Source organism: Ursus arctos, unplaced genomic scaffold, assembly GCF_023065955.2.
Source record: "Ursus arctos isolate Adak ecotype North America unplaced genomic scaffold, UrsArc2.0 scaffold_19, whole genome shotgun sequence".
Lineage (NCBI taxonomy): Eukaryota > Metazoa > Chordata > Mammalia > Carnivora > Ursidae > Ursus > Ursus arctos.
The window spans coordinates 53,314,458-53,597,040 of NW_026622863.1; the positions used below are offsets into that span (position 1 = coordinate 53,314,458).

Below are 282,583 nucleotides of genomic sequence, written 5' to 3' on the forward strand. Positions count from 1 at the left end.
GGAAAAGGTCTTACCTGGTCGGAGAGTCTTACCTGCGAGCCATTTTGACGCCATCGGAGGGACATTTGGCAACCACCAGAGATTTCGTTTTGTTGACTTTCAGAACTGGGGGAGGTTGCCCTTGACATCAAGGATGCCACTAAACACTACGATGCCCAGGAAAGCCCCCAAGAATGGTCCATCCCAGGGTCACTGGTAGATCTGAGACCCTAATGGAGCCGAAAGCCTACCATCCCACTCCCCTTCTTTCCTCAGCATCATCCCGGGACTCTAGTTACCATGGCAACGTGTTCGGCGCGCCTCTCTGTAAATTGTAGCTGCCCTAGTCCAGTAGGACCGCCCTTGAGAGGGTCTCTGGCGAGGTCAAGAACTGTAATGTAATGGACTGGACTGGTTTCAGGCTCCTTTCTCCTGGAGCCTCTGGAATGTCCCTTACACAACTGTCCCCACGAGAGGTCGGGCAGGGGGAATGACGGTAAAGCGCGCAGACTCCTGAAACCCCAGATGCTAGTCACCTCCCCTCTCCTCCCTGTCGTGGCAGCCAGAGATGTCCCTAGACGTTGCCAAGGGTCTCCTGAGGGGCACACCGTCTCCCACACGAAAGCCACCGACCCTGTGTCCTTCCCAGTCCAGGGGCACCGTGCAGCCCCCGCACCGGCTCCCCTTCCCCGTTCCCATCAGGGAGCCCTGCTCACCCATTTCCTGGGGGTCTGGTTGCCTCTCAGCAGGTCCCGCAAATCTTTGCAGCTCCGCACACCGCTTTCCTTGACTAGGACCTGGAGCTCCCGAGGCATGGAGATCATGAACTGCTCCATCACCAGCGTGTCCAGGATCTGCTCCTTGGTGTGGAGGTCCGGCCTCAGCCACAGGTAGCACAGCTCAGACAGCCTCCTCAGGTCCTCGAGGGGGTCCGACTTCTCCGAGCTGGTGAACGCCCTGAAGCTCACGTGCCATGTCTCACGGCTGCCGTCCTGCCCCCCAGCGAGGGCTCCCCGCGATGGCACAGACCGCGGCAGCTGTGACCTGGGGCCGCCTCGGGGTTTCTCCTGACCCCCTGGACATGTCTGGTCTGCAGCCATATTTACCGGAGAATTTTCCAGCATGACGCTGCAAATGCTCTGGAAGCTGGTGCCTAATTATGACCTCCCTAAAGGGATTTACTCTGGTTTTCCTCAGCAACTGGCCCGCTGTTTGTTCAGAAGTCTGGGGGGGAAAGGAATGAACCAGATTAGTTTAACTTCTTACCTCCCTCTCCCCTCCAAACCCTTTGCCCCAACACTAGACACCATCCCCAACTCGTCCTGTATTTAATACTGTGGAAAGTAACCCCCACTATTATTTTTCCAATGTCCACCTTTATAGTAAATGGTGGTTTAAATGTCTGAATGGCCCCCTGGATTCTGAGCTCTAAATGTATAGAGGTGGGCTCAATTTTCTCATCTGTAAGTGGGGACAATATCATCCTTTACTATAAATTAAATATAACTATGTGTAAAGCTCCTGAAATCCATTTTAACAATGTCAGTCTTCATAGCTTTCCATCAGGACAACATACCAGGCAAAACTGTATTAGCTAAAATTCTGCAGAATACAGAAAAATATTTACAACCTGAGAATTTCACGTGGTGTAGTAACATTGGAAATATTAATCTGAGACCGTCCCCCAACGCATTTCCTTGTTGATCCCAGGGTATTGCTTTGTTCCAGGAAGGGGAGGACTCCAGAGAATCCTAACAGGGTTAACAGATACTTTTACGGTGGTAAGATACACATAACACAACATTCACCATTTTAACTCTTAAAACGCACAACTTTGGGTCACTACTCACATTTGCAATGCTATGCAACCATTCAGCACTGTCTAGTTCCAGAATCTATTCACCCCCCTCAAAGGAAAACCTGTCCCCATGGAGCAGGCACTGCCCCTTCCCCCGCCCACCCCCAGCCCCTGGCAATCCATTAATCTGCTCTCGGTCTCTATGGGTTAAATACTTAATCTCATCCCAGAAAACGGATTTAAAATCCAGTGCTCTTAGAAATTTTCAAAGAAGCAAGATTTTAAGAGAAGAGCTTTCAGGAGGTTTTCAACCCAGCTTCCAAAGGCAAGAGCCACCCTGATACTCTGCAGATAACCATTTTGTTCCAAGAACAACAGCTATGTGGGGCGTCTGGGTGGCTCATTTGTTGGGCGATCGGGCTCCCTGCTCAGCCGGGGAGGCTGCTTCTCCCCCTCCCTCTGCCTGCTGCTCCCCCTGCTTCTGCTCTGTCAAATAAATGAATAAAATCTTTTTAAAAAATGCAACCCACACTTTCCTTCTAGTGAGAGATCAGGGGTCAACCTGAGGAAGGGATAGAAGACTGGGGGTACTTGGCAGGCCACTGAGAGCCACGTGGCACCCGGGTAGAGAAAAGGGCTTTAATCCTGGCTGGGCTAATAGGTTGATAAAAAGGTCCTTATTTAAAGGTCTGATTTTTACCCTGCGGATAGCAAAAACCCAGCGATGTGTTTTTAAGCAACAGTATGGCAAGTTTAGAAATCTCAGGGGAAGCACGTGCCACACAGAGTTCAAAGCGAACACGTTTGCCTAAAATCTGTCGACTTTTGTCCTATTCCAGTTATTGGGGAAGCCTGCTTCCGCTCAGTGTTGTTTTAGCTTTAATTCGCTGTTAGGCAAGTCAATCAGCTCTTGGGCGGCCATAACCCTTCTCCATGACATGGGGACGATAAATCTGCCTCTTACATTGTCTGAGGATAAAATAAGAGGGTGCCGAGGGCATGTCCGGCACATCTTCACCCAGTGGAGTGACCAGCATTTAGAGCTGAGATTCTCAACTAAGGGTCACTTGCCCTACTCCCCTGGCACCTCGGGACCCTGTGCAGCGTCTGAAGACATTTTTGGTTGTCATAACCCCGGCATGGGAGAGGCGGGTGGGGGGGATACCGCTAAACATCCTGCAAGGCACAGGACAGCCCCCCAACTCCCCTCCCCCAAACAAAACAACAAAAAAATTATCTGGCCAAAAATACCATCTGAGATTGAAAAACCCTGGTTCCAAGTACAAACCACACATACCACACCACGATGATTCACAGTTAATAATAGGGTATGGGAAGATCCTTGCTTTCGCAAGACCTGGGAGATAATGCGTAGTGAATATAGACCCAAATCCTCCTGGTACCAACCTCCATCCGACCCAGGTTCCAAGCACCCTTCGCCGTCCCCACCCGTAACTTACCTCGTTCTCGTCTTCACGCCTCCAGCCTCCTCGCCTCTGAGACGGGCTCTCCAACAGCCTTGAGCCAAAACACACAGCTCTGTTTATATACAGTTAGAGAAACCCCAGACTTCCTGTTACCTCATCAGTCCAAGGATTAGTTTAAGGCCATGGAATGAACCATTTAAGATGGTGGCGTGGATTGCATTTCCCACTGAAACTCCATCACGAGAAAAAAAACCAATTATTAAAATAAGGCTACTTGGGAACAATATTGGTTTTCCTGGTCTACTGAATTATTTGTCATGTGCCTGAAGTGTTCAAAGGAGTCAGGGAACGTAGGGCTGCAAGTTTTAAGCACTTTGGGTCAAGATTTTATTTAAAATGAGCTGACAAGGCAAAGCGTGAGAAGAACATATTTAGAAAACCTGAGGTTGCCTCCAAGTAGAGAAAAGTCCGACATCTATCAAGTTCGCAGGCCGAGCTTTTCCTAAATGCCGAAGGCAAGTCTGACTCCTGAAGTCCAGAACGTGTGAAGAGTGGTATCAACCAGTGATGTAATCTAGTGCAGGGTCCCAGGGTGGCTCATTCGGCGGCGTATGCGACTGCTGATCTTGACGTTGTGAGTTCGAGCCCCATACTCGGTATAGAGATAACTTAAAAATAAAAAATAGAATCTTTGGAAAAAAATAATCGAGCTCAAGCAAAGCCCTAACATATTATCCAATCCAAGGTACTGAGAAATGAAAAGTTAATTATTGATACATAAGGAACACTGGTGACTTTTTAAAACTTATTTTTACTATTTTTCAATATTTGGGGATTAATACCTTAAAACTTTGCTCAAACTAGATGAAATCACTGATTTGATATTCATCAATTTACCCTTTTATAAAAGCAACGGAAAGCAAACAAAAGCTCGCAGACACGCTCTGCAAATTCCTTTTCTCCCTGGTGGGGACGGTGGTTTTGAGATACACGAGATTTCTCCGTGGACCTTCTTGTCCCCCTGAATTAGATCTCATAAATTCTGAAAAGCTATCATGGTGGGTCTGCATGTTACTGTGTGAATTTTAATCAAGGGTTGGGCGTGACTGGTTACAATTCTGGAAGCTCTCGGTGTCCATCAAATCATAATAAATCCACTCAGATAGTGAGCTTTCTTGTGTAACATTTCAGATGAACTGGAAGGCTCCCGGCTTTGGGTGATTCTGGCTTCAGTCCATGGGGGGCTGAAGGGAGTCTCTAAACCCTGCAAACGTCAGACTCCTTGAGAGCGGGATGGTGGTTTTCTGGCCACATAAACTCTTTCCTTTCATCCTGAGTCCAGTGCATGGGTGACTGGCCACCACATGGGATTCCGAATCTGACCACTCGTCCCTCACTGCTGCCTCTTCTAATCTCTCTGGAACCCAGACCTTTGCAGCCGCTTCCAGAATGGTGCCCCTCTGCCCTCCTGCCCTCGAGGGCTGTGCTCCCCACTGCCCCAGGCTGCGCAATGAGACCCCAGGCGCACATTTCACTCCTCCCTTCGGAACCGAAGCACGGTTTGCAGAGCACGTGGAGGAGAAGTCTTGCCCTTTCCCAGCACCCAGTGGCCTTCAGCATCTCGCCTGCAGACGCTCTCCCTTCCTCAGCCCCCTCCCCAGCTGCCTCGCAGCTGCCCGAGCAAGCCTGGCGCGCTTCTGCTCTGGGACCCACACGGTCTTGCTCCGCGGTCTGGAAGGCTCTGTCTGCCCTGTGCAGGCACGGCTGACCCTCGTGCTTGGTTCCAACGTTCTTCAGAGGCCTGTCCGGAACCAGCCAGCACCACACCCCCGGGCTCTGAGGCCTGAGCCGCGCCGTCTCAGCCTGGCTTTGGGCCCCACGATCGTCCCTTGTGAGGTTTGTGCCGTGCCTCCCATGATGCCGAACGGCAGCCCTGCTCCGCCCACCCGACGCCAGGAGCCCCCCCCCCCCCCGCCCCCCGCCTGGACAACCCGAATGTCCACACCCCGTGCCCAATTGTCCCCTGGGGGGCGCACTTGCCGTAGTTGAGAACCTTCATGAATCTGGTTTGTTTTGTTTTTTTATTTTATTTTATTTTATTTTTATTTTATTTTATTATTTTATTTTTTTATTTTATTATTTTATTTTATTTTATTTTATTTTATTTTATTTTATTTATTTTATATTTTCAAGTAGGCTCCACACCCAGCACGGAACCGAACTCACGACCCTGAGATCAAGACCCGAGCTGAGATCGAGAATCGGCCGCCTAACCGACTGAGCCACCCAGGTGTCCCAACCAGCTTTTTTATGCTTTGTTGATTTTTTGCATTAGCTGTGTCCTTATTGGGCCCCATGAGTTAGTATCCTTTAGGGTAGGATAATTTCTCAGTTCAGGGTAATTTTGTACCGCTTGAACAGTCAACAATGTCTAGGGCATGCTTGGCTGTCACAGCTGGGGAGAGGGTGCTCCTGCCGTCTTGTCCGTAGAGACCAGGACGCTGTTCCACACCCTGTCACGCGCAGGACGGCCCCACAGAAAGAAAGATCCCAACCAGAACGTCCGGAGCGCCGAGGCTGCGAAACCCCGGAACAGGGGTATTGGCTCCAGCTGATAAACCTGGCCAAGTCCAGGAAGCCAGAGGCTGACCTGTTCCAGCCCCAACGCCCTCGGGGACGGACTAATCCACGGTTAACGCTCCCTTCATTATAATCCTACCAAGGAAAACCTCAGATCGGGGCCTCCAAGTTAAACCCCCTTGGAAACCAGAGTGGAAGGAAGCACTCGCCACACCTGCGGTTCTCAGCCAGCGTTGACCAGAAACACCGAGAACAAACAAGACCGCCGCGGCTGGCCCCACCCTCGGATCATGGGGTCTGATTTACTTAGTTTAGGGTGGGGCTTCGACAGATTTTTTTTCTTAAGCACCCAGGAGATATGGAAGAGCATTTAGCCTTAAAAGGAAGAAAGTCCGACCACACCCACGACAGGGATGCTAAGTGAGATGATGCAGACCCGAGAGGACCGATGCTGTGACTCAAGACCGAAGCAGGACCGCGGTGCGGGGGCTGGGCCGGGGTCCTGGGAGTGGTCCTCTAATGCGGGCGGCGCTTCCGTTTTGCAAGATGGAAAGCGCTCTACAGATAGTGGTGATGGTTGCACAGTGTGAATGTCCTTCATGCCGCTTAACTGGACACTTACACACATTTTAGATGGTAAATTTCAGGGCCGCCTGGGTGGCTCAGTTGGTTAAGCATCTGACACTTGGTTTCGGCTCAGGTCCTGATCTCCGGGTCCATCCCAAGTCGGGCTCTGCACTCAGCTCGGGTCTGCTTCTCCCTCTCCCTCTGACCCTCCCTCTGCTGGCGTTCTCTCTCTCTCTCTCTAAAATAGATAAATAAATCTTAAAAAAAAAAAAAAGATGGTAAATTGCATGTTACGTGTATTTGCCACAATTTAAAGGTTTTTTTAATTAAGTTTTTTTTTAAGATTTTATTTTTAAGTATTCTTTACGTCCAATGGGAGGCTCAAACTCACAACCCCGAGATCAAGAATCACATGCTTCACTGACTGAGCCAGCCAAGTGCCACCTAATTAAGTATTTTTAAGACACCAGTTTGGGAAACTTCATGAAGGAGGGACCATGGCCTTCCCCTTACTCACATGTGTCCCTCACCTGATCTCTGGGCCCAGGCAACTGTCTCTGCTCACTAGGACTCAGTCATTCATCATAAGGACACGTGGAAGGCTATAGGGACTTGCTCCCCTCCCCCACTCCCTGCAGGGGAGGTGTGGGGGCAGCTCCAGGGCTCTGGTCCAGCTTCCCCCTCACTCTGCATATAGACTCCGATGCCAAGACCAGTCCAGGGAGTGGCCTTTGGTGGCCTAGCCGTCCAGCCCGGGAGGGAGACTGCTGAGCTGTGCTGAGAGGTTGGGCAGAGCTGAGTCTTCTCTCTGGCATCAGCCCTTTCCTTCCCAAGCCCGAGGGCAGGAGTGAGGACTGATGTCTAGGGATGGGACTCTGACCCCACAACTGGTCTGGGGCAGTGAACAGCATCCTGGACAGTCAGGTACCGATGGCACTCTGGGAAGGAAGCTGTCCTGGGTTTCGATCATCAGCAAGTGAAAATTCCAGGTGCCCAGGTGAATGTGAATTTCGGAGAAGCCACAAACAATTTTTGGCAGAAGTATGTCCCATGCCACATTTGGGATATCCAAGTACATTCGGATTGAAGACGAACAATGGGGATTCTTCTAGTATGAGTATATTGCATGCGATATGAGCCCCATGTAGTCGACATTAGGACCAGCCCTCTGTGGGGCTCCAAGCCCCCACCAGGATGGGTAAAATTCCAGCACCCGGACAAGACCCCGACCCTTCCTCCTTCACCTCTGCGCTCTCAGACTGATCATCTGCCTTGGGGCCACAAGGACGCATCTCAAAATATCCTATTCCTATGTTTTTGTCTGTTTCCAAAAGAAAGCTAGTTGTCCCCCTCCCCACCCCCAGCCACGCCTCAGCCCCCAGGCCCCAGACATAGCCCAACACTGGATATCCCCTACTGCAATACCCCCGTTGCCTCCCAACTCCTGAAATGTCTCCTCCAAGGAGAGTTTGCCTCACCCCCAGCCTCCTCTGAGTGTCCTTCAGGCATTCACCCTCCCTCCCTGCAGGGCTGAGCTCCCACCTCTGACATTATTGTGATTGTAATTCTTGGCTGACGCCATGCTGGTGCTCCTGGCCCCATGACTCGCTCTCAACCCTCTGCCCCACACTCCATGAACCCATACCCGTGAGTCTGTCACCCCCAATAACGGCAGTGCCCTGCCCTCTTTAACCTCACTCCACTTCCTGTTCTCTCCCTGGTCTCTGAACATCATGGGGACCGGCAATCTATCGAATTCCCAGAGCTCTGTGCTTAGACCCCTTCTCTCCTCTATTCACCATCTGAGTACTGACAATGCTCCAAATCATATACCCATTCTGCACCCCTCCTCTGAGCTCCAGCTTCGCACGTCCAACTCCCATCCCCCACCCCAGCTGCATAACCAGTAAGCATCTCAGGCTTACCGTGTCCCACGTCGAGCTCCTGCTCTTCCTCCAAAACCTGCCGTGCACCCTTCCCATCACCCTCAAGGGCAGCTCCATCCCTCCATTTGCTTAGACCAGAAAGCAGGGATTCATCCTTGACTGCTTTCTCAAATCCCACCGCAAGTCCGCTGGGGAGTCCAAGCAGCTCTGCCTTGACACACACCCAGAACGTGACTGCTTCTGACCACCTTCCAGGATTACAGCATCCCAAGTGGTCTCTGCCCTCCCAAAGCTGCTCAGAGGCTCCTTGTCCTGGTCCCTGTGCCCCTGCTCTCAAAGCTTGTCCCCACCCTGCATCTGTCAACTCATTTGTCTGGTTTCTCCCTTTGTGAGACCCTCAAAGGCAGGGCCTGGGTCTTCTTTTGTCCCTGAGGCTTGATGCCGCCTCTGTCCTCCCACTCTGCTATTTAAAGTTGCTAAGGGCTTTAAATGAGATTTCTGATATTAGATCGCATACGGCCGGAGATCCGGGAACGTCAGAGTCCTGCGTGAGCTGTCCCCACCACGTGGTGTTGCTGAGAAAGAGGCAAATCCGAAGGACGACGGCAACTCCGTGTGACTGACTACCCACCGCCATCCATCTCCAGCAGTATTTAGTGTCTTAAGTGGGACGGTAGCCCCAGCTCCGGACGATGGTCCCCAGCCTCCCTGTGATGCGCATAGTCATGCATAGGTGTGTGAAGAAACACCACCTGTGCCTTTCAGACTTTTCTTTGGAAGAATCGGGTGTGGCCCCTCTGGCCTCCTTTCTCACAGAGGCGGGGAAGCATCCCTCTCGAACGGACTCAGAGATGAAGCTTCACGGCCAAAGGCAGCAGAGCCATCCTGCCAGCCCCACACTGCCTCCTTCTGGACCGTTCCGTGAGCGCATGAATAAATGTGTATCTTTGCACTACGGCATATTGGGGGCTCTTTGTTACAGCAGCTTGGCCTCAATGAATGTCCCAGATATTAAGGCCGGAGCCTTAATGCCTGACTACCATACAGGCACTGGGGCAGCTGCCCCAGCTGAACCCAGCCTCCTACCCACAGTCATCGAGGCACCAGACATGCGACCCCCAGATCAGTCCAAAAGCAAAAGGCATTAAAGGGGATAGAGGGAGGCATCTCGTAATGATAAAAAGATTCCTCCAGAAATTTATAAAACCTATAAACTTATATGATGACAAAACATAGCTTCAAAATATGTAAAAGTTTTAAAACGAAGGAACTAATGGACGGAGAGTAGGTCCGGTATCCGGGTACGAACAGCTGGCGGAAACCGGAAATGTGATTAGGCCTTCTCATGAGATAATCCGAGATCCACTGCCCCCAACAGGATATAGTCTCCCAACCGCACACCTGACACTCTGAGCCTCGACTTGGCCCCCGCCACGAATTCCCATGCTAACACGAGAAACCATGGATTATTTGAAAAGAAATGTTTTATTCTCTCCACTCTGCTCCAAGTACCTCTCCCCTTTTCCGGCTGGAGGGCGCTCGGCTGGGGTGGGGGAAGGAGGGAAGGCAAGCCTACTACTTGGCAGAATCTTTCTGAGTCAAGACTTCACAGACTCTCAGAGGCAAATGGGATGTTCACACCATATTAGTCAACAGCTCGTGTTACGATTGGGATGATTCCCAAAGAACACAGTTACTTCACACAGGCCACGGAAACACTCCCTCATTACCCCTCATCTCCTAAACGGCTCCAGAATTAATTCTTGAGTGTGTTAACAACGCTTTACACTTATTCCAAGGACAAATTGGGGAAACCTGAGGCCGTCTGGCGACTTCAAGAAAATTCTCCCAACACTCTGAACTTTCTGCATGAGATGTGGGGACTTAATTTCATGATCTCGGTCTCAGCGGAGGGAGCTAGACAGGGGCTCAGGAGGAGACAGAGCAGAGGTTTGGAGACGTCTAGGACCGCAGGGCATCTCCCTCCTTGGGGGCTTCCTCGCTGCGCTTGCCCAGATCTGTGGGAGAGAAGGAGGCGAATTTTGAAGGGCTAAGCTCACCGCCACCACCCAGACGGGTCCAGGCTGGGAATGAAACGGGGGAGGAAGACGGCTTGGTTCGTCACAATCCAGTGGCCCTCCCTGTCCTCTCTCCCTCTTTCCTTCTCACTCTAATCTTCCTTTCCTTGCATCTACCCACATATTGCCCTTTTCCACCCCACGCAACACGCGGTGGTGGTGGGTGTTTTCAAGAGCCAGAGGGCAGCCAAGGTTGGCGCGGGGCTCAGTGAACTAGGGAGGTGTGTCAGCTCCGACACCGGTGGATGTCCGACCAGTGCCTTCCAGATGGGCTGGCAGAGCTGGAGTGAAAGCATGGCGTTCGTTCCCAAAAACAGGCTTCAGGTTGAAGGAGATGGAACTGGGGTAAAGATCCAGCTGGAGGAGGGAAGGCAGGCGAAGACTCAGGTCATGGCTGAGTGGGAAGCCTGCCCTTGGAGAGTTTAATTCATGCCTTTCACAAGTATTTTCCAGCACGTACGATGCATCATCGCTTGTGCGTAAGCAGTGAGCGAGGCAGAGAGGGTCCCTGCACACGTGGAGCTTCGATTTTATTCGGAGAAGACAGAGAACAAGCAGCTAATACAGGGTGCAAAGAGGCACATACGGGCAAACATCACTAGGGAAATCAGACGGGATGACAAGAGGAACAGAGAAGTAGGTTTATGTCAGACAAATAGTCGGGGGGAGACGCTAAGGTGGAGGGGCTGGCTAAAATGATTTCTGGAGGACGTGAAGGATCTCGCCATGCAAAGGTCTAAAAACAGCACATTCTAGAATAAGGTTTCAGCTGGTGCAAAGGGACCCGGCGTTCTAAGAAAACCCTAGCTCAGAACGGGAGTAGAACATGGCTGAGCATGAACAGATGCTCCACGCCCCGTCCCTGTCTCCTGTTCCCTCCACGTTTCCCGTGCTCACCTGCAGTCTCTGGTCTGGCGAAGGTCTCCCTCAGGCTCCTCTTGGAGGGCCGCTGAGGGCGGGAATAGGGGAGCCCTGGGAACAAGGCCAGAAGTCATTACGACTCCGCGCCATTCGGTCTGGCGCTTTGTACCACGCAACGTGGCTGTGGTTCCTTTATTTCCTTGGCATTCGTGGTACTTAGTGGTTCTCATCCTGGGTCATTTTGCCCTCCCCCCGCCCCCTGGAGATATTTGGTAACGTGCAGGGACATCTGTCATTGTCACAACTGGGAGGTGCTACGGCCACCAAGGGGGTGGAGGTCAGGGATGGCGCTAAACGTCCCGCACATGGACGGCCCACAGCAGAGTGATGGGCACCGGTGCCCAGGGTGAGGAACCGGCCCCAGATACGCGTGATTGCCTGGCAGGCGACAACAGTGGGGGGTTCGGTGCAGGTCACATGCTGCATTCACGGCGTGCCTGCCCCCGGGTGGGTGTCTGAACCTCCACACACCTGTGATTCTTTCCCTTGAGATGTGATGGGAAGGAGGAGGAATCTCAGACATGTCACGTGGCCGTGGCCGGGAACTGCCCTTCCCCCAGCGCCCCGGACCAGCAAGTGGCAGAGGGAGGAATGGAGCCCACGTCCACCAGTTTCCAAGGCCAGCAGTGGGCCCGCGGGGGAGGGTGTGGAGAGGAACCCCACACTCACTCACCAATGGCCTTCCACAGGTCTAGGACCTCCAGAGCTGTCCTCTCCTTCCCGCCGTGGTTTGCGCTCTGAGGAAGGTGGGGCACTGGGGGGAGGGAGAGACAGGGCCCGTGGTCTATGAAATGGCAACAGTAACACAGGGAATCCAGCAGTCCTGTAACACTGTTCCCTGCACGGCGCACTGCCACCAAATCCGTAGGACAGCGAGCTTCGAGCATCCGCACGGCCAAGCGAGGAGGCTGTGGCTCGGAGAAGTCGAGTCAGTCGCCCACCGTGACCCCACTGCTAAGCGGCAGCACTAGGAGCTCAGCCAAACCCACCTACGTCTGGACCCAAACCTCAAGTCCTTGCTGCTCTGCCCCGCGGTGCCGGGAGCCTGGGTTTCCTTGGACCACTGAGTGGTCCCCGCCTGGAGCATCACAGGGACATACGGCTTCCATTGTCCCTGACGCACGCAGCCACGTAGGCAACACATGCTCGGCGAAGGTGCTCGCGGGGAACCGGGGAGCCCGGGGTGAAGGAGCATGAGAGCGGGGCGGGGCGGGGGGAGCGGAGAGTAACCGCTGAGTGTCAGGGGCACCCCTGCGCACCAGGAGTTGTTCTAAGCCCCTGTGGGCAGCAGGGGGCACCATCGTACCCATCGTCACGGATGAGGGAACTAAGGCAGGCACACCAAGCAAGCGGCGAGCTGGGACCCACGCGCCCGTCACTCCCCTTGACTAACTCTCAACACGGGTCTGGAAATAAAACCCGTGGACTTCAGGGACCGTGAGCTGAGGGTCTTCACAGGCTCGCACACCCACTGCCCGTAGGCACTAGGCAGGGAGAGCGCTCAGCGCGGGCTCACTCACCGGGACCCAGGAGATAGCCCACGCTGTTGAGGGTCCAGCCTCCTCGCCCCTGGACAGAGACGGAGAGATCAAGGCTCAGACAGGCAGAAAGGGTGGCAGGCATCCCACAGGCCTGGGCTCACGGGGGCCAGCGGTCACTTTGCCATGAGCATGGCAGGTGGGTTTGCTTAATCCACATTTCACCAGTGAGGAAAGTGAAGCCTCCCTAAAACGCAGCAGCTCGGAATGAAGAGAGAGCTGTAAAACCACGTCTACAAGCCTTCTACATATCGTTACGAATCTCTCTCTCTCACACACACACACGCGCGCGCACACACACACACACACACGGGTTCAAACACAGGCTACATTGCTAGATGGCTAAGCAGGACTGGCTACATAATTGAAGGGGGCCCAGAGCAAAATGAAGATATGCCCCTTGCTCAAACACTATGAAAGGTTTCAAGACAGCAACACAGACCACAAAACCCGGCGCCGGTGCCTTCCGGGCGAGCGACCCTGGCACCAGCTCCGCGCCCACAGCCCAGCTCCCGCTCCGGGTCCCGGCCCTGGGGGACAGCCCAGCTCCGGCTCTGGTCCCGGCAAGCTCCGAGAAACTTGGACCCTGGCAGCAACGCCGGTAGCGGAACCCAAACCCAGGGTGGCGAAGTGCCACGCCGGGGTCTCTGGATCAGGTCATGTGCCAGCGAGTACACCCAGCATGGAGAAGCTCAGTGAACCGCGAGGCGGTGCTGCGATTTTACAAAGAACTTGGAGGGACAGAGAGATTAATTAGACAACTTGCCAGGAGTCATGCAGCTAAAAAGTCACAGAACCAGGATTCCAAATTCAGCAGGGTCTCCACAGCCCATGCTCCCAATCAGGGGCTCCCCGACCGTGGGCCTGGGTCCAGCAGCATCAGCCAGGGCTTGGCACAAACCCTAGGGGCAGAGCCCAGTCTTGGGGACCGAACAACTTAGAATGACCGGGAGCTCACTGAAGGCATCTTTTTGTACCTCTGGGCCATGGCAATCCTTAGGACATTTTTGCTTCCTGACCCTTGTGTCATGTGTCCTACCCAACGCCCGCCCCGACCCCCACCCGGGGTCAAGACGCCCCAGAGCCCGTGGCTCCTGGCTCAGCCAAGAGAGTGAGAAAGCTCTTCTAGGAGGTCAGTGACTGGGGACGCCGCAGGTGGGGAGGGCGCAGGGAGGTCTCACCTGGCGGACAGGTACAGAGGCGGAAGTCTCCGCCAGGCTGAGCAAGATGGCAAGAAGCAGGGCCAGACGGACAGACGGAGCCATCTGAGGGCCAGAGGGGTGGGCGCCTGGAGCTGCGGGATGCTGCCAAGAGAGGGCGACAAGTGCACGTGTCCATTCTTAGCATCGCTGACCTACGGCTGCTACGGGAGGGAACCGCACGCACTGAGCGCACGACTCCCACGAACCCGGACAGCGGCACACACGCGAGACAGCTCCGCCATCGTCAGGGCAGCCGGCCTGTCCGCCGCCGTCAAATACGGCCTCGCGACTGGTTGTTTGTTTTAGGTTTTCGTTTGTTTTGTTACCATGAGCTCTGTCCTGACGTGTTTTCTTGAGCTGCCGCAGACATCCGACACCACTCGAGGCGAGCAGCGTGATGACCCGTGCCCTCGTCTCGCTACGGAAACTGTTTTCTCTTCGTGTGGAAGAGTTTTAGGATCTACTCTCTCTGGGCAGCTTGCAAAGATACCGCACGGCGGTGTCGACTACGGTCACCGTGCTGTCCCTGGCGTCCCCAGCGCGTCTGGTCTTGCACCTGCAGGCCCGGGCCAACCCGCCTCGGCTGCACCCCCCTTCCGATCTCTTCCCCCGAGCGGCTGTTGTTCCCAGATTCCACCCAGAGGTGAGATCATGCAGTGTTCGTCTTCCTGGGTCCGACTTCTCACGAACCATGAGAGCACGGCACCGTACCGTGTCTTCCTGCCTTGAACATGTGGCAGAAAAGTGAAAGGGACAGCCCCGAGTTTATGGCCGATCTCGTGGTGCTCCACCTCGGAACACGTTTATTTAAGGAAAACGAGAGCATTGGTTGAGGGACAGCCCCGAAGGAAGTAGGTACGCGACAGGACACCGGACCGGTGAAACATGGCCCCCCAAGACCCCAGGCACCCCAGTGAGCAAGGTCCAAGACTCGCAGAGGCACTGACCCCTGGCCGTCCTTCTGGCCCGGTGCCTGCCCTGCTTTCCCCATCAGCATGTCCCGTTTCTCGGGGTGCCCCCACCCTCGCCTGCCCCCCCACCCCTCCTCTCACCTCACCGGAGTTGGCAGCTCTCCCCAGCTCTCTGGGGGCCCAGCTCCTCGACACCAGCTTTTATGGCTCCCGAGGAGAAAGGAGGCGGGAAGAGCAGGGGAGAGGGAGGGCGTCAGCAATTAGGGGGAAGATGGGAGACAGTGCCAAGGAAGGAGGGGGGAGTGAGGCTTGCATGAGCTGGCCTGTGAGGTCAGAACGAGGACGCTCCCTGCTGGGAAGCGTTTCTCTGCTTCACCTCAGTTTCCCCCTGCAGACCCTCTGCTCTGAGATGCACACGATGCCCTCCCTCCCGTCTCTGTGCCTCCTCTTTGTCACTTGTCTCAGGCTCTGCGTTTGTTCGAGCGTCCCCCAGCCTGGGTCTGCGTGTTCGGGGCCCGTGTACCCCATTTCGATCCACAGCCCTTTCCTCTCTGCCCCTGCGGCCTGGGTTCTCTTTAGTGTCTGCGCGTCTTCAGGGCCCCCGCCGCGTCCTTGCTTCTGTCCTGCACGACGCACCTGTCCAGGTGTCCTTGCTTGTCGAGCGTCTCCCTCTCCCTGGGAAGCAGGCTCGGCGACAGGCGTCAGTGCGTCTTGCGGCTCACGAGGCCTGGAGCCCAGAGGCGCTCCACCAGCATGGTTTTGTTCCTTGGGGACATTTGCCCATGCCCGGAGACACTTTGGGGCATCGTGACTTGGGGGTGCTTCAGGCCTCCAGGAGAGGGGGCGGCCCGCCGCAGAGAACGATCCAGCCCCAGGAGTCCGTGGCTGGCTCATCCGTACCTTCCTTCCACCCCCGCGGAAGGGAGCTGTCTCATCTCAGTTATAAAACGAAGGCCCTGCAACAGGGGTCGAGGGAGAGCAAGAAACAGGACCATGAAGACCCCGGTTTGCTCCCATCTTTGTTTCCGGGCATCCGTTATTTCTCCCCTAGAGGAGAAGGGGGGGAAAGTGACAGGAAGGTGTAAATGGCTTTGCTGGGAAAGAGCGTGGAGGTGGAGGGGTGGTGCTCGCCGGGGACGGAGGGAAGGACAGACACGGCTGGAAGCCCAGAGGTGGTTACCTGGAGACCGATGGAGAGTCAGAGGACAGAATCACCAGCCCTCGCTTCCTCACTTAACCCGTTCTGGAAAAATAAATGAAGGCAGCCTAATCTCGTGCAAAAAAACCTCCAAAACGCTAAGCTGTGCGAGAAGTGCCGCTTTCTTCGCGTTTCCGTGACGGAGCCCGCTGTCTGTCTTGAGCCTGTATCCCTCTTCGTAGTTCAGAAACGCGGACACGAAGGCCCCTTCCCTTGGTGGACGCTGCAGTTTCCCATCCGACGTTTATTTGGGTCTATTGTTGAGGAGTCAGTCAGGTTTTGGCTAAACAGCCACAGTTCTTGTACGTGTCCCAATGCTGTGGGGGACGCTCACCCATCCCCATCCCGGAGGGGACGGCAAGAGACTGACGTCGCAGCTTATCCTTCCTCCTTCCCTCCTCCTACCTTCCGAAGATAGGTACTGGGAGCCCGAATGTACCGCGTCCCTGTCCACAATCCAATGACCCAATTGTTCTAGCCGGTCAGAGCAGAAAAGGTATTTGCTGGAGCTTCTGGGGAGAAAAAAAGTTCTTCCTTTTTTAACTTTTTACGTCGCAATAACATTAGACTTCCAGGAAAACTGTCCAAATAATTCCCCAATACTCAGATCCTCCAAATGTTTACATTGTCTGCATTTGACGTCCTGATCCTACCTCCACCTCTCTCCTCTCCACAGACACACATATACTTATTCTGAACTGTTTGAGAATAAGTCACAAACTTTATGCCCCCTCACCGCTAAATTCCTCCATGCGTCTTCCTAAAAACGAGGGCAATCTCGAATGTGACCGCAGTGAGATTATCAAGTTAGTAAAATGAGTGTTGACACTGTCCCAATATCTAAGCTACAGACCTTCTTAAAATTTCACCAATTGTCCCAACAATGGCTTTTATGGCACAACAAAATAAACAAACTGAAAAAAAAAAAACAAAAACAAAAGAAACGCCGCCACTCGATGCCTCTTCAGTGCCCTTTACCACTAGAAGATTGTCTCTACTTTATCTTTCATGACCTTGACATTTTCCTTGACATTTCTGTGAGAGGACCAGCATGCTTCTTCTCAGTTTGGGTTTGTCTCTGACACTTTCTCGGGAGTAGATGTGGGTAGAAAGCCACAGAAGAGATCAGGGTGGTGTCGTATCAGTTACGTCCTTCTGGGTGCATCCTGCCTTGGGAGCTCGGCCCCTCAGCTCCTCCTGCTGCTGGTGGGGTGAACTTTCACCGCCTGATTAAGGCGGTGTTGGCCAGACGTCTCCGCTGCAAAGGGAATTCTTGTCCGTCTGTAATTGGCAAATGTCTTGTGGGGAGATACTCTGAGACCACATAAGCGTGTTTCTTCAGTCCTTTGAGAGAGTTTCTGGAAGCATATCTTTGGACTGATATGTGCTCCTCTGTAGGTCTTCCTTAAAAAGCAGCCCAAAGCCCCAGGAGCTGTTCTGCTGCCACCGTGAGGGGGAGCGAGACGCAGGACTGACACTGAAGTGCAGGGAGCAGGATGGGAAGACAGAGAAACTGCGTCAGGACAACCCTGGGCCACCGAGTCACCCCGTTCCTGCACTTCCAACTATCTGCTCCTACGCTGTCATTAAGCCAACCTCAGCTGGATTTTTAAAAGAACAGCTTTGTGGAGGTTGACGGACGTACAAAGGACTGCGCGTACCGATGAGTTTGGACTCAGGCAAGCACCCATAGCGCCATCACCACATTCCAGGCAACAGACGTACCAGCACCTCCCAGCGTCTCCTGTGTCCCTTTGCATTGGCGTGCGTGTGCGCGTGTGCGTGCGTGTGTATATGTGTGCGCAAGAACACGTAACGTGAACTCTGTCCCCTGAACAAATCCCGACGTGGGCAAGGCTGCGGTACAGTGATCTGCAGAACACAGCGTCTAGCACAACCGGGTGTCTTCCCCGACCACGAGGGTGTGGAACTAGATAAACTGGAGAGGTCACAGACACGTGGAAATTAAACAACAGCCAACGGGGAGGAGAAGGAATCGAAAGGGAAATCAGAAAATGTCTTGAGTTAGGTCAGGTGAGTTGATTTCTAGAACTTGCACTGAACACGTCCTGAGAGACTACTCCTCCCACCTCTGCCCTCCTGTCCCAGTTGTCACAGGATGGGCTTGGAAGGTCAGGGCGCCCAAGGCAGCTCGTCCTCCGTGCTCCCATCTGAAGGGGGGCAGAGCACACGCTCTGGTGATTATGCGCTGCGGGCACTTGAAAAAGAGCGAATGTGGGGAGAGGCTTTCCCCACCCCCATGCTCCCCACTCATTCTGCTTCTGCTGCAAACACCCACTAGCATCCAGAGGACACGTTTGCCCACCCCACTTGTTTTCCATCACGTACTTGAAGAAATGAGGGAGGAGAATTCAGCCCGCCCCCAGCTAATAACATGTTTAAGTGTCCAAAGGGTGAAGGTTGTAAACGGAGAGACAAAGTTGGGAAAAAATAGAGAATTAGAGATGACAGATGATAGAGAGAACTGACAGATATAATAGATAGAAGGATGGAGAGATGACAGATAGATGACAGAGACAATTGATAGAGACATAAATGGAAAATCACTGAAAGTTGCCTAGCTGAGGAACAGTACAGGGCCTTAACCACAACTTCCTCACAGTTCTGTGAAGATTGAGTGACTTCCTATTTAAAGTACTGAAGCAGTGCCTGCTACTTAGGGAGTACTCGGAAATGGGACATATGGCTAGGGAGCTACGTAGTTAGACACCTACATGGATGGATGGATGGATGGATGGATGGATGGATGGACGGACGGACAGATAAAATGGACAGTAAGAAAAAGACACAGAGGGTCAGAGAGGATATGTGGATCTAAGATTAGATTCATGCTCCTCCTCAGAGTTCAGGGAACAGAGAAGACATTTGCAGAGCAATGCTAAGCGGACAATCAAAACGAGAGCTTCTGTATCAGACCTCCCCTGTATGCCAGGGACTGCGCTGGTATCTGTATATGGATCATCTCATTTAATCTGAGAAACAGCCCTACAAAACCGGTACTCTACGACCTCGTTGTAGAGGGGAAACGTAGGTTCTGAGAGCTGAGGTAACATGCCCAGGATCACGCATCGCCCAGGGCACAGGGACAAGCTCCGGCCACAGACTGGCTGGCTCGTTGGCTGGCACCCCTAAGCACTGTATTAGGCATGCATTCAATCGTGCGAAGCAGGAAATGAGCATTGCCGTACGTAAATATTCCTACATGTGTCTGATTAAGTCTTCTTTCCTAAATTTTTGAGAGAGAGAGCACGAGCAGAAGGAGGGGCAGAGGGAGAGTGAGAATCTCAAGCAGACTCTGTGCTGAGCACAGAACCTGATGCAGGGCTCAATGCCACGACCCTGAGAGCATGACCTGAGCCAAAATCAGGAGTTGGACACTCAACTGACTGACCCCCCCCAGGCACCCCATGTCTGATGAATTCTTTAGTCCCAAAACCTAGAAGGGAACTCAGTCAAAGGTTGTACACAGTTTGAGGATCTTGATGTGTATTTCCAAGTCATCTTTCAGCAAGAGTGCACTGGTCTGTGGTTCCGGCAGCACCACGGAGGGTAGCCATTTCCTCCAAGAGCTACAACTGTTGGCAGGGGAGGGGGGGCGGCACCGAGAGCATTGGGCGGCTCACTGGGGTTGCAGGAGAAACACCTACCTGCATTACTGACCCAGGATTCACTGAATGCTCAGATTTTCAAGGGCTAGAGCTGGTGAGGCTGGACTTGTGATATCAGAAGGACCAAGATGCTGAAACGACAGGATAGGAATCTGTGGTCAGAAAGAGGAATTTTGGAGTGGACTCCCCTAAGAGTGTTTCTGTGTGAAGCTGAGAGCCAGAACGGAGTGGGGCCAGTGACTGTCCTGGTGTCGAGGGCACTGCTGACACGCACACAGGCACAGACTCGGGTGGTGTGGTGGACTCACGGGCCAGAGTCGCCAGAGACGACCGACAAAGGCAGGGATGGGGAAAGGTGGAAAAGCATGTGAGTAGATACCAAGTTGTGAAAATTTTAGGAGTGCGGAAGATGTGTCAGCCTTCCTTGATACTGAATCAGAGGGTGTGTGGAAAACGGTACAGGGGTGGTTGTGTGGGAGACGATGGGCTCCTTCATGTTAGTGGGGTGGGCTCTATCTAGCTTCCGCTTTCCTTGTAGGGGCATGGATACTATTAGTGGAATTGGAAAGGGCTAGCATACTGACAGGAACGGACAGAGAGCGAGAGCTGCTGCTGGCTCTGCCTGGACCGCTCCCACCAGATATTTCACGGATGGCTCCTCTCCTTCAACGTCTGCAACACAGTAGACTGAAAAATAGGGTAAATAAAATAGAGCTAAAAGATGATAAAGAAGATGGGGCAGGACCTTGACATGGCCATGGCAGGCTGTGTCCTTCTTAATAACTCTGGTTACCATGATGGTTTGAGGTGTAATGCGGAGGGATTGTTACACGTTATCAGAGAGAAAGGGACTTCTTTCTAAATATACATGTGAACGTCTTCAAATTTTACCCCTTTTGAGCTAGGCAGGCTCTACAAATCCGTGCTCACCTCCTATGTTGTCCAGCAATGTGGCATTCATAAAACTCTCCTGGGGTCTAAAAATTTAGACCCACATTTGTTTTTTCAATCTTACCAAAGAAATCCCTTCACATACACATAATAAAGCAGTGAAATGGAGGTCCTTGTACAGCTCAAAAACAAGTTTTGCGTGAAAGCTTTTTTTCTCCTTCCCATCTGAGAAAGGAAGTAAGAATGGGTCTGGGGGAGTCAGGTCGTAAGCATCCTTCCTTCCTGGAGCTCAGCCTTGAGCAATCACCTCTGTCCATTGTGCTGAATATTCAGTGTCCCTCAACCACGGCTTCATTGTCTTGGACCAAAACTAAGGGATTACAATTAATCCTCTAAACGACATAGGCATGCTATCACTTGGGGTTGGGAACTTTGTTTTTTTAAAGATTTTATTTTTATTTATTTGAGAGAGCACGTGCAAGAGAGCACACATGTGAGCAGGGGAGGGGCCAAGGGAGAGGGGAAGCAAACTCCCCACTGTGCACAGAGCCTGACATGGGGCTTGATCTCACCACCTCGAAATCATGACCTGAGCTGAAACCGAGAGTCGGACGCCCAACTGACTGAGCCACCCAGGTGCCCCATGGGGCTGGGAACTTGGGTTAGGATTAAGACCCCACTCCCTTTCCTACCCATAACACAACGACCAGTGTTGTTCCAACACCTCTGGGTTTTCCACTCCTGTGTCCACCACTTCATCCCCCCACACCCCCCAAAGGGACTCAGCCAGTCACCCTGACTCTGTTCGACATCCTCACATCTCACTGCCCCGCCAGGCAGCTGTGGGAGAGTCACACCCCATTGCTTCGCTGGTAAGCTGAGGAATCGGGTCAGATGTTGCAAAGGGGTAGCCCCGACCAGACCCTCGGGCATGCTTTGGGTGCACCAGCTTGTTTGCTGTATGTGTTTTCCCTGTTTGGGCTCCTCTGCAGTGTTTTTGAAGAATTGCAGGCTGAGTCACCGGATTGTAGAGTTCAGGAATTTCACATAAAGATCTGGATCTCTGGCTTCTCTCCACGTGCTGGAGGTCTGTGAACACTGGGTCCAAGCGTCCAGTGGGCAGCCACCAGCCGGGGCTGAGGAGCAGCTTTGGATACAGAGTGTTCTTTCCAGCTCACCACAGACCTCACCAGTCCCTATCGTGTACCCCTAGCTCCTTCACCTGTCTCTGCACTCTTTGGTCCCCATTATATGCCATTTGGAACCCCCTGCCCTAGAAGCCCTCTGACGCTCAAGGTTGAAAGATGAATCTGAGACTTTCCCTTGCGCTCCACGACGAGAAGGGGGCATATGCAGTGGCTTTTAACTGGCTCCCCGCCCTGGGATTCAGCACTTACAATGCCTCAGTGTCCTGGCATCTCTCACTCCCTGGGCTGCTCTGTTTCTTCCGAGCAATAGAGGGACATGGAAGGAGAGCTTCAGAACCAGACGTGCCTGGGTTTGAATCTCAGCTTTGCCACTTCCTAGGTAGCTGACTGTTGATTTCCTCATCTTTAGAAATGATTTTTAAAAAATAAACATCTTCACGGAGCTGTTATGAGAACAATTAAGTGTTGAGACTCTGCATATAAAGCAGCCTGGGAAGGGAACCACTGTGGAAAGATGCCTTCATCAAATATCATAATCACATTTACAGTAATCACAGGCACTAACGGGCCCCAAGTGATGTGCTAAGAACATTGCGCACCTGCCTCACCGAATCCTCCCGATAACCCTGTGGGGTAGGTATTACTGAACCAATGACAAACACAGAGGCTCAGAGAGGTTAAGCAACTTTCCCAAGATCGCACAGATAGTAAATAACCCAGATCCAAACCCAGGCATTGGGACTCTGGAGCCTATTTGCTTAACCATCATGCAGCCCTGCCCCAAAGTACTACTAATCTCCCTGTTGGCAAGACTGGAGAAGAGCGGACGTGGTTGGGTCCAAGGTCACGAGTGAGGACGTGGAAGACACTTTGCTCTTTTCCCAGAAGGGATTCGCCCTCACTGGCGTCTTATCGACTTCAACAAATGCCTCCAAGTCCCTGCTTTCATCCTCTTCCCCCCTCCTCCACCTGTTTTCCACACAGCAGCCAAAATATTGCATTTAAAATACAAGCAGGATAATGCAGTGCCTGCCCCCAAATCTTCCAGTGGCTTCCCAGCATGCTGAAAATATAACCTCTCAGGTCTGCCCAGACGTTCATGACTCATCTTCCCCTCCCTCCTCGCTCCAGCCACACTGGCCTCCTCCCAGCACCAGGCCCTCTCTGCCCCAGGGCGTTAGTTGTGGCTGTTTCCTCTCCTGTCCAGTCCTCCCCAGACCTCCCACAAGGCCCTACTCAGACCTTCCCAACTCTCCAGCCTCCACTGTCTGCACCCAAACATGCCCTGGACTGTTAGTGTCAGCTCAACTGGACAGCGACTCGTTTGGCTTACTGCTGTTTCCAAGGGCCACTTGATAAGGACGTGGCCACAGCAGGTGCTCGTTGAAGATTTCTGAACAATGGAGAGTTCTTACCAGAGGAGTTGCCCTGGAGGCCCCACCCCTTCCCACAACCAAACCGTTTGCAAGGTGACTCTCTGACTTCCTCATCAGGACTTGGGGGCTTTCTCCTCCCCCTTGGATACGGGCTGGCCTCGCAGCTTGCTTGCTAAGACAACAGGTTGCAAGTAAGTGGTGCTGACTTCAGGCTACGCCCGAGGTCTTGCGCATCTCTGCTCTGCTTACTCACTCCCGAAAGCCTGCCGCCGTGGGAAAAAGCCCAGGCTGCTCTGAGAATGGGGACCTTGTCTTAGGCTGACTTTGCTTACTGGTAACACTCCCATCTCTTTCTTCCTCTCTTCCTCACGTCCTCATGCTGTCACCAGGAGCCGTGAAGGTTTTAAGCAGGCAGTGATGAAGGAAGCAGCCTCAGGGTATACTTTGGAAGTGAAATCGGAATGGATTCAGGGGACCAGGGTGCTCCTGTGGTTCACCTCCTCACAAGCAAGTAAGGAGCAGAGTTGAGGTTCGCACCTGACGTGCTGACTCCCCTTAACTGGGGACAAGGGAGGGGTGAGGAGGCAGCAGCCAGGCGGAGCCCCAGGAGAAACCAACTCACCCCCACCAGGTCCTGACAGAGCTGCTGTGCCAGGAGCCCAAGGAGCTGAATGAAGCAGGAGGGAAACCCCGTGTGGCTGACCAGAGTACCTCTGGCCACCTGCAGGTTCCCACAGGGACCATGACAGGCCACGGTCTCACTCCTCGTCGCTAAAGAAGGAAGCAGGGAAGTCGAGGCCCAGCGTCCAGAACCACAGTCCAGGCTCCCTGGTGTGCGGTGCTGGTGGATGGAGACAGGACTGCAGAGAAGGTGGCTTGTCACAGGACGGCTCCAAGGTCACCTGGCCTTATCACAGTGGCAACAGGCAGGGCACACTGTTGGTTTTACCTGCTTGCTCCTCTTTACATGTGGAGTCTGTGACCGTCACACCCTCCTTCCTCGGCTCCCCCATCACCGCTGGTCTGTGCCAAGCCCTGTTGTGTTTAGCTCATTCTCGGCCGACCAGCAGAACCTCGCCAGGAAGAGGAAAGCAAGAACCGGGACCGTCTGATTGGTGGGAGGGCATGGGAGAGCAAGGCCGCGGCGTCCACACTGGTTAATGACCCGCAGGGCAGTGAAACCTAACACCTGGGGGTATCTGGTCTATCAGTGTGAACAAAAAGTCACACGAACCAGCTCTGTGCAAGTTAACCTCGAACTTGGCAGGAGTGGCCAATGACGGCCTCCAAACAACTGTTAGTCAAACAGCGTTATTTACAAGATGACCCTCAGACAGGGCTTTTTTTTTTTTAATGCTCTGCATGATTTCGTAAGGAGGCACCACTGAATGTTCCTATTTCCGAGTTTGGGGCTTTTCCCGAGCAATGTGGGTGCACCCCCTCTTCCCTACTCTCCTGGGGATGGACATTTAGGTCGCTCCCACTCGCTGCCACCCTAGCAACACGGAGATGGCCACCTACAGCCCCGGTGAGTCTGGGGGCAGGGCGGACTGCTGGGGGGTCCTGTCTGCAGCACTCTGCACCCCCACCAGCTGGCACAAAGCTTCCTCTTGCCCTTGTGGAGGGTCTTTCCGTTTCAGCCTTCCAGCATCGCCTTCCTGTTGGGGGGCTGCTCCCCCCCCAAGTCTTGGAGGGAGACACGCGGAAGCTGGCCAGAAGGGTGCGCCCCCTGGTGGGCACCGAGAGGGCGAGCACCTGAGAGCTGATCGCCGCATCTGCTTAGCTGGGCCTTGGCTCTGCCAACCCTAACCACCAGCCGAGCGGGGCTCATGAGGACTTTGTGTCCTGAGTGAGGACGTCCTCATCAACAGTCCACACTGATGGCGGCGGTGTGCGTCAAGGGGCTCCCCCGAGAAAATCAGAGTCCAGGGGAGCGCGTCAGAAGGGGTGGGGCCTCACCTGCCAAAGCCGTGCCCGAGCCAGTGGCAGAAGTGGGGAGCCCTGAGCTACGCCGGAGCTGGAGTCCCTATGATCGCTGCGTGATGAGCGGGCGCTGGGCCAGTGGGGTCGCAGCCACTTACCCTTCCGGTACCTCCGTTTCCCCATCTGTGTAATGGGGGAGGGACTATGGCGAAAAATGAGAGGACAGATTCCAATGCCTGACAGAGGGCCTGACCCACAGCCAGCAGTGTTGGTCCGGTTATCACCGGAGCCCCATCCTCAGACCCCACCCCACCCCCTGAGGTCCTGCAGCAGCAGACGTGGCTTCTCTGAGCTGGTTTCTTCTGCTGGACGTGGGCGTGGTGACACGGCGCTGTGACGAGAGTGCATGTGGGGACTCACCTCCGACCCGCCCTTCCCACCTGTCTCACAAGGTGGGTGCTTGGGCCAAGGGGCTGGTCCAGGGCCACTTGGCAGACACGTGGCATTCCTTGAGACTGCTGGTACCCAAGCCTCCCTCAGCTGTCTGGGAACTGTCCTGCCTCACAGGTGTTGGAAGGGGGGGGACCAGCCTCTAGCCACAGATGCCTGACAGTCCAGAGAGTCCCCCTCCCGGACTCCCTTGCAGCTAGGGCCTGGACTGGTCAGGTCCAGCAGCATCTTCCCGAAGAGAAAACACCAGGGTCTGAACCCCAGGACTGCTGAACAGAGAACAAGGCGGGGGGGAGGGGGGTCTGATGAGGCAGGCCAGGGTCTGCACCACCAGTCCCTCCCCCTGTGAGGGGGTCCCAGACCCAAGCTCATAACCCATCCTCAGCAAGAGACTGGACTTTTCTCTTTGCAAAGTGGGATACTCAACAGTTACTGATACTGGTATTTGGGGGTCCCTCATGAATGGGTGGGCCCCCATGAAGACTCTAGCAATGGACGTGGGAACCACTGCTGTTTGCAGATGTGGACACCGAGACCCAGAGCGGGTATGACCTAAGTTCGCGCAGCCAGGAAGCCACAGACCGAGATGAGAACCCAAGTAGGTCCGGCACCAGGCCTGTGCCGCCATCCAGCATCATCTGGTCTCTAAGACAGCAGTGGGGCCACCTGCTCTGGGCCCCCAGGTGGGCTGGATGAAACCCATCTCCCGCCACCTCCTCTCCAGCCTCAAGGACGAGGAACTGGTGCCCAGGGCCTCCCACACGGTGGGGAGTCCAAGGTGGGGCCGCCCACACAGAACCTGGGACTCTGACCACACCTCTCATCGATAACTTTATTACTCTCCAGATGCTGGTGAACTGTCTCCGCGGTGCTTCCCAGGAACAGGCATTTCTGTCCATCACGTGCCTTCCCGGCCGCAGAGAGGGGCGAGACCAAGAAGCCCACTAGCAGAGCCCCGGCCGTCACCCCTTCCCGCCTTCCCCCGCTGGGGACGGGTCTCCTAGGGACAAGATCCCGTCTCCTTCCTTCAGCCTCCTCTGGATCCAGGGCCCACCAGCCGCCCCCGCCTTGCGCTCTGCTCCTGGGCTCCTGCGCGGCCTCGCTCAGCCCGGGGGCGGGCGGCAGGTGGAAGGAAGGGGGAGGCGGGGCTCGTGGACGCACCTGCACGGAGTGGGAAGGCCTGGGAGGCCGCGAGAACCGAAGAGGGAAGTGTGGCCCGGGGCAGAACGTGCAAAGGGAACAGAAGGGGTCAGCCTGGGGCCGGCGCGGACGGCGGCAGCTAGCCCAGCGGCCAGGCCGGGAAGGGGCCCCCGCCGCCCGGGCCCGCCGCCGTGCCCGCGCCGCCCGCCGCCCGGCCGTGGATGCGCTGGTGGCGCAGCACGTGCTCCCGGCGCCCGAAGCCCTTGCCGCACTGCCAGCAGGCGAACGGCCGTGCCCCCGAGTGCGTCTTGCGGTGGCGCACCAGGTGCTCGCGCCAGTAGAAGGTCTTGCCGCACTCGCAGCAGGCGTGCGGCTTCTCGCGCGCAGGCAGCGGGCGCAGGGCCGGCCCGGGGCCGCCGGGGTGCGTGCCGCGGTGGCGCCGCAGGTGCTCCTTGCGCCGGAAGGCCTTGCCACACTCGGGGCAGGCGTGCGGCTTCTCGCCCGAGTGGCTCTGCCGGTGCCGCAGCAGGTGGGCGGGCTTCAGGGCGGCCTTGCCGCACTCGGGGCAGGAGGTGGTGCCCGGGGCCGCCGCCGCCACTGCCGCCACGAAAGGGGGCAGGCCGGGCGCAGGCGGTGCCGCGGGGGCCGGTGGAGGGCTGCCCGGCTCCTGCTTGTAGGGGCGCGAGGCCTGGGCGTCCCCCGTCGCCAGCACCTCAGCCCCGGGAGCCGCATCTCCTGCCGGGCAAAGGCACAGAGTGAGGGCACAGGGCTCTGCACGTGGCGGGCAGGGTACAGAGGGCGGGGGCAAGCCGGGGATCACGGCAACAGTTAGGAAGGGCCCTGCTGCTGCAAAGCCTAATGTCAGGAAACCACGGGGGCAAGGGAAGGGCTGACTGCAGGCTTCCTATGCATCCTGTGTCCCGGGACCGGCCCAGGCTCGCTACGCGCCGCAGTCAGTGCCTAATACACGGATGCACGCGGAGGCACAGATGTGGCGGAGGATGCATGAAGGAAGAGGAGGGGTGTACCCACCAGCGGCTTGGTGGATGGAAGAGTAGATGGGAGAGGGCACAGACGGAGGGGTGAAGGGCCGACGGATGGATGGATTGGTGGATAAGTGATAGATGGACGATGGGGTGCCTGGGTGGCTCAGTGGGTTAAGCGTCTGCCTTCCACTAGGGTCATGACCTCAGATCCTAGGACTGAGCCCTGCCTCAGCCTCCCTGCTCAGTGCAGAGTCTGCTTCTCCCTCTGTCCCTCCCCCTGCTCATGCTGTCTCTCTCTCAAATAAATAAAATCTTTAAAAAAATTCCTGGTTTAAAACAAATAATAGATGGATGATGGATAGATGGGTGGACAGCAGGTAGACAGATGGGTGGATGGGAGTGGATGGAGGACAGGGGACAGCGGGGAGACAGATGCATGAGTGAGCAGGGATGTGGACTGATGCGTGGAGAGTAGGTGGGCTGACTCCATGATGTGTGAAGGGGGTGGGTGGTGTCTGAGTGGGTATCTGGGTAGACAAACGATGGGTGGGTAAGTCAGGTGGACAAATGAACCTCACATTTCCTTTCTCCAGGTTTTTAAACTGCTCTATGGAGTTCCAGGGATATAAGCCCCAGCTCATGACTCACTTTACAAAAACGATCCCAGTGCAACAAAGAAAGTGTAACCTTCCTGCTCCCACCCATAAATCTCCTCCACACCAGCCACCAGGTCCGCAGCCTTGGCGTCCGGGCCTCCTTTCCTGGGTGCAGAGACGCCTCCTATCGGGGCAGAAGCCACCGTCCCCACCCTGGCTCTGGCCTTGACTTGCATGGCCTTAGGCAAGCTGCTTGAGCTTGCTGGATGCAGGTTTCTACAGCTAGCCGTGGGCTTCCAGACAGCAGAGTGCACCAGCGGGCTGGCCAAAGGCGGTGTTGGCTGGGTGCACAGCAGTGTATTTAAAAATGTAAAAAACGTTTGAAAATCAGGCAGTGTCATAAAAACCCAAACTTTTGTCTCTTCTTGAGAAAAAACTGTTGATGTAGTGGGCCCCATTCCCACACGGCAACACAGGCTGCAGGAGAGCTGGGAAGACAGTGGCTGGCACACACCGACAGCTGGTATGCACGGCCAGGTGCCGGCTGTCCTGTCTGACCTCACTGTGCCCTCCGTGGGGGCATGTCTGATCCATCTCCAGCCCTGGTACCCAGCTGGGGGCCTGCCACGTGGCAGGGACACCAGGAATGTTCACTGAGCAAATGAATGCTGAGCAGGATGGGGATGCCCTCAGGTGGGAGAGGAGCATCGTGTGGGAGAGGGGGTGAGCTACTCACCTAAGGGCATCATGCCCACATCATCCTTGCCAACGGTCACCCCGGAGCCTTCTGTCACATCCTGAGGTACCCTCACCGCTGGTCCCTGAAATGAGAGATACCACACTCAGAAATGAGAAACCACAGCGAAATGAGAAGCCACCTCGAATTTTTCTCCCCTGTGACCCCGACTACGTTCAGTCATCAAGTCCTATCACGGGCTCTGGGGGAAGCCGGCCACCAGGCCTCCTGCCGGTCACCATGTGAGGGACCCGTCTGGGAAGCAGACCCTCCAGCCCCCAGCTGACCCCCTCACGAGACCCTGAGTCAGATCTGCCCCACATTCCTGACCCACAGAAACTGTGTGAGACAACAAGTGTTTGTTGTTGCAAGCCTCTAAGTTTGGGGTGATCTGATACATAGCGACAGACAACTGATACAGCTGCTTTAAATCCTAGACATGCCCTTCAGGCCCTGACCGAGCCCCTCCCTGCCACCACACACAGGTTTCCGACCCTGTGTGACGGAAGAACAGCCCCTAGCCTGCTACCTACCACACTGCACTACTCAACCGCTTCACGGAACTTACGACGGACGTACTTATAAACACATACATGTAAAGCATATGATCCAGGGAGTTTCCACAGGTGCACACGCACAAAACTACCATCGCAGCCGAGACGGCGAACGTATCTATCCGCCCCTCAGAGCTTCCTCGTGCACGGCTGGGGTCTCTGCCTCCCTGCACTGCAAATCAGCAAATGCTGATGCGGTTCCCGTCGCTACGGGGCTGTTTTCAGATTCTAGAAATGATACAGAACCACAGAGTAAATAGGTACTTTCGGGGGGGGTTTTTCATGCACCATAATCATTTTGAGAGTAAGGATACTGGCCAACAGTTTTCTTTCTTGGGGTGTCTTCGGTTTTCTCACAGGAGGATCTGGGAAGTGTACCTTCTTCGATTGCCGTCAAGCTCGTCTGGAGCTGCTATCACTTGTCCTGAAACGTTCGGCAGACAGAGCCAGCGGAACTGTCACACCGCATTTTTAGGCCTGTCCTTGCCCATCTCCTCCTACGGACTGTGGGCTCCTGGAGGGCAGGGCCCGGCCTGCCTTCCTTCTGTGGTATCCCCAGCGCCAATCACTTTAATAACCGCTGTCGTGAGACGTAATTCGCCTACTGAGAATACAATTCCGTGGCTCTCAGTGCATTCAGAGTCGTGCGACCATCGCCAGTTTCAGAATATTTTCGTCACCTGCAAACTAAATCCCAACCCAGTAGCAGCCACGCCCCTTCCCAAGCCCCAGGAACCCCGTCTTCTCTCTGTGTCTGTGGATTCGCCTGTTCTGGATGCTGCGTTAACGGAATCTCGCAGCCCACAGTCCCTTTCGACTGGCCCCCTCCCCTTTCCACGTCGTGTCTTCGACTCCAGTGGGTGTCAGTGCTTCAGTCCCTCGCGTGGCTGGACCACGTTCTGCTCGTTCCAGTGGGCACACGGGTCGTTTCCGCTTCTTGCCGATTACGGAGGCTGCCGCCCTGCTGCCATTCCCCTCCCGTCCGGACAAGCTGTGTGTGGACGTACACGCAGGAGTGAACTGCTGGCTCACAGGGCAGCACGTGCTGAACCGTCACAGGAATGCCGGACGTCTCCCACTGCGACTGCCCCGCTTCACATTCCCACCACCGGGGAAGCCGGCAGGGCTCCAGTTCCGGGTGCCTCTTCCCACAGTCCCCAGCAGACACCAAGTGAGTGAACGACGGATGGGGAAAAGGGTCAGACCGTCTGCCTTTGCTCTGATGAAGAAACACTTCCTGAAGAAGGGGGTCAAGATAAGGGGGTACCGAGGTGTGGAGTCAGGGTCTGGCATGAGGCCGACTAGGTCCCTAGGTGCCTCCAGCCACAGACCTGCCTGTGGGACCCAAGCAAGTTACCTCCCACCCTGGGGTCAGGGCAGCGGGCTTGAGGTGGCACTCGGTCTCACCCCGAGTCCTGACCCAGACTGGCAGATGCCGAGGGCACAGCAGGAAACTCCCCAGCACCCTGGCCCTCGGTGGGGCTCCAGCGACCCACAGGTGACGTCTGCCCTGGTGCGGCAGGCCAGCAGCAGGACACGTGCCAGGTGCCCGCCACCACTGGCCTCTGTGGCAGGCGCCCCCCCCCCCCCCGCGAGCAGGGCCCGGGACGCCGCACCGCCGGCAGGCTCTCCTGGCGATTCCAGAGCACACACATCCTCTGGATGGCCTGGGGCCCTCTGGTTTGGGGTCCCAGACATGGGATGAGGACTGTGCAGAGACCAAGCCCATCCACAAGGAGATAGCCAGGCAGAGTGGCCATGGGATGAGGTTGGGGCCCTGCACCAGGCACTGGGGGCTCAGTCTCTGGGGTACAGCAGGGGTTAGAAGCAGAATCTAGAGCCCGGGCCTGTGGGTTCTATTCCTCTTGCTGCCCCCTAACTAGCCCTGTGACCTCGGGCAAGTTGCTTGACTTCTCTGGGACTCATACCATCATCTGGGAGACAGATGGTAACAGTATGCAGCACTGACCCCTCAGGGCTGGGTGGAGACAGGCAGGCCGGGCTCACAATGGGATTTACAGGGGGCTCTTAGCCTCCAGAGGGGCTGGAGATTAGAGTCAGCCATGGGGCTATACAGCTGACCTCCGGTAAAAGCCTGGACCCCAGGCTGGGGAGTCTCCTCGTCAGCATGGTCAGCACGACTTGGTGCTGTCCCCACGGCGCCCCCCGGAGAGGAGCTCTCCTGGACCCTGCCCCGTGTGCCTCTCCCTCGGCTGACTGAGCTCTGCGTCCCTTCACTGAAACGAATCGGACTGTGAGCACCCCAGCTCTCATCAAGTCCTGAGTCCTTCTCATGCACAACTGAGCCCAGGCTGGTCCTGGGGACCCCCGAACTTGCAGCTGGTATCAAAGCCAGGTGTCCTCGGGGGAGCCCAAGTGCTGCACACGGAGCCGCCTGATGGCCAGCAATGCCCGTCTGGGGGCAGCTAGGTCACTTGGGTTCAAGTCTGAACTTCCCACCCTGTAGCTCGTTCATGTATTTATTCCAGCTCTACCCGGCGAGGGGGCGCAGGCCGCGGTGAGGAGGTGGGGGGTCTTTCTCCCGTAGACTCAGGGTCTGGCCCGAGTCCCGCTGACCACTCAACTTCATCGGCTCGGCAAGCCCTGCCAGATGCCCTCACCTCTGCGGGCGCGCTGCTGCCCTCGCCTTCCTGCCCGCACCACGGCTTCGGCTCTCACCTCTGCCGGGTCGCGGGGCTCTCTTCCTGTGCTGCCGGCTGTCGCCCCAGGACTCCCGGAGAGCTGACCTCCCGGAGGCACAGACCAGTGGGCGTTTCCTGTTGTGCTGACCACAGCCCGGGCTCTCCCCGCCTGTCTGCTCCTGCTGCCCCCCTGCCTTCCTTTGGGTTTCCTGGGCTGGCAGACACCCGGCCCCTGGCTATTGTGTGCCTGGGACCGGATGTGGGGGACTGACCGTGGCCGATTCGGTCCCACCGCGTCCACCTTCCCTCACCTGCAGAACAGTCCAGGCTCTGCCTCCACAGACGTGACAGGAAACTTCGCACTGCCCGCCTGCATCCAACGAAGGAGGCCTGGGGGTCACTCACCGCTCCCTGGCAAGCCCTTTTCTGACCACCTACTACGCCCCAGACACTACTGAAAGCACCAGGGACACGTTAGCGAACAAGAAAGACAAGGCCCCTGCACTCGAGTACCTACGCTCCAGTCACTGCTACACAAACCATAAAAAAGTAGAGTTCCTTGGGGCGCCTGGGTGGCTCAGTCGGTGAAGCGTCTGCCTTCGGCTCAGGTCATGATCCCAGGGTCCTGGGACCGAGTCCTGCATGGGGCTCCTGCTCAGTGGGGAGTCTGCTTCTCCCTCTGCCTGCCGCTCCCCATGCTTGTGCTTTCTCTCTCTCACACTCTCTCTCAAATAAATGAATAAAATCTTAAAAAAGAATGATTTCCACGAGGCCAGCTCAGTCAGGCAGGAGTTTCTCTCAGCCCCTGGAATCTGAGCAGCTGACAAGAGCCCTTAGAACCACGGAGGCTCACACGCTGCCAGTGGCAACGCCAAATACCACAGCCACTTCGGGAAGCAGTCTGGTGGTTTCTTCTAAAACCAAACACACCTGCCACAAAACCCAGCCCTCGCCCTCCCTGCGACCCACTCTGGAGAAAGGAAAACGCGTGTTCACACAGACATGCACACCCAGGCATTTAAAGCAGCTGTATTCAAAACCACCCAACACTGGAGACCGCTTTTGGGTCCTTCAGTGGGGGAGGGACAGAGACATCGCTGTCTACACCACAGGGTCTACTTGATGTGAAAAAGGAACCGACTCCCGACACACACAACCACATGTGTCAGTCTCAAAGGCCTCGTGCTGAGCCAAAGACCCAGCCCCCAAAGTTTGCACACTGAGTTCCTTTCTGGGCTTCCCCAGAAGACAGGTCACGGACCGGTGGCACGGGGGGGTCTGGGGCGACAGCACAGGTCTGCGTCCTGACCACGGCTACAATGAACCACCGATTGTCGACGATGCGGAGAACTGTACATCCCCCCAAAAGTTAAAAAGACACTGAAGCCAATCGCCTGGGTGGCTCAATCCGTTGAGCATCTGCCTTCGGCTCGGGTCATGGTCCCGGGGTCCTGGGATCGAGCCCCACGTCGTCAGGCTCCCTGCTCAGTGGGGAGTCTGCTTCTCTCTCTCTCCCTCTGCCTCTCCCCTCACTTGCACACTCTCTCAAATAAAGAAATAAAATCTCAAAAAAAAATCCACTGAGGCCATGGCCCCTCGCCTGAGAGACCCGCCACAGCTCTCTTCAAAGCTCCCACGTGTTCCGAGCAGCCGGGTGTGGAGCCACGGCCTACACCAGCGCGGGCACGACGCATCAGGGCAGGCTCTGCCGCTCACAGGGAGGACTCACACCTCAGAGACACCCTCGTCCCAGAGGCGTTTCCCAGACTCCAGCTCCAGGTCCCTCTGCCACAGTCTGAGTGAAATGGCCTGACGCCCAGGCTACCGTCACTCTTCACACCTTTTGCTTTAATAAAATAGCTGTCCGTCCCACCAGCAACGGGGAAGCAGCATCAGAGGGGCCGCGACGGTTCGGTGCGATCCACAGAACAGCATCACCCCAGTCCACCGACGCTCTGGCCGGCTCCCAGCCCGAGGCTGCTCTTACCAGAGAGGACAGCAACGACACGCCGGCATGCAGGGACGGCTCCCCCCGGAGGCCGTCCGAGAGGCACCGGGAACCACGACTGCGCGAGAATCTGACGCCGTGCTCGCACACCACTTCCGATTCCTCCGGCACGCAAAACAGTCCCTGATCCCGGAGCTCGTGACCCTGTGACCTCATGTTGCAAAAGGGCTGGGACTTTGCAGGTGTGACCAAGGTAAGGGTCCTGACATGTGGGTACAGCCCCGGATTATGTGGACAGGCCCAGTATCATCATGAGGGTCAGGAGAGGACATGACCTTGGAAGCAGAGGTCGAGTGAGGCCCACGGATAGATTCTTCCCTGGAGCCGTCAGAAGGAACACAGCCTTGCCCACACCTGGGTTTCCGCCAGACCCGAGTCCAACGCCTGGCCTGCAGAAGTCCAAGTGAGTTCATCTGCGCTGTCTTTAAGGCACGGGCTCTGCGGTGACGTGTTACGGTGCAGTGACAGGGAACAGAGAAGCGGCCGAGAAGAGAGGTAACGGAGGGGTGAGGCCGGTCCCAGGAAGCGGGGGACAGCGTATCACAGGGAGCCGGGCCGGGAAGGGGACTGACAAGACCACGGCTGTGTCCCCAGCACCCGACAGCCCTCATGCTGGACATTCTGCCATCTTTCTGACTCCTCCCCCCGCCGTCCAACGGCCTCTGACCCTGTGCTGTGCAGCCCCCCCCCGGGCCCGCCAGCCTCTCCGCAGCCTCGAGGCCCGTGCACTGGCTGCTCCCTCAGTCTGCTCACTCTCCTCATGGCTGTCTGCGTGGCTGCCGCCGCTCACCACGGGGCCACATGTGGCTGCTGAGCACTTGAAAAGGTGACAAGTGCCACCTGCCAAGATGGTAACAGCTTGGATACACTGAGTTCAAAAATTAAATCCACTTGTTCCTTTCCACCCTTTCTAACGTGCTACTAGAATGTTCAGGATTACGGACAGGGCTCACGAACTATTTCTCACTGGACAGCGTGGCTCTGAACTGGGGGTCAGCGGGCTGTTCCTGCAATGGACCAAGAGTAAAGGATTTCAGCTCTTGCGGGCCATCTGTCTGCATCCACATTGCTCCACTCAGTCCTTGTGGCCAAAGGGCCACAGGCACCGCATGAATGGACAGGCCTGGCTGTGCAACCCGCAAGGTTCTGTCACACTCCACAAAACAGGGTGGGGGCAGGCCTGGCGCACAGGCTCCAGTCGGGTGACCCCTTGCCTTCAGTAAAGCATTTAGCCTCACCCAAAGGGAGGGCTGGCCTCTGCCCTCAACCACTGGGAGGTGACCTCTAAGGCCCCGGGCCATCCTACCCAACAGGAGTATCTGTGTGCGTGGGGGCTTTGGGCGACACGGGACAGTCCAACAGTATAGTTTATATCGGAGACGTTCAGACACCCAGGATCTGCTCAGCCTCCGGGGGGCTGGAGGGCAAAGGGGGTCATGCCTGCACGGCGGAGCCCAACAGAAACTCCAGGCACCAAGGCTCAAGGAGCCATCCCGGATGGCGATCCCACACGCACGTTGTCACGAACCGTGGCCAGGAGAGGACAGCTGGAGGTCCGTGCACGGGGCTGGGCTGGAGCCCTGCACCTCCTTCCCTCCGCTGACCGGATCTGGGTCCTTCGGCCAGGACAAACCCCAACTGTGAGCAAGACAGTTTTCTGACGGTTCTGGGTCCTTCTCCTGAATAGTTCAACAGGAGAGCAGCCTTGGAGACCCCCAGAGTTGCTGTGAGAGTCAGAAGGGAGGGCGGTCTCAGGGACCACCCCTCTGCACTGCGCTACCAGCCTGATGCTCACGCCCGCCCCAAAGCCTCCCCACTCTCAATCGTGCCCCGAGACCAGTGGCCCTCCAGATAGCAGAGCTGAGGCAGCGAGGGGCGAAGCCAGTTTCCAGCCAGGGGAGGTGGCGGCTGAGGGACGCGAGTGTGAGCAGGTCCCCCACCCCCGCTGACCCCGCGCTCACCCAGAGCTCCTCCAGCAGGGCCACGGCCTCCTCGCCGCTCTGGGGCCGCCGGCTGCACACCCATGCCTGGATGTCGGCGGGCAGGGCGCTCAGGAACTGCTCCAGCACTAGCAGCTCCAGCATCTGCTCCTTGGTGTGCAGCTCGGGCCGCAGCCAGTCTCGGCACAGCTCACGCAGCAGGCCCAGGGCCTCGCGGGGGCCCGGCGCGTCGCCCAGGTGGAAGTGCCGAAAGCGGTGCCATGGCGAGTCCAGGGTCAGGCCCTCGGCCGTCTGGCCTTCCTGCTTCACAGGCTGGGGAGACGGGACCTCCATGGGGGTCTGTGAGCCCCGCAGGGACAGCAGCGCCTGTGGGAAGGGAGTTCAGCACGGTCAGATCCCAGCTCAGTCACTCAGGAGACCACTGCCTCCTGCCGGGTGCACCCCGAGCGTGCCCACGTAGGAGCCGAGTGACCTGGGGTAAGTGGCGGAGCCTCTGCGTCTCAGTTTCCCCCACAGTTCGAGGTGCTCCCCTACCTTGCGCGGCTGAGGGAGGAGTGCCTCAGAAGGAAGGTGTCCATGGGCTGTTGGGCCCGGGGGGAGCCTTGCGCACAACAGGTGCCAAAGGAAGGGAGGTTCGGATCCCCGTCCTGGCACGGCACGGGCTCGGATCCGGGTGGCCATGGGCCCTGTTGCTCCTCAGTCTCCTCCCTCAGCTCCGTGCGAGGAACAGACACGCAGACAGCTAGGACCAGAGCACAGCACCCGCAAGCGCTCAGAGCGCCCTGAGCTCTCGTCAGTGCCACTGTCATTGTAACTGCTCGCCCCGATGACACGCAAACCCCGCGTCCCCAGCGTCCCCTGCAGCAGATGCCTCAGGATGCCTATTCTAAAGCCACCCCAACCGCTTCCTTATTCACGGTCCCCCAAATGCACATGAAGCTCTAACCCCAGCACCACGGTATCCGGAGGTGGGTGTGGGGTGCACACGAATGGCGGCTGAAGCTGGTACGAGCTTCGGTTAGAAGACGAGTAAGTCGTGGGGGGGTGTGACGTAGCGCATGGCAACCGGGGTTCACAAGACTGTGCTGCCTGCTTGGAAGCTGCTAGGGGAGTGAGCTTACAAGTTCTCATCACAAGAAAAAACGGGGTGACCGTGCGAGCTGACAGACGTGAACTGAACTCACCGTGGCGGCCACGTCACAATGTACCCACGTCGGATCGTCACATGTAACACAACACTGTATGCTGATGACATCTCAGTAAAAATGGAAAAAGAGACTAAGAGAAGCCACAAGGACGAGGTCCGAATCTGACGGGATCGGTGCCCTTAGAGGAACAGAACTCTCCCGACGCGCTCTGCCACGTGACATAAGCAGGCCGCCACTGCAGCCCAGACACGAATCTGCCTGCACCTGACCTTGGACTCTGGCTCCAGAACCGAGAGAAACAAAGGTCTCTTGTGGAAGCCCCCAGTCTGTGGTATTCCTGTGGCTGCCCGAGCTGCCTGATACACTGAGGGGCCCCCACTCATGCCTGGGGATTGGGAAACGTGGCAGACTGCAGGACTTGGCCCACATCCACTCTCCCCTTCCTCCTTTGTGTAATCCCCCCGCCCCCCAAGGAAGCTGTGTGCCCTCCACTTCCTCTTCCCTGCTCCTGAAGAAGGGGACCCAGACGCGATGGTGGCTCCACCAGGGGTGACGTGACCCCAGGAGACAGCCGGAAATGTCTGGAGGTTTTTGACTGTTGGGTGGGGGTAGGGGAACACTGCTGCTGGCATCCAGCGGGCAGCTGGGGGTCCTACAACCCCCAGGCAGCCCACGGCACAGAATGATCCAGCCCCAAATGTTGACAGCACTAAGGCCGAGAGAGCCCGGCCTGGAAGATAGGTCCTCATGTGGTCCAGGGACCCGTGGGGTACTGCGGGGTCAGAACTGTTTCATCACGACAGTAAGACATTATCTGCCTCTTTTACTCTCTTCTCCTGAGTGTCTCCTGAGGGGTCTTCCAGAGGCTGCAGGAACACAGGCTGCATGCAGAAGCAGAGGCAAAACCCAGCCGTCTTCTTTTACATCAGGCATTGGAGAGATTCACAGAAAAATAATCCCACACTTCCAATTTTTTGTTTTGGAAAACAGTTATTTTCCATTTAAAAAATTTTATTTATGTCAATATATGAAAGATTGATTACTTCTGCTTCTAAATGCATTAACAAATACCTGGAAATGTTTTTGACCTTACATTTCAATATGATACACACCCATAGATACAACTGCTATAAATAAAAATGCTTTGGAATCTCCAGTAATTTTTAAGAATATAAAGGAGTCCTGAGTTCAAAACGCTTGAGAACCACTAGGACTGGGATCGGCAAACAGCCACCTGTGGGCCAGATCTGGCCTGCAGCCTTTTTTTTTTTTTTTCAGTAATCTCTACACCCAATGTGGGGCTTGAACCTACAACGCCGAGATCAAGAGTCACATGCTCTACCAAGTAAGCCAGCCAGTTGCCCCCCCCCTTTTTTAAATTTTTTAAATGATTTTTTATTGATTTTATTTGAAAGAGAGATGGCAAGAGAGAAAGCACAAGCAAGGGGGAGAGAGAGAGAAGCAGACTCTCTGCTGAGCAGGGAGCCCAACATGGGGCTTGATCCCAGGACTCTGGGATCACAATCTGAGCCAAAGGGAGACACTTAACCGACTGAGCCACTAAGCTGCCTGCTTTTTCTTTTTAAATAAAGTTTTATTGGTATATGGCCATGCCTACTTGCTCATGCACCGTCCATGGCTGCTTTTGACCTCAGAAGGCAGACCTGAATAGATTCGCAGAGACTGAATAGCCCCCAAAGCTGCCCACATGTTAGAAATATTTACTATCTGGCTCTTTCCAGAAAATGTTTGCCAACCACTGACCTAAAGGACGGTGGGAGACAAGACAGAAGGGATCCTGGATGACCCTATGGGTCATGGCACTGACCCAACCTAGAACACCGCTGCATTGTCAGAAAACAAGTTTTCCTGACTTGAGCCACTGTATCTTGGGGCCTCCTTGCCACAGCAGCTTGCTCTCAATCACGACTACAGAACAGTTCTCTTGACCACAAGGCAGGAGGTAGACAGGGGCTCTGACCAATGAGATTTAACAGAAAGTCTGTGTTTGAACGACTTCCCTTTTGATACGAGAAATTTCTGCGGCAACCGCATTTTGCGGCAGAGCAAAGGAGGTCAAGAGAGAAGATCCTTGGCTCTGAGGCACAGGCTGTGAGTGGCTGGGCTGAAAGGACCCCTTGATAGCCCAAGTCCAAAGCCCGGGCTCTTAACTACAATGCCACTGACCATGGACATCATCTCATCGTTGGGCCGGCCCCCGCAGCCTCCCTCAGCATCTCCCTGCTCCCGAGCCTGCCACCCTAGATGCAAATCACCCCACAGTAATTAGAAAGAGCTTTTTTTTCCCTCAATACAAATCACATTATGTCACTTCCCCACTCAAAACCCTCTGACTGCTTCCTTGCTACACAAGGTCTCAAGTCTGCCTACCTTTCTTGTCTCTTATCATTCTATCTCTGGCTCTCTCTACTCCAGCCACACTGGCTCCTTGATTATATTCTCAGGCTAGTCCCACCCCAGGGCCTTTGTACCTGCTATTCTCTCCCCCCTCCTCTTTGCTGGCTGGCTCAGCTGGCTCCTTCTCTTCTTTGAGGCCTCCACTCAATTTCCCCTACTCGGAGAACCTCCTCAAATCATCTGATTAACATAGCATCCACACACCCTACCCTGCAGTTACTATCCCATCATGTTTACTAACTTTCTTTTAGTGTTTAACAAGACGGTGTTATATTTCTGTGTGGTCTTCTCTCATGAGAACTGAAGCTTCAGGAGAGCAAGAGACCACATACACAGAGCCCAGCATGCTGGCTTGCACTCAAGAAAATTTATGGGATGATGAATCTTATGAGACTAGTATTATTGCCCCCATTTTGCAAATGGGGAAGGTGAAGACATCTTGCCCAAAGTCACCCAGCTAATAGAGCCTAAACTCACACCCAGGTCTGCCTGGTTCCACGGACAGTCTGCAATCATCTCCCGCCCACCCATCCCTCCATGCGAGGACTGCCGAGCCTGGGAGTGGCGGGGAAGGCTTCCCAGAAGACCTGGGCCAGAGGTGAGTCTCCAAAGATGCAGAGAAGCCTGCCCTGCTGTGAGAAAGATCCCTCCGGGATGGGACTGGAATCTGACCTGAGGGATCCAGGCCTCAGGCAGCGAGCTGAAGGGTCCCACAGTCTCGGGGGGGGGGGGGGGGCTCATGGGTAGCCACCAGCTGTCCACCATGAGTTGAGAGCAGGGCCAGTTGGTCCCTTCTCTGGGTCCTGGGGTCACCACATACTAAGCGGTAAGGAAGGGCGTTCCACCCACGTAAACCAATCCTTATCATCCACTGCAGGTTCAGGGCCTCCTGGGGATGCCAGAACGCTGTGTGCTGCCCTTCACTAAAGCACCCCTAACACTGCCGTGTCAAGGAGCACCGTCCAGCCCAGCCAGGCACCCTGGAGGCCTCAGGAGACAGCCGCTGAGTGGGCTCTGCTTCCCACTGCCCCACAAGAGCGTCCCAACAGCCCTGTGCAAACACTCAGAGGCAGGATTCAAACCTGGAACTGTGGGACTCCAGAGCCCATGCTGGTTGCACCCAGCACCTCTGCACGGCGCGTTCGGTTAACTAAACGGTTAAGAGGGGGCTCTGGACCTTGGCTGCCTCGCTTCCACTTCCAGCTCTCCCATTTACCTAGTGCGTCACCTGGACCCATGACTTGCCTCTCTGTGGGCTGAATTTCTTCACCTGTAAACCAGGATCATAATAGCTCCTTCCCCACAAGGGGTTGCTAGGAATATGAATTAGCAGTGGCCCAGCATACAGTAAGTCTCAATGAAGACCTGCGCGTCTCCTGCTGGGTTTCCAAACCTCGGTGCTAGTCGTACGTGGAGCAGCGTCATTCTGCGTGGTGGCAGCCGTCCTCATGCCATGTGAAAGGTTTATCAGCATCCCTAGCCCTTTTCCACCCGATGCCAGTAGCTGTCTCCCCAACTCCCCAACTGTGACAACCCAACAGGTTTCCAGATACTGCCACTTATCCCCTGAGAGGCAGAATGCCCCCCCCCCGCCCGGCTGAGAGCCACTGGTCCACTGGACAAATATTTACTCGGAGCACAAGGGCTCTGGAGCAAAGCCCGGTTCTGCAGCCGACTAGCTATTTGTCCTTGGACAAAGTACAATAGCACCTTTTACACACGGGCTCTCCATTTCCTGGGCTGTAAAATAGGGAGAAAACCCCTACTGATCCGAGAGTCGCCGCTGAGTGCAAGACGCGAGGAAAACAAAGATGCCGAAAGCAGTACGGGGCGCCCCGCAAGTGCTCTCTTACCAGAGTGGGAGCTGCACCCACTGCTACCCCGGGAGGCGATGGGGACACCGCGATCCACCCCACAGGCGCACGCACGGAAACCTAACCAGCCACCGCAAGAGGGCACCAGCCCTCCAACAGGGGCACAGAGGGTGACTGGAGGCTGGCCGGGGGCAGCTTCGGGACGCGAACACAGCCTGGTGCACTCTCCACCCGCCGGCCAACCGCCTCCCGTGCACCAAGCCCCCGCCGTGGGCGCTCCGCACCCGCAGACAGGAGCGCGGCGATCACCCTCACCCTCGGACGCCCCGAACTCCGCGCAAGGGCGAGCGCCCGCGGAAGCCCCGCGCCCGCCCCAGGACCCGGCCCCCTCCCGCGGCGTGGGTCCCGGCCCCACCTCCGCCCCTCCCCCTCCCCCTCCTGGACCCTCCCCCACACCCCGCCCCCGGTTTTCCACCCTCTCCCGCGTTCTCCACTCCTAGGGGCCACAGCCCCCTCCCACTTCCCGACCCTCCCACAGCCCCTCCCCCTCCCGTTCCCTCTCCCATCCCCCTCGCCTACCTCCCTCTTCTCTCGGCCCCCTTCTTCTCCCCTCCCCCCGCCGCCCATCCCTCCGTCCTCCGGCCTGCAGCCCCCCTCTCCTTAAAGCGCGTCCAACCGCCCCCCAACCCCCCCTTCCCCCCCTCGCTCACCTCACTCTCCCAGACGAGGCCCCCCAAGCCCCCTCACTTCGTCGCACATGCGCACAAAGCTCACCGGGACTCCATGCCCCGGCAGGCTTTGCGCCAAACTCCTCCGGCCTCCTCCCCCCCAACACTCAGACACCGAGGCGTCCGTTCCGCCCCTCACCTTCCGTCCCTCACCCCCCGCCCCGCCAGCCTCACCCAGAACTACATTTCCCAGGAAGCATCGCGGCAAAAGACGCTTCCCATTGGCCGCTCGCCGTGAAGAATCTCGCACGCCCGTCTCCAAATAGCCCTGAACTACACTTTCCAAGGTGCATGCAGCACGGCCAGCGGCCTATTAGCCCAAGCAAACAAGGCCTCTCAGCGCGCCAGGCTTTGAACTACATTTCCCAGAATACCCGCAGGGCTTCCCATTGGCTCTCGCGCGGACCCGTGCATGCGCAGACGTACCGACGGGGAGGTCGAGGGAGGGAGAAGGCGGCGTCATGGCGGCGTTGTCCTGAGACAGGTGGAGGTTGGACGCCGGCGGGCGCTCGGGAAATGAAATCCCCGGGCCGTAGCGGCGGGCAGGCGAGGAGGAGGGGTCCGGCCAGAGTTCTGCGCTTCCTTGACAACGGGTCGAGTCTCGTCCCCTACTCTGCCCGCGCGGCGCTTGCAAGGTCCGAGGTGGGCTCGCATTGGGATGCGCGTGGCTGGGGCCGACCTGCGCGCCCTGGTTCGGCTCCCCTGGTGTGAGCCTGGCGCACAGCGTCTGGCCTCAGTGTCCCCTTCCGCGTGAATCGGGAGAGGGTGCTGCCGGTCACAGGTCCTTGGCCTGCTCCCATCGGACAGGACACCTGCCTCAGTTTCCCCATCTCGGAAACGAGAAGAGTTTGTTTTTAGAGCGGGAAGAAATCTTAAGAGATGGGCCGAAGCTCTGTCTGAGGGCGGCTCACACAAGCCGCGTGGGCCCCGGGCGCAGCGCTAGACGTCGTCCGCACCTCCCCGTTCATTAAACAGACAGTAACTTTCCCCCAGGTTAACTTACCGGAGGTTAGGGGCCCACCTCTCTGCCCCCTCTTTACTCTTGCTTCATGAGTTCCAGCCACACCGGCCTCCTTTCTGCTGCAGGAACACAGCTGATCTTGTTCCCACTCACATCCCGTCGCCCACTTGACATCGCAAACCTAGGGTGGGTTGGAGCTTCCCTCCTACTCCCCTCTGAGAAGATGAACCCGTCATTCGTCCAGATGTACGGGCCAGACATGGAGGGGTCGCCCTTGATTCTACTTGTCCATCACTCCCCACATCCAGTCCATCAGCAGATCCTGTTGGCGCTGCGTTCAGAGTGGTCACACTTTGTCCACTTCTCCCACTGCTGTCACCTGGCCTAAGTACCCTTGATCTCTCACCTGAACAACTGCTATCAGCCTGCCTAGTGTCTTGCTGCCACTCTGGCCTCCTCCCACCCCAGTCTTCTCACAGCAGCCAGAGGGATCATTTTTGTGTGTGATAAGATTTACCGTTTTAACCATTTTTAAGTATACAGTTCAGTGGCATTAAGTACATTCACTTTGGTGCAACTGTCACCACCATCTATCTTCAGAACTCTTTTCCTCTTGCAAAACTGAAATTCTGTCTATTACACAACTCCCCATTCTCCCTCCTGCCCCCTGCCCCAGCCCCTGGAACTTCATATAAGAGGAATTAGACAGCGTTTGTCTTCTTGGGACTGATTTATTTCATGTAGTGCGATGTCCTCTGGGTTCATCTATGACATGGTGTGTGTCAGAACTCCCTTTTTAAGACTGATTAATAATTCATTATATGTATGTATATTACATTTTGGTTTTCCATTCATCAGAGGGCTCTTAAATCTTAAACAGGAACATGTCACTCTTTTGCTTAAGGTTGCTTGTGCAAACCCTTGACTCTGGCCTGTAAGATCCCACATAATTGGACCCTTTCAGATCCAGTATTCCTCTAGCTTATATGATGCCTTGGTGGAAATCGGAAAAGGGTGCCCTCAGAAGGACTGAGCCCGAGCCAGGGGATGGGCGTGGCAAGAAGATGGAGAGCAGGATTCAGCCACCTCTTCCCATGCAGCCAGGCACATGTAGGTAGGGTGCAAACTTCACCCCAGCCCTCAGCCCAACACCACTTTCCTTCAGGTATGATCACTGTGCTCGACCATAGTGCCCCAAGGGTTCGAGTCAGGTCCCAGACCAGCCACAAAGCATCACCTGGGGGCTCATTAGAAATGCATAATCTCGGCCTCCACCTCAGATCCTCTAAATCAGAAACGCGGGGTGGGCCCAGCACTCTGTTTTAACAAGCCTTCCAGGAGATTGTGATACACCCATCAGCATCCCTGCGTCTGGCATCCGGCAGCACATTAGACTAGTCACCCCTTCACGGGGTCCTTGTGCTGCTCCGTGGGTGAATACATGCAAAGCTCTTAGATCATGCCCCGTAGAGAGTAAGGAGTTGATAAACATTAGCTTTTTTTTTTTTTTTTTTTTTACTTTACCTACAGTCAACATGACTGATAACTGATAGGGAAAGAGAGAGATTGAGAAAATCTCAAGCGGACTCTGTGCTGAACTCAGAGCCCAATGCAGGTCTTGATCATAAGACCCTGAGATCATGAGCTGAGATGAAATCAAGAATCCTGCACTTAACTGAGTGGGCCACCCAGGCGCCCCCGGGGCACCTATTCCAGGTGCAGAGAACACAGAGGCAAATAGGGCAAACAGAAGCCAAGTCCATCAGCATCTAGGACCCTGAACAATGGGTGTGTCAGGGTCTCTACCCCACCCAACACCCACCCACTTCAGCTTCCAGACCCTAGACAAACCAGTTAATCAGAGTCTTCATCTGAAATGGAGAGGATATAGGCTTAAGAGAGTCCTACGGGAAAAACGAGGCCCCAATCAGGAGCCAGGGCTTATTGGTCTGAGCCAATCAGGATGCTCTTGTTCTTGCCAGTGATTGGCTGAGGCTCAAGCCAGTGGCACTTCCTGGCCAGTTAGGTATGAAGGAAGATATGGGGGCACCTCCAGGGGGCATTTTACCCAACTCTTAAATAAGAGATAAACAGCAAGAGTTGTCCTTCTGCCTTGATCTGTCTGTGGTGACACTTTAAACTGTGGCAGCCACCTGGGTGCTGTGAGGGGTAACAGATATCCCATTCAGGGTGGAAGGGAGGAGAGATGGAGGAAACTGGTTGGTCCTTCATGGCATGGGTACAATGACTGAATTGACTTGCCCTTGCCCTACCTCCAGACTTCTGTTTACGTGAAATAAGTCCACTCAAGCCTTTCCAAGTCAAGTTGTCTGCTCAAAAGTGACAGAAGTCACACACCTATCCAGGGACAGATTCACGGGGTTACAACCTGCCTGTATATGTGACAGGGTCCCGCCTTTCGAAGGGCCCCATGCTAGAAGTAAGTGTTGGTGAGGATGAGGAGAAGAAGGAACCCTCTTGCACTGTTGGTGGGAATGCAAAGTGGTGCAACCACGGTGGAAAACAGTGTGGAGGTTTCCAAAAAATTAAAATTAAAAATAGAATTATCCTATGACCCAGAAACTGGCTATTTACCCACAAAAAATACAAAAATTATTCAAAGAGATATAGGCACCTCCCATGTTTATAGCAGCATTAGCAATAATAGCCAAACTATGGAAAGAGACCAAATGACCATGGACTGATGAATGGATAAAGATGTGGTGTATATATGATGGAATATTACTCAGCCATCAAAAAGAATGAAATCTTGTCATTTGCGATGACGTGGATGGAACTAGAGTGTATTATGCTCAGCGAAATAAGTCAATCAGAAAAAGAAAAATACCATATGATCGCACTCATGTGGAATTTAAGAAACAAAAGAAACAAGCAAAGTAAAAAAAAAAAGAGAGAGAGAGAGAGAGAAACCAAGAAAGAGTCTCTTAACTATAGAGAACGAACTAATGGTTACCAGAGTGGAGGTAGGCAGGGGTTGGGTGGTACAGGGGGTGGGGATCAAGGAGTACACTTGTCATGAAAAATAAATGAGATGATTAAAAAAAGAAGAAGAAGAAGGGCCCCATGCTCAGTTGAATGCCCTCCTGGGGCCATCTTGAGATTCTTAACCCCTTTTTAAATTTTTAAAAATTATTTTTCATTTATTTAATTTCAATTTTTTAATTTAATAATATTATTTAACCATATTATTTTTATTTTTATTATTTTTACAAATATTTATAAATTTTATAAATAAACATGTTTATAAATATTATTTAAACAATTAAATATTTAATAATTAAAATAATTTAATAATTTGATTTATTAGATCTATTTATTTTATTTAGAGAGAGAGAGAGAAAGTGGGGGGGTGCAGAGGGAGACAGAATCCTGAAGCAGACTCCCCACTGTGTGCAGAGCCCAACATGGGGCTTAATCCAGGACCCTTAGATCATGACCTGAGCCAAAATCGAAGAGTCAGCCGCTTAACCGACTAAGCCACCCAAGAGCCCCAAACCATCTTTTAATTTTTTTTTATTTTTTTTTTCCAAACCATTTTTTTAAACACAGGGCTCTGCATTTTCATCCTGCACTGGGCCTCACAAATTAAGTAGTCATTCACATCACACCACCTTGATGACCTGTACAGTGGCCACACACAGCGCTGTTTCTCCAGCACTCGCATGCACCATAAATATTGGTGAGGAATAGAAAGAAGGAACGACTCCCTAGATGTCCTCCTTCCACTTCTTCACCTGGTAACATCATACATTCCTTAGCAATCTGTTTCAGAGGCTGCCTCCTCCAGGAAGCCTTCCCAGACCACTCCCACCCCAATAAATCTGGACGAAGCTCCTCATCTGAGCTTCCATAGTGCCCCTTCTCTCTGTATCTTGTGCCTGGACTATTTTTTGTGTCTGCCCTGCTCACCCTCTGGTGAGCAGCTCAATAACAGAGACCCAGTTGTTGCCAGCTCCCAACTTGGGGCCTGCCTGTGAGTGAGTAAATAAGGATTGAAGGAAAGTAGTTCTCACCTTACTTCTCAGGCCCGAGGGCAAAAATTCTTTGGGCAGCAAATTTGGCCCATGTCCTACCAAAGCTTCTGGGCTCCTTTGTAGCACCGCTATAATTATTACTCAAAATAATAATTAACGTCTTCTCTTTTGTATGGTGCTTTAAAGCAGGGAGATCCTCCAGGGTGGGGAGGGGGTTTGGTTCCTGCCTGGGTGTCCAGCCCCTGGCACCCGGAGGTTCAGGTGATGTTTATTGGATAAATGGATGATGGATGAGGGAGTCCGGAGCCCACCAGCCAGTCTGCACCCCACAGCGAGGGCTCCTGGGGGCTGGACAGCGAGGGTGAGTCATCTTCGCCAGGCCTCAGGAAACGCTCGGAGTGAATAGTTAAATTATGAATGAATTGCTTAATGATGGGCACACAGTGCCTATTATGTTATTCCGCCCTACGCTCTCTCCGTGGGACTGCAGAGCAGATCAAAGCATCAGCCCATTTTACAGCTGGGACAAGTGAGGCTGCGCCAAGAGACAGTGAGAGAGCGGCGGAGACTGAAGTTTCACAGCCAGCAGCAGGTGTGGGGAGCCTGGTCTTCCCTTCTGTGGCCCTTGTGCAGCCCAGGCAGCAGATCTTCCACGGGCCGGAGAGCCTGGACCGGCAGACGGTGAGCAGGGCTGATGGGCTAAGGGAGCCAAGCCGACCTCACCTGACGACACAGAGAATTTCCTGGAAAGTGTTGCCCAGCTCTGTTTCACACACCTGCCTGGAGCAAAGGCAGCTTCTCAGGTGGCGGCTGTGGGCAGTTCTCTCGGCTTCCATCCCACCTGTCTTGTCTCGGGAGGTTGGAAGTGAAAACGACCTCCTCTGCCCCTTCTGGCTGGGCTCTGGGGTGAGGTCAGTTAGATGCCCTGGGGTAAGAGTTGGAAGGCCAATCCAACCACCCCGGAACCACCTGCCGTCAAAGTCGGGGGGACTGCAGGGTCTGGAGGCCTGGTCCCAGGGGAGCCTCAGGAGGGCTGGAAGGTGAGTGCAGGGCAGGGGGGCCAGGGGCGGAGGAAGCAAGCCGTGATGAAGAACGGGCTCATTCATGCGTGGGGGGCATCCCCGATCTCTGTGGCCATGCTGTGTCAGTCTGCTGGAGCGGCCCCAACAAAGTACTACAGACCCCGGGGCTCACACAGCACAGATGTATCCCCTCCCAGGTCCGGAGGCTGGAGGTCCAAGATCGGGGCGTCCTCAGGGTTGGTTTCTCACAAGCACTGGTTGGGGGGTGACAATTTTCAGCAAGGAGGCAAATTCTCAGGTGTGGAATCCATATATAATGAGGACTGAATTTCCTTTTTTGGGGGGAATAATTTTTACTTAAACCATTTGTAGTTTCCACCAGAAGTCTTGTGTTGGAAAATAATTTTTAGTTTCATCTTTCAAGAGAGAATTCCAACCAAGCTTGAAAATAACACTCTCAGGACGCCTGGGTGGTTCTGTCGGTTAAGCGTCTGCCTTCAGTCAGGTTATGATCCCAGGGTCCTGGGATCGAGTCCCGCTTCTGGCTCCCTGCTCAGCGGTGAGTCTGCTTCTCTCTTGTCCTCTGCCCCTTCCCCCGTGGGTACGCGCACTCACTCTCTCTCTCTCTGACAAATAAATAAATAAAATCTTTAACAAAATTTTAAAAAATTAAGTAAAAAGAAAATAACATTCTTGTATGAATGTGAAATGCAGGTTGCTGTGTGATGTGGCCTTTCCCCAATGCTGCTTGCCCTGGAATACGGAGGACCTCAGGTGCTGTTCCACGCCTGCGGAGGTTGAGGGCTCTCCCGCCACGTCGGGCAGCCTCCAGCGGGAGGGCAGAGTCCCAGGGCAGGGCCCCTCGTGGTCACTGGGCCTCACCCTTCTCTGGCCCCAGGAAGACACGAGATCAGATGTGGGACCAGCAACTCAAAACATCTGATGTCCTGTGATAATACCGGGAAAAACCGCCCGAGATAAATACGCCGTTACTTAAAACATGAATCCTGCAGCAACAAGGAGGGTTTCTCATAACCTCACACCCCCTTGGAGTTTATGATGAGAGTTTATGGCTCTGGGAACAATTCACTGCCAGAAGAGGAAAGTGAACAGGTTTATGGTTTGTTTACACCAACCGATACCACTTACCTGCTCTCGTTAACTTTCTCTTCAAGCAGGTTTTACTTGAAATGAATGAAACCTAGGGGGTCATAATATATTCTTCTTATTAAACAATAAAATCATCGCGTATCTTTAAAATCAAATTCATTGAAAGCTTTTTGGCTTTATGGAGGTCTTTCTGTTTTTATTTTGGGTTTTTTCATGGGTGTGTTTTGTTTTGTTTTTGGTACTTTTTTTCCTCTCTGGGTGTCAAGAGTTTTCGGAAACAAAGTACAGCGCAAAGCCGGGTCCCGCTCAGGGGGTCTGGGGAGAGGCTGGTAGGACAGGGCAGAGCCTGGCGCGGAGGCCTGGGAACTGGGGGAGATCCCCACTGGCTGTGTGGGCTTGCTTGTGCTATTCGAAGTCTCCGAGTCTCAGCTTCTTTGGGGCCGAGCTTCTCTCCTGCCCCCTCTTCAAGCACCATTGTGAGTTTGAAGATGAACGTCTTTGAACACGTGAAAGTCTCAAGCGGCTCCACGAGCACAGAGCTTCCCCAAATCAGGTGAAGAGGGAAATGGCTACCTGCATGGCCTTGGGGGTCAGACAAAGCTGGAGATTGTAAGGCTTGGGGCATGCAGGCTCCCCTCCTCTGTCACCACTTTTCTCCTGCAGGAAATGCAAGCAAGGATGGTTTCTATCCACAGTAGTTGAGATGCATTCAGCTACCAGTCCCGGAAACTTGATTCCAACTTGCTTAAACTCCAGGGAGGTTTTATCAGCCAGCAGGCAAGTCCTGAGAAAGGGCCCAGCTCCAGGGTCACTTTGATTCAGTCACTTAAAGATGTCACGGGACAGCGGGGCGGCACCTGGGGGGATCAGTTGGTTAAGCATCTGCCTTCATGGCTCCGGTCATGATTCCAGGGTCCTTGCTCAGCGGTGAGTCGGCTTCTCCCTCTGCCCCTCCCTCCGATCATGCTTGCACATGTGTAACCTCTCTCTCTCTCTCTCTCTCTGAAATAAATAAATATATCTTAAAAAAAAAAAAAAAGTCACCGGGGGCTTGTCTTCTTTCCCACTCTCTGCTCTGCTGCCTGTGATGTGGACCTGTCCTCAAACTGGGGCCGCGAGCGAACGGTCAAGAAAGAATTCTTGAGACGTTTTTGGCGCAAAAAGGCGTTTCTATTACAGCTTGGGGACAGGACCTGTGGGCAGAAAGAGCAGCGTGATGGCTGCAAGAAGCTGGTGGTTATGAGCTCATTGCTCGAGGAGGAGGGGAGAAGCAGGGAGAATTGATTATAGATGTCTCCTTCAAATTTCTACTCGTAAAACTACTTTCACAAGATTCCCCTGGTGCTTATCGTTCAGTTTGATATTAACTATCGGTGTGATGTACGGACCATCAGGAGGTCCTTTAAGAATGTACCAGCCAGGGGCGCCTGGGTGGCGCAGCGGTTAAGCGTCTGGCTTTGGCTCAGGGCGTGATCCCGGTGTTCCCGGATCGAGCTCCACATCAGGCTCCTCCACTAGGAGCCTGCTTCTTCCTCTCCCACTCCCCCTGCTTGTGTTCCCTCTCTCGCTGGTTGTCTCTCTCTAATAAATAAATAAATAAATCTTAAAAAAAAAAAAAAAAAAAAAGAACGTACCAGCCAGCACGTATTTGATCCTTATCGGGACTCTGCAGGCTCTAGGTCAGCCTTCCCGGCTAAAGGTGAACATTTTTCTGCTTCTATCTCTCATCATCCCTCATGGTGGCAGAATGACGAGCCACGATTCCAAGCATCACATCCTGTATTCCGCCATCCGGGAAGGGTGCCAGGACAAGCTTATGGGTCGGAATCCCATTGAAAACACTTCTTTATCGCACTGGCGTGACTGGGGCTCACCCAAAGACAGAGGCCACGGCATATGAGTTTGCTTTGATTAGCTTGGACCTAAGGCAGGTGTTACGCCCACTGTTTAAAGTCCAGGGGTGGAATTGTCCTCCTCAGTCCCACACACTCCCGTGCACCTGAGATGCAAGGAGGAGGTGTGGAAACCTGGGGAAACCCGTGGTGAGGCGGGTGTCTGGTGTCTAAAAGCCCCCACAGCGTCCTCTACGCAGGCTTGCCAGATTTAGCAAATAAAAATATAGGATGCACAGTTCCGTTTGTATTTAAGATAAAACACAACTAATTATTTTTGGATAAGCATCAGCCATTTTTATACTGAAAAATAACTCATCATTTACCTGACACTCAGATTTAACTGGGCGTCCTGCAGTTTATTTGGTGCTAAGTCTCTGCGAATTTTCTCGTGGGTGAGACCCACCTGGGCACCAGGTTAAAATGCACATTCTGAGTCGGCGTGTGAGAGTGAGGCCTGGGACTGTGCACTTGTCACCGGGTCCCGGGTGATGCGCCCGGCAGGCTGGAGGCCCCACCTGGAGGAAGGGTCTGCAGGAGCCCATGGGAGGGAGAGGAGGAGGAAGCACTGCGTGGGGCCCAGGAGTCAGACTGTAGCCGGTTGTCATTACCATAACAATGCGCATCCCAGAAGTGTGACTGTGTGTGTGCCTCGCACGTGTGTCTTTCTCTGTGACTTGGGGGACTTCTCAGTGGTTGTGTGACAGCTGCAAACTCTCTGTCCCCTCCGCACACCACAGGCAGAGGTGGTTTCGTCGGGGGAAGCCCGGGAGGGGGTTGCCTAGGTGGGCAGCTGGTGCTTGGGCCCCTGCAAGCACTCCAGCGTGGGACGCTCGGGTATCGCCTGGCCCAGCCCGCCTTCGTTCACTCATTTCAACCCCGAATGAGGCTTGTATGTGCCCAATGCTTTGGTCACAGAGACGTGAACCCAAGGGGCCAAAATGGGGATTTCCTGGAAGGAGTCTGGAGGGACTCACTCAGGGGAAGGGAAGAACCAAACCTCAGGAGGGTTAGGGGACTCTGGGGGCACCTGAGCTCGGCCAGGTCACTCACTCCCCACCTCTCACGGCTCAGGGTGGGACGTTTTCTCCTCCTGCAGACGGGCTTCCCCCAGAGGGTGGGAAGCAAGGCTGCCATCAGCTCCATCCCTGAGACAAGACCCCCAAGGAAGGGCACCGACTGGCCTGGCTCGGGTCAGATGGCCACCGTCTGCTTCCTTCCCTGCAAGCTCTCTCCATGCACGCTCTCTCTCTCTCCTCCCGCCCATCTTACTCAGTCCCGTGGCTTTCAATTCCCTCTAGGTGCTGAGGCGTCCTGAAGGGCAGCACAGCCGTTGTGTTTGCTGCCTGACGTCTGGAAACCCTGTGCTAGTCTGGGTAGAGGAACCTTCCATAAGAAAGAAACACATGTGGTTTAGTCTGTAATAAATACTGTGACGGGGGGTGGGGGGCTTATGAACATCAGAAATGTATTGCTCACAGTTCTGCAGGCGGGGAAGCCCAAGATCAAGGTGATCTTCTGGTGAGGGGCCCCTTCCTCATTCATAGTTGGCCTTTCACTGCATCTTCACATGGCGGAAAGGGCTAGAGATCTCTCTGGAGTCTCTTTTTTAAGGCCATCAATCCTGTTCAGGAGGGCTCCACACTTGTGACCTAATCACCTCCCAAACGCCCCCTCTCCAAATATCCTAATATTGATATCCTGGTATCAGTTTTGGGGGTTACCTCTAAACATGAACTCTGGGGGACATAAACATTCAGGCCACAGCGATATACATTATAATGGCATTCCATATGACGGGCTTCTTTCTTTTTTTTTTTTACTTAGGAAATTTTTAAGTGATAAAATATACATAGCATCAAATTTACCGTTTTAACCTTTTTTTTAAGTTCACATTGTTGTGCAACCATCATGATCTGTCTCCAGAACTCTTTTCATTTTGCAGAACTCAATCTCCAGACTTGCAAAACACTCACTCCCCGCTCCCCCCTTGCTCCCAGCCCCTGGAAATCACCACTGCACTTGCTGTCTCCATGAACTCGACTCCTCTAGGAACCTCATGGAAGTGGAATCATACAGCATCTGCCTCTTGTCTTATTTTGCTTCTCATAATATCCTCAAGGCTCACCCATATTGTAGTGTGTGTCTCGGTTTTCTTCCTTTTTAAGCCTGAATAATATATGTGTAAACCACATTTTGTTTATTTCTCAACAGCCACTTGTTTCCATCTTTTGTGACTAATGCTGCTATAAACATGGGTGTACAAATTAGATACTTATTTCTTGATGATCTAACAATCTTGGGTGGGTATTAGGCACTGGGAGAGGTGGCTGTGGAGGGACCCAGTTTTCTCGGGACTCTACTATGCCCTAGGACCTGCTTATTTTCTGTATCAAGCCAGCAGGAGGGAAGAGAGCACGGAGCAAGCATGCTTGTTTTTAAGAGCTTGGAAACGGTCCGTGTCCCTCTGCCGCCATCCTAGTGAGAAGTACCAATCACAAGGCCACACTCAGATGCCGGCACTGGTAACTGCGGTCCCTGGATACGATGAAGCATTCCAGGGATGATTCTACGCTTTGAAAGGGAAGGGCAGATTTCCTTTTTTTTTTTTTTTAAGATTTTATTTATTTATTCAACAGAGATAGAGACAGCCAGCGAGAGAGGGAATACAAGCAGGGGGAGTGGGAGAGAAAGAAGCAGGCTCATAGCAGAAGAGCCTGATGTGGGGCTCGATCCCATAATGCCGGGATCACGCCCTGAGCCGAAGGCAGACGCTTAACCGCTGTGCCACCCAGGCGCCCCGGGAAGGGCGGATTTCTGTGATCACTTAGCCATCTCTACTGCAACCCCATCCTATGTTTTGGAGATAACCCGTTATTGGTTTGGCTGTCTTAAGAGAGACTCAGAATTATTAATGGTTGCAATCAGATAGAAGGAGTTTTCCTCACGGAGGCACAGAACCTGGTTTTCACAAAGCCATCAAGCGTCCGTCTTGCCCCTCCTAGCTTGTGACTCCACCATCCTCAATACGGAGCATCTGTCTGGTGATCCAAGATCGCTGCTCCGGATCTCACCAGTTTGGCCAGCAGGGAGGGCAGGAAGGGGAGAGGGCGAAGCTGTGCCCCCCTCTCTGCCCTCATGGGGCCATTGCAGACACACAGGGAATGATCTAAGTCAGAGGAGCACAGATGTGCCTTATACGCAGCTTTCATGATGTAAAGTTCATACCCACAATAATAATAATTAGTTTTAAAAAGTTACCTTTGTGATATTTCTGAAGGTGAGACACAGCCATGTCTTACTATTTACAAGTACATTTAATACCGTACTATTTTTTTCCCTGAAAGGCTGTTATTAGATCAACAATGCACACGTTCTGATTGATGCAGACTGAGATGTGACCCATACAGTGGCCAGAGCAGAAGTAATAATACTAATAAGTCCTACTAATCACTAGCATTTTATTGAGACTTAGCTGTGAGTCATGTCCTGAATTAAGCACTTTTGCACAGATTATCTAACTAAATTGAGGCTGTGAGAGTGATGAGGTTGTGGAATATAGGTGAGGTTCAGTGGGTGCAGTCCGGAGCCGACGACCAAGAAAGAATTCTTGAGACGTCTTTGGTGCAAAATGGTGGTTTATGAAAGCTCGGGGACAGGACCCGTGGGCAGAAGGAGCAGCTGCCCCGGGCTGTGAGGGGTGGCTGATTATATACCATGGGGTTGGGGAGGTAAGGAAAGGGAGGTTGAGAAAATACTTTCATATGTTAAAGAAGACTCGCAGGACACTGGAGGCCTTGCTATAGTCAAGTTAAGGTTGTTTACCCCTCTAGCAGGTATTTACAGTGAGGTCATTGGGAGCTTCCTGGGAGAATGTTACTTTCCTCCTATCACATGTCCTTATCAATGGACTGCAGGTTTAAAAGAAGTTCCGTTTTATTTACATTTCCTTCTGCCTTAGCCTCCCTCAATTTTATGGAGGGGATGGTAATGTTAGGGCTTCAGGAAACTGAGTTATGGGTCTCTGGAAGTTAGGCTATTGATAAGAAAGCTTCTTCCTTGTAAATCACTAGGACGTGTGTAAACTGAGGGAGACTCAGATCTTGCAGGATTGTGATTTTAGGGATGGTAATGTTAGGGCTTCAGGAAACTGAATTATGGGTCTCTGGAAGTTAGGCTACTGATAAGAAAGCTTCTTCCTTGTAAATCACTAGGACACGTGTAAACTGAGGGAGACTCAGGTCTTGCAGGATTGTGATCTCTGTTAGTTAACTATTTGTTTTTCCTTTCCTTAGCTTTAAGGCAGCCAGGGGTGCCTGAGGAATGTCACGTACATCCCGTGGCTGGGGGTGGGGGGGAGAGGTTTGCCGGGTGTCGGTTTCTGCTTTGTCCTCAGCTTGCCTTCTGTTCCCTCAGCAAGAGGTGTCATTCAACCAGTGAATTGTACGTTGCCATCCTCCTGACTCCCAAGCTTGGTGACTTTTTTTTTAATTAGTTGTTTATATTTATTTATTTGTTATTGGTGACTATTTCAATGAGGATGATCATAAAACAGTTATACATAATCACGGTAAGTCATCTGCCACTTATGTGAGAGCCAGCCAAATTCTGAACTGACAGTGACCAGAGGGACTTAGCCTATGGGGACACTATGGTGTAAACAGTAATTTTAAGATATCTACTTTCTTTGAGAACACTGAAGTAAGAGCTAACATTCAGTGAGTGCTTCCTAAGAGCCTGCCTCACAGGAGGGAAGTAGGAGAATCCCCAGCCGCTAGGATCAATGGTCTGCCATGGGAGGCAGTATGCGTTAAGCGTGGTCAAGTACAAGAATCAGGAGCGAGGCCACGCTTGGAGCCCAGGCTCTGTATTCTGGGCGTGTGGCTTTCGGCAGGTGCCCTGAGCTCTGTGTCCCTTATCTGCAAAATGGTAATAGGTTAATGGCACCTGAAGCATGCAAAGCCCTCGCAGGTGCACGATGTGCTATTAACCCCTAAAAAAGGAGGGCACTGAGGCCAAAAGACGGGAAAGGCTCGCTCCGTCCGGGGCCGGAGGACAAGAAGCCCTCCCAGCTCCAGGGGTGGCACCGATCCTCGACCCTCAGGAAGCTTCCCAGACGAAACCTGAGGCCAGCTCCCCTCTCGGACCCAGAGGAAAGGGGACCCAGGGAAGGAGGGGGCTTGCCGCTCAGAGTGGCATGTGGCAGGTGCAGTAAGCAAGGGCACTTTGTGGGGCTTGCCTCGGGGGCAGCAGGATCCCCATCCTAAAAGTTCACCACGGACCGGGCAGGGCTGGTCAGGGCTGTGCCCCGGAGCTGCCTCTGCGAGCGGACGCCGCAACCGCCACGAGCCCCGGCACGGAAGGGGTTACGATGATAGAGACGACCGGAGGACCTGGGGTGGCACGAGCGGCCTTCGTCGCCACTCTCCCCCACACCTTTCCGCCCCAGGCTAGCGCGGGGCGCCGACCGCGCAGGCGCGAGCGCCGGGCGCCGGGCGGAGGGGGGGGCACCTCCCGAGACACCCGGAAGTCTCCGCCTAACGGGCCGGGCCCGCGCCTCCTGTCCTGAAAGGGGGCGGGGTCCGAAGCCCCTCGGCGCGCGGCGCCATAGAGCAGGGACGGAGGACCCGTGTCCTAGACGCGTCCGGAAGTGGCTCCCAGGGGCGCCCGCTCCGCACCATAGAGCTGGGGGGGGCCGGCGGCTAGGGGGTCGCCGGGCTCGCCTTCCTAGAGCGGCGAGGACCGGGTGGAGGCCGGCGGGGGGTGGGAAGGGGAGGGGGAGCAGCGCGGGCGGAAGCGGCCAGGAAGGTCACTTCCGGCCTGGGCGCCCGTCCCCCTGACCCCAGGGTCTGAGTCGCCGCTGCCGCCGCTGCCACCATCCGCGAGGGAGGAGACAGGAGGAGTGCGGCGCGGCGGCCCCGGGACCGAGGAGGTGAGGGGAGGGCGCGGAGGCGGGGGGGCGTGAACCCGGGGCCGGGGTGGGCGCGCGCCTCGGGGAGCCCGGCTGCGGGCGGGGGGCGGGCGGGGAGGCGGGCGGGCGAGCGCGACTGGGCGGGCGAGTGCGCGTGCGCGTGCTGGGGGGGCGTGAGTGGGCGCGCGACCGGTGACGCGGGCGGGCGAGGGCGCGCCAGGCGGAGTCGTGGGGAGCGCGCGTGCGCGGCGCCGCGTCGGGGCCGCGCTGGGGAGGGAGCGCGCCTGCGCAGCGCCGGGGCTCGGGCTGGGGGCTTGGGGGTGGGGCCGCCGCAGCCTCTCCGGCAGGTCGTGGCCGGAAGTGGTGGCGATTCCCGGGGGAAGTTGAGGCCTCGGTGGGGGAAGGGGACGCGGAGGCTGGGCTGGCCTGACCGGAAACGGCGGCCCGGGGGGCGCGTCTGGGTCCCGGGCCTGTTCCCGTTCCTTCCCGTTTTCAGAAAAGCCCGGGTTCCGCTGCCGCCCCGGGCGGACTGCGTGCGGCCTTTGATCTGGCCGGTGATTACGGGCTTTGGCCCGGCGGGAGGCTCATTCATTCGCCCCGGCGCGGGCGGCGGGCAGGAAGCGCGTGCGCCGGAGGGGAAGTGACTGGGCCAAGGTCAGGCACCGCGTGGCCCGCGGGACCGGGGAGGACGGTGGCCGGGCCCCAAGGCCACCCCGAGGCCTCCCGGGCGCCCAGCTGTGCTGCTTGAGATCCCCCGCTCCCAGCCCCGACCGCAAGGGGGGACGCCCCAGTCTGTGGAGTTAGGGGTCAGACAGGCACAGGATGGCGGCGTCCCACGACAGAAAAGTGACCCACAGGCTCTCCCAGTACCCGGCCCCATGCTGGGCACCAGGTACAGGGGCACGAACAAGGTCCTGGAGCAGGCGGACAGAGACGGGGACCTGGACACAGAGTACCCCCTCTCCCCCAGAGCATTGTGGGGAAGTCAGGAGGGCCGTGGGAGCCCAGGGAAGGCATCGCTACACAGCTCCGTCTAGAAGGGTGTCAGGAAGGGGGTCACTTGGTGTGTGGTTTCCTGGTACCAGGCCCTGTGTTGGGCAGTGCTGAGGACCCAGTTGGGAGTCAAGAGCTGGCCTCCGCTCTGGGGAAGCACAGTTGCTGTTGATCTGGGCTTATCTTCTAAGACTGTAAGCCTCTTTGGCTAAATGCAGCTGGCGTTCACCTGCCTGCCTTTGCTACGGTCCCCTCTGGACCTCCTGCCTTCTGCCTCAGCCCCAAGAGCAGATCAGATTCCTACTTTGTTATCTCTTGTCTTAGTTTTTTCCCCTGGAAGCCTTCCAGATCTAACCCCCACCCCGGCTGAGCTGAGGAACGGGAGAACTCCAAGGGCTTATCACCATGCCTGGCCCATGAGCAACACTGTGGCGTGAGGAGTGCTGGGGTCAGACAGACCCGAGTTCAAATCCCAGCTCCATATCTGGTATTTTGTGAGCCTAACGTCTCAGTCTGTGCTTGATCAAATGGAACGATAATAGCAGTTTGACTTGGTAGGAAGCCCTTAATGCATTCCTTTTAAAGCCAGAGCAAACCTCGAGAGAGCTGAGTGTCAGGTATGTGAGAAGGGCTCTGGAGCCAAGCATTCCTAGGCCAGGCTGTGCCTCCTGTCTCCTTCAGCATGGTGACCGTGGACCTGTCACTTCCCTCTTTCCTCGTTTCCTCGATTGTGGAGAGCACAGTCCAGCATTCCCTGGATAAGCCTGGCCATGTGCTGGGTCCACAGGCACAGTGGTCCTGGCACAGTGCTCTGCCATGGGGTGGGAGAGAAGGCTTCCCCGTGTCAGACCCAGAGCTGAGCAACATTGGGGGGCAGTTCCTGTCCTGCAGCAGCTTGGAGGCCTGTTGGGGAGACACATACAGAAGGGGGGGATTTTCTGGAACAGCCCCCAGAAGTACAGGTTCCCAGAGGGAGGCATGTCCCTGGGGGAGGTGGGGTGTCCTGTGCCTTGAAGGACACGGAAGGATTGGCCAAGAGAACCCTGGGACTTGGGGGAGGATGATGGTGAGCTCTGGACTCCATTTTGGCCCTTGGCCTCCAGCAATGGCCTGGCTGGCCCGAGGTCTCTGGTGGTCACTTCTGGGCACATAGCTCTCCGGGCGCCTATGCTCAGACACATTTCAGCCTCCAGACCTTGCTTGGTTGTCCATGCTGCCCAAAGCCTTGCATGTCCTCGGGCCTCCAAGAGTCAGCTGTGGCTATGACCTCTTGGTGGTGACAGACTAAATTTGACAGCACTTGCTTCCTGAGCACTTGGCAGGTGCCTGGTCCTGTGCCTGGTGCTCACTGTCCTGAGCTCTCAGAGGTCCTGGGATGGGGGTCGTTGCCTCCGGTTCAGGAGCATGGGATGGAGCCCCAGGCCCCACAGCTACACAGGGAGCACTGGCCTGCATGTGATTCCGGAGCTTGGCCCTTCGCCATAATGCCGCAGGCTCTATTGACTTCTTTCTTTTGGCCGAGGCTGGGGTCTGGGTAGACAAAGGTTATCATGAGGGCCTTTTCGGTGTCTGTTGTTGAGTTGGGGACTTGGAGCTCCCTCTGCTGTGGGGTGCATTGTCACGAAGGGTCATTGGCCAGTTCGAGGCACTCCGAGCCCTAGCCTCTCATTTCAGGGGTGACTCACACTAATGGCGTCAGTGGCTTTGTTGTAGTAGCACGGAGAGCTGTGGCCTCACGATCACTGAGCAGCCAGCCAAGCCGAGCCTGGGTGAGTGGACCTGGGCCCTGTGCTGCTCTGCCCGGCCACCTTGGGCTGCAGGACAAGTCTGTAATGATGGCAGTTAAGGGAGCCAGTGCCAGCATCCTGAGGGCAAGGAGGAAAGCAACGACGACCTTGGAGGCTGGCCGACCTGGCTGAAGTCTCTGTTCTTCTGCTTGGTAGCTCTGTGATGTTGAGTCAGCCACCAAAGTTTTCTGAACCCCAGTTTTAACAGTTCTCGTCAGGGGTCACCAGGCACATTCTGGGTGCCTGGTTTCTGGCTGTGCACTTCATACGCATCGTCTCCTTTGATCTTGACGCTGGGCCCACTAGGGTTAGGAGGGACAGAGGCCGGAGCGCCTTGTCCAAGGTCACATGGCTGCTGGGTGGTGGGGCTGAGTCGTACTCTGGCAGCCTGCCCAGAGAGCTTGTCCTCTCCTCTCTGACAGTGGTTGTGGGGATCAGGATTATGAACCCATTGCACTCTGTGCACAGGGTCTGAAATGTAGTCTGTGCTTGATGAATGGGACCCGTTATTAATTTCAAAGGAGAAGACAGTTGAACTGAGGGAAGGGAGAAGTCTGGGAAGGCTTCCTGGGGGAGGTGCTACTTTCACTGGGCCCTGGCAGCAAGTCTATGGGGAGAATGGGCAAGGTGGAAGGACACAAACACACCCAGAGAATGGGGGTCTGGCCTGATTGAGGGGTGACAGACGTAACATGGCCTATAGGCAGGCTTCCATCTTTTTTTTTTTTTTTTTTTTTTGTCTAGAGAATATTTTTGTTTAAGCAATTTTCAGTTACTTGCCAAGACAAGAGTCAGGAGTGTTCACAGACATGTCTGAAGATCTGGATGGTGGTTGTTCCTGGATGGTGGCAGGTGGCCTCCACACTCCCCGCCGCCCCTGCCGCCATAACCCTATGGGGAGGTTCTAGGAATTCTAGAACTGGTTTCTTTTGGAGATAGCAGGGAGTGGGGACCAGGGCCTCTGGAGTTTGCCATCTGCTTAGGCTCTGGGGTGGGGGGGCGTTGTGCCCCTAGGAGGGCTGCACAGGATCGGAGGCTGGGGCAGTTGGTGCCCCTGAGGATACGAGGGCGGTGGCTGATGGCGAGGGTGAGGCCTGCGTGGCCAGGTGGGAGGCGGATGTTAGAAAGAAAGCCGTGAAGTAGGCTTACAGTGAGGCAGCCCAGTCAAGGAAAAGAGGAAGAAGGGGTTTGAGGGGACAGAGGAGCAGGATTATAAGGGACTGCTTTGCTCAGCTCTTTGAGTGCGCTGAAAATCTGAATGAGGAGTAGATAGTGTTCTGGGGAAGTACAATCTACCCAGCTGACTCCCGATAAGATGGAAAAAATCCGAACAGACTATCATGGAAGAAATGGGAAAAGTGGACAGAGGGCCCCCTGTCCCCCCAAAAAAGGGCTTGAGGTTCTGATGGTGTTGCCGACTTGACGTCAGCGTTGAAGCAGAGGTGAGAGCTTGGCAGGATCAGCTGTGGGTGTGGGAAGTAGAGGAGGGAACAGATGGGTGTTCAGGCCTGGAGCAAAGGGAAGTGAGTAGGAGCTGGTGAGAGCAGAGGGATCTGCCTGCAACCCCAGTGGGGCTGTGGGGTATCACCACCCAGGCTGAAGAGGGGTCTGAGGTCTGAGTGGCCCCCATCCAGTCAAGGATGCCAGTGCCAGCCAGGCTGCTTCCCCTCAGTGAGTGTGTGCGCTGGGTGGACGATTCCAGGTGGTGGTGCCCGCTGGGGAGGAAGGAAGCCTGGCCATGTGATGCGGGGTGGGGGGTGCGTGGACCCTTGAGAGGTGAGAAGGTGCCAGGCAGATGGAGGACAGGCTGCAGGTGGGCAGTGGGATTGAGGGTCTGGGCGAGTTACAGGGGTGGGTTTGGGTTTGGGGTGAAGTGCCATGGGCACGTGCCGCAGGGTGGTGCAGGCAGGGCGGGGATGGGAACTATCAGTTTCATGGGGGCGTGAGTCTCTTAGCACACGACCCCCGCTCTAGAGTGCACGGTGGAGCGGTGGTTGATGTGCTCACGGGTAGGTGCAGCCGTTCCCCCAGAACACTGTCGTCATCCCAGAACGAGACTGCACCCACTCCCCTGCCCCTGCCCCTGCCCCAGTCCCTGGGAGTCACTCCCCTGTGTCCTGTCTCTGTGGGTGTGCCGTTCTGGTGAAACATCCAGAGTCACGCACGTGAACAGAGTCACGCACGACGTGGTCTCTGTGTCTGGCTCCTTCACGCGCTGTGATGTGTTGAGGGCTCGTCTGCGATGTGGCGTGGCAGTGCTTCGTCCCCTGTGTGGCAGAATGACGTTCTGTCGAATGATCGGACCGCAGCTTGGGTATCCATTCATCTGCTGATGGGCGTTTGGGTTGTCTCCAGTTTGGGGCTATTGTGATCCATGCCTTTGTGAACACGTGTGGTCAGTTTTTGTGTGAGCGTGTTTTTGTTTTGGGTTTATGGCTGTGAGTGGAGTTGCTGGATCCCACGGTCATTCTATGCTCTGCCTTTTGGGGAGCTGCCAGTCTGTCTTGCACAGTGGCCACCCCATTTCACATCGCCACCAGCAACGCACGGGGTTCCAGTTTCTCCACATCCTCGCCAGCACTTGCGGTTTTGTGTTTTCTGTTATGGCGTGCCGACACCGTGGGATCTCATCGTGGTTTTGATGTACATTTCTCTGATGGCAGATGAGGTCGAGAATCCCGTTACGTGCTGATCAGCTCTTTCTTTGGCGAATTGTCTGTTCTGATCCTGCGCCCATCTTTAGTTGGGCTGTTTGTGTGACATAAAGAGATGAGTTGGTCTGTGATGTGCAGCAGGCTTTAAAGGGGTGTTGGGAGGGGGTGGACACGGGGAGGCAGAGTGAGGGTGGAAGGGATGGGAAGGAGTAGGCGGGGAGGCGAGTGTGTGCTGGGCTCTGCCCGCCGCCAGCACAGGGGTTAAAGAGCCACTGGATTTGGTGACCAAGAGGTTGGGAGGAGTGGTTGGAGAGTGGGTGGGAGGTAAGGGCAGGAGGTGGAAGTCACAGCTCAGCTCTGAGGGAGCAGGGGAGGGGAGGACGGTGAGGAGAGGTCCAGGAAGCAGGGGGCGTGTCCTGGAGGGACGGGCCTGGGGCACAGGTTCAGGAGGGGCCCTTGTTCTGCAGGAGTTGTTTGGAGCATCTGGTTGCTGGCGCGGGGGAGGGGAGGCGGTGAGATTGGCAGCAGAAGAAAGAGAGGGGCTAATTGGTGGGCTGGCATCCAGAGGAGGTGGGCGGGATCTAATAACAACAATAATAACAATAATTTGTCTGGAGCTTAATAGCAGCCGAGCCCTTTCAGCCCCTGTGCTAATTGGATCGCTCAAGGGCCCGGCTGGGATGGACTGGGGTGGGCTGGGGGAGGCCTGCCCTTCATCTTGGGGAGTGGAGGTCAGAGCTGGGCGAAGTCACAGAGAGGCGGGCAGAAACTGGGGGAGCTGGGAGGGAAGATGGGGGGCCAGGGCTCCAGAGGTGTCACACATCAAATCGCATAGTAAGGCTTGGTCCAGAGCAAGTCGGGGGCCTCCTGGTCGTGGGAGATGGTCAGGGGCTGTCTGAGGCCACACTGCAGTGCTTCCTCTCTCTGTGCACCTCTCTGTGTGTGTGTGGGGGGCGGCCTGCAGCCCTTCCCCCACGACTCTGAGATCCTGGGTATAGGACCCACAGGCCCACAGGGTCAGGCTGGAGGCCGCAGCAGCTTCTTGAGTGATGAATGAATGAATGGGAGAGGATGGGACCTGGGTAGCGTTTAGCGAGCACCCTTCCCAACTCTTCACTAGGACTCTGATTTAGTTCCCAGCCCGGGTGCTGTCCTGACCCTCTCCTGGCCCTGGGGGTACTTGCTGGGTCTCGTGGGGAGCAGTGGCCAAGCGCTTGGTGCATGCTCCCTTGTCCCACACACTTCGTGTGCAAAACAAATGCAAGGTGACACTGGGATTTCAGGACAGTGACGGGGGGCACTGACGCCCGAGCTCAGGGCCTCCTCTGACGGACGTCCCTGCTGTGGCCCCCACAGCCACTTGGCCTGCTCCTCCCCCTCCCCCCCCATTGGGGCATGGCACCTCCAGGTCGTTCCTGTCTGTTTGGCTTGGGACGTTTCCCCCCATGTCTTGGCAGCCCTCACTCCTCTGTGTCAGGGTCAGCAAACATTTTTTGTAATGGGCCAGAAGGTAAATATTTTGGGCCTTACAGGCCAAGGGGGCAAAACGGAGGATCTCGTGTAGCTACTTAGACATCTTTTAAAGTGTGGCCATTTAAACATGCAGGTAACACGGATTCTGAGCAGGGGGCAGCTTCCAGGCGGGCGGCTGCCTCCCTCTCAGCTCCAACCTGTCCCCCGGGGAGGGGAGGGGAGACTTCCCTCTGCCCTCCTAGGGTTTCCGGCTGGGGCTGACTGAAACAGATTCTTGGGAGAAAAGCACACGGATTCTATTTCCACAGATGTGGGAGCCCGAGCAAGAGAAGTGAAGACCCACAGACGGGTTTCTGCACCGGGGGCAGTGAGGGGCGGTGGTTGTGGAGAAGAGACCGTGGCCCCTGAGGGCCCTGAAGGAGCGAGAGGGTCTGTGTACACAGGCTTCTTTCTCTGGGGTCTGGAGGGAAGAACCTTCTTTCCTCCTGCTCCAGGGAGGGTCCTATGCTGGGCGGCTCCCATCTCCTTTTGGGAAGACAGTGGCCTGTGCTGGGTGGATGTGCCTGACGGAGACCGGTCCCTGCTCCGACCCACGGGCCCCCTTGCTGCCTCCACGTTGGCCCCCTGGGAGCTGCCCGCTGAGCGCCCGGGAATCTCATGTGACCACAGGCAGGCGCCGCCACCGTCCCGCAGCTGGGGGAGGAGTGCCCCGTCCCCACGTCCTGGCCCCGCGTCCTGGCCCTGCGTCCTGGCCCCGCGTCCTGGCCCGGGTGCCCCAGAGCCCGCGGGTTCCCGGGGAGGGGGAGGGAGGACGAGGACACGGACAGGGAGGGGATGGAGCGAAGGCCAAGGCCTTCTTGCTGCAGGAAGCGGGCCTGAGGTGGAGATTCGGGTCTGGGAAGTCCCTGCTTTCTGTGACTTCCATGCTAATGGTTCCGGGAAGCACAGCACACCCACTTGGCAAACAAGCTTGCACACACAGGAGGGCCGAGGAGCAGGCGGTCCGGCCCACCTCCTCAGCCCGGCAGGCACTGACCGTGACTTTCCTTTCTCTTACCTCGCCTTTCTTTCTTTTAAAGGTTTTATTTATTTTAGGGGGGTGCGTGAGGTGGGAGGGGCAGAGGGAGAAGCAGACTCCCCTCTGAGCAGAGCGCCTGACGCGGGACTCAATCCCAGGACCCTGAGGTGATGACCTGAGCTCAAGTCAGGCGCTTAACCGACTGAGCCCCCCACGCGCCCCTTGTTTTCCTTAAAGATGTAGTTGGCTCTATTAAGCGGTCCGTGAATGGGAGAGTGTTTCATCCAGCAAGTAGAGAGATGCTCCCTTACTCATTTTCAGTGTTTGTGGCCCTGTAATCAGAGGGTCTTATACAATTTTTTAGAGTCTGTTTACTTTTTGAGATCTGATTTGTCGTGTTCATGTCGTGAAACCCACCCTTTTAACATGTTCAATTTAGTGTTTTTTTTTTTTTTTAAGATTTTATGTATTTATTTGACAGAGACAGCCAGCGAGAGAGGGAACACAAGCAGGGGGAGTGGGAGAGGGAGAAGCAGGCTCCCAGTGGAGGAGCCTGATGTGGGACTCGATCCCATAACGCCGGGATCACGCCCTGAGCCGAAGGCAGACGCCTAACCGCTGTGCCACCCAGGCGCCCCAATTTAGTGGTTTTTAATATATTCACAGTGTTGTGCACTCATCACCACCATCTGGTTCCACAATTTTCTCATCACTCCCCAAAAAGCCCCGCACCCATTAGCTAGCAGTCCCTCTCCGTCCCCGCCCCTAGCCACCGGCAGCCACATCTCTGTCCGGGAAGTCTCTGGAAGTCTCTGGACGTTTCGGAGAGATGGAGTCCGCTCTCCGCGGCCCTTTGTGACTGGCTTCTCCCCCTGGGGTTTGCGCTGTGATCAGCACCGCCGGGAACGTGCGAGTCCGTGTGTGGACACGGGTTTTATGCTGTTGGGTGTGTACCGAGGAGTGGAGTCTCGGGGTCGCGAGGTAAGTCTGGGTACCCTGCGAGGAGCCGGGGACTGCTGGCCGCTGTGGCCGCACCGTTCTGTGCGCCCGGCGGCCGTGTGCGAGGGCTTCTGCGGCCTCACGGTGACCCTCTGTGACCCGAGGGCTGTGCGGCGGCGTCCCCGCGAGCCCCCACGAGCCCCCTCAGCACCCGGCGCTTTTCCCATCACAGTGCACAGCCCTCTGGCCAGCCGAAAAAGAGAATCGTTTCATCTTTTTCCCTCGTTAGCGAAGTCATTACTCATTGTGAAAAATTAAAAAGTTGAGAAAACGAAGGTAAACAGAAGAAAGTTAAAAGCGCTCTTCCTGCTCTCGGGGCGTCAGGACGGCTTCCGACGCTCTGGCGTCTGTGGGATTTTCTTGGGCTTTCTCCCCCGTGGCGCTGACGGGTTCTGCCAGTTTTCTCCCTGCTCTAAATCTGGCTGTGATGAACGTTTTTTTCCTGCAAGCGTTGTCGTCTGAGGTTTGGGTCTCCCCTCAGGTCAGCTTCTGGAGAAGGGGTGCCTGGCCAGGGGCTCCCAGCAGCTGTGTGCAGCCCTGCGGCCGTGTGGCGGGATTGCGCGTGGGGAACCCGGACTGTCAGGCCCCGCCCGAACCGTGTGTGGCTCCAGCTGTCAGCTGGGGCTCGCTGGGCTTCCCGCGGGGCCCGAGGGGGTGTGTGGGCAAGGGGGACAGACCCCTCCACGGCTGCGTCACGTGCCTGTTCTCAACCCCTGTGGGCACCTGGCGCTGGTGTGGGTGCTGCGCGCCTGGTGGTCTCAGGGTAGGGCGGAGCGGGGGCTGGGAGACCTCTGCAGGGGTGATGCCTCGGGCAGACAGGGAGGAAGACTGCTCTGCACCCTCCCGGGTCCTGGGAGTCCGTGTGCTGTCCCACTGCATCCTGGCTGTCCACCGTCGCTGCTGCTGTCCAGATGCTCCTTGCTGTGGCCACAGGCGACCTCCGGGACCCAGCCCCACCTATGTCTGCGAGCCCCAGTGTCCTCTTCTGTAGCACACGTGTGGTACTGGTGCCCGCCTCAGAGGGGTCACCACATTTCAGACAACTCCTCAATCCTCTGGCCTTCAAAGCCCTGCAAGAGAACCCTGCCAGCCCTGCATCTCCAGTCTCTCCTCAGGGCCTTTGCACCGCTGTCTCTGCATCCCTCCCCCTCCACACTTCCCATGCAGGCCCCCTCCTGTGGCTCCTCATCCTGGGAGATCCTGCCCTGATCTGCTGGTGCAGCTGCCCAGCCCTCCCCTGCCCTCTCCTGCCCTGCCCTCCCCTCCCCATCCGTCTCGTCTGTCTTCATGGAACTTCATTGTCTGAAACCGCCTTTCTCATTCAGATGCTTGTTCATCTCTGGCAGGGCTCTCTCATGTCGCTGGGGCTGTGGCCTGTTCACCATGACATTCTCTAGTGTCAGACCAGCGCCTGGCCCTTGGGGAGACCCCCGCGCCTGTGGGTGGGGGTGATGGGGACAGGTGGGGAGGAAAGGGTTGTACCATGAGCACAGGCCAGCACCCGCAGAGCTGTGGATGGTCCCGCCTTGTCTTCTCATTAGGCCGACATGAAGATCTGGTCAGATAAGGGCCCTGTGTGTAGGGGGAGCCTGTGACCAGCCGGGCAGGTGCTCCCTTGGCACGGTGGGTGCTGCGATGATGCGTGGAAGCGAGAACCTGCACACGACACCCCCGTGTGTTTTTCCTTGCCGACCTGGCCCGACCCTGTCGTAGCTCCCTGTCGTGGTCAGTGGCAGGACCAGCGGTGAGGAGGCCTGGGCCTTGGCTGCGGGCTCTGACCAGGGGCCACTTGCTGCCTTCCTGCCAGCCCCCCGCCTCCCGTCTGCATTTCAGCAGCACCTCCGAGGCAGCTGCTTTCCATCCCCTGTTCAGTGTCCCCCAGCGTGGCCTCCTGACCCCCCGGACAGGCTTGGCTTTGTCTTCGGTTGTGCCCATGCTCTTCTAGGTCCTTGTGACGGTGGGTTGGCAGAGCAGTTGGGACCAAGGACTCTGCAGTGACACCGTTGGCGGCCTGTCCCTGCTCCTTGATGACCTCACTGTGCCCTCACATCCTCTGCTGTGCCGTGGGGATGGCGGTGGTTCATGGCACGTCAGTGCAGGAGAATACAGAGCCAGGGCCAGTGGCTGGGAAACGGGACCCCGTGTCCAGGTTTGGCTCGCGGGGGGCACCCAGGACGCTGCTGCGTGACTGAGCATTCGTCTGCCTTGGTCACTGCCACGTCTCCTGGTCCTGAGGACCCGGCCTGCGTGACCCGTGTTCACAGTTCTCTGTGTGCCATCTCAGTTTCCTCATCTGTGTGATGGGCGGCAGTGGTGCCCGCTCAGAGGGCTGTGGTGGAACCGAATGTGTTAGTGGCATCTAAGCCACGTAGAACAGGACCCGGGAAATGTGTTGGCTGAGGGAACGGCTCACTGTGTCTGCAAGCGTTTATTAACTGCACAGGCAGGTTCTCGGAGTTCTCTCAGAGGTCAGTGGAGGTTACTAAGGGGTGGGCTCATGCCCCCCCAGCAGTGGAGTGGGTTCCCTTCAGTGCCTGGATGGTGGTGAGCCCCCTGTCAGTGGGGGATTCACGAGAAGTGGGTCCGGCATATTGTGCTACGGGCAGATGGTTGCCATTGGCAGGTGCTCGTCTGAGGTGAGGTCCCCGTGTGGGATGGGGACGCGGGGCTCCGGAGGTTTGCTTGGAGCTGCGTGCAGGTGCTCGTCTGTGGTGAGGTCCCCGTGTGGGATGGGGGACGCGGGGCTCCGGAGGTTTGCTCGGAGCTGCGTGCAGGTGCTCGTCTGTGGTGAGGTCCCCGTGTGGGGTGGGGGACGCGGGGCTCCGGAGGTTTGCTCGGAGCTGCGTGCACTCAGCTTCAGGGACCAGGTCTCAGTCGATTGTGTGTGGGATGCTGCATAATCTCTTAGCGGAAGTCCTGCCCACCTGCAGGCTTCCTGCCGGGGAGTGACACCACAGCAAGGGACAGGCCCCCGGAGTACTAGGCTCTGGTGCAGCGCAGGACTGACGAGCCCACCTGCGGCCGGGTGCCTGCCCAGGTCTCCCTATGCTGCCCACCAGCTCCTCTCCACAGGGTAGGCTCCAGGGGGCAGCGGGGGAGGCCTGGGCTGACGGCCCCACGAGCCAGGCCCTGCCAAATGGCATTGCCCCCAGGCTGTGGTGAGTGGGTGAGAATCTGACGCCTGAGGCCAGTAAGGAGGTGAGGGATTTCTCCCCAGCGTGGCCTGTCGCATGGGGTATAGTGTGGGCGGTGGAGAGATGAAAACACGTCCACACGGTGTGCGTGCAGACGTTCCTAGCAGCTTTACTCCTCAGCCCCGAGGTGGAAACAGCCGAGACGCCCGTCAGCGTCAGCGGGTGAACTGACACACACAGTGTGGTCCATCCGTACAGTGTTGTTCAGCACATGCTACAGTGTGGACGAGCCCTGAAAACATTACACTGAGTGAGAGAAGACACACAGAACACCCAGTGACATAGCGTTCCGTTTACTGAAAGCTCCAGATGGGGCAGATCCAGAGAGACGGGTGGCGAGTGGTGGCCAGGGGCTGCAGAAGGTGCTCCGCCTGCCCCTCCCTCCCCAGATGCCAGGGTTGTCTGGCTGCCCCTCTGAGTGCGGATACCCCAGAGGTCGGCTCCTTTCCTCCAGGCCCCCGATGCGGAGTCTGGCTCAGACCTGAGAGTGAACTCCTTGGAGGACTTGTGTGCCCGTGTTAGTCGGCTGTACCGTTCCGTCGGGGACAGGCTCCGGGGCTAGAGCTGCGTCTGTGCTTTGTCTTGTTTAGACCTCACGGCATGTCTGGTGTGTATGCGGTGTTGGTGGCAATCTGGGTGCCAGGCGGAGGCGGGGGAGGCTGAGGCAGGGAGGTGGACTCTCCCCCTGGGCTCTAGCTGGTGAAGGCTGGAGCTGGGATGCAACCCTGGCCTGGTCGCTGCAGCCCCGTTGCTGCCTCCTTCCCCAGATGGTGCGTGGGCTTGGGCTGGTCCCCGTGCAGGGGGCCGATGAGGGCCCCTTCTCCATTGCCCCTTAGGTACCTGCTGCGTGTCGCCTTCTGCCTGCCAGGGCCAAGCTGGGCGCTTGGAGCTCGAGTGCGCATTGGAACCGACATGGCGCCTACCTTCCTGGGGCCCCCCGTCTAGTCTGGCGTCCTGTAAACTGTCCTTCCGTCTCCTCCCCTTTTCACAGGAACCCAGACATGGAGCTGCGGGAAGAGGCCTGGTCTCCGGGGCCGCTGGATTCCGAGGACCAGCAGATGGCCAGTCACGAGAACCCAGGTGAGGTGGCCTTGGGCAGTTCTTAGCTGATCCCGTACCCCTCCTGGACCCCAGCTTCCTTCTCCCCCCTCCCGTGGCTCAGGAGTGACGCCTCCTTCCTCCAGAGGGTCACGGGCGCCCTTGGGGGCCGCTTCTCTCCGTCTGTCCATCCTCTCCATCCTCATGGCCCAACCCCCTCGCTGCCCAGCGTCTTGGCCCCTCTGCCCTGTTTCTAGGTGGTCTGCAGGTCTCTCATACGAGAAGCTGTAGACGGGGGGTGGGGGGGGTGGGGGGGGCGTCATGGGGCTGGAGTGACAGGACTATAGAGGAGGGTGTGATGTGTGCCAGTTTTAGGGGGGAAGCTGAGTATCTGGGTTTTTAGAGGAAATTCTCCAATTTTTTCAATATTGGTACCCTGTTTTGTTAAATAAAGCATTTTTTGGGTTGAATAAAACGCACCTCTGAGCACATGGGGCCCGGGGTTTGCTCACCAAGACTCTACTTTCCGATTTTCAGGGGTTTTCCTGTAGGGCACCCGAGAAATAAAGCATGGACTTGGCTTTCATGCTGCTGTTGGTGTGTTTTCGTGCCGGGCGTTATGCCGGCGTCAGTCAGCAAACGTACTTTTTAATGTAAAGGGCCATAGGGGAGATGTTTTCGGCTTTGCAGACCCTGGGCTCTTGCAGCAGGCAGGCAGTCAGCCAATATGGAAGTGAGTGGGTGCGACCACGTGGCAGTAAAACTTTACGCACACAACGGGCGCTGGGTCTCGGCCTCGGTGCCAGCATCCCGCAGTCATCCCCAGGAAGGGCCACAGGGACCTGGACCGTGGTTGGGGGTTTTTAGAGCCTATCGGCCTCCCCCCCGGATTAATGTAAGATGACCTGGAATAAAGAATAAAGAGAAGCTCCCTGCAGGCAGACCTTGGTTACAGAGGAGGAAACTGAGTCGTGGGGGCTCCGTGCTCACTCTGACCCAGCTGCCCTCTGTGGCGAGGACCATGCCCATCCTTCCCCACTGTGCGCCTCTGGGACTGCTTCCCCCGCCTCCCCTTGATGCACGTCCTTGGCCTTCTAACCCTTTTAGAATTAAATTCCAAGGCTGTGTATTATGGGAACGTGCGAGCTCAGTCACGTTGTGACTCTGTCAGCACTCAGCTTCAGGGTTAGAGACCCCATGCCAGTCTTACTTCTCCATTTGCACCCATTTCTCCCCCTTGGAGAGTTTAAAGAACATTCCAGATGTCCTGTCTTTGCACCCATAGGTGCGGGCTCTTTAAGAGCAAAAACGAAACGACAGCTACAGAACGCTTACCTCATCTAACAAAACACCCAGTCTGAGTTAGCAACCCCAGTTTTCTCCAAAACGTACATGTGTCTTGGAGTAAGTGAGGTCTAATCCTACAAGTGTTCCGTTAACTCGTGCTCCTTATAAACCTGTAAGACGTGCGGGCAGGTTCTCACCTCCCTCTCGTCCAGCCTGCTGTCCTGAGCCTGTTCTCCCCCATGGGAATCTGTTGGACGTCCCTGCTCCAGCCACCCCCTGCTGCGGGGCCACCCCATTGTGACCCCCTTTTGCTCTGCTCACGGGCCATGTGCCTGGATGCTTCTAAGTGGTGTGCGTCCCGTGGTTCTGGGCCTGCCCTGGGAGGTCCTCCCTGCCTGCATGTGGGGCCTCCTGTGGGGTGACCGTGCCAGACTCCTACCCTGAGACTCCGGCCTGACGCCCGTGGTAGCTCTGGCCTGCAGGGCAGGGGTCGGTGTCTGTGCTGGCCCCCTGGAGAAGGCGGGCGGGGTGGGCTGGTCCACCTGGCCCCAGGTCTGAAGAGGGCGGGTGGAAGGTGCTCTTAGAGCCCTGAGTTGCAGCCTCATGGCACAGCCGACCCTGGAGTCTTCCCGCCATCTGACTTCTGGCTCATCGAGCATCCATTCACAAAATACATTCTGGATGTGGCCACGGAGCCTGCCTGGCCCCAGCTGCCACTGCCGCCACCGCCTGGCACCTTGAATGCCACCCTGTCCTGACCTCCACCCAGTCCCTGCGTCCACCCTTGTCCACAGCCACCAGCGTGAGCTTCTGGAGATGGAGGGGAGGTCCTGGCTTGCCGGGAGTGATACCCATGCCCTGCACTGCTCGCCTTGCCTGGAGTCAGCCGCACCCCATCCGTAGCACGGAGGCGCGCTCTGCCCCCATGTCACTGCCTCTGTGGGTGAGGGGCTGGGGACAGTGTGCCTGAGGCCGAGGTCCCTGCCTCTATGAGGCCCACAGGCTGGTCATGGTTACAGAGGGGACTGCAGTGGAGACCGCCTGGCCAGAGGGCCCATCTTGTTGGGGGCTGGGCAGGGTTTGCCAAGGAAGGGGCTCCCCACCACGGGAGGTGCGGGCCCCTGGCTGGAGAGGGCCCAGCTGGCTGTGGAGTGGAGGCCCCCATGGACAGCTTGAGGCAGGGGATGCAGCAGCGAGGCGGGACCAGCAAGAGCCCTGCTGGTCGTGGCTTCAGCTGGAAGGGTGTGTAGCGGTCTGGGACAACAGGCTGCGCGCAGGGTGGTTCCAAACGGGTTAATTCAGCCATTGCTCCACGAGCCACAGACGTCCTGGCTCTGGGTGGCCACCCCCACACTCCTGAGGTGGTGCCTCAGCCCTGGCCCTCGTGTGTCTGAGGCACCTGCCGAACGGAAGGGGGTGGGGCAGAGGCAGAGCTGGTCCTCGGCTTCTCTTCCCGGCAATCCGATGTGGATCTTGCAGGCCTGATCGGGGACATGGGAGGTGGTAGGTGGCTTCAGGGTCACCATGCCTGCCTTACCTGGCTCAGGCCTGTGCTTGGGATTTTCTGGTGAAGAAGAGGGGCCTGGCCGTGGGCAGCCCCCGGCACTGTCACCCCAGGGAGAAAGGCGTTCCTTGGGGGCTCAGGAGTGCTTTGGAAAGCTTTCTGGGGCTGCTGTGGGGGAAGGAGCCCGAGGCTCCTTCCCTAAGGGAGGCTTTGCCTCAGGGCCCCTTGGAGACCACGGGTTGGGTAGTAGGGCCTCAGGTGCAGGTGAGGAGGTCTTGGCGGGCTCCAGCACGGGATGTCGTCTGAAGGGCATTCCAGCTCTGTGTCCCCGCAAGCTGGAGCCTCCCCGCCCCGTGTCTCCCTGCCTTGGGTGACCCCACCTCATGACAAAGAGGCACCTTGAGACACATGGCAGAGGGCGACCCACGGCATTTCTTCTGACTGTTGTCAAGGCCTGAGTCGTTCTGCACACGCCCTCAGCCCAGCCGCGTGTGTGTTCGTGTGCAATTGAAGCGAAAGTCTCAGGGCGGTGCTCCCTGCTGGCAGCACTGGTGCTGTGCTCGCTCTCCTCCTGCCCGATTTCGTGTGGATCGCCTTTGGCCTACTCCACACGGAGCTGACCCCTGCTGCTGGGCTGTGGCCCAGTTGGAAGCTCGGGGCTGTGGAGGGCAGACAGCCGGTCACCTGGGCGGTGCTTCTCAGGCAGCTGTGTTTGCACGAGACTGAAAAGAGCCAAGGGGTCACATTTCCTTTCCATGACATGGACCTGCCCAGGGCATTTGTGAAACCTCAGGAATTTTCTAATTTTCATCCCTGGATTTTGATATTTTTGGGAATGGTGTGCAGACTGAGCGGGTGGCGTTATTCACAGTGGCTGGTGCTTTAGAAGCACTTCCTGTCCATCCTGTGCTCCTCTCCAGCTGCTGGGCGGTCCTGCGAGGTTGGGTTGCCAGGCAGAGTGCTGGAGCGGAGAGGCAGCCAGGTGGGGGGTGGAAACAGCCATGGGGAGCAGCCAGGGTCTGCCGCGCTCTCCCCGGGGGAGGGCATCCCTTCCCGACCTGCCTGGGGCTCCTTCTGATGGCCCCAGCCTGGCCATCCAGGGTGCAGCTGGTCAGAGGCCCGGAGTCAGGCGGTGGCGGGCTGGGAGAGCCATCCAGGCCTGTCCTGGGGCTTTAGCTACAGGGTATTCAAAATGGGAAGCAGTCCAAAAAACGAACACATAAATAAAGATGACATCGTGATTCTGAGGAGGGAGCTCTCCCAACACGAAAGAAGTCAGCTGGTGTCCTGGAAGTCACCCACGGGGTGGACGGGGTTCTGACCTCCCTCTGCAGAGCTCTGGCTTTCGTGTTGCAGTGCCCTTTAGAGTCATTCTGGAGGGCTCACCTAGGATGCTGTGTCCAGCCCAGAATGATGGCAGTCCTTAAACCTCCCCAGGCCTCCACCTAAAAACCATGTGGCAAAACCCCGATCCCTAGGGCCACGCTGATGACACACACCTTAGATGTGCAGGTGCCCCCATGACCCCAAAATACAGTTGGATGGGGACAAACCCATGGCCACAGGCCTGTGGTGTTGGCATTGTGCTGGAGGGAAGGAAGCAAGGAGGAGCCCCAAATAGCCCTTAGGGGTTCATTGGAAAGCTTGGGGGGTGGTCCCACAGAGGCCAGCAGCTAGGATTGGAGGTGTTCTGTCCAGACCGGGAGCAGGGAACTCGGGGCCACAGGAAGGTCTGGGGCTGGAGTGGCCTGGGGCCCACACCTGGGCTCTGATGCCAACCGGAGAAAGCGTTCTGCCAGGGCAGGACCCACTCAGAGCAAAACCTTCAGGGAGGGAACTCAAGACCAAGTGCGACCCCTGTTCTTGACCACAGGGAAGAAGGAGGGAGGAGGTGCAGATCAAAACGGGGGCTGCAGAGCCAGGAACCTGGGACAGTGTCACATATACTCAGCTATGATGTGAGAACGTCAGGAGGGAGCTCGGAGAACCTTGCCTCCTGGGAGTCGGGGGACCTCACCCCCCACAGAGTTGGAGAACCTCGCCTCCTGGGAGTCGGGGGACCTCACCCCCGCAGAGTTGGGGAACCTCGCCTCCTGGGAGTTGGGGGGCCTCATCCCCCAGAGTTGGGAACCTTGCCTCCTGGGAGTCGGGGGGCCTCACCCCCCAGAGTTGGGAACCTCGCCTCCTGGGAGTTGGGGGGCCTCACCCCCCAGAGTTGGGAACCTCGCCTCCTGGGAGTTGGGGGGCCTCACCCCCCAGAGTTGGGGAACCTTGCCCTCTGGGAGTTGGGGAACACTTCCGCACAAAAACAAGCAACAGGAACAAACTGAGCTTAACACTAGTGCTCTCCCACCCCACAACTGTTAGCATAAAAGAGAAAATGGGCAGGTAACATCTCCCCAGAGAGGGAGGCCCGTTGGAGACACACCGCCAGGTGACAGCCTGGGGAAGAAGCACGTAATCAGAACAGCTCAGAAGCGAGGGTGCAGGACTCAGCAGAAAAGAGGAGCAAAGCCATTTCAAAATGAAAACCGAAGGAGAAAACTCAAGAAGGAATAAAAAGAACACATTCCCTGAGAAAAATTGGAGGTAAAAAGGAGTGATGTTTAAAATCAAAAAGAAATGAAGAAAAGTTAAAACGGAATAAAAAAAACGAAAGTCAGAATCCCAGCGCGTGGATGTGGAAGTCCTTGCAGAAATCCAAAGCAAAGGAAGAGAATAAACTACTGCAAGCCAGGAAGACCTTCCTGAATTGTAAAAATTAGGTCTTGGAAGAGCAGATCACAAATCTGGGAGTATCCCTCAGATAACAAGCCGTGTTCTGTCCAGGTCACTGGACGGGAAGGAAAGAAGCAAATCTGGGGCATCTGGGGCAGTGCTTTATGCCAGAAGACAGTGGGGCCATAGTTAGGATTCCCAGAGAAAGAAAAGGCGAGCCAAGGGTCTCATTAAAACTGACCTACAGGGGGCGCCTGGGTGGCACAGCGGTTGAGCGTCTGCCTTGGGCTCAGGGCGTGATCCCGGCGTTATGGGGTCGAGCCCCACATCAGGCTCTTCCGCTATGAGCCAGCTTCTTTCTCTCCCACTCCCCCTGCTTGTGTTCCCTCTCTCGCTGGCTGTCTCTATCTCTGTCGAATAAATAAATAAAATCTTAAAAAAAAAAAAAAAACTGACCTACGGGTTGGAAGGGCACAGCAGGAGCTCAGTCCACAGCGTTCTGGGCCCTTCCGAGGGATCTTTTAGCAGGTCCGCCTCGGACAGCCACTGGCTGGAGAGAGAGGGGCGGCGAGCAGGGCTGGGTCTTGTGACGGCCACGAGAGGTTTGGTAGGTCAGGAGCAGCACATGCAAAGCCGTGCTTTGTGTTTTCAGGAATTGTAATCGCCTGTGGTGGTGTTAGGGTGGTTATCTCAGCACCGTAATGTGGGGTCAGCAAATGAATAATTACAGGCTGTTCAAATTCTCTTCTCCCTTTTGAAGAAGGGAAATGCTGACGTCACATAGAACAGACTCAAGAAAAACCTGTAGGTCCGGATTTGTCTGGGAAGAAGTGTCAGTGTGAACTCAGCGGAATTTTACTGTAAAAAAAAAAAAAAAAGCAGTGAGCATTTCCAGATTTGGGGCTTGAAGTACTTTCCACCGGAAGAAACCAGGGCCTCCTGGAGAAACAGCGATCACACGTCTGGGCAGGACACGTAGATGCGCAGGGAGCGTCTCATGAGGCTGGGGGGCGGGGAAGCTGCCAGGGCCCACCAGGGTCCCACGAGGAGGATGTGGCACCTCCTTGGAGCGGCGGGGGTGGGACACATGTAGCTCTGGAAGCCATCATGACGGCCGTGGACAGACACCCACCAAATGCGTGTAAGTCCAGGACTTGGTAGTGATGTTCAGAACGGGAGACTAGAGGATGACAGAGAACCAGTTCATTATCTTGAAAACTGGACCCACGTGGCGAAGTGAGTGTGGACCCTCCACAGCCCCGTGCAGCCGACGGTGGTGACGGGGAGCGCGTGTCAGAAGCCTTCCAGCTGCCGGTGCCGCGGAGCAGCCCCGGCCCGCGCTCCGCGCTCCTCGGGAAAGCGTCCTTAGTGCTGAGAGCCACAGAAAGAGGCGCCGAGGCCGCCATGTGCCTTTGGAACAAGAGCAGGGGTCTTGCCTTCAGGTCTGGCTGCTCACCGGCAGCAGGTAGGGGTCCGAGGCACCCCCTGAACCCCATACAGTGGGCAGAAGCCAGGGGGCTGGAGCAAGGCTCTTCCAGGTTGTGCTTCATCTTCCTGGTGCTGGGGTTCTTGCTGTGGAGGCCCGAGTTCCGTTATAGCGTCCCCCTGCAGGACGTAAGCACACTGAGGCTCGTTAAGCGTGTCGCGCCCACCTCAGCGCCTCCTGTCGCCCCTTTGCATGTTTGTGAGTGTTATCCCAGGTCAGCATGTGAGCGCTTTGGGCCTGGCCTGGGCCTGGTGTTGGTGTGGGGCTGCGGGGGTCTGGTGAGGGAGGGAGCGGGAAAGCAGTGTTCCCGATGCAGGCTTGGAAGGCATGCTGCAGGCACAGCTGTGGAGGGCCATGCTGGGCTGTTGGGCACCATGGAGGAGTCCCGCTGAGGCCCAGGCCCAGCCGGATTGGGGGAGCAAGACCCTTGTTGCAGGTGCACACAGGCCATTCCCTGAGCTGAGCAGGTTGCCCGGGGGGAGGCCGTCGCTCAGTTTCCCCGGGAGGTTGCTCAGAGCCAGTGTGGTGCAGATGTTGGACAGGCTTTGAGTCCTCACTTCACAGCTGGCAGGACTAGGGCCCCATGCTCCTCTGTCGTCTGCATGGGGTGGACAGGAATATGTTCAAGGACATCTCTAACAGAGGCTTTGATACGTGCGGGTTGCACTCCCAGTTTTCCGGGCAGGTGATCCCGTGCTGGCCTGTGATCCCATTAACCAGTCCTATTCCTCCTCCACCTGCACCAGGATAGTCTTCCTGGAGCCCAGGTGTGATGCCATCACTCCCAGGCTTGCCTTTGCTCCTGGGCCAGGGTGTGAGCGCCCTCTCCCTTCCAGTGGAGCTCTCCCTGGACCCTCCCTGCCCCCACTTGGTGCTTTGGGCTTCAAGTATCAGTTCCTAGACTTCCATCATATGTGGATGCTGTTTCTTTCCCAGTTATTTCTGGAGTCCCTGGCTATGTTCCAGGCATTGTTCCAGGTGTGCGGGTAGCAGCTGGGAAGGAAAAGTCTTGAGGGTGGGTCATGAATGACCACATGAATGTTCAGTAAAATGCCAGGGAGTGAGCCATGCTCTGAGGAAAACAGGGCGGGTAAGGAGGTAGAGAGACAGGAGCATCTGCCGAGGGCCAGGTCTGCACGGAGAGTTCGCGCTGACCCGGCCCAGCTGCCCTCCAGTGCCACAGGGGTCCTGAGAAGGCGCACCAGTGAGTGAGCTGCGGGAGGCCTTGCACGTGCCCTGTGGCAGGTGGCAGAGCTGGGTCGAAGCTGCCGGCCCTCTGTCGAGCCAGGGTTTCTCTGACTGTCCTCCCCTCCCGCCCTCTTGCCTTCTAGTGGACATCCTCATCATGGACGACGATGACGTCCCCAGCTGGCCCCCGACCAAGCTGTCCCCGCCCCAGTCAGCGCCCCCGGCCGGCCCCCCGCCCCGGCCGCGGCCACCGGCGCCCTACATCTGTAATGAGTGCGGCAAGAGCTTCAGCCACTGGTCCAAGCTGACGCGGCACCAGCGCACGCACACGGGCGAGCGGCCCAACGCCTGCGCCGACTGCGGCAAGACCTTCTCGCAGAGCTCGCACCTGGTGCAGCACCGGCGCATCCACACGGGCGAGAAGCCCTACGCCTGCTCCGAGTGCGGCAAGCGCTTCAGCTGGAGCTCCAACCTCATGCAGCACCAGCGCATCCACACGGGCGAGAAGCCCTACGCCTGCCCCGACTGCGGCCGCAGCTTCACGCAGAGCAAGAGTCTGGCCAAGCACCGGCGCTCCCACAGCGGCCTCAAGCCCTTCGTGTGCCCGCGCTGCGGCCGTGGCTTCAGCCAGCCCAAGAGCCTGGCGCGCCACCTGCGGCTGCACCCCGAGCTGTCGGGCCCCGGCGTGGCGGCCAAGGTGCTGGCGGCCAGTGTGCGCCGGGCCAAGGCGCCCGAGGAGGCGGCGGCGGCGGACGGCGAGATCGCCATCCCAGTGGGCGACGGCGAGGGCATCATTGTGGTGGGCGCGCCGGGCGAGGGGGCCGCGGCGGCCGCAGCCATGGCGGGCACGGGGGCCAAGGTGCCAGGGCCCCGCTCGCGGCGCGCTCCGGCCCCCAAGCCGTACGTGTGCGTGGAGTGCGGGAAGGGCTTCGGGCACGGGGCGGGGCTCCTGGCCCACCAGCGAGCCCAGCACGGGGACGGGCTCGGGGCGGCGGGGGGCGAGGAGCCCGCGCACATCTGCGTGGAGTGCGGCGAGGGCTTCGTGCAGGGCGCCGCGCTGCGGAGACACAAGAAGGTGCACGCCGTGGGGGCGCCGTCGGTCTGCAGCCGCTGCGGACAGAGCTACTACCGGGCGGGCGGGGACGACGACGAGGACGACGACGACGAGGCGGCTGGCGGGCGCTGCAGCGAGTGCCGCAGTGGGGAGGGCCGGTAGGGGCGGAGGCCCGGGGGGGGGGGCAGGGCCCCTCGGGCTTGGCGGGGACGATGGATGGCGCAGGCCCGGGAGAGCGGAGAGCGAGACGTATAGAGGGGCGCTAAGGGCGGCGGCCGCCTCGTCTGCCTCCCGGCCGTGGTCCGCTCTGTGCGGTGCTGACGGGCGGCCTTAGGGCCCTCCCGCCCGCACCCTGCACCCTGCCCCGGCCAGGTCTGCCCTTCTGGTTCTCGGCGAGCCCGGGAGAGACCGTGCGTGAGAACTGGAGACCGAGAGAGGACGGAAACCACGACCGAAGAGACGGGTCCCTGGTCCCTCTTTCTCTTGTCCTGCCGCCCGGGGCACTTGCGAGGAACGAACAGGCTGGCCCTTCCGGTTCAGAAGGGCCACACGGAGGGAAGGGAGAGAGGGTCCTTTTCCCTTTAGAGTTTTTCTTTTAATCACAACCCGCCACCTGACTCCACCCTTCCACTATTTCGTCTCTTCTTCCCTGCGGGTCCTGTTGTTTTTCTTGGCCCTCGTCCCTCCTCCCCTTCCTGGATTTGGGGTCGTGGAGGAGTGCTGGAGCAGGACTAGCCCCTGTTCCCAGCGTACCGTGCAGAGAAGGGTCCCGTCTATTTCCTGGCCTGGACGCGGCTGAAGGAGGGGTGCGGGGGCAATAAATCGCACTATCTGATTGTCCCTGCTGTGCGTGGTTCTTGAGTTGGGAGGGAGAAGGGCAAGAGCATGAATGGAGGGCTCCCCACCCTGCAGTCACAGAGGGGACACCAGCCAAGGGCTGGGCCGCTGGAGAGCAGCAGAAGGCTGAGCAGCTGCTGGGTCTGTTCCCTCCCAGGCCGGGGTGGAGACTGGGCTGTCGTCCTGAAGGGTGGCCCAACCTAGTCACCCGCTGTGGGCCGTGGGCTTTCCAGACGGAAGGTTGGCGGACTTGGAATATTCCTCGGGCTTGTGAGGAACGGGCTGGTTCAGCGTAGGGCTGCTTACTGCAGCCTATAGGAGGACTCCCACAATCTCAGTGGGTTAACACAAGACCGTTCCTCACTTGTGGGACAGTGGCAGGTAGCATTTCTCTACACAGTGAACGAGGTGCCCATGCTCCCGCCCGTGGCTTCCTCCCCCAGCACCTGGCGCCCGGCTCTTCCTACGTCCAGCTTCTTGGAAGACTTGGCCTGGAGGTGGCACAGCTTCCCCCACCCACATCTCACTAAGTGTGTGTGTGTGGGAGGGGCAGTCACAGGGTCGCATCTCACTGCGCAGAGAGCTGGAAATGTCCCTGACCAGGCCGTTACTTCTCAGTGACAGAGCTATACCATGGAGGAGGAAGAGGAACTTTGGTGCATAGTTCTTTCCCCCACAGGGGTCCAAGTGGAGGAGCCAGCTGAGGGGCTGGTGGGATGAAAACAAGGATGTTGATGGTTTTGGGGGTACTTCCTGTGTTGCAGGCACTGCGCTCTGTGCCTGACAGACATGGTCCTATGGGATCATTGCAGCTGTCCTGTGAGGTGGGGCCTGCTAGTAGGTCCTTCATCAGGATAGGGCCCCCCTGATGTTGATTTCGTGATTCTGGTGTCCTGGGACCTACGGCCAGAGCGCAGTGCCCGTGTCCCTGGGTTTGTCGGAGGCTGCAGTGGCTGTCCTGGGGAAGAAAGGGCCCCGCCAAGGAGTGTTTGCAGCCTGGTTGAAGGGCCATGGCTGGACTCCATGTCCCTTTTACCTCTGGGGTAACAGTTTATTGGCATCAGGGAGGCGAGGGAGGAAGCGAGACTTCCAGCGTGAGCCCTGAATCTGCCACCTGGTGTTTCCCTGTCCTTGAGCAGGTCATGCTCCCCACTTCCCCCAGGCCTCAGGTCCTCATCTGGAGGATGAGGGGCCAAAAGCAAGGTCACGGATGGACACCTGGGGGGTGGGAGCCTGACTCCTGGGAGGATCTGTAGACTTTCTTTGGTTGTGATTTTAGGTCAGAAAAGCATGGTCTCAAGTGGCATTTCCTTGCTTGGAAATTGGTCAGCATGGTTCAGTTTGGTTTGAAATCTCTGATTGCTTTAAAAGGGGGGAGGGGTGAAGCTCTTGTTTGTCCAGAGAGGGCACGCGTACGCAAAGACTTGAGAAAACATTGCCTAACGCCCTTGGGTCCCCTCTGTGAAGTGCTGACCTTGGACACCTTGGGAGGCCGGGGTGGGAGGGTGAGGACTGGTGGCAGGTGGAAGGAAGCAGTTAGGCCTTATGCTCTCAGGCCTGCCTCTTCTGCTCCCTCCCCCAGGAGGTGGGGCAGGTGCTGACAGCTGGGGCCAGAAAGATTCTGCGCCAGCTTGCACTCCGCCACGTATAGGCTGTGTGGCCCTGGGTAACTGAACTCCGACCCTCGGGGTTGCTCTGCAAAGAGCTTGCCTGTCCCACTCGAAGGGATACCGTGCCTGGTGCTGACTCACTGACAGTTCATTCCTCTTCTGGAGAGGAGCACAGTGCCACGTCAAGGAGCCGAGGTTCGCATCCGGGCTCTGCTTGGGAATGCGACTCACTTTTCTCTGAGCCTCGCTGACTTCACTTAATGCAGAATTCAGTGAGCCAACATGATTGTGTACTTAGACAAACGTCCCTTAGTTATTAATATTACCATTGTTGTTGTCCCGATGCTTTCCAGAAAGGTGAGTCCCTGGAGTGACACTGTAGATACATCTACCCACAGTGTTGCCACAGGATAGTAATTCGTGCCTGCGGTGCACTCACCGCGCGTCGGGCACCCTTCTCAGCCCTGCCGTCCAGCCTGGGCTGCATGGCAAGACTCCAGGGTTTCTTCCTCCCAAGAGACCGTGTGTGCCCATATGGAGAACTAATGCCTGCACAGGCTAGCTCAGGCCCTGTCGGCGTCAGCACTACTGACATTCGGGGCCGGGTCATTCTTTGTGGTGAGGGCCGTCTTGTGCAGTTACGGTGTTGAGTGGCATCCCTGGCCTCCACCCGATCGATGCCAGTTGCACCCTCCACCTGTGTCAGTCGAACATGTCTCCAGATCTTGCCAGATGTCCCCTGGGCTTGGGGCACAGTCGCCCCTCGTTGAGAACCACCAAATAAAATCAAAGAAGCCCCAAAGCCCTTGGCAGGTTTTTCCTCTCGTGGGGTGAACATTGCCCCCTTCTTTCCTGCAGCCTGCTCTGCCTTCCCTTTGTCTCCTTTTCATGATCTCGAGCCAGAATTTTAAGTTGGAACATATCACGTAAAAGCATACAGGTTTCTGGCTCCTCTCGGAGGTTCTGGCAACATCAGGTCTTTGCGCTGTGTGGAGACCGTTGGCTGGAGGTGTGGGTGTGTGTGTTAGTGTTAGTGTGTGTATGATAGTCCTCTGTACACCCCAAGCCCAGGGGTAGGGACCTCTCTCGTGCTTGGTCACAGGACCTGAAGCAGGTCTTTACAAGGCACAGACCCAATACGTTTCGGTTTCCTTTTGAGCCGGTCGAGTTGGTGCTGGAGGTCAGAGATGTTGACTCTGGGCTGAACATTCTGCATTGCAAGTGGGGAAGGCTGTGGTGGCCATGATGCCCAGGACTCTGCTTACTGAGCTTTTCGGGTGATTTTGAGGGCCGCCCTCGTGGGGAGGCTCTCTGCTCCAGAGAAAATGCAGACGTCCTTCCCTGGGAAGGAACACGTGCTCTGTGCTGGGGTCTGCCGTCCTTGAGCTTCCACGAGCGTGCAGATGTGGAGGGCCTTACTGGTCAGGTGGATGCCTGGCACCTGTCTTCTCACGCGTCTTGCCATGTAGTCCTCATGGTATGCCTACCCTGCAGCCGTTCACCCAGGGCAAAGGTGAAGAAATCGGGGGCACGTGAATTTGGCTGACCTTTCCAATCACGTGAGCCCAGTAGTAAGAATCACGCTTGCTGCCGTGTATTTAGTGCCCACTTTGGGGCAAGGCTGACTTCCTGCCCCTCACAGCTCGGTGCTCACAAAGGCCCGTGGGGTTGGCCTTAACTCCTCCCTTGCTGGTGATGGAACAGTTACCAGATGCTTCTGTACATCAGTAGAACTGAGATCCGAACCCAAAGCCCCAAACTTCACACTCCTTCTGCCGTGTCCACGTCTACTTCCTTATGCGTGTTTATTGAGCACTTCCTACTTGTCTGGGATCCTCCAAGCACTGGGGACGCATCGCCTAACGTGACAGGCACAGTTGGAGCTAATCTCGTGTGTGGGGGGGGGGGCGGAGGAAGGGGAGTGACATGCAGGTGAGGGTCGATGTGGAGAAAGTCCTGGGGTGAGGAAGGGGGAATGGGCGGTCGTCTGGAGAGGCGAGGTCTCAAGGAGTAGAAGTCAGACAGTCACGGGATGGCTCTGTTCAGCTTATTTCCCGCTATGAAGGCAATTATCTGGGGATGTATGTTCCATGTGTCCCCACACCAGGACTGTTAAATGAACATTTATTAAGTTGAGCACAGATGGTGAGCTGTGGTTCAACAACAGACCACAGGAGAAACTGAAATAGGGAAGTTTATTACTTACAGGTCCCGGAGGAAGTTCAGCGCATGCCTCAAGGGGCCACGTGGGGAGGTCAAGGCAGAGTGCAGACAGAGGCAGGACCTGGGATGCGTGCCTTTCTTGGGGTCTGTGGGTGGAGTGCTCTGGAGTTCCCGGGCCAGGGCAGGACTGACCAACTCAAACCCAAAGAGTGGGGTTTTGGTGAGCCCCACAGGGGTCTTAACCAAGGGGTGTATGATGGTTATAAGCACTGGGAGGCAGGGGAGACTTGCTCACAAGGGTGGTTGGGGGAGTCACCAGGAACTTGCCTTTGCTTGTGACTCTAGGGCATGTGCTTCAGGGAGGGGTGAGTGTCGGGTTCAGGCTCCCACAGGCCATCCGGCCACGCGGAAGGGGTGCCAGGGCAGCAGTTTCCTGGAGTAGCTTAGCTAAGGTCTGGACACCACCTTTCCCAAAGTGTGCCCTGGGGAGGGTAGGTTCCAGGGAATGTTCATAAGGTGTTTGGAGAAAACAGGATCCTGTGTTCATGGAATTTAGGAAAGTGTTGTATTTGAACTTTTTCCCTTTTTCTTTCTTTCTTTCTTTCTTTCTTTCTTTCTTTCTTTCTTTCTTCTTTCTTTCTTTCTTTCTTTCTTTCTTTCTTTCTTTCTTTTTCTTCTCTCTCTCTTTCTTCTTTTTTCCCTTCTTTTCTTTTCTTTTTTTTTTTTTAAGATTTATCTGTTTGGGGGAGTGGGGAGGGGCAGAGGGAGAGAGAGGCAAGCAGACTCTGCAGAGTGGAGAGCCCACGGGGCTCAGTCCCAGGACCTCGAGATCATGATCTGAGCTGAAACTAAGTGTTGGACACTTAACCACGCAGGTGTCCCAGTATTTGAATTTTCTAACACATAGAACAGTGCTGGGCACATGGTAGGTGCTAAGTCAGGATTTTGTTCACTGAGTAAATCATAAAACAAGTTTTTGTTTGTTTCCCATCAGGAGACTTTTAATTGCAGAGGTGGGGGTGGAGGGGACATTATGACATGCAGCATTTTCTGAATGTGTTTGATCAGGAAACCTTCCACTGAAAGAGCATCTTGGGGGCTGGTGGGCTCCAAGCCATCCTTAGAGAGGTGAATGTTGTGTGTATGTGTATGGGTGTGCACACATATGCACCTGTGTGTGTGTCTCTGTGTGTCTTCTTGTCTCTGCATGTCTGTGTCATGTGTGTCATCATATATGCATGTATGTCTGTGTCTCTCTGTGTGTCTCTAGTGTCTGTGTGTGTCTGTGTCTGTGTATCATACAGGCACTCATCTGTTCTCTTCCACTTACCTTCCAAAGAGGCTATAGGCGCAGAGGGGATTGTTCCTGGCCCCATCGATTTTGCCTCCTCTGCCTCGATAGACAAAAATGCCTATCCACAAACCCTCCCACTCTCATGTCTCGGCCAGATCCTTCAGCACCACGGACAGAGCCCCATGGCTGGGTCTAGGGTGTTGGAACCCAGCTGAACCCACACGCATCATCTTCTGAAGCTTCCCAACCGTCTCATGAGGTGTCTTCCCCGTTTTACAGATAAGGAGAGGCTCAGGGAGGTTATTTCCCCCAGACTCTCCCAGCTCGTAAGTAGCAGAGCTTAATAATGAAATCAAATACCCATACTCATAATGGTCTTTACTTCATGCAGTGTTTGTGAAATCCATGTGGTCACCAGCTAGCAAAGCAGTATTTCGATGGACAAAGTCATAAGGCTTCTGGGGGCTATGCCTAAGGAATTTGGGTCAGGAATGCATATAATCACAAATAAGATCTTTTTTTTTTTTTTAATATTTATTTATTTGGGAGAGAGCGAGAGTGAGCACAAGCAGGGGGAGGGGTAGAGGGAGAAGCAGTCTCCTGATGTGGGGCTCGATCCCAGGACCCTGAGATCATGACCTGAGCCGAAAGCAGACGCTTAATAGACTGAGCCACCCAGGGGCCCACAAATAGGATCTTAAAAAGAATAGACACTTGGAGGAAAATTACCAAATCTCTTTTATACAAATTCCCAGATTCCTCATTTCTTTTCCTACATTATTCTTTGAGATACTTGACGAATATACAAATGTTTTTAAAAATACTTTATCAGATGGGAGCACATCATGTGTACTGTTCTGCTACTTGCCTCCGTATGTGTGTACGAGCATATAATGTATCTGTGTATCTACGGATCTACTCTTGTATCGATGTCCGTATCTGTCCGTGTATCTGTATGTGTGTGTATGTGTCTGCCATCTATCCACTACCACCTAGCTACCTACCTACTCGTGTATCCAAGATTGTTCCGGAGAGGTCCATGCACATCATCTCACTCCTTTCAATATTTTCACAACATTTCATTGTGGATATAACATTCTGTTACCTAGTAGCACCGTGAGACTGTCTCTTATCTTCTGCTATGGTAACAATGCTCCAGCAAAACTCACTGCTCCTCTCCTGGCATCTAGGAGCTGCATGAAGGGCAATGTGCATTTGAAGTCTGACAGATACGGCCTCTCCCCAGAGGTTAGACTGACGGATTGTGTCCTCGACAATGTACGAAGTGACTCTTTCTGGGTGCCCTCCCCGTGAGGACGATGTGGTTTGGAGTGTTACTGGGGTCCAGAGCAGACCACCAAGAAAGAATTCTTGAGACGTCTTTTGTGCAAAAAAAGGTGGTTTTGTTAAAGCTCGGGGACAGGACTGGTGGGCAGAAAGAGCTGCGTGAGGGGTGACTGGTTATATACTTGGGAGTTGGGGGAGGTAAATACAAAGGGAGGTGTCCGAAAGGACTTTGATATGCTAAAGAAGATGCACCAGATTCTGGAGGCCTGCCTGTTGTCAAGCTAAGGTGGTTTTTCCCTCTAGTAAGGCATTAAGACCGTTGGGAGTTTCCTGGAGGAATGTTGTACTCAAGTACTGATCGATAGGCTGCAGGTTAAAAGGAAATTCCTTTCTGCCTTTGTTTCCCCCTTCACTAAGGGGGGGAGGGTGATATTTGGGCTCCAGGAAATGGAGTCTGTGGGTCTCTGAAACTTAGGCTAGTGATAAGAATGCTGCTTCCTTGTAAATCACTAGGACATTTGTAAACCGAGGGCGACTCCTGTCCTGCATGACTGTGACCTCTATCAGTGAGCCATTTGTTTTTTCCTTCCCTTAGTTTCAGGGCTGGCAAGAGCGCCGCAGGAATGTCACCCGTACCCCAGCTGGGGGGCAGGGTGGGTGTGGGGTGTCAGCTCGTGCCTGGCCCTCATCAAGGGGACACGTGAGCCAGGGTTTTGAGATGGCCATTATCGAGGAGGACGCAGTCTCATGTGCGCCTACTGTGTGCCTGGTGCTTCAGAGACAGCACCCTGCCTCAGGGTCACACCGTCTCTAGGAAGCAGGGGCTATGTTCTCCATCAGACAGACAGAGAAGCGGCCTCAGCGAGTGAGGGTGACCCATCCTAACATTTACAAGGAGACACAGTAACACCGGGTCTCAGTCACCGGGTTCTGCCACACACCACATAGACACGGCTAGATTTTGTTGCTGTTAAGTGAAGCCACTGGCCCGAGATCTGCTGATCCGTTATCATTCCCGTGGGATGGAAATACCCCTAGAACTCCACCTAGTTTGGCGGCTTCTTCCAACCCGCCCCCCCTTGTCTGGAGAGGCTCCTCCCTCTCCCTAACTGGTTTTGATGTGGGAAACAAAGGCAGAAGAAAAAACATAAATTTCCTTACTCTCTACAGCCCATTGACAAGTCCTTGAAACAGGCAGAGTGACCTTCCTCTAGGGACTCAGCTGCCTTGATGTTAATACTTTGCTGAGGGCAAAAGGCAATCCTAGCCCAACACCCAGGATCCTGTAAGTCTACTTTAACATATAAAAATTCCTTTGGAAACTTCCTTTATCTCTAAACCTCCCAAGAGACATGTTGGCAGTCATCCCCCAAGCATATGACCGACCAATATACATCTCATGACTGAGGTTTTATTAGACAGTAAGATGACCTTTTCCCAACAACAGCTAGCCCCCTCAAGGTCCTGGAAGCCTTGCTTCCAAAATTCCTTAGAGGCTCAGGCTAACCCTAACCCCCTCCCAACTTGAGGGTATATAATGGGCCACTCCTCATGACCCCAGTGCAGCTCTTTCTGCCCATGGGTCCTGTCCCCGTGCTTTAATAAAACCACCCTTTGCGCCAAAGACGTCTCAAGAATTCTTTCTTGGCCGTGAGCTTCGAACCCTAACATCTTTCCTACATCACATTCACTGCTGTGAATACATCCAGAACAGTTTATTTTTATTTATTTTTGATAGAGTGTGCTGGGCAAGTGGGGGGAGGGGCAGTGGGGGAGGGGCAGAGAGAGAATCTGAAGCAGACTCTGGCTGAGCACGGAGCCCTGGCCTGGGTGGGGGGGTCGATCCCACCACCAGATCATGACCTGAGCTGAGCCCAAGAGTTGGGTGCTTAACGGAGTGAGCCACCCAGGCGCTCCCCGGAACAGTTTAGCAATAGGCTTCTACAGTGCAGAAATGTTCCGTCAATCTGGTTGAGGTTCCTCTCCCAGAGCTTCCTAGGGTCCTCTAGGAAAACGCTGGTCTCTGCTGCCACTGTCTGGATTCTTGAAATCAGTACAATCAGTTCTTTAATTTTTAAAAGAGATTTATTTATTTTAGAGCAAGAGTGTGGGTGGGGGGTGGGGAGGCACAGGGGGAGAGGGAGAGAGAGCATATCAAGCAGACTTCCCGCTGGGTGTGGAACCCGATGTGGGCTCCGTGTCACAACCCTGTGATCGTGACCCTGAGATCGTGACCCTGAGACCATGACCTGAGCTGAAATCAAGACTCAGACGCTTCACCAGCTGAGCCACCCAGGCGCCCCTATTTCATATCATTTCAATGCATGGATCTGAGTTAGGTCTTGGTTTTTTTGTTTATTGAAGTAAAATGCACATAATGCAAAACCAACCATTTTTCTAAAACTTTGTAAGATTGTTTAACCACAAAATTAACAAAATATCCTGAACTATGTTAATTTTACTTTATAAAAAGTATAAATGACCTCATCATAACCTCATATATCCTGATCACCCCCCAAAGGCCCCACCTCCTAATACCATCACATTGGAAACAGTTTCAACAGCTGAATTTGGGGGGGTGGGGCACGGACATTCAGTCCATAACAGTTATAGAAGGAGATTTTTTTTTCTTTCAATAAAAATAGCTTTCTGATTTTTGTCTCTCTGCTCCCCGTTCAACTTTTAATCATGATCGTCTGTGGCAAAACAATGAAGAAACACCATTTCTGACACAGAGGCTCCCAGACCATGGAAGGACCTGAGTTGGTTTTCCCAAGAATTTAAGACCTCTGCAGCCAGACTCTTTCTTTTTAAAAGAATAGACTTAATTTTTTTTCGGGGCAGTTCTGGGTTCACACGATTTGTGGAAGGTGCAGAGATTTCCCACCTAACGCCTGGCCCACCCACGCACGGCCTCCCCCGCCCCCCCCATCAACATCCGGGCCAGAGCGGTGCGTTTGTTACCACCCATGAACCTGCAGTGACGCGCCGTTGTCGTCCGAAGCCTGTAGGTTACATCAGGGAGCATTCTCGGTGGTGCGTGTTCTGCTGGTTTGGACGAATTTATCTGTCATTCTAGCATCAGTCAGAGTAGTTTTGCCGCCCGAAGTCAACCTGCTCACCTCGCCCGCCTCCCTCGCCCCTGGCAAGCACTTGTCATCTTGCGGTCTCCGTAGTTTGACCTTTCCAGAACGCCCTGTGGTTAGGATCGTATGGTGTGCAGCCTTTCTGATTGGGCTCCTTTAACTTGGTAGGGTGCACTTCCGTTCCCTCCATGTCTTGGCTTGACAGCTCGTTTCTCTTTGGCGCTGAGCATATTCCGTTATCTGGACGGGCCACAGTTCATTTGTGCATTTGCCTCCTCCAGGAAGGGCACCTTGGTTGCTCCCACGGTTTTGGCAACTGTGGGTAATGCCGCCACCCTCTGGGGTGTCGGGTCCGCGGCTGTCCCTCTCCTGTAGAAGCCAGCAGTGGCGGTGTCCTCAGCCCTGTGTGCTGGCATGGGGTTGCCTGTGGAGCAGCCCGACCCCCTGGGGTTCAGGGGAGGTCCCCTGCTTCGTGTAGACGGACGGTCCTCGGGCAAGGGCGTTTGTGCCCGGAGGTGACACCTGGTAGCGTCTGGAGTCTTTTTAGTTGTCACGACTGGGGGCAGGCGGGTGGCCTTGGCGTCTTCGTGGGTAGAAGCCAGGGCTGCTGTCAGCATATTCCCACGCACAGGACAGCCCTCCTTCCCCCCTCCCCCCACAATTGTGCTAACAGTGCAGAGGATGAAAACCCGCGCGGGCGGGCCGTGCAGCGGCTCCTGGAGGAGGAGACGGTGCTCTGCTGCCATCTAGTGGGCATCGGGGGAGGCTCACGGGCCGCGCAGCGCCGCGGAAGGGCAGGCGGGCATCCCCACCCCAAGCCACATCCGTGCTGATGCCTTAGGCTGCGCTCGCTCGGTAACGACGCGGCGGGAGGCTGTTTCCCGGTTCGGTTGATTCAGCCGTGCCGGGAGGTTGTGGGGGAAGAGTCGTGGGGTACAAGACGGCATGAGGGATTTTGGGGAAGATGAACTCTTCTGTGTATTTTGGTGACGGCCGTCCAACTGCTCGTCAAAACTCAGAACGGTACACTAAACAGAGGGAAATTTCTACTGTATGTAAATCACGCCCCAAAACCAACCTCAGGCTGCAAAGTCAAAAGCAGCCGGCGCGCTCCTGCTAACGTGACTCTTGGTGGGATGAGCTGGTTGGACATTTGCAGCGTGTACTTGTGACTCTCCCCCACACCCCCCCCAACCCCCCCGTTGCTAGAATGTGATGAGCTCCCAGAGAGCGGGGACCTTGTCGGTCTTGCGTGCTGCTGAACTGTCAGCCCTGGCCCAGCGGCCAGCACACAGGCCCTGGGCATTTCTAAGAATAATCTGCACCTTGTCTCCTCCTTTTGGAACTTGGAATCAAATGAGAAATCAGGAGTTAGATATAGATCAAGATGTCGCCTCTATTACTCAAAGCTCCGTTGGTCTGATGGCCTGTATTTGCAGATTTTTTTTTTAAGATTTTATTTGACAGAGAGAGAGCGCACGTGTGCGCGAGCATGAGCAAGGGGAAGGAGCAGAGGGAGAGGGAGAAGCAGGGTCCCTGTTAAGCAGGGACCCTGATGTGGGACTCGATCCCAAGTTCCTGGGATCATGACCTGAGCCGAAGGCAGACACTTAACTGAGTCACCTAAATGCCCCCGTGTTTGCAGATTCCCAACAGTTTGCCTTAATCAGAGTCCCAGAAGCTTGGTGCATGGAGAAGGGCAGAGTGTACATGTCCTAAGGACAGGCTGCTTGGAAGGACTGCCCAGAGGGGCTCAGCCACACAGGCCTGGTGTCCTCCTTCTGGCCTTACCAACTAGGTAACTTCATCTCTACCCTTGGAGTTGGCTGGGGAGGGGGCGGGGGCAAGACATTAGCTGCCCTTTCCAACATGCAGAAGTGAGTTGAGAGTGGCTTCCCCCTAGAGCATAGGGCAGAGCATCGGACAGACGATAAGGTGGCCCCAGGATCCCTTCAGCCCTTCATACCCTTGTGGGGTCTCTTCCCTGTGCATGTGAGCAGGACTTGTGACTTACTCCCCAACAGAATATGGCAAAGCTGGTGGGACGTCACTTCTGGAATAATGTGAAATTGTTAGTCTGTTTTGCAGGGAGACCCTCTAGCTTTGAAGAAGCAACCTGCCATACAAAGGGGCCGTGGTGCAAGGAGCTGGGAATTCTGTCTGACAAATCCGAGGCCCTCCGTCTGGCACCTGCAAAGGAACGAACACCTCCAGGAACCACTGGAGTTTGGAAGAGGTTCCCCCGCCGGTTCAATCTCTGAGGAGACCATGGCCCCCCCCGCACACATTGATTGTGGCTCTGTGAGACCCCGAGGCAGAAGACCCAGCCAGGCCACACCCAGCCGCCCGACCCACAAAACTGTGAGGTAATGTGCTTCAGGCTGCTAAGTTTGTGACAATATTGTGAACAGCCGTAGATACAGGAGTATGTATTCAGTAACGTATTTGTGGAATGAATGTTCTAGCTTTGAGAGCCTTCCAGGAATTCATCTTCCCCAACTGGCCATGAAAAGTAGATGCTGTTTTCCTTATTTCACAGAGAAGGAGACAAAGGCTGATGGAGGTTGGCATTTGTCTCGTGTCATCAAAATCATTTAGGAGAGCGAGGTCTGAGTACGAAACTCACTGCCTTCTCTCTTTGATCTTCCTCTTTGGGCAGTTTTCCAAAGTGGACATGTGTATGGTCAGGGGGAGAGAGGAGCAGACAGTGCTCTAGGGACACCATTAAACACGGAAGGCAGGGGCTAGGTCTTCTTGGCTCCGTGGAAGGCGATATTCCTTTAAAAAGACTACGATAGTGGTGCTTTATTAGCATTTAACACGAGCAAGAGTGGGCCGCCTCACCGGATCTGTAGGTCGGGTGGTCACGTGTCCTGTGTGGCAGCGCCCGTATCCGGAAGACTGGGGGGTCTCTGATTTAGGAGCTGTAACCGTGACACCTGTCCCCCATTCACTTCACACAGACCATGCCCCGCTGCTCCCAGGCACAAGCACTGTGCAGTCTGAATATTCCAGAACATGTGTTTAAAATGTATTCCTGCAGAGACATCACGGATTGCAGGTCATGCTAGCGACGCGAGCCCGAGGAAACTACAGAGCTGACATTTGTCCCACGCTCGGCATAAACTTTTCATCAGCCGCGTTCAGGGCCGGGAGGAGGCAGGCCGATCGCCATCTAATTTGAGCCGACAGGGAAGAAGCCTAGAACGTTCCCAGGTTTGAAACAACGATGCTTGAATTTGAAGAGCAAGTGAGTTAATTTGTGGATCGTGCTTTGAGTAGAGCCTGACACCCCATGTCAGCGACCATCACCGTGGACTAGAGCAATAAACGGAAGGACTAATACCAAGGATACATCGTGAGACCACACGCATTTCCCACTTTCCGAGGAAGAGACTGATTGTTCTGTAGCCATGGCAACAAGTAGCTACCCAACCAGGTGTAAAGCCGCTAATTGGATCCACCCAGGCTGGATCCACCCTGTTTTTTGTATCATCAACATTTGGGGGCCACTTTTAGGACCTAAGTCCTCCCACCCTTCTCTTGGACCATATCCCTACTGTCAAGAAGGTCACATGGTACTTATTCCCCAAATGCTCTCAGTGCTTATTTTATTTGATTTTCTCTATATGCTTCGAGGTCAGACAGACATTTCATAGGTACGGAGATCCTAGGACTGGAAGGTCACAGCCTATGTCAGAGGCAAATGCAACAACCAAGTTATATTGGACACATGAGAATTGCCACCAGTGAGGGCTTTGTGAGAACCAGAGCTCATATTCCATCTCTGAGAGGGAACTCCTGGGGACAGCTTGCCCCAGAAGACTGCTTTTATGTTCCTCCGTCAGAGTGCGTGTGTGGGGGGGGGGGAGGGGGGAGTTTCCTGTTTTCAGTTTTTCCACCAGTACCGGTCATCTTCATCGTAAGAATACCAGTTGTCATCAATTATGATCTGTGGCTTGAGTTGCTGGACCTCCTTCAGCAGCCTCCTTACTTGAGTGGGATATTGCCATTTCCACAACCTGGGGAGGCGGAAGGGAGACACGTTACTCTGGGAATTTGCTTCTGACTGCTTCTCCTTTCCTAAAAATCCCTGGAAACCCCATCAAGTATCTGAAACCTCTTCTCGTACTCTCGAGGTGCTCCACAGAGCAAGAGTGAACCCCTACATGGAAAGGCACGTACCAGGTGCTCCACTGGGCTTTCATGGGCGTCTGCCCCTCACCACGTCCTACGAGGCAGGCACCATTACTCATCCAGCCACGAGCTCCTTCCTGAGAACCTGCTTTGTGCCAGGTCCCGTTACAGGGTTTGGAGGCCCAGTGATGAACAAGGCAAAGTCCCTACCCTCATGAAGCTTCTATTCTTGGGAAGGAGAAACCGGTTTTCAAATAGCTAACACAGCATCGTCTCCATTTTGCAGATAGCAAAATAGGCTCCTGCAAGGTCCATCAGTAAAATCTAGGTCTGACTCTTCAGCTGCCAAGTCCCATGATCACAGGCTGAGCTTGTCCAAAGCTACATGAGTCACTGATACAAATATGCTTTCTATCAGCTCAGTCTTCTGCCTTTCCAGCTTATTTGCTAAAGAGATCACTGGGACAGTTCTCCTTGTCCACACTGAGAGCTCTGGACCCACAGAGCCAAGCCTTCCAATCTATCCTGCCCCTCAGATCCCACCCTGTTATCGCCATATGCTGACACCTGACCCCGGCACAAACCCCAGCACTGTAAGCTGGGCCACACAGAGGCAGTTTTCCATCGGCAAGTTTGCCGTGGAAATAAATAGAGGACAACCTACCGCAATGGGCCGTCCGTCTTAACCGTCTCTCAGGGTGCATTTGGGTGGCGTTAGGTACGCTCGTGCTGTTGTGCGGCCATCTCCAGTTCTATCTCGTCACTTCTCATCTTCCCCAGCTAAGACTCTGCCCCATAAACACCGACTTCCCATTCCCCCCAGCCCCTGGTACCACTGTCTACCTTGTGTGTCTCTATGGATTTGACTGCTCGAGGGACCTCACTTAAGTAGAATCGTGCAGTATTCGTCTTCTCGCATCTGACCGACCTGGCTGAGCACAAGGACCGTAAGGTTGGCCCATGTTGTGACAGGCGTCAGAACGTCCTTTTGTTTGAATGCTGAGCGCTATTCCACCATGTGGCTGATCACCTGCTTCGTTCACCGGTTCACCCGGCAGCAGATGCCGGGGCCGCTTCTGCCCTTTGCTGCGAGTGATGCTTTTGTACACGTGGGTGCACAAGTCATTTTTCTAGATCCTGGGTTTGGTTCTTTTGGGTATATGACTCAGAATTGGATCATATAGAAATTCTATTTTTAGCCTTTTCAGGATAAACATCTGATTTTTGTGCTGTCTCTCCATTCTCCCTAAACCCAACCAGAAGTAAGCCCCATGATATCAGGTGCCTTGCCTCAGTCTCCAGCCCTGTCTCCCCAGTATGGTGCTCGGAACACAGTGGGCACATGGTGGTTGAATCAAGGATCGGGTTGGTGAACCCCATCTCCGCTTCCGGGATAAAGTGCTCCTCCACCGACCAGCATGCTTGCAGAAGGAGGTGGGCCTCTCGGAAGACGGTCGCCAGGGACTCACCCGATTATTTGTAGGTTGCACGTGGGGTGTGCGAAGGCCGGACACAGCTTCATCATTCCTCCGGGGCTGAAGTGGTTCTGCATCAAATTCAGGCTGGTCAGGCGCGGGCTGCAGAGGAGAGCCGAGGCGAGGGCCTCGCAGCAGCCGGAAGTCAGTCCACACGCCTCCAACCTGCGGGGCCAACACGCCAAGAAACGCCAGCAAAACTCAGCGACCGACCCCGCAACCCGTTGGACTTTCACGGCCAAGTTTAGGATGGGGGGGGTGGGCTCTGCTCCTGGCGTTTCGGGTTCTGCCGTTCTGGGGAGGAGCCCGGACATTTGCATTTCTAACGGATCCCCAGGCCGTGATGCTACCGCTGCTGCTGGATCTCCTGTTAAGAGCTGCTGGGTGACTTAATGACAGTCCGGAAAGAATGAAAGATAATGGGGGAGGGCGCTTGCAACCAGGGAACAGAGCAAGGCACACGGGAAAGACTTGCTGAGAACCTGCATTTCACCTGAAACCCAAGAGACCAGAAGGAAGCCAGGCGAACGGGTGAGGAAGTAGCGGTGAGGTCTTAGGAAATTGCACGTACCTGGCCCTCGCGGAAGGAAGGCTGGGGCATGTCTGAGACACGGACAGGGAACCGGACGGCCACAGGGGAGCCAGAGGCCGTGTTGTGAGAGGAGGCTGGACATTTTTTAGGTCACAGGTCACATTAAGGATTTAGGATTTTATCCTAGGAGCAGTTGGGGGCCAAACAACTTTGTTAGATGTAATAATTGGACGGTAGCCGTGTTCTCCCATGTTGGAGTCGCGCGACGAGATAGTCAGAGCAGGGGCGACGAACTGTAGCTCGCTAGGAAATGGTTCACCAGATGGAGCACAATACAGACGATCATTTAAACTGTGTGGTGAGCATGCAGGTTTGTAATGTCCCAATCAGTCTAGCTTTTGTGTGTTTGGGAACTTCTTGTGATAGAGTAACAAGTCATGGGATGTGCTTAAGTGGTTTTAACCGCCTGTACTTAGACGGTGAGGTGGGATCGAATCAAGCATATTGTTATTATTGGTTTTGCTTCTAAAATAATATCTAAGCATCTATGAGAGCAGGAAGTCTCTACTAGGGAGGCTGTGGAAGGAGGCGGGGGGAGGTAATTCGGTGATGGCAGAAGGCATTTCATAGATGCCCGATATGTGTGAGGTTAACCTGGCAACAGGAGGGGTTCTTCCTCTTGTTTCAGAGAGAAGGGAATGTGGGTACAGATATTGAGTGGTTTCATGGAGGAACATCCAGGGCTTTCCTATGAAATGGCTTTGGGTTGGTTCGAAGGGGGTGAGGTCTTTTCTTAAGCACCAGGAAGAACAAGGCTGGTTCACGTGGAATCGTGACAGGTGGAACACCGTCTTTGTTCAGCAACTTCACACTCAGGCCCCCCTTTCCCTTCTCCCAGCCCTCACACAGGGGACCCCAGGAACTCACCCCAGGAACTCACCCGAGCCTCCTCAGAGAAGCCCTCCTGTGCTTCAGCCCCTCGCACAGCGCTACGACGCCGTCATCACCCAGGGCGTTCACGGCCAGATCCAGGCTCTTCAGCTGTTTGCTCCTCGCGACCACACGGGACAGTTTCTTGCAGCAGGCAGCGGTGAGATGACACTTCACCAATCTGCAAGAGGAGAGCCCGTGTCATTTGAGGAGAGTGCTAGAGGGGGACGATGCCCAGAAACATCAGTGGGGCTTTCCTTGACTCCTTCCTCCCTGGGAACCTCTCTGTCCGTCCCTGAGAACGGCCTAGACTGTGCAGCACCCAGAGGCTCGGGTGAGGAGGGAGGATCGCGGCAGGTGGGGAAAGCATGGGACGTGGCTGGAGGTATCTTTGGAAAAAGAAATGAGCACATCAGACCTTGCTTCCCACCTGCAGCTGGGATAAAGATTCTCCCTGGTGGATGGAGAGAAAGACACAGGAAAAAAAACCCACAAGTGAGGAGGAGAAGTTGGTAGAGTCCCTGAGAGGGTGAGAAAGATGACAGAAGGTACTGAAATGCTAGATGGGTGTGGGGTCCGAAAGGAGAGGCATCTTGTGCTTCAGTTCCCAGGATGAGTGGGGAGGGTGGGGGCGGAGAAGGCCCCTGAAGTACGCGCTGGATGACTCATCGGAGTAGAGATGATGGGAACAGCTCCATGGTCTCCTATCTACAGCTGAGAATAGAAGGGTCCCACTGAGGGCAAGAGAGTCGGTCTTCACGAGGCGTTCACACCAAGAATGAGAAAGAGTTGTCAGGGCTCACACCTGCAGATCAGGTGGGAATGGCCAAGCCTCAGATGCCAGCAAGGATCAGTGATGACGGTAGGACCACATGATCCCTCAGCACTTCACCCCAAAGAAGTGGCACCTCCTAGTGATTAAGCTTTAGTTTCTGCACCATGCAAAAGTAGGGCTCGAAATGCCCATTTCATGAAAACAAACACAGGAATTAATACTTGGGGGGGGGTCACTCAGATCTGTGGGCTATGATCTCTGTCCAATTCCTTTCTTTTGTTTATCACTGGGAAGGAGAGATATTACAATGGCCCTACTTTTTGGTTATTGGTTCTACTTTTGTAATTGAGAAGAAGATACTACCAAGCGCACAAAGATGTAGAAAGTACGCATAACTGAAACACTGGACGTAGGCTCAGTGTCCAGCTTTAGGGGATTTTTTTTTTTTTAAAGATTTTATTTATTTATTTGACAGAGATAGAGACAGCCAGCGAGAGAGAGAGAACACCAGCAGGGGGAGTGGGAGAGGAAGAAGCAGGCTCATAGCGGAAGAGCCTGATGTGGGGCTCGATCCCATAACGCCGGGATCACGCCCTGAGCCGAAGTCAGACGCTCAACCGCTGTGCCACCCAGGCGCCCCCAGCTTTAGGGGATTTTTAACGTTATGATGTATCATTAAATGGAATAGCATACCGTACTTTGTGTACGATTATGGTCTGCAGGTCCTTAAGGGACAGAACGTGAGACCAAAACAAGGTCTTGGCTGCTGGGGAGTTCCGGTTTCCCCTGGCAATGATCGGTAGGGGAACTGCATGAGCCCAGACACGTGAAATATTTAAAGCCCTGTGCCTCCATGTGGCAAGAATGCTTTCAGTGGTAACAGCTGGGATCCTTTCTTTGTCACACTTACGCATCCAGGAGGAATTTGCCAAAGTATCAACAGCATCTACTGCTTGGTTGTTAGATTGGAGATTTATTTCTGCTCATTGAGATCTTTTAACTTTCCTATAGTCTGTTTAAGGATGGAAGACTCTTATTAAATAGAAACATTTCCATAAAAGGTAAAGAAATTTGAGCCCCAGAGGGAGAGGGTATTGAGAGAAAGCCCTTCCATCTCCACCCTACACACAGAATGAACAGCTGAAGAGTAACTTAGGGCAAGAAGAGGTCTTCTGAGACGTGAACAGGTTTTAGAAATCGAGGGTGACCTAAGCTCCAAAAATCCTGCCGTGGGGCTCGTGTCTGGACTCATTTCCGTGTCCTTCCCATGCTCACTGTGGCAAACATGTGAAAACGTGAGCATCAGTTGACTCAAGGACTAATTTTTGGTCACATCTCTGGACTTTCTAGGAACCCCAGCCCCCAATATGGTGGAGCTGACCCCCAACAACCATCGAAACTTACTCCAGGTCCTGGAGGTGACAAGATGGTTCCATCAGGACCTCGCAGAGAAGGTTCACCCCGTCGTCTGCCACGGGGTTCCTGCTAAGGCTCAGATGTGTCAGATGCTTGTTGCCCATGAGTGCAAACGCAAGAAAGCCACAGCCGGCGACATCCAGGTCGCATTCGTTTAGTCTGCGGGCACACACAAGGGAAAGAGGACAGTCATACCCGTGACTTGGCATCGCCTTGGGTAAGCTGCTTCTGCTGGCCTCAGTGTGCTCCTCTTCTGGGAGGGGGTTACGTAAGGGGCACTGCGGGGGGTTTCGGCTTGGGTAACAGGACGGCCCTGAAGTGCCTGGGTGACGTCTGGCATAGCACACGCGCCGGATGCCATTCGAGACCCTCTTGTGACTTTTCCTTCGTACTCGATGTGTCCCTTTCCCATTGCTGCTGTAACGAATTACCACAGACTCAGTGGCTTAAAACCCACATTTATTATCTTACAGATCTGGAGGTCAGCGGATTTTCACTGAGGTGAAAATCGAGGTGTCAGGAGGGCTGTGTTCCTTCTGGAGGCTCCAGGGGAGAATCGGTTTTCTTGTCTTTTCTAGCTTTTATGGGGTGCTCGTAGTCTTGGCTCCTGGACTGCAGTCAGCCATTATATCCTGTTTCCACCTCTCCTCTCCCACTTCTCCTCCTTTCCCTCATAAAAACCCCTTTGATTCCATCAGGCTACTCAGATAATCCAAGATCATTTCCCATCTCAAGATCCTTCACTTGATCACCCCCGCAAAGTCCCTTTTGCCCTGGAGTTTACATTTCACAGGGATTAGGACGTGGACATCTGGGGGGGGGGTCACTGTTCTGTCTGCCATACTCAGCCTCTTCCCGTCACTTATTCACCAAGGAACCTTGGAACCCACAAGGCAGACCTGTAATTGAAGTTATATTCTTCACAGAATTTCTGGCTACAGGTAGACCATTAACATATGTTGATTTTTAAAAAATTATTTATAGTTACTGGTGAACTAATCTGTCAACGGGGTGAAATGGCAGAAAGTAAAGTGACCCCAGCAAGGCAGGCTGAGAGTGGGGAACAGGTGTAACGAATCTTTTCTTCTCACCACCAGACCAAAGACGTAGGCTAGAAGAGTGACCTGGCAATGGGGTAGCAGTTTTTAAAGCAGTTAGAGAGACCCCTTGCTGTGCGCTAGCCGGAGTACACGGCATCCCCTCGCTGAGTGCGTGGTACTGTCTGGAGTGCGGGGACACCACCTCTGTGGCCGCCAACCCTGTGTCGCCATTACCAGCATCCGGAAACCTCAGTTATCCAGCTCCCCCTACCAGAACCTAAGCTCAGTGCGCTTAGGGACCACGTGGCTCACCTCTGCCTCACTAGTGACCAGCAGTGTTCGCCCACGGCAGGTGCTTAATGAATATGGCCGATCCTCATTATTCATGGATTCTGTGTTTGCACGTTTGTCTGTTTGCTAAAATTTATTCTCTACCCCCCAAATCCATACTCGTGGTGCTCGTGGTCCTTCACGGACACGCATGCATGTGCAGAGCAGAGAAACATATCTAGCTCCCCGCTGAGGCTGAACTCGCTTCAAATTCATTGTAAACAAGTATCCTTTTCATGATCCAGTTAGTGCCACGTTTTTCACATTCTTGTGGTTTTTGTTGGTGATTTTGTTGTGTAAGAAGTGGGGCTAACATGAGGGGCTAACGTGAGGAGCTAACTTGGGGAGCTAAAGTGCTGTCCGGCGTTCCTGTGCCCAGGAAGGCTGTGCTGTGTGAGTAGAGACAATGCTTCATCAATGAGCTTCATTCAGCCACGAGCTATGGCGAGGTCGGCCCTGAGCTCAAGGTGAATGAGTCAACAATACGTATTAAACAAGGGGTCTTTCAACGGAAACCCAAGGTTAGGTCCTGGTTGGTTGGTGACAATGGGACCAGAGGCTCGCAGGAACCCAACCCTGTGCCTCCCCGGGAGCAGTGGTTTGGTGTCTGTGGTGACTTTACAGAACATAACTGCAAGAAATAACGAGAACCGCCTGTATCTGGATGAACGATGACTTCCCACTGTAAGAAAATGGGCAGAGATGGAATTTTCCATGGAAGGAGGAAATCGGCTCCTTATCTTAAGGATGCAGCCCTTATCTGTTCCCTCGTGGTGACAACTGTGCTCGCACTGCTTTGAGCTTGGCGAATGGTACATGCTGTTTGTGATAAAGCAATGCAGACCTCCCAGGGACGCGCGCGGGACTCACATCAGCCTCTGTAGCTCACAGTTGGGGAACTTCATGGCTCGACACAACAGATTCACGCCTTCGCTCCCCAGGCTGTTGCTCGACAGGCACAGGTGCGTCAAACTCTGGCTGCTGATGAGGGCTGAGGCCAGGTCCTGGCAGCCGGCAGCTGTGAGGCCGCAGTTCCCCAGTCTGCAAGGAGAGAGCCCCAGGAACGAAAGGATGAGGTCTCCTCTGGAGGTTCCCTCCCTCCCTCCCTTGCAAGGAAGGGAAAGAAATGCCGCCCCAAGACTGACCAAGCCCTTGCAGACACGCGGTGATGTCACACTGTGTCTTGCATTTAACTTGCAAACCCAATGCCGATATTCTAAATAATGGGGGTGACTAGATCTGCCATCACCCACAAGGGGAGACACACGGACAAGGCCACCTTGCTCCCCATCCAGGTGTCCTTGCTCCTCACATGTGCTACGGTGTGAGGTGTGGGCGAGATTAGGGACCTCCCTATTTAGAAGGTGACCTTCCTATTCCATCTGTTCCTCCAAGCTTAATACACAACAGCACTTGAAAACAAGAATTCCATAGTACTTCTCTCATGGGATTCTGGCAGAGTTAAATGAATTAGCACATCTCAAGTGCTTAGACCAGTGCAAAAACAAGCATTTACTCCATATTACTGATGGTGATTTATTTCGATGAAGAAATAGACTGGTGATGGGTAGTAAGGAGGGCACGTATTGCATGGAGCACTGGGTGTTATATGCAACTAATGAATCATTGAACTTTGCATCAGAAACCAGGGATGTACTGTATGGTGACTAACATAATATAATAAAAAAAATTAAAAAAAAAAAAGAAATACTGGCTGGGTTGGATTAGAAGGGGGTCAGGATATATAAGCCTGAAATATGCCATCTTGGCATAAGGATGAACTTAAGCTGAAAGTAACCAAAAAAGCAGACACAGGAAGGGCTCTGTGCTGTCCCTCATCTCCTAAAAACAGGGCATGCATTTCCCTTGTACGTGTGTCCCTCCTCTTTCGTACCAGCGAGAGAATGACCCTTGTCACCAGAGACAGACAAGGCACGGACATGAGTCATCATATAACCTTTATCAGGTCCCCTCATATACTTCCTAGTCACGTACCCACAATTTTTCAGCCCTTAGAAGCTCCAAACGCCTTTATCTAGTCACTTCTCCACAATTTAGCATAACTTTGTTAAAATGATATATAAGCTTGAGTCTAACTACTTCTTTGGGTTTCTCACATCTTTTCTGGGAAGCCTCCCTGCACATTAAAAAAAAAAGTAGTATCAATAAAATATGTATGCCCTTTCTCCTATAAATCATCAGTTTAATTTGCAGGCCTCAGACATTGAACTTAAGAGGTTAGAGGGAAAGTTTTTCTCTCCCATACAGACTGAGGGAACAAGGTATGCTGGCTTCTAATGTGATTCCGCCCCCCTCAGGACTTTAAAGGATAATTTGTGCCATTTTGTTTTCACTTTTTGCTATGACTTTAGACTCAAACTCCCCATGGAAGAGGGATGTTATTGACACGGCATGCTTTGGGAGTGGTGGGGGAAACAACTTTGCCCAGATTGTAGGTCATCAAGGGGGAGATTTCCAAGCCTTAGGTATCAAACTGGAGCTCATGTTTTAGCCTTTTATTTTATTTATAAAAAGCCTTTGCCTTTTATTCCCTATGTGACTCTAGACAAGAGATTTCCCTTCTTCTGGATTCTGTTTTCCTTATCTGCGAATGGGGTGAAAATAATTCCTACCTGGCAGGTTGTGAAGATGGCATTAATGGGACTAGAACACTCAGCACAGAGCCTGGTGTTCAAGGACGCCATAGACGGCAGCTCCGGCCATAAGCTAAGGCTCCTTTATTTTGGCATCGGTGAACTTTCCAGTATATAACACAGCACTGCTAACTCTAAGCAGAATGGTTAGAGATCCCCAGAACTTGTCTTTTAACCGTATGTCTGTACCCTTTAACCAACCTCTCCCCATTTCCCTCCCCAGCCGCAATCCCTGGCAGCCAACGTTCTTTTCTCTGATTCTACGCATTTGGCTTCTCCCCTAGATTTTTTAAAATGATTTTTTATTATATTATGTCAGTCACCATACAGTACATCCCCGGTTTCCGATGTAAAGTTCGATGATTCATTAGTTGCGTATAACACCCAGTGCACCATGCAATACGTGCCCTCCCTACTACACCTAGATTTTTATATTGTTCAGAGTTTGGTAGCAAAGACACAGATGTTTTTACTGGGTCTTTTTTCTTTTTCTTTCTTTTTTTTTTAAACGTATTTTTTTTTAAGTTTTATTTATTTATGTGACAGAGAGACAGCCAGGGAGAGAGGGAACACAAGCAGGGGGAGTGGGAGAGGAAGAAGCACCCACTAATTCCCCTCCCTCCTTCCCCACCATTTGGGCTGCATCAGCTCAGAGAAAGGAACCCTGGTGGAAAAAAGTGCAACTCACACCAGCTTCTGCAGGGCGCCCTGTGAGGCTGTCAGGGCGTCGCAGAGAGATCTTATCCCCTCGTTTGCCACCTCATTTCCCACCAGGCTGAGAAATTTTAGGCTGATGGATGTAACAAGGATCTGGGAGATCACCAGGCAACAGGCAGGGGTTAGTCCGCAGTGATCCAACCTGCAGAGATAAACAACGTGAAACACGTTCTCATTTCTCCCCCCAAAACAACCCATCTCCCTGTGCACCAGCGACTCCAGCTGTTTTGCTGACTTCTGGAAGCTGTTGGCTGTAGGCTCAGGGTCTGAGCATTTGCTCTTCCTTGTGTTTGCACCACCCCCCTCATCCCCAACCCCAACCCCACATCTTTATGTGGTTCAATTTTTCATTCGGGTCTCCTGAATGTCACCTCTACTGAGTTAGCCAGGCTCACAACCTTACTGAACGGTGCCTGTCCCACCCCACCCCACCCCACCCGAATCCCCCTCTGCAGCACTATTTCATGCATAGCAATGATCACCATATAGTTGCTCTTTAAAAAAAAATCGAAGTATATCTGACATGTCATATTGTATAAGTTTAAGGTATAAGCATGCTGGTTTGAGACATTTATATATGGCAGTATGATTGCCCTTGTAGTATTAGCATCTCTATCAGGTCACGTCGCTATTGCTTTTTTGTGGTGGAAATAATTAAGATCTAGTCTCTTAGCAAGTTTTCTGTTTATAATATTGTTGTCTATAATTATTATACCGCGTGCTAGGTCTCCAGGACCTACTTACCTACTAGTTGCAAGTCTGGACCTTTCAACAACATATTTCTACTTTCCCCCACCCCCAGTCCCTGATAAACACCGCTTCACTCTGTTTTTATGAGTTCAGCTTTTTTTAAGATTCCATATGTGAGATCATATGGTGTTTGTCTTTCTCTGACTTATCTCAGTTTGCATAGTGTCCTCAAGGTCCAGAGATGTGGTGGCAAATGGCAGGATTTCCTTCTTTCTCAGGACTGTTTGCACTTGCTTATTGTTTGTCTTCCTCTCCAGAACGTCATCTCGATGACCCTGGCTTGGGATGGCAGCTCGCAGTTTACGGAGCAAAAATGTGTGTGGTGCAAAGCAAAATACTGGTCCGCAGTTGCTCTGTGTCAATTAAAGCTCAAAACAGAGCTTCTCAGTCTCGAGCGTACCGTAAGCATGCGGTAGCAGTGTCGTTAGACCAAGTTAGTCTAATCGACAAAACCCATGCCCAGGATCTACAAACCGCGGCAACAGCCCCACACTGCAAATGACCGAAACGTCCCTGGACAGGTCAATGTCTACACTCACCGTGCTGTCTCTGTCCTACTGAATGGTACTCAGCACGAGAAATGAATGTGCGATTGCCAACAGAAGAACATGGATCGTGGATCTGAGGGGCATTTACTGATTGAAAAAAAGCCAATTTTGGGGGTGCCTGGGTGGCTCAGTCAGTTAAGCATCTGACTCCTGATTTTGGCTCAGGTCCCGATCTCAGCGTTGTGAGCTCGAGCCCCAAATCCAGCTCCACACTAAGCGTGGAGTTTGTTTAAGATTCTCTCCCTCTCCCTCCCCTCCCCCCTCCCAAAAACAAAAACAAAAAAACCCCACCAAAACAAATTAAAAAAAAAAAAAGAAAAAAGCCAATCTCAGGACAGGGACATACTGTATGATTTCACTTATCAAGCATTGTCCAAATGACAAAATCATGGAGATGGAAAACATCCGTTATTTCCAGGGATTAGGGATGGTGTGGCTGGAAAAAGGGAACAGGGCTTTGGCACTCGATCGTGGGCATGGCGTGGTTTTATGAATCTTACTCGTGACAAACAGACACAGAAGGACATCCACGCGTTCGTGTCAACATCCTGGGTCTGACGTTGTACTGTGGTCACGTAAGATACAACACCGAGAGAATTGCCCCAAGGGTTCCTGTCACCTAATTCTTTTATTATCTTTACGAACATGGAAAGTTACAATTTCATTGTAGTAAAAGATGCATAATAAAGCTTATCACCTCGACCACCTGTACGTGCAGAGGGGAGGCGTGGAGTGCCTACACACAGTTGCGCAACCACCACCACCCCCTCCAGATTGCCCTCTTCTCTCTGATAGGTTTGCAGCTTGCTGTGAACAAGGATTTAAAAAGGAAAGACGACAGTGGCAAAACCGGAAATGCAGAAGCCACACCCAGGACGTACCTCAGAGACTCTAGTAAGCAGCCGGGGTGTCTTAACGCTTCGCAGGCCATTGTCAGATCCGCAGCTTTCAGGTGAGTGCTCTCCAAGTTCAGGTATTTAATATTACGGTTGGTAATGAGCGTGATCCAGAGATGACGAAGGCCCCGGGTACCCTGCGCCCCTTTAAATCTACCCGAGAGAAAGCAGAAAATACGCGCGCGACACAGGTGACAGCTGTATCCCAATTTTCCCAGTTCCCCTCTTCTCCCATTCCAGCTCTCTTACCTGTCACTGTTTGCATCTACGTAATCTCAAAGATTTTTAAGATCTTGTCAGTGACTCTACACCCAGTGTGGGCATCGAACCCATAATCCCGAGATCGAGAGTTGCACACTCCACCCACTGAGCCAGCCGGGGGCCCCACGTTTATTTAATCTGAAAGCAACAATCCTGAGCATCTAGGATGCATCAGGCCCTGGAAGCAGTATTAAGCGATGCGGATTCTCCACGTTCCCACGGAGTTTGATCTCGTGGGGAGACAGACACTCAACAAAGAGCTGAACGAGAGAGTTATGCTGAAGAATGACATACAGTCAGTCCATTAAGGACAGAGCACAGGGGCGCCTGGCTGGCTCTGTCGGAAGACCATGTGACTCCTGATCTCGGGGTCATGAGTTCGAGCCCCTCACTGGGTAGAGAGATTACTTAAAATCTTAAAAAGAACCGAACGATAAACAGATATGGTCAAGTTCAGGCTGGAGAAAAAGGTCAAATGTCAGAAGAATATATAGATCGTGACACCATTGGGATTAAAAACAGTCGTTTGCCAATATATACATGTCATTGCGTGGGAAGTTTGTGAGTAATTAGGGAAATAGGAAGTTGAAGAGGCATCAGAGGATTTACTTAAAACCCTTGTAACACCGAATCTCGTTACCATTATGACGCGTTACTGCTGCATTCTATACGGTGATGGCACAGACAGGCTCATCGCCGCAGGGCAAGGGCTGAGAGCAGGGGTTCCTGGGGGAAGCACCAGGGTAAAGCCAGTGGAGGGGTTTGGTGCAGGACAGAGGTGAACAGGGCACTGTCAAGACTCTGGCCTTGCCAGGCTCCCTGGCACAGTCCAGCTTACGGAAACGAATGAGGGAAGAGATCGAAGAGGCAAGAAGGGGAAGATGTTTGCACGGAGAAGGCCACTCGCTCTAGTCTTGGGTGTCGCATATGCTGCTAGCGGTCTTGGAGGGAAGAGTCCAGAACAGAACCTTTGTCTGTGGCAGAACTAGCGCTTCCCCTCCTACTCCAGGTGCTTGGTGAGTACCCTGGGGCCTACCACAGGCCCAGGACCTTACTGGGTATTCAAATATTTGTTACCTTGTTAATGACCCTAAAAGCATTAAGAACTGATTGAAAGCCTCCCGTAAGTCAAGTACTTTGACCTTGCAATGGCCTCACGCTCTACCCCTTTGCCTGCAATGAGCTCCCTGCAACTTTGTCTCTAACCAACTCCTATTCATCCTTCAATACCCGGAGTGAATGAACCTGCCTCGATAATCCCTTCACAGGGTCTTTAGTTTCTCCCTATTGTGAGCTTTTGGGAACTTGGTTCCTGTATCTTCCACAGCAGTTATCCCCTCCGCCCACATTCTTAGATGGGTCTCTTCTGGTGGGCGGGAGAAGAGAGCAGTGACATAGGCACACAAAGGGGTGTGTACGGGGGGCCGGATAGCCTTACATCAGACTCTGTACTTTACAGGTTGGCTGCCTCAGGCTCATGCAGAGGGTCTTCATGGCCCGTTCGTTCAGGACGCTGCCACTCAGGTCGAGCTGGCGCAGGCTTGGGTGGGTGCTGAGCGCAAAGCAGAGACTGTCCCAGCACTCATGGGCAAGGGTCCTCATGGGCGTCCTACATTGGAGAAGGAGATCAACACTGGCTTCCACGGGATGGGGTTCCACACGAGCAACTGTCATGACAGTGTCAGGGGACATAACCAGTCTGTTCTGGCGACACGGGGATGGCCTCGGAGGTCCCGAGGCCGATTCAGTGATGCTGCTTTGTGCTTTGAACGCACACTCACCCGCCCTGCCTCCTGAATGTCGTAACAGCCCGTGGGGTACCTACCGAGGTGATGTGGGGTTACCACATCTTCAGTGGGGTTGCCCTTAGATCTAACTCCCCCTTGAGTGTAAAATGGTGCAGCTGCTGCAGAAAACAGTGTGGAAGTCACTCAAAAAATTAAACGTAGAGCTACTGTATGATCCAGTAATCACTGAAATCAGGACCCTGAAGACATCTGTGCACTATCATTCCCTACAGCCAAGACACGGAAACAACCTCAATGTCCACTGATGGCTGAGGGATAGTAAAGACAATGTGGCACGCACGCATACACACACACACACACACACACACACACACGCACACACGAGAGAATGGTAACTATGTGAGGTGATGGATATGCTAATTAGCTTAATCATGGTGATCGTTTTACCAGGGTGTCCATCTGAAATATGTACAATTTTCGTTTGTCAATTATATCTCCATAAAGACGGGAAGGAAGGGGCACCTGGGCGGCTCAGTCAGTTAAGCATCTGTCTTCGGCTCGGGTCATGATCCCAGGATCCTGGGATCGAGTCCTGCATCGGGCTCCTGCTCAGTGGGGAATCTGCTTCTCCCTCTCCCTTTGCCCCTTCCCTTGCTGTGCTCTCTCTCTAAAAAATAAAATCTTAAAAAAAAAAAGAGGGCACATGTGGTTATGGGCACTGGGTGTTATATGCAACTAATGAATCGTCGAACACCACATCAAAAACTAATGATGTATTATATGTCGGCCAATTGAGCATAAGAAAATAAAATAAAGATAGGAACAAAAAAAGACTAAAATGGCAAAATAAAAAAAGAATAAAATGAAGGACTCACCCTTGGGGAGTGAGAGCCTGTGCCTCAGTGAACTCCTCCTTTGAGAAGCTCTCACGGACATCCATCCGAATCTTCTGCAAATACCGACAGCGCTGCAGACAGAAAGAGGACACCATCAAGTCCATCCGGCGGTTTATCGGAAGCCACACTTCACGGAAGCTGTTCAATGCCGAGCAAACAAACTCGTCGTCTTGAGTCTCGAAAAGACAGTGGAAGGCGTCCAGCAAGTCTGGTGGGGCGGGAGTGCTGGCCTGTTGCCCCAGCAGAGAGATCCAGCTCAGAAGCCTCTGCTTCACGGCCAGGCGGACGCGACATCCAAGCAGGACTTCCAGAGCCCCCGTCACCTCTTTGCTCATGAGGCCAAACAAGAAACGCTTCATCTGGAGCAGGTGGGCATTGGAGCTGATCTCTTTGAGGTCCACCAAAGTCCTCAGGCTCTCCATGAACACAGGGTAGGGATTCCCCTCCGTTTCCAGTCCTTCCAGAACGTAGTACAGGGCGGCACAGAACTCCTGGAGGCTGACGTGCAGGAACGTGTAGCACCTTTCGTGGCCACCATCTTGGAGGAGAATGTTCATGTGAAACAGAGCAGAGAGCTCCGACTCCTGGAGTCTGTGAACACTGAGGTCGTCTCCATAAAACACAAACCTTCTGTTCCACACTCCCTGCACAGCCACGAGGCACAGGCTCTTCAGGACGGCTCTCTCTTCCTGGTTGAGACAGCGCCGGGGTGCATCTCGTGGAGTGAGCTGATGGAACACGAAGGTGGCATACAAGCCCGTGAGGGTTTGGCAGGTAGGGGGGAGGCTCTTTCCCGATGCCTCCTGCAGATTCAGAGCCTCGCAGATGATCGACCCCACGACGGGGACTTGGCACTCGTCAAACAGGGGGTGGTTGGCCACCACCGAATGCAGGATTTGCGTCTTCTGATGCTCGTTCTTTGTGTGCCGAAGGAATAGCTGGATCCTCTTCTCCACGGAGATGCCCCCAACGAACAGGTAACGGGGCGACGTGAGCATGGATTTGAGCTTCTCTATGCCCGTGTCTCTGACGGTGATCATCAGGTAGGACTCAGGGAGCAGGACTTTCTTCAGCAGGCTACACATCACAACAGACGTGGGTTGTTTGTCTGCCCAGTCTTCACAGAGATTCGTGTCATCGTCTTGGAAGGCAAAGTCCAGGTCATCGAAACCATCAATGACAAACAAGAGCCTTTCTGGTTGGGACATGATGTCCATCATTGGAACCTGGAAGTCTGGCCGCTCTCTGGAAATTAACTCTGCAAAGCTGGCCTCCCTCATGCATTGCATGTCTCTGGCACGGAGGAAGAAGGCGTAGGAGAACATGCCCTGGTAGAGTTCACCCCGTGCCCAGTAGAGCAGGACCCTTCTAGCCAAAGTGGATTTCCCGATTCCTGATTTTCCGTGCAAAACCACGGTATGAGGCTGGAAGCCCCTCTGGTCTGGATCAAAAGCAGCAAGCAACGTTTGCATTTCTGGACAGTGAGAGGCAAGTTTTTCAAAACCAGGGTATTCATCCAACTTTGTAGCAAATTTTGTCATCACATAGCCCTGGTAGTCCCCCGTGTTACCTCCACGGCCCAAGCTGGACAGGTCTTGAAGAGAGAAGAAAAACAGGAAACAACATTTGAAGAAAGTCTGGAGTTTAGGAAAAGGCAAAACAGAACAAACCCCAAAACCCTGGACCTAGAACCAATGGACCCTGAATCAGTCTTTTGCTCCTTCCTAGCAGTGTGCTGATAACTGGCTCCACCCCTCATTCAGAGATCACTTCCTCAAAGCTTATGAACAGCCTGCTAGCTAGCTCTGTTTGTCCCTTTGGCCCCATCTTTCTTCTCAGCACTTACTACCTGCCACATTACGTTTTTGTTGGCTTACTGTCTTTCTCCCCTCAGTAGACTCTACGCGGGGACTTTGTTATTTACCGTTGTCTTTATTATTTATGATAATGCCTCGACCCTGCGGACACTCCAGTATTTGTTAAATGAATAGTCTATGCCAAACACTCCAATGTGGTGTCTGAAAGACAGAGAGGCTTGGGGGAGCTGAGGATGTGTGCGCCGTGGCCCTGAGTTCTAGGCTTGCGAGACAGGCGTGCATCTCCAGGCTCTGGGCTACCGCGGAGAAAGACCTCCACGCATGGGGATCCTGCTCTGCCCAAAGAGGCAAGCATGGCCCTTGAAGTCAGACAGATCCTGCTTGAAATTCCATGTTCTACTGTATGGTGTCAGTTTCTGAGCCTCAGTTTCCCCATGTCGGCAATGAGATAAATATTTATCACAACACTTGAAGAGGATGTGAAAGAGAGAATGTGCCTTCAAAATTTATTTGCACAGGGCCTGGCAGAAATGATTAATGGTCACCATTGTCATTAAAAAACCATAATTCCTTCCCATGATCTGGTTTTATTTTTATCCCAGCACTTTTCTTAAACAGCAATTTTTTATGCATCCCGTTATTGTCTAGCCTCTAGACTGTGATTTAAGTTGTATGAAACAACTTTACCTCCATACCTCCAGCCTCTTCAATAGTCTCTGACATCTGATAGGTACTCAGTACCATGAAAAACCCCTCCAATCCTGGGTCTTTACATTTGCAGGTAATAGTATTATCTTTAAAGAAAGGTAGCAAGACTCTCTCGGTATAGGTGTATAAGGCCATTACTATCTCTACATAAAGTCTCTACAGAGAAGTTCTAAATCTTAAACTCCATTATTGTGTATCAGGGACAGGTATTAAGAGACCTGTATTAAAACCACAGGAAGCAGACCTTGAGATCTGAACAACCTCTATTTGCTGAGCTCAGACCGATGCATTACCCTCAAAGGACAGACTATGCTCCTGGGCTGTAGGTTTTCAGAAAGGGTAGGCAGCCCCAGGAGGGTAAGTCTGCAGTTGAATTCAGGTCTTCCTCGGCCACCTCTCCTCCCATGGACTCAAATCACATCTGGGACCTAGAGTTCCAAATCTCCCTCTGTGGCACTGACTTCTTCCCCAAGATCCCAGGGTCTCGTGTCAAACTCACCACCTTAAAGTGTCACAGGGACCTCAAATTCAACACATCAAAAACTCGTGTTTTACCTCCAACCAGAAACTCCTCTCATACGTGTCCTATAAGTGATAATTAGAAAAAAGGTTTCTATTTGTGAACTTCCTTTGGAACTGATGTTTGGCTCATTGCTTTCTCCGTAAACCTAATTTTAGCCCCGTCTCCCCTTCTATGGTGGTTTGTTCATCTATGAAATGGGGATATTAATACCTCCCTTATGAGACCAGTGTAGGGTGCCATGGCATAATCATAAGATCTGGAGACCAGCACCTGGCCTGTGGCAATTATTCTAGAGAGGCCATCAATCTTGGTATTTATTACCACTCGTCCCAGCTGAAAATGGACAATTCTGGCAACTACTGGGTCTTCAAGCGTTTGTCCAGTGAAAGGTTACATAATGCACCCGAGACTAATATAGGTTAGGTCGTAGAGTTGGAACAAAAGCCCAGCTTGAACGTTAAATAAGTCAGTGACTCCTGGCGTCACCATCGATCACACTGTCCAACTAGAAAGGTGGGAGCCACTCCTGAAATTTTTTTCTGAAACCTGAAACAACAACTTGTATTAAATATCTCAGAAGTCAAAGCGCTTCCGTCCATCAGCACTTCCTTGTACGTCAATGTTCACAGAGGGATTATTTGCAATAGCCAGGAAGCCCAGAGAGCCCAAATGCCCATCGTGTGATGAATGGATAAAGAAAGTGTGGTCTATCTGCACTACAGGATGGTAGAGATGTGCCAAGTGCTGGTACGTGCTACAACGTGGACGAACACAGAAAACATTACGCTAAGTGAAAGGAGCCAGTCATGAAAGGCCACACTTGTAGGATGCCACCTATATGAAAATCCAGAACAGGCCACTTCGTAGTGGCAGGAAGTGTATGATGGTTGCATAGGGCTTGGGGAAGAAGAGATGCAGAGTGACCATGGGTTTGGGGTTTCTTTGGGGAAGAGGAAAATGCCCTGGAATAAGAGAATGGTGATCGCTGCCCAACTCGGTGAACGTACGAAGAAACCCCACACTGCACTGTACATGAATTACAGCTCAATAAGAGAGGCTCAAGTGACATTCCTCAGGAAAGCCTGCTGTCACCTCCTTGACTGGTCAACTGCCGTTTCGTAGGATCATGGCAGCCGGGACCTCATCTTCATTTTGTGTTTTGTTTGGTTTGGTTAACGTGTAAGTCTACATGGTCATATACGGATATTTTACCACCATCTTGCTGTCACCGTTCTTCAGATGGTGGGTATTCACCAAACAAAGGTTGACAGAAGGAATTGAGGAAAAAAAGATCACCACTAGCCAAGTAACTCTGACCAAACCACGTGCCCGCGCTTGTCTCTATATTTAGCACCTGTCAAACGAACTTGTGCTTGATGCCCAAATTCACCAGAGTCTCAGGTTTTTGGAATTTATCTTCATACCCAGTGACTGTCGATGATCACAGCGAACATATGTGACTCTGTCCTTGGTGATGATTCTAGGACCTCTTGGGAAAGAGACTGATGAGCAAAGGGACCATGGACTCCTCTGCCACCCAAACTCCATAGACTGGTTTTCACCCAGCTTCCTTCCAGGATGGAAAAAAAAAAAAAAAAGGTGAATCCGTTTTCTTTACCTTGTTCTTTTGTCTCTGCTACTGTGGCACCACATTGTTCTAGAGCTTGTGGAGTTCCTGCAAAAAAGAGAGGAAGGACGAATTACATGAGTATCCAAATCAGGGAGGGCCCAGACCCACATCCCAGGACCAGTTGGAAACATGGCAGCCGCTGGCTCAGCTAGAGAGACTAACGGTATGTAAAATGAGCACTTGATTCAAAATCAGAAGATAGGAGGCTCTGGTCTCATTCCTGCTTTTAATTCACTGGGGACCTTGAGGCAAGACATTAAAATGAGGGATAAAAGCTGGTGGATAAGAACCAAGGATGTCTGGAGTCTGACATAGGATTTAAATGGGAATTCTGTCACTTATGAGGTCTTAGACAACTTGCTGGGCTTACAGGCTTCTGTATGTTTATCTGTAAAGCTGGGATAGTAGTTCCTATGTTGTGGATTTGCTCTGAAGATTAAATCAGGTGTTTTGGTAGAGGAATAGTACAGCCTCTGGCATGTAATAGCTACCACTTATTGAGAATAATCATTACGTCTACTTATTAAAAAATAGTTTCCTAATGTGGCTAAGTACATATTTGACTTAGGTGATGTGGGAATGACCTTACAGTATTTGAAGAATAGCCCTAATGGTGGTGTTAGTCTTGTAAATTATATTTAAGAAATGATACAATCAATTATGACAAATGTAATGGAAAACGACTTGAGCATTTTTAAAGCAGAAGAGTCAATTATTAGATGTAAATTTCTGAAAGATCACCTTGGTTGTTATTGTATGGAGAATGGATTGCATATAACCAGAGTGGAACCAGATAAGAGATGCAAAGGAAATGATTCTCATACAGGGTATGGGTAGAAACACATAGAAATGGGTTATATTTCAGATGTAGATCTCCTAGGATTTTGATTCATTGGACGGAAGGTAGAGAAAGAAAAGAGTCAGGGGGCGCCTGGGTGGCGCAGTCGTTAAGCGTCTGCCTTCGGCTCAGGGCGTGATCCCGGCGTTCTGGGATCGAGCCCCACGTCAGGCTCCTCTGCTAGGAGCCTGCTTCTTCCTCTCCCACTCCCCCTGCTTGTGTTCCCTCTCTCGCTGGCTGTCTCTCTCTGTCAAATAAATAAATAAAATCTTTAAAAAAAAAAAAAAAGAGTCAGACTAAAAAGCGACTAGGCTGTAGTGTGGGTAACAGCGGGGAATGCCTGTTGTCTGCGCAAGCCTGCATCTTTCCCTCTTTGTTTTGGCTTCACTGCTGTGGTCCCTTTTGCTGGTCTCCCTTTCCCTCTGCTGAACTATGAGCTTCATAAATGCAGGGGATTTGTACGTACGTTGTCCACGGATGTAACATAAGTACCCATAGCAGTGCCTGGCATGTCTCCAGCACTCAAATATGTGGGGAGTTGTATTGAATCTGGTTTCATGCTATCTGGATCTCACCAGCAAAGCCTCCAAAACAGATCCCTAGGTGGAGCTTGTCCTGGCAAAGTCATGAAGTTGCCTGGACTGAAGATGGGAACCCAGAGAGCTGTAAGAAAACTTGAAGATCACAGAGTTCTCTTGGACTTAGATTAAGAAAGACCATGATTACTAGATCCTCAGAACGCAGGACAATCAGCTAACAACAGGATGCCAGACTGGAAAGAACACTGGACTATCAGAAGTCATGGTTCGAGTCCTGAATGGGCCACTAACTAATCACCACGTGGCTTTAGACACATCCATTTTCCCACCACGTCCACACTGACCTGGCACTTCTTTCATGCTTGGTTCTTGGTCGTTCTTCATTCGTGTAGAATTTTCTGGTATTTCATTCAGTGAATATCCTGCAACAGAGAGGACAGGACACAGTAGTCTCAGTAAAGTCATAGCAATTACCCAGATGAGGGGTGAGAGCATCCCCTGCCCAAATTACTGTGGGGAACCAAGACGAGCCTCAGGATCTTAGTTCGTTCCAGGACTAGCTGGTAATGGAGACAATGCAGTCAGATCCTCCAGGGCCACCAGCACAGTGAAGCAACAGAGACTTGTCATAAAGAGCGCTCGGAGTTTGAACTTGTAAAGTCCAGTCCCGTTTTTGCCGTCTGGCCTTGGGTAATTCACACGATGAGGCAGTATATTGTGCTTATCAAGAGTTTATCTTCAAGAGTCATCCTCAGCCCCTCTCTTGAACTTAGCTAGTTAACTACTCACTAGAGGCCTCTGAATTATCCAAATAGAGGTGTCCAACTTACGAGTTCTAACACTGACCACTTTTTCTCCAGTCTACTTGCTGCAAAACATCTCTTTCAGTGTTTCTTGGGATGAGGTAATAGAACCCCAACCACTGGGGCGCCTGGGTGGCTCAGTCAGTTAAGCGTCTGCCTTCAGCTCAGGTCATGATCCCGGGGTCCTGGGATCGGGCCCCACATCGGGCTCCCTGCTCAGCAATGAGTCTGCTTCTCCCTCTTCTGCTGCCCCTGCTTGTGCTCTCTCAAAAGGAATACAATAAAATCTTAAAAAAACAAAAGCCACATCCACCCACTTTCTCATGCCAGAAACATGGGCATCATCCATTATGGCATAACCGCTCTCTGCATTAAGTCCTACAAAAGCAGTGTGTCTGCTTTGAAACATCTTCTGATTGCATGTGTACTTTCTTTAACAGCCATTGCCACCCTGGCCCAAGACACCACTCTTTCTCCCATGGGGTACCAGAATGGCCTCCTACCTAGTCTCCCCATGTCTAGTCATGACTTTCTGGACCACACGACACTTCAACAACGATGATTAACTGGATTATTTTTACCCCTGTCCCCTTTAAAATGAATTGCTTCTGCTTTGCTATTATTATTTTTAATATAAATTTTTATATAAAATAATTTATTTTCAAGATGCTGTGTTATTGGACTTGTAGTCTACCCCCCCCCCATATTAATCTCTTGCCTTGTTCCCTCCTGTTCTCCATGGTCTAGCCAAGCTCTTTGTTAAAGGCTTCGTAATGCTATCTGTGTTGCTCAGTGTGTTCCTCTCTACCATAACCAGTGAGCTTGGCTAGCTGCTTTCCTTCATATTTGTTTCAGCTTGAACTTCACCTCTTCTGGAAAGTGATTCTAGTCTTCATTTGCCTCTGGTGTGGAATAGGAAGCTCTCCTTTTTCGATACCATTTTTAAAAAATCACCCATTTGTCCCTCTTCCCTGTTGTACTGGAAGCTATAACTCTTTGGCGGGTGACCCATGAAAATTTAAAGGCATGTTAAATGACGAGTCTCATCTTTGTCACCCGTTAGCTTGTGAACTCGGTCAGGTGTAGATCTTGGTGGAACCTCTGTTTTAGCTTCTGCCACGGGGAACCTATTTCATCCGGTGGGTTTGAGACTGGATGGCAGGGCAGTTTGCACACAATATCTCATCTAGATCAGCCATCATTTTAATTTTATAGTCTTCGTTTCCTGTGAATATTCTCAACATGTCTTCCACACAGAGCTTTTTTGAAGCTCAGAAGGAATAGCTTCTCGTTAAGTCCTTCGTGATTGTGGGTGCTGAGTCACCTCTAGGGATGGTATACCTGTAGTCTTTAGGGCCGATCTGACTGTTCACCCTTGGGACTCTAAGTTTTCTGTCAACAGTCTAAGAGAAGAATTCCTCCTGATAAAGGAGGGCTGTTTTTTTCTACTACCTTTCTCCTAAATACCCTAAGCCAATCACACAATTTGATCTGAGTACATTGCAGTAATATGGACACCAACAGTCAGACCAGATCAGTCTTTAGAAGAGTTCCTTGAGCTCTAATCCTTTAGCTTGGGGCAAGAAATACGGGAGACGCCCCCTGTACAACCACCAGTGTTCCCAACAAATGAACGAAGCTTTGTTAACCACGTTGTACACGTTATGTTATTGAGTCTTTGCAACAGCACAGGTAAGCATCTAAGTTACTGTTCCAAGATGTGGAAGCCAAGGGTCAGGGTAAAAGGGGATTTGCCCAAAGTCACACACAGAACAAGTGGAAGGTGCAGAGCTCAAGCTTAGCACTTAGGACTCCAGTTCCTGTCTACAAACGTCAACCAAATTCTGTCTGGGTAGAGGGTCTGTCTACCCATTTCTTCTCCTTATTTCACAGGCTGGAAACGACTCTAATTTCCAGCCAGGCAGGAAGACTAATGAGTGACTTCTCACAGCTCAGACTCACACCATGGAGGTGGACCCAGTCGGTGGTCCACCAGTCAGGTGGACCCGAGGATACCTTCCCCATGCCCACGGGAGCTTGAGGTCACCTCCCTTCTCTCCCACCCCCAGGTTCGCCCCAGGTCTTACTCACTTTTCATCTCTCCCCTTGCCTTCTCAGAGAGAGTGGGCAGATACATCTTGTCAAAGATATAGATCGATATTTTCCAGGCAAGAGATTCTTCATAATACTCATGCAAGAGGGAGGCGAGATGTTCCACACCAGCATTGCTCACTTCAGCCCATGGAAAGGAGCACATTGCCAGCTCTGAAGCGTTTTCCATGAGCAGTTTCTTAAATGTCTGAAACTCTTCCTTGCTTAACTGCTCGAAACACCATTGCAGTCCATAGTTGGAAAAGGAGGGTAATTTGGCTTCTTTCATCTTAGTGCAAGTCAGAGCTCAGGTATTGACGGAAAAGTGGATTCTTTAATAATGTGGAGAAATGGTACCTGTGAAAGAGTAATAAGATTCAAAAGAGGATCTTGCATCAAATTCTCAAGTTCATACAATCAACCTCGTCAGCTTACTAGAAACATTATCTGTTCCTTTTGTGAAACGCACAGAGAAACCCCATTCATGGGTGACAATTCTTCATAGACTTAAAGTTACTTGACATTATATCTATTTATCTTGTTAGGAGAATATAAGCTCTGGGATGTTTTGCTGCCCTTATCCCTAGTTCCCCAAACAGCACCTGGCATAGAGTCAGACTAAAAACACTTAAAGAATACAAAAACACTAATTTGAAGGTATATGCACACCACTACATTTATTTTTGTTTCGGGAAATAGACTATCATTCTCTAGTAGAAAGTCTGTGTTCTATAAACGGGTGGGCGTGAGCAGTGAGAATTCGGATTTGGAAAAAGGCTTAAAAAAACCCACACATGCAAGCACGCATGCACCGGAAGACAGATTCTCCGTAAAAGCCACACATAGGCAGGTAAACAAAGTGTGATCCTGGCGAAACTGAGGGACGTTGGCTCTGCAACAAATGTGGAGTTCCATGTTTCCAGAAACATAAAGCAGCAAAATCACACGGTCTCGATGAATGCTTAAATAGTCTGGAGACATGCTTTGCAAACTAGAACGAGGCGTCCTTCAACAAACCAAATTATCTGCTAGTAAAAGCTGCAGCAAATATACTTAGTGGTGGAACTTTGTTTAAAAAAAAAAAGTCAGAACAGAAGTCAGACTTTCTGCGAAGGGCTGGCTGTTTTTGGCTCTGTGGGTCATTAGCTCTCTGTCCCACCACTCAGCTTGGTTGCCACTGACCATAGATAAACAGGAAAGCTGTTTCCAAGAAAACAGGTGATGGGCTGGATTGGGCTCTCAGGCTGCAGTTTGCTGACCCCAGGGAGGGAGACTGAGCATCTCTCCTCGGTTTTGTACTCTGTCCACTACTATTTTATGTTTTCTGTAGCAAAGCAATTGGATAAAGAAATGAGAAGTATAAAAGTGACAAAGAAAGATAAAATAAGAACCTTTGTAGGTGGGTTGAAAAAACCATCATAAATTGTTAAGTCATCATGGAATTGAGTTGGTAACCAATCCGAGATATAAAACCCCATCCTAATCCTATTTTTGGTATATGTGCTGCCAAAGCAAGCACTAAAATCCCATGCTAATCCTAATAACCAGTCAGGAAACACGATGAGTGATCAGATTAACTAAGAGATAAAAATGGGATTTATTTAGGAAAGTGAAGTGCCTATTTTGAAAGCCGTAACATCCTCCTGATAAAAACCTTGATGAGGAAAGACAGTGTCTATTTTCAAAAATCAATGCTCCTGAAAGTCATCAATATATCACCCAAGAAGTCGTACTGATGTATTTATTGGGACTACACACTCATTGAAGTTCTTAGAAGAAGCCAAAAATAGACAAGAACATTTGGGGGGAAAAAAATGACTTCACTGATGTCTCAGCTAGGTGGTGACCTCCATGAGAGGTCACCGTTTCCTAGGGTCTAAGACAGCGGAAGTCATGCTACCTCTTAAATATATATGTTCATGAATTCCTACCTCACAAAATAATTTGCAGATGAAACAGAATGTCCTAATGGTAGAAACAAGACCAATAAGATGACAAAAATTCATTCAACTCAGTGCCCTTCCTCCCCCGCCCCCAAAAAGCCATATTAAGGCTCGCCTGAGAAATGAACTGGTACAAATAAATTTGAAACGCATGACGAAGACTCCATTATATAAGCCACTCTCCATCAATGGAAATGATCAGTAGCTCAATTTATTAAAATGAGCGAAGGATATAAACAACTAAAAAAAAAACCCGGATATGGCTTTTAAATGTACTTGAAATCAATGGTATAACTAATAATAATATGATCAATAAAAATTCTAATGATGTCCCATGTTTGATATCAAACTGGCAGTGTCCATAATGTTTGGTCATGCCCTGCTTCATTACGGTGTAGGAAAAAGGTGCTCCTACATTTTTGGTGGAAGTATAAACTTGTGCCATCTCTTTTGGGGGGGCAATTTGGCAAGATCTGTGCATTTTTAATGCAAATATTATTAGATACAGGCTTGTGTGTAACAGCAAGACTGAAGGCCATTGATCCATAACAGGAGGGTTAATTGAAGCAGTTAAGCACCCTGCATCCTTAAAAATGCTCAGTCAGCACAAAATGGTGCTGTCTGTAGGACATTAACACAATCCCACCCCATGCCCACACACAGTATCTTTGGGGGATGAGCAGAAAGTGGGTTGAGTAGGAGAGGGTGAACTAACCAGGCCAAGGGAAGTGTTAGGAGTTAGTTGGACAGTTAGGTAGTCAGGGCTGGGGCCCCCAAGAAGAAAATACAGAGTCAGGACAACTAAGATCAAACAGCACTGACATCCTCTTTTGTAGCCTTTGCAGAAAGGACTTCTGCAAAACGTCCTAAGATAAGACAATTAACCATAAAGCATTTGTTACTATCACGGGCAAGGGGCAGTTAAGACATAAGCTCTCAGATGTCAGCCAAAAAAGACCATCAGCTCATGGACATGAACCTAATAGGTAGATAGATACGTGACCAGAGCCCTGAATGGCACGACTCAGCACACCCTGACTGCTTAAGATAGTTCTGCAAAAGAGCTCATAAAACTCCCTAAACTTATAAACTCCAAGGGCAACGCACTGGGGCCCCCCTCCCTCCCCATGAGCTTTATACTATTACTCCAACTTGGCTTTGCTGCCCACCACCCTTCCTCCGGTCTACCTCTTCATTCTTCAAAGTGTGTGACCAAGAACTGTGGGCACTAAAGGCAGAGAATTTCTGCAACAGGACACTTGTCACTTTACGCCTTCTCAAATGGTTTGCGTTTTCAAAATACTACCACCATTAAAAGTCATTTTAGAAGCTACCAGAAATGTATTTTACTAACACAATTCTTACCATTACCCATCTATGAAAGACCAAAAAAGAAAAAAAAAAGGCTAGGGAGAGGGAGCCAGGTAAACATTACTGACAATGGGGAGACGTTTATGTGCTGATTACTCAGAGCCCTTTCAAGAACATCAACTTTTATGCACATTCCTATATAATATTTATGGAGAATACTGACTGTATTGATGGAAAAAGGGAAAAATACTTATTTATAAGAACGTGTTAAAAAGGTTACATCCTAACCACAGAGCAATTAAAATTTTAAACTAAAATTTCCTAGTTTTGTATATAGCTGTCCAATTTTCCCAGCACCATTTATTGAAGAGACTGTCTTTTTTCCACCGGATGTTTTTTCCTGCTTTATCAAATATTAGTTGCCCAAAGAGCCGAGGGTCCATTTCTGGGTTCTCTATTCTGTTCCATTGGTCTACGTGTCTGTTTTTGTGCCAGTACCATGCTGTCTTGGTGATCACAGCTTTGTAGTATAGCTCGAAATCCGGCAACGTGATGCCCCCAGCTTTGTTTTTCCTTTTCAACAATTCTTTGGAGATTCAGGGCCTTTTCTGGTTCCATACAAATTTAAGGGCTGTTTGTTCCAGTTCTTTGAAAAATGTCATTGGTAAAGAATGAAACTTGACCATTCTCTCACACCATACACAAAGATAAACTCCAAATGGATGAAAGACCTCAATGTGAGACAGGAATCCATCAAAATCTTAGAGGAGAACATAGGCTGCAACCTCTTTGACATCGGCCACAGCAACTTTTTTCATGACATCTCCAAAGGCAAGAGAAACAAAAGAAAAAATGAATTTGTGGGACTTCATCAAGATAAAAAGCTTCTGCACAGCAAAGGAAACAGTCAACAAAACTAAGAGGCAGCCCACGGAATGGAGAAGATATTTGCAAATGACACTACAGAAAAAAGACTGGTATCCAAGATCTACAAAGAACTCCTCAAACTCAATACATGGGAAACAAATAATCAAATAAAAAAATGGGCAGAAGATATGAACACTTTTCCAATGAAGACATACAAATGTCTAACAGACACATGAAATATGTTCAACATCATTAGCCATCAGGGAAATTCAAATCAAAACCACAATGAGATCCCACCTTACGCCAGTTAGAATGGCAAAGATCAACAAGGCAGGAAGCAACAAACGTTGGAGAGGATGTGGAGAAAGGGGATCCCTCTTACACTGTTGGTGGGAATGCAAGCTGGTACAGCCACTCTGGAAAACAGTGTGGAGGTCCCTTAAAAAGTTAAAAATTGAGCTACTCTATGATCCAGCAATTGCACTACTGGGTATTTACCCCAAAGATACAGACGTAGTGAAGAGAAGGGCCATATGCACCCCAATGTTCACAGCAGCATTATCCCCAATAGCTAAATCGTGGAAGGAGCCGAGATGCCCTTCAACAGATGACTGGATTAAGAAGTTGTGGTCCATATATACAATGGAATATTACTCAGCTATCAGAAAGAGCGAGTTCTCAACATTTGCTGCAACATGGACGGCACTGGAGGAGATAATGCTAAGTGAAATAAGTCAAGCAGAGAAAGACAATTATCATATGGTTTCACTCATTTATGGAACATAAGAAATAGGAAGATTGGTAGGAGAAGGAAGGGAAGAATGAAGGGGGGAGTAAACAGAAGGGGAAATGAACCATGAGAAACTGTGGACTCTGGGAAACAAACTGAGGGCTTCGGGGGGGGGTGGGGGAATGGGATAGGCTGGTGATGGGTAGTAAGGAGGGCACGTATTACATGGAGCACTGGGTGTTATATGCAAATAATGAATCATGGAACATTGCATCTTTACATCAAAAACCAGGGATGTACTGTATGGTGACTAACATAATATAATAAAAAAAACATTTAAAAAACTGGGATGTACTGTATGGTGACTAATAAAATAAAAATTATTAAAAAATAAATAAAATAAAATTTCCTAGTTTTTTCCCCCCAAAATAAAACAACCTGGATACATGGAGATTGAAAACAAAAGAACCCCCCCCACCACCAAATCTCTCAACTATTTGGTTAAGTTACCAAGTGAATATAGAAAGCTCATTTAAAAGAGAATGAATTCCAGATTGGCACACCTGAACACTATAGACGTGATTCGAATTAAATGTTCGCCTTACCATGCAAAGCAATCACTAGAGAAATCAGAGGAATGAGAAGAGAGCCATGGCTGTAAGAAGCCCCAAAAGTCGCAGGGGTCTCAGGAAGGTTATTTTTAGGATGGGAGGACTGACACAGTTTATATGCTCTGAGTGAAGAGGAAGTAAAGATACAAGCAGCAAGCAAAAAACCTAAATGAGTACTTATTCTTTTCTAAACCCCTTCTTGGACAACTTACAGCAACTCGTTAGAACTTTCCATAAGTAATGTCAATATACAAAGGGTATTACTGCTTTCACTTCACAGAGTCGAAAGCTGAGGTTCTGTCAAGGTGAACAGCTCCCTCCGCTTTAGGAAAAAGCATTTTAACACACCCTGGTTCGAATGCTCCACGTCTTCCAACACACCGCAGAGAGGGAGCTGGTAATCAAACCCAGCGGAGTAGGGAGGAGGAGAGCCCAGGTGGAAGGACTAGCCTGGGATAGGCAGATGGACGCCTTGCCCCGTAAAACTGAGAGGGGCTGGGGAGAAGGTAAGGACATTATTCCCATAGGCGCTGAATTGTAGGTTGGAAGAATGTAAACCAAGAGTGGTGGTAAAGGTTATTTTCTGGAAATAAAACTAACCAAAGCTCTCCCTTCGTCTCTATCCTTTATAACCTCCACCTGCAACGGCTTTCTGCATGGGGGCCTTGAATGATCCCATAGAAGCAGTCAAGATTACGGGCTGGAGAGGACTCACGCCATTCTGAACATGGATTCAGCCCTTGCTACCCCAGGCAAAGCCGTTTAATTCATCTGTGACTCAGCCTCTCCACTCAGCGAAGAACACCCTCAGGGCTGCACACTTCAGTAACCGTAAGCCATAACTAACAGAAAATTCGCACAAGAAACACAGAGACACCACCGAACTCCCGCAAGTCAGGACATCAGCCCATCTTGAGCTTGCAGCCACAGCAGCCCCGACTCTGTCCTTTCTTTGTTTTTTATCTTTTTAATTATTTATTTTTTAAAATATTTTATTTATTTTTTGGACAGAGAGAGACACAGCCAGCGAGAGAGGGAACAGAAGGAGGGGGAGTGGGAGAGGAAGAAGCAGGCTTCCAGCAGAGCAGGGAGCGCGACGCGGGGCTTGATCCCAGGACCCTAAAGGTAGACGCTTAACGACTGAGTCACCCAGGCGCCCCAATTTTTTGGTTTTTTAATGTTCAATGATTCATTAGTTGCATATACAACCCAGTGCTCATCACATCACGTGCCCATCTTAATGCCCATCACCCAGTTACCCCATCCCCCCACCCACCTCCCTTTCTGCAACCCTCAGTTTGTTTCCTGGAGTCAAGAGTCTTTATTTAGACCTAGAGGCTGGGAAGCACTGAGGAACGTATCCTAAGTGAATATGAAAACTATTTTATTAAAATGGGGGAAATGGGACACTTCATTCTTTCACAGTATGTCTTTGGTTCTTGGGCTCTGGCTAGTCGACATGGAGAGTGTGGGGGCACAGAGCAGAGCTCAAGGAATAGGTCCGAATCAGTCATGGAGAAAGAAAAGAGAGAGGAAGGCGCTAGGAACCAGACGGGATAAAATACTCACCGACTCTTCTCCTCGCCTACCAAGCCGGAAACAGCCCCCGGCCCGCGGGCCACCACGGTGATGGTCTTTGGCGAATCCTGCGCCCGTGACGTTGGTGCTCCCCATTGGCTGCCCTGGCTCGGAACGGCCAGACCCGGGAGAGATGGGGAGCAGCTGCTCTCTGCCCCCGTATGCACTGCCCCCCACCTGCCCTTAGGCTAAGGGTGAAGACGCTGCCGCCCCCTCAGCGCACCTGTGCGCGCCCTCACTGGGCTGTCCCCCAGCAGTGACTGTGTGCGTGTCTCCTTATTCTACACGACCTTGACTTCTGTCTAACGCCACTGCTGTGATCGGTTCGATCCACTTTCTCCTTAAGACTTATCTGGATTCCCTGTGAACTCACAGTAAGCATTCCTGTTTGTTGTCAGAAGAACGTTCTCCAACGTTCTCCCCTTCCAAAGTGTCCATCCTGGTTATAGAAATACAGCGACTTGTGCCGTGAGTCTCCACGGTAACAGTGGTCTCCCAGAGCTTTCCTGCCCCTCGCAGCTTTGAGATATAATTGACAAGTTGTGTAAATTCAAGCTGTGCCACGTGTCGATATGCTGATTTACTGCAAACCATGACCAGCTGTGGTAAGAGACAGCGCCCACTTCAGGAGTTCCCGAACTTCACCCCAGATGAGAATCACCTGGGGTGATTTTAAACCCCTTGACACCTGAGCCACACCCGATTCCAATGGAGCCGGGCGGGCTGAAGCCCCGCAGGTAAGACGCCGCCCCACAAAGTCTGGGGATGTTGTCATTTTCAAGCTCGGCTCTTCCCCAGGCTCGCTCCCCCACTGCTTTAGCGAAGGGCTGTCTCCTGGGGAGCATGTCCGTGGGTGGGTTCTCTGGCTTTCGTTGCCCAGCTCCGAGCCTGCAGCCCCCAGCAAGGCGGTTCGGGCAGCCGCACCTCATTCACTGTGGGTCCCAGCGGTGGTGCCGCACCATCGGCTCCAGCCGTTAAATTCCGGGCTCCGGAGAACACATTAAAGCAAACTCGAAATGGGGAGTTTGACGGACCTTTATTTTTCTCTACCCCTTAAGGATGCGGTGAGGGTGGGGGCGGGGTTGAGGATCCCAACTGCTCTGACCTTTGTAACGAAACCCTTTTGGAGAGCGGAGAAACCAACGCACGTAATACCTGCTCGTTATTTGGTGTGGAAAAAGACGATTTTTCAACAGAAAAAAATTGTACAGCTGCTTCTAGATCCTTGAGTTCCAAACTGTCCTAATACTTCCATCCTGAATGGCATAGTTTATTTTTATTTTATTTTATTTTTTAAAATATTTTTTTTATTATATGATGTTAGTCACCATACAGTACATCCCTGGTTTCTGATGTAAAGTTCGATGCTTCATTAGTTGCGTATAACACCCAGTGCACCATGCAATACGTGCCCTCCTTACTACCCATCACCGGTCTATCCCAATCCCCCACCCCCTCCCCTCTGAAGCCCTCAGTTTGTTTCTCAGAGTCCATAGTCCCTCATGCTTCATTCCCCCTTCTGATTACCCCCCTTTCTTTATCCCTTTCTTCCCCTACCGATCTTCCTAGTTCTTATGTTCCATAGATGAGAGAAATCATATGATAATTGTCTTTCTCTGCTTGACTTATTTCACTTAGCATTATCTATGAACGGCATAGTTTAGACCTGGAAGATAGTTTAGAGCTGCCCCGTGATGTACAGTCCCTGCCCATGAGGTTGGAGGGGACGTCCTGCCGACCACAAGACGGACCATGCAGGGGACCAACCACTCTCTAGAGCAAGGCTCCAGTTCAGCCTGCTGTGTGTGCAAGAAACATCTCCTTTAGCTTGTTCTGTTGTATTAATGGACTGAACCCACTAAAAAAGTTAGGTGTCACACTTCGTTTTTTAAGAGAGTTCCTTAAACACGAGGTGAGGGGCACCTGGGTGGCTCAGTTGGTTGAGCGACCAACTCTTGGTTTCGGCTCAGGTCGTCATCTTGGAGTGGTGAGATCGAGCCCCACGTCAGGCTCTGCGCTCAGAATCTGCTTCAGATTCTTGCCCTCCTGCTCTCTTTCTCTCTCTCTCAAATAAATAAAATCTTAAAGAACAAAAACAAAACACGAGGTGATTTCCCTTTTCCATCCCCTGCTATACTGTCTTCCTTGGAAATGTCCCCCTGGATACTTTTTCAGACAAGGAACAATTTTCATCCTTTTTTTTTTTTTTAAATGACTTCATTTTTAGTAATCTCTACACCCAACATGGGGCTTGAACCCACAACCCCGAGGTCAAGAGTTGAATATTCCACCAACAGAGCTAGCCCAACACCCCCAAGATGTCTTCCTTCTGGACAGTTTTATATACTAGTCTACTGGTAAATAAATAACACTTGAAAAGTTTTCAAATTGCATGCATGTACACATTTTTAATTAAATTCTTCCAACATCCTCAAAGGCCAGTCAGATATTTTTCAGAGACAATGCTTGCATGACAGATTCAGAGACATCTGGAAGCCAGGGTTGGAGGTGGGCTGGCACCCCCAACTCCGTGAGTAATCTGCATCTAACACATGGCCCTCGACATCTCCAAGGGAGATGCTCAGAGGTCATGCCCCACACCATTTTCCAGAACCAACTGGACCATTCCAGACTCAGAACAGCCCACAGAATAGGCCAACATTTCCCAAGGAAGAAAATATCCAGGGGGCACTGGATCACTCTGTCCATCTTGCCTCATCCCAGCAGTCAGCACTCCAGTCCTGTACGATCCTCAGGCTTTTGTTCTTCACGACTGGGCCCTCCAGCCTCGTCACCATGTTGGGGGCATAATTCTGTTTCGTCTCCCTGTGGAGGGTAAGAATCAGGCTTTGTTCTCTCACATTTGGTTTTCTTTTGCCGTCCTAGAGAAGTACGCAGAACCCCGAGGACAGAAATTCACCACCCCGGAGACCACTCTGGTCCCACGCAGCAGACCGAGCCCAACGGTGCTGCTCTTGGGAGTCAGGGATGGAGGCCAGGGGCCTCGGTTCCACCACTGACTGAGTGCGGTCAGCAGCCTCGACCAGCTCAGGGATCCTGCCCCCTGTGACTCACACTCTGGGGGGGTCTCCTCCCTCACTGGGCTGTGGTTGGTCTGCGTGACCACCAGAGTAAGGCGGAAGTGGAGGGCGCCACTTTCAACAGGAAGTAATCAAAGGCCGGGGTCTCTTTTGGGTGCGCGCTCTCTCTCTCTCTCTCTCTCTCTCTCACTTGTGGAGGAAGCCAGCTACGCTGTCAGGAGCAGCCCTACAGGGAGCCTCGAGGACTCCTGCCAACAGCCACATGGGTCAGCCTGGAAACTGATCTAGTCTCCGTCCAACTCCAGTCGGGGGCTTACCTGAGGCCTCAGGGAGGACCAGGCACTAGAACCACCCAGTCCAACTGCTTCCATATTTCTGACCCTCAGAAATTTTATAAGGAAGTTCATGTGCGTCGCCTTACGTGACTAAACTTGGAGGTAATCTGTTACAGGGCGACAGATAAGGAACACTCCAGGTGTCGTCACAACCTCTACCCAGAATCCACTGCTCTGACGGAGAACGTCGTGGTTTCAGGCCCCGTGCTTCGTAGACACGCTCCGTTTCCAGCCTCACCTCTCCATGGAGGAAGCCGCCATCCCGTTTCACAGACGGGGAAACAGACTCAGAAAGATAAAGGAGCTTGTTCAAGTCACATGGCCGGTAAGTGGGATTAATCAGTTAAGAACAGGGTCGAAGGTGAAGGATAGAAAGGATTTAAAATCAGACGGGAGAATCCAGGTCAATTCTCCCGTCACGCACAAGCAGGCGCTCGGGCCTGATCAGCCACATCGAGGCGAGAATAAACCCCCAGGAAATGAGAGAGGGACACTGGCGACATCTGCGCTAGCTCTTTGGGTCCAGAGTTTGCCTCTTGACGAGAAGCTTTGCTTGGGCGGCTGTTTCTGCCCAGGGAAGCCAGCGGAGACTTACAGAACGACCTTCTCCCCCTTGCGCTGCTGGAAGGCCTCCCGCAGGAGCACGGTGCCCCTGAGCCCAATGTCGTTCTTGCTCACGTCCAGGTACCGCAGGCTCTGGTTGTGGAGAAGCATGGACGCCATAGCCGGGCAGCAGTCAGACGTGAGTAGGCACTGCTCCAGCCTGTGGGGGGGAAGCAGACGGGGAGCAGACAAGTTGCCATGGCCCACATCGGAGAGCACAGCCAACGCTAACCCTAGAAATCGCACCCCCTGGAATGTGACGTTTCATCCCAGACACGCTGGGAGACCTGCTGTATCTGCATCAGTTTCTTCCTGTGGCTTTGGGTGACTGTCCAGGGTAGGCTGTGAGTCCTAACTCCCAGGAGTTAGGAGCCACATAACCTCCTTCAGAAACTGTCACTGTGCATTGGCTTTGCTCTGCACATTAGCAGAAAATATTTAGCGCCACCTGTATACCAGGCACTGCCCTGGGCGTTGTTGACACACAGTGAGGGAAACAGCACCCGTGGCTTCCTGGAACTCATCACGGGTTGGGGGTGGGGGAGGAGACAGGTCACCAAGTAAATACATTCGAGGAGCATGGTTGGTTTCACCATTCTGGTGTGCCAGCGGTTCGGGTCCTTCTGCGCTCACCGCAGTGTTCACGGCAAACGGGAGAGGGTGGTCCAGAAAGGAGCTGCGTCACAGAAGCACCACGTGTCGTCAACCCAGAGCGGGCGTTAGAGAGGAAGTGGTGTGTAGGTGAGTGAAAGGTACAGAGAGGGGTGGTTTTGGGTCCCATTTTGGAACAGATTGCAGTCTCCCTCGGAGCAAGGCTATTATTATAAGCAATGCAGAGCGGACAGGACAGAGGGCCCTGAGGGTCCCTGTGTTCTCCTGCGTGGGCAGCCTTTGCTTTCTTTCTGGTGGCTTGCCTCCCCTGCCCTGTGCGCCTCCCTAGCTGATCAATGACAAGATGGAAACTGCAGCCCAAGCCCAAATGCAAGGGCATGCGTTCAGCTTTGCATGCGTTTTTAAGGTCCCGACCCCGTTTCCTTCAGGGAGACACCTGGTGCCCCCTCGGTGCGCCTGCCTGAACTTTCCTTAACCTGGATCAGAGTCACGTAAATCATTTCAACAGTAGGAGGAGAGTCATTCTAAAACAATTCTTACTATAAGTAAGACCCGCAGCTATGTGAGGACTTTTTTTTTTTTTTAATGAAGAGAATACGCAACAGAAGTCTGGGTTCTTCTTGGGAAAAATAAAGATATCGATGGCTTTTCTACAAGACTAGAATTCCACAGAATGAAATCTAGGGGGTTTTTAGGTCAGGAAGTTTGGCATGGAGGTGGGCCGCGAATTTTATACTCAGCCAAATTACTGCTCATCAGTGAAAGTAGATCTAAAAAAGTCCCACACAAGCCAAGGCTTAGAGGACACTACATAAATGCTCGTCTGGAAATTTACTTCATTCTTGAAAATAGATTTCACTCAGTCAAAGAGATAAATCAATGTTTAAAAGCCCAAGATTAAATTTCTGGAGAGAAAGGATCGTGAGCTGGGGCCCCTGGCTGGCTTAGCCAGCAGGGCGTGGAGTCTTGACCTCAGGGTTGTGAGTTTCAGCCCCAAGTTGAGCATAGAGGTTACTTAAAAATGAAAAATAAGGGGCGCCTGGGTGGCACAGAGGTTAAGCGTCTGCCTTCGGCTCAGGGCGTGATCCCTGCGTTATGGGATCGAGCCCCACATCAGGCTCCTCTGCTGTGGTGAGCCTGCTTCTTCCTCTCCCACTCCCCCTGCTTGTGTTCCCTCTCTTGCTGGCTGTCTCTCTCTGTCAAATAAATAAATAAAATCTTTAAAAAAAAAAATGAAAAATAAAAAAATAAAAACAAAGAACAAAAATAAATAAATAAAAGGGTAAAATCGTGACTCTTGTACAAAAATAAAGTTGACACACGCTGAAAGTTGAAAAAAAATCTTAAAATTTTTTTTGAGAAAGAGAGTGAGAGAGCGCGTGAGGAGGGGCGGAAGGAGAAGGAGAAAGAATCCCAAGCAGTCACCACACCGAGAGCGGAGCCCGACATGGGGCTCTATCTCACGACCCTGAGATCATGACCTAAGCCCAAATCAAGAGTAGGGTGCTTAACCAACTGAGCCACCCACGCACCCCCCCCCCCAAAGAATCATGAGTTATAGCGAACACTGAATTTCCTTAGACTAGCTGATTATCAACAAAAATGAAATCCATTATCAGGACTAATCCTAGGAAATTAGAGATATAACATAAAACAATGATTTTAATGATCTAGTCTTCAAATGCAGATTATACGAATAGAGAACAGAAAATGTGGGCAGAAAAGAGGCAAAACAGTTTCATCCACTGATCACTAGAGAAGAGATGTTTCCAAATCTTTCCCAAATAATTGATGTAACCATGATAAGATTTAAATATAGGAGGACTTTTGTCAAATCACTGGCTAGTATGCATGTTAGCATAGAGACCATTTAGGAGAAGAAGACAAAATATCATGTATAAAAAAGAATCCCTAAGTACAAACATCGACTTCAGAAGACCGGCTACATCAGGTATCCGTCCACAGCCAACAAAGAAACTCTTCTTTTACTGAATGGAAGACTATTTCCTAGAACCATGGTCCTCCACGTGCAGGAGTCCTCCTCCCATGCATGGGAGCCACCCAGGGGTGAAGGTTGAGGGGTCTGCAGGCTCACCCCTAGAGCACCACACGACCCAGCAGCCCCACCTCTGCGTCCCCATCCAAGGAACTGGAACCAGGATCTCCAAGAGACAGCTGCACCCTCTTTCCCTGCAGCATTTCCCACGGTAGCTACCACACAGAAACAGCCTCCATGCCCACCGACAGAGGAATGGATAAAGGAAATGTGGTATTTACACACAATGGAATATTATCCAGCCGTTAAGAGAGAAGGAAAGCCTGCTATTTGTGACCTCATGCGTGCAACTTGAGGGCACCGTGCTGAATGAAATAGGCCAGACGGAGAACGGCAGCCACCGCCATGACTTGCATTTCTAAGCACTCCCCAGATGAAGTGCCCAGTCTGACGAATCCCTTTCCGAACCTGCACTGAAGCTGTCCTAAATGGAGGGAAAAAATCCAGAAATGCAAAGACCCTTTCCCGTATTCTGCTCAGAGAATTTTACAGACCGCTGTCACAACAGAGGAGACGGGGTAACTTACTCCAGAATCTGCAGGCCAGACTTGGGTTTCGTGAGGGCCTCAAAGAGCAGGATGGCTCCATCGTCCTTCAGGCTGTTAAAACCAAGGTCCAGGCTTCTCAAAGTTTTGTTTTTATCCAGAACAGAGGCCATGTCTTGACAGCAGTCAGCGGTCAGGGCACAGGTTCTCAGCCTGCGAAGAAACACGTGTCAAGGAAACCAACCAAAACACCTTTAGATTTTACTCCTTTCCTGCCTTTTTTTTTTTTTTTTGCATAACAGCATTATCAGAATATTACTAACATCACCAATATCATTCACCCATTTAGATTGTACAAATCAACACCTTTTAGCACATTTATAGAGGTGCACATTTGCCACAATTTTAGGACATTTTCATCACCCCAAAAACGAGAACCCTGTACCCTTTTAATTCCTAATTTCTTCCCCCAGCCCACTCCCAACTCGAGCAACCACTATCTGGATATTAATCCAAAGGAATTGAAATCCAAATCGCAAAGAGATCTAAAAAAAAAAATGGTTTCTTTCATTTACCATAATTTTCTTTTTTTAAAAAAGATTTTATTTATTTATTAAAGAGAGAGAGAGAGAACAAGAAGGGGGAGGGGCAGGCAGAGGGAGAAGCAGGCGCCCTGCTGAGCAAGGAGCCTGATGCGGGACTCGATCCCACGATCGGGAAGCTGAAAGAGTAATGGGTTCAGGGGATACTTTGTGCCACTTTTCCATTTCTGGTTTTATGACCTAGCAAACTTCTTTATGGTTTAAGACCGTCTGAGTTTATTTTCTGTTAGTAATAGAAGCACCCTACGTCGGTGTTCTGAGTCCCATTTCAACACATATGGGGGGGTCCCCCACACTGAGAAACAGTCCTCGGACACTAATAGTGCCGGAGAAATTGACTCACTGCTGGCAGTATCGGCAGATCATCGGATTGCACAGGTTCAGGGCTCCGTCCTACAAGACTGCTTCCCCTGCCTCACTCCCCTCAGACACCAGCCGCAAGCCCAGGCTCTGATTCTGTAACCGCGAGGTTCCAGGGCCTTCTCCAAGCCAGGATGCCAATCACCAGTCAGGCTCCCATGACCCTCTCCTTGCATTCGGTTAGTTTGCTGAAGCAGCTCCCAGAACTCAGGAAACCCATTTACTCATTAGATTACCATTTTACTCTAAAAGGGTAGAACTCAGGAACAGCAGATGGGAGAGATGCGCAGGGGAGGCATGGGGAGAGGACACAGGGCTGCCGTGTCCTCTCCAGCTGATCTGCTGTCCCCGCATCTCCGCGTGTTCACCCACCTGGAAGCTCTCAAATCCCGTCCTTTGGGGCTTATGTGGTGGCTTCATTACACAGGCACGATTAATTAAATCATTGGCTACGGGTGACGGGTTCCACCTCCATCCCCTCTCTCCTCCCCAGAGGTCAGGGGGAAGGATTTGAAGTTCTAACCCTCTAATCACAAGGCTGGTTCTTGGGGCAACAACCCCCCCATCCTTGGGTGCTTTCCAAAAGCCACCTCATTAACATAATAAAAGACACCTTTATAGCTCTCACCACTGAGGTATTTCCAAGGGTTTGGGGAGCTCTGTGCCAGAAACAGGGACATCGAAGACCAAATATACATTTCTTAGGTTATAAATCACAGTGTCACACACCCTGATGCCTGAGGGAAATCACTTAAAGAATTCGTGATTGAGACCACGTGTACACACACGACAGGTTTCTTCAGTCACTCTGTTCTACTCCAGGGATCCCTAAGAAGAGGATATTTTGGGACTCACACCAGCCTCTGTAAAGGACACGTAGAATGCCGTAAGGCGCTGCAAAGCTCTTTTGCTCCTTCGTCCTCCAAGGCATTTTCTGCCAAGCTCAGATGGGTCAGCGTCTCATTACTCTTGAGGGAAGAGGTAAGACTTTTACACGTAAGCGATGTGAGATCACAATTCTCCAATCTGGGGGACAGAAACACAGACGGAATGTACTTTAATTCATGTGTATGACCAGATTTTCTTTGTCTGGTACGGAGAGATGAACATTGCCATCTGGGCTTTCCTTTTCAGTGTGAAAGCCTCAGCACACCTCTGTTACCACCTCTTAGGGCTTCCAAGTCCTCAAGAAGAGGGTAGCAGCCTTCCTGGGAGGCTAGGGGGGTGAAGGAGATGTGGGTCCGGAAAACAGTTATAGGGGGATTAGAAGGACGGGAAAGAGACCACCAACGGCTAAGGAATACATGACGGATACCGGGGTAGCCTGGGAGAGACAGCCTTTCATAAGATTAAAAAATAAATGCTTACTCAAATATATATATATATATATATATATTTATATTTATATTTATATTTATATTTATATATAAATAAATAAATATACATATAATATACTTTAAAAAGATACATATATATATATGCTTTAAAAAGATACATTAAAGACAGGGGCAGGCATTCATAGTAGAGAAACCAAGATGAATGGTAAGGTCATGCAAACATTTTCATAGTAATGAAGGAAATGTTGGTTAAAACAACGAGACACCATCCCCTGCTCGGCAGACTGGCAAAGACAGTGGGGAGAATACAGGCGGTAACGACAGCCAGATGGGGACTCGGAGTTATGGGAAGCAGCGTCCACCTGCTGGCCGGATTACAAACTGGTGCAGAGATGCTGGACACAAGCTGGTAAAACAGAATCTGGATGTTCTCCGTGACCCGGAGACCCCACTGCCGGAGTGCTCCTCACAGCGTGTGCGTGTGTGTACCATGTGTGTGTACCCTGTGCGTGTGTGCATGTGAACAGCCCAAGCCTCAGCGGCAGGAGGACGGACACCTATGTTGTGGCATAGTCACACAATTGTTATCATTCAGCACGAAAGAGGGATGGGCTTCTGAAACAACCAAGCGCAAAAGTGTAGGTTGGTCAGAAAAAGAACACACACTATCTGAGGCCACTTACGTGAAATTCAAAGCACGCGAAACTGTGTGGTGCTCTGTTTAAGAACACACGTGTGAGGGGCGCCTGGGGGGCTCAGTATGCTGGGCGTCTGACTTCGGCTCAGGTCATGATCTCAGGGTCCTGGGATCGAGCCCCGCATCGGGCTCCCTGCCCAGCAGGGAGTCACTTTCTCCCTCTCCTTCTGTGTTCTCCCTCTCACAAATAAGTAAATAGAATCGTAAAAAAAAAAAAAAAAAAAAAAAAAAGAATACACGTGTGAGGGGCCTGATGAGCGCAGTTCAAGACCGCTATCGTGATGGGTGGGGCAGGGATCCATGTAACCCTGAGGTAGGAAGGAAAACAATACTGGCGAGGTTCTAGGTCATAAGCTGGATGACAGATACACCGGCTCAAGTATTCCAGGGTATTAGGTGTAAATGTGTACTTTTATGGAGACATTTTCTCTCTCCTGCCTTGACTCTTCATGGACCCGTCTATGTAATTACGCCAGCCACGAGACTTAAGTTGGCACACATTCCTCCACTACTGCTCTTCTCCCAGAAGCACTCAATTCACCAAACCAACGAACAATAGTCATGACGACAACACAAAAACTTACGACAGCCTCTCCAGTTGGGCCACTGACAGGTAATATGCCCCAAATGTCTCCAGGTAGCTACTTCCTAGCTTTAGTGTCTTCAAGTGTTTGTTACTTCCAAGATCCCTGGCAAGATCAAGCCAACTTTCAGGGGTAACCGAGAGTCTTCCAACCTATGGACGCCACATAGTAATGATGAGCCTGAGCTCCTGGGGAAAATGGTACCGTGTAGCCACATAGATCCCGTCTACCGTCCCACATCCTTGTTCTTCACACAAGAGTGACTCCAGGGAGGATTTCCATCTTCTCCAGCCGGTAAGCTTGATCAAATTCAGCATCTCAGTCACGAAGTATCAAATAATAGACACTTGGGGCCATAACCAACTGGCATCGGCTTACAACTGGGCTCTATCTATGAACCAGGGACTCAATTCAGCCCTTGAAATAAATACAACTTCTTTTTACATTTATCTGTCAAACAATCTTCAAGACAAAGAACTGAGATTGGAGTCACATGAGATCCCAGCTGCCATCTTGTCAAGCTAGGTTTCCATCTGAGGTCAACGTTTACCCAACTACTGCGCTGAACCACTTCCAGGTCTGGTCACCTGAGCCTTCCAGGCTCCATGCAGCTCTGACCCGTGTGAAGGACCAGAGCTGGCAGGTGGGAAACAAGAGTTTGCACAAGCTTCGTTGGCACGACGTAAGACACAGAAAGGCTGGTGGGGATGCGAAGTGCTTGGGTGCTGGTACGTGTTAAACTGATGCTGGAGAGAAAAGCCCTGATGTGCAGTGTTTGCTGGTGTCTAGTGTGACCGCTCCCACGGTGGCTGATCTACCGACATGGAGTCATCGAACGTGCAGCAGGAACAACCCACCGCACAAATGCAACAACCTCAGGAACACACGCTGGGAGTTGGCAAACTATGGCTTGGGTCAGGTCTCCTGGCGACCTGGTTTTGTACAGCCTGTGGACTAAGAGCTTAAAAATTTTTTTTAAATGGTTAAAAAAAATCAAAAGAATATTTTGTGACACATGAAAATTAAATGAAATTCAAATCCCAGTGCCCATAATAAATATCAGCAAATTATACAGTGGATAGCGTTACTAACAAATTGTATAATTCTTAATAAATTATTAATAATAGGGGTTAATAAGTGGTATTATTAGCAGATAATAATAATAATACAGTTTCATTAAAACACAGCCACATCTGTTCATTTACCTATCGGCCATGGAAACTTTAGCCCTATAACGGCAGCGTTGAAAAGCCAGGGCAGAGACTGTATGGCCCACAGAGCTGGAAATACTTACCTGGCCCTTCATAGAAAGAGTTTGCTGCACCCTGGCATTGTGAATAGTATAGTAAAGAAATTAGGAGGTGATGAGTTTTGATGATCTATTAAATTTTGTTTTCTCATATGATATAATTTTAAGTCTGTATGATTTAACTTTTCAATAATGCTGTTTGACAATCAGCTCACAAAACTCCTGCATTCTTAGCAATCACCTCCAGCGAGCCAGGACGAGATGGTGAAGGTCACTGCCGGGGCTCTAGTCTCCCGACCACAGACACACCTAGGACATGGTCAAGTGGTAGAGCACGAGAGGGTGAGTGAATGGTGGTCGGCAAGGCAGGGGTGTGGGAGAAATGGGAGAGGATGGTCTTCTGGTTGTAAGATGCGGGGGTTCTGGGGATCTAATGCACAGGTCGGTGGCTGTGGTGGACAGGACCTTGGTATATACCTGACACTTGCCAGGAGAGTGGATCTTAAATGCCCCTCCCCACAAATGGTAACCGCGTGAGGTGTAGGGGTGTTAATGAACTTGATGGTGGTATTTCTCAATGTATGTATATCAAATCGTCACACTGTACACCTTAAAAAAAAGCCGAGTAAAACTAACAGCAACAAGATCAGAAGAAAGGTGACAGGAACACTGCACACATAATCCCACCTCTGAAAGAACAGTCTGGGCGCCAGGGTATCTCTGGATCCCGGGCTTGTCTTACCTTAGACACTGCAGAGAGCACTGGGGGCATTTCAAGGCTGTGCACAGAAACTCCATGGCCTCACATCTCACTTCTGTGCCTTGTATTTCCAAGTATCTCAGATACCGGTTTTCAGTCAAAACTTGGATTAAGTCTTCGTTCAACATGGAAGGATGCAGGCATCTGAAGCTGGGGAGGTAAGCAGTGCCTCGTTACGATAAGATCTCATCAGCTCATCGGTCCTTTTCTCAAAAGCAGCTTTATTTAGGTATAAACAGTACGTCGATAAATGCATCTATTATATTTTAATGATTATAAGTTGATGTGTTTGGATATAGGCATACACCCGTGAAACCATTACCACAGTCGAGGGGGCTGATTTGTCCTCCAGCTTTAGAGATGTGATCGACACAAAACAATGCGTAAGTTCAAGGTGTAGGACATGTTGACTTGATGCATTAACATATCGCAAAACGATCCCTGCCTTGGCATTGGGTAACACCCTCATCCCCCACAAAATTGTCATTTCTTTTGTGATGGGAACGCTCAAGACAGACTCTCGGCAACTCTGGAGGGCACCACACAGTACTGTCGACTACAGTCACAACGCCGAATACCAGATCCCCGGAACTTACTCATCTTCTACCTGGAACTTTGTACCTTTTGACCAGCATCTGCCCATTTGCTAATCAGTTCTAGATTCCATTCACCTATGAATACGTGAAGGCCTTTCTGTGAGGTCCGAACCGGGTCCTCAGCCCACCGTGGCCTCTGGTTGGGTGACCTTCTGTAGGTCACCTACCTTCCAAACTTCGGTTTCGGGTCCACAAGAGAGAGTGCATGATGCCTTTGCCTTAAGATGGGCGTGGGAATCAATACACACGAACCCTGTAATTGGCTCTGAACAGTGCTCGATGTACGGTAGCCACTCAGTACGTGGGAGCTAATAATAGTCGTCATAGTAACAGGAGAGGCAATTGGTCAGACACTGGCTAGGGGCTACATGATGTCCGGTGGGCTATTTCATGGAATTTTGATGGGTTATTGGGTTTCTGGATCCTAAAAACCAGAGAGCGAGCATGGAATATTTTTCCATCTTTTTGTGTCTTTCTCAATGTCTTTCAAGAGTGATTTATAGTTTCTAGAATATAGATCCTTTATGTCTCTGATTAAGTTAATTCCAAGGTAACGTATGGTTTTTGGTGCTATTGTAAATGGGATGGATTCCCTAATTTCTCTTTCTTCAGTCTCATTATTCGTGTATAGAAATGCAACTGATTTCTGAGCATTGATTTTGTATCCCGCCACATTACTGAATTGCTCTATAACTTCTAATAGTTTGGGAGTGGATTCTTTGGGGTTTTCCAATATTCCATGCTCATGAATCGGAAGAATTAACATAGTTAAGATGTCCATGCTACCCAGAGCAATCTACACTTTCAATGCTATCCCGATCAAAATACCAAGGACATTTTTCAAAGAACTGGAACAGATAGACCTTAAATTTTTGTGGAACCAGAAAAGGCCCCGAATCTCCAAGGAACTGTTGAAAAGGAAAAACAAAGCTGGGGGCATCACAATGCTGGATTTCGAGCTGTACTACAAAGCTGTGATCACAAAGACAGCATGGTACTGGCACAAAAACAGACACATAGACCAATGGAACAGAATAGAGAACCCAGAAATGGACCCTCGGCTCTTTGGGCAACTAATATTTGACAAAGCAGGAAAAAACATCCGGTGGAAAAAAGACAGTCTCTTAAATAAATGGTGCTGGGAAAATTGGACAACTACATGCAAAAGAATGAAACTTGACCACTCTCTCACACCATACACAAAGATAAACTCCAAATGGATGAAAGACCTCGATGTGAGACAGGAATCCATCAAAATCCTAGAGGAGAACATAGGCAGCAACCCCTACGACATTGGCCAAAGCAACCTTTTTCATGACACATCTCCAAAGGCAAGAGAAACAAAGATAAAATGAACTTGTGGGACTTCATCAAGATAAAAAGCTTCTGCACAGCCAAGGAAACAGTCAACAAAACTAAGAGGCAGCCCACGGAATGGGAGAAGATATTTGCAAATGATACTACAGATAAAAGACTGGTATCCAAGATCTACAAAGAACTTCTCAAACTCAATACGCGAGAAACAAATAAATCATAAAATGGGCAGGAGATATGAACAGACACTTTTCCAATGAAGACATACAAATGGCTAACAGACACATGAAAAAATGTTCAAAATCATTAGTCATCAGGGAAATTCAAATCAAAACCACATTAAGATACCACCTTACGCCAGTTAGAATGGCAAAAATGGACAAGGCAAGAAACAACAATTGCTGGAGAGGACGTGGAGAAAGGGGATCCCTCCTACATTGCTGGTGGGAATGCAAGTTGGTCCAGCCACTCTGGAAAACAGTGTGGAGGTCCCTTAAAAAGTTAAAAATTGAGCTACCCTATGACCCAGCCATTGCACTACTGGGTATTTACCCCAAAGATACAGACATAGTGAAGAGAAGGGCCATATGCACCCCAATGTTCATAGCAGCATTGTCCACAATAGCGAAATCGTGGAAGGAACCGAGATGCCCTTCAACAGATGACTGGATTAAGAAGTTGTGGTCCATATATACAATGGAATATTACTCAGCTATCAGAAAGAACGAGTTCTCAACATTTGCTGCAACATGGATGGCACTGGAGGAGATAATGCTAAGTGAAATAAGTCAAGCAGAGAAAGACAATTATCATATGATTTCTCTCATCTACGGAACATAAGAACTAGGAAGATCGGTAGGGGAAGAAAGGGATAAAGAAAGGGGGGTAATCAGAAGGGGGAATGAAGCATGAGAGACTATGGACTCAGAAACAAACTGAGGGCTTCAGAGGGGAGGGTGGTGGGGGAATGGGATAGGCTGGTGATGGGTAGTATGGAGGGCACGTATTGCATGGCGCACTGGGTGTTATACGCAACTAATGAATCATCGAACTTTACATCAGAAACCAGGGATGTACTGTATGGTGACTAACATAATATAATAAAAAAAAACATTAAAAAAAAAAAAAACCCAGGGAGCGAGAGCATGGTGTAGTGGTTAGGAGAACGGACTCTGGAGCCAAGATGTTCATGAGAGACTCTTGACTTCGGGAAACAAACTGAGGGCTGCTGGAGGGGAAGTGGGGGGAGATGGGGTGACTGGGCGGTGGGCATGAAGGAGAGCAGATGATGTGACGAGCAGTGGGTGTTTACACAACTAATGAATCATTGAACACTGCATCAAAAACTAATGATGTATTATATGTTGGTCAATTGAATTTAAATAAAAACATTTATAAAAATCTGTATTTTAAGTATGTATCAACTGTATCACCTTGTGCCCCAGTTTGTTCATCTGTGAAATGGGGAACCTCCATTTGTACGTTCTTTCTGGAAAAACGATCTCACTGATATGTGGAACCGAAAAAAGCAAACAAACCCAACACTCAGAAAAAGAGATCAGTTTCTGTTGGTGTCAGAGGCAGGGGGTGGAGGAATTGGGTGACGTGGCCGAAAGGTACAAGCTTTGGGTATAAGATGCAAAAATACTGGGAACATGACGTACAGCCCGAGACAGAGGGTCACACGGCTGGGTGGCGTACTGGAAAGTCGCCAAGAGAGTTGATCGATCTCATCACAAGGAAGAGAAACATTCAGCCGCTCTAGGAGGTGACGACCATTAACTAAACTTACTGCGGCATCGTTTTGCAGTAAATGCGGGTGAGGTCATTACACCGCACACCTTAATACTCACACAGTGCTGTTTGTCCGTTCTGTCTCAGTAAGACTGCAAGGGGGGAAGGACACACACGGATGCTTTCTGCAAGTCTCTGTGAGCAGGGAGGGGGTAGAAAAACGGGATGGGAAACAGACTCTTTCCATGCAATTCCTTCCAACCAGGGGCTGTTTAATACGCACGTTAGTTTTCGCAGTTTACACCCAGGATGTCTCAGAGCCGCAGAAAGAACATTCACTGACTCGGTCTCCATAGAAGTGTTTGTCAGAGCCAGGACTTCCAGATTCTCATGTGTCCTAAACACGGAGCAGAAGTCTTGCCACCAGAGAAAACACTGGTCGCTGCTTTCTGGTCTATGTGCAAGGGAGAAAACAGAGCATGACTCGTCGTCAGAGATTGAACTTGAGAAAACCTACTTGTAAACCCAGGGCTGATGTTCCCCACCCTGGTTGTGATTATAGACCACCTTTACGACTCCGGTAAGACTCTCTCATTAAAAAAAAAAAGCCAGGAATATCATTGCAAGATTTCTCATTTTATTCCAGGAAGACTTGTGGCCTTAAATAAGGATGCCTAGATTTTCCCTTGACTTAGGAAGAAAGTGAGTTGTTGTGTTAATCACTTAGGATTTCTACGGGGACAGAGATTGAATTATATCTGTATCCTATATTCTTACTCTTTGCTTATAAAATTATTAAAAAGAAAAAAGTCTATGTAGGAGCAGAATAAGGGAAAAATTAATCTCTTCTAGCACGGTGAGTGCAGGAAAAGAAAATCCACAGCTAGACCAATATGGGATGTATTTTGACTCTGGAAGGACCTGCTAATTTTCCCTTTCAGTTTTCCCAGAGCAGTCTTTTCAGAGGCCGCCCAAGAGACACCGTGAGGATTGTCGTTTCATGCTGTTTGTATTAGACAGTTGGAAATAACTGAAAAGCAAATGAAGGGGGTACTGGTTTAATAATCTCCAAACACCTAGAAGACTTTAGTACACCGCCCCGAAGAAAGTGTACATAGACATTAAAATATTTCTAAGACCTATCAGATGAAAAAAGAAAATTTCAGAATACTTCTTACACTAGCATGCCATTTTTGTTTAAAATGAAATCCCATGAAATAAAACCATGTGCTTTTCACACCCATTTTAAATGCAAACACATAGAAATAATACTACCTCCATGAATGGGAGTGGGGGAAGAGGACACAGATGGTCAAATGGTACAAACCTCTAGTTATAAGATGAACAGATTCTGGGGACGTACAGTCCAACTGGGTGACTATTGATAACAATACCGTGTTGTATATTTGAAAGTCATTTGAGAGTAAAAGTTCTCACCACACACACACACACACACACACACACACACACACACACGTACACATACACACAAACTGTAACTAGGTGAGGTGATGGGTATATTAAGTAACCTTATCGTGATAATCCTTTTGCAATGTGTACATAGATAAAATCACTACATCGTATGCCTTAAATGTACACAAGGTTATAGGTCAATTATAGCTTCAAAAAAGCTGGGATAAACATACCAACTCCCTTTAAGAACTTTCCCAAAAGTTATCAGCAGACTGACCAACACAAAGGAAATTTCTCACCTTTTAAGAGTTCTGCTAAGGTTAGATTTTAAGATTATTCAGACTTATATCAAGACATTACGGTTAGACTTTTGAGGTCTTTGTTGGGAAAAACAATATGCAGCACTGAGCTGTTTGGAGTTGCTCATGTCACTTCAAAGTAGACATGGAATCGTGTGTCCTGTGCAGTCATCCCACCCACGAGATACGGAGGTTGCTTGGAGAGCAATCTGGTGCTTTCGGTGATATAAAGATGTGATGTGGGCACCGTGTGATTGGGCAATTCCTTTTCTAAAAATATACCCTAGCAGAGGGGTCGGCACATTTCTTCTGCAAGTGGTCAGCTAGCAAATACATTCAGCTTTCATAGGCCAAACGGCTTGTGGAAACCTCTCGACTCTGCCGTAGTGGAGCACATGCATGGCTGAAATCGGATTAAAACGTATTTACCAAAACACACAGCAAGCTGGGTTTGGCTCCCAGGCGATAACTTGCTTACCTCTGCCCTGGAGAAACTCACATGTGCCGGAGGAAGATGGGGCATCGTTTGATGGGACGACCCAGAGAGCAGAACCTAGATGTCTCCTAACTTCAGGAGAGGTCCATTTTATTTATCTAGCCATATATCAGACTAATATAGGATATTTAAAATAAACCGCCAACAACCCACCAGCATGCTTAAGATTTATGCTGGCTTTCATGGAAAAAGAACATGTGTCTGGAAGAGATTGTGGCTCCTTTACACAGAGCAACTAAGGAATGAGGGAAGCACTCTAATTTTGCAGCAAAAAGGGCTGTGCTCCCTCCCGTGACTCCAATCCCAGGGGTCAGTCTAGATTTTTGGCTCTTCGTCATAGCCACCAGAGGTCCAATTTCAGCTTAAGTCTTGGCTTCAACCAGCTGTGTGACCTTGGACAAGTTACGATCTATCAGACTTCCATCGCTTCATGGCGTCCAATGGTGACGGTAAAAGGAATAATTCACATACAGTAAAAATACCTGGCACTGTGTCTGGTACAAGGCAAAGGCTAAATAAATATTAACCAGTATGAAAACTGTATGAAAAAATGAGTAGTCGCTTCTTAAGAAAAATAAATCTGCTATATTTGTTTAAGTATAGACCTTCTGAGGGAGTTTCAGTTGAGTGGTTGGAATAAGAGTCACGTTAGTAATTATAGCTTCTATTTATTGGTAGGAACTAGAGGCTGGGATAGGTTTTGTGTATAATGCATATTATCTCATTTAATCTTCATAAAAACCTTGTGGGGCATGTACTATTTTACTATATTTTTAAAATCATTTACTCATGAAAAAACAGAGACCCAGAAAAGCTAGGTAACCTTGTCCAAAGACCCACAGTTAGTTGGTCCCTGGACGAGCTGGAGAACTCAAGCTCTTGCCCAGGAATCCAGAACACCCACTTCAGATCACAGTGGGGAGTAGGGAAGAAACAGTGAATAGAAATAGTGTTTTCAACGTGTTTGGTAGGAAAAGAAGGACGGAGATGTGACAGTCCCCTGATGAAGACATGTAGTTTTCAGTTCTTTTTCCCCTAAAGATGGAAGCGATGTTTTTACACTGAAAGGCAATCTCCCGTGGAGCTGCCCAATATGGCAGCCACCAGCTATGCGTGACTATTCAAATTTAAATTAATTAAAGTTAAATAAAATTTAAAATGCAGTGCCTCAGTCACATTAGCCATATTTCAAGCGTTCGGGAGTCACACATAGCTAGTGGATTTCCAGCATCACAAAAAGTCCCCTTGGACAGCACTTCCCTAGAGACTAACAAGCTGGGGATACACAAAAGTGGGGGTGACAGGTGAAGCAAGGTGCCCACATATAAGGGAGGGGAGGGCATGCAGAACAGAGATAAGGAGGGTAAACAAATCGTCTTGCTTTTCCTGGATTCTCCCAGTTTTAGCATGGAAATCTGCATCCTAGGAACACCTCCTGTCCTGGTTTTAATCCTGAAAGTCCCATGTGTGAGGGACCGCCTCAGGACAGCTGGTCACCCTGAATGCCTGGGGGATGGTAGGCAAGGGTCCTGGGAAGCACAGGCTGCAAAGGAGAGAGGAGAGCACTCACTCAGTGGAATGGAGGGGATCCGGGTTGAGTGCGCACACTTGGGTGATGGTCACGGTAATAGTCAGTTCTAGATCCCGCAAACGTTGACAGTGCTGAAGACAAAAAGCAGACACTTGCATGTCTTTCTTCTTGCTGATGATCAAAGCAGCTTTCTGACAATTACTTAGGATCTGACTCACAAATGCCTCCTCCCGGATTTCATGCAGACAGTAGAACAGCTGTGGGACGCCGTGGTGCAGGGTTGGTGGGCTGCATTCGTACGACAGGGCTGCCACTTTCAGCAACTTCTTCTTATTACCCAGGGACAGCTTGCACCCAAACGACCTCCCTGCGGCTGAAGCGCACTTTTCATTTAAGAGGCCAAATAAGAAAAGCCCCATCTGAGCAAGGTAGTTTTTCTTTCTTCCAGGATATGCTATCAGGCGTGTGATCTGAACACGGTCCAACACCCAGAAATTTCTGAGTCTTTGTGGGAAGCACAGAACGTACAACAAGGCAGCAAAAAACTCCTGGAAGCTTATGATGGCAAAGGCATAACGGTCTCTGTCACCTGCCACCCTTTGAAAAATATTCACATGGAGGAAATTAGCAACAGTGGTCTCATCCAGCTTGGCCTGCTCAAGGTCTTTCGTGTCAAACACCCATCGCATGTTCCACATCCCCTCTGCAGCCAAGTAACACAGACCTGCCAGTTGTTTCTGATGAGTGTTCCTGGGAAGGCTTCCAGGCTTGGTTGGAAATAAGCTAGACAGATACTGGACGAATACAGCTGTGGCATTTGGATACGCCTGTGCAAGGTCTGCCCCTGTCTCCATCTGCTGTCTCAGACAAGAACACACCATCCAGCAAACTGCAGGGACCTGACACATGGAGAAGAGAATTGTGTTTCCCATGGCAAAACTCAAGGCTTCATCAGCCTCCCTCTTGTTTCTGAAATATGTTCTGAAATACTTGGCTCTTTCCGCCATACTAAACCCTGTAAGTGTTATAAAAGAGGGACATTTTAGGAAGGGTTTAAGTTTCCTCCAAGACGTGAACCTCAGCGTGATCAGTAAGGTGGCTTCAGGAAGCATTCTTTTGCTCAGCAAACTGGTCAGGAGGACAGACCCAGGCAACTTCTGGCTCCAGTCGTCACTCAGGTCAGCTGGTCTATCTGTGAGGGTCAGTGTGACTTCCTCAAAGCCATCAAAGAGGAGCAGAAGTCGGTCTGGTTTGGACATAATCTTGGACATGATAGACTGTACTCTGGGCCACTTACAGGCAATCAGCTCCTCAAAGCTCTGCTCATCTACCTGGGCCACTTCCCGGCAATGGAAGTAGAAAGCGCACCAGAACTTGTGGGGGTAGAACTTGTTTTCTGCCCACTCCAACATCACCTTTTTGGCCAAGCTTGTTTTTCCAACCCCAGCAACTCCCTGTAGGACCACAGTCTTGGGCTGTCTACCTTGAGGTCTCTTCGGAAGAAAAAGACATGATAAGAATCTCTCATGTCTCTCTATGTCTTGGTAGAAGAAGTCTACGTGGTTCCCAAACCAAGTGGTCATGATCCGTATCATGGAATACTCATCCATCATGTGCAGTCTGTACTCCTGTATTTTATCTAGATTACCAAGGTGGGGGAAACACAGGGTACAGTGTCAGAGTTATTTATGAGAACCGATCAAACAAAAAGAAAACTAGCCTTGACATCTACATCGAGCCCCATGACGCACCTGCGCACATGGCGCTCTTTTCCTGACGGCACTGCACCAATGAAAAAGCTGCGAGTCATCGGAAAAGTCAATTTGAAGGGGCTTAAACAGAGAAGGGCTGCTTTTTACTTAAGAAGTATGGAGAGGGTTGTGTAAAGCCGTTGAAATAGGCCCGGTGGTTCTGCAGCTTCAGGGCCAAGTAACACCACATTTCCATAAGCACGTTCTTTATACTTCTTGCCTCATGACTAGGAGATTGCTGTTGTAGTTATGCTATCGTTATGTCGTAAGTTATATTCGTATTTGAAGCAGAAATAGCGGGGAGGAGGGACAGGCTCACAGCTCTTGTGTACTTCCATTGGTACAAACCGAAGCACTCAGGAGGCTTCTACTTACATCTCGTGGCCTAGTGCCATCAGATGGTTAACCCCAACTTTAAGGAAACCTGGAAAAAAAGTATTTCCCTTAGGGATGGCTCCATTTTATCCCTAAATAAATTGGATTCTGTCAGCACATGAGATGTGGGGTAGGGAGTTAACAGGATCTGTCATGGCCTTTATCTCAACCTGTGATTGTCTCTCCCCTCCCCTCAACAGGAAACTTAACAAACTAGACATGATGTCTGACTCCAACTTCATTCCCTCCACCTCCAGCTGATAGATAGGAGGAAGCTTACTACGAGCTCAAGATCTACCTGCTTACAAGCTTTATGAGAGGGTAAGCAAGTCACAGAATCTCTAAGCCTCCAGCCTGCCATCTCCGAGATGAAGTAGAGATTACAACTCTGGCTCAGACTGTGGTGTCAGAACCATCAGCCTTCCAGTGTTTGTTGAACAGGTGAAGTCTAACTGTGCTACGGCTGGAACTGGGGATCCCACATCCCACTTCCTGTGTGCTTTCATAATAGACTAGAGTGTTGCCCTTGGACCCTCAGCTCCTTTTGACCTCGTCTCTTCACACAACCTGACCGAGCAGTGCAAACTCCATTCACATGAACATGATTTCGGTTCTTTCTAGAATCCAACTTTTGATACTTCAGGATGGTGGAGTGGGGAAGAGGATGGATTAAGGTATTTGCTATATTTGTTTGCCTACCAACCATTCCCATTCTGGCAAAAGCACTCCAATGATTCTGTGGAGAACCACCCCTTGCCACCCTTGGTTTGTTGGGCTGTGGCTGGCGCTACCACCAAGCTCTCTCTGAAGTACGTGGTCCAGTCTTAACCAACCAGAGCGCTTCATCATTTCATTCATTGTTGAGCTCGTGAACTCAGTTCATTCAGCTGAGTCAGTTCTAGGATGAGTGCTGGAGAAATGAGAAAATACTCCTCTTTCTGCTGATGGGGCGAAGGAGGTACAATGTATGTGTAAGGTAGCTGGTGGCCAAGATGGCCACTGTGGTAGGAGAGACCACTCAAGGCTGAGTCCCATAGAAGAAGAGGGAGCTGGGAGAAGGACAGAAGTGATGTCTCGTTGACATCACTCAATGCCTCCAGCTGGGCTGGTGGCTGGACTTCTGAGTTAGGTGAGTCCACAACGACTCTTTTTTCTTAAATTCTGATTCATAGAAGAGACACTGACATACTAATTTATAATCTAACTTGCCACAGGAACGAAACTTCTCACCCCAACCCACAGCCCATTTTCCTCCTGGCTTTGTCACAATGCCAGCACATACCAGATTCTCCTTCCTCCAAATTCACTGGCATTTCTCTTGGGTTCAAGTCCTCTGGCTCCAGGTTGGGTAGAATGTCTGGAACAGACAGGAAAGGAGACTATTGCACTGGAATGATTGACAGGACAGGAAAAGCCACGTGGAAGCAAGAGGCCCTTTCATGATAGGAGCAGCCACAGCATCTCAGAGTTTCATTCTCTCACCATCTTAGTCAAGGGAGAAGAAAATTGCCTAGACTCCATCATGATGTTAGAAGTGAGAAAATGGTGGTGCTTTAGAATGTACTAAAGACATATTCAATAACATAAATCGATAGCTCAGCCAAACACTGAGGGAGCAATATACACAAACACACATGCATATGTATATGTAAAATATATGCAGACTTTAACATCTATGTATGTGCACATATCTATGTATGTACACCTTTATATGTATGTATATGAAAATATTCATGCGTATATACACACACACACATATATAGTCATTGATTTTTCTTACTCATGCTATTTATGTTCTATAAAATTACTGTGAATATTCAATTAGCCAGTACTGCTCCCCTGTGAATACAGGGTTATTTCTGTAGCCCCCACTTATAACATTTTTTTTTTTAAAGATTTAATTTATTTATTCGACAGACATAGAGACAGCCAGCGAGAGAGGGAACACAAGCAGGGGGAGTGGGAGAGGAAGAAGCAGGCTCACAGCAGAGGAGCCTGATGTGGGGCTCGATCCCAGATCGCCGGGATCACGCCCTGAGCCGAAGGCAGACGCTCAACCGCTGTGCCACCCAGGCGCCCCCCACTTATAACATTTTTGACTCTTCAATACATAACCATGGTCTACGTACATTTTTGTTTAAAGAAATCTTATTCAATATATATTGTTGATTCATGAACACTGAATTCACAGTCAACAGCACTATAACTTGTGCCTGAATGAAGCTTACCCGACACATATATTTTCTCTGTGCTTAGGACAGCCCTTCACCACTATGCTTGGGGGGCAGGTTAAATAGCAACATCGCCAACAAAATACACAGAAACATAAAAAAGTGGCACCAAATAGACTGGAAGGGTCGCTTGTTTACAGGACGAGTGCACAGGTGAGAAGGCAGAGCAGTGCTTTATTCAACTGCAGCTGGGAACCTGTGTCTGATTTGTCTCCACCCTACATGTCTGTAAAGGACTATGAAAGTGCCACAATTACTGATTTTGGAGTTACAAATACATTTTAGTCAGTAAGCAGATTCACAAACGTGGAAACCACAAATAATGAAGATAACATATATATAGATACCACATAAGCAGTATCTGGTTAAGTTTTTTGGAACTATGCTAACATGGTGGTCTTCGACTTTCGGGGTCAGAGTCATCATCATACTCCACTATTTGCCTTCTCGTTCAGGTGGCCAGAATGGGTAGCCAGTGAAGTATTTAGTTGTTTAACACTCAAACCCATCCCCATTTTGTTTTTTGTTTTGGTTTTTTAAAGATTTTATTTATTTGCTAGAGAGAGAGTGAGAGAGAGCACAAGCAGGGGGAGTGGCAGGCAGAGGGAGAAGAAGGCTCCCTGCTGAGCAAGGAGCCTGATGTGGGACTTGATCTCATGACCTGAGCCGAAGGCAGCTGCTTAACTGACTGAGTCACCCAGGCATTCCCTCATTCCCATTTTGTGAACCAGATTATTACTCACCGTTTAGCTCCATCTGTACCCGAAGACACAGTTCTGTCTGGTTCATCTTGGCAAAGATGTCATGAGTCACATCCCAAGCCAGCCGTCCAGGAAAGAACTCCACCAAGAGATGAACCACCTCTCCCCATCTGGCTGTCTTCACCTGGTCCCAGGTGATCTGGACAGAGCCAGGCCTGGGATTCTCATCCACCAAAAGCTGCTTAAATGTTTGTAGCTCCTCCTTGCTTAAGTAAACCATGTACAGCATGACCCCGTTTTCAAAAGGGGAGTTGGAGGAGGCGGAGGACATCAAGGATGAGACTAAATAACAAGGAGAAGAAGAAGAGCTGGAAGAGCAAGAGGAAGAACAGGAGGAAGACCGAGAGGAAGAGCTGGAGGAAGAACAAGAAGAGTGGGAGGAAGAGCAGGAAAAAGGGCCAGACTTCAGATTCACATCACTCATCTTCACTCAAGACCTAGAACCTTAGTGCCAGGGATAAAGACAACCAACTGGAAGAGAGAACAGACCAGACCTGTGGAGACATGAAAATATAATAAAATGAAAACCCACCCGAGAGGACAGATTTATCTAATCCATATTTGGTAGAGCATCCCATGTACCAGATACTCTCTTTAGCTCCTTCCCCCCAAGGTTCTTTCTCTTGTGGAAAAACCTAGGGGCCTGTCCAGTATTCAGCCTTAGCGTTTGGACTCAAATCCACTTTGTAGTTTTTCTTCTCGATGCCATGTATTAGCAAGGTAACTGGCCAAATCACAGCACCTCTCTGTGTCTCTTTTCTGATCTTTGATTCTGGGACCAGAGCATACCTGTTGATGGGGGTGTGAGGATTCTCAAAGAGACAAATCTGCAGGTACATTTGGAGCTGTGCCTGGCACATCATAGCTAACAACTATTTGGGGCTTACATCTATGCCACAGTTATTTTAAAGACTCAGTGGGAATTTATAAAAAGTGCCTGGAATCAAAGGCATGTTATTCCTCTCCATCCACCATCTCATCCTTCTTTTGTCTTCCTTCGTGATTATCATGGGCAAGAAGTCAAATGTGGAGAAGAAAGAAAACAATGACATTACCAGCAGGAGAGGGGCTCACTTCTTGGTCAACCTGCTGCCACATACAATTGCTTCTCTGCGTTTTCATTGTCACCATCTTTTAAATCTTTTTTTTTAAGATTTTATTTATTTATTTATTTATTTATTTATTTATTTATTTATTTATTTTACAGAGATAGAGACAGCCAGCGAGAGAGGGAACACAAGCAGGGGGAGTGGGAGAGGAAGAAGCAGGCTCATAGCAGAGGAGCCTGATGTGGGGCTCGATCCCATAACGTCGGGATCACGCCCTGAGCCGAAGGCAGAGGCTTAACTGCTGTGCCACCCAGGCGCCCCACCATCTTTTAAATCCTATCCCCAACATCTGAGAACTTGCTGTATACTTCCCTTAAGTCATGATGTATTGGGCACCAACTCAATGTTTTATCTCCTTTGACTCACGCAGTGGTTTCGGACCTTTGAAGGCCCCTGTGGATGACCACCACTGCTTAAGTAAGCACTCAACTTTCACCTACACCCTTGGATTCTGTCATTCCTGATAGGTGGGCAAAAAAAGCCTACATTAAGAAAAAAAGAAAGATCTCAAACAACCTAACTTTACACCTCAAGGAACTAGGAAGAGAAGAACAGACTGAGCTCCAAGTTAGCAGAAGGAAGGAATTAGTAAAGATCAGAGCAGAAATAAATGAAATAAAGACCAGAAAGACATTAGAAAAGATCAACGAAACTAAGAGTTTTTTTTTTTTAAGATAAATAAAATTTACAAACCTTTAGCTAGACTAACCATGAAAAAAACAGAGAGGGAGGACTCAAAAATCAGAAATAAATGAGAAGACATTACAACTGGTACCACAGAAATACAAAGGATCATGAGAGACCACTGTCAACAATCACACAACAACAAATTGGATAAAGAAAAAGAAATGGATAAATTTCTAGAAGCATACAAACTACCAAGACTGAATCATGAGGAAATGGTAAACATGAACAAATCATTAAAAGTAAGGAGATGGAATCAGCACCCAACAATCTCCCCCAAAAGCAAAGCCCAGGGCCAGGTGATTTCCCTGGTGAATCCTACCGAACACTCAAAGAAGAATAATACTAATCTCAAGTTCTTCCAAAAATTGAAGAGGAAGGAACCCTTCCAAACTCATTTTATGAGACTCGCATCACTCTCATACCAAAGCCAGATAAGAATACTACAAGAAAAGAAAATTACAGACTAATATCTGATGAACATAGATGCAAAAATCCTCAACAGAATTCTAGCAAATTGAATGTAACAGCACATTAAAATGATCATACACCATGACCATGTCCCTGGGAGTGCAATGATGGTTCAACAGAAATCAATAAATACGATATAACACATCAATAGACTGAAGTGTAAAATCCATACGATTATTCCAATAGAGGCAGAAAAAGCATTCGGCAAGACCCAACATCATTTCACAATAAAAACGCTCAACAAATTAGGTGTGAATGGAAAGTACGTCAACATAATGAAGGCCATACATGACAAGCCCACAGCTAACATCACGCTCGACCATGAAAAGCTAAAAGCTTTTCCTCTAAGATCAGGAGCAAGACAAGGATGCCCGCTTGCCCCCTTCTGTTCAGCATAGTACTGCAAGTGCCAGGCAGAGGCAAGAAAAAGAAAACAAAAGGGCATCCAAGTCAGGAAGAAGTCAAATTATCTCTGTTTGCAGATGACATTATCTCACAAATAGAAAACTCTAAAGACTCCACCAAAAATAATGTTAGACAAATTCACTTAAGGTGCAGAATACAAAATATATACACAAAAATCAGTCGTGTTCCTATACATTAACAATGAAATATCTGGAAAGGAAATTCCACAAACAATCTCATTTATAATTGCATCAGAAAGAATAAAACACGTGGGTATAAATTTCATCAAGGAGGTGAAAGATCTGTATGCTGAAAACTATATGACATTGATAAAAAAAAATGAAGACACAAATATATGAAAAGATCCCATGCTCTTGGATTGGAATACTCAATACTATTAAAATGTCCAAACTACCCAAAACAATCCATGGATTCTATGCAATCCCTATCACAATTCCAATGGCATTTTTCACAGAAATAGTACTAATAATCCTAAAATTTGTATGGAACCACAAAACACCCTGAATAGATAACACCATCTTGAGAAAAGAACAACAAAGTTGGAGGCAACACACTTCTCAATTTCAAGCTATATTATAAAGCTATGGCAATCAAAACAGTATGGTACTGGTGTAAAACCAGACACAGACCAATGGAACAGAATCAAGAGCCCAGAAATAAAGCCATGCATATAGGGTCAACTAGTAATTGAAAATGGAGCCAAGAACATACAACGGGGAAAGAATAATCTCTTCAATAAATGTTGGGAAAATCGGATACCCACATGCAAAGGAACGAAATTGGACTCTTATCTTACACCATCTGCAAAAATTAACTCTAAAGAGATCAAAGACTTAAATGTATTGCCTGAAACTGTAAAGTTCCAAGAAGAAAACATATGGGAAAGTCTCCTTCACATCAGTCTCGGCAATGATTTGGGGGGTATAACACCAAAAGCTCAGGCAACAAAGCAAAAACAAGCACATGGGACTATATTAAACTAAAAGACTTCTGTGCAGCAAAGGAAACAATCAACAAAACAAAAAGGCAGCCTACAGAATGGATGAAAACATTTGCAGATCGTAGGTCTGATAAGGATTAACGTCCAAAATATATAAAGAACTCCTACAACTCATAACGAAAAAATAAAAACAACAAACGGCGACAACAAAAAACTGAACCAAAAACCCCACTAAAACGGAGAAAGGCCCTAAGTAGACATTTTTCCAAAGAAGATGTGCAAATGGCCAAAAGATATGTGAAAAGATGCTCAGCATCACTATAAACGAGGGAAATGCTGACAAAACCACGAGATATATCACGCCTGATAAAATGATTATTATCAGAAAGACAAAACACAGCACAGGAGAAGGTGGAGAGAAGGGAACCCTGGTGGGAATGTAAGCTGGTACAGCCAGCATGGAAAATGGTATGGAGGCGCCTCAAAAAATTAAAACTAGAGCTGCTTTATGATCCAGCAATCCCATCGCTGGGTGCACAGCCAAAGGAAATGCAACCCGTATCTCGAAGATATTATCTGCACTCCCATCTTCATTGCAGCATTAGTCACAATTGCCACGATATGGAGACAATCTGAGTGCCCAACAGTGGACGAATGGATGAAGAAAATGTGGTTTATATACGATGGACTATTATTCAGCCTTTAGAAAGAAGGAATTCCTGCCATTTATAACACTACGGATGAACCAGATACAGAAAGGTAAATACTATATGATCTCACTTTCCTGTGGAATCTAAAGTGTTAAACTCATAAAACCAGAGAGTAGAACAGGGGTTGCCTGGGACTGGGGTTAGGGGAAATAGGGAGATTTTGGTCAAAGGGTACAAACTTTCAGTTACAAGATGAGTAAGCTCTGAGCAATCTAATGCACAGCATGGTGACTCTAGTCAAACACATAGATCCTTTCTCTTCCGTTTTGCAAAGGAGAAAAATGAGGTTTACGTGGGTTAACTAAATTAGTCAAAGCTGGGGCAGAAACCAGCGGTTGGAGTCAAGTCTCATTCCTAGCCCTGGACACCAAGCCATGTGGCCGAACTAATAATGATCTTTATTGAAAAGAACACCTGGGGGGAGGTGGTGTCGAAGCATTTCTTAATCTTAGCTGTCTCTCCTGTTTGTGACTACAGCTTTCTTGTGTTTTGTTGTTGTTGCTGTTTTGTTTTATTTTTTAAATCTTATCAGCTAATGGCTACCATAGACCTTGGACCCCCTGGAGACCCTCTGATATTCCTTTCCCGTCTCAGGATTGTGCTGGCTCTGACAGTCTCCTGGCCCTCAGCTACTGAAAGCTGGGAAAAAAGAGTGAGAATTTATGACTTCACTTCAGGGACAGGAAGACTGGGTTTCAGAGATTGGTAAGGATTTTATCGATGAAACAGAGCTGGTTGTTTTCAAAGGTGCATTTCTAGCTCTGCTTTGCATTTTTGATACGAGCCTACTGACTTGGTGAATTTGGGTGTCTGTCATTGTAACTCTAAGAAAGTGAGATGATGCGGATGATAGGGACAGGAGAGAGAAAATACAACACTCACCCCAAAGGGAATTAGGCTCCCTGGCTCCTTCCCGTCAAGTACATCTCCCAAAGCAGAAAGAAAAGCACTTGATCTGCCCTGCCCCCAGCACTAATAGGCTCTGGTGATCCAGGCAGTAAACATCACCGCTCCCATTGGCTGGGGCTGGCACATTACCATCCTATCATCTTCCTGCACTGCACAGCTTTGAAAGCATTTAGCATCCCAGGTCCCAGGTAATGGGCTACAAGGCTTCTTCCCCACAGGTGCTTTCAGTCTGAGAAGGAAATGCTTCCCTACCCCTGAGATTCAGAAGAACAAGCCACTACAGAAAATTACGGTTTTGGAGAACTTCCCAAACTCACAGAGGGCTGACACTGGAGACAGTCCCAGTGTGTTGCTTCCCGTTTGAAAACATCTAGAGAGATTTATCGGATGATCTTGGACACCTGTCCATCTCCCCTACCTGGAGTGTAATTTTACTGAGCAAAAGGAGGGTCTCAGTTTCACCAGGACCCAATCTGGGACCGAAAGCAACAGGCCCCATCAAAGAGAGACCCAGAGACAGAGCATGTAGGAAAATGACATAAATATACATGTTGGAAGTAGTTTTTCCAGTGAGTCTTTTGGGTGTTTTGATACACAATCAAGTCATTTGCACATATGGTTTTGTCTATTTCTTTCCAATTCTTACACCTTTCTCTAAGTGCTTCCTAATTTCCAGTTTAAGATTGCTAATTTAAACTTAAAATGGTTAGCTAAAATCTTTTTTTTTTTTTTTAAGATTTTATTTATTTATTTGACAGAGAGAGAGACAGCCAGCGAGAGAGGGAACACCAGCAGGGGGAGTGGGAGAGGAAGAAGCAGGCTCATAGCGGAGGAGCCTGATGTGGGGCTCGATCCCATAACGCCGGGATCACGCCCTGAGCCGAAGGCAGATGCTCAACCCCTGAGCTACCCAGGCGCCCCTGGTTAGCTAAAATCTTGATTTCAATCTGCTAATGCCGCCAAGACGATGTTAAGTAGCAGTGGCATTAAAACTGTCCCATCGTGTTCCTGACTTCAGCGGAAAAGCCCTCACATGTACGAGGGAATGCTGTCACAGGTGGTTTTCCTGGCACTGGGAGAAGAAATGGTCACTAGATGTGGTTGCCTCTGTGGTTTGATTTTAAGGCCTCATGGGCTCTTTCTCCCTCTTATCTTTCACCGTTCTACATGACCTCTCAGATGGTAGGACCGGTACGTCAACGGCCTTTGGCTGGAGTGGAAGATTCCATTCACGTCAGGATAGCACGGGTTTTAACTAGAAACCCACTTGTGACTCCCCTTTCCCAGCTGGTGATGATTTGGACCTGGAGAAGGTGTCAGAGATAATGTGTGACAGCTGGGTCCTGGGTTGTTTCTCCAGCTAGCTAGAGGGAGTCAGAAGGAAGCCATAAACTAGGAGCTTGGAGAGAGACCTGATAGGCTGAGGAGGGGCCGGAGGGCCAATCACAGGCAGGGGAGGGGGCGCAGCTGGCTACTTCTGGGAGGTTCTCTGAACTGGGGCATTTGGGAAGCTCCGTGGGATTAGCAGTCTGATCGGTAAGTGATGTCTCCTCTCTCTGTGGCTCCAAAACTTTCCTTCTCTAGCGTTCCTCTCCCTGTTGGATCTTGTGGGTGTGTTTTTTAACGATCTGCTTTATCGAGGTGTGGTTGACTAAAAAAACCCTGCACATACTTAACAAGTACGATTTTGTGAGCTTGGACAAAGGCGTACACTCCGAAAACAAGCCCACAATCAAGGTAGTAGATTATCCATAAGGTCCAAAAGCTGGTGCTGCTTGTGCGTACCCTCTTAGCAAAATTCTGAGTGCACCATGTACAACTGTTCACTGTATGTACTTCGCAGACCACAGCAAACCTCTAGAACTAATTCTTGCATAACTGCTGCTTGGCTATGGGATATACGTGCGACAGAATTTTACTCAGCCTTAAAAAAAAAAAAAAAAAAAAAAGAAAGAAATCCTGCCATTTGTGTGGCTGAACCTGGAGGATGTTACGCTGAGTGAAGGTAGCCAGCCCCGGAACAACAAACACTGCATGATTACACGTCTAAGAAGTATCTAAAAGAGTCAAACTTAGAGGCAGGGACTAGAATGGTGGTTTCCTGGGAGCTGGGCAGAGTTTGCTACTGGCACTTTCTTAATCAGCAGCAGGAGTCGGCTGCTGCTCTGTCCTCTGACTCGAAGCTTCTCGATTTCTAGACCCAGGAGATTGCATAGTTCTGGGAACACTTCCCGCCGGGTTCCTCCTCCAGTCTTGTATCTTCTCCCTCCAGGGCTTTTGCTCCTCTGGTTTTCACTGACCACTGTGCCCGTATCGGCTTCCACCCTCCTTGATTCAGTCTGATGGATTCTTCAAGCCTCCTGCAATTCCCTTTCCTCTCTCGCTTGCTTGTTCTATGGGCTGTGATCTCGTGGCACCTTGTAGGATCCCGTCTCAGACTCGGCACACTGTAATAGTAATTACAGTCGTTTCCCGTTATTCACGGATTCCTTATCTGTGAATTCATCTGCTCGCTAAAGTGTATTTCTAACTCCCCCTGCCGCCAAATCAATACTCGTGCTTTCTCCTGGTCCTTCTCGGACACGCACAGAACATGAAAGATTCGAGAAATGCTCCCAGCTGGGTTTGGACGAGCCAGTGCTCTGCCTTCTTGTTTTAGTTCTTATCCTCTATACAGATGTCCTTCTAGCTGGTCCGTTTGGTGACCTGTCTTTTGCATTTTTGTGCTTTTTCTTTTGAGATCCCAGGACTAGTTAATGTGTCCTGTGCGTACTGCTAACGTGCTGTTTGGTGTTCCTCCGCTCCAGGAGGCCGGTGCTGTGCCCTACAGAGAAACACCTGTGTTAGGTGTTTGTCCTTCAGGCCTGAGTAATAGTACTGTGGGCCCTGAGGTCAGTATAAAGGAATCAATGTGTCGAATAAGCTGTTCTAAACGGAGACACACATAAAACGAGGTTATGCATCGATGGGTTGACAAAAATGCTGTGACCAGATGCTTACTGGCTTTTAACCCTGTATTGGCTGCAGGAGCAATGGTTTAGTATTTGCTAATTCAGTGTTCCTGCTGGCTTGATAGGACGTAATGACTGCAAACGAGAACTGGCTGTACTCGCAGCAGCAGATGGTATGCGTTTAACAGGAGAGTTGGTAGAGAAGTGGATAAGACGCACGAAGGCTTTGCAAACATGGGTTTTCAGGGCTGGTCTGTAAGCTCATGCAATCTGCTCGGTCAAGGCTGTGTCGCCAGTTCTAGTGCAGCGGTCGCCGGCTCCTGGTAGTTGTTTGAGCTTGGCACAGCATCAAACTCCGTCAGACTTCCCACGATCTCTCCTCGTTAATACCTCATCGGGCTTTCCCCCAGGAGCTCCCAACCACTTTCAGTGCTGTCCTGTGAATTTGGGCTGCGGGGATTTTTTTTTAAATTTTTTATTTTTTGTAATAACTTTTTATTATGTTAGTCACCATACAGTATATCCTTAGTTTCTGATGTAATGTTCCATGATTCATTACTAGCGTATAACACCCAGTGCTCCATGCAATACGTGCCCTCCTTACTACCCATCACCGGTCTATCCCATTCCCCCACCCCCTCCCCTCTAAAGCCCTCAGTTTGTTTCCCAGAGTCCACAGTCTCTCGTGGTTCAATTAGCCAACTTATAGTACATTATTAGTTTCAGATGTAGTGATCAATTCATTAGTTGCCTATAATACCCAGTGTTATCTCATCACGTGCCCTCCTTAATGCCCAACACCCAATTATCCCATCCCCCACCCACCTCCCCTCCAGCAGCCCTCCATTTGTTTCCCAGAATCAAGAGTCTCTCACAGTTTGTCTCCCTCTCTGATTTCTTCCCATTCAGTTTTCCCTCCCTTCCTCTATGATCCTCTGCACTGTTTCTTATATTCCACATATGAGTGAAACCATATGATAATTACCTTTCTCGGCTTGACTTATTTCACTTAGCATAATACCCTCCAGTTCCATCCACGTCATCGCAAATGATAGGTATTCATCCCTTCCGATGGCTGAATGATATTCCATTGTATATATGAACCACATCTTCTTTACCCAGTCATCTGTCGATGGACCTCTTGGCTCCTTCCACAGTTTGGCTACTGTGGACATGGCTGCTATGAACATTGGGGTGCATATGGCCCTTCTCTTCACTACTTCGGTATCCTTGGTGTAAATACCCAGTAGGGCAATTGCTGGGTCATAGGGGCGCTATTTTTAACGTCTTGAGTAATTGCCATACTATTTTCCAGAGTGGCTGCACCAGCTTGCACTCCCACCAACAGTGTAAGAGGGTTCCCTTTTCTTTGCATTCTCGCCAATATTTGTTGTTTCCTGACTTGTTAATTAGCCATTCTGACTGGTGTGAGGTGGTATCTCATTGTGGTTTTGATTTGTATTTCCCTGTTGCTGAGTGATGTGGAACATTTTTTCATGTGTCTGTTGGCCATTTGGATGTCTTCTTTGCAGAAATGTCTGTTCACATCTTTTGCCCATTTCTTGACTGGATTCTTTGTTTTTTGAGTATTGAGTTTGATAAGTTCTTTATAGATCTTGGATATCAGCCCTTTATCTGTTATGTCATTTGCAAATATCCTCTCCCAGTCCGTAGGTTGGCTTTTCCTTTTGTAGACTGTTTCCTTTGCTGTGCAGAAGCTTTTTATCTTGATGAAGTCCCAGTAGTTCATTTTTGCTTTTGTTTGGGATGGGTTTTAATAGCTCTCTGTTCTGAAGGATGTCCTTGTCAGAGAGGCAAGTCTGCAGACCAGTAGCCTCAAGCCTCTCCTGTGCTGCCCTCAGTGCTCCCTGGGACTTGAGATGACCGGTGTCCTGGCTGGGCCAAGCTCTGAGGGGAATAGCAGATCTTTTTTTTTTTTTTTTGTCATAAATATTGTGTATAAACTTTGAGATATTTTGGGGTTTATTTGTAAGATTGACAAAATTGAACTAGAGATATTTTTAAGTAGATAATCCTTTTACTTTCTTTGATACCTCATCATTTTTCATTGCTTGGATTTGTGACCACTCTTCTGTCTACTGGCATTTTTTGGACATGTGAATGGTAATGTTGAATGTGTACAATTCAATGCATTTGGGGGATGGGTATACACCTGTGAAATGATCACCACTGTCAAGGCCATAAACCTATCCATTCCTGCCCAAAGCTTCCTCCCATCCTCTTTCTTACTATTTTTGTGATAAGAACACTTAAGATTTACCCTCTTAGCATATTGTAAGCACAAAATACAGTATTGTTCATCATAGGTCCTACGCTGTACACTAGCTCTCCAGAATTTCTTCATCCAGGGTGACTACCACTTTGTATCCTTCAGTCATAACCCCTCTTTCCCCCTCCCCCAGCCCCTGGAGATCACCAGTCTACTCTCTTCTTCTGTGAGGTTCACGGTTTCAGATTCCACGTATAAGTGAGGCCACTCAGTATTTGTCTTTCTGTGTCTGGATTATTGCACTTACTGTAAGGTTCTCCAGGTTCACAAATGGCAGGCTTTCCTTTTTTTAAGGCTGGGTAATATTGCTGTGTGTGTGTGGCTGTGGCTGTGGCTGTGCATGTGTGTGGCTGTGGCTGTGCATGTGTGTGGCTGTGGCTGTGGCTGTGGCTGTGTGTGTGGCTGTGTGTGTGGCTGTGTGTGTGGCTGTGTGTGTGGCTGTGTGTGTGGCTGTGTGTGTGGCTGTGTGTGTGGCTGTGTGTGTGGCTGTGCCTGTGCGTGTGTGTGGCTGTGGCTGTGCGTGTGTGTGGCTGTGGCTGTGCGTGTGTGTGGCTGTGGCTGTGCGTGTGTGTGGCTGTGCGTGTGTGTGGCTGTGCGTGTGTGTGGCTGTGCGTGTGTGTGGCTGTGCGTGTGTGTGTGGCTGTGCGTGTGTGTGTGGCTGTGGCTGTGCGTGTGTGTGTGGCTGTGGCTGTGCGTGTGTGTGTGGCTGTGGCTGTGCGTGTGTGTGTGGCTGTGGCTGTGCGTGTGTGTGTGGCTGTGGCTGTGCGTGTGTGTGGCTGTGCGTGTGTGTGGCTGTGCGTGTGTGTGTGGCTGTGCGTGTGTGTGTGGCTGTGGCTGTGCGTGTGTGTGTGGCTGTGGCTGTGCGTGTGTGTGTGGCTGTGGCTGTGCGTGTGTGTGTGGCTGTGGCTGTGTGTGTGTGTGTAGATCTCCTGTTCCCTCCCCTTCCTCCTGATCACTGAGCTTAGGGACATTGCACATCCCAGGGGTTGTCCTCTGGTTGAGGGATGAAGGCAAACTTTGAGCAGAGCCAAGGGTCCTTGAGGTTTGCTGCTCAGGGTGTTCCAAGGAGAGGTAGAGACAGACTCAGAAAGTGTTTGTTTGTTTTAAAGATTTGGCTATTTGATAGAGAGTGTGAGCACAAGCAGGGGAAGCAGGAGCAGACGCAGGAGGCAGAGGGAGAAGCAGACTCCCCACTGAGCAGGGAGCCCGATGCAGGCTCGATCCCAGGACCCTGAGATCACGACCTGAGCCGAAGGCAGGTGCTTAACAGACTGAGCCACCCAGGTGCTCCTAGACTCAGAACTTCTTAACGGGTTTCTTTTTTGCATCTAGGAAATGAACCACTGGTGGGGACCGAGGTTTTGGGTAATCAAGTGGCTTCTGTTTCTGATGTTCCATTTGCTTCCAGCTCCTTTGTGCTCGGGGGGCAGATATTTGAGCAACAAAGAGCCCTTCACTTAGACTTGGGAGCACCTTCAGTCTACATGGGAAACAGATGAAAATATTGTCAGTGGGCCCCACCCCAGACTGATTATATCCACATTCCTAAGGATGTGGGGGCAGAGCAGACCTAAATCTTGTCTTTTTAAAGCTGCTCACCTGATTCTAAACAGCCCTGATGCACATCAGAAAGACCTAGGCTTTCCTACATACAATGGAATATTCCTCAGCCACCAGAAAGGATAAATACCTACCATTTGCATCAACACGGACGGGACTGGAGGGGATTATGCTAAGGGAAGTAAGTCAAGCAGAGAAAGACAACTGTCCTATGGTTTCACTCATGTGGAACATAAGGAATAGCACAGAAGACTGTAGGGGAAGAGAGGGAAAACTGAATGGGAAGAGATCAGAGACGGAGACGAACCATGAGAGACCCTGCGCTCTGGGAAACAACCTGAGGGTTGCGGAAAAGGTGGGTGGGGGATGGGGTGACTGGCTGACGGGCATGAAGGGCGTGGTGTGATGAGCACTGGCTGTGATACGCAACTAATGAATCGCTGAACGCTACATCCACAACTAGAGGTGTACTATGTGTTGGCTAATTGAACTTAATAAAAGAAAATCAAGTGTGATTTCCATGCCCTTTTGTTGGCACGTTCTTACTCTGGGGACATTTCTTCAGCCTGAGACAGAACCTCGTCCTTACCCCACACACTCTACTTTTCCGCTAATGCATCTTAAATGCTTTCTTCTTCATCAAACTTTTTTCATAGTTTTTTTTTTTAATTGAGCTGAAATTCACACAACATACAACCATTTCAATGTGCACATTTCGGGGGTGCTTAGTACATACACAGCCTTGTGCAATCATCCCCTTTAATTCCCTAAACACCTTCATCACCCCAAAGGAAACGTGAACCCGTTAGGCGGTCACCCCACCTTCTCCCACCCTGCAGCCCCTGGCAGCCACCCACCTGCTTTCTGTCTCTATGGGATTACCTAATCTGTGCATTTCGTATACGTGGAAGCATGCAACATGGAGCCTTGCGTGTCCGGCTTCTTTCACTGAGCACAGTGTTTGAGACTGATCCACACGGTAGCAGGGATCTGAACCTGCCGCCTTCTATTTTATGACTGAATAATAGTCCACCGTGTGGATACATCACCTTTCATGCCCTCACGTGTCGATGGACGGTGCTCCGCCGTCTGTGTTTTGTGAGCCGTGCTGCTCGGAATGTATGTGTACGAGCGTTTGCTCATCTGTCCTCAGCTCTTTGGGCGTGGACACCCAGGAGTGCAACGGCTGGACTAGAGGCTGACTGCCGACTTCTTCTTGACTCTTGAGGCTAAGCTAGGTTGAATACTCTTCCCCTTGTGTTAACCGCTGTTCAATAAATACTTGGGTGCCCGCAGTGTGTTGGGCGGTGTTGGAATAAAATGGTGAGCGGGACCAAACCTTGGTGTCCTCCTTGTTAGACTGGAGAGCTTGCAGCAGGGCTGGGTTGTTGTTGTTTTTTTTTTCCATAACTGTCATGAGGTAGGCACTCAAATATTAGGCAGAACCTTATGAACTTTCTGTCCGTGTGGCTATGAAATTGCGGGAATCTTGGCAGTCTGTTCCTGCTCCAGCCTGGGAGATATTGAAGTAATTCTGCAAGGCAAGGCTCAGATGCACAAGGCTGTCGCTGACTCATTGTGCGGGTCTTAGCACAGTGATCTTGCACTTCTTGCAATCTTGGATTTCCTTGGTTCTTCTTTGTGGAAATGTAACCTGCGTAAGGCATGGATGTCTTTTTTTTTTTTTTTTTTAGGTTTTTGTTTAAATTTGGGTTAACACAATGTAATGTTAGTTTCAGGTGTACAGTTTAGTGATTCACAACACTTATTTCACCCAGTGCTCATCACAAGTAAACCACAGACATCCGTAATTATACAGTGTTGGGGGAAATAATTAACGACAAAAGCTCCTGCCAACCCAGAAAACCTCTGCACAAAATTAAGAGAAAGTTTTATTTATTTTTTTAAAGATTTTTTATTTATTTATTCGACAGAGATAGAGACAGCCAGCGAGAGAGGGAACACAAGCAGAGGGAGTGGGAGAGGAAGAAGCAGGCTCATAGCAGAAGAGCCTGATGTGGGGCTCGATCCCAGATCGCCGGGATCACGCCCTGAGCCGAAGGCAGACGCTTAACCGCTGTGTCACCCAGGCGCCCCTTGAGAAAGTTTTATTCTTGAATAAGCATGAAGCCGGACTGCAAAGTGCGTCACAGGCAATCCGCTGAAGAGAACACAAAGGCAGATAGAAATTTGGCCCTTCTCTTAAAGCCGGAAGATACAGCAAGTTACATGCGTGTTCTCAAGATACATGATACCTGGTCTTAAAGTACAAGGACTTGTATGAGAGTTGACGGCAACATCTGATACGTGCATTTCATCCTAAATTTACCTGGTAATTGGGGTGACCATTTGTGTGAGCTAATGGTCTTTCCCCCAAAAAGTAATGAAACTTAGAGCTCCTCTAGGGTAGGCAGGTAATCACGGCATGGAACCAGGACCTAAAGCATCCTGGAGACCAAGGGATGGGGTGCTATCTCCCCTGGCATTTACGGCTCAGGGGTGGTAACACCAGCAAGAGGCGATGCAGACTTCTCAGGTATTTCTGTGCATCTCAAAGGGGGCAGAGAAAGAATTTATAATGAGAAGTTTGCTAAAGAAATGTCTTAAGGAAAGGAAGGGGCAGCCACTTGTCTACTTCCTGGTTCTAGGATTTTACTTTTTTTTTTTTAATTTAAGATTACACACATAAGTGATACCATGCAGTATTTGTCTCTGTGTGGCTTATTTCACTTAGCAAAATGTCATCCAGGCTCATCCACGTGGCAGGGGATTGGAAGATGGAGGAGATAGGGAGAGGTTGGTGAGAGGGTACCACTTTTGGCTATAAGATGCGTAAGATCTGAGGATCTAATGTAACACATGGGGACTATACTTGATAACACTGTAGTGTATAATTGAAATTTGCTGGGTGGAACTTGAATGTTTTCACGTGTGCATATAATCGAGGTGATGATGTGGTAATTCACTCGATGAGGGGGAACCCTTCACAATGTATACATTTATCAAATCACCACAACCTACTCCTTTAAGTATCTTACAGTTTTGTCAATTATACCTCGATAAGATGGAAATTTTAAAATGAGGAAAATCCGGGGCGCTTGGGTGGCACATTGGTTAAGCGTCTGCCTTCGGTTCAGGGCGTGATCCCGGCGTTCTGGGATCGAGCCCCACATCAGGCTCCTATGAACCTGCTTCTTCCGCTCCCACTCCCCCTGCTTGTGTTCCCTCTCTCGCTGGCAGTCTCTATCTCTGTCAAATAAATAAATAAAATCTTTAAAATAAATAAATAAATAAATAAATAAATAAATAAATAAATAAATAAAAATGAGGAAAATCCTTTCCCCCTTTTACACCAGTGAGAAAAATTGTTAACTTTTTAAAAATTTAAATTCAGTGAGCCAACATAGTACATCGTTAGTTTTTGATGTAGTGTTCAACGATTCATTAGTTGTATATCACACCCAGTGCCCATGACATCCTGTCTTCTTTATCCATTCATCTGTTGGCGGACATCTCTGCTCTCTGTTAACTTTTTTTTATTTTTTTTTATTATGTTAGTCACCATACAGTACGTCCCTGGTTTTTGATGTAAAGTTCGATGATTCATTAGTTGCATGTAACACCCAGTGCACCATGCAATACGTGCCCACCTTACTACCCATCACCAGTCCATCCCATTCCCCCACCTCCCTCCCCTCTGAAGCCCTCAGTTTGTTTCTCAGAGTCCATAGTCTCTCATGCTTCATTCCCCCTTCTGATTACCCCCTCTTTCTTTATCCCTTTCTTCCCCTACAGATCTTCCTAGTTCTTATGAGAAACCATATGATAATTGTCTTTCTCTGCTTGACTTGTTTCACTCATTTGTTCAGACTTGTCCTGATAGCAGCTTAAGGCCTTCTGCATACAGTGCAATGCACCCTCTCCCTATTCGACCCTGAATATTTCCAGTGCTCTAGAATGCCTCCCAGTGCCCCTCCCAGGATCCCCCAGAACTAACCACGATTCTAAGTTGTATCGTGGTGGGTTAATTTCTGAGCTTCATATAAAGACGTTATGCAGTGTGTACCTGTTGTGATCTGTTCTCTTCTGCTCGACTAATGATCGTGAGGTTGATTCGCGCTCTTGTATGTGTCGGTTGGTGGGTTTTATCTTTATTTCTGTATAGAATGCCATTGTATGGATGGGACACATTTCCACATTGGTGGAAGTTTGGCTTCCTCCCCGTGTTTGACTGTCACCAGCTAGAGTTGCCGTAAACACTCTTGTCCGTGTGTTTTGGACACGTACCTGGGAGGGGAACTGTGGGATCTGTGCCCTTGTAGCTCTAGGATTTGCTGCCAGGGGGCGGTGCACAGAGGCTGTATCTTCTCACACTCGTGCGGGGGAGGCGTGCTTATTCTGGTTGCACACCAGTGACGGCACTGCATGTTGGCCCTGAAATTCCAGCTCCTCCGGGTCGGGGTAGAATTCTTTTCTTGTGGCTCTAACGGGAATTTTCTGAGGAGTCCCCTTCATGGGCCATTTGCATAACCTCATGTGTGAGATGCCTCTTGAAGTGTTCTTTGTTTGTTTCAATAAAACTTTATTTACAAGTGTTCTGACCATTAGTAAAATTAGGATGTTTGTATCACAGTTGTTGGGGGTAGTGTTCTATATTTATACCTCAGTTAGGTCGAGCTGGTTAACGATGTGGTTCCAATGTTCTGTATCTTGTACTTTTTCCTGCCTGTTCCCTTAAGCCTTTAATCTCCAGTTCACCATCTTTTTATTTCTATTTTTGCTTTACGTAATTTGAAGCTATGCTACTAGGTACATAAAAATTTAGAGCTTCTCTATCTTCCTGCCGGACCGGTCCTATTATAAAATGTCCTCCGTGTTTCGTGACAAATTTGCCTTTAAATGTACTTAGGTAATGTTACAGCTATACTTGTTCTGATTAGGGTGTGAACACTGCATTTTTTTTTCATATTAACTTTAAATGTTCTATGCTTTGATACCTGTCATCTGCCTTTCACTTTTTTTTTTTAAGATTTTATTTTATTTATTCAACAGAGATAGAGACAGCCAGTGAGAGAGGGAACACAGCAGGGGAGTGGGAGAGGAAGAAGCAGGCCCATAGCGGAGGAGCCTGACGTGGGGCTCGATCCCAGAACGCCGGGATCACGCCCTGAGCCGAAGGCAGACGCTTAACCGCTGTGCCACCCAGGCGCCCCTGCCTTTCACCTTTTAATCCAGTTTGACAGTTTTCTTGAGTTAGTACTTATCCCATTTATGTTTCTATGATTGCCAACACCTCGGGGTTTTGCTATGCCCTCTCGCTCTTTGTTTTCTGTGTTTTTATTCTTGTCATTTTCCGAAGGAATTAAGTATTTTCTGTAAGTTACACATTCTCTTGTTACCGTGGTTACTGTAGAGGGTTCAGTATTTATCTCTGACAGGTGGTCTGCCTGAGATGATGTCATGAGGGGTCAACACGAGAATCAGGGAGCAGCTGAGCTTTCTTCCTCTCATCCTGTGTCACCGCCTCTGTTTTACCCCATATGTTAGTGTCTTAATATATGAATAAATAAATATTTATGTATTTTGTTTATTTTATTTATATTTTATTATATATATATTTTATATATATTTTATTTATTATATATTTTAATATAATACAACATATTATTAAGGTTTAATATTCTTGCATGGTCATCCCCACATTGACCATTTCTGTGTCTCTCTTTATGTTCTGTCATATTTTTGTCTGAAAAAGTTTTTAGGTAGTTTTTCGTGGGGTGTGTGTGTGTGTGTGTGTATTTGCTGGCAATGAATTCTGTCTGCTTTAAAAAATCTTTTTTGAAATTTCCAGCTTTATTGAGGCAAGATGGACAAATATTGTATATATTTAAGTTGTAGGTGATTCTTCTTAAAGATGTACAACATGGTGATTTAATGCACATGTTCATTGTGAAATGATCCCCACAATCAAGCTAGTTAATACACCCACCTCACATGGTTACCTTTTCCGTGTGTGGTGAGGACACTTGAGATCTACTTTCTTGGTGAATTTCAAGTACGCACTACTAACCATGGTTGCCATGCTGTACGCTAGGTCCCCGGAACTATTCGTCATGTAACCGAGAGCTAGTAACTTTAGACCCACAGCTCACCAGCCCCTGGCAACTCAGTGTTTGATTGAATAAAAACTTTAAAAATGAAGATAAAATAAAGATGTTTCCAAAGTCCAGTTAACATACAGTGTGACATTTGTTTCAGGTGTGCAGTATAGCGATTCCACACTTCATGCAACACCTGGTGTTCATCACAAGTTCCGTCCTTAACACCCGTCACCTGTTGCCCCCCAACATCCCCTCTGGTAACCATCAGTCTGTTCTCAATAGTTAAGATTCTGTATTTGTCCTTCATTTTTAAAGGACATTTTTACTGGACATGTAACCTAGGTGGGCAGGGTGTTATTTTTCTTTATAGCAATTTAACGATGGCATTTCATTGTCACTTTTATTCAGTCGAGATGACTGACACACTGTGTGTCACTGGTGTCTTAGAGAATGCAACGAGGGTGACCGATCGTAGTGGAGAATGAGTGTTCAGTATTGCTCTTTCCTCTCGGTGTGCCAGCTCCAGCTCTAGGCTCCGGTGGGGCACCCAGAGCAGACACCGTCTCTGTCCCAAGGGAGTTTACATTCTTGCGCCGGAGAGAGAGAGAGAGAGAGCGTGTGAGAGAGACACGTGTACAAACACAGAGAGCAGGAAGTGGTACTGGGAGAAAGTAGAAAAAGTGTGTAGATTTGTTTCGGAGGAGCTGAAATCCTGGCTCACGGTTTCAACTCTCTTCTCTACAGGTTCCGTTCTGTGGGTGTAGGAGTTCCTGGGCGAAGCTGGGAGTCTTGAGTGTTGGGCAAGATGAGCTCCTGCGAGAATGTCTATTTCGACAACGGTCCCTATGATAAGCTGCTGTCTTACCTCATGGGTCTGGATCGGTCTCAGCTGGAGGAATTCAAGCTGTGCCTCCAGGCCCCAGAGCTGCTGCTGGAGAACTTCCAGAAGATCCCCTGGGCAAACTTGAAAGCCAGTGATCCCATTAATCTGTTAAGTTTGTTGAGTGAATACTTCTCAGAAAAGCAGATATGGGAAGTGACCCTCAGCATCTTCGAGAACATGAATCTGACTCCATTGTGTGTGGAAGTTAGAGCAAGGCTGAACGGTGAGTGGGTTCACGGGAGGGAGGGACGGACGGACGGACGGACGGATGGGAGGGAGGGACAGACGAGCATGTGCCTGGTGCTCATGGGAACAAGGAGATTGTTGCTGGATTTTTATGGGGGCCTACCCAATTCCTAGCTACCCCTATGAAAGAATCTCCCTGCTGGGCTATGAAAGTTTCAGGTAGCGGTGGAAAGGCTACAAAGATCCGGAGCTCTAGCCTGGGGGGGGGGTAGGGGAACGGTGATTCCCACAGTTGTGTGGAGAGGTACACTCAGTTGTGTTGCAAACCTTCTTTTGAAAATACAGCTCTCCTCCTGGAGGGGAGTGGATGGGGGGACGGGGTAACTGGGCACTAAGGAGGGCACATGATGTGATGAATGCTGGGTGTTATTCACAAGTGATAACTTATTGAACACTACATCTGAAACTAATGATGTACTAGAAGCCGGCTAGCTGAATTTACATTAAGAGAAAAAAAGAAGGGGGGGGTAATCAGAAGGGGGAATGAAGCATGAGAGACTATGGACTCTGGGAAACAAACTGAGGTCTTCAGAGGGGAGGGGGTGGGGGAATGGGATAGACTGATGATGGGTAGTAAGGAGGGTACGTATTGCATGGTGCACTGGGTGTTATACACAACTAATGAATCATCGAACTTTGCATCAGAAACCAGGGATGTACTGTATGGTGACTAACATAATATAATAAAAAATTATTATTAAAAAAAAAAAAAGAAAATACAGATTTCTTCCAATGCAGCTGCAGTATGAGGGAGCTATTTGAGTATAACCGGAATTTCATGTTTGCTTATACAGGATCCGTTTTCCTACAAGGGAAACACTAGGTAAATGCCAACAAAACAAAACAAGAACACTGCACCCAGCTGAGCCAGGCCGTGAAGGAAAATACAGCATGTACACACGCATACACACGCCTCAAACATCTACCCCTACCCTAGCACGAGCCACGCCCACCCAGAACTTACTGTCTGATTTTATTTTTATTTTTTTATAATAATTTTTTATTGTTATGTTAGTCACCATACAGTACATCCCTGGTTTCTGATGTAAAGCTCGATGATTCATTAGTTGCATATAACACCCAGTGCACCATGCAGTACGTGCCCTCCTTACTACCCATCACCGGTCTATCCCATTCCCCACCCCTCTCCCCTCTGAAGCCCTCAGTTTGTTTCCCAGAGTCCACAGTCTCTCGTGGTTCATTCCCCCTTCTGTTTACTGTCTGATTTTAGGTGGCTCTTTCCACTTCCCATAACCTTCCCACACCCTCAAGGAAACGTCAGGCTTCCCCCCCCCCCAAGGTCAAGTGCGTGCTGTGTCCGTAGTCTCAGGCGGTAGCTTGCTCACTGCCTGCTGTGCTGTCGGACCGTGTGGTCTTGAGCGTAGCGCCGATGTGTTGCATAACCAGTTAGCAAGTGTGGAACTGTGCGATTATTTTTGTTTCTATCATTTTCCCGAAGGTATCGCTGATCCCATTTTCCTACAAAATAAAAACCCACGTGGTTTTATCTAGTTTTCTCTCTGCAGCGAGCCTTGGAGGGCCACTGGAGGGCAGAACCAGCTGTCTCTGAGACCCGTGCAAAATGCTCTAACTTTTGCTGGTACCTGTTAGGAGCCGGGCCTTGATCCCAATGCCTCCTGTGAATTTGGACTTAGGACCTCCTTCTGAGTGAAGACTGTTTTCCAGTTTTGTAGACAAGGAAACTGGGCCCAGAGCTCAAGTGAGTTGCCCAAGGTCACAGAGCTGGTGACTTGAACCCAAGTAGTGGGTCTTCAGAGGCTCTGTACTTGACCGTATATGGCATCTCTTGCCCCAAAATGAAGGCATGAGTTCTAAGCAGTAGGGGTGGGCGCTGGCCACATGAGAGCTCCCACCCTGGAGACTCTGAGTCCTGGAATTGCAGGCTCTGTGTATCTCCTGGCAGGCAGGAGGCTGGGTAGGGACTCGATTTCCCTGTCCACCCCCCCCACCCTTCCTCTGTTCCCTTCCCCCCCTCGTCCCCCTTCATTTGAAACCCCTCCTTTTCTCTTGTGTAGAACAGGCAGGTATTGAGCGGAGAGCTGGAGAATGGAGCCTAGAATCCTTAAATCCTGTTTTAGACTGGTGATCCCAGAGAGAGGCGTTTGCATGGAGGAAAATGCCATTAAAGGAAGAACCTCCTTTCTGGCCGCCGGTCCTGTACGAAGCCGCAGAGCCAGACGTGGCACACTGAAGGAGCCCGTTCTTCTGGTCCTTATTTGGTTCCCACTTGGCCTTCTGAGGGGGCGTGGCACGTGAGGATACCTCGTCAGGGGGAAAAGCCCTAGACCACATCATCTCCCTGGCGATGTGCGTGATGACGTAAAGGTCCAGGGGTCAGGACAGCTTCTACTTCCCCCTTGGTTCCATCTCCTAGGAAATGTGGCACGACGAGAGTCTCTGTGCTTGAACGATGCTGTGTTGTGGGTATGTGAATGCCTGTGTGTCTGCGGGCACATGTCTGCTATCTTTGGGGGGCCCTGGGTTTAGGAGCTCAGGTTTGGTGTCAGAGTGCCCGGATTCAAAGCCTGGTCTGCTTAACCAGCTGTAACCGTGAGCAAATGACTCACACTGGGCCCCTGTTCTCTCTCCTTGAAAACCCGGCCATCTGTACCTACGTCTGAGTTTCTAGGAGGAAATGTTTAGATGCTGGGGAAGTTCTCACACATTCGTTTATCTTCGGGGTGGGTTTTTCTGGATTCCAGCTGCTAGTTTGAGACGATGCCAGATGGGCAGTATCAGAACTGGGAATGTCTTTGTCATTTCATGGCACATACCTTCCACCCTACCCAAGACTATTTCAACAGATTTTGGGTTGGCGAATCTGTCATTCAACAGGCTTTCCTAGGCAGACAAAGGGAAGTCAGAATTGGGATTTTTTTTTTTTAAAGGAATTGGACTTAAATTCTAGGTTGTTGTGTTGGCTCTTTTCGTAGGTGGCCCCAGCTGGATCTAGAGCCTTGAGAGTAATGTACATAAGTATGGATTGTGGCAGCGAGGCTATAGTCTGGAGGGATTGCATCACCGGGTTAATGTGCCACAGAGGAATGCAGTGTGTCGTGCAGCTGATAAACGGAGCCAGGGATGAGGGATGATCTTAGCTCACTGCGCCATGCTCATAAGATTTCCCATTCAGGGAGAGCTGACCTAACCCCGGACAGACCCCACAGGTAGGCTCTGTGGGTCTCCACAGAACTGGTGGTTTTTTTGGCCAAGCTCGCCATAGTGGAGAATGACAGGTGGTAGTTCTTCAAAGGACCGTGGGGCATGAGGAGGAAGCCCGGGACCCAGCTGGCTACCCAGATCGAGTCCTGCGAACCTTGACAACCAGTGGACTTAGAAATGTTAGAGCCACGTCTCCGTTAGAGCTGTTATCCCTTACGGGGCATTAGCTCACAGCCGCTGAGCCTCGGGTAGTGGAATAGGAGTTTCTGCTGCGTGAGTTCGACTTGGAAGGGGCGCTTTAGCTCATGAGGAACGGGGCATTCAGAGAGGTTTTGTGAAATTACATAGAGCGAGGCTCAAGTTAGAACCCAGTTCTTGGTGCTTTTATTCCTATGGTATTCTGGTATCCAGAAACAGTAGAGTGGTTTCTATGCACTGGGCGTTGTTCTGCATCCTTGGGGCAAGTGAGCCAACAGAGGCTAGCCATTTGTGTCCCTCGTTCAGTGGGGTGAAGAGAGGTACTGAACGTAAGAAATACGTACACTACATGGTGTGTTAGGAGGTGGCAAACGCAATGGAGAGAGAGAAAGGTGAATGGGGAGAGTCTCGGGGGTGCTGTAGGGATCAGGGACAGTACTAATCAGGACTGCCCAGCACCGTCGAGCTAAAATTTGAGCCAAGACTTGGAGGTGAGGCAGTGAGCCCTGTGCGTGTGGGCAGAGAGCGCTCCTGACAGGGGTGCCTGGGTCCAAAGTACTGCAGCTGATGGAGCTGGAGGATGGGATTCCTTTGTCTGTTCAGTCTCCAGCTTGCCAGCAATACTTGGCTCTGCGGAGAGCATCCATCACTGGCCGTTTTCAGCGTGGGTATCTCACTATCCCCCTGTCACTGTTTGTTTCAGAAATGGCACAGTCATGGGAACCCCAAGATCCAAACCAAGAAGCAGCAGAGATGCCAGAAGAAGAAGGAGGTTCGTATCCTCCTTTATGGTGCTCATGGCTAACTTGCTTGATGGGGCATCCATTTATTGGGTCTGTAACTGCCACCACCTCTGAAATGTCCTTCTATTTATAGCTTGTAGGAAATGATACCATTCCCGACCTGTTCTTGCACTGCTGCTCGCTGAATAATAAGTTGCTGTAAACTGGATAGTTTCTCTGACTCCATTCTCTGTTCTTAGATACCAGTGTCTGTTTCTGGACTTTGTAATTTTGTTGCGTTAATAGGTAACGGCATTTTCTTTTTGTACCAGTTGACGGAGATTTTCGTGTTGACAAAGTAATACATGCAGCTATGGAATGGGTTTGGTTTTAAATATATGTGCTGGTGTTATAATCCAGAATGAATCACGGAAACCTAAAACTTGTAGTGAAAAACGTCGATCCATTGCTCAACCCTTGAGTTCTATTCCGTAGAAGCAACTATATGCCACCCTTGGCTGCCACTTTCACTATCTCTGTGCTCAAAAGGGATTAATATCCACAACGACCTCTTGGTTTTTCAATCCATTATCAGGGAAGCTAAATACCTCTCCAATTATTTTCGTGGCGCAATCAGCACTCAGTGTCATGGATATAAATCAGTGCTGAGCCACATGATACATCAGGAATATATGCTATTCTTTTTTCCCTAGGGCTGCCATGATAAATTTCCACAAACTGGCCGAAATAACAGACATTTACTCCCTCACCGTTCTGGATTAGTCCAAAATGAAGGTGTCAGCAGGGTCATGCTTCCTCCTGGGGTCCGCGGGGAGCCTCATCCTTGTTTATCCGGCTTCTGGTGGCATTCCTGGGTTTGTGGCCACATCCCTCCAACTTCGGCCTCTGTAGCCACATGGCCATCTCCTGTTGTGGGTCAGAACTCTGTCTGTTGGGAGAATACATTTGACTCCAGGACAATTCCTCTCCTCAAGGTCCTTACATTTGCTGCACAAGGTTCCGGGCATGAGGATGTGGGCATATCTATTTGGGGGGGGGGGTCACTGTTCAGCTCACTACACATGCCTCCTTGGGGGAATCATTGCCTGTTTTTGAGTTAACAATTCCTTTTTAAACTTTCCATGCAATTATCCTCTCCAAATTCTTTGAGAAGTATAATGTCATCGGGTATAACAAGGAATCCATCCGCTCCCTCGTCACTATTTCTAGATAGTTACCTGGAGCTGCACATCCTTCCCGAGTCGGTATCAGTTGCCACGTATTTCCCATCCCAGGACTTGATTTAATCTCAAATTCCGTTTTCTGCTCTCAGATGTCCCCTCTTTGCCTAGCTTCTACGTCCGTCTGTCTTTCTCACCACTGCTTCCGGGGACCCATTTTGTGATAACTTAGAAAAGTCAGTATGAGGAAATCTGTTTGAGAGCTTGCTGGTAATTTCCCTAGTGCACCGGTGTTGAATGGCTTGGGTGTAATTGTCCAGTTTGAGAAACCTTCTCCCTCAGTGTTTCTGGTGTTCCAATGTCCTCTAGGGCCCGGTGTTGATGAATGTTGATAACTTGTGATTTTTAAAAAATATTTATTTATTTATTTATAATTTTATTTTGTTGTATTAGTCACCATAGAGTACATCCCCAGTTTTTGATGCAGTGTTCCATGATTCATTATTTGCATATAACACCCAGTGCTCCATGCAATACGTGCCCTCCTTACTACCCATCACCAGCCTATCCCATTCCCCCACCCCCTCCCCTCTGAAGCCCTCAGTTTGTTTCCCAGAGTCCACAGTCTCTCATGCTTCATTCCCTTCTGTTTACCCCCCTTCATTCTTCCCTTCCTTCTCCTACCGATCTTCCTAGTTCTTATGTTCCATAAATGAGTGAAACCGTATGATAATTGTCTTTCTCTGCTTGACTTATTTCACTTAGCATTATCTCCTCCAGTGCCGTCCATGTTGCTGCAAATGTTGTGTAATCGTTCTTTCTGATGGCTGAGGAATATTCCATTGTATATATGGACCACATCTTCGTAATCCAGTCATCTGTTGAAGGGCATCTCGGCTTCTTCCATGATTTAGCTATTGTGGGCAATGCTGCTGTGAACATTGGGGTGCATATGGCCCTTCTCTTCACTACGTCTGTATCTTTGGGGTAAATACCCAGTAGTGCAATTGCTGGATCATAGGGTAGCTCTATTTTTAACTTTTTAAGGGACCTCCACACTGTTTTCCAAAGTGGCTGTACCAACTTGCATTCCCACCAACAGTGTACGAGGGTTCCCCTTTCTCCACATCCTCTCCAACATTTGTTGTTTCCTGCCTTGTCCATTTTTGCCATTTTAACTGGCGTAAGGTGGTATCTCAATGTGGTTTTGATTTGAACTTCCCTGATGGCTAATGATGTCAAACAGTATTTCATGTGTCTGTCGGCCATTTGTATGTCTTCATTGGAAAAGTGTCTGTTCATATCTTCTGCCCATTTTTTAAAAATATTTTTAAAAAATATTTTGTTAGTCACCATACAGTACATCCCTGGTTTTTGATGTAAAGTTCCATGATTCGTTAGTTGCATATAACACCCGGTGCACCATGCAATACATGCCCTCCCTACCACCCATCACCAGCCTATCCCAATCCCCCACCCCCTACCCTCTGAAGCCCTCAGTTTGTTTCCCAGAGTCCATAGTCTCTCATGCTTCATTCCCCCTTCTGTTTAACCCCCTTCATTCTTCCCTTCCTTCTCCTACCGATCTTCCTAGTTCTTATGTTCCATAAATGAGTGAAACCATATGATAATTGTCTTTCTCTGCTTGACTTATTTCACTTAGCATAATCTCCTCCAGTCACATCCATGTTGCTGTAGATGTTGTGTAATCATTCTTTCTGATGGCTGAGTAATATTCCATTGTATATATGGACCACAACTTCTTAATCCAGTCATCTGTTGAAGGGCATCTCAGCTCCTTCCATGATTTAGCTATTGTGGACAATGCTGCTATGAACATTGGGGTGCATATGGCCCTTCTCTTCACTATGTCTGTATCTTTGGGGTAAATACCCAGTAGTGCAATGGCTGGATCATAGGGTAGCTCAATTTTTAACTTTTTAAGGGACCTCCACACTGTTTTCCAGAGTGGCTGTACCAACTTGCATTCCCACCAACAATGTAGGAGGGATCCCCTTTCTCCACATCCTCTCCAGCAATTGTTTTTTCTTGCCTTGTCAATTATTGCCATTCTAACTGGCATAAAGTAGTATCTTAGTATGGTTTTGATTTGAATTTCCCTGATGGCTAATGATTTTGAACATTTTTTCATGTGTCTGTTAGCCATTTGTATGTCTTCATTGGAAAAGTGTCTGTTCATATCTTCTGCCCATTTTATGATTTGTTTATTTGTTTCTCGAGTATTGAGTTTGAGAAGTTCTTTGTAGATCTTGGATACCAGTCTTTTATCTGTAGCATCATTTGCAAATATCTTCTCCCATTCCGTGGGCTGCCTCTTAGTTTTTTGGACTGTTTCCTTGGCTGTGCAGAAGCTTTTTATCTTGATGAAGTCCCACAAGTTCATTTTATCTTTTGTTTCTCTTGCCTTTGGAGATGTGTCATGAAAAAGGTTGCTGGGGCCGATGTCGTAGAGGTTGCTGCCTATGTTCTCCTCTAGGATTTTGATGGATTCCTGTCTCACATCGAGGTCTTTCATCCATTTGGAGTTTATCTTTGTGTATGGTGTGAGAGAGTGGTCAAGTTTCATTCTTTTGCATGGAGCTGTCCAATTTTCCCAGCACCATTTATTGAAGAGACTGTCTTTTCTTCCACTGGATGTTTTTTCCTGCTTTGTCAAAAATTAGTTGCCCAAAGAGGTGGGGGTCCATTTCTGGGTTCTCTATTCTGTTCCATTGGTCTATGTGTCTGTTTTTGTGCCAGTACCATGCTGTCTTTGTGATCACAGCTTTGTAGTACAGCTCGAAATCCAGCATTGTGATGCCCCCAGCTTTGTTTTTCCTTTTCAACAATTCCTTGGTGATTCAGGGCCTTTTCTGGTTCCATAAAAATTTAAGGACTATTTGTTCCAGTTCTTTGAAAAATGTCATTGGTATTTTGATCGGGTTGGCACTGAAAGTATAGATTGCTCTGGGTAGCATGGACATTTTAACTATGTTAATTCTTCCGATCCATGAGCTGAAATGTTTTTCCATCTTTTTGTGTCTTCTTCAATGTCTTTCAAGAGTGATTTGTAGTTTCTAGAATATAGATCCTTTACGTCTCTGGTTAAGTTAATTCTGAGATAACGTATGATTTTTGGTGCTATTGTAAACGGGATGGATTCCCTAATTTCTTTCTTCAGTCTCATTGTTTGTGTATAGAAATGCCACTGATTTCTGAGCATTGATTTTTGTATCCCGCCATATTACTAAATTGCTCTATAAATTCTAGTAGTTTGGGGGTGGAGTCTTTTGGGTTTTCCATATAGAGTATCATGTCATCTGCGAAGAGAGACAGTTTGACTTCTTCTTTGCCGATTTGGATACCCTTTATCCCTTTTTGTTGTCTGATTGCTGTTGCAAGGACTTCTAGTACTATGTTGAATAATAATGGCGAGAGTGGGCATCCTTGTCGTGTCCCTGATTTTAAGGGAAAGGCTTCCAGCTTTTCCTCATTGAGAATGATATTGGCTATAGGCTTTTCATAGATGGTTTTTATGAAATTGAGGAATGTACCCTCTATCCCTACACTCTGGAGGGTTTTTATCAGGAAAGGATGCTGTATTTTGTCAAATGCTTTTTCTGCATCAATTGAGAGGATCATATGGTTCTTGTCTCTTCTGTTATGTTCTGGCACATTGATTTGCAAATGTCGAACCACCCTTGCGTCCCAGGGATGAATCTCACTTGGTCATGATGGATAATCCTTTTAATGTACTGTTGGATCCTATTAGCTAGGATCTTGTTGAGAATTTTGGCATCCATATTCATCAGGGAAATCAGTCTGTAATTCCATGAGGCCAGTATTACCTTGATCCCCAAACCAGGCAAAGACCCCATCAAAAAGGAGAATTACAGACCAATTTAACTTGTGATTTTTTACATTGTCTATGACCCATGACCTATCTTTTACACTATGAAAGCTTGTGGGGTCTGCTACCCCTGTGTTCTGAGATGTCACAGGGTCACTAGGTTTCTGTTCCTTTTTTTTTTTTTTAAAGATTTTATTTATTTACTTGACAGAGAGAGAGAGAGAGAGACAGCCAGCGAGAGAGGGAACACAAGCAGGGGGAGTGGGAGAGGAAGAAGCAGGCTCCCAGCGGAGGAGCCTGATGTGGGGCTCGATCCCAGAGCACCGGGATCACGCCCTGGGCCAAAGGCAGACGCTTAATGACTGAGCCACCCAGGCGCCCCCCTCCATTTTTTTTTTTTTTTTAAAGAACTTACTATTCCTAAGGCCAGAATTCATTCTGACCATTGTTGTGTTCTGTTTTGCCTCACTTCTGTTCTAGTTCACAGAAGAAGGTACAGAGAGAGGATGAAGGCTAAAATATTAATGATGTGGGACAACATGCCTTGGCCCGAAGGCCATATATATCTCCGCAATGTGACTGAGAAGGAACACGAAGAACTGAAGAGCCTCTTGTATCCTAACAGGACTGGAGCCCAGCCACAGACGATTGTCTTAGAGGGAATAGCGGGGGTCGGGAAGACCACCCTGGCAATGAAGGCCGTGCTGCACTGGGCAGAGGGCTTTCTCTTTCAGCAGAGGTTCTCCTATGTTTTCTTTATCAGCTGCCATAAAGTTAAAGATATGAAGGATACCACGTTTGCTGGCTTGCTTTCCTGGGACTGGCCTGACTCCCAGCCCCCCATCGAAGAGCTCATGAGTCACCCTGAAAGACTCCTGTTTGTCATCGATGGCTTTGAGGAACTGGACATGCCCTCCGACTTGGACGACAGCCCACCGTGTACAGACTGGTGTCAGCAACTCCCAGTCAACAGAATCCTGTTCTACTTGTTGAGGAAAGAGTTGGTTCCCAGGGCTACCTTACTGATCACAACCAAGGAGTATAGAACCAAGGATCTTAAGAAGTTGTTACTGCATCCATGGTTTGTCCAAATCTTAGGGTTCACCGAGGGAGACCGGGAGGAATATTTCATCAGGTACTTTGCTGACCAAAACAAAGCTAAGAATATCTTGCGTTGGGTAAGAAAAAACGAAAAACTGTTTAATCTCTGCTCTGCCCCCATCGTGTGCTGGACCGTGTGTTCCTGCCTGAAGGAGCAGATGGCAAGAAACCCTTGTCTCCAGCTAAGCACCCAGACCGCCACCAGTCTGTACGTCTACTTTTTCTCCAGCTCGTTTGCCAAAGCAGAGGTGACTTTGTCGGACCAGAGCTGGCCAGAGCAGTGGAGGGCCCTCTGCTCTCTGGCCGCAGACGGGATGTGGTTTTGGAATTTCACATTTGCAAAAGAGGACCTCACACGCAAGTGCCTGGAAGCACCTCTCATTGATTCTCTCCTCAGTTCGAATATTCTTCGAAAGGTCAGTGACTGTGAGGAGTGTGTTACTTTCACTCACCAGAGCTTCCAGGTGTTTTTGGGGGCCATGTTCTATGCACTCGGGGGAACGAAAGGATCTGTTGGCAGTCCTGCAAAACATGAAGAGATGAAGGTGCTACTGAATGATGCTTTGGCTGACAGAAACTTCTATTGGAATCAGATGGCTCTTTTTTTCTTTGGTCTTTTAAAAAGAAACTTGGCAGGAGAGCTGGAAACTACTTTGCGTTGTAAAGTGAGTCGCAGGATGACGGATGAATTATTAGAATGGGCAGAGGAATTAGAACGTTATGACATTGTCTCCAACCGTTTTGAAGTCCCGCACTTTTTCACGTGCTTGTATGAGACTCAGGAGGAAAATTTTGTAAGGCAGATTTTGAGTCATCTCCTTGAAGCTGACCTTGAGATTTCTGGAAATCTACAACTCCAAGTTTCTTCATTTTGCCTAAAGCACTGTCGAAGGTTAAGTAAGCTAAGGCTTTCTATCACCGTTCCCATCCCTCATACGGAATTGAGTCTCAACGTGGAGAGTCCGGAGTGAGTAATGCAAATCCTTTCCCTCCCAGGTTTCTTCCCAAGTTTAGGTTGTTGTGTTATCATTCGTTATGATTGACCAAACCTTCTAGGTCACTCCAACCCAGGAGACCATTTCCCTTTAGGTGTCATAAAGGATTCCTCGGCTACTTCCGTACGATCTGCTTTGAGGTAAAGCTCCTGTCTCAGGCCCAGCATAGTGAAGATGTATGTGCCAGGCGTTGTGCTAAGACCTTCTCTTATCTGACTGATGCCCGTTGTTGAATGGAGGGCGGAGTGTTATTGCCATTCACAGATGAGAAAACGGAATAAAAACAGTTTGCTTACATCAGTGGGGCCACTAAGCAGGTGAGCCTGGATCAGTACCCAGGTCTCTTCCAGAGCTCCGGGGCTCCAGAGCTCAAAATGCTGGTGCCTCTCCTTTGAGCATGAGTTGGGGTGGGTACGGGTCCAATGGTGTCAATTATATCCTGAAGTTTGTTACGAAGAGTTTGTCCCTTTGTCTCCTGGAGGAAGAATCCCACAAATACTTAAACTATCTTTGGTTCTTACCCTATGACCTTTCCCCATTGCTGACACTGTTGACTTCCTGCCTAGGAGGTAAAGAGATCGGAGTGTTCTAATTATTTCAGGCCCTAGGGGTGTTTTCTGAACTCCTCTCATGAAACGGGCAACTATGTGTTCACAAATCCTTTCTGGTTTAACCTTCAGACCTACAAAAAGAATACCAGTTCAATTTTGGTTGTACAAATAAAAATTCTGAGATGACTAATCTCTTGGTGTTCATCCAGATTGGAATATTAGTAAGATGTTTCCTCTTGGGGTCTGGAGTCCTAAATGTTTAATATAGATTGGCTGTCATTTGTCCAGTCTTAGATTCCCTAAAACCTAAATAGGGGACCTTATTTAGGTAGAATTTGCTGTTGGCTTATGTAAGTGTCCTCACTGCCAATTGTTTTCCCAAGGATAATACCATTTATTGTAAGGATCGATACTCCATAAACGATATTCCTTACCTTACACATACTCACCCTAAGGCTGAAGGAGATTCCATGGCTTTCCTAATGGTGATAACAGATCTTTTTTTTTTTTTCTTTAGTCTAACTTTTTTTAAATGATTTTTTTTATTATGTTAGTCACCATACAGTACATCCCCGGTTTCCGATAACAGATCTTCTGATGTGAAGGTCAGTCCCTGTTTCACTCCAGTACAGCTTCTTTTCCGCAGTGGTTTTTAATTTTGTAGCTCAGAATTACGTGGGATGTTAAACATATGACTACATGGGCATGTGTGTACAGACACACACACACACACACACACACACACACACACACTAAGGCTGGAAACAACCACTCTAACAACGCTATAATTCTGGGCTCCCCATCTAGAACTTTATATCCTTCAGGTGCTTTAATGTGTTCTTTGTTTCACTTTCTTCACTGGAGATCAAGTTTAATTCATGACTTGGATGCTCTTTTATTCTTGGAAAGGTTAAGAGCCTACCACATTAAGGAAATACTAAATAATGAACATTTTTAAGGTTCAGTTAGCCAACGTATAGTACATCATTAGTTTCTGATGTAGTGTTCAGTGACTCATCAGTTACATATCACACCCAGTGCTCTTCCTGATGCCATCGCTCCTTAGTACCCATCACCCGCTTACCCATCCCCCATTCCCTCCCCTTCTGTAACCCTCAGTTTGTTTCCCCAGAGTCCAGAGTCTCTCATGGTCTGTCCCCCTCTCTGATTTCTTCCCATTCAGTTTTCCCTCCCTTCCCCTGTGGTCCTCTGCTCTATTCCTTATGTTCCACATAGGAGTGAAACCATATGATAATTGTCTTCCTCCGCTCGACTTATTTCACGTAGCATAATCCCCTCCAGTTCCATCCAGGTCATTGCAAATGGTAGGTATTCATCCTTTCTGATGGCTGAGTACTATTCCATTGTATGTATAGAATTCTAATAACCCTCCTAAGTTCTAAATATTTGCATAAACCTTTTAAATTATAAAATCCTACGAGGGTTTTATTATGTACATTGAGAGAGAGAAAATTGGGTCACAGAGATTAAATCATATTATAGGTAGGGCAGCTCTGAATGGATCTTGGGTCTGTCTGACTTGAAGTCTGAACACGTTAGGATTATACCAACAGCCACCTCACCTCACTTCCGTGGTTGCTTTCCTCTGAAAAGGATGGTTGAGCATTGTTGTAATAAAACATGTAGCACTTTAAGAACTATACTTTTGGGGTCCCGATTTTCCTGCCCCGTACTCCAGCAAATTCCTTCACTCGCAAGGGTCTGTTTTTGTCTCCTGCAGACCACACTCCGGGTATCAGCTGAGGTTCACGTCAGTAACCCTTCTTTCTCTCTCATAAAGGACAAGCATGCATTCCAAGATACATCAGTGGCAGGATATTTGCTCCGTGTTTTGCAACGGGAATGTGAGTGAGCTGGACCTGAGTAACAGCAAGCTTAACGCTGCTTCGATGAAGAAACTCTGTTACGAGCTGAGAAATCCAAGGTGCAAGCTCCGAAAACTGACGTAAGCGTGACACACAGTTTGAAAGACTCCAGCAGAGAATAAGCCAACATTTTTCTTTTGATGATTGCAGTGAGTATCTGTTTTCCAGAAAGTAAGCTCAGGTGCATGGGATAATAAACTTGTTTGTATGAGTTCAGGCAAAGACCTGGTACTCGGGCGTGAGTGACCTCGCATGAGCGGTACAGGTAGACGAACTGATTTTTCCGTAAGACCTCCACGTGAGACTGCTGTTCTGAGCTGAATGTGAAGGAGTGGAGAACTTGCAGGACGCGATCGGAACAAAGCACTGAAGGAGAGCCGGAGCTTATGTGGAGTCCGTGTGAAGCATGGGGTCTTCAGGAAAGTGGGTAGTTTGTGGTGAAGCATTTGCTCATTCGACGGATATTTAATGAGCATTTCTTCTCCATTCTGAGGTTATAGCCACGAGCAGAAAGGATAATCCCTGTCCTCGTGGAGCCTACAGTGTTGGAGAAACAAACTTACATGAACAGAGTAGTGTGTGAGACAGCGAGACGTCCCAAAGCAGGAGGAAACCTGTTCAGGGACTCAGGGTATGGAAGAGGAGGCATTGTGTTATTAGACAGGAAAAGCAGAAGGGCCTCTCCTATCTAGAAGATATTCGAATAAAGACCTACTCATTGGAGCTGAAGCATTGTTTTGGACCGAAACGTCTCACATGTTGTAAATAGAGATCACAGGGTCCCAAATCCGGCTTGAAGGTGGGGAAGAATGGAGGTGGCCATTGAAGGAGAAACTGGGGAAGGGCTACCTGACTGAGGACAGACTGAATGACTCTTCAAGTTGGAGAAGGTGTTGGGCTGGATGCTTTGCAGGCCCCGCCAACCAATTCTGTCCTACGGTCCCTCTGCAAATCTGTGCTACCTTGAGGTCTGACCGTCAGATGCATGCACCGATTCCGTGAGTTAGGAGCACAAGATCTGGCGGCCACGATTGTCCTCAGACCTCAGTGTGTTGTGTGAGCGGATCAGACACGCAGGAGGCAGCCTTAAACATCCTTTTATTAGGATATGGCTTTTTTTCATCCTCCCTCCCTCCCCTCTGTTTGGTCTTATCACTTAGTCCTAAAGATGAGGAGAACTAGATTCAAGAAAAATCAAGAGGAGAGAGGTGTTCTCATCAGACCTTTCTGGGGTGGTGTGGGGGTTACCCCCTGCCCAGAAGAATAGGCAGCTCCAGGGTCTCTTGGGGCAGACTTGGTGGGAGAGGGGATTGATTCCTGGTCTAATACATCGAACTGAACTTCAATTTTTGGATCTCTCTCATATGCGTATATCCTTGAAGGAGGGGGTGCGTGTGTGTGTGTGTGCGTGTGCACGCGTGTGCATGGGTGCGTGGTGTGTGCAGTGTGTGGTGTGTGTGTGTGTGGTGGAAAGGCAAGATGACGTACTCCCCTCCATGAGGCCAGGCTCCTCACTTCCTCTTTTCCTCAGGTGCAAATCAATAACTCCTGTGAGGATTCTGAAGGAGCTCGTCCTTGTCCTACATGGTAACAAAAGGCTGACCCATCTGGACTTGAGCTCGAACAACCTGGGAGTTCCTGTGTCCACGATGATCTTTAAAACCTTGAGGCACTCAGCCTGCAACCTCCAGTCTCTGTGGTGAGTCTCTGGTGTTCCAGATCTGTCCTCAGGGTCACCCCCAGGCTCAGGGATGCATGGGGAGGACAGGACTCAGCACGGCGTCCAAAGGTCGTAGAGAAGGATGAGCAAAGGGAACGGGTGCGTGGGTACAGCGCAGGGCTTCGCGACACTAACGTCTACCAGACCCGCCTGAGGGGCCGTGTTAAAGTGCAGGGTCCTGGAACCCGCACCCTGAGACCCGGCAGGGCCGCTGGGGGGCTTGAGAGCTAGCATTTCTAGCAGGCTCCAAGGTGGTGCTGGACCGTGGACACATGCTCAGGGGCACCGCGTTGGAGGCCATCCTGCCTGGGGGGACAACGAGGAACAAGGAGAAATAAGCTTTGATTTGTGGAACAAGGGGGCCTCCGAATGAAGACCCCTCTTCCCGGGAGTAACTGCCTGTCTTGGGGCCCCTTTGGTAGGTTGGAATCGTGTGGCCTCACCCCTCTGATGTGTTGTCACCTCTTCCGGGAACTCAGCAAGAACTCGAGTGTGAGCTTCCTCAGCCTGGGGGACAATGATCTCGCTGGTATGGAGGTAGAAAGTCTGCAAGGGCCATCTGGGATGTCGAAGTCCTCCCTGAAGGAGCTGTCGTAAGTCTTCCTGCCTTGTCAAAATAGGGTCTTTGCAAGGTTAAGTGGCAGGGTGGGGTGGCAGTGGGAGCATGTCGGGGGAGCCGTGGGGAACCCCTGTTGTAGGTCCCTACCTACTGACGTGTTCCCTGTCTTTGCTCTTCTCCACTGTGTCCTCAGGGCCCCATCTCAGCCAGCTTTGCCTCACCTTGATTATGGGTAACTCACCGGCCAGCCTCCCCTAAACCCAGTGGTTTTATTTTTATTTTTTAATATTTTGATTAACTTATTTCAAAATTCTTAAATTTAAATTCAATTAGCCAACATATAGTACATCATTAATTCCAGATGTAGTGTTCAATAATTTATCAGTTGCATATAACACCCAGTGCTTAAAGATTTTATTTATTTATTAGAAAGAGGGAACATGAACGGGGGGGAGGGGCAGAGGGAGAAGCAGACTCCCCGCTGAGCAGGGAGCCCCACATGGGGCTCAATCCCAGGACCCTGAGATCGTGACCTGAGCCGAAGGCAGATGCTTAACTGACTGAGCCATCCAGGCACCCTATTCTTTTTTTTTTTAAAGATTTTATTGAACACTGCATCAAAAACTAATGATGTACTGTGTGGTGGCTAACTTAACATAATAAAAAAATGAAAATAATGTTTCATGTCAAAAAGGTAAAAAAAAAATAGAGCATGAGAGGTAGTGGGGGTGGAGAGGGAGAGACACAGACTCCGCAATGAGCAGGGAAAACCCAGTGTTTTTGTTTTTGTTTTTTTTAAAGATTTTATTTATTCATTTGACAGAGACAGAGACAGCCAGCAAGAGAGGGAACACAAGCAGGGGGAGTGGGAGAGGAAGAAGCAGGCTCCCAGCGGAGGAGCCTGATGTGGGACTCGATCCCAGAACGCCAGATCACACCCTGAGCCGAAGGCAGACACTTAACGACTGAGCCACCCAGGCGCCCCAAACCCAGTGGTTTTAAACTGGGGGTGATCTTGTCCTCCAGGGGACAATTGGCAATGTCTGGACACTTACTTGGTTCTCACGATGGGGAGGGGAGGATGCCATTGGCATCTAGTAGGGGAAGAACTAGGTACGATTACTATCCTTCAGTACACTGGGGGACCCCCCGACTCCCCACCCCTCCCCACACCAGCACCACAAAGAATGATCTGGCCCAAAGGTCAGTAGGGCTGAGATGGAGAAGCCTTACCCTGACCCACCTTTTTCTCCTTAAAACTTTTGTTCTTTATCCAGTTTGATCTTTTAATGATGTTTGGGTCACAGATGTGTGTCCCAAGGGACTGGGAGTTTGAGCAAGAAAGAAAGTGGGCAGCGCGGGGCTCACACTGCGCTTGTACCTTGAACAGCCTGGAGAAGTGCAACCTGTCAGCCGCCGTCTCTCAGGATCTGGCCTTGTACTTCACCAGCACCCAGAGGACAGCTCGACTGTGCCTGGGATTTAATCCACTCCAAGATGAAGGCGCGAGGCTCCTCTGTGCTTCCCTGACTCACCCCGAGTGTGCCTTAGAGAGACTGGTGTAAGTTCCTCTTGGTTCCATTTCTGGAAGGGAATCTCCTTGGGGGCGGGCATGGAGGAAAACAATAGGTCCTTCATTCAGGACCCATTTGTATCATGGAACATTAACATGCATGGAGCAATTACTCCATGTATTAGGCACCATTCTAGACACAGGCTGAGTAGCACCCCAGATTTGCTGAATCGTCTCTGGCGGTTGTGCCAAGGAATTCAGTTTTAGCAGGGACACCAGGAAATTATGGTCTGGTCAGCCGATATCTGAGCTCCTATCTCTAGACGCAGAGCTGGGCACCCTGGTGGGGGTGGGCGAGAAGACACACACCCGCCTGGGTGGAGGACGTAGATTTGTGAGTGAGTTTCCAAAAAACTAGCTCAGCAAGGAAGAAAAGCGAAGTGGAAGGAGTAGACCAGGAGTGGTGGGCGGGTTTCCTAGTTAGGTCTTCTCTCACCAACCCATCAGAGGTGGTGACACTGAAGCCACCAGACATTGACTGAAGAAGCCACACGCAGAGAGAAGGAAGAAGAGGGCAGGAGTGAGCTCGGGGTGTTGTGGGAACAGCAAGACATCTAGTAAGGCTGGGGTAACACGAGTGACGGGGATGAGGGGTGAAGATGAAGCTGGAGAGGCAGGACGACGCCTGGAATATGCCCGGCAGTGACGGAATCGGTTTTGTTTGGAGGTGGAAACATTGTCTGAGGACCGGAGTTTGTACACGGACATTCTCCGAACGATTGCCTGGGCTGCTGTTGAAGGGTGGACTGTGATGGAAGCAGGCAAAAGGATGACAGTGAATTGGGCGGGGTGAGGTGGCAGGATTTCGGGGGACACCTGAAGGTAGAGCCAGTAGGACTTGCTGAGGCATTAGTGTGGTTTGGGAAGGAAAGACCCAAAACACCTGCAGGCGACGGGCTTGGCCGCTGGGTGAAGGGTGGTGCCATTTTCTGACATGGGGAAGACGGGGAAGGATGTGGTTCGGGTGTGAGGGGTTTGGGCCGGGACACGGGAGCACGAGATGCCTGTTAACCACATGGAGATGTTACGTGAGCACGTGCATGTAGGACTGTAGGTTTCCAGGGGGTTGCCGGGGTGCGGGGGTGAGGGGTAGGTGCCAAGTGAGAGTTTGCAGATGGTTTCTACTTCAGCTGCCCTCTGCTGCTCTGCGGCACGTGGAATGGGGGGGAGATGGGTTTTCCTGGACCGGATGTCGTTCAGGTAAGAATAAAAGGATTAAAGGCCAAGCGTCTTGAGGTGCATCCAAGGGGGTCAATGGTGAAGGACCGTAGAATCTGAGCTACGGACCAAAAGGTTAGCACTCACTCAGCACTGAGCCTCAAAGAACCATAATATTAATAGCTAATTAATACATATGTAATATGAACTAATGTTATATATAACCATTATAGGTTACATTACATTAATATATACCATTATGTTTAAATTAGGCTTATAACAATATACTTTAATATCTAATTGTATTTACTATACATTAATATATAACAACACAAAATAATATAAATCATGGATTTATTAGATGTGATCTATAGAATTCATGATACGTTACACAATAACATATATCATGTATATATAAGCTATTATATAATAGCTAAGTATTATATATACAATATAGATACAGTATACATATTATCTAATGTATTTATTATATACACCTAATGCTTATTAATCTCTCTATACTCTGTATCTCCCACAATTTGTATTGCACACTTGGCAAGTACTGTTCCAAGCATCTAATGCATTTATATATCTAATGTATTTATTATATACATCTAATGCTTATTAATCTCTCTATACTCTGTATCTCCCACAATTTGTATCGCACACTTGGCAAGTACTGTTCCAAGCACCTCACGTCACGGCTCAGGGCATCCTCGCTGCTGTGCTCATCTCGCCTTAGCGGGAATGGAAGCCTGGAGGGAATAAAGCAACACGCTTGACAATAGCCAGCAATGGATGAGCAGCATTTGAACCCATGTCTGACTGGCTTCAAAGCCTTGGGTTCATCCCCAGGTGCTTCAAGGTCATTTAAAGTGTTTTCCCTTCTGTTTATTTTTTGCTTTTATTTACAATTAAAAAAATTCTCACATTAAACTTTTCTGACGTGTGAGAAGTTGTATATATTTACCGTACAAGTCAGTGACCCAGGGGAGAAGTACATACCCATGAGACCACCACCACCATTAAGGCCACACCATATCCATCACCTTCCGGAGTTCCCTCTTCCCCCTTTTTATTAATTTTTTTTGTGATATCACTTAACATAGAATATTTAAATCCATAGAAAATTCTAACTCTTCGAGGACTTTCAGTACACAATACAGTATCGTTAGCCATGAGCGTGATGTTTCCTGGTAGATCTTCAGAACTTCCTCCTCTTCCATTACTGAAACTTGAAATGCTTTGGTCATCATCCCTGTATTTATTTTTAAAGATTTATTTGAGCGAGAGAGAGCAGGGGGAGGGGCAGAGGGCGAGGGAGAGAGAGAATCCTCAAGCCGACTCCCCGCGAAGCGCGGAGCCCAGCGCAGGGCTCAGTCGCAGGACCCTGAAATCACAACCTGAGCCGAAATCAGGAGCTGGATGCTTACCCGACTGAACCACCCAGGTGCCCCAATCATCATCTTTTTATTGGCTTTTTTTTTTTTAACCACCACTAATGACCAGTATGTTCTTCCCGTGCTCATTGTGTAGACCTGGGAAAGGAGGAGTAAGTCCAGATCCTCAGCATATCCTGGCTTGGGGTTCGGGGGCCACCACGGTTGAACTCAGAGGCAGGGCCTGAGGCTGCGTCCCCAGGGCCCTCGGTTTGGGCTGCTGTCCTAAGCATCTGTCTCTGTGGCTCTTGCCCTATAGGCTCTGGTTCTGCCAGCTCGGGGCACCCAGTGGCAGGTACTTGTCAGACGCTCTCCTTGAGAACAAGAGTTTGACGCATCTGAACCTGAGGAGGAATAACCTGGGAGACGAGGGAGTGAAGTTTCTGTGTAAGGCCCTCGGTCGTCCGGACTGCAGCCTACAGAACCTGGAGTGAGTGCCATTCCTCTGTCCTTCAGAGGGTGGGAAGAGGGCATGTGAATCGACTTCCAAGTGCCCAAGTTCCAGACAGGGCTGGAGTCCTGGGTGTAGACGGGATGGCTCACATAGGGGAGCCTCGGGTTCTGTCGGAGGGGCGTGGGAGGTTGGGGGTACTGGGATGATGGCTAAGGACCAACCACAATGTGTGCCGGGGGTTCTCAAGACCACTCTGCAGGTTTGGTGACTCACAGAGGACTTCAGGAACTTGGCAGGCAGTCAAATTCATGGTTACGATTTATTACAGTGAAAGGAGAAAAAGCAAAATTGGCAAAGGGGAAAGGTGCACAGGGTCAAGTCCAGAGGAAACCAGGTGCAAGCTCGCTATGGATGGCATGTGGGGGGGCTGCATTGTCCTGCCTACATCCTTTCTGTCAGGGAGATAGGATCCCTGAGATCTCCTGACCAGCTCCCTGCTCTTCGCAGGGCTTGGACTGGGACGTCTGGCTTTGGCATCTCTCTTGTCCTTGGAAGACGGACATGGGCTGCGGCAGATAGAGCAAAGCCCAAGGAGTCAAGCTTTCTTCTTTGTCCCTTTCTGTCCGTTTTGCAGTTTGTCAGGTTGTTCCTTATCACCAGAGGGCTGTCAGGAGCTGGCTAATGCCCTCAGGCATAATCGTACCATGAAAATTCTGGATATCGGGAACAACAATGTTCAGGATGATGGCGTGAAACATCTGTGTGAGATTCTAGAAGATCCGAGTTGTGCACTAAACACTCTTGGGTGAGTTGACGCTGTTCTCTTTGTGGGAAGCCCCCGTCTCTACTCTCGCATCCGGATATGTGTTCACCTGGGGGCTCGAGAAGGCGAGGAACAAATGTTCTCTTCTGCTTAACAGTAAGGCTCAAGTTCAGAGACAGAAGTTCACTCCGGTGACCCTCCCCCTTGCTGTATTATAAATATTCTTTGGTTCCGTCAGTACCTTTTGGATAGTAGGGCGGGGGCGGTACAGCCTGCTTCCCACCCTCGAGTCTCTTCCATCTAAGGGGAAGTCCGATTTTAACCATACGGTGATGTGTTTGTTCAGCAAACTAAGATGGTTTAGACTCAAATAATAGTTTTCGTTAAGTGTGGCTTACGTGATTCTACTCACTGTCACGAAATGCTTAGAGATCATACAGTATTTCTCTCTCTGTGGAAATCCTTTCATTTGCATGAAGTGGATGGACCCTGAGGACATTATGCCCATAAGTGAAATAAGTCAGAAGTTGCTATTTTTTTTCCCCACCACGTCCCTGTCTTTCAAGAAGTATCTTGAGGTACGATATTCTTTATCCTGCAGGTAAAAGGAGAAGCTGTCAGATTTATGCAAGTACTTTAGGGTCCTATTTGTGCCTCAAAAAGAATGCTGGTCTGGTTTTAAGCCCTCCCTCTCTAGGTGCTTCTCCCTGCATGTAGAGATGAATAAAGTGTTTGCAACAATTACTGCATTGTCTCTAATGATGAATGCCTGCCCGATACTCAGCTCACGTTCGTTCAGTTTCCTTCTCTACTGTTGGAGCTTTAATGATTTTGTAAAGATTTTATTTATTTGAGAGAGGAAGACAGAGAAGGCATGAGCAGGGGGAAGGGGCAGAGGGCGAAGGAGAAGCAGACCCCTTGCCGAATAGGGAGCCTGATTTGGGGCTCGATCCCAAGATCCCGGGATCATGACCTGAGCTGAAGGCAGACACTTAGCTGACTGAGCCACCCAGGCGCCCCGCCAATGTTGTAGCATTAAAACAGGCACCTGAGTGTCTTACTTGTGTCCAAAGGGTTCCATCTTTACCCTCAGACCAGGGTCTCTCAACCTCAGCGCTACTGGCCTCTTGGGCTGGGTAGTCCTTGGCTGTGGGCTGTCCTGTGTACTGAACGATGCTGAGTGGCATCCCCGGCCTCCACCCTCCAGATGCCAATAGCACCTCCCTAGTCTGCAGACGTTGCTCGGTCTCCACTCATTGAGGGAAAACCGGCCCAGAAGACCAAGGGAATCCTATTAAACATACGCGATTGAGGTCAATAATATTTAACATAGCGGTAAAGGCCCTGCAGGGGGCGCTAGACCGGAGACAGGACACACTTGGGTGAGGCTGGAGCCCGTTTTTCTCGGTCCTCCTCTTCCTGTCCTCTTCCTGTCCACCTTTACCTTGAAGCAGTCTCTGGATCCTACCCAACTTCTTCCGCCCTAAGGAAACATTCTCTCCCTTTACTCTTTATCAAAATTTTCATGTATAGACACCTGTCACACTTTATAGGCTTACATGGAAATTTCCACTACCTCCAACTGATGTAACACTGTCACTTTCGTCTTTGAACATACGGTCGGCTAGCTACTAGGAATGCAGATTTTGTTTTGTTGAATTTAGAAACAAGATAAAAGTGTAAGGAAGGGACCGTAATCTTATTTCAGTCCTTCTAAGGACCTTATAAATAAATTCACGTCCGCTTTTTGTGAACATTGTTTCTTTCACAGTTGGGCAGGCTAATGTTCTGTTTCCTCACCTGGCAAATGGAGTTTCAGATATTGGCTACCTTTCATAGGATTGGTCTCTGGATTAAATGAGTTACGCGTAAGCATTTGGAGAAGTGTCCGGCGTGCGGTGAGCTCTCCCCTGTAAGCCAGTTTGTTTTGACCACATACTTTTTCCTAGATGTGGTATCACTTCTACCTTCCCGGTCTTGGAGGACCATCTTTCACACTTCCTTCGCACCCACTCCTAGGTTGGAGAAATGCAGTCTGACGCCTGCTTGCTGCCAGCATCTCTCCTCTGTTCTCGGAAGCAGTAAAAGCCTGGTTAACCTGAACCTTTTGCAGAATGACTTGGAGCCCAGTGGAGTCGGCATACTGTGGAAGGCCTTGAAAAAATCAGCGTGCAAACTACGGAAACTTGGGTAATCCCCAGTGACTTTTATACTGGGGAGCACTAGCTGAGAGGGGGATGAATTGGCTGATGTTTTAAAGCAAGCGTTGGGTTCACCCTGCATTCGATTTCCTAGAGCAGTGCTGGCCAGCAGAACCCTTAGTGAGGACGGCAACGGTTTATATCTACTGTCCAGTAGAGTGGCCGATAGCAGCATGTGGCAGCTGGCCACTTGATAGGGCGTTAGTGCAACCCGGCAACTGCATTTTTTACTTTTCTCAGTTTGAATTACTGGAAATGGCCCCATGTGGGTCGTGATGACCATACTGGGCAGCACAGTCCTACATTCGGGTAGTTGAGGAGTCCCCTCATTTTTCTCATTCTTGTACCTACTTAGTATTTCACTCATCAGAAATTCAGTCAATGACATCTTCTCAATGCTAGCAAGCATGCCATGGTAGATAGCAGGAAGCAAATGGTCGTGAGCCTTGGCCCCATGGCTCCGCGTTCTCCTCAGGGAGATGACAAATCTGAGATGTATAAAAGCAGTGTTATGAATGCTATGAAGGAAACTCTGGGTGGTGGTAGAAAAACAAGCGCAATCAGGGTGGTAACAGAAGGGGTAACAGAAGGCATGTCTGAGGTGGTGACGTTGATCTTGAGTCCCAAGGAGGCTGGAAGGAGGAATCCATTTATCAGGAGGGGACATGGACAGTGACAAGAGACATAGAGTAGAGTGTTCTAAGGAAGTTCGAACAGCAGGTATAAGGGCCCCGAAGTTGGACCACCAGCTGTGTATTGCCCCGTCCAGGCATTGAATAGAGCATTTAATTAGAACACTCTTCACCTTATTCAGTATTCTGGAGATGAGGTCAGAAGGGTAAGCAGTGGATTCCGTTCCCCCGCCCGAGAAAGACTTTAGGCACATTTTAGCAGAAAATCCTCTTGGATTCCAAGGAACCTTACCTACTTTGGGAAGTTGGTCAAAAGCTATACATGCAGGACTTTATATTACCAACTTCACATCTAAGTAATGCATTTTTAAAAGCATTCTATCTCTCTATTTCTTGCAGGCTCAAGAAAGAGTTGTACGAAATAGTGAAGGGGGAGCTGGAGGAATTGCAGGAGAGGGGGGCCCTTCTAAGAGTCAAGTGTGAATGGGATTTCAATGACCTTGAGGACAAATGGTGGTGGTGATCCAATGAGGAGATGCCATGGCTTCACCATGGATGGTCTTGGATTAGAATCCCTGGGAGCCTGCTCAGGTGTCCCTGTTCATGGGGACAAGTGAGCTGTTACCTCGAGTGCTTTCCCGCCATGTGTTGTAGGCAGCATATTAAATACCCAATCTCCAGAATTCTAATCTAATTCTACGTTTGGCTTCAAGACCCTACATTGGCTTTGCCTCAAGTTTCCTTTTGTTCTTCTTGGTGTGATGTCTTTCTCAGATGTTGAGGATTCAATAAAGCAAAGGATATAAAAATCACCTTGAGAAAGCCTAAAACGTCATTTCCTGTGGATGGAGAGATGGGATAGATATGACTAGTTCCACGGTTGCTCCACTGTGGACAAACCAGCCAGACGGAGATCCAGAACCACTCCTAATACGCAAATAGACCCCATTTTGTGTCTACCTTTGAATGATCCGGGGCTGTGATATATCTCAAGTGTAGTTTACCTACCTGAAAACAGAGGACCATGGATCCTACACAGGATATCCTGTGAAAGTAATGTCACGCACGAGAATGCATACGAGGGTAGGAGCTTATTACAATTTTCTCTCCCTTGCCTTGTTTCATAAGCAAAAGCTATCGGAAGTTTTAAGGAACAGTTGGATATTCATTTTGTTTGGCATTTTGTAGCTTATAAAACCTTGGTCGTATGTCTCAATCTTCATCAGAACCCCGTAGGTGGGGTCATCCCTCCTTGACAAACTTAAAAACAAAAGATACTTGGGGTGAATGCTTTACAACAGATCACAGAAATAGTCAAATAATGGAACTTGAAATCCAAGTCTTCTAAGAGCCAACATGCCTTATGAAAGCCAGCGGGGTCTTTCAGTAAGGTGAATGCCATGACCCTTCTGTCCATCCGTGGTCCCTCATCATTAAATGCACGTGAAATCTAGATCCTTGAAATACTGCATTTTCTTCCTGCTGTACTTCTGTCATTCATTGTAGATGAAAACTGGGGGAGATATATATGAACTAAGTTAGGAAATCTGCAGGGAGAGATTTTTAAAAACCAAAGGTTTAGACTGCCTCAGTCACCATGTCATGGCTTAAGTTACTGCTGATTAAAATGGTACCATATTATTTCTGATATTCTGACAAACTACGTGTTAACCCCAAATCCAAGATGATCCCAGAGTTTGTTTCTTTATAACACAGGGATATTCTTCTGTGAGTGTTGGATCGATAAATTCTCTTTTACTATTTTCGTATTTTAGGAATTTATTCTAGAATTCCTGAATTTGTCATGGAATTAATTCAATTACAGCAAAGGATCTTAACCCTTGCGTATTCTAAGAGTGTTGTTTTATTTCAAAGCCATGTAATGCCAAAGTGGCTTTCTAGGGGAATCAATGACAGGTCCACCACCCCTGCCCCAGGAAGGGGAATGAGGGCTCAGGGAAGGAAGAGATGGGACCAAAGGGCTTTGCACGTGCTGTCACTGCCGAGCTGCTTCCCCAAGCTCACTACGGGGTATGAAGCCCACAACCCAGCAAGGAGCGATTCCTTTGTGACCAACCGCACACCAACTGCAAGTCTGCGATCATGCGGGAGACTTACCCACCCACTTTGTTTTTTCACACCTGCTACTTTGCCGTCTTAAAAGCATGGGTAGATGTGGCCAGGACTAGGGAGTGGCCGGGCACAAGGCAGAGGTTGTGTATAGTTGGGGTTAGAAGCAGCGAGAATCCCCTTTGTGACGTGATGGAGGAGCTGTGGTTGAGAAAAGGACCCCCTGAACGGAATCTGGAGAGACAAATAGATTCTGTGGACTGGAAACACGCTCAGGGGCTTTTGATGATGGCACCGCTGCCGATTTTCTCATTACAACGTGGGTTTAATAGCACCAATCTCAGGTTTTGTAAAAATGACACAAAATAACTCAGAGGTTTCAGTGCGTGGTAAACACCTGTAAGTATTGCTCTTAGGTTAACAATCTCCATCGATCTTGTCATCTCAAGATCCTCTCTTGCAAACTAGATGCTTCGTGGCTCAGTTCTTTATCCGCACATCCTTCCCCCTCTTTTCTACTGACCTCTACTTTTAGGGAAAGACGTTCGAGATTACGGAAAAATGTTGGAACACCTCCTAGTGGGTGGGAATGGATGTCCCCTTAACATCACTGTAGCTGGGGCAGTAAGTTCTTTGCTTCCTCCAGCTGGTCTGCCTCTCAGAAACCCTGGCAGGATGTCATCCCTTTGCTCCATAGATGCCATGAAGCGACTTTCTCAATCTTTGTCTCTTGTGATGTGTGTGGTAAGCTGGACATAACAAATTCACTGGCTAGCCATTTTTTTTTTAAGATTTCATTTGACAGCACAAGCCGGTGAAGCAGCAGGCAGAGGCAGAGGGAGAAGCAGACTCCCCGCTGAGCAGAGAGCCCGACATGGGGCTCGATCCCAGGACTCTGGGATCATGACCTGAGCCGAAGGCAGACACTTAGCTGACTGAGCCACCCAGGCGTCCCTGTGTAGTCATTTTAAAGTGAACAGTTGTGTGGCAGTAAGTAGCTTCACACTGTTGTGCAAGCCCCACGACCATCCTCCATGGAACTTTATCTTCCCAAACTGAAACTCTGTCCCCATGAAATACTAACTCCCCATTTCCCGCTCCCTGAGCCTCTGGCAACCATTCTTCTGTCATTATGAATTTGACCGCTCTAGGTACCTCATAAAAGTGGGTCAGTTGGTTAAGCATCTGCCTTTGGCTCAGGTCCCGATCTCAGGGTTCTGGAATGAACCCCGTGTCAGGCTCCCTGCTCAGTGGGGAGCCTGCTTCTCCCTCTGCCTGTGCCCTCTACTCATGCTTTCTCTCTCAAATGAATAACTCTTTAAAAAAAAAAAAGAGTGGGATCATACAGTATTTACCCTTTCGTTGACTGACTTACTTAGCATAATGTCCTCAAGGCTCATCTGTGATGCGGCAGGTGTCAGAGTTTCCTTGTTTAAGGCTGAATCCTCCTTCAGCACGTGGCTAGACCACACTGCGTTCATCCATTCCTTTGTCAGTGGACACTTGAGTTGCTGACTTTATCCATCTCAACTCCTTAATTGATGGCACGGGAGTCCAGAAATGAAATACTCCTCAAACTTTCCATCCAGTTCCCACCCCGTCTTCATTTACGGGGTCGGAGGTCTTCATTTGGAAGAAGGGAAAGAAGAGTAGAGAGTCTTAGAAGCCGTAAGGTGCAGCGGGAAGAGGACCAGGGCAGAATCTGGGGAAGGATGGGAGATGCAGGGGGTCACGCAGGGAGGTAAGATTAGCAGCGCCTGAGAAGTGACCCAGAACTTGGAAGGAGGCAGAAGAGAATGACTGGGGCGTTCTTCCGGGGACAGGGCTGCACTCGCAGCGCTGTCGGAGCGTTTCTGGCTCTGTAGCGGCTGACTCGTGGAGTCTTCTCCGGTGCTTATGCATTACTTTTCCTTTAATCTCGTGCTTCTACTTCTTCAATTTATTCCACTGAACAAGCCTGACTCAGGAGATAGAATCATAAAGCATTGTTTTAGCCTGACTGTTCAAATTTACTCTCAGATGTGAAATCTTTTCCTGCACCTGGTTCAATACTTGTCCTGGGCCATTTCTTGTTTCTATCCTGTAGTAGTCCCAACGTCAATAATTTCATCTAGTGCCATGCCGTAAAACCCCACTTAAAGTCTGTGCGCTCCTGAACTATGGGGTGGAAGCCCTGAACCCTGAGAAGGGACGCGTTCGGAAAGAGGAAAGACAAGGGGGCAGGGACAAGAGTTAACTGACTGACACAGTGACGGACTCAGCGTCGCCACCCCATCGGAAGTGTAAAGCTGGCTTTCCTATTTCCTCTCAACAGAGAAAGGCCCATCGGAGGCTTTACTGATGAAAACAAAGACTCGCTTTGCTCAGCTGGTCGCTGATTCCTTCCTGAAACCCTACACGTGCATGGAGACCAGTAGCTTATCTTGCTGATACTTGTCATAGCGACTTTTCACATGGTCTACTCGTGTGTCACTTCTGCGTGCCCACGCCACCTGCTTCCCTCTTGTTATAATTTTTATCCTTCTGTTGGTCGCCTTGTAGCTACAAGTGCAGCGTAGACATTCTAGATGGTTAAAGAAATACTGACTCCTGTATGAGAAGAGGTTTACAAGGTTGTAAGTTGTAGTGATAATGTCAAATATTAGAAACCACCTAAAAGCCTATCAGCAGATCATTTAAATGAAGTACCTATAGACAGGGCTGTTCTATCAGGTCAAAGAAACAAGGTTTAGTTATTTATGTAGACACGTGTAGGCCTGGTTTAGGTACCTATTATGTATCTCAACCTTCTTTGCACGTGTGTACATATGTAAACATGCATGTACCTTTAACCCCAGAATGGCACTGAGTATATGTGCTGCATTGTGTGTTCACGCTTTGTTGGTCTCTCCATGTCGAAATGTGCATATGTGTATATTCCATGAAGTACATTGTCAGTCTATCGATGTTATTTTTACATATACACACACACATATATCAATATGGATAGATTAACAATGAAAAAACAGAATGCATTTAGCGTGGGATCTTTATGTAAGTAAAAAAAATCGATACTAAATTGTTGATGGATGCGTTCACATATAGAGAACTGTAGGACCGATATGGGCGGTCAGTCTCGTGATAGATTGCTTGTGGGGTGTAGGAAGAGGGGAATGAGACGGGGTTCGTGGTCAAAAGGACCTTCATCTTTATCTGTACTTGGAGGTGGAGGGCAATGGATGGTTTATACTTTTCCGGGTTTTTTGTTTGTTTGTTTTATAGTGTTTTTTTATTATGTTAGTCACCATACAGTACATCCCTAGTTTTTGATATAAAGTTCTATGATTCGTTACTTGCGTATAACACCCAGGGCACCATGCAATATGTGCCCTCCTTACTACCCGTCACCAACCTATCGCATTCCCCCACCTTCCTCTATACTTTTCTGATTTTTAAAAAAAGCACTTTCCAAATACCATCATGAGGCCAGAGAAGAGAAAGAGCCCGAGTTGGGACACTGACAACATGAACAGAAAAGACAGTGACCAAGTGAGACCTCAGGTCCAGTACTCTTGGTACAGGCAGCATGTGTCCAAACCATGTGGGGAAAGGATCATGGTTTCTACAATCCACAAGCTTGCTCTGGGCATTCACTGGGAACAAATTCTGTTTGGAGATTTGTTTTACAAAATGTTAAAGATCTAAGACTTTATTAAGTGTTTACAATGTTGTTGTGAGACGGGATAGGAACTTTAGCTTGGCAGTCTTTCAGTGGCTTGCCCAAGGCCACAAAGCAGATTAAAACCATATAAACACAGTCTATGAAGTTTTCAAATGAGGGGCCAGAAAGATCAGGGTTCACGTCAGTGTCCGGAGCTGTGATTCCTGGGGACAGGAGGCACAAGTAAGGGCTCCAGTAACTTTTCTTTGCCGGTGCCCTTGGTCAGGAAGGGTCTAGCTTGCTTGCTGCCCTATCGTCCCGTCTCTGTTCCATCATTCATCTGTAATTGTGAAGGATGGATTTTGCTTTTCTGAGGCTGTCAGAAGTCTCTGGGTTTCCTCATCAAATTCAGTTTTTTGCAGCCTAGTAAAATGGAAAAGGGGCTCTGTTGAATTCCTACCTCTTTCGTTTCTTCTCTGCAGCTCCTCTTTCTCCGTCATTTCTTCCTGGGACAAGCCTAGAACAACCTGGTGTTGGTCCAATGGGAAAGACCTATCTGTGGGGTGGTGGTGTGCTGATAAATGTTCAACCCTGGCTCTGTAGCTCTGCACATTTCCGAGGTGTAAATTATCCAACCAGGGCCAATTTTAAGCCACCCACTTGATGTCTCTAAACACAACAGGAGGAAGAGAGGGTGCAGGGTTCTCCCGATCTGGTCGGAGCGGTTTGTCTCCAACACATCACTGGACAGAACAGAACTCCTTTCTGATACCAGCTGAACACTAGGGCTTGGGACAGGAAGTCAGAGGAAGCTCAGGAGAAAGATAAACTTATTTTTAAAAAGATAAATTAGTAATAGCTTCCATTATCCGAGTGCCTGGTCCTAGCCTTCTGTTGTGGGTTTTAGGTGTACATCTCCTTAAAATATCACAACCTTGTGAGATGCTATTATTGACCTGATTTGTGATGAAGACAAGGAGGGCTAAGCAAGGGAAGCAATTGGCCCGAGGTCACAGCTGTGGAGTGGTAGAGACAGGGGACAGATCCCAGCAGTTGGGTTCTGGGGCCCTGCACTTAACACAAGGCAGGAATTGTTGCTCTGAATTAAATGGGAGGGTCAGGATCACGGTGTCTTTGTTCTGTGGGGATCTGTCTGCTTGCAAATGTCCTGAGAAGCTTCACTTCGCTGTTGGAGCCTCTGTTTCTGTCCACAGTTGGGGGTGGGGAGCAGGGGACGTGGCAGCTCACGTCGTTCTGCATTTTTATCACATCTATATTTTCAGAGTTACTGTGTCAAATCAAATCATTTCCCCCATTTTGCAGATAAGACAGATAATCAGGGAAGACAAATGCTTTGCCTGGGGCCACAAGACAACACGAAACAGCTAGAATTTCACGGCTCAGGAAAACAACGGACAGTCCAAGTCTTCCCACTGCCTGGAGCGCGGCGTCCGCACTCTGTGCTCTGATCTTTCACACCAGGTGAGAGGAGGGTGAAAAGCTGCCAGGCCCCCGAAGTCTCTAGATGTAGGTTTACGAGGAGGGGCTTTAAAGAAATGGACCTATTTCTTCACAAGTTGGAAAAGACGGTGATGTTCTCGGCACTGGACTTCACATCATCTACTTCCCCTTCAAAGAAACGAGTGGCTACGTAAGTACCTCTGAGTGTCCTTGATTTCAGATGGGTTTGAAGAGGGTAGGGAGAAACAGAGATGCTTAAGGTTCATTATAGTGTTACCTAGTGGAACCGTATTTAGCTGATAAAGTAACGATACATATAATTTATATTACATAATTATACTTCTATAAATATATAGTTACATATAATTATATTTCTATAAAGTTTATATATAATTATACTTCTATTATTATAATGGTATATAATTATATAATATATACTATACATGTATAATTTATATATCTAAATCTATAATTATAAATACATAATTATACAAGTCTATAATTATAAATATAAACAAATTATAAATACATGTGTTTTTTTATTCTTATGAATTTTTTATTATAATAATATTTTTTATTATATTATGTTAGTCACCATACAGTACATCCCTGGTTTTTGATGTAAAGTTCCAAGATTCATTAGTTGCGTATAACACCCAGTGCACCATGCAATACGTGCCCTCCTTACTACCCATCACCGGTCTATCCCATTCCCTCACCCCCCTCCCCTCTGAAGCCCTCAGTTTGTTTCCCAGAGTCCATAGTCTCTCATGCTTCATTCCCCCTTCTGATTACCCCCCCTTTCTTTATCCCTTTCTTCCCCTACCGATCATCCTAGTTCTTATGTTCCATAGATGAGAGAAATCATATGATAGTTGTCTTTCTCTGCTTGACTTATTTCACTTAGCATAATCTCCTCCAGTGCCGTCCATGTTGCAGCAAATGTTGAGAACTCGTTCTTTCTGATAGCTGAGTAATATTCCATTGTATATATGGACCACATCTTCTTAATCCAGTCATCTGTTGAAGGGCATCTCGGCTCCTTCCACGATTTAGCTATTGTGGACAATGCTGCTATGAACATTGGGGTGCATATGGCCCTTCTCTTCACTACGTCTGTATCTTTGGGGTAAATACCCAGTAGTGCAATGGCTGGATCATAGGGTAGCTCAATTTTTAACTTTTTGAGGGACCTCCACACTGTTTTCCAAAGTGGCTGCACCAACTTGCATTCCCACCAACAGTATAAGAGGGTTCCCCTTTCTCCACATCCTCTCCAACATTTGTTGTTTCCTGTTTTGTTAATTTTAGCCATTCTGACTGGCGTGAGGTGGTATCTGATTGTGGTTTTGTTTTGTATTTTCCTGATGGCAAGCGATGTGGAGCATTAAAAACTTTAATCTTAACAGCACTAAAGATCTAAAAATCGGGGTAAATTGTTAAGTAGTACACAGAATACAAGAACAAAAAGGCTCTTAAGAACCTTCAATGGCTTCTTCCCTGGGGGCTTTTGCCCAATGGTGTTAAAAAGCCTGCTTTTGGTCAGATCTTGAGTCACAGACACATCTGAGTCCTGAAACCACCAGAGGAACAGACTCTAAAGCAGTGTTTCTCCAAATTTAGTCACTACCACCAGGAATTTGTGGAAATGCAAATCCCTGATGTCCTCCCTACTCCTAATAAATTCGGAGTGAGGCATAGCTATCTGTTAAAGCCTCCGGTGGATTCTGATGCACCCAAGGGTGAGAACCGCTGACCTGAAGAGCCGCTTTCACTGGGCAAGACCCTTGCTGTCACTTGACTCTGAGCCCTTCCCCAAGAAGAAAGCAACTAGCTGCACTTTTTTTGCCTGGAAGACAGTGTTAGGAAGATAAAAGGTCAGCCTCTTGCCAAAGGCTGAAAAAAAAATTTTAAGATTTTATTTATTGGGGCGCCTGGGTGGCACAGCGGTTAAGCGTCTGCCTTCGGCTGGGGGAGTGATCCCGGCGTTATGGGATCGAGCCCCACATCAGGCTCCTCTGCTATGAGCCTGCTTCTTCCTCTCCCACTGCCCCTACATTTTATTTATTTATTTGACAGAGAGACAGCCAGCGAGAGAGGGAACACAAGCAGGGGGAGTGGGAGAGGAAGAAGCAGGCTCCCAGCGGAGGAGCCTGACGTGGGCCCTGATGTGGGGCTCAATCCCAGAACGCTGGGATCACTCCCCCAGCCGAAGGCAGACGCCCAACGACTGAGCCACCCAGGCGCCCCCAAAGGCTGAAATCTTAACATGGGCAGAGACCTTCTGAAAGTGAGGGGATTGACTGCATTCAGATTTGGCACAAATCCTGTTTTAAATACCTGCCCAAACGCACGCACGCACGCACGCACGTACACACGCTCTGTACCGCCCGCGGCAGGTCAGCAGAGAGAGCCCTTTCTGTCTCCAGTGCAATAATAGTAGATGTGTGGGTGGTTGAATCGTGTACCCCTCACAGGTCATATGTTGAAATCTTTTTTTTTTTTTTTTTTTTTTTTTATTTATTTGACAGAGAGGCATCGAGAGAGGGAACACAAACAGGGGGAGTGGGAGAGGGAGAAGCAGTCTTCCCCGCTGAGCAGGGGGCCCGATGTAGGGCTCAATCCCAGAACGCTGGCATCATGACCTGAGCCGAAGGCAGACGCTCAACTCAACGACTGAGCCACCCAGGCTCCCCCTTATGTTGAAATCTTAACCCCCACACCTCAGAATGTGAATTTATTAGGAAATCGGGCCATTGCCAAAGCAATTAGTTAAAATGAAGTCACACCGGTGTAGAGTGAGCCATTAATCCAGTGGGACTGGTGTCCTTACTAAGAGGGGAAATTTGGACACAGGCGTGCATGGAGGGAAGATGGTGGGAAGACACGGAGATGGGCGACTATAGCCTGGCTGTGCATCAAGAGGGAGCAAGCGTTGGACACTTGGCGCTTGAATGGAGCAGGCCTGAAACCAGGGACACTGAACAACATCATCACTGCCATGGTCTTGTAACTGACATGTAATGTATCAAAGAATCTAAAGCCAGGAGCATGGAGTGAGGACACAGGGAATTCCTTCTGGTTGGTCAAGAAAAGAAGCAGGACAAGAGGAGAAAATGAAAACAAAGTAACACAAGACATAAACTTAAAAAAAAAAAAAAAAAAGACACAGCAAGCCCTGCTGCCTCACCACTCCAGGCCTTCCTGATTGAGCTACTGAATAGCGGCTGGGGCTAGGAAGGAAAAGTTCTGGAGCCATTCCGTTGGCCAATGAATCACTCCCTTCCCATTGGCTCAGAGCGCTTTCTTTTTTTTTTTTTTTTTTAAGTCAATGGACTAACATACAATGTATCATTGGTTGCAGAGGTAGAGTTCAGCGACTCATCTGTTGCACAGAACACCCTGTGCTCCTTCCGTCGCCCAGTTACCCCATCCCCCCAATCCCATCCAGCAACACTGTTGCCTAGAGTTCAGTGTCTCTTGTGGTTTGTCTCCCTCTCTGATTTCGTCTTCTTTTATTCTTCCCTCCCTTCCCCTATGTTCATCCTAACCAAAGAGGTAAAGGATCTATACTCTGAAAACTACAGAACACTTAGGAAAGAAATTGAGGAAGCCACAAAGAAATGGGAAAACATCCCACGCTCATGGATTGGAAGATCTCGAGGGCTTTTGATGACCATACCAGAAAACAGGTAAAACAGATTGCTTTGAAAAATTTGTTTCCTACATTGGGTGCTTGTCCAGCTCTTTGCCCCTGGTGTCCTACAGAGTGGTTCTGACTTCGGATTCCTGGAGCTTCTTTTTTTTTTAATGATTTTTTATTATATTATGTTAGGCACCATACAGTACATCCCCGGTTTCCGATATAAAGTTCGATGATGCATTAGTTGCGTATAACACCCACTGCACCATGCAATACGTGCCCTCCTTACTACCCATCACCAGTCTACCCCATTCCCCCACCCCCCTCCCCTCTGAAGCCCTCAGTTTATTTCTCAGAGTCCATAGTCTCCCATGCTTCATTCCCCCTTCTGATTACCCCCCCTTTCTTTATCCCTTTCTTCCCCTACTGATCATCCTAGTTCTTATGTTCCATAGATGAGAGAAATCATATGATAGTTGTCTTTCTCTGCTTGGCTTACTTCACTTAGCATTATCTCCTCCAGTGCCGTCCATGTTGCTGCAAATGTTGAGAACTCGTTCTTTCTGATAGCTGAGGAATATTCCATTGTATATATGGACCTCAACTTCTTAATCCAGTCATCTGTTGAAGGGCATCTCGGCTCCTTCCACGATTTAGCTATTGTGGACATTGCTGCTATGAACATTGGGGTGCATATGGCCCTTCTCTTCACTACGTCTGTATCTTTGGGGTAAACACCCAGTAGTGCAATGGCTGGGTCATAGGGTAGCTCCATTTTTAACTTTTTAAGGGACCTCCATACTGTTTTCCAGAGTCGGATTCCCGGAGCTTCTGACAGAAAGGAGCTTCCTTCCGTCTCTCCAGGTGGGCTGAGCCAGCAGGGATGACTGTGCAATGTCATTTCCTTCCTAAATTCGAAGCTCCTTGAGGACTGTTAGTGTCCTGATCACCTTCTGTCACCGTATGTCTCACACACGAGAGGAACCCGATGACACGTGGCTAATATAGTCATGCGTACGTGGAATAGGTGTGACGTTTTTCAGGTGTGAGGCCCATATGTCATCGTTGAGCGTGTTTTCTGCTCTGCGCTGGGGTTCCTTGTACTCATCACAATCACGTCTGAAGTTCACTGGAAACTTCAATATGCCGGAAACTATCCTTTCCCTAATCACAATTTGGGCTTCTCCTTTTAAGAATCCTATGACTTGGGGCGCCTGGGTGGCACAGCGGTTAAGCGTCTGCCTTCGGCTCAGGGCGTGATCCCGGTGTTATGGGATCGAGCCCCACGTCGGGCTCCTCCTCTGTGAGCCTGCTTCTTCCTCTCCCACTCCCCCTGCTTGTGTTCCCTCTCTCGCTGGCTGTCTCTCTCTCTCTGTCAAATAAATAAATAAAATCTTAAAAAAAAAAAAATCCTATGACTTAAGTACTGTTATGTGGGGGTGGGGGCATGAAATATAAAGAAGTGTAGACAGCATAATGGAAAACTTGAGGAATAACCATAATCAGAACACAGATATCTCTGGTCCAGAACCTTGACTGAGAAATAGACATCATGGGGCACCTGGGTGACTTAGTCGGTTACGCGTCAGACTCTTTGTTTCAGCTCAGGTCCTGATCTCTCTGTCATGGGATCGAGCCCCACATCGGGCTCTGAGGTCAGCCTGGAGCTTGCTTCAGATTCTGTCTCCCTCTCCCTCCTACTCACTCTCTCTCAAAAAATTAATAAAATCTTAAAAAAAAGAAATAGACATTATAAGGACCTTTGCAGGTTCCGCCTGCCCAGCCCCAATTGCATGCTCTTTCACCCTCGGTAGTTGCCAACTGAAATAAATTTGTTGCCAGTTCTTCCGTTCAACCTTCTTTTTTTTTTCTTTCCCCCTCTCACAGATGTTCCCCAAAGAGGTACATGTAGTTTGCCTGCTTTGGAATTAGAGCACATATACCCTTCTAGGACTTCCTTCTTTCGCTTGCCGTTATGTTCCTCAGATTTGTCAACGTTAAGTTTGTTTTAGTTGTGGTTCATTTATTTTTTTTTATTGCCTTAAAGTATCTGAGTGCATGAATATATCACAGTTTATCCATCCTATCAGTGATAGTTTTTGTTTCTCAGTTCTTACTAAGAAGATCAATGCTGTTTTGAAAAATCTTGATCAATCCCCTTGTTCACATGTGCCAGAATGTTTAATTATTTAAGAGTGGGAATTTCTGGGTCATGGAGGATGCCCAGATTACTCCCTATGCTTATTTTCAAGTGTTCTGATCGAATTAGATTACCATCAGGAATAGGTGAATATCCCCATGGCTGCACATCACTGCTCACCACTGATGACATCTGCGTTTTTAACATACTTGCCAAGTATTGAATGTATCACTATTGTTCCCATTGCCTTTGCGTGATTGCTAAGAAGGCAACACTGTTTCACTGTTGGCCCCCTTGCTTTTGCATGATTGCTAATAAGCCAACACTGTCTCGCTCTTGGTCCCCTTGCCTTTGCAAGATTATTGACAAAATTCCGTTTTCTCATGTTCGTGGGTCATTTGTTGCCTGTTTTGTGAAATACGTTTGGTTTTTTTTTTTATTGTGTTGCTTCTATTTCTATTGGTTATTTTTTGTTTTTATTTGCAGGTAGAAGTGCCTTATGTATTCTGATCATGCTGCTTGGCCAGTAAGGTAGGAGAATTACATCTTCTCCCAGTTTGTGGTTTGTACATTTCTTTCTTTTCCATAGGGTCATTCGCCAAACAGTTTTTACTTTTAATGAAATCAAACTTAGGCAGGTTTACTTTATGATGGGTAAATTTGGAGTCTTGTTTAAAAATAAATCACTGCCAGTGCTCATTGCAATACACACTGTCCTTAATACCCATCACGGGGCCGACCCATCCCCCGCCCCCTCCCCTCTGAAGCCCTCAGTTTGTTTCCCAGAGTCCATAGCACTGGGTATTATATGCAAATAGTGAATCATGGAACACTACATCAAAAACTAATGAACTGTATGGTGACTAACATAACATAATAAGAAAAGTGAAAATTAAAATAAATCACTCCCTTCCCAAATCATACAGATGTCTTGTATTGTCTTTTAAAATATGGTGGTTTTGCTTTTCACACAGAAGTATTCATCCACTTGGAATTGCTTTTCTCCGGGATAGGGAGAAGGGGTTTATTATTTTTTTCAATTTGCACTGAATAAGTACTGGCTCCATTTAATAAATAGTTTGCCTTCCCCACAGCACAGCAATCTGTTAGGAAGCAAATTTTTATATTGATTGACTTTGCTTCTGGGCTGTCTTTTGTTACATTGATTCATTTGTCCATCCATGTGGACAATAAGTCTTAATTACTATAGCTTTTTAAAAATTCTTTATTTAGGGGCGCCTGGGTGGCACAGCGGTTGGGCGTCTGCCTTCGGCTCAGGGCGTGATTCCCGCATTGCAGGATCGAGCCCCACGTCAGGCTCCTCCGCTGTGGGCCTGCTTCTTCCTCTCCCACTCCCCCTGCTTGTGTTCCCTCTCTCGCTGGCTGTTTCTATCTCTGTCGGATAGATGAATAAAATCTTTAAAAAAAAATAAAAAATAAAAAATAAAAAAAAATAAAAATTCTTTATTTAAATTCAATTTAGTTAACATACATTATTAATTTCAGAGGTAGAATTTATCGATTCATCATTTGCATTTAACACCCAGTGCTCATTCCATCCAGTGCCCCCTTAGTGCCGATCACCCAGGTACCCCCGCTCCCACCCGCCTCCCCTCCAGCAACCCTCAGTCTGTTTCCTAGAGTTCAGCCCTCTTATGTTTTGCCTCCCACAGACGACTGGATAAAGATGTGGTGCGTATATATGCCACGGAATAGTACTCAGCCGTCAAAGAGAGTGAACTCTTGTTGTTGCAAGATGAGGATGGAACTAGAGAGTATTGTGCTAAGCAAAATAAGTCAGAGGAATGCAGATACCATATGATTTCACTCATGTGGAATTTAAGAAACAGAACAGATGAACATAGGGGAAGGGAAGGGAAAATACTAGAGCTTTCAAATGAAATCTGTGTAAGGTAGGTCCCGTTCAGCCAACACCCCCTCCCCACCCTGCGCTGTGCTGTGGGAGTAGCTGGTTTACACTAAGGTCCTCTGTCTCCCTCATACACTTTAGGATTATATTTTGAAATAAAAATTTTGTTGGGATTTCATTAGCAGTGTACTGAATATAGAGATGTATATGGAGAGTAGGGACATCTTTATAGTAATGATCATTCCTGTACAAGAACTTAGCACAATTCATTTCTTTCATTTGTATATGTCTATCAATAAATATTCATACTTTGTCCAATAAGGCTTATAATCTTTTATTAGATTTCTTTCTAGCTACTTTATATTTTTCTTGCCATTTTGCACAGGACATTCTTAATTTTCAATTACTATTTTCTAAATTCAGGTAGACTACAGTGTTACATTAGTTTCAGGTGTATAATATAGTGAGTCAGCAGTTACTCAGTGCTCATTGTGATACGTGTGTTCTTATCCCCTTCACCTCTTTTACCCATTCCCCCCACCCACTCCCCTCTGGCAACCATTACTTCTCTACATTTAAGAGTCTGTTTTTTGGTTTGTCTCTCTTTTTCTTTTTCTTTCTTTCTTTCTTTCTTTGCTTTGTTCATTTGTTTTGTTTCTTAAATTCCACATGAGTGAAACATATGGTATTTGTCTTTCTCCGACTTATTTTACTTAGCATTACACCCTCTAGATCCATCTGTGTTGTTGCCAACAGCAAGATCTCATCCTCTGTTTATGGCCAAGTAATAGTCCACTGTGTGTGTGTGTCTGTGTATGTCTGTGTCTGTGTGTCTGTGTGTACATACATCTTCTTTCCCCATTCATCTCTCCGTGGGCACTTGGGTTGCTTCCATATCTGGGCTATTCCAACAACAACAACAACAACAATAATGCAATAAACATAGGGGTGCACGTATCTGTTCAGATTGGTCTTTCTGCGTCTCTGGGTAAATACCCAAAGAGAGGAGTGACTGGATCATGTGGTAATTCTAGTTCTAGTTTTCTGAGGGACCTCCACACTGTTTTCCACGGTGGCTGCACCAGCTTGCGTCCCCACCCACAGTGCATGGAGATTTCTCTCTCTCCACATCCGGGCCACACTTGATACTTCTTGTCTTTGTGATTCTAGTCATTCTGACCGTGTGGGGTGACATCTCGTTGTGGTTTTGACGTGCGTTTCCCTGATGATGAGTGATGTCGAGCATCTTTTCATGTGTCTGTTGGCCATCTGTGTCTCTTCCTTGGACAAATGTCTGTTCCTGTCTTCTGCCCATTTAGTCAGATCATTTGGGGGTGTTTTGGTGTTGAGTTGTGTAAGGTTTTTATATATTTTGGATATTAACCTCTTACTAGCTATATCATTTGCAAATATCGTCTTCCATTCAGTAGGTTGTCTTTTTTTGTTGTTGATGGTGTCCTGCTGCGCAAAACCTTTTTCTTTTGATGTCGCCCCAGTGGTTTAATTGTGTTTTTATTTCCCTTGCCTCAGGAGGAGAAGTTCTTTTCCTCTGGCACTGCCCCAATCAATTGTTTTTTGGGGTTCTCGGCCAGATACCCCAAGAGCTCCGACACCCCAAGTTGGGTCTGGACCGGCTTGTAACCAGCAGAGCCGAGAAGGAAAGTCTACGTGGAGAAAAACAGCTGAGGCCCCCAAGCCCAGGTGAGCAGCGTTTCCCTTCGGTAGGGAACCCGGGCATCCAGAGCCTACCTCGGTCAATGAAAGGGAGCGACAGCTGGCCCCTCCCTGGTGGGCGGGACTTTCCCGTCCCGCTTCCGGGTTTGTTTGCTTGGGGAAGGGGTCCAGGAGGCTTGCAGACTTGGTGTCAGGGCTGGTGAGTCACCGTTCTTGCCAATTCGCTTCTTTCGATTTTAAAATCCTGTTGTTGACGTTGTTACTGAAATGCTCCGGTTTTCTTAATTTTTTCACGCCGTCTTTCTGAAGCGGAAGCTCGTGCTTGTGGCCTTGCCGCGGACGCGGTCCCGTCGGCGCATGCGCGGTTAGATTCCGGGTGTTCAGGGTGAGCGCGGCCCCTCCCCTCCCGGGGACGCTGGGCGGGGTGAGAAGGCGCTGGCCCTCGGCTTTGGCTGCGTGTCGGTCGTGCGGGGGAACCGTGAGAAGGCGTGGGTTCCTGCGTGCACCTTCCAGTGTTTCTTGTTTAACAAGTGCGGGTGTTTCTGGGCTTTGGCACTGTAAGAACAAAAACCAAAACCCCCTCGGAAACAGCAAAACTAAAAGCACCAGATCAGTACAACGGTTTTTCGTGAGAGCTTATCGTGCATTTCAGAATGGTGTGCGAGCTGCTGTGACGCTCGGCGCGTGACCTCCCAGGATGGCCTGGAAAGTGACAACTAAGACGGGGTTTGTCTTCACACCGGTTGGTGACTACGGGGGGGTGTGCGGACGACGGGGTGGTTTCAGAGTGATCACCTCACACATTTTTAGGAAGACGGCTGAATTTTTTGCATTTTTTTCTTGATACGTAATTAACACGCACTGTTGTATTAGTGTCAGGTGTGCGATACTCAACAGTTGTGTCACTCGGTGCTCACCGCGCGTGCAGTCACCGTCTGTGCAGAGACATGTCTAAGAAAGAACCGAAGTTTCACTTATGTTCTTGAAATAAGGTGGATTTAGTTTTGCTAATGTGGTTTAAGTGGTTTCTGTTCAGGGAATTTCTTTTTAAAAAATTATATTTTATGATGAGCACTGGGTATTATATGCGACTGATAATTTATCTAACACGACACCAGAAACTAATGATGTACTGTAAGTTGGTAATGGAATTTAAAGTTTTTAATTCCAGTTAACATACAGTGTAATTAGTTTCAGGTGTGTGATATAGTCATTTAATACTTGCGTAGCCCACCCTGTGCTCCTCCTGACAGGTGCCCTCCTTAGTCCCCATCACCTGTTTCATCCGTCCCTCCACCCCCTCCTCTCTGGTAACCAGCAGTTCTCTATCATTAAAAGTCTGTTTCTTGCTTTGCCTCTCTCTTTTTTGCGCCTTGGCTCATTTGTTTTGTTTCTTAAATTCCACGTGGGAGTGAGATCATACGATAATTGTCTTTCTCTGACTGGCTTATTTCACCTAGTATTATACGCTTTAGCTCCAACCACATTCCGGGAAATGGCAAGATTTCATTCTTTCTTATAGCTGAGTAGTATTCCATTGTGTATCTACACCCCGTCCTCTCCATCCATTCATCAGTCTGTGGACATTTGGGCTCTTTCCATAGTTTGGCTATTGCAGATAATGCTGCTATAAACATGGGGGTACATGATCCCCGTTTGAATCTGTAGTTTTGTGTTCTTTGGGGTAAATACCCAGCAGTGCAGTTGCTGGATCTATTGTTAACTTTCTGAGGAACCTTCACGCTGTTTTCCAGAGCGGCTGCACCAGTTTGCATTCCCACCGACAGTGTAGGAGGGATCCCCTTTCTCCACATCCTCTCCAACATTTGTTGTTTCCTGTTTTCTTAATTTTTGCCATTCTGACTGGTGTAAGGTGGTAGCTCATTGTGGCTTTGATTTGAATTTCCCTGATGGCTAATGATGTTGAACATTTTTCATGTGTCTGTTAGCCATTCGTATGTCTTCATTGGAAAAGTGTCTGTTCATATCTTCTGCCCATTTTTTGATTTGATTATTTGTTTTTTGGGTGTTGAATTTGATAAGTTCCTTATAGATCTTGGATACCAGTCTTTTATCTGTAGAGTCATTAGCAAATATCTTCTCCCAACACTGTCCCTGTCATTTTGAATGACTTCAATTCCTATGTGGATGATCTTTTCTAGAACTTGGCTTCTCATGTTTGACCCCTATTTCTCTAATCATTTCATCCCTGCCCATTCTTGGGCATAGACCATCCGGATCTAACCTTAGAGCCTGCCTAATAGAGCTACAAGGTAATTTTAAATCTTTGAGATGCCACATTAAAAAGGTTAACAAAACGGGCAAAATTAATTTCGGTAGTATATCTTAACATATCAAATTATATCAATACATAATTGGTATCAAAAAACAGAAACAGGGGCGCCTGGGTGGCACAGCGGTTAAGCGTCTGCCTTCGGCTCAGGGCGTGATTCTGGCGTTACAGGATTGAGCCCCACATCAGGCTCCTCTGCTGGGAGCCTGCTTCTTCCTCTCCCACTCCCCCCTGCTTGTGTTCCCTCTCTCGCTGGCTGTCTCTCTCTCTGTCAAATAAATAAATAAAATCTTTAAAAAAAAAAAAAACAACAGAAACAGACCCATAATTGCAGAGAACAGACTGGTGTGGTTTCCAGAGAGGGGAGGTGGGTGGCAAGATGAGCAGAAGGGGGTGAAGGGGAGTGGGAGAGACAGGCTCCCAGTTATGGAATGAATGAGTCACAGGGATGAAAGAGTATATGGCCCGTGATCTTGGAATAGCATTGTCTGGTAACAGATGGCAGCTATACTTGTAGTAAGCACAGCATAATCCATAGACTTGTTGAATCACTATGTCGTACGCCTGAAACATAACACTCACTGTATATCAACTATGCTTCAATGAAAAATAATGGTAAAAACTTTAATGATATTTTACCTTCTTTTTGAAGGGTACTAAGTCTTCAGAATCCAGAATGTATTTTACATTTATAGAACATCTCTACTCTGGGGTGCCTGGGTGGCTCAGTTGGTTAAGCGTCTAGATTCTTCAGCTCAGGTCATGATCCCAGGGTCCTGGGATTGAGCCCCTCATCGAGCTCCCTGCTCAGCGGGGAGTCTGCTTCTCCCTCTGCTTCTGCCGGCCACTTCCCGTGCTTGGGCTTTCTCTCTCTCTCTTTCTCTCTGACAAATAAATAAAATCTTTCTTTTAAATGAACATCTCTACTCTGGTACTAAATTTTCTTTAAGATTTTGTCAGAGCACAAGCAGGGGGAGTGACAGAAGAGCAAGAAGCAGACTCCCTACTGGGCAGGGAGCTCGATGAGGGACTCAATCCCAGGACCCTGGGATCATGGACCTGAGCCAAAGGCAGACGCTTAACTGACTGAACCACCCCGGCCCCTCCCCCCCCTTTTTTTTATTTGTCAGAGAGTGGTACTAAATTTTCATCGTAGACGCTTGATTTTTTGGCCATATAAGATCTACAATTAAAAATGTTGATTTATGGACGCCTGGGTGGCTCAGTTGGTTAAGCGTCTGCCTTCAGCTCAGGTCATGATCCCAGGGTTCTGGAATCGAGTCCTGCATCGGGCTCCCTGCTCAGTGGGGAGTTTGCTTCATGCTCTGCCTGTCACTCCCTCTGCTTGTGCTTTCTCTCTGTCTCTCTCTTTCTCTCTCTAATAAATAAAATCTTTTAAAATATGGATTTATATACATTAGAATGTTTCAAAGTCCTCCTAAACTTATTCTCTGTCCACTCATTGTGTGGGTTCTCATCCGTTCCGTGGCATTAAGTAGGTTTGTAGGCTGAAGACTCCCAGATGTGGGTTTACAAGCACACATGCCTCCTGCTCTGAGACCCCTACCAAACCAACTTCTCGATGTCTCTATTTTGGTATAGGCATTGCAAATCCAATGTGTCTTGGTGTGGACACGGTATTTAGGGCTGCAATCATGATGCATCCGTCTGGCCACGTCCTGCTCCCTTTGCTGCTCTGCATGGAAGACCAAGTCCCTAGCATCGCTCCTCTGAACTCTTCCAGTACCCTCCTACAGGTTCTCCCTGTCCCCACCTTTGCCTGCTACGTGGAAGAGAGAGTAGAAGGGCAACTTCAGTTTTCAATTTAAGTCCCATCGTGCCACTCTTCTGCCATCTGACCCCCAACCTTCAATGGCGTCCAGTCTCATTCAAAACAAAATGCGTCTTTTCACCATGGGTGGCCCTGGTTAACCCTGTCCCCTGTCTTCCACTCCTCTCCTGTTTACCTACTGCACTTGTTGCAGGACTTCGAACCACCAGGCCTACTCCTGCCTCAGAGCCTTTCAGTTAATTCTGGTACCACAACTTCTCTTCCCCTGGAGGTTGAGTGCGCCATCGCTCAAACGGCTGCTGAACGCCACCTTATTGGTACTTCTCCTCCGACCACTCCATGTACAGCTAGAATGTCTCCTCCCCTTTCTCTGTAGTTCACCCCGATTGACTTTTTAAAAAAATTTCAATATTTACATATTTGTTTGTTCTTATGGTCAATTGATTTTTTTTTTTTTTTTTTTTTTTTTAGTGTTTGTATAGGACTGACCATCTACTAGAAACGTTACACGTTTGGTCATTGTTTTTTTAATTTAAATTAGCCAACACCTAGAACATGATTAGTTTCAGATGTAGAGCTCAGTAATCATCAGCTGCATGTAACACCCAGTGCTCATCACGTCATGTGCCCTCCCCAATGCCCATCACGCAGTTATCCCAGCTCCCCACCCACGGCCCCTCCAGCACCCTGTTGGGTTCCCAGAGTCTCTCATGGTTTGTCTCCCTCTCTGATTTTTTTCCCATTCAATTCTCCCTCCCTTTCCCTATCATCCTCTGCAGTGTTTCTTACATTCCACATGTGAGTGAAACCACATAATTGTCTTTCTCTGATTGATTTATTTGGCTCCGCATAATACCCTCCATTTCCATCCATGTGGATGCAGATGGTAAGTATTCATCCTTTCCGGTGGCGGAGTAATACTCTACTGTATACGTAAACCACGTCTTTATCCATTCACCCATCGAGGGACATCTCCTCTCCCCACAGTTGGGCTACTGTGGACATTGCTGCTATGAACATTGGGGTGCAGGTGCCCCTTCACTACATCTGAATCTTTGGGGTAAATACCTAATAGTGTAATTGCTGGCTCATAGGATAGCCCTATTTTTAGCTTCTTAAGGAATCTCCACACTGTTTTCCAGAGTGGCTGCACCAGCTTGCACTCCCACCAACAGTGTAAGAGGGATCCCCTTTCTCCACATGCTCGCCAACATCTGTTGTTTCCTGACTTGTTAATTAGCCATTCTGACGGCTGTGAGGTGGTATCTCATTGTGATTTCGATTTGTATTTCCCTGACGCCAAGTGATGTGGAGCATTTTTTCATGTGTCTGTTGGCCATTTGTTAGGTTGTCTTTGGAGAAATGTCGGTTCATGTCTTCTGCCTGTTTCTTGACTGGATTATTTTTTGAGGGCATTGAATCTGAGAAATTCTTTATAGATCTTGGATACCAGCCCTTTATCTGTAATGTCATTTGTAAAGATCCTCTCCCAGTCCGTAGGCTGCCTTTTAGTTTTGTTGACTGTTTCCCTTGCTGTGCAGAAGTTCTTATCTTGATGAAATCCCAGTAGTTCATTTTTGCCTGTTTCCCTTGCCTTTGGAGATGTGTCTAGCAGGAAGTTGCTGTGGCCAAGGTCACAGAGGTTGCTGCCTGTGTTCTCCTCTAGGATTTTGATGGATTCCTGTCTCACATTTAGGTCTTTCATCCATTTTGAGTTTATCTTTGTGTATGGTGTGAGAAAATGGTCCAGTTCCATTCTTCTAAATGTGGCTGTTCAATTTTCCCAACACCATTTGTTGACGAGACTGTCCTTTTTCCATTGGATTTTCCTGACTTGTCGAAGATTAGTTGACCATAGAGTTGAAGTTCCATTTCTGAGTTGTCTATTCTGTTCCATTGATCTATGTGTCTGTCTTTGGGCCAGTGCCATACTGTCTTGATGATGACAGCTTTGTAATAGAGCTTGAAGTCCAGAATTGTGTTGCCACCAGCTTGGTTTTCTTTTTCAACATTCCTCTGGCTATTCGGGGTCTTTTCTGGTTCCATACAAATTTTAGGATTGTTTGTTCCAACTCTGTGAAAAATGTCGATGGTATTTTGATAGGGATTTCATTGAATGTGTTGATTGCTCTGGGCAGCACAGACATTTTAACAATATTTATTCTTCCAACCCCTGAGCGTGGGATGTTTTTCTATTTCTTTGTATCTTCCTCCATTTCTTTCATAAGTGTTCTGTAGTTTTTAGAGTACAGATCCTTTACCTCTTTGTTTAGGTCTATTCCTAGGTATCTTATGGTTTGGGTGCAATTGTAAATGAGATCGACTCCTTAATTTCTCTTTCTTCCATCTCATTGTTGGTATATAGAAATGCAACTGATTTCTGTGCATTGATTTCATATCCTGCCACGTTGCTGAATTGCTGTATGAGTTCCAGCAGTTTTGGGGTGAGTCTTTAGGGTCTTCCCCATAAAGTATCATGTCATCTGCAAAGAGTGAGAGTTTGACTTGTTTGTTGATTCGCACATCTTTTATTTATTTTTGTTGTCTGATTGCAGAAGCTAGGACTTCTAATATGATGTTGAACAACAGTGGTGGGAGTGGACATCCCTGCCGTGTTCCTTGGCCATTTATTTCTACCCACTGGAATCCATCCTGTTTCTTTTGGGTTTTGCTGTATCCTAGGAACCTAGCACAGCGCCTGGAGTACGGTAGACAATAGTTGTTGGTTGAATGTACAACGGTCAGCGAAGTCCTCATTGGAGAAGTGCCCTGTAAGAGCCAGGCTGAATGAAGTGAGGTAGATAACCATGCGGATATCTGGAAAAACACGTTAAGCAGAGATGGCGGCAAGAGCAGAGGTGCTACAGCAGGAATGTGCTTGGAGGAGTTGAGGAAGAATGAGGAGAGCAGGGAGGGTGGCGTAGAGGGAGCCATGAGTGGGGAGTTAGACAAAGTTGGTGGTCAAGAGCCAGATCATGGAGGACACCATAGGCTGTAGGGGGAACCGGAAGTCATTGTAAAGGCGATGGCAAGCTCAGTGGTCTTGATCAGGGGGGTTGCTTGAGGCCTGACTCAGATCTCTGACTCACAGTACTGGGTGCTGTGGAGGGTGGATCCACTCACAACCCTTCTCGAATCTTCAAATGTACCCAGATGTGAACTTTGAGAACGGGTGGAGGGCAAGAGTAGAAGCAGGGGATCCATTTATTGCCTGTTTGAAGTAGTTGTTCTGACTTGGTTGGGGCTAGTTTTACCCAGAGGAGGGGGGGCTTGAAAACCCGGGCACCCTCACTTTGCATGAACTCCTCTTTCAGTCTGACGGGATGGAAGCTGCGAGCTGGTGCACGTGAGGGAATCGCCTCCCTCCTCCTTAGCAGCAAGAAACTGAAAAAGTGACCTTAGTTAAGAACCTGCTGAATACTGGTGGGATGCAAATACCGTGTGATGCTTTGCTCCGTCCAGATTGTTCTCTTGAGTCACGGGTGCAAGTCAGTTTAGACAAGCCTATCACGTACCACTTCTGACTTGAGTACGTGGTCAGAACACACCTGAAGGGAAAGCACAGCACAGCCTAGTAGCTGACGGCATGTATTTGGGGTCAGACACAGCTGGGCGTGATTCTGGGTGGACAACTGTTGCACCGCGGCGTTGGCCCAATTCTCTGTAGAGCTTTTCAACTTGCACTTCACGGTCGGGGGAATGAGGTCACAGCACTCTGAACCTTACGGTTTTCAGTTAAGTGTGGAAGTTCCAGACTCACCTGGGCCATAGCAACTGACTCGATAAGAGCAAGGAACTTCTAATTACTTTAACAGTAAGCGACTGTGCCAGGTGTCATGTCGGATGTGATGTTACTGAGAACACAAGGAAGAAAGCCCAGAAAAGGAGGTTTGTTACCTATGTTTTCCAGTCTTTCAAGATGGCAGACAGTGACTTTGTCTTGTGTTTTTCTCATTTGTTCCAATTATATCAGATCTTTTTCTCCATTCTGGAGCAGTTGCTAGAAAAACAGAATATTTCAGATGGTTGAGCTATGGCAAAAGATGGAGATACGTAGCAAGCGTAAGGGATAAAACTACAAAAAGGTGGAGATTGGCAGGAATAGTCAGAAAACAAAACAGCATGAGTAGCTCAATATATGATTGAAGACTAGCTTTTATTTTTTTAGAACTCACTAGATTTCAACACATGACAACTAGAACTAAACTCTTTATTTTATAAAAAATTTTTATTATATTGTTAGTCACCATACAGTACATCCCTAGTTTTTGATGCAATGTTCCATGATTCATTACTTGCGTATAACACCCAGTGCTCCATGCAATACGTGCCCTCCTTACTACCCATCACCGGCCTATCCCATCCCCCAACCCCTCTCCTCTGAAGCCCTCAGTTTGTTTCCTGGAGTCCATAGTCTCCCATGGTTCATCACCCCCTCTGTTTCCCCCTCTTCATCTTTCCCTTCCTTCTCCTAATGTCCTCCCTGCTATTCCTTATGTTCCACATATAAGTGAAACCATATGATAATTGTCTTTCTCTGCTTGACTTATTTCACTTAGCGTAATCCCGTCCAGTCTCATCTATATCGATGCAAATGGTGGGTAATCATCCTTTCTGATGGCTGAGGAATATTCCATTGTATATATGGACCAAATCTTCTTTATCCATTCGTCTGTTGAAGGGCATCTCAGCTCCTTCCACAGTTTGGCTATTGTGGACAGTGCTGCTATGAACATTAGGGTGCATATGGCCCTTCTTTTCGCTATATCGATATCCTTGGGGTAAATACCCAGGAGTGCAATTGCTGGATCATAGGGTAGCTCTATTTTTAACTTTTTGAGGGACCTCCACACTGTTTTCCAAAGTGGCTGCACCAACTTGCATTCCCACAGCAGTGTAAGAGGGACCCCTTTCTCCACATCCTCTCCAACATTTGTTGTTTCCTGCCTTGTTATTTTTTGCCATTCTAACTGGAGCAAGGTGGTATCTCAATGTGGTTTTGATTTGAATTTCCCTGGTGGCTAATGATTTTGAAAATTTTTTCATGTGTCTGTTAGCCATTCATATGTCTTCATTGGAAAAGTGTCTGTTCATATCTTCTGCCCATTCTTTGAATTGATTATTTGTTTGTTTTTTGGGTGTTGAGTTTGAGAAGTTCTTTGTAGATCTTGGATACCAGCCCTTTATCTGTAGAGTCATTTGCAAATATCTTCTCCCATTCCGTGGGTTGCCTCTTTGTTTTGTTGACTGTTTCCTTGGCTGTGCAGAAGCTTTTTATCTTGATGAAGTCCCAAAAGTTCACTTTTGCTTTTGTTTCCCTTGCCTTTGGAGATGTGTCATGAAAGAGTTGCTGTGGCCGATGTCGTAACGGTTGCTGCCCATGCTGTCCTCTAGGATTTTGATGGATTCCTGTCTCACATCGAGGTCTTTCATCCGTTTGGAGTTTATCTTTGTGTATGGTGTGAGAGAGTGGTCAAGTTTCATTCTTCTGTGTATTGCTGTCTGATTTTCCCAGCACCGTTTATTGAAGAGACTGTCTTTTTTCCATTGGATTTTTTTCTGCTTTGTCAAAGATTAGTTGACAGAAGGGGGAATGAACCACAAGAGACTATGGACTCTGGGAAACAAACTGAGGGCTTCAGAGGGATGGGGGGGTGGGGGATGGGCTAGCCCAGTGATGGGTAGTAAGGAGAGCATGTATTGCATGGAGCACTGGGTGTTATACGCAAACAATGAATCATGGAACCCTACATCAAAAACTAATGATGTAGTGTATGGTGACTAACATAACATAATAACAATTTTTTTAAAAATTAGTTGACCATAAAGTTGAGGGTCCATTTCTGGGTTCTCTATTCTGTTCCATTGGTCTATGTGTCTGTTTTTGTGCCAGTACCATGCTGTCTTTGTGATCACAGCTTTGTAGTACAGCTTGAAATCCGCATTGTGATGCTCCCAGCTTTGTTTTTCTTTTTCAACATTTCCTTGGCGATTCAGGGTCTTTTCTGGTTCCACATGAATTTTAGGATCGCTTATTCCAGCACTTTGAGAAATGGCATTGGTATTTTAATCGAGTTGGTGTTGAAAGTACAAATTACTCTGGGTAGCATAGACATCTTAACTATGCTTATTCTTCTGATCCATGAGCATGGAAAGTTTTTCCATCTTTTTGTATCTTCTTCAATGTCTTTCAGGAGCGATCTGTAGTTTCTAGAATATAGATCCTTTACCCCTCTGGTTAATTCCGAGATATCATATGATTTTTGGTGCTATTGTAAATGGAATCGATTCCCTGATTTCTCTTTCTTCAGTCTCCTTGTTTGTGTATAGAAATGCAACTGATTTCTGTACATTGATTTTTGAATCCTGCCACATTACTGAATTGCTGTATGAGTTCTAATAATTTGGGGGTGGAGTCTTTTGGGTTTTCCACATAACGTATCATGTCATCTGTGAAGAGAGAGTTTGAGTTCTTCTTTGCCAATTTGAATACATTTTATTTTTTGTTGTTGTTGTTGTCTGATTGCTGTTGCAAGGACTTCTCGTACTATGTTGAACAATAGTGGCGAGAGTGGGCATCCTTGTCGTGTCCCTGGTCTTAAGGGAAAGGCTCTTAGCTTTTCCCCATTGAGAATGATATTGGCTGTGGGCTTTTCATAGATGGTTTTTATGACAAGTAGGTAAAATTTGATCTCATATCTACATCTTTTTTATTTGTTTCCTATTGGATTTTTTGGATAGATTTGAGAAATAATATATCATAAAATTCATCCATTTAAAGTGTGCATTCAGTGATTTTTAGCATACTCAGAGTTGCACAGGAATCACCACAATCTAATTTGAGAAAGTTTTCATCACCCTAGAAGGTTGCTGGCATGCTGTTTATAGTTCACATGTGTATTTAATAGTCCAGGGTGTTTTTTTTTTCTACTTTTGTAGGTTTTTTTTAATGTGAAAAAGGAATTCTTAAGCCTGGGAGCACTGCAGTAAGTAACATTAGCATAAAGAAAATGTCTGCAAAAGATCAAGTTTATGGTCTTGACCAAATCTGATATCTGGGAAATAATATTCCAATGGGGGGGTTATTGGTGGTATTTTCAGAACAACCTTTACAAAGACAACAGCAAATTTCTTTATCTTTTCCTTTTATAGATAATTAGTAAATGCAAATTACTATGACAATGAGAACATAGTCCATTTCACTGATATCAAAGAAAGCCCAATTAATAGACCAACATGATACCATTTTGAGACATCAAATCAGGAAACAAAAAATTGATAATCTGTATGTAGAACCCAGTGAACACAGGTGAAAGCAGACATTTGATGTCTCATACAAAGTCAGTGCCCCACAAAACTTACATTATCAAACCTGTATTAACAACCATTTCGGTGTGAGAAAATTATTACATTAAAACTACCATACCATTTAGAGAAATTCAGAAATATTGAAAAATGAAAAAACGTGATGTCCAATATTCGTTTCCAAATAGAGCTGGGGAGAAGCATGTGAGGTACAGAAAAACAAGTCCGTGAGTTTATAATTGTGAAGACTTGATGATGGATACATGGTACTCGTTATAGTGTTGCCTGATTTTACATATTTGAAGTATTCTGTCGTGTTCACAATGATTTAAACCTTGCAAGATAGTCCGTCATTAGGGAAATTTCCTAATGAAATAAACAAGTGGAAGAACTTGAGAAATACGGATTGCAACACAAGTGAATATTACATGTTGCTAGTGGAAATGTTAGCAATGGGGTAAATGTCTGTTAAGTCTTCTAGGGCCATTCAGTTCAGTGTTCAGAACAGCTCAAGTGTTAATAGTTTCATAAGATGTTACAAAACTGTGTTGCTGTATTTAAAATAACTGAAAGACACACAAATCCTGATCTTCCAGTCTGATCAAAACTGTGAGTAGAAAAGTAAAAAAAAATGCCTAAAAACAGCGACAGTAGTGAACTTGGTAGTAACTTGGATTTCTTCAGATTCACACGATGGGAAAGGCAAGGCCTTCAGGGAACAGGCGGGTAAAATGAATGAGTGCGTGACAAACGTGAGCGAGAACTTGTCGCAGACCGGCTAGTGCGTGCCAACACCATAGCCTAGGGTCTGGCGAAGCTTTTCTGTACAAGACAGTAAATAGTTTAGGCTTTGTGGGCTGTGCAGTCTCGGTCTCTGTAGCCACGGGTTAGCCCTGCTGTAGCGAGAATACAGTCTGGTCTCCAGCACAGTCAACGCTGTTGTCGCGAGAAAACAGACCGTGTGTAAAGGAGCAGGTGTGGCTCTGTGTCTGTGAAACTGAGTGTCACGATGGGAATTTCATCTAACTTCCACGTGTCATGAAACATCATTCCTCTTTCGATTTTTTGTGACCACCTGAAAGCATAAGCCACTCTCAGCTCCCAGCTGTAGAAACACAGGCACACAGCTGGGTTTGGTCCTCTGGCTGGGTTTTGCCAACCCTGCTCTAACGTGCCCTTCCCCACGTGTAACCGCAGACCCAGTGTGCTGCTTTCCAGCTTGAAGACAGAAGCAGAGGCTAGAAATCCAGATTAGAAATGTACAAGCTTTTGAATGCTGGCAACAGAACTTACTGAAACTGTGGATACACAAAATGGGTCTGCAAATCCAGAACCGAAGGGCATCAGAACGTGTCATTACTTCCGGTTTAAAATTTTTCAACAGTTCCTACACTGTAATCAGCAAAGCAACTCCTCTAGAGTGACAGAATTTTAACACTGAAAGTGTTAGGATTAAATTTAGCCAGACAACGAGGAAACCAGGTTGTGGAAGTGGTCTCTTCTCTATTGATGGGATGTGGCCTGTTGGTTGATTTGCGTACGTTGAACCATCCTTGCTGTCAGGATCCAGTGAGTGGAAATGGAAGCTTGGTTTTTCTCACACTCTGTTCCATGTGCTCTAGTCCGTATCTCATCCCTGCACTATTTCAGGTACCGTGTATTTCCTCTTCCGTAAGGAAGTCGTGGACGGAGACTCGGCACTGCGGCAGGCAGCCTAGACATGTGCAGAGTTTGGATGGCGGTCACGTACGATCCTCTTTCAGGCGGTTAAGCTATGGTGTTGACTCTGCTTTTTTCTGTGTGATTCCGTGCAGATTAGTCTTCTGTCGTCTCACGAAAACTTGTTGGAGCTCCGCTGGGGGAGCCCTTATGCTCAGCCAAACCCTAAAACATGTGGATCTGAATGTAAATTACCTACAAAATCACGGATCATTGGTTTTAACTCTGCCCGTGATGTTTCCAACCTGTAAATTACAGGAACTAGTGTAAGTCTTGCCAAGGCTTTCTTGGCTGATCGTGTCCCTGTAGGGTAAGGGTGTGGGCGGTGGGGTTGAGACAGAAATAAGGACTTTAACGATGACGTCAGTGGTGGCAGCAGTGTCCAAGGGGCATGAGAACACGTGCTCTCAACAATAGGCAGCACGCAATCAGGGTACGCTTTCTTGGCAAAACCTTTTAGCTGAGAAGAAGCAGAGTTTACAAAATCCCTCATCTTTGGTGTCGCAGGGAGGCGTGCCTGGGCCGGGCCCAGCTGGGACACCTGGGAAATCCTCCAGCGGAAGGGACCCAGAGATTCTGCCCTGACCTGGCGCACGTGCTTGTGAGGAAGGGAAAATCTTTTGGGGTAGGCCATGGTGGGGGCGTCTGTGTGGAGAAATAGTCTTACTGGAAAAGGCGTGTGTTGGGAGCAGAGCTGGGGAAGTGGCCATGTCTGAGCCACTGGTATGGGCCAAAGATACTATGCTTCTCCGTTGAGCTAACTCAGCTGTAGGGGCGTGGCCTCTGACCAAAACTTAGGTAATGACACAGGTAATAGGTAATAACCTTCTAGAGCTTTGAGTGGCTCTCCTCAATGATGCTAAGTAACCCACTCTTTCAGATTCTTCAGGGATGCTGAGCTGTCCCTGGTCTGAAAAAAATTGACTTTTTTATTCTTTGAAAGTGTTCCTCCTCAAATGTCTGTTTTTTGGGGGGGCTCATAAATAAGATAAATCTAGAACTGGAATGTCTCCTGTTCATAAAATAACAACTCTCTAGCCTGCGAGCTCCTGGATTGAAACGCTTAGTCGAATTGTATCAAAAAATAACCAACATTATGGTGTATGACTGTTTATCTCAAACTTCGTCCCACCTTGCAGTTATGATTTACGGCCATGGGTCTATTGACTTTACTTTTGTGGGGATAGACATGTCAAGGAAAACAAGATTCTGGGAAGAACCTTCCCTTCTAGAATCTTGTTTCCTAGAAATAAGAAACTGCCCTTGGGAACATAACATTTCTTCCTTGACCCTTCTTTAGCCCTCTGTGGGTTGAGATACATGAACTCAATGCTGTAGACCCGGGTCCAGCAAACTTACTCTGTAACGGGTTAGAGAGTAAATATTTGGGACTTTGCGGGCTGCTTGGTCTCTGTTGTCACTCCTCACCCCGGTTGTTGCATTTCAAGGGCAGCCGTGGACGGTACATACATGAATGTGTGTGACTCTGTTCCAATAAAACTTTATTTACAAGAGAAGGAAGGCGGCTGGATTTGGCTGACAGGCCACAGTTTGCTGCCTCTGCTGTCGATTCCACACGCTCTGCTGTCATCCTTCAAAAATCACTTTGAGTTTAAATTTCCACGTCTTGTGTTGCTACCCCAACCAGTGTTGAGGCCTCGTCTCTGAGCTCTTGTCGGGCATAGAAGTTGCTGCATCGTTCATCACACTTTTAGTCCAGCTTGGAAGGCACAGATGGAGATGATCATTATTCTAAGACTGTCGCAGTCACTGCCACGTGGGTAATGCTCCACAGCTGTTGAATGAATAAGCCTGAGATTTTCCAGTATCGGCTTCAGTATCTAAGTATTCAACAAATTATTCCTGAATGTGTGCCGTCAGGGACTCTGCTAGGTGGTCAGGATACGTCAGTGACTAAAACAAACATCTATGTGCTAATGGATTTTGCATTGGCTTTGGAGAAAATATGAGGGAAAAAAAGCAAGAACATACGTCAACTACAGATTGTGTTAGACCAGGGGCTAGCAAACTATCTGGCCCTCTGCCTGGTTTTGTAAATAAAGTTTTATTGGTACACAACCACTTATTTACGTGTTGTCTATGAATGCTTTTATGTTACCGTGGCAAATTTGAGTTGTTGTGGCAGTGGCTGTGAGGCCCATAAAGCCTAAAATATTTATTATCTGGCCCTTTACAGGAAAAATTGTTGTCTCTTTAATCAGACAGCAAATTTGCTATGGAATCTTTTTCTGTCTTTAAAGTAGATTGGGATATGTGGTCAGCAGTGCTGATGGTTGGGTGTGGCCATCTTAGGCAAAATCAGTCAAGGTAACCCTCGTTGATGAGGGAAAATTTTTGGAAAGACTTGGAGGAGGTAAGAGACTGAATCAGACAGGTTAATACAGGGTGCTTTCAAGCAGAATGAACGGGTGGTAACATGCGAATAACCTGTTTTGCTCAAGGTACGGTAAGAAGGCCAGTGCAGTGAGGCCGTCAGTAGAGTTGTAGTTGCAGATGAGGGGAGAGGTGAAACAAGATGGCGGATCACATGAGCGCGTCTGGGCAATTGGTAAGGATTTTATTTTGCGTGAGAGGAGGAACCGTATGGTATAATTCTTTTTATGAAAACAGTACACTTGGTTCTTCTCAGTAATGTTGGGACTTGAGTGCTGGAAGGTAGAAAAATGAACCAGAAGAGTTTGCCTAAAATAACTCTTCATAGCCAAGTTCAGTATCACAAAAACATGGATTAGAAATCTGCACCCAGGGGCGCCTGAGTGGCACAGCGGTTGAGCGTCTGCCTTTGGCTCAGGGCGTAATCCTGGCGTTGCAGGATCGAGCCCCACATCAGGCTCCTCCACTATGAGCCTGCTTCTTCCTCTCCCACTCCCCCTGCTGTGTTCCCTCTCTCGCTGGCTATCTCTATCTCTGTTAAATAAATAAATAAAATCTTTAAAAAAAAAAAAAATCTGCACCCAGGGGCGCCTGGATGGCTCAGTCGTTAAGCGTCTGCCTTCGGCTCAGGGCGTGATCCCAGAGTCCTGGGATCGAGCCCCACATCGGGCTCCCTGCTCCGCTGGGAGCCTGCTTCTTCCTCTCCCACTCCCCCTGCTTGTGTTCCCTCTCTCGCTGGCTGTCTCTCTGTCAAATAAATAAATAAAATCTTAAAAAAAAAAAAAAAAAGAAAAGAAAAATCTGCATCCAGTTATGTGTCTTTGGACAAAAATGCTTGTAAATGTTCTTGCCTCGGGTTCCCTGTTTGTTGTTGTTTTTTTTTTTTTTTAAAGATTTTATTTATTTATTTGACAGAGATAGAGACAGCCAGCGAGAGAGGGAATACAGGCAGGGGGAGTGGGAGAGGAAGAAGCAGGCTCCCAGCAGAGGAGCCCGATGTGGGACTCGATCCCAGAACGCCGGGATCACGCCCTGAGCCGAAGGCAGACGCTTTAACGACTGCGCTACCCAGGCGCCCCGGGTTCCCTGTTTGTAAAACCAGGACGATAAGAGCACTGTGACCACTGTGTGGGTTTATATGCACTCAGGGCTCTGAATTGTGTCTGGTATTTATAAATACCAACACTATCGTTCCCAGAATGAGTCCCTTCTTCATGGACACCATGAGACAGGTCCAGAAACACACTTCACGGTATAAAACCTTTGAGTCAGGTGATCGTGATTGTAGCTCATGTTTTCTCTCAGGCTGTCTGGTAGTTTTGCCAGCGATGTCTCGAGATACCGCATCGGCTGTGACTGGTCATCCAAACCTGAGGGCCTGGGGCTGCGAGCAGTGATGCAGGGCATGTGGGAAGGGAGCTGCGGCTGATGCTTTGAAGCACCCCAGCTGCAAGCCAGAGAGCGTGGGCAGGTACCCGGTGGGAAAGCTCCCCGGGGGGAGTTCAGGAAAGCTGAAGAAGGGAGCAGCATACAAGAAAGTGGGCTGGAGGATGAAAACCCCGACATAACGGGCTGGTATTCGACATGCTGCTCTGTTGGTTGGTAAATTCATTTGTGGAGAACCTGTGAGGGAGCTGTTTGGTAAGCACCCAAATACTCTGTCTGCCGCACCTCCCCAAGGATTAGGTCCGACCTCCCTGCGCGTCTCTCTGTTACAGGCTCGGAGAGCGTCTGTTTACCAGCGTCTGCTGTGAGTTTCTTGCCTTGGTTCTTGTCAGCAGAAAAACATTGAAAAATCTCCATCTGCTTGGAAATCAGCTGGGTGATGAAGGAACTGTGCAGCTTCCTGAGAGCCTGGGACCCCAGATTGTAGACTTCAGGCAGTTGGGTAAGCTGGATGCCGTTTTTCTTGGTGGTGACGACAATTTCACGTTAAGATGGTCTAGACAAATGAAATGATGATAAATCCTTTCTAGCTTTAAATATCTAACAAGTACGAGTCAACACAGTGATTCTTCCCAGCAGAGGACCTCGTCAGTGCTAAGTAAAAACTGACAACTGGTATACCTGTGTCATGCCTGACACAGAAGAAGGGATAAAAATTATCTAGTGTATAAGTATTTTCTTTCCTCCTACCTTCTATTTGGACACGCCTTTCATTAGTAGCAAAGGAACAAAGGTCAATTCACAGCCTGTCATTGTGTAACTCCAAATCCTGGGTCATTCCATTTATTCTTATAAAGCAAAGATTCTCTTCCCTTCTGTATCAGGTAACTACTGCTCCATGACCAAGTACCACAACGTAGGGTTCCAACAGCACACATTTGTTAGCTCAGTTTATGTGGGTGAAGAGACGAGCCACAAATTATCTGGTCATTTTCAGGGTCTCTCGCAAGGCTGCAGTCAACATGCCATCCACGGTTTGGGGTCCTATCTGAAGGCTCAGCTGGGAAAGAATCTGCTTTGAAGCTTACGTGGTTGTTGGCAAAGCTCAGTCCTGTTGGGTTCTGTTGGGCTGAGGATTTTAGAAACTAGTGGGCTGGGCTCTTGGCAGGAAGTGGCCCTAATTCCTTGCCATGTGGGTCTCTCAAAGATGGCAGCTTCCTTCATCAAATTCTGCAAGGCACTAGAATTTGTCAGCAAGGCAGAAGTAACAGCCTTATGTAAACTCCTCAAGAAAGTGGCATCTCATCATTTTGCCTCGGAGCAAATCACAAGTGCCACGTACACTCAAGGGTGTGACTGTCACAGGTAGAGATCATGGAACGCCATCTTAGGGGCTGCCGATCGCAATTTCCATTCACATTTTGTCCAATATCTAGAAACTTGTAACAATGTTTAGCGTTCCATTTCTTTTTTTTTAATGTTTTTGTATTATATGATGTTAGTCACCATACAGTACATCCCTGGTTTCTGACGTAAAGTTCGATGGTTCATTAGTTGCGTATAACACCCAGTGCACCACGCAATATGTGCCCTCCTTACTACCCATCACCAGTCTTTCCATTTCTACCTGCCTTGTTTTCTTTTTGCTTTCATTGGCTCAAGATTATTTTTCCCAGATTGAGATATAATTTACATATCACATTATATAAGTTTAAGGTCTATGATGTAATGACTTCCTGTGTGCACAGATGGTGAAATCATTACCACGATCAGTTAACACATCCATCATCACAGTTACAGTTTGTGTGTAGATGTGGTGAGAACCTTTAAATTTCAAGTACACAATCAGTATTGGCAACTGTAGTCCTATGTGGTGTCACATCCCCCAGAACTTATCCTATGACTGGAAGTCGCTGCTCCTTGACCACCTTCACCCCTGTCTCCACCCACCATCCCGGCCACCACCGAGCTACTCTCTTGCCGTGAGCTCAGGTTTCCTAGATTTCACGTGAGTGAGATGATGCTGTATTTGCCTTCCTCTGTCGGATTTATCTCACTTCGCTTAATGAGCTCAAGGTCTGTGTAGTCACAACTGGCAGGATTCTCTTCTTTTTTTTATGGCTGAATAATAGTTCGATATGAGAGAGAGAGAGAGAGAGATCTACCACATCCTCTTAATCCATTCATCCACCGACGGACACCTGGGTGGTTTCCATGTCTTGGCTACTGTAAATAATGCCGCGGTGAGCACGAGATGCGGATATCTGAGATGCTAATTTCATTTCCTTTGGGTATATTCCCAGAAGTAGAGGTGCTGGAGCATGTGGTAGTTGTATTTTCAATTTTTAGAGGCACCTCCATGCTGTTTTCCATACGGCTGTACCATATCACATTTCCACCAACGGTGTACAACGTTTCTTTTTCTCCACATCCTCTCCAGCACTTGTTATTTTGTCTTTTTGATGATAGCCGTTCTAAAGGTGTGGTTTTGATTTGCGTTTCCCCGATGATGTGATGTCGAGCACCTTTCTGCGTACTTGTTGGACATTTGAATATCTTCTTTGGAAAAATGACCGTTCAGGTCCTTTGCTCATTTTTAAACTGGATTCTCTATCTTCCTACTAAATTGTATGAGAACGTTATATATTTTGGATTTTAACCCCTTTCCAAGTATTCTTTCCCATTCTGAATGTTGCCTTTTCATTTTGTTATTGGTTTCATTTGCTCGCAGAAACTTTTTAGTTTGATGAATTCTCACTTGTTTTGCTCTCGTTGCTTGTGCTTTTAGACTTACATCCATAAAATCCTTGCCAATGCCTGTTGTCCTTCTGATTCTAGTCATTCAGACAGGTGCGCGGTGATAGCGCGTTATAGTTTCCGTTCGCATTTCCCTGGGGATTAGTGATGTCGGCACGTCTTCATGTGCCTGCTGGACATTTGTGTGTCATTTTTTGAGAAATGTCTATTCGGGTCCTTTGCCCATTTTTAAATTGGTTTATTTGGGTTGTTTTTTGCTACTGAGTTGTGGAGTTCCTCATATCTATTTTGGATATTAACCCTTTATCAAATACATGGTCTGCAAATATTTTCTTCCATTCTGCAGTTTGCCTTTTCACTCTATTGATTGTTTCCTCAGCTGTGCAAAAGCTTGTTGAGTTTGGTGCTCTCCGATTGTCTAGTTTTCCTTTCGTTGCCTGTGCTTTTGGTGTCATAACCAAAAAATCATTGCCAAGACCAGTGTCAGGGAGGTTTTATCCCCTACGTTCTTTTCTAGTAATTCTACAGTTTCAGGTCATAAATTTAAATCTTTAAACCATTTTGAGTTGATTTTTGTATGTGGTTTGAGATAAGAGTCCAATTTATTTTTTTAATTTTTTATAATAGTTTTTTAATTTTCTTTTTTATGCAGATTTTTTAATAATATTTTTTTATTAGATTATGTTAGTCACCATACAGTACATCCCTGGTTTCCGACGTAAAGCTCGATGATTCATTAGTTGTGTATAACACCCAGTGCACCATGCAGTATGTGCCCTCCTTACTACCCATCACCAGCCTATCCCATTTCCCCACCCCCCTCCCCTCTGAAACCCTCAGTTTGTTTCTCAGAGTCCATAGTCTCTCATGCTTCATTCCCCCTTCTGATTACCCCCCCTTTCTTTATCCCTTTCTTCTCCTACCGATCTTCCTAGTTCTTATGTTCCATAGATGAGAGAAACCATATGATAATTGTCTTTGCTTGACTTATTTCACTTAGTATTATCTCCCCAAGTGCCGTCCATGTTGCAGCAAATGTTGAGAAATTGTTCTTTCTGATAGCTGAGTAATATTCCATTGTATATATGGACCACATCTTCTTAATCCAGTCATCTGTTGAAGGGCATCTTGGCTCCTTCCACGATTTAGCTATTGTGGACATTGCTGCTATGAACATTGGGGCGCATATGGCCCTTCTCTTCACTACGTCTGTATCTTTGGGGTAAATACCCAGTAGTGCAATGGCTGGATCATAGGGTAGCTCAATTTTTAACTTTTTAAGGGACCTCCACACTGTTTTCCAGAGTGGCTGTACCAACTTGCATTCCCACCAACAATGTAGGAGGGATCCCCTTTCTCCACATCCTCTCCAACAATTGTTGTTTCTTCCCTTGTCCATTTTTGCCATTCTAACTGGCGTATGGTGGTATCTTAGTGTGGTTTTGAATTGAATTTCCCTGATGGCTAATGATTTTGAACATTTTTTCATGTGTCTGTTAGCCATTCGTATGTCTTCATTGGAAAAGTGTCTGTTCATATCTTCTGCCCATTTTATGATTTATTTGTTTCTCATGTATTGAGTTTGAGAAGTTCTTTGTAGATCTTGGATACCAGTCTTTTATCTGTAGTGTCATTTGCAAATATATTCTCCCATTTGGTGGGCTGCCTCTTAGTTCTTTTGACTGTTTCCTTGGCTGTGCAGAAGCTTTTTATCTTGATGAAGTCCCACAAGTTCATTTTATCTTTTGTTTCTCTTGCCTTTGGAGATGTGTCATGAAAAAGGTTGCTGTGGCCGATGTCGTAGAGGTTTTTGCCTATGTTCTCCTCTAGGATTTTGATGGATTCCTGTCTCACATCGAGGTCTTTCATCCATTTGGAGTTTATCATTGTGTATGGTGTGAGAGAGTGGTCAAGTTTCATTCTTTTGCATGGAGCTGTCCAATTTTCCCAGCACCATTTATTGAAGAGACTGTCTTTTTTCCACCGGATGTTTTTTCCTGCTTTATCAAAGATTAGTTGCCCAAAGAGCCGAGGGTCCATTTCTGGGTTCTCTATTCTGTTCCATTGGTCTATGTATCTGTTTTTGTGCCAGTACCATGCTGTCTTTGTGATCACAGCTTTGTAGTACAGCTCGAAATCCGGCATTGTGATGCCCCCAGCTTTGTTTTTCCTTTTCAACAATTCCGTGGCGATTCGGGGCCTTTTCTGGTTCCACACAAATTTAAGGACTATTTGTTCCAGTTCTTTGAAAAATGTCATTGGTATTTTGATCAGGATAGCATTGAAAGTGTAGATTGGGTATAATAATTTTTTATTATGTTAGTCACCATACTGTATATCCTAATTTTTTGATATAAAATTCCATGATTCATCACTTGCATATAACACCCAGTGCACCATTCAATACGTGCCTTCCTTACTACTCATCACCAGTCTATCCCATTCCCCCCCCCCCCGAAGCTCTCAGTTTGTTTCCCAGAGTCCATAGTCTCTCATGGTTCATTCCCCCTTCTGTTTATGCCCCCTTCATTCTTCCCTTCCTTCTCCCAATTTCATTTTTCCATTTTTCCATCACCATTTATTGAGGAGACAACCCTTTCTCTACTGTGTGTTCCTGGCACTCTTGTGGAAAATCAGTTGACTGTAAATGTGTGGCTTTATTTTCTGGGCTCTCTATTCTGTTCCATTGGTCTCATAGGTCTGTTTTAATGTCTGTACCATACTGTTTTAATTGTAGTAGCTTTGTAATATGTTTTGAAATGAAGTGTGATGCCTCCAGCTTTATTTTTTATTGATAGCTTGGGTTATTCAGGGTCTTTTGTAGTTCCACACAAATTTTAGGATTCTTTTTTCTATTTCTGTAAAGAATGCCATTGAGTGTTTTGTGTTGTTTGTTTTACCGTTTACAGGGGATCTTCGATCACATTGGGTAGTATGGAAATTAACAATATTCTTCCAAAAAATGAACATAGAATTGTCTTTCCAGTTACCTTCTTAAGTGTTTTATAATTTTCAGTGTTATAAATCATTCACTTCCTGATTAATTTTATTCCTAAGTATTCTTTTTTTCTCACTAGGGTGAATGGGGTTGTTGTGTTAATTTCCTTTGGGAGAGTTCATCGTATATAGAACTGAAACTGATTGTTGTATGTTGGTTTTGTATCATGCAATTGTATTGAATTCGCTTATTAGTTTTAACAGGTTTTGAGTCTTTGGAGTTTCCCATATGTATGATCTTATCATCTGCAAACATAATTTTACTTCTTGTTTTCCAAAACGGATGCCTTTTCTTTTTCTTGTCCAATTGCTCTGTCTAGGACTTCCAGGACTGTGTCGAATAGAAGTGGTGAGGGTGTGCATTTTTGCCTGTACCAGAACTAGTGGAAAATATTTTGGTAACCGCTGGTTATGATGTTAGCTGTGGGCTTTTAATATATGTCTTTGATTGAACTTTTGAGTGTTTTTATCATTAACGGATGTCAAATATTCGTGAAGTGCTTTTTCTGCATCTATGGAGATGATCATATGCTGTTTGAATCTTTAATTTTGTTAATGTGGTTCATCACAGTGATTGGTTCCTCTTGAACCATCCTTGCATCCCAGGGTTCAGTCCCACTTGGTTATGGCATGTAATCCTTTCAACATGCTATTAGATTTAGGTTTTCAGTATTGAGGATTCTTGCATTTGTAGCCATTAGAGATACCGGCTTCAAGCTTTTTAGCTTGCAGCGTCTCTATTGGCTTTGGTACCAGGGTGATGCTGGCATCATGAAATGAGTATCAGAGTATTTCCTCTTCTGTGTTTTGGATGTGGGTAAGAAAGACTGGTATTGATTCTGTGAAGCTTTGGTAGAATTCACCCATGAAGCCATTTGGCCCTGGGATTCTCTTTGTTGGGAAGTTTCAATTACTGATTCAATCTCTTTATTGGTTGTTGGACTCTTGAGACATTCTGTTTCTTTCTTGAGTCAGTCTTGGTAGGTTATGTTTTTAGGAATTTATCCATTTCTTCTACGTTATCCACTTAGTTGGCAAATAATTCCTCACAATAGTCTCTTAGGATCCTTTTTATATCTGAAGCATCTGTTGCAATGTCTCCTTCCTTGTTCATTTCTTTTTTTAAAAAAAATATTTATTTATTAGAGAGAGCACAAGCAGGGGGAGATGCAGAGGGAGAGGGAGAAGCAGGCTCCTCACTGAGCAGAGAGCCCGACATGGGGCTTGATCACTGGACTCTGGGATCACGACCTGAGCTGAAGGCTGACACATAACCACCTGAGCCACCCAGGCGCCCCTCTCCTTTTTCATTTCTGATTTTGAGTCTTCTCTCATTTTCTTAGTTGAAGGGTTTATCATTTTAAAAAAACACAGTTCTCAGTTTTGTGCGGTTTTTTTTTCTATTGTTTTCCTGTTCTCTATTTTATTTCTGGTCTGATTTTAATTTCCCTCCTGTTAACTTTGAGCTTAGTTCTACTCTTTCTAGTTTCTTGAAGTGTAAAGTTAGTTTATTTTATAATTTTCTTCTCTTTTAATGTAGGCGTTTATCACTATAAACTTCTTAGTGCTACTTTCTTAAAGATTTTATTTTTAAGTAACCTCTATACCCAGCATGGGGCTCAAACTCACGACCCCGAGATCACGGGTTGTACACTCCACTGACTGAGACAGCCAGGCACCCTTCTTAGTGCTAGTTTTGCTGCATTCATAAATTTTTATTTGTCCAACGATATTTTTTAATTCCCTTTTGATTTCCTCTTTGGTTCAATGATTGTTCAAGAGGCTGTTGTTTAGTTTCCGTTCGTTTGTGAATTTTCCAGTGTTTCTCCTGTTATTGACTGCCGGTTTGTTTGTTTTAGAGTTTTTATTAAGATCCAGTTAGCCTGTAGTGTCATGTTAGCTTCAGGTGCACAATACAGTGATTCAGCACTTCCACACCATTGTGCCTGAGAAAGTACTCGGCGTGGTCTTGATCTTAAAGATTTATTTATTTGAGAGACAGGACACACACGTGGGGAAAGGGAGGGAGAATGTGAAGCAGACTCCCCACTGCGCGTGGAACGTGATGTGGGGCTCAGGCCCATGACCCACGATATCATGACCTGAGCTGCCCAGGCACCCTGAGTTTGATCTCAAATGTAAGACCTGCTTTCTGACCTAAGATGTGCTCTATCCTGGAGACTGTTCCATGTGCACTTGGAAAGAATATGTACTCTGTTGCTGTTGGGTAGAAAGCTCTTCACCCTGTTCTGTTCCATTGATCTGTGTGTCTGTCTTGATGCTGACAGCTTTGTAATGTAGCTTGAAGTCCAGCATTGTGATGCCACCAACTTTGGTTTTCTTTTTCAACGTTCTTCTGGCTATTCAGGGTCTTCTCTGGTTCCATACAAACTTTAGGATTGTATGTTCCAGCTCTGTGAAGAACGTTGATGGTATTTTGAGAGGGATCGCATTGAATGTGTAGATTGCTCTGGGCAGCATAGACATTTTAACGATGTTTATTTTTCCAATCCACGACCATGGGATGTTTTTCCATTTTTTTGTATCTTCCTCAATTTCTTTCATAAATGTTCTGTAGTTTCTAGAATACAGATCCTTTACCTCTTGGATTAGGTCTATACCTAGGTATCTAAAGGTTTTTGGTGCAGTTATTGTGAGATAGACTCCTTAATTTCTCTTTCTTCTGTCTCCTTGTTGTATAGAAATGCACGTGATCTCTGTGCATCGATTTTATATCTTGCGACATTGCTGTGGAAAGAACTGAGATGTCCGCCGACAGATGAACGGATAGAGAAGGTGTGGTACATATAGACAATGGAATATTACTCAGCCATCAGAAAGGGTGTATACTTATCATTTACATCAGTGTGGATGGAACTGGAGGGCATCCTGAGCAAAGTAAGTCGAGCAGAAAAAACAATTGTCATATGGTTTCAGTCATATGTGGAATATAAGAAACAGCGCAGAGGACCATGGGGGAAGGAGGGAAAACTGAATGGAAAGTCATCAGAGAAGGAGACGAATGAGAAACTCTTAACTATGGGGAACAAACCGAGGGTTGCTGGGGGGAGGTGGGTGGGAGGATGGGGTGACTGGGTGATGGGCTTTAAGGAGGGCACGTGATGTGATGAGCGCTGAGTGTTACAACTAAGGAATTATCGAGCTTTACATCTGAAACTAACGTGCTATATGTTGGCTAATTTAAAGTTTTAAAAAAGCTCTAGATTTGTTAGGTCCATTCGGTCTGTAGTGTTCAAGTCTGCTGTTTCATTACTGATTTTTTTACTGTGCTCAGTTGGCACCATATAATACATCATTGGTTTGTGAGGTAGTGTTCAGTGATCCATTAGTTACAAATGACACCCAGTGCTCACCACAACACGTGCCCTCCTTACTACCCACCGCCCGGCTACCCCACCCCCACCCCCTCCCTTCTGTAACCTCCGTTTGTTTCCCGGAGTCCGGAGTCTCTCATGGTTTGTCTCCCTCTCTGATTTCTTCCCAGTTTTCCCTCCCTTCATTACTGATTTTTAAAATGTGAGATTATTTTAAAGCTGTGTGCACATATCACATAATGGAATCAAAGGTATATTACAGCATCTCAAGGAAGAAATATTACGAGCAGCTCATTGACAATGAGGTTGAGGCTAAGCCGAGTTAAATATCCCGTCCAAGAATGTGCAGCACGTTCAAGGGACAGGAAGTCAGGCTCCCCTGTGTGGGTTCAAAGCTTCCCCCCACCGTGGTGCTTTCAGTAAAACCAGCTGGTGGGGGGAGCACAGGATGTTTTTATGGACCTACTATGTATGGAAACTCACCGATGAATGAGGTACGTGATGTGTTCCCATGTTAAGACTGACAAAATTGAAGCACAGAGAGTAGGTCACGTGTCCAAGGCCTGTCGTTATGGAGTGATGCATTGGGAAAATTCCAGTCCTGTCCTGAGAACTTCAATGTACTTTTCAGGCAAAACCAGAACTGACCTCGTCTGTCAGCTGTCCCGCTCGCCAGGGTAGGGAGAGAGGCAGATTCAAAGTCGTATCTGCTCTCAACCGCTACGTACGTTTACAGCTGATACGGTTTGGGAAAAGCCTCCTCCACCATCACTGGGGCTGCAGACGGGAGGTCACAGCAGAGGAAATCCGGGAGCCCACGGTGCTCAGTAGAAAACAGCGTGTGCTCGTCTAGTGCCGGGTCGTCCTGGAAGTGGTCGAGACAAGGGTCTCTAGGATGGGGGACAAGGTCTCTATGCGTTGTCAGGGCCCCGAAGACCAGAAGGTGAATTGATTGTCTGCAAGCTGCGGATGCCTGGAGAGATCTGTCTCCTCCGTACGGAGGAATCCAGGCTTGACCCTGTGGACAAGCGTCCGTGTCAGGCACTGTGGTCGGTCTCTCTGCAAAGCCCATTCCTGCACTTCTGAACGTTCTGGTTTCGGGGCTTGGCACCGCAAAGGCAAAAAGAAACCACTGGACTGTAGTTTCCTGAGCTAGATCCGGGCTTGGGGAATAGGTCCGCGAATTTGGGGGTCCGTTATGAAGAGGCTCTCGGCTTTCACCTGGGATCTAGATCAAGGTTCTCAGCGTCAGTAGATTGACCCTCGTGACAAGATCTTTCTTTGTTGTGGGAGGACGTGCCTTGTGGGGCGTTGAGCAGCACCCCTGCCTCTTACCCGCCAGATGCCAGTAGCGGCAACCCTTCCTCCGGTTGTGACAGCTGAAAGTGTCCTCAGACAGGGCCAACTGTCCCCTGGGCCTGCAGTCAGCCGCTGGCACCGAGTGTCAGCGGGAGCGGAGGCTCGACCACCAGGAGCGGGTGTGTGCTGTGGGGTGATTTGGAAAGGACTCGCATGGGGGCTGACTCCAGGCAAGTGTGAGTTGGATAAGCGAGTGGAAAACTCCCACCAAGGCTCGAAGGATTTGTGTCCCTCGCCCCGTCAAAGAGATGTGTTCAGCTGATGAGGCTTGGGGGGCACGACGTTAAACTGCTGTACGTCACAGAAACAGCTAAGTCTCCTCGTCAGACGAACTCTCTTTGGATCTTCCATCTTGGCCATTTGCATCTTCTGTCTTCCACAGATTGTTTTACTCGGATTCTTTTCCGAAAGCATGGTTCCAGCTGGTTCCAGGAAAGTAGGCTCCGTGCTGGCATCGCTTGAACAACTTCGAGACCCAGCCAGGGGACTGAGAACTCGCGGAACTAACGAGGAAGCCGACGGATTCAAAATAACTGCTAACCCCAGATCGAGCAGGTAGGATTCCGTTCCATGGGACGGATGAGGATGATTATGACTTTTATGACTTTCTGTTTGAAGCACTGTTGGTTATTTCCTGTTTTGATTTCCAGATTTTAAAAAAAAAACTTCTCTTTTAAGCTATCTATAACTTAGAGCAGTTTGATAAATGCGTCACATCTGTTTACACTGAGTAATTTATCTTTTCTCCCTACCTGATCCCCCCAGAATTTGGAAACTGTGAGTGCGTGTTCTAATTTTCATGGCAACATAGTTATTTGCGTAAGTTCAATAAAAATCTCTTCTCTTCTCCTTGGAACCGGACACAGTTGGAGACCAGTTGGTTAAAGCCCCGAGGCCGTGACTGGAGTTTCATGTTTGAGGATGACGTGCATTGAGCCCGATACGGCCAGACAACTAGAAGGAACCAAAGCGGACTTTAAGGATCAAAGTCCTGCTTGGAGAAACCAGCCTCTGCCCGGTGTATGGGGCTCCCCGCCTTACGGGTCAGTAAGGAACCTCGGGATATCTGGAGACCTTGAGAAGAGGGGAGTTCACCCCAATCTATAGGTGTTGCAGGTAAGGCCCCATGGCAGATTCTCGGCTTGGCTTCCCGGCCTCGAGAGGCTTTTAAAAATCCAATCTGAGGGGCACCTGGGTGGCTCAGTCGATTAGGCGTCTGCCTTTGCTCAGTCATGATCCCAGGGTCCTGGGATTGGGTCAGGATCCCTGCTCAGCGGGGAGCAAGCTTCTCCCTCTGCCCCTCCCCCTACTCTGCTTTCTCTCTCTCTTTTCTCTCTCTCAGATGAATAAAATCTTAAAAAACAAATATCCAATCTGAGATTGCTATGAAAACTTGCAGCAGAGCAAACTCCAAAAAAAAAAAAAAAAAGCCCTATCTGATCACTCTTCTTGCTGCACTTATGTAAATAATCAGTTTTCTGAAATCAGGCTGATTTTGCAAACAAAGTAGACGAACATTGATTATCTTTGATGGAAATGAGTATTCGTAGAGAGGTTTTGTTGTGTTTGGTTTGGGTTTTTTTGCTTTGTCGTTTTTTGTTTTTTGTTTTAATGGAAAGCAGTAATGCCTGCCTGTGGGTTCTGTCTGGAGCATTCTGCCAGTCCTTACGGAATCTCGAGTTCGAGTTTTCCCCAATATCCAGCTGCAACTCTGTCCTGAGAACTAATGCACTTTTCAGGCCAAACCAGAGCTGAGACCCTGTTTTTCAGGTCTGACTTTTTAAGGTCTCTTTTTCCTTTTTGTCTTACAATCATGAGAACAAAAGCTGTTCTTTTCCTGAAGCTGAAGGTAAACAACTTAATATAAACGTAAAAGGAAACTTAGGACCACAGTGACACCTGGCAGGCTTCCTGCTGCTCACTGTATGAGCCGCTCAGAAAGTTCATCTGGTGCCTGACGCCATCAAGAGACACTCTAAGCGCAAACCAGGAACATTCTTCAGATGGCCACTGCCCTCCCCGCTGCACATTTGAAGATGTGTCACGCTTGTTTACAAATCTCACTGGCTGCCCTGTGGACTCAGAAACTCGGTTTCTGTTCATCTTTTATGGTCCTAAAAACTCCCCTCTTTAACAACGCCTGTTAGTATCATCCCGCAAATAGCGTCTCTACCAAGTCCAAGTTCAGCTGGTCCTTAGGAAGACAACCGAATGAGAAACTGGGCTGTATTTTTCAAAGGAAAGAATCTTTTTTCCTTGAACAAGAGGGGGGCTGACAAAGATTCTCTGCTTGACCTTTTCAGGTTCCTGAACCTTCTCCTGTACCCTTCTGTGCACGTCCTTGTAAAACCTAGATTCAGCAAGAACCCGCATGCTGGATATCTGCTCACCTCCATACCTGATGGGGTACTTACCCCCCATCTTCCAGGTGACGTCTGATTGACCTTCCTGCCTTCCACAAGGATCTGATCTGGTAGGTGTAGCCAGACCCCCTCTTACCGCAGGTCTCTCCCCTCAGTAATTTCCACCTACTGCCCCCCATCCCCCGCTGCAAATACCCACTTGCTCGTGTTGAAGCAGGGTTCAGATCGCTGTCTCCCCCCACTGCGAACTCCCATCCAGTGGACCCCCCCCCCCCCCCGTGATGCTCCTGATGAAATCCTGCTTTACCATCTTGAACACACGTCATGAAACGTGTTTTTCTCTAACAGACCTGCTGGCGGTGAATTCCGGCGGTGTTTGTGGAGCGGGGGATGGGCACCGACGCCCCCGGTCAGTAGCGGTGCCCCTTTCCCCAAGATTAAAGGGTTTTCTTTTTCCTCAGTTGAGCTAGGAAAGGAGGGGATGATTTTTCTTGTGATGGAGCATTACGGTTCAAAGGAAAGCGAAAGGAAGCGAACATCGCAGGAGCCCAGTCCCTGTTCTCGCCGAGCACAGGTGCCGCTGCGGCTGCCTGTCCACCGGCCACAGGCGGCGCCCCTGGAAACCTGGCGCGAGAGGCTTCCCGCAGCGCATGTCCCCCTCGGCCCTGCTAACCCGGCTCCGGGCCATCTGGAGGGGGAGGGGCTGCTGAGGGGCGCTCAGTGAGAGGCAGCTGGGAGTCCCCAACCGCGTCTACACTGGGGTCTCCGAGACTCCCTCTCCGACCGGGCGCGCCTCCCGCAGGCCTGCTGTGTCCGTCCCCAGGGTGTCCCACGAAGGACAGTTCTTAGGGCTCCCTCCGTGAGAGCGATGGGCGTCTGGTGCGTTTTGTGGAGAAGCAGCCTGAAGGCGGTGTAGACGTCATTTTTCCACTCCCCCCCCCCAGGGTTTTCCCACCACCCCGCCCGTCTGTGCGCTCTGCCGTCACAGGCTCGTGCGCTGTTCTAGCCGAGCTCCTGCAGCAGGCGCCCCGGGGTGCGCCCCAGTGAGTGCCTGCGGACCCCCTTCTTCCCCTCCGCGAGCCCCCTTCGGTTTGGGGCTAGCTGTCTAGAGTGCAGCCCCAGCTCTCTGCAGTCGGAGGTTTGTACAGCTCTTTCTCATCACAAGCTGGGGTGGGAGCAACGTTCTCTCTCCCTCTCGGCGGCGCAGGGCTGAAGCCAGATGTCCCAGAACCCCTTTTTCCAGGAGGCAGCGGTCGGCCGTTCGGACCGGGGCTGCTCTTACTCCCCCGAGCTGTGCTGCGAGGGGGCCGGGAGGAGACAGGGCAGCGGGGGGCGTCAGAGGGACTCTGCCGGTGCTCCCAGGCTGCAGAGACGTGCCAGGGGGTCTGGCTTGCAGCGACCAGTGTGTCCTCTGCCGGAAGACCCTCGGTCTCCTCCGTCAGGTGCTGTCCGCTGCCCTTAGTCCGGTGCCGCCCGCTGTTTACTCCTCCGGGGGTCTCTCCGCCCAGGTTCCAAGCTCGGCCGGGTCTGCGCGCTCGGCCGGCTGCCAGATTCCTCCTCCTCAGCTCCCACTCCGGAGGGACGAGCGGCTCTGCGCGCCAAACACGGCGCTTTACCTGTGTCAGCTGCTGAGCTCAGCCGTTCTGGCAGCTTCTACGGCCAATTTAAAGGGATCATTCCACCCAAATTCAAGACGTGAAGCCAGCAGTCCGGGAGCTTCACTGAAACCCAGGGCTGCGTTGAGATGTCTGGTCCACCCTCGTTGGAGCGGATCCCAGCACGCTCCCGTTACCCCAGTGCGGAGCCCTGCTGCTCTGCCCGGGGCGAGGGCTTGGTGAGACACGACGACGCCGTCACGTCGAGCGGCTCGGACCAGGTAGGAGGAGCGTGCGCGCGCGGGGGTTCGGGGTTCGCGCAGGTAGGAGGAGCGTGCGCGCGCGGGGGTTCGGGGTTCGCGCAGGTAGGAGCGCGCGCGCGCGGGGGTTCGGGGTTCGCGCAGGCGTGGGCTGGTCTGTGTGCTTGAGGGGAGGCTGCTCTTCGGCGGCCCGTGCGCATTTCATGAGGAAATACGTTTCTGCAGCAGCCGGGAGAGAATAGTGATCATGATATTGTGTGATATTGTCTGGTAATAAATAACAGGTGACCCCTGCCTAGAACTTGAAACGTATAAAGAACTGTTTTGAGGGCTTTATATGCTTCATGGAGTTCAATCCTCGCAGGAAATGGATGAAATCACTAAGAAAGTTAATATTTTACCAAATGATGAAAAATAGGGATTTTCTATAAGTATTATTTAATTTGTAAAAGTTTCCTCAAGAACGTAAGTTTAAAACTCCAATTGTTTTCAAATGACAGAATGACCTTCCTGAATTTACATCATGGCAACTGCTGGATATTACAGTAATCAGATCAATCAAAAATAAAACACTGCAGTATTGTCACACTTTTTAAAAAGATTTTATTTTTAGAGGGGGCAGAGGGAGAAGCAGACTCTCCACTGAGCAGGGACCTGGACGCAGGACTCGATCCCAGGATCCCGGGATCATGACCCGAGCAGAAGGCAGATGCTTAACTGAGCCACCAGGCGCCCCTCACATTAATTTCTGATACGTCTTTCAGGACACGATTGCCGAAGTGTCTGATGCTGAAGACTGAGAAGGCACCTCAGTGTCTGGAGTACAGGTGCTGCTTATGTTAAGGTAAGTGTGGTCACACGTGGAACTCATACAGAAAGAAGAAGAACTGTCCTGAGAACCACACCATTAAAGACAGGGCCTGGGTCGTATTAATTTTCTCTATTTAGCTCGTAAATAAAGGGGTGGATTAAACAGGAGAAGGGGACCAGTCTGAGAGATGTATAGGACTTGTGGGCTTGGAGAGCAGTTGGCTGGGGGGAGGGGGAGGGCTACGAGGAGGTGAAGACAGAGCATTAATCTGATACTGTGTCTACTTAGACGGAAATTTGAAAAGGAGCAGGACAGAGCAAAAGTGATACTGGTTTTACACACTGAAGTGGGACTCACTTATAAAGAAATTCTAAGGGTCTAAATTTAATATCCATTAGCCAACAGAGTGCATCATTACTTTCAGATGTAGGGTTCAAGGATTCATCGGTTGTGTATAACACCCAGTGCTCATCACATCACCCGCTACCCCATCCCCCACTCACCTCCCTTTCCGCAGCCCTCAGTTTGTTTCCCAGAGTCAAGAGTTTCTCATGGTTCGTCTCCCACTCTGATTTCTTCCCCTATGATCCTCTCCCTCGTTTCTTAAATTCCACATGAGTGAAAGCATATAATTGTCCTTCTCTGCTTGACTTACTTCCCTTAGCATAATCCCCTCCAGTTCCATCCACGTCGATGTAAATGGTAAGTAGTCATCCTTTCCGATGGCTGAGTAATACTCCACTGCATATATGGACCACATCTTCATCCATTCCCCTGTTGAAGGCATGTCAGCCCCTTCCACAGTTTGGTTACTGTGGACATCGCTGCTGTGAACTGGAAAACAGTACGGAGGCTCCTCAGGACGTGAAGAACAGAGCTGCCCTACGACCCAGCAATTGCACTACTAGGGATTTACCCCAAAGATACAGATGTAGTGAAAAGAAGCCTTTTATCTTGACGTGGTCCCAATAGTTCATTTTTCCTTTTGTTTCTAGGGCTCTAAATTTGAACTGAGAAAACCAAAGCGCAGGGAGCACCTGGCGTGAAGGTAGGATTTTGGATTCTTCAGCTTTCCGGGCTCTTTCAGCTAAAAGCTCTGTCCGCCTGGAGGTGGAGTGTGCGGGAGAGGAGGACCGAGAGCAGATATTACAGAACTGATAGTCAAGATGATGGTGGCCCATCTCAGACTGACGAGCTCGGGGAACCTCTCACAATGTTAACGTAACACACACACAATGACTGTCCCCGTTGTCTCACACCCAGGAGCGCACGGAGTGACTGAGCTGGGCTGCTGGGGGAGCGTAACTGGGGCCGTACTGTCCCCAACTCCGCCAGGTCCCCCTGGATCGAGTCTACCTCTTGGCCGGAAGTCCTCAGAGACCAGGACGGACCGTGTCTTCTGACTGCAGACATCTGCCCCACGTCCGGGTCCACCTCCAAGGTGAGTCGGTGCTCGGCCCCTCGAAGGACGCTGAGAAGTTCTGTCATTTGATAGGATGAGGAGTGGACCAAGCACCCCACATGCACAGCGTGTCTGCCCCTCCATCCGCCGCCGTAACTGACCGATGAGGACACTCTGTCTTGGGAACCCAGAGCGCAGCTCAGAATGTTCGCTCAATGCGGGGACGCGTGGCGGCCGTTACCAGTCAGTCACACTCGCCTGAGGTTAGGATCCTTCTACCGTCCTTAGAAGTAAAGAAGTGCTGTCGGGGGAGGAGAGCTGGAAGAGCAGACGGACGACGGGCAAGATTCAGGTTCTCTACCCCCAGCTGCTCTGAACAGAGGCGCAGTCCGAGTCTGGGAAAGGAGGAAATGCGCAGCCCGAGAAGAGAGACAGAGACAAACGTCTAGGCTGCATGTTGGTAAAATCCTTGTTGTTTCAGGTCATTTATAGCCTCAGGAATCCAAGAGGTCACGACATCTTCTTACCGCTTGTTGCAAGGATTACCCGCCCAGAGGACTTTGCGTGAACACTCGAACTGCTTTGCCCAAGGTGATGGTGAGAGGAGTCGAGACCTTTTATTTTTAAATGTGGAATGATAACAATTGCGCTGTGTCAGAAATTCAACTCATGTCTGCATTTTTTTAAAAACAGTGAATCTATGATCCGTGATTGTTTAACATTTGCTTAATGTCCTAAGAGCTTAGTGGGAAGGCAAATCTCATGTCCTTCTCGATTTTTATTCGAAGAATCATTCCATCTGTGAAGGACTTATTTTAAATGACTGAACATACATTCTTTACTTCTGTACTTTTCAGTTCTTTCTGTGGCCTCATCTTTTCCCTGAACTTTTTTTTATAATATTTTTTTATTATGTTAGTCACCATACAGTACATCCCTGGTTTTTGGTGTCAAGTTCCATGACTCATTAATTGCATATAACACCTGGTGCTCCATGCAATACGTGCCCTCCTTACTACCCGTCACCAGCCTATCCCACCCCCCTCCCCTCTGAGGCCCTCAGTTTGTTTCCCAGAGTCCACAGTCTCTCGTGGTTCATTCTGTTTACATGCCCGACTTGAATTCTTTCTTGATAGAGGTCGTTGCTTTATAAAAGTTTTTATTCAGGACTTATTAAATTGTGCCCTTCTCCTTGGCATTTTTCTGTGGAGAAGTTGTCAGAGGCCGTTTATTATCCTGTAGCTCTCTGGTTTGATTTTGGATAACTGTGTCGTTCCAGGGCTGCTCTCTTTTTGACCATTTGGGACGGAAAGAGGCTTTTTCTCATCTAGCTCTATGAGAAGGTTTTCGAAAGGGCCTGGAAGCTGTATTCTTATGACTCAAGGATTTCTGTGAGAGTTGTTGGCCTTTTTCCACAACCGATTTCTTCAATGGGTAGTTCGGAATCCAAGCGGACTCTTCTCTTTGACACCTACCCCACGTACGGAGTGCTTCCTGCAAATAGGACTGACCCGTGCGTTTCTTCGCTCAGCTAGGACTCCTGTATTTCTTGGAATCAACGTAGAACGAGGCCTCTACCCGCCGTCAGTCACGTTGCGTCTATTGCCAGCAAGGTCTTGCGGCTTCGTTTTTCAGGGTGTGGATTTCACCCTCAATAAGGTAATTTGCTAAGGTTTCTTTTTATTTTTTTACATTTTTGGAATATATTCAGACACAGATTTGTAACTGAATACCCAGATAGAGCAAATATTAACCTATTTCATAAGAATTATATTATGATCATAGAAAATCAACATTTAAATACGGATTCCCTGCTATCAATCACCGGAAGACGCCTCACATTTCACCAGTTGACACTGATGTTCTGTTTCTGCTGTTCCTGGGTCCAGCCCCACATCCCACCTCGCATGTAGTCATTCTGTCTCTTTAGAATTCTTTAGGCTGAAACAGGGCTTGTTTCTAGCATCTTGACACTTTGAAAGGGTACCGTCTAGTTATGGTGTAGAATGTCCCTCAGTCTGGGGTCTCTGATCGTTCCTCACTGAAATTCAAGATCCACCCTTTTGGCAAGATGTGAGTGCTTCGTCTCATCAGGAGTCACATAATCTCTATTTTACTCTTTACAAGTGAAGTGAACTGTTCGTTTGGCTAAGGTGTTACCTGTGCTGTTTCTCCACTATGAAGATTTTCTATTTTAATATCAATGTGTCTCATGGAGAGTTAGCGATTGTCACTGTTAGAACCTGTTGAAGTTTCTTGTCGGAAACAGTTACGACTATGATGTGTCCTTAGTGGTTGGTTCTATATCCATTATTCTTACTAAATTTACTTTATTTCCTATGGATCAGTAGTAAGTTCGTCTGTAACGCTGTCTCACATTTGGCCTCCTCACCAGCGATGTGTGAGGGGCTCATGTCCCCATCTGTCTTGCTACCCGAATGTGGGGTTCTACTTGTTCGTTTTCTGTCAATAACGGTATCCTTGAGAGGTGGAGGGGGGACGGTACAATGTCGTCCAGAGTGAGAAGACACCTGGAGACTGAAAAATGATGCAAGCTACTCCCTACCATTTACAGAGCTTCTTAAAAATTTTTTATTTAAATTCAATTAGCCAAACCATCACTGGTTTTTGATACACTGAACTGGTGAATCGTTGAACATTGTAACACCCAGTGCTCATCAAATCATATGCCCATCACCCAGTTATCCCATCCCTCCACCCACCTCCCTTTCTGCGACCCTCAGTTTGTTTCCTGGAGTCAAGAATCTCATATGGTTTGTCTCCCTGATTTCTTCCCATTTGGTTTTCCCTCCCTTCTCCTATTGTCCTGGGCACTATCTCTTATACTCCACATATGAGTGAAACCATATAATTGTCTTTCTCTGCTTATTTCACTTCGCATCAGACCCTCCAGTTCCATCCATGTTGATGCAAACGGTGGGTAATCGTTCTTTGCGATGGCTGAGGAATATTCCACTGTATGTATGGACCACATCTCTATCCATCTGTTGAAGGGCATCTTGGCCCCTTCCACAGCTTGGCTATTGTGGACATTGCTGCTATGAACATTGGGGTGCAGGTGCCCCTTCTTTTGACTACATCTGTATCTTTCTTTGGGGTAAATACCCAGTAGTGCAATTGCTGGGTCACAGGGTAGCTCTATTTTTAACATCTTGAGGAACCTCCATACTGTTGTCCAGAGTGGCTGTACCAACTTGCATTCCCACCAACAATGTAGGAGGGATCCCCTTTCTCCACATCCTTTCCAGCATTTGTTGTTTCCTGCCTTGTCAATTTTTGCCATTCTAACTGGTGTAAGGTGGTATCTCATTCTGGTTTTGATCTGAATTTCCCTGAGGGCTAGTGATGTTGAATATTTTTTCATGTGTCTGTTAGCCATTTGTCTGTCTTCTGCCCATTCCTTATAGATCTTGGATTCCAGCCCTTTATCTGAAATGTCATTTGCAAATATCTTCTCCCATTCTGTGGGTTGCCTTTTAGTTTTCTTGACTGTTTCCTGTGCTGTGCGGAAGTTTTTATCCTGATGAACGCCCAAAAGTTCATTTTCGCTTCTGTTTCCCTTGCCTTTAGAGACATGTCTTGCAAAAAGTTGCTTTATCCAAGGTTGAAGAAGATACTGCCTGTGTTCTCCTCTAGGATTTTGATGGATTCCTGTCTCACATCGAGGTATTGCATCCATTTTGCGTCTATTTTTGTGTATGGGGTAAGGAAAGGGTCCAGTTTCATTCTTCTGGGTATAGGTGTCCAATTTCCCTAGCACCGTTAATTGAAGAGACTGCCTTTTTTTCCACTGGATATTCTTTCCTGCTTTGTAGAAGATTAGTTGACCATAGAGTTGAGGGGCCATTTCTGGAGTTTCTATTCTGTTCCATTGATCTATGTGTCTGTTTTTGTGCCAGTATCCTGCTGTCTTGGTGATCACAGCTTTGTGATAATAGCTTCAAATCAGGCATTGTGGTGCCTGCAGCTTTGGTTTTCTTTTTCAACATTCCCCTGGCTATTCGGGGCCCTTTCTGGTTACATACAAATTTTAGGATTGTCTGTTGCAGCTCTGTGAAAAATGTCAATGGTAGTTTGATAGGGATTGCATTGAAAGTTAGCAGTGTTTTTTCTTCCAATCCATGAGCAGGGGATGTTTTTCCATTTCTAGAGTCTAGATCCTCTTTGGCTAGATTAATTCCAAGATAGCTTATGGTTTTTGGTGCTCTTGTAAATGGAATCGATTCCCTAATTTCTTTTTCTTCCATCACATTGTTAGTATATAGAAAGGGAACTGATTTCTGTGCACTGATACTGTATCCTGCCGTGTTGCTGTATGAGTTCTAGCGATTTTGGGGTGGAATCTTTCGGGTTTTCCACATAAAGTATCATGTCACCTGCGAAGAGAGTTTGAATTCTTTGCCAATTTGAATGCCTTTTCTGATTGCTGAGGCTAGGACTTCTAGTACTATGCGGAACAGTAGTGGTGAGAGTGGGGCTCATCATGTTCCTGACCTGAAGGGAAAAGCTCCCCATTTTTCCTCATTGAGAATGGTATGTGCTGTGGGTTTTTCGTAGATGGGTTTTATGGAATTGAGGAATGTACCCTCTATCCCTACACTCTGAAGAGTTTTCATCAGGAAATGATGCTGTGTTTTGTCAAATGCTTTTTCCGCATCTATTTGAGAGGATCATATGGTTCTTGACTCTTTTCTTGTTGATGTGATCTTTCACGCTGATTTGCGAATGTTGAACCACCCTTGCATCCCAGGAATAAATCTCACCTGGTTGTGAGATTGGGGTTTTTCTAAATTTTTTGAGAGAGGCTTGGATGGCTATGTACTTTCCTCTAAGCACCACCTTTGCAGTATCGCATAGGGTTTCAACCAGTTACAATGGCTAAAATTAACAAGATGGGGAACAACAAATGTTGGCGAGGATGTGGAGAGAGGGGCGCCCTCTTACACATTGGTGGGAATGCAAGCTGGTGCAGCCACTCTGGAGACAGTATGGAAGTTCCTCAAAAAGTTTTCCTTTTTTAATTTTTTGAAACTACCAAACTCACTCATTTCTATGAGGCCAGCATTACCTTGATCCCAAAACCAGGCAAAGACCCCATCAAAAAGGAGAATAATGGATGCCAAAATTCTCAACACTATCCTAGCTAATAGCATCCAACAGTACATTAAAAGGATTATCCATCACGACCAGGTGGGATTCATCCTTGGGATACAACGGTGGTTCAACATTTGCAACTCAGTGTGACAGAACACAAGAGACAAGAATCAGATGGTCCTCTCAATTGATGCAGAAAAAGCATTTGACAAAATATAGCATCCTTTCCTGATTAATGTTCCCTCTATCCCTACACTCTGAATGGTTTTAATCAACTTCATAAAAACCATCTATGAAAAGCTGGGGCCTTTCCCTTAAGATCGAGAACAGGACAAGGATGCCCACTCTCACCATTATTATTCAACATAGTACTAGAAGTCCTTGCAACAGCAATCAGACAACAAAAAGGGATAAAAGGTATTCAAATTGGCAAAAAAGAAGTCAAACTCTCTCTCTCCACAGATGACGTGATACATTATGTGAAAAACCCAAAACACTCCACCCCCAAATTACTAGAAATCAGTTGCATTTCTATATATGAACAATGAGACTGAAGAAAGAGAAATTAGGGAATCGATTCCATTTACAATAGCACCAAAAACCGTAAGATATCTTGGAATTAATCTAACCAAAGAGGTAAAGGATCTCTACTCCAGAAACTCCAGAACACTTATGAAAGAAATGGAAAAACATCCCATGCTCACGGCTTGGCAGAATAAACATAGTTAAAATGTCTATGCTACCCAGAGCAATCTACACTTTCAAAGCCATCCCGATCAAAATACCAATGCCATTTTTCAAAGTGCTGAAACAAACAATCCTGAAATTTGTATGGAACCAGAAAAGATCCTGAATTGTCAAGGAAATGTTGAAAAAGAAAAACAGTGTTGGGGGTATCACATTGCTTGACTTCAAGCAGTATTACAAAGCTTGGATCACCAAGACAGCATGGTATGGGCACAAACACATAGAACAATAGAACAGAGACTCCAGAAATGGACCCTCAGCTCTATGGTCAACTATCTTCAACAAAGCAGTGAAGAATATCCAATGGAAAGAAGACAGTCTCTTCAATAAATAGTGCTGAGAAAATTGGACAGCTATATACAGAAGAATGAAACTCGACCACTCTCTCCCACCATACACAAAGATAAACTCAAAATGGATGAAAGACCTCGATGTGAGACGGGAATCCATCAAAATCATGGAGGAGAACATAGGCAGTAACCGACATCGGCCACAGCAACTTCTTTCATGACACGTCTCCAAAGGCAAGGGAAACAAAAGCTAAAATGAATTTATGGGACTTCATCAAGTTAAAAGCTTCTGCACAGCCAAGGAAACAGTCAACAAAACAAAGAGGCAGCCCACGGAATGGGAGAAGATGTTTGCAAACGACACTACAGATAAAGGGCTGGTATCCAAGATCTACAAAGAACTTCTCAAACTCAATACATGTGAAACAAATAATCAAATCAATAAATAGGCAGAAGATATGAATAGACACTTTTCCATTGAAGACATACAAATGGCTAACAGACACATGAAAAAAATGTTCAAAATCATTAGCCATTAGGGAAATTCAATCAAAACCACCTTGAGATACCATCTTACACCAGTTAGAATGGCAAAAATGGACAAGGCAGGAAACAACAAATGTTGGAGAGGATGTGGAGAAAGGGGATCCCTCTTACATTGTTGGTGGGAATGCAAGTTGGTACAGCCACTTTGGAAAACAGTGTGGAGGTTCCTCAAAATGTTAAAAATTGAGCTACCCTATGATCCAGCCATTGCACTACTGGGTGTTTACCCCAAAGATAATATGCACCCGAATGTTCATAGCAGCATTGTTCACAATAGCCAAACTGTGGAAGGAGCCGAGATGACTGGATTAAGAAGATATGGTCCATATATACGATGGAATATTACTCAGCCATCACAACAATTACCCAACATTTGCAGCAACTTGGACGGGACTGGAGGAGATTATGCTAAGTGAAATAAGTGAAACCATATGATAATTGTCTTTCTCTGCTTGACTTATTTGTGGAACATAAGGAATAGCAGGGAAATCGGTAGGAGAAGGAAGGGAAAATGAGACGAACCATGAGAGACTCCGTACTCTGTTTCCCAGAGGGTTACAGAAGGGTGGGGGTGGGTATTGAGGAGGGCAGGTGTTGTGATGAGCACTGGGTGTTACACACAACTGACGAATCACGGAACACTACCTCAGACGCTAAAGCTGCACGGTATGTTGGCTCATTGAACATAAGAGACAAACTCACTCTATAGGCCAATTAACCTGTGACAAAGTAGGCAAAAATATCCAATGGGGAAAAGACTGCCTTCAATAAATGGTGCTGGGAAACGGACCATTATATTACACCACACACAGACTCAACACGGATTAAAGACCTAGTGGAAAATAGTAACGGATGTGGCTCCTCAGACAAGGGAAACAAAAGCAAAAATAAACTACTGGGGCGACCCCAAGATGAACAGCTTTCACACAGAAAAGGAAACCAAAACAAAAAGGTGAGCGACTGCATGGGAGAAGATACTTGGAAATAATACATCTGGTAAGGGGTTAATATCTAAAATGTATAACTTGTACAATTCAATACCAAAAAACGAACACTCTGATTTAAAAAGAGCAGAGGACCTGAATCGACATTTTTGCAAAGAAGACCTACAGATGCCAACAGCCGTGAAAAGAAGCGCAGCATCACTCGCCACACCAGCAACATGCCAGTCAAACCACGAGGAGCGCTCACACCTGTCAAAACAGCTGGCATCTTAAAAATAAGTGTTGGCAAGGCTGTGAATAAGAGTAAACCCTCACATATGGTTCGAGGGAATGTAAATTAGTGTGGTCACTGTGGAAAACGGCATGGAGGTTCCTCAACATAGTAAATATATGATGCAGTAATTCCACCACTGGGTATTTACCCAAAGAGAAAACTATTTTGAAAAAAATATACACACCCCTATATTTATTACAGTATTATTTACAGCAGCCAAGATACGCAAGTAACCCAAGTGTCCATTGATTGTGGGTGGGTGTGTGTGCACACCCAGTGGAATATTGTTCAGCAACAATGAGATCTTGCCATTTGCAGCGACATGGATGGACCTGTAATGGTATTATGCAGGGTATTTGCAAATGACCTTATGCAATGGTAAGTGAAATAAGTCAAAGACAAATACCATACGATTTTCCTTATATGTTGACTCTAAAAAACAACTGCAGAAACAGACGCATGAATCCAGAGAACTGTGGTTGCTAGAAGAGAGGGATGGAAGATGGGCCAAATGGGTGAAGGGGAGTGGATTCCCAGTTATGGAATAAGTCACAGGGGTAACAGTTACAGCCTCGGGACTTGAGTCCATGGTGTGAGAGCACTTGTGGTGACAGAAGGCAGCTACAGTCATGGTGAGCACAGCATGATGTACAGAGTTGTCAAATCACTACTCTGTACACCTGACACTAGTGTAACATTGCGTGTCAACTCTATTTCATTAAAAGAAAACCTTGTGGAATAGTGGAAATTAACTCCAAAGAATGTGAGTGGTGGTGTATTATTTTGACCCAAGAAAGGACACCTGTAGCAGATTCTAAACAGGTGCTTGGATAGACAGTGAAGACTATGAAGTGAATGTGCACAGAGATAATGCCCACAGGTGCAAGTTTCTCTAACAAAACCTGTCCAGTTTTGGAATAGCCTCTTGCCTTTATTGATGGTCAACTCCACCACAAAGGAGGTTTTAGAGCAGAAATGATTTGTCCAGGATATTGCAGATAGTATCCACTGGGGCAGTGTCTTAAGGATGCTATCCTTTGGAAAGCTTTCTACACCAACCCCTACGTTATTGAGAAACCATACAGAGTAATAGTTAAGGTAGTTAAGGCCAATGGGTATGGAAGTAAGAGGCTGTGTTCTCACCTTGCCACTGCCTTTAAGTCTCTGTGACCTTGTATGAGGCCACAGAAAATGGTGGCGGGAAAAAACAGTCTCTCCAACAAATGGTGTTGGGAAAATTAGCCACATGAATGAAACTGTGTATGGTGTAAGAAAATGGTCCAAAGATAAACTCAAAATGGATGAAAGACCTCAATGTGAGACAGAAATCCATCAAAATCCTAGAGGAGAACACAGGCAGCAACCTCTTCCACCTTGGCCACAGCAACTTCTGGCTAGACACATCTCCAAAGGCAAGGGAAACAAAAGCAAAAATGAACTTCTGGGACCTCATGATAAAAAGCTTCTGCACAGCAGAGGAAACAGTCAACAAAACTAAAAGGCAATCCACAGAATGGGAGAAGATATTTGCAAATAACATTTCAGATAAAGGGCTGGTATCCAAGATCTACAAAGACTCAAGAAATGGGCAGAAGAATGGCTAACAGAAAAATGTTCAACATTACTTGGCATCAGGGAAATACAAATCAAAACTACAATGTTACGACCTCACACCAGTCAGAATGGCAAAAATTAACAAGTCAGGAAACGACAGATGTTGGTGAGGATGTGGAGAAAGGGGAACCCTTTTACACTCTTGGTGCAAATGCAAGCTGGTGCAGCCACTCTGGAAAACAGTATGGAGGTTCCTCTAGATGTTAAAAATAGAGCTACCCTATGACCAATCAATTGCACTACTGGGTAGTTACCCCAAAGATACAGATATAGTGAAAAGAGGGGCACCTGTACCCTAGTGTTCATAGCAGCAATATGCACAATAGCCACACTGAGTAAAGAGCGGAGATGTCTACTGATGGGTGGATGAATAAAGAAGATGTGGTCCATATATACAATGGAATATTACTCAGCTATCAGAAAGGATGAATACTTAACATTTGCATCAACATGGAGGAAATTGGAGGGCATTGTGCTAAGTGAAGTAAGTCAATCAGAGAAACACAATCATATGGTTTCAGTCATGTGGAATATAGCAAACAGTGCAGAGGATCATAGGGAAAACTGGGAAGTCATCAGAGAGGGAGAAAAACCATGAGAGACTCTTTACAGGAAACAAACAGGGCTGCTAGGGGAGGTGGGTGAGGGGTGGGGGTAATTGGGTGACAGGCATTAAGGAGGGCAGGTGATGTGATGAGCACTGGGTGTTATACGTAACTTATAAATTATTGACCATTACATCTGAAACTAATGATGTACTATACGTTAGCTAATTGAATTTAAAAAACAAATTCTGTATGATCCAGCAATCCCAATTGTGGGTTTATATCCAAAAGAATTAAATCAGGTTCTCAAAATGGTATCCGCGTTCCCATGTTCATTGCAGTAATAGTCACAATAACCAAGATATGGAAACAACCTAAATATCTTTCGACAGATGAATGGATAAAGAAAAAGTGGTACATACTTAAAAAGGAAGGAAATTCTGGATATAGGACAAAATAGACGAATCTGAAGGACATTATGCTAGGTGAAATAAGCCAGTTAGAGGAAGACAAATACTGTAAATTCCACTTTATGAGGTATCTAAAAGTCAAACGTGCCATTGGCATTTTTCAAGGAGCTGGAATAAACAATCCCGAAATTTGTATGGAAACAGAAAAGACCCCAAATCTCCAAGGAAATATTGGAAAAGAAAAACAAAGCTGGGGGCATCACGTTGCCTGATCTCAAGCTATATTACAAAGCTGTGATCACCAAACAGCATGGTATTGGCACAAAAACAGACACACAGACCAATGGAACAGAATAGACACTCCAGAAATGGACCCTCGACTCTATGGCCAACTAATCTTTCACAAATCAGGAAAAAAATATCCAGTGGAAAAAAAGTCTCTTCAATAAGTGGTGTTAGGAAAATTGGACAGCCACATACAGTAGAATGAAACTGGACCACTCTCTCAAACCACACACAAAGATAAACTCCAAATGGATGAAAGACCTCGATGTGAGACAGGAATCCATCAAAATCCTAGAGGACAGCATAGGCAGCAACCTCTACGACATCGGCCACAGCAACTTCTTTCATGACACATCTCCAAAGGCAAGAGAAACAAAAGATAAAATGAACTTGTGGGACTTCATCAAGATAAAAAGCTTCTGCACAGCCAAGGAAACAGTCAAAAAAAACTAAGAGGCAGCCCACGGAATGGGAGAAGATATTTGCAAATGACACTACAGATAAAAGACTGGTATCCAAGATCTATAAAGAACTTCTCAAACTCAACACATGTGAAACAAATAAATCAAAAAATGGGCAGAAGATATGAACAGACACTTTTCCAATGAAGACATACGAATGGCAAACAGACACATGAAAAAATGTTCAACATCATTAGCCATCAGGGAAATTCAAATCAAAACCACAATGAAATACCACCTTACACCAGTTAGAATGGCAAAAATTGACAAGGCAGGAAACAACAAATGTTGGCGAGGATGTGGAGAAAGGGGATCCCTCTTACACTGTTGGTGGGAATGCAAGCTGGTACAGCGACTCTGGAAAACAGTGTGGAGGTCCTTCAAAAAGTTAAAAATTGAGCTACCCTATGACACAGCAACTGCACTACTGGGTATTTGCCCCAAAGATACAGACGTAGTGAAGAGAAGGGCCATATGCACCCCAATGTTCATTGTCCACAATAGCGAAACTGTGGAAGGAGCCGAGATGCCCTTCAACAGATGACTGGATTAAGAAGTTGTGGTCCATACATACAATGGAATATTACTCAGCTATCAGAAAGAACGATTACCCACCATTTGCATCGACATGAATGGAAGTGGAGGGGATTATGCTAAGTGAAGAAAGTCAAGCAGAGAAAGACAGTTATCATACGGTTTCACTCATATGTGGGACATAAGGAATAGCAGGGAGGACCGTAGGGGAAGGGAGGGAAAACTTAAGGGGGAGAAATCAGAGACGGAGACAAACCATGGGAGACTCTGGACTCCAGGAAGCAAACTGAGGGTTTCCGAGGGGAGGGGGTGGGGGGACGGGGTAGCCGGGTGATGGGTATTGAGGAGGGGAAGTGTTGTGAGGAGCACTGGGTGTTATACGCAACTAACGAATCACTGACCGCTCCGTCAGTAACTAATGCCGTACTATACAGTCGCTAACTGAACGTAACAGAAATAAATAGAAGAGTCACACTTGGAAAAACAGAACAGAGACTGGCAGTTGACCAGGGACCGTGGGGATAGGCCAACTGGGAGTTACTGCTTAACAGGTGGAAGATTTTAGTTCCAGGAGACAGTTCAGTTGTAGAGATCTGTTCAACATCGTGCCTACAGCTAACGCACTACGTGATACGTTGTCAAATCTGCGGAGATTTTGGGGGAGATAGTGGAGGGAGAGGATCCTGTGCTCACCCTGTCCCACGGACACACCGAGATAACTGTGTGTGTGCAACTAACTGTGAAGATGGCCTGGAGCCTGCAGGACAGGTGTCCCACAGCTCCTCACGGACAGACCACGCTGAAAGGGGGGAGGGGTGGAGATGCCGTGGGAACCAAAACCCTACACAACTAGCCACAAGCAGGAGGCCTCACAAGCATGGGCAGTGGATCAGACCCCACCCCAGGCACTGGGGACCCACGCTGAGAAGATAAGTTCCCATAACGTTTGACTTTGAAACTCAGCAGGGCTTAAGCCTGGGAGCTTTAAAAAATTAGCAGGTTAACTTTTATTTAACATGGTACTTGAAGTCCTCGACACAGCACTCAGAAAAAAATAAGAAGAGGCACCCTTATTGGTAAAGAAGTTAAACTGTCACTATTTGCAGGTGACAGGACACTATACATAGAAAATCCTAAAGACTCCTCCCCAATAAACAGCTAAAAACAATAAATTAATTAAGTAAACTTAAGGATACAAAGTGAATACCCAGAAATCAGTAGCATTTCTACACACTAATAACAAAGTAGCATAAAGTCAAATTAAGAAAATCACTCCATTTACAATGGCCTCAAAAAGAACACAACACCTAGGAATAAACTGAAGAGGTGAAAGACTTGTACTCTGCAGACTATGAAACGCTGATGAAAGAAGTTGAAGATGCCACAAAGGGAAAGATATTCCATGCTCATGGCTTCAAAAACCTACTATTAAAATGTCCATATTACTGAAAACAACCTACAGATTCAAGGCAGTCCCTATCAAAACACCAACAGCATTTTCACAAAACTAGGACAAGCAATACTGAAGTTCGTATGGAACCACAAAACACGTCAAATAGCCAAAGCAATCTTGAGAAAGAACAACAAAGATGCAGGTATCACAATCCCAGGTCTTAAGATACACTACAAAGCGGTAGTCACCGAACCAGCATGGGACTGGCACAAAGACAGACACATAGATCAACAGAAGAGACAGCCCAGAAATAAGCCCACCCTGCATGGTCAGTTACATAAGAAGAATATATAATGGGGGAAAAGACTGTCTCTTCAATAAATGGTGCTGGAAAAACTGGATAGCTACATGCAAAGGATTGAAATCGAACTTTTTTTTTTTTTTTACACTATACACAAAAATAAAGTGGATGAAAGACCTAAATGTGAGACCTGAAACCATAAAACTAGCAGAGAGAACAGGTGGTCATCTCTTGAATATCACCCTTAGCAACATAGTTACGGCTACGTCTCCTCGGGCAAGGGAAACAAAAGCAAAAATAAACTATTGGGACGACATGAAAATAAAAAGCTTTTGCACAGCAAGGAAACCTTCAACAAAACAAAAAGGCAAGCTACTGAATAGAAGATATTTGCAGGGGCGCCTGGGTGGCACAGCTGTTAAGCGTCTGCCTTCGGCTCAGGGTGTGATCCCGGCGTTATGGGATCGAGCCCCATGTCAGGCTCTTCCGCTATGAGCCAGCTTCTTCCTCTCCCACTCCCCCTGCCTGTGTTCTCTCTCTCGCTGGCTGTCTCTATCTCTAATAAATAAAATCTTAAAAAAAAAAAAAGAAGATATTTGCAAACACAAGAGAGTAATGTCCAAACGTATTGCATGGTGCACTGGATGTTATACGCAACTAATGAATCATCGAACTTTACATCGGAAACCGGGGATGTACTGTATGGTGACTAACATAATAAAAAATCATTAAAAAAAAATATATGTAACATTATATAACTCAACAACACAAACTATCCAATTAAAAGAATAGGCAGAACAGACATTTCTCCAAAGAAGACATACGGATCGCCAACAGACCGCGGAAAAGCAGCTCAACATCAACAATCGTCAGGCAAATGCAAAGCCAAAAACCACAACGAGATACTACCTCGCACCTGTCGGAATGGCTAGAATCTAAAGGACAAGAAATAGCAAGTGTGGGGTGAGGATGTGGAGAAAAAGGAACCCTCACACACTGTTGTTGGAAATATAAGCTTGTGAAGCCACCGTGGAAGACAGTACAGATGTTCCTCAAAAAATTAAAAATAAAAGTATCATATGATCCAGTAATTCCATTACTGAATGAAGAAGAGGAAAATGCTAATTTGAAAAGATACACGCAGCTCTGTGTTTATTGTAGCATTATTTACAATAGCCCAGATACGGAAGCACCCCGAGTGCCCCCGAGACATAAATGGATATGGAAGATGTGGTGTAATATATACAATGGAATGTTAGCCGTGACAACGGACGAGGTTTGCCATTTACAACAACAGGGGTGGACCTAGAAGGTATCACACTAAGTGAAATAAGTCAGGATGAAAAAGACAAATACCATATGATTTTTACTTACGTGTGGAATCTAAGAACACACCAAACGAACAAATAAAAAAACAGACCCATTAATACAGAGAGTAAACTGGTGGCTATCAGAGGGGGGATGGGCAAAATAAAGGGCATTGAGAAGTACAAACCTCCAGTATAAGTTATGGTGATGAACATACACTTAGGAAATACAGACAATAATACCGTAATAATGTCTGGTGACAGATGGGGACTACACGTAAGGTGGTAGCACTGAGTCATGTACAGAACTATCAAGTCAGTATTGTACACCGGAAACTAATATAACATTGTATCTTAATCATACTTCAATTAAAAAAGAACTTAAGCGGCACCTGGCTAACGGAGTTGGCAGAGCATGTGATTCTTGACCTAGGGGTTCTGAGTTCAAGCCCCACGTTGGGTGTGTTGATTACTTAAAGTCTTAAGGGGCACCTGGGTGGCTCGGTCGTTAAGCATCTGCCTTCTGCCCAGGGTCCTGGGTTCCAGCCCAGCATTGGGCTCCCTGCTCCACTGGGAAGCCTGCTTCTTCCTCTCCCACCACCCCCCCTGCTTGTGTTCCTTCTCTCGCTGACTGTCTCTGTCAAATAAATAAAAACTTTAAAATTTTTAAAAAAAGAACTTCAAAGATAATTGAGAAAGATCTCTGTTGCTCAGATTGATTTACTGGAATTGTTCTCTGGTTGGTAATATTTGCAAGAGTAGGCACTTAAAAGATGGCCAATAAAGGGGCGCCTGGGTGGTGCAGTTGTTAAGCGTCTGCCTTCTGCTCAGGGCGTGATCCCGGCGTTGTGGGATCGAGCCCCACATCAGGCTCCTCCACTAGGAGCCTGCTTCTTCCTCTCCCACTCCCCCTGCTGTGTTCCCTCTCTCACTGGCTGTCTCTCTGTCACATAAATAAATAAAAAATCTTAAAAACAAAAAAAAAGATGGCCAGTATGAAGTTTCTAATAGTCTGAGCTTCAAATTTGTTTTCTGCCCCATAACTATCTTTTCCCGACTCAGATCTCAAAAATAGGCAGAGGATGAAGTTGTTGATTGTGAAGTATAATGTTTATGACAAGCATACATTTTTTATTCAGACTTTCTGATGCTTTCTTCTGAAATAGGTGACTTGGGTTATGTTGCTTGGAAAACCAAACAGAGATAGAGATTTGCATGCAGGGAGTTTATCAGGAGATGTTCTGAGGAATAACATCTTTGCAGGAGTGTGAGAAACAGAGCTGACAGAGTAGTTTGGCTACAAGGTTGGTGTATCAGATAAATCAGCCTATCACATGTATAGCTATATAGTTGAGAAAGATTTCCAGAATCATCCCGAAACTGTCCGACAAACTGTCCTTCAGAAATGAAGGAATGAGAAAACTTTCTTGAACCAAGAAAGCTGAGGGAATTTATCATAACTTGACCTGCTTTACAAGAATGCAAAAGAGGGGCGCCTGGGTGGCACAGCGGTTAAGCGTCTGCCTTCGGCTCAGGGCGTGATCCCGGCGTTCTGGGATCGAGCCCCACATCAGGCTCCTCCGCTATGAGCCTGCTTCTTCCTCTCCCACTCCCCCTGCTTGTGTTCCCTCTCTCACTGGCTGCCTCTATCTCTGTCAAATAAATAAATAAAATCTTTAAAAAAAAAAAAAAAGAATGCAAAAGAGCACTGTTGGTGGGAACGCAAGCTGGTGCAGCCTCCCTGGAAGACAGTGTGGAGGTTCCTCGAGATGTTAATAGAGCTACCCTATGACCCAGCAAATGCACTACTAGGGATTTACCCCAAAGATACAGAAGTAGTAAAAAGAAGGGACACCTGCACCCCCATGTTCATAGCAGCAATGTCCACAATAGCCAAACTGTGGAAGGAGCTGAGATGCCCTTTAACAGACAAATGGATAAGGAAGATGTGGTTCATATAAACAATGGAATATTACTCAGCCATCAGAAGGGATGAATACCCAACATTTGCATCGACATGGATGGAACTGGAGGGGATTATGCTAAGTGAAATAAGTCAAGCAGAGAAAGACAATTATCATATGGTTTCACTCGTATGTGGAACATAAGGAATAGCAGGGAGGACCACAGGGGAAGGGAGGAAAAATTTAAGGGGGCTGAAATGAGAGAGGGAGAGGAACCAGGAGAGACTATAGACTCCAGGAAACAATCTGAGGGTTTCAGAGAGGGTGGGGGGTGGGGGATGGGGTAGCCGGGTGATGGGTAGTAAGGAGGGCACGTGTTGTGATGAGCACTGGGGGTTATATGGAACTAATGAATCACTGAAAACTAATGATGTATTATACAGTGGCTGACTGAACATAATAGTAAAAAAAAAAAAAGATTCAAAAGAGAGTTCCTTAAGTTGAAACAAAAAGACACCAAACAGCAACATCAAACAATGCAAAACTCACTGGCAAAGGTATATACAGAGAGAGAATACTTAGCCACTGTGGCGTTGTGTAATCACTTGTAGTTTTAGTGTAAAAGCTAAAACAAAGTATTAACAATAACTAATTACCAACTTTTGTTAATGGATACACAATCAGTCACATCAGTATCGCGGAGTGTGCGAGGAAGTAAGAGGACAGAGTGCTGTACGCAGTCAGCCTTATCAGTGGAATACAGACTACTGTAACTATGGACGTTGTATGTAAGCCTGAGGGTAACCAGGAAGAAAATACCTGTGGAAGAGACACAAAAGAAAAAGTGGAGGGAATCAAAGCATATCACTACCGTAATCAAAAAATCACAAAGAAAGACAGCAGGAGAGGAAGAGACACAAATGCACCACAGGACAAACAGAAAACACAATGACAATACGAATCCTTGCCTATCAGTAATTACTTTAAACATAAATAGATTATACTCCCCAAAGGACAGAGTGGCTGAATGGATTTTTAAAGGTAAGATCCAGAGGTTGGGGGAAAGATGGCAGAGGAGTAGGGGACCCTATTTCAGCCAGTCCCCTGATACCTACCAGATCACCCACGGAATCAGCCCGAGATGTAAGAAGATACGTCTAGATCTCTACAAACAGGACATCTCCGGCGCTGGGTCTCGAGGTAGGCAGTGGGGAGCCAAGATTCTGTGGGCAGATATTGGAAGAGAAATGGACGGGGGAGGAGCCTCCTGAACTTGTGCCGGCAAGGTGAAGCCTCCTGTGCTGGGGAGCAGGCGGGTCTCACAGACCGGGGCAGGGACAGGTCGTTACGACTCCGCCCCCCAGACTGAAAACTGGAGCTCAGGGGCTCACGAGCGAACAGGGAGGGGGGAGCGGCTGGCAGTGTTAGAAGCACAAAGGGCAGAGACAAGCCGGCCCTGGAAGTGAGGGCTGGGAGAGCGGCTGTGGGGCGCACAACGCAGGACGCTGTGGGTTTTTAGCAGCACCGACAGAAACGGAGTCAGTTGGCCTGGAGAGCTCAGTGAAGAGCAGACTGTGATGTCTCTGGTCTGAGACAGAGGTTTGGATACGGTCACTGCTGCTCTCTCAGAAGAGACACAGAAAGCCGACATGGAAAGCCACCAAACCCCCCCCCCAAAGAAAGGTTCTCACTGAGCCAATCCCCCCCAAAGGGGGCATGACAACTCTGCCGAAACACGGTTGCCTGAGTATCAGCGCGGCAGGCCCCTCCCCCAGAAGACAGGCTGGAAGAACAAGAAGCCGGTATCCCTAAGGTCCCTATAAAAAAGGTGCATCTTGCTTGGGTCCTGGTCAATAATTTGGGCTCTGGGCAACCCCACAACCACACCTCATCAGAATGACAAGGAGGAGGAACCCCCAACAAAGTAAAGAAACAGAGACTCTGACCTCTGCCACAGAACTAATGGATATGGATATAACCACGTTGTCAGAAATGGATTTCAGAGTAACAATTATCAAGATGATGTATAGGTTTGAGAAAAATATTAACAAAAATATAGAATCTCTAAGGGCTGAAATGAGAATGAAACTGGCGGAAATTAAGAATTCGATGAATGAAATGCAGTCTAAACTGGATACTCTGACTGCCAGGGTAAACGAGGCAGAAGAACGAATTACTGAGTTAGAGGATGAGATGATGGAAAAGAAGGAAAAAGAGGTGGAATGTAAAAAAAGAATCCAATTTCAAGAAAATAAGCTGAGGGAGATTACTGACTCAATGAAACATTCCGATATCAGAATTATCAGGATCCCCAAGGGGGTGGAGAAAGAGAAAGGTCTAGAAGAGATATTTGAGCAAATTGTAGCTGAGAACTTCCCTAATCTGGGGAAGGAAACAAGCATTCATGTCCAAGAGGCAGAGACGACCATCCCCAAGATCAATGAGAACAGACCAACACCACGACATATAAATAGTACAATTCACCAAACTTAGATCCCAGGAAACAATACTGAAAATAGACAGGGGGAAGAGATTTCTTATGTGCACAGGGAGGAACATCAGAATAATGTCAGACCTGTCCACAGAGACCTGGCAAGCCAGAAAGGGCTGGCAGGACATACTCAGAGCACTAAGTGAGAAAAACATGCAGCCAAGGATTCTTTATCCAGCAAGGCTGTCCTTCAGAATGGATGGAGAGACAAGGAGCTTACAAGACCAGCAGATACTGAAAGAAAAGGTGACCACCAAGCCAGCCCTACAAGAAATATTAAGGGGGGATTCTATAAAAGAAGAAAGACCCCAAGAGTGTATAACAAAAATTTACAGAGACAATCTATAGAAACAAAGACTTCACAGGCAACATGACATCATTAAAATCATCTCTCTCAATAATCACTCTCATTGTGAATGGCCTGAATGCTCCCATGAAACACCACAGGGTTGCAGATCGGATAAAAAGACATGACCCATCCATTTGCTGTCTACAGGAGACTCATTTTGAACCTAAAGATACATTCAGACTGAAAGTAAAGGGATGGAATACCATCTTTCACACCAATAGACCTCAAAAGAAAGCTGGGGTAGCAATTCTCATATCAGACAGATTGGATTTTAAACTAAAGACTGTAGTTAGAAATACAGAAGGGCACTATATTATTCTTAAAGGATGTATCCAACAAGTGGATATGACAATTATAAATATATATGCCCCCAACATGGGAGCAGCCAACTACATAAGCCAGCTGTTAACCAAAATAAAGAGACCATACAGATGATAATAATATGTTAATAGTAGGAGACCTCAACGCTCCACTCTCAGCAATAGACAGATCATCTAAGCAGAGAATCAACAAGGAAACAAGAGCTTTGAATGACACACTGGACCAGATGGACCTCTGCTCAAATGCACATGGAACTTTCTCCAGAATAGACCAAATACTGGGTCACAAATCAGGTCTCAACGGATACCAAAAGGTTGAGATTATTCCCTGCATATTCTCAGACTACAATGTTTTGAAACTGGGACTTAATCACAAGAAAAAATTTGGAAGAAACTCAAACACTTGGAAGCTAAGGACCATCCTGCTTAAGAATGTTTCAGTCAGGGGCACCTGGGTGGCTCAGCCATTAAGCATCTGCCTTCAGCTCAGATCATGATCCCAGCATTCTGGGATCAAGCCCTGAATCAGGCTCCCTGCTCAGCAGGAAGCCTGCTTCTCCCTCTCACACTCCCCCTGCTTGTGTTCCCTCTCTTGCTGTCTCTCTCTGTCAAATAAATAAATGAAATCTTAAAAAAAAAAAAAAAAAAAAGAATGGGTCAACCAGGAAATTAAAGAAGAACATAAGCAATTTCTGGAAACCAATGAGAATGAAAACACATCGGTCCAAAACCTATGGGACACTGCAAAGGCGGTCCTAAGGGGAAAATACATAGCCATCTAAGCCTCACTTAAAAGAATAGAAATATCTAAAATACCCTATACTCACACCTTAAAGACCTGGAAATGGAACAGAAGAACAGGCCTAAGCTACGAACAGACAATTAAGATTAGAGCAGAGATCAATGAATTAGAAACCAGAAATACAGTAGAGCAGATCAACAAAACTAGAAGCTGGTTCATTGAAAGAATAATTAGATCGATAAGCCACTGGCCAGACGTATCCAAAAGAATAAAGTACCCAAATTAATAAAATTATGAACGAAAGGGGAGAGATCACGACTAACACCAAGGAAATAGAAACAATCATTATACTATTATCAACAGCTATATGCCAATAAATTAAGCAACCAAGAAGAAATGGATGTCTTCCTGGAAACCGATAAACTACCAAGACTGAAACAACGAGATTGACAACTTAAATAGGCTAATATCCAGTAGTGAGATTGAAGCAGTGATCAAAAACCTCCCAATAAACAAGAGGCCGGGGCCTGATGGATTCCCTGGAGAATTCTACCAAACATTCAAAGAAGAAATAATACCTATTCTTCTGAAGCTCTTTCAAACAATAGAAACACACAAGACACAAATAAATCAAAAAATGGGCAGAAGATATGAATAGACACTTTTCCAATGAAGACATACGAATGGCTAACAGACACATGAAAAAATGTTCAAAATCATTAGCCATCAGGGAAATTCAAATCAAAACCACACTGAGATACCACCTTACGCCAGTTAGAATGGCAAAAATTGACAAGGCAGGAAACAACAATTGTTGGAGAGGATGTGGAGAAAGGGGATCCCTCCTACATTGTTGGTGGGAATGCAAGTTGGTACAGCCACTCTGGAAAACAGTGTGGAGGTCCCTTAAAAAGTTAAAAATTGAGCCACCCTATGATCCAGCCATTGCACTACTGGGTATTTACCCCAAAGATACAGACATAGTGAAGAAAAGGGGCACCTGCACCCCAATGTTCATAGCAGCATTGTCCATGATAGCTAAATCGTGGAAGGAGCCGAGATGCCCTTCAACAGATGACTGGATTAAGAAATTGTGGTCCATATATACAATGGAATATTACTCAGCTATCAGAAAGAACGATTTCTCAACATTTGCTGCAACATGGATGGCACTGGAGGAGATAATGCTAAGTGAAATAAGTCAAGCAGAGAAAGACAATTATATGGTTTCACTAATCTATGGAACATAAGAAGTAGGAAGATCAGTAGGAGAAGAAAGGGATAAAGAAAGGGGGGGGTAAGCAGAGAGTTAAGATGGCGGAGGAGTAGGGGACCCCTTTTTCAGCTGGTCCCCCGAGTCAAGCTGGATAGGTACCAGACCAGCCTAAACAACCACAGAACCAGCCTGAGACGCAGGAAGACGCATCTGGATCTCTACAAATGAACATCTCCAGGGCTGAGTATTGAGGTACGAAGCGGGGAGCCGTGAAACCGTGCACAGATATCGGAAGATAAACGGAAGGGGGAGGGAGCCACCGCATTCGGGCGCCAGGAAGCGGTGGCCACCTGCACGGGGGAGCGGGCGGACTCACGACCGGCACCCTCGAGAGAGCAGACGGAGACCGTGAGCCGGGTGCGCACGCCATCGGGCATTTCGCGGAACACCGGAACTCCGGTGCGCTCACTGGATCCAGACTGAGACCGGGAGCTTCCGGAGCGTGCGCGGGGCGGCTGGTGGCTGGCGGCGTTAGAAACACAAAGGACAGAGACGCGCCGGCCCTGGAAGTGAGGGCGGGAACGCCGGGTGTGGGGCGCACATCCCGGGACGCTGCAGGGTTGAGCAGCACCCACAGTAACAGAGTTAAAGTGGCCAGAACATCAGTGGAGAACGGGCCGCAATCCCTCTGTTCTGAGACAGAGGCTGAGATTCGGCCGCTGCTGCTCTGACTCTCAGAAGAGGCACAGCAAACCGCCAGGGAAAGCCGCCAGAGAACAAAAGCCTGGAAATACTGGCTCACAGTGTGCCCACCCCCATCCCCCTCGCAGGGGACACGGAGACTCTACCCAAACAGGGTTGCCTGAGTATCGGCGCGGCAGGCCCCTCCCCCAGAAGGCAGGCTGAAAAATCAAGAAGCCCACATCCCTAAGATCCCTATAAAACAAGGGTGCACGGCCTGGGTCCCGGTCAATAATTTGGGCTCTAGACAACCCCGCAACCTCTCCGCATCAGAATGACGAGAAGGAGAAATCCCCCCCCCCCCCAGCAAAGAAAAGACAATGAGTCTGTGGCCTCTGCCACAGAAGTGGTGGATATGGATATAACCAAATGATCACAAATGGAATTCAGAGTAACAATGGTCAAGATGATGTGTAGACTTGAAAAAAGTATTAACGAAAATGTTAATGAGAATATAGAATCTCTAAGGGCAGAAATGAGAGCGAATCTGGCAGAAATTAAAAATTCTATGAACCAAATGCAGTCAAAACTAGATGCTCTGATGGCCAGGGTGAATGAGGCAGAACAACAAATCAGCAAATTGGAGGACGGGTTAGTAGAAGAGAAAGCTAAGACAGAAACGTGGCTCAAAAAAAAATCCAATCTCAAGAATGTAGGTTACGGGAGATTACTGACTCAATGAAACGTTCCATGTCAGAATCATCGGCATCCCCGAAGGGGTGGAGAAAAACAGAGGTCTAGAAGAGATATTTGAACAAATTGTAGCTGAAAACTTCCCTAATCTAGCAAAGGAAACAAACATTCGTGTCCAAGAGGCAGAGAGGACCCCTCCCAAGCTCAACCACGACAAACCTACACCACGTCACGTCATAGTGCATTTTGCAAATATTAGATCCAAGGATACAGTATTAAAAGCAACCAGGGCAAAGAAATTTCTCATGTACCAAGGCAAAGGCATCAGAATTATGTCAGACCTGTCTACACAGACCTGGAATGAGAGAAAGGGTTGGGGGGGGGGCACTTTTAAAGCTCTTTCAGAGAAAAACATGCAGCCAAGGATCCTTTATCCAGCAAGGCTGTCATTCAGAATTGATGGAAAAATAAAGACCTTCCAGAATTGCCAGTCATTGACCAATTTTGTAACCAAGAAACCAGCCCTACAGGAGATATTAAGGGGGGTTCTATAAAGGTAAAAAGGCCCCAAGAGTGATACAGAACAGAAAGTCACAATCCATAGAAACAAAGACTTTACTTACAGGCAACATGGCATCATTAAATTCATATCTCTCAATAATCAGTCTCAATGTAAATGGCCTAAATGCTCCCATAAAACGCCAAAAGGTTGCGGATTGGATAAAATACATGACCCATCCATTTGCTGTCTACAAGAGACTCATTTTGAACCTAAAGATACATTCAGACTGAAAGTGAAGGGATGGAATACCATCTTTCATGCCAATGGACCTCAAAAGAAAGCTGGGGTAGCAATTCTCATATCAGACAGATTGGACTTTAAACTAAAGACTATAGTTAGAGATACAGAAGGGCACTATATTATTCTTAAAGGAAGTATTCAACAAGTGGATATGACAATTATAAATATATATGCCCCCAACAGGGGAGCAGCAAGATACACAAGCCAACTCTTAACCACAATAAAGAGACATATAGATAAAAATACGTTAATAGTAGGGGACCTCAACACTCCACTATCAGCAATAGACAGAGCACTGGAGCAGAAAACCAACAAAGAAACAAGAGCTTTGAATGCCATACTTGACGAGTTGGACCTCATAGATATATAGAGAACACTACACACCGGAACCAAAGAATACTCATTCTATTCTAATGCCCATGGAACATTCTCAAGAATAGACAATGTTCCGGGACACAAAACAGGTCTCAACCGATACCAGAAGACTGAAATTATTCCCTGCATATTCTCAGACCACAACGCATTGAAAGTGGAACTCAACCACAAGGAAAAATTTGGAAGAAACTCAAACACTTGGAGACTAAGAACCATCCTGCTCAGGAATGATTCGATAAACCAGGAAATCAAAAATCAATTTAAACAATTTATGGAGACCAACAAGAATGAAAACACAACGGTCCAAAACCTATGGGATACCGCAAAGGCAGTCCTAAGGGGGAAATACATAGCCATCCAAGCCTCACTCAAAAGAATAGAAAAATCTAAAATGCAGTTTTTATATTCTCACCTCAAGAAGCTGGAACAGCAACAGAGGGACAGGCCTAATCCACGCACGAGGAAGCAGTTGACCAAGATTAGAGCAGAAATGAACGAATTAGAAACCAGGAGTACAGTAGAGCAGATCAACAGAACTAGAAGCTGGTTCTTTGAGAGAATCAATAAAATTGACAGACCTCTGGCAAGACTTATCCAAAAGAATAGAGAAAGGACCCAAATTAATAAAATTATGAATGAAAAAGGAGAGGTCACAGGGGCACCTGGGTGGCACAGCGGTTGAGCGTCTGCCTTCGGCTCAGGGCGTGATCCCGGCGTTACGGGATCGAGCCCCACATCAGGCTCCTCCGCTATGAGCCTGTTTCTTCCTCTCCCACTCCCCCTGCTTGTGTTCCCTCTCTCGCTGGCTGTCTCTATCTCTGTCAAATAAATAAATAAAATCTTAAAAAAAAAAAAGAAAGAAAAAGGAGAGGTCACAACCAACACCAATGAAATTGGAAGGATTATTAGAAACTATTATCAACAGCTATATGCCAATAAATTAAGCAATCTGGAAGAGATGGAGGCCTTCCTGGAAACCTATAAACTACCAAGACTGAAACAGGAAGAAATTGATTTTTTAAACAGGCCAATTAATTATGAAGAGATTGAAACAGTGATAAAAAACCTTCCAAAAAACAAAACACCAGGGCCTGATGGTTTTCCTGGGGAATTCTACCAAACATTCAAAGAAGAAATAATACTTATTCTCCTAAAGCTATTTCAAAAAATAGAAACAGAAGGAAAGCTACCAAACTCATTCTATGAGGCCAATATTACCTTGATCCCCAAACCAGGCAAAGACCCCATCAAAAAGGAGAATTACAGACCAATTTCCCTAATGAATATGGACGCCAAAATCCTCAACAAGATCCTGGCTAATAGAATCCAACTGTACATTAAAAGGATTATCCATCATGACCAAGTGGGATTCATCCCTGGGATGCAAGGGTGGTTCAACATTCGCAAATCTATCAGTGTCATAGATTTTATCCAGAAGGAAAAAGCCAAAAATCATATGATTCTCTCAATTGATGCAGAAAAAGCATTTGACAAAATACAGCATCCTCTCCTGATTAAAACCCTTCCGAGTGTAGGGATAGAGGGTACATTTCTCAATCTCATAAAAACCATCTATGAAAAGCCTACAGCAAATATCATTCTCAATGGGGAAAAGCTGGAAGCCTTTCCTTTAAGATCAGGAACACAAGGATGCCCACTCTCGCCACTATTATTCAACATAGTACTAGAAGTCCTTGCAACAGCAATCAGACAACAAAAAGGGATAAAAGGTATCCAAATTGGCAAAGAAGAAGTCAAACTGTCTCTCTTCGCAGATGACATGATACTCTACATGGAAAACCCAAAAGAATCCACTCCCAAACTATTAGAAGTTATAGAGCAATTCAGTAATGTGGCGGGATACAAAATCAATGCTCAGAAATCAGATGCATTTCTATACACGAACAATGAGACTGAAGAAAGAGAAATTAGGGAACCCATCCCGTTTACAATAGCACCAAAAATCATACGTTACCTTGGAATTAACTTAACCAGAGACGTAAAGGATCTATATTCTAGAAACTACAAATCAATCTTGAAAGACGTTGAAGAAGATACAAAAAGATGGAAAAATATTCCATGCTCATGGATCGGAAGAATTAACATAGTTAAAGTGTCCATGCTACCCAGAGCAATCTACACTTTCAATGCTATCCCGATCAAAATACCAAAGACATTTTTCAAAGAACTGGAACAAACAGCCCTTAAATTTGTATGGAACCAGAAAAGGCCCCAAATCGCCAAGGAACTGTTGAAAAGGAAAAACAAAGCTGGGGGCATCACCATGCCAGATTTCGAGCTGTACTACAAAGCTGTGATCACAAAGACAGCATGGTACTGGCACAAAAACAGACACATAGACCAATGGAACAGAATAGAGAACCCAGAAATGGATCCTCAGCTCTTTGGGCAACTAATCTTTGATAAAGCAGGAAAAAACGTCCAGTGGAAAAAGACAGTCTTTTCAATCAATGGTGCTGGGAAAATTGGACAGCTCCATGCAAAAGAATGAAACTTGACCACTCTCTCACACCATACACAAAGATAAACTCTAAATGGATGAAAGACCTCGATGTGAGACAGGAATCCATCAAAATCCTAGAGGAGAACATAGGCAGCAACCTCTATGACATCGGCCACAGCAATCTTTTTCATGACACATCTCCAAAGGCAAGAGAAACAAAAGATAAATGAACTTGTGGGACTTCATCAAGATAAAAAGCTTCTGCACAGCCAAGGAAACAGTCAAAAAAACTAAGAGGCAGCCCACGGAATGGGAGAATATATTTGCAAATGACACTACAGATAAAAGACTGGTATCCAAGATCTACAAAGAACTTCTCAATCTCAATACACGAAAAATAAATCATAAAATGGGCAGAAGATATGAACAGACACTTTTCCAATGAAGACATACGAATGGCTAACAGACACATGAAAAAATGTTCAAAATCATTAGCCATCAGGGAAATTCAAATCAAAACCACACTAAAATACCACCTTATGCCAGTTAGAATGGCAAAGTTGACAAGCCAAGAAACAACAATTGCTGGAGAGGATGTGGAGAAAGGGGATCCCTCCTACATTGTTGGTGGGAATGCAAGTTGGTACAGCCACTCTGGAAAACAGTGTGGAGGTCCCTTAAAAAGTTAAAAATTGAGCCACCCTATGATCCAGCCATTGCACTACTGGGTATTTACCCCAAAGATACGGACGTAGTGAAGATAAGGGCCATATGCACCCCAATGTTCATAGCAGCATTGTCCATGATAGCTAAATTGTGGAAGGAGCCAAGATGCCCTTCAACAGATGACTGGATTAAGAAGATATGGTCCATATACACAATGGAATATTACTCAGCCATCAGAAAGAACGAGTTCTCAACATTTGCTGCAACATGGACGGGACTGGAGGAGATTATGCTAAGTGAAATAAGTCAAGCAGAGAAAGACAATTATCATATGGTTTCACTAATCTATGGAACATAGGAAGTAGGAAGATCAGTAGGAGGAGAAAGGGATAAAGAAAGGGGGGTAATCAGAAGGGGGAATGAAGCATGAGAGACTATGGACTCTGAGAAACAAACTGAGGGCTTCAGAGGGGAGGGGGAGGGGGGAATGGGATAGGCTGGTGATGGGTAGTAAGGAGGGCACGTATTGCATGGTGCACTGGTTGTTATATGCAAGTAATGAATCATGGGACTTTACATCAAAAACCAGGGATGTACTGTATGGTGACTAACATAATAAAAAATATTAAAAAAAAACAAATAATCAAATCAAAAAATGGGCAGAAGATATGAACAGACACTTTTCCAAATGATGACATACAAATGGCTAACAGACACATGAAAAATTTTCAACATCATTAGCCATCAAGGAAATTCAAATCAAAAGCACATTGAGTATCACCTTACACCAGTTAGAATGGCAAAAATGGACGAGGAAAGAAACAAATGTTGGAGAGGATGTGGAGAAAGGGGATCCCTCTTACACTCTTGGTGGGAATGCAAGCTGGTACAGCCACTGTGGAAAACAGTGTGGAGGTCCCTCAAAAAGTTAAAAATAGAACTACCCTATGACCCAGGAATTGCACTACTGGGTATTTACCCCAAAGATACAGATGTAGTGAAAAGAAGGGCCATATGCACCCCAATGTTCATAGCAGCAATGTCCACAATAGCTAAATCGTGGAAGGAGCCGAGATGCCTTTCAACAGATGACTGGATAAAGAAAATGTGGTCCATATATACAGTGGAATATTACTCAGCCATCAGAAAGAATGAATACCCAACATTTGTGGCAACATGGATGGGACTGGAGGACATTATGCTAAGTGAAATAAGTCAAGCAGAGAAAGCCAATTATCATATGGTTTCACTCATTTGTGGGACATAAGGAATAGCAGGGAGGACATTAGGAGAAGGAAGGGAAAGATGAAGGGGGTAATTCAGAGGGGGAGACAAACCATGAAAGACTGTGGAGTCCAGGAAACAAACTGAGGGTTTTAGAGGGGAGGGGTGGGGGACTGGGATAGGCTGGTGATGGGTAGTAAGGAGGGCACGTATTGCCTGGAGCCCTGGGTGTTATACGCAAACAAGGAATATGGAACGCTACATCAAAAGCTAATGATATACTGTATGATGACTTACATATCATAATAAAAAAAATTAAAATCTGATCCAACTATGAGCGTTGCGGAATTGCAGGTCCTGGCACCCTCCATGAACTGGCTGGAGTGTCTTTCCTGCTGTCACCACAGGAGCTGGGGGACTCTGAGCCCATGGTGGTGTATGGGACAGATTTTTGGCAGCAAGTGTCAGAGCTCATCAACCACACAGAGCCCAGCATCCTGAACAATTACCTGGTGCAGAAGATGACCTGGAGCCTGGACCACTGCTGTGAGTCTGCACAAAGAAGCTGCTGGAGGCCCTCCGTGGCACCAAGAAGTCCTGCACTCCAGGGCGGCAGCCTGTGTCTCCAACACGGATGCCGCACTTAGCTTCGCCTTGGGCTCCCGCTTTGTGAGCCGAATTTGACTGGCAAAGCAAGGTAATTGCTAAGGGGATGATCGGTGACCTCTGCACCGCCTTGGGGAGGCCCTGGGGCAGCTCGTTTGGATGGATAAGACCCACCAGGCAGCCAAGGAGAAAGCAGACCCATCTATGATATGATTGGCTTCCTGGACTTCATCCCGGAGCCCAAAGAGCTGGTTGATGTTTATGATGGGCAGGAAGTCTCTGAAGATTTCTTCCAGAATGTGTTGAATTTGCTCAATTTCTGTGCCAAAGTGATGGCTGATCAGCAGCCCAAGCCTCCCATCCAGGACCAGTGGAGCATGAGCCCCAGACAGTGAATGCCTAGCACCTTCCAACCAGAATGAAATCATCTTCCCTGCCAGCATCCTGCTGCCCCCCTTCTACAGCCATAACCACCCCAACGCCCTGAACTTCGGTGGCATCGGCATGGTGATGGGCCATGAGTGGACACCTTTGATGACCCAGGGGGTGAATATGACGAGGAAGGGAAGCTGTGGCAGCCTTCCAGAGTCACACGACCTGCATGGAGGAGCCATCAGTACCACCTGGAGGAGGCTCAGCGCCCCCAGCTGCTGGGGGAGAACATCACCGGCAGCAGGGAGCTCAGGCTGCCTGTGGCACTTGCGGAGCATGGCTGAGCACAGGGAGGAGCAGCGATTGCCCCCGTGGGGCTCGCCCGTCACCAGCTCTTCTTTGTGGGGTTTGGCCAGGTGTGGTGCTCAGTCTGCACACCCGAAAGCTCTCACGAGGGGCTGGTGACCGACCCCTCGTGCTAGGCGCTCTCCCCAAATCCCGTGACTTCCTGCAGCACTTCAGCGGCCCTGTTGGCTCCCCTGTGAACCTAGGACAGCTGTGCGAGGTGTGGCAGACCTGGGGCTGGGGAGGAATGGCTGGCCGTTGCCAGGACCTGGGGTGGCTTGCCCAGCAAGCTTAGCTGTTCCAGGTTTAGAGAAGGCAGATGCCCTCTGGGCAGGGTCCAGCCCCTCCACACCGTTAGTGATGCAAGTCCCAGTCCTCCCTCAAACACCACACTGTGCCTCTGCTTTGGGTGTACCCCTACCTCCAGCAGAGCCCCCACCATTCACGGTCATATCCTTCCAGGTCGCCCTGCCTGCAGGAGGCCTGGGCAGGGGGCACCAGCTCCCACAGGAAGGAGTCTGCCTCCTCTAGTCCTAAGATCATTTGACTGGTGGCTTTGGGGGTTCCTGTCCCTGCCCCACTCTGACCACACAGGGCATGGGTGGTTGCCTCCCCTGCTTCTCCCTGAGGCCCACTCAGTGGACTCAGCCCCTTTCAGCCCCACTCTCAGCAGCTACCCCCACCCCATGCCCCTCACACTGCTGCTCCCAATACCGCTGCCAACCTGCACTGACCAGCTGTGCTCAGCTCTTCGTGGAAGCCCGAGGGCCTCTGCAAGGCCTCCTGCTGCCTCCTAGCGTCCCTGGGCTCAGAGGCGAAGTGTGTGTGGCGTGTATGCACGGGGTGCTGGTTCTTCCTGTCTGGGGGCACAAGTCTTAGGGGCTGGCTGATGCTCCCTGGCCCAAGCAGAAAAGCAGACAGAGCAGGGAGAGGCAAGGATAGAGTTTATTTTTACAGGGAGGAGGGAGGAGAGGGAAGGGTCTTGGTTCCATAGGTCCCTGTGCCAATAAATAGGCACAAATCTGTCAAAAAATAAAAAATAAGATCCAACTATGTGCTGTGTTAAGAGACCCACTGAAGATTTAAAGACACACGTAGACACTCCATGCAAGTGGGAACGAAGAGAGAGAAAGGGTGGCTGTATTTTTACCAGATAAAGTAGATTTTAAATTCAAAAACTGTCATACAGACAAAGAAGCTGACTACATAGTAATAGGGTCAGTCTACCGGGCGGATATTACAATGACGGGCATCTATGCATTCAGCACCAGAGGGCCCAGAGGGCTTAAATCTATAGAGCAAACACTGATCTGAACGGAGAAATACACAGCAACAGAGCATTAGTGACTCCAGCAGCCCACTTTCAATTACGGAGAGAACACCCAGACAGAACAGCAGTAAGGACACAGCAAACGTGAACAACACTACAGACCAAGTGGAGCCAACATTGATCACATTGCCCACTGACCAGATACACACTTCTCCACTGTACATAGAACATTCTCCATGACGGATCCCAGATTATATCACAAAACAAGCATTAAACATTTCGGAGGATTGAAACCCTACCAGGTATCTTTTCTGACCACAGTGGAATAAAAGAAGCAATCAGTAACAAAAAAGCTGGGAAATTCACAAATAGGAGGAAATTAAACCACTCTTGGAAAAAAATTCAAACAAAAGAGAATTTTTTAAAATACCATGAGAAATGAAAATGAAAACGCTGGGGATGGGCTAGATGGCTGAGGGGGATTAAGGAGGGCACTTGTGATGAACACTGGTTGTTGTATTTACGTGACAAATCGCTGAATTCTACTCCTGAAACCAATATTGCACTGTATGTTAACTTGCTAGAATTTAAATAAAAATTTAAAACGAAAGAAAATGAAAACACAACATATCAAAATTTATAGGATGCCACAGGAGCGCCTGGGTGGCTCAGTCAGTTAAGCATCTGCCTTCAGCTCAGGTCATGATCCCAGGGTCCTGGGATGGAGCCCATGTCAGGCTCCCTGCTCAGGAGGGAAGCTACTGCTCCCTCTCCCTCGGCCTGCCACTCCCCCTGCTTGCGCGCACGCTCTCTCGCTCTCTCATAAATAAATCTTAAAAAAAAAAAAATTGGAATGCAGCAAAAGCAGTACTAAGAAGCGAGTGCATAGTGATAAGCATCTACAGTAAAAAAGAGAAAGAAATCAGTAAATAACCTAACTTTACACCTCAAGGAACTATAAAAATTACAACAAACTAAATTCAAATTTAGCAGGAGAAAGAAAATAAAGATGAGAGCAGATATAATCAAAACAGAAGAGAAAGCCCAGCAATGAGTGGGTTTTTTGAAAAGAGAAATAAGCAAACTCAGAAATTAAAGTGAGGACATTACAACTGATGTCACAGAAATAAAAAGGATTACAAGAAAATAGAAGGAACAATTTTTTGCCAAAAAAATTGGATAACCTAGAAGAAATCAGTAATTTCCTAGAGACCTACAAAGACTGACTCCAAAAGAAAATTTAAACATATCTATAACCAGCAAGAGGATTAAATCAGTAATCAAAGATCTAAAAATGAAAAACCCAGAACAAGATGGCACAATTGCTGAATTCCTCCAATCATTTAAAAAATTATTATCGGGGGAGCTGAAAAAAGATGGCGGAGAAGTAGGGGACCCTATTTCAACCGGTCCCCTGAATTTACCTGGGTATCTACCAAGCCATTCTGAACAGCCACGAAATCAGCCTGAGATGTAAGAATATATACCTGGATCTCTACAAACAGAACATCTCTGATGGTCCCGAGGTATGAAGGGGGGAGCTGTGATTCTGCACACAGATATGGGAAGAGAAATAGAAGGGGGAGGGAGCTGCCATAAGCTGGCACTGGGAAGGTGATATAACACCGGAGCCAACAGCGTCCCACCCTGGGGACCCAGCACAGACTCACAGACCGGGAGCAGCGGGGAAGGGACTTTAGTGCAGCCCCCACACAGGATCCAGGAGCTGCGGGCGCATGCACGCTCACCGGGGGCAGCTTGCGGTTTTAGGAGCACCAAGGGCAGAGACATGCCCAGCCCTGGGTTCCACCGCTAGGAGTGTTGCTGTGGGGCGCACGACAGGAGACGCTGTGGTGTTTAGCAGCACAGGCAGACAGAAACGGAGACAGTGTGGCCTGGAGAGCTCAGTGAAGAGCAGACTGCGATCTCTCTGTTCTGAGACAGAGGTTTGGATGCGGTCACTTCTGCTCTCACTCTCAGAAGAGATGTGGAAAGCCGCCAGAGAACAAAAGAATTTAAAAAAAAACGCAATTAAAAAAAAAAAAAAAACGGTTTTCACTGAGCCCCCTGACAGGAGGCAGGGCAACTCTGCCCAAACAGGGTCGCCTGAGTAACAGCGCGGCAGGCCCTCCCCCAGAGGGCAGGTTGGAAGAACTAGAGGAGGACATAGGTCCCTATAAAACAGGTGAATCTTGCTTGGATTGTGGTTAATACTTTGGACTCTGTACATTCCCTCAACCACCCCTCAACAGGATGACCAAGAGGAGGAGCCCCCAACAAAGGAAAGAATCAGAGACTGTGGCTCCTGCCACAGAACTAATGGATATGGATATAACCAAGATGTCAGAAATAGACTTCAGAGTAACAATTATGAAGTCGTTACCTAGGCTTGAGAAAAACATCAGTGACAATATAGATCTCATTTCTGCCCTTAGAGATTCTAATCAGGCTGAACTTAAAAATACTATGAATGAAATGCAGTCTAAACTGGATACTCTGACTGCCAGGGTAAACGAGGCAGAAGAACGGATTCGTGAGCTAGAAGATAAGATGATAGAAAAGAAAGAAACTGAGGTGGCATGGGAAAAACAGATTAAAGCCCAAGGAATCAGACTGAGAGAGATTAATGACACCATGAAATGCTCTAATGTCAGAATTATAGGGATCCCTGAGGGGGGAGAGAGAGAGAGAAAGGTCTAGAAGGTATGTTTGAGCAAATCATAGCTGAGAACTTGCCTAATCTGGGGAAGGAAACAAGCAATCATGTCCAAGAGGCAGAGAGGACCCCTCCCAAGATCAATGAGAACAGACCAACACCACGACATGTAACAGTACAATTCACCAAACTTAGATCCGAGGAAACAATCTTGAAAGCGGCAAAGGGGAAGAGATTTCTTACGTGCACAGGGAGGAACATCAGAATAATGTCAGACCTGTCCACAGAGACCTGGCAAGCCAGAAAGGGCTGGCAAGACATAGTCAGAGCACTAAGTGAGAAGAACATGCAGCCAAGGATACTTAATCCAGCAAGGCTGTCCTTCAGAATGGATGGAGAGACAAGGAGCTTCCAAGACCAGCAGATACTGAAAGAATAGGTGACCACCAAGCCAGCCTTACAAGAAATATTAAGGGGGGGTCTATAAAAGTAAAAAGACCCCAAGAGTGATACAGAACAGAAATTTACAGAGACAATCTATAGAAACAAGGACTTCACAGGCAACATGATGGCAATAAAATTATATCTTTCAATAACCACTCTCAACGTGAATGGCCTAAATGCTCCCATGAAACACCACAGGGTTGCAGATTGGATAAAAAGACATGAACCATCCATACGCTATCTACAAGAGACTCATTTTGAACCTAAAGATACATCCAGACTGAAAATGAAGGGATGGAGAACCATTTTTCATGCCAACGGACCTCAAAAGAAAGCTGGGGTAGCAATTCTCATATCAGAGAGATTAGATTTTAAACTAAAAACTGTAGTTAAAGATACAGAAGGACACTATATCATTCTTAAGTGGTATATCCAGCAAGAGGATCTAACAATTGTAAATATCTATGCCCCCAACATGGGAGCGGCCAACTACATATGGCAATTTGTTAACCAAAATAAAGAGACATATAGATAATAATACATTAATAGTAGGAGACCTCAACACTCCACTCTCAGCAATAGACAGATCATCGAAGCAGGAAATCAACAACAACAACAACAAAAAAAAAAAAAAAAAAACAAGAGCTTTGAATGATATACTGGACCAGATGGACCTCATAGATATATACAGAATGTTCCACCCTAAAACAACAGAATACTCATTCTTCTCGAATGCACATGAATTTTCTCCAGAATAGACCATATACGGGGTCATAAATCAGGTCTCAACCGATACCAAAAGACAGATTATTCCCTGCATATTCTCAGACCACAATGCTTTGAACCTGGAATTCAATCACAAGAAAAAATTTGGAAAGAATTCAAACACTTGGAAACTAAGGACCATCCTGCTTAAGAATGTTGGGGTCTCATGGAACTTTACATCAAAAACAAGGGATGTACTGTATGGTGACTAACATAACAAAAAATATTATTAAATTAAAAAAAAAGAATGTTGGGGTCAACCAGGAAATTAAAGAACTTAAGTAATTTATGGAAGCCAATGAGAATGAAAACACATCGGTCCAAAACCTTTGGGTACCACAAAGGCAGTCCTAAGGGGGAAATACATAGCCATCCAAGCCTCACTCAAAAAAATAGAAAAATCCTGAATACACATGCTAACTTTACACCTTAAAGATTTGGAGAAAGAACAATAAATAAAGTCTAAGCCAAGCAGGAGAAGAGAAATAAGCAGGATTAGAGATCAATGAATTAGAAACCAGAAATACAGTAGAGCAGGTCAACGAAACTGGAAGCTGGTTCTTTGAAAGCATTAATAAGATCGATAAACCACTGGCCAGACTTATCCAAAAGAAAAGAGAAAGGAGGGTTTCAGAGGGGAGTGGGGTGGGGGATTGGGCTAGCCCAGTGATGGGTATTAAGGAAGGCACGTATTGCATGGAGCACTGGGTGTTATACGCAAATAATGAATCATGGAACACTACATCCAAAACTAATGATGTCCTGTATGGTGACTAACATAATAAAAAATTTTAAAAAGAGAGAAAGGACACAAATTAATAAAATTATGAATGAAAGGGGAGAGATCACGACTAACACCAAGGAAATGGAAACAATTATTAGAAATTATTATCAACAACTATATGCCAATAAATTAAGCAACCTGGAAGAAATGGATGCCTTCCTGGAAACCTATAAACTACCAAGACTGAAACAGGAAGAAACTGAAAACCTGAATAGACCAATAACCAGTAACAAAACTGAAGCAGTGATCAAAAACCTCCCGTAACTGGGGCACTTGGGTGGCTCATTTGTTAAGCGTCTGCTGTCGGCTCAGGGCATGATCCTGGCATTCTGGGATCAAGCCCCACATCAGGTTCCTCTGCTGGAAGCCTGCTTCTTCCTCTCCTGCTCCCCCTGCTTGTGTTCCCTCTCTTGCTGTCTGTCTGTCAAATAAATAAAAAATCTTAAAAAAAAAAAATGCTTCCCCAAATCTGTTCTTTGAAATACTAGTCATTTGTTCAACAATTAAAAAAAAAAAAAACACCTCCCAAAAAACAAGTGTCCAGGGCCTGATGGATTCCCTGGGAAATTCTACCAAGCATTCAAAGAAGAAATAATACCTATTCTCCTGAAGCTGTTTCAAAAAATAGAAGCAGAAGGAAAACTACCAAACTCATTCTGTGAGGCCAGTATTACCTTGATCCCCAAACCAGGCAAAGAGCCCATCAAAAAGGAGAATAACAGACCGATATCCCTGATGAATATGGACACCAAAATTCTCAACACAATCCTAGCCAATAGGATCCAACAGTAGAGTAAAATGATTATCCATCGGGACCAGGTGGGATTTATTCCTGGGATGCAAGGGTGGTTCAACATTCGCAAATCAATCCTTATGATAGAACACATTAACAAAAGAAGGAACAAGAACCATATGATCCTCTCAACTGATGCAGAAAAATCATTTGACAAAGTACAGCATCCTTTCCTGATGAAAACTCTTTAGAGGGTAGGATAAAGGGAACATCCCAAATTTCATAAGAACCATCTATGAAAAGCCCACAGCCAATAAAATTCTCAATGCAGAAAAATGGAGAGCTTTTCCCTTAAGATCAAGAACAGGACAAGGATGCCCAATCTCACCACTGTTGTTCAACATAGTACTAGAAGTCCTAACATCAGCAATCAGACAACAAAAAGAAATAAAAGGTATTCAGATTGGCAAGGAAGAAGTCAAACTCTCTCTTTGCAGATGACAGGATACTTTCTATGGAAAATCCAGAAGACTCCACCCCCAAATTACTAGAACTCATACAACAATTCAGTAATGTGGCAGGATACAGAAATCAATGCACAGACAAGTGTTGCTTTTCTATACACTAACAATGTAAGTGTAGAAAGAGAAATTAGGGAATCGATTCCATTTATAATAGCACCAAAAACCACAAGATACCTTGTAATAAACCTAACCAAAGAGATGAAAGAAATTGTAGAAGACACAGAGATGGAAAAACAGTCCATGCTCATGGATCGGAAGAATAAACATTGTGAAAATGTCTGTGCTACCCAGAGCAATCTACACCTTCAACGCCATCCCGATCAAAATACCAATAGCATTTCTAAAAGAGCTGGAAAAACAATCCTAAAATTTGTACGGAACCAGAAAAGACACAGTTTCACCAAGGAAATGTTGAAAAAGAAAAACAAAGCTGGGGACATCATGTTCCCTGATTTCAAGCTATATTACAACGCTGTGATCACAAAGACAGCATGGTACTGGCACAAAAACAGACACACAGATCAATGGAACAGAATAGAGAGCCCATTATGGACCTCAAATCTATGGTCACCTAATCTTTGACAAAACAGGAAAAAACGTCCAGTGGAAAAAAGACAGTCTCTTCAATAAATGGTGCTGGGAAAATTGGACAGCTACATGCAAAAGAATGAAACTCGACCACTCTCTCACACCATACACAAAGATAAACTCTAAATGGATGAAAGACCTCAATGTGAGACAGGAACCCATCAAAATCCTAGAGGAGAACATAAACAGTAACCTCTTCAACACTGGCCACAGCAACTTCTTTCAAGACACATCCCCAAAGGCAAGGGAAACAAAAGCTAAAATGAACTTTTGGGACTTCATCAAGATAAAAAGCTTCTGCACAGCAAAGGAAACAGTCAACAAAACAAAGAGGCAGCCCACGGAATGGGAGAAGATATTTGCAAATGACACTACAGATAAAGGGCAAGTATCAAGATATATAAGGAACTTCTCAAATTCAACACCCAAAAAACAAATAACCCAGTTAAAAAATGGGCGGAAGATATGAACAGACACTTTTCCAATGAAGACATACAAATGGGTAACAGACACATGAAAAAATGTTAATCATTAGCCATCAGGGAAATTCAAATCAAAACGGAAGTGCAGGCAGCACGTTTGTAAAGTCCAGGGCTTCCTATTTAGCAATAATTGCTATGTAGTAATAATAAGCAATATAACTGCTAATCAACTCAGATTTTATAAAAACAAGTATCTAGATTATTTACATGTTCTTCCTTATCATAATATATATCATTCGAGATGAGCTAAAAGTACTGCAGTCAGGCTCAGTTTTGTAAAATTTAGCCAATTAAAAAAAAGTCAAAAACCACATTGAGATACCACCTTACACGTTAGAATGGCAAAAACTAACAAGGCAGGAAACAACAAGTGTTGGTGAGGATGTGGAGAAAGGGAATCCCTCTTACACTGCTGGTGGGAATGCAAGTTGGTACAGCCACTTTGGAAAATAGTATGGAGGTCACTCAAAAAGTTAAAAATAGAGCTACCCTATGACCCAACAATTGCACTACCAGGTATTTACCGCAAAGATACAGATGTAGTAAAAAGAAGGGGCACCTGTATCCCAATGTTCATAGC

General features: G+C 48.6%; 7 protein-coding genes, 2 long non-coding RNA genes and 1 pseudogene across 13 annotated transcripts in view; 5 read left to right on the forward strand and 5 right to left on the reverse strand.

Annotated features, from left to right (window-relative positions):
- Positions 1-1,079, reverse strand: part of LOC113248538 (zinc finger and SCAN domain-containing protein 5B-like) — a 3,910-nt gene extending 2,831 nt beyond the window's left edge. Inside the window, exon 1 of the mRNA XM_026490059.4 lies at positions 696-1,079. Within this exon, the coding sequence (XP_026345844.2) occupies positions 696-1,079 (384 nt within the window). The remainder of the gene's footprint in view (positions 1-695) is intronic.
- Positions 1,080-10,199: 9,120 nt separating this feature from the next.
- On the reverse strand, positions 10,200-14,218 carry GALP (galanin like peptide). The gene is made up of 6 exons (XM_026490058.2): positions 14,183-14,218; positions 13,956-14,039; positions 12,757-12,805; positions 11,910-11,990; positions 11,213-11,287; positions 10,200-10,255 (listed from the first exon to the last, which is right to left on the reverse strand). The coding sequence occupies exons 1-6, from the start codon at positions 14,216-14,218 to the stop codon at positions 10,200-10,202; spliced, it is 381 nt and encodes a 126-aa protein (XP_026345843.2).
- Positions 14,219-26,094: 11,876 nt separating this feature from the next.
- Positions 26,095-42,338, reverse strand: ZNF444 (zinc finger protein 444). 2 transcript variants are annotated; one of them, XM_048224110.2, is made up of 6 exons: positions 42,195-42,333; positions 37,289-37,359; positions 36,639-36,846; positions 36,126-36,470; positions 28,961-29,045; positions 26,095-27,377 (listed from the first exon to the last, which is right to left on the reverse strand). In XM_048224110.2, exons 3-6 carry the CDS (start codon positions 36,783-36,785, stop codon positions 26,782-26,784), a joined length of 1,173 nt encoding a protein of 390 aa, XP_048080067.1. In that variant the 5' UTR covers positions 36,786-36,846; positions 37,289-37,359; positions 42,195-42,333; the 3' UTR covers positions 26,095-26,781. The 2 variants fall into 2 exon arrangements, with proteins under 2 accessions (XP_048080067.1, XP_044236569.1); XM_044380634.3 differs by lacking the exons at positions 36,639-36,846; positions 37,289-37,359 and having other exon boundaries at positions 26,098-27,377; positions 42,259-42,338.
- Positions 42,339-42,676: 338 nt separating this feature from the next.
- On the forward strand, positions 42,677-49,431 carry LOC130544089 (uncharacterized). 2 transcript variants are annotated; one of them, XR_008960052.1, is made up of 4 exons: positions 42,677-42,847; positions 47,689-47,849; positions 48,615-48,749; positions 48,905-49,431. It is a non-coding gene; the product is annotated as an uncharacterized LOC130544089 (long non-coding RNA). The 2 variants fall into 2 exon arrangements; XR_008960051.1 differs by lacking the exon at positions 42,677-42,847 and having other exon boundaries at positions 47,516-47,849.
- Positions 49,432-57,040: 7,609 nt separating this feature from the next.
- On the forward strand, positions 57,041-83,815 carry ZNF787 (zinc finger protein 787). Of its 3 annotated transcripts, none has more exons than XM_026490086.4 (3): positions 57,041-57,124; positions 70,213-70,301; positions 78,586-83,815. In XM_026490086.4, the coding sequence occupies exons 2-3, from the start codon at positions 70,223-70,225 to the stop codon at positions 79,656-79,658; spliced, it is 1,152 nt and encodes a 383-aa protein (XP_026345871.1). In that variant the 5' UTR covers positions 57,041-57,124; positions 70,213-70,222; the 3' UTR covers positions 79,659-83,815. The 3 variants fall into 3 exon arrangements, with proteins under 3 accessions (XP_026345871.1, XP_057169934.1, XP_026345872.1); XM_057313951.1 differs by lacking the exon at positions 57,041-57,124 and adding an exon at positions 57,668-57,757; XM_026490087.4 differs by lacking the exon at positions 57,041-57,124 and adding an exon at positions 60,633-61,325.
- Positions 83,816-93,367: 9,552 nt separating this feature from the next.
- Positions 93,368-128,504, reverse strand: NLRP5 (NLR family pyrin domain containing 5). The gene is given in 14 exon segments (XM_044380637.3): positions 93,368-93,795; positions 95,380-95,550; positions 96,858-97,028; positions 99,027-99,197; positions 101,279-101,449; positions 103,751-103,921; positions 105,959-106,126; positions 107,673-107,843; positions 108,858-110,472; positions 113,545-113,601; positions 115,278-115,355; positions 117,828-118,126; positions 118,128-118,184; positions 128,482-128,504. Coding segments are annotated over 14 exon segments (3,456 nt in total). The 3' UTR covers positions 93,368-93,662.
- A 330-nt stretch (positions 128,505-128,834) lies between these two features.
- Positions 128,835-150,568, reverse strand: NLRP8 (NLR family pyrin domain containing 8). Its single transcript, XM_057314651.1, has 9 exons — positions 150,072-150,568; positions 148,380-148,454; positions 145,011-146,610; positions 141,516-141,686; positions 137,571-137,738; positions 135,580-135,723; positions 133,817-133,987; positions 132,042-132,212; positions 128,835-129,006 (listed from the first exon to the last, which is right to left on the reverse strand). The coding sequence occupies exons 1-9, from the start codon at positions 150,511-150,513 to the stop codon at positions 128,835-128,837; spliced, it is 3,114 nt and encodes a 1,037-aa protein (XP_057170634.1). The 5' UTR covers positions 150,514-150,568.
- An 18,421-nt stretch (positions 150,569-168,989) lies between these two features.
- On the forward strand, positions 168,990-213,167 carry NLRP13 (NLR family pyrin domain containing 13). Its single transcript, XM_057314563.1, has 14 exons — positions 168,990-169,346; positions 173,454-173,522; positions 178,984-180,571; positions 182,952-183,116; positions 184,568-184,735; positions 185,179-185,349; positions 186,706-186,876; positions 189,745-189,915; positions 190,514-190,684; positions 192,662-192,832; positions 200,509-200,836; positions 204,203-204,338; positions 206,916-206,960; positions 209,830-213,167. The coding sequence occupies exons 1-11, from the start codon at positions 169,046-169,048 to the stop codon at positions 200,510-200,512; spliced, it is 3,150 nt and encodes a 1,049-aa protein (XP_057170546.1). The 5' UTR covers positions 168,990-169,045; the 3' UTR covers positions 200,513-200,836; positions 204,203-204,338; positions 206,916-206,960; positions 209,830-213,167.
- A 13,947-nt stretch (positions 213,168-227,114) lies between these two features.
- LOC123000516 (uncharacterized) lies at positions 227,115-238,637 on the forward strand. Its single transcript, XR_008960170.1, has 4 exons — positions 227,115-227,364; positions 235,319-235,514; positions 237,693-237,865; positions 238,177-238,637. It is a non-coding gene; the product is annotated as an uncharacterized LOC123000516 (long non-coding RNA).
- Positions 238,638-272,767: 34,130 nt separating this feature from the next.
- LOC113249392 (endothelin-converting enzyme 2-like) lies at positions 272,768-274,252 on the forward strand (annotated as a pseudogene).
- Positions 274,253-282,583: the final 8,331 nt, after the last annotated feature.

Bases quoted from the DNA above. Each gene is read 5' to 3' on its own strand.
- GALP (XM_026490058.2), bottom strand. From the start codon at position 14,218: ATGGCGGAGCTGTCTCGCGTGTGTGCCGCTGTCCGG. The intron at 14,040-14,182 runs GTTCGTGGGAGT...TCTGGCCCTCAG, and splicing joins GCGTGTGTGCCGCTGTCCGG to ATGGCTCCGTCTGTCCGTCT. The intron at 12,806-13,955 runs GTGAGACCTCCC...GTCTCTGTCCAG, and splicing joins CCTCTGTACCTGTCCGCCAG to GGGCGAGGAGGCTGGACCCT.
- ZNF444 (XM_048224110.2), bottom strand. From the start codon at position 36,785: ATGGCCACCCGGATCCGAGCCCGTGCCGTGCCAGGACGGGGATCCGAA. The intron at 36,471-36,638 runs GTAGGGGAGCAC...CCCTTCCCACAG, and splicing joins TCCTCCCTCAGCCGCGCAAG to GCGCTGCTGTCCCTGCGGGG. The intron at 27,378-28,960 runs GTGAGTAGCTCA...TTTGCCCGGCAG, and splicing joins TGTGGGCATGATGCCCTTAG to GAGATGCGGCTCCCGGGGCT.
- NLRP13 (XM_057314563.1), top strand. From the start codon at position 169,046: ATGAGCTCCTGCGAGAATGTCTATTTCGACAACGGTCCCTATGATAAG. The intron at 173,523-178,983 runs GTTCGTATCCTC...CTTCTGTTCTAG, and splicing joins GATGCCAGAAGAAGAAGGAG to TTCACAGAAGAAGGTACAGA. The intron at 189,916-190,513 runs GTGAGTGCCATT...TCCGTTTTGCAG, and splicing joins TGCAGCCTACAGAACCTGGA to TTTGTCAGGTTGTTCCTTAT.
- ZNF787 (XM_026490086.4), top strand. From the start codon at position 70,223: ATGGAGCTGCGGGAAGAGGCCTGGTCTCCGGGGCCGCTGGATTCCGAG. The intron at 70,302-78,585 runs GTGAGGTGGCCT...CTTGCCTTCTAG, and splicing joins GGCCAGTCACGAGAACCCAG to TGGACATCCTCATCATGGAC.
- NLRP8 (XM_057314651.1), bottom strand. From the start codon at position 150,513: ATGAGTGATGTGAATCTGAAGTCTGGCCCTTTTTCCTGCTCTTCCTCC. The intron at 137,739-141,515 runs GTGCGTATTAAA...TTACCTCCCCAG, and splicing joins TGTAAACTGCGAAAACTAAC to CTTCAGATGCCTGCATCCTT. The intron at 133,988-135,579 runs GTAAGTTTTTGT...TCTGTCCCCCAG, and splicing joins GCCCAACTGGAGAGGCTGTC to ATTGGAGAATTGTGATCTCA.